Source organism: Oncorhynchus kisutch, linkage group LG6 (genome assembly GCF_002021735.2).
Source record: "Oncorhynchus kisutch isolate 150728-3 linkage group LG6, Okis_V2, whole genome shotgun sequence".
NCBI lineage: Eukaryota > Metazoa > Chordata > Actinopteri > Salmoniformes > Salmonidae > Oncorhynchus > Oncorhynchus kisutch.
Window position 1 is genome coordinate 49,179,615 of NC_034179.2, and position 288,358 is coordinate 49,467,972.

General features: G+C 42.0%; 3 protein-coding genes across 3 annotated transcripts in view; all 3 read left to right on the forward strand.

Moving 5' to 3' along the window:
- Positions 1-2,444: 2,444 nt before the first annotated feature.
- LOC109891839 (CXADR-like membrane protein) lies at positions 2,445-130,868 on the forward strand. The gene is made up of 7 exons (XM_031826836.1): positions 2,445-2,948; positions 108,611-108,768; positions 114,720-114,918; positions 124,671-124,838; positions 125,757-125,879; positions 126,036-126,177; positions 127,011-130,868. Exons 1-7 carry the CDS (start codon positions 2,906-2,908, stop codon positions 127,363-127,365), a joined length of 1,188 nt encoding a protein of 395 aa, XP_031682696.1. The 5' UTR covers positions 2,445-2,905; the 3' UTR covers positions 127,366-130,868.
- A 79,590-nt stretch (positions 130,869-210,458) lies between these two features.
- On the forward strand, positions 210,459-227,116 carry LOC116374318 (uncharacterized). Its single transcript, XM_031825947.1, has 4 exons — positions 210,459-211,348; positions 214,892-214,966; positions 215,920-216,027; positions 227,071-227,116. The coding sequence occupies exons 1-4, from the start codon at positions 210,849-210,851 to the stop codon at positions 227,114-227,116; spliced, it is 729 nt and encodes a 242-aa protein (XP_031681807.1). The 5' UTR covers positions 210,459-210,848.
- A 10,030-nt stretch (positions 227,117-237,146) lies between these two features.
- LOC109892937 (protein Aster-B-like) overlaps positions 237,147-288,358 on the forward strand; it is a 70,484-nt gene continuing 19,272 nt past the window's right edge. Inside the window, exons 1-4 of the mRNA XM_031825948.1 lie at positions 237,147-237,571; positions 268,537-268,777; positions 270,954-270,974; positions 279,171-279,191. Of these exons, the coding sequence (XP_031681808.1) occupies positions 237,549-237,571; positions 268,537-268,777; positions 270,954-270,974; positions 279,171-279,191 (306 nt within the window). The 5' untranslated portion in view covers positions 237,147-237,548. The remainder of the gene's footprint in view (positions 237,572-268,536; positions 268,778-270,953; positions 270,975-279,170; positions 279,192-288,358) is intronic.

Here is a 288,358-nt window from a genome sequence, read left to right on the forward strand (position 1 = left end):
ACGGTAAATTACCTTAATACATGCATTAAATAACATGAGCTGGTGCACACCCAGAGACAATTATTTAATGTAGAGGTGCTGACTAACGGCGAATAAACTATAAGCTATAACAATAATAAAGAGAGTCGCACACTCTATGTATAACCTCCCAGTAATTTATTGGGTAAATCACCAACGTTTCGGGCAGAAAATATATAATTTTGGCAAAACATACATTTACTTTATGGGAAGCCAGCATCCGAACAGAGCACTGTGCACCCGCCAACATACGGCAGGTCAAAATTTGCATGTGAGAGTAGAGAGCTTGAATTCGCATACACTGCATAGCATATGCCAACTTAATTGTCATGGGAATCCATAATGAACAATTGTATTTGTTATGTTTGCTATGTAGCCCTGTGAATGATTGTTGTGTGTTCCTTTTGACTCACCTACGGGAGCCACCGTACCTGCCTCCTGTTATGTAAGCTTGTGAACATGAGGAGAGTTGTAGCTAGTAAATCCCTAGCAGTTTATAAAGAATTTAGCTAGTCTCGTTATTTCTACATAACAGTATCCTCTCTTGAACAGAGTTCCACGAGTTTCCCAGCTGTAGCCTGCCTAGGCTATATGCCTGTGCTCAAAATCAACAAAGGTAGGCATAAAGTTATTATGTTCAAATATGTTGGCACTGGCAGCTAAACGTATCAACGTTAAATAAACACTTTAACTATGAATGTCAACATTCCAGACCGAACAATGTACAAACAGTCTATTTTCTGACAATTTATCCGCTCATTTTACCAGCATTGGTTTGCATCGACGTAACAAAATAGACTTTGATGCTACAATAGTGTTTTCTCTCATTAATGACCTTGCATTCTAATTCCAGCCTGTACACGCTCGTTCAAGCGTTTGAGCTTAATTCACATGTTTATCTGTTTATAATAAAATAAAAAATATTTAATCTTTATTTATCTAGGCAAGTCAGTTAAGAACAAATTCTTAGTTACAATGACGGCCTACCGGGGAACACTGGGTTAACTATCTTGTCAGCTCTGGGATTCGATCCAGCAACCTTTCGGTTACTGGCCCAATGTTCTAACCATATGGATACATTGATACACCGTGATCCAATCATATGCATATTGACGAGACGCTCATGTCTCCGCCCTAACAATGTGAGTTGTTGTCCCAAAGGTGGGAATGCGAGTGAAAAGAGTTGTGTTTGAATACCTATACTAACATACTGTACATACAATTAGTTAAACGAACGGTATCCTTTCAGTTGAATGTAATAGCACTTCACCTGTATACCAAAAGTTGATTATGTTGCTATGCAACTTCTTGCTAGCTTGTTAGCATAACAAATTACAAGCTAGATATCTTACGACTTCATTACCAATGTCCTTTAAGAATGCACAATGACTATACCACTTAGCTAAGCTAAGAATGACGTAAATAATCATGTCAATAAACGTTGGGCAGTTAGCATATAGTTAATATACTGGCAAGTTTGATGTATTCGAAGCCAACTAAAGTTATGTAGCTAGCTAACATACCGGAACATACAAGCAACTGCTGTAATGATATGCTAGCGTACCTAACAAATTGTCAGCCAACGTAACTAAACTTATTTGAAAAGTCATTAGTTTATTACATTGCTCAACATTTCTTAAGATTTGTCATAATTCGTTAAAGCAATGAATTTGTAGCCACTCTCGTTGGACTTCGCCTGCATATTTTCCAACATTTTCTTCAAATCTGAAAATGTTGCGAAGCCACGCCCGTTTTCGTATTTTGGCGAATGTAGTGCGACATCTGCAAACTTTTGGCATACTAACTATATCCATACTATGACCAATACGCATACATACTCAATTTGCAGCACAAATAACACAGTTAGTGGGATAGTATGAGTATTCGAACACAGCTAAGCTCAGGCCTGCATATTATGCCAATAGAAACGCATTGGACTTGTTCAGGAAAGATTTTTGCGAGAGTGAGACTTCTCGCTTAGCCCCTTCCTCTCTGTTGAAACTAGGGAGCATCAGCCTAACTATATTTTGCACATGTATCTGATTCGGTCTGGCCTGAAAAAAAGTATGACATGCAGTACTCCTTTTGTCAAGACATAATCAGATAACGCGGGCCCTGCAGGGAAGTCACATTGACATTGACATCTCTTTTTAAAGTGAGCCTAAACATACTTGTGAATATAACCTGGTATTTGTCACTTTCATAATGTTATAATATGCTGTGCAAATCTCTACTTTTGTGAGAGCTTCGTTTGAGATAACTCCACTGCAGTCACAGTCACTCCAACTCCAGTGCTCTTTCCTCACGCTGCTGCGGCTGTAGTACTGTACCTGGGAATGTGATAAGGAGTGGCCAATCATCATGCAGCTTGTCTGGTAGGAATATGTGTTGGTGTGAAACCGCTCGCGCTGGCACTGCAAGGGCATGTGTGCACTCGCAACTGTAGAGGTCCCCGGTTTTCAGCCGGCTGTGCGCATTCCTATTGCACCCGCTTTGTATCCTGTCGAATGAAGAGAGAGTGAGGGTGCATAATAACGGATCCTGCAAGAAGGCAGTCCTGTATTCTCGGTTAGGTGTAGTGGAACTCTAATTCATTTACCGGGTGTTCTGTGAGAAATAATGAAAAGGTGCTGCTATATTTGTGAATGAGCACAAGGACATTGGGAGAACGTGTGTGACAGCCTGTGTAGCCTACCTATATAGATAGATTGCCCCACTAACTTCAATTGCTCTATTCCGATTATTATTATTTTATTATATTTTTTTTTAAATTTGAGGGCACAGGTATATGATTTAAACTCATTTAGGGGAGCAAGAAGACGTCGTTTTCTGCTCGTTTGTGTGGAATTTTTGTTCCAGCTGAGAGTCTGTGGAATTTTCGTTCCAGATGAGAGTCGTGATGTCTGGCTTATTTCACACATTGTTTCTGGGTAAGTTCAGTACATGAGCCACGCGCTTTTATATTCATTAAATACAACTTGCTGAAGTATAGCGCAATCCATGTTAGTGTACATGTGAAGTAGCATAGTAGATGATATTGTACTCGAAATCATTTTCTACAAAGCCCTCGCAGTTTTAAGATGTGTTCAAATCTCTACATTGCAAGAACCTTGTCCTTCATCCCAAGCATATCTTAAAACGTAGCTATTGTGTTTTCTGAAGCTCAGTCAACATCATGATAAATAATGTAGCCAAGACTATCATTACGAAATCGATTACACATTTGCATATTTGCTATGGGCCAATGTATGTTCAAATTGCCATAAGGTTCATTGGTTTGAGTGTCCAACAGATATTTTGAACACACTTTAAAATGTTTTAAAATGTATAGTCTATTGTGTTTGTAGGCATTTTCAAAGCTCCTGTTTCCAAATGGTATTCATGTTGATGATGAAACACAACTTCGGAGTAATATCACAACTTATTTCCATTCGACAGTCTATTGCGGGATCCAATAGCCTTTGCGTAATTATACTGAACAAAAATATAAATGCAACATGCAACAATTTCAACGATTTTACACAGTTACAGTTCATATAAGGGAATCAGTCAATTGAAATAAATAAATTAGGCCCAAATCTATGGATTTTACATGACTGGGCAGGGGCGCAGCCATGGTTGGGCCTGGTAGGGTATAGGCCCACCCACTTGTGAGCCAAGCCCACCCAATGGGGAGCCAGGCACGGCCATTCAGAATGAGTTTTTCCCCACTAAAGGGCTTTATTACAGACAGAAATACTCCTCAGTTTCATCAGCTGTCCAGGGGGCTGGTCTCAGATGATCCCGCAGGTAAAGAAGCCGGATGTGGAGGTCCTGGGCTGGCGTGGTTATACCTGGTCCTGGTCTGCAGTTGTGAGGCCGGTTGGACGTACTGCAAATGTATCTAAAACGATGTTGGAGGTGGCTTATGGTAGAGAAATTATCATTCAGTTATCTGGCAACAGCTTTGGTGGACATTTCTGCAGTCACCATGCCAATTGCATGCTCCCTTAAAACTTGAGACATCTGTGGCATTGTGTTGTGTGACAAAAATGCACATTTTAGAGTGGCCTTTTATTGTCCCCAGCACAAGGTACACCAGTGTAATGATCATGCTGTTTAATCAGGTTTTTGTTATGCCACACCTGTCAGGTGGATAGATTATTTTGGCAAATGAGAAATTCTTATTATAAGAGATGTAAACATTTGTGCATTTTCTTTTTTAGAGAAATAAGCTTTTTTGTGCATATGGAACATATCTGGGATCTTTTATTTCAGCTGCGACAAACACTTTAGATGTTGCATTTATATTTATGTTCAGTAAACATTCCAGATATTAGGCTATATAAACATATTAGGTCGTATACTTCCTCATTTTTATATTGCTATAACAAGTTATTAATTGTTTCAGTTGATGAGTGGGTAATTACCTAAAATGCTAAAGTTGTCCATGATGTGATTCAAACACACAAACTTTGGGTTGCTCGCAATGATTTATACAGTGCACTCGGAAGGTATTCAGACCCCTTGACTTTATCCACATTTTTTGCATTACAGCCTTATTCTAAAATGTATTAAATAGCTTTTCACATTCACATAAGTATTCAGATGCTTTACTCAGTATTTTGTTGAAACACTTTTGGCTGCGATTACAGCCTCAAGTCTTCTTGGGTATGACGCTACAAGCTTGGCACGCCTGTATTTGGGGAGTTTCTCCCATTCTTCTGTGCAGATCCTCTCAAGCTCTCTCAGGCTGGATGGGTAGCGTCTTGCACAGCTGTTTTCAGGTCTCTCCAGAGATGTTCGATCGGGTTCAAGTCCGGGCTCTGGCTGGGCCACTCGGCTGGGCCACATTCAGAGACTTGTCCCGAAGCCAGTCCTGCATTGCCTTGGCTGTGTGCTTAGGATCGTTGTCCTGCCGGAAGGTGAACCTTCGCCCCAGTCTGAGGTCCTGAGTGCTCTGCAGCAGGTTTTCATCAAAGATCTCCATGTACTTTGCTCCGTTCATCTTTCCCTTGATCCTGACTAGTCTCCCAGTCCCTGCCCCTGAAAAACATCCCCACAGCATGATGCTGACCACTGTAGGGATGGTGCCAGGTTTCCGCCAGACGTGACACTTGGCATTCAGGCCAAAGAGTTTTCTCTTGGTTTCATCAGACCAGAGAATCTTGTTTCTCATGGTCTGAGAGTCCTGTAGGTGCCTTTTGGCAAACTCCAAGCAGGCTATTATGTCCCTTTTACTGAGGAGTGGCTTCCGTCTGGCTGCTCTACCATAAATGCCTGATTGATGGAGTGCTGCAGAGATTGTTGTCCTTCTGGAAGGTTCTCCCTTCTCCACAGAGGAACTTGGGAGCTCTGTTAGAGTGGACATCGGGTTCCTTGACCAAGGTCCTTCTCCTCCTATGGCCAGCTCTAGGAAGAGTCTTGGTGGTTCCGAACTTCTTCCATTTAAGAATGATGGAGGCCACTGTGTTCTTGAGGACCTTCAATGCTGCATACATTTTTTGGTACCCTTCCCCTATCCCTCGACACAATCCTGTCTCAGAGCTCTATGGTCAATTTGTTCGACCTCATGGCTTGGTTTTTGCTCTGACATGCACTGTCAACTGTGGGACCTTAAATAGACAGGTGTGTGCCTTTCCAAGTCATGTCCAAACAATTGAATTTACCACCAGTGGACTACAATCAAGTTGTAGAAACAATTTCGAGTCTCATGGCAAAGGGTCTGAATATTTATGTAAATAAGGTATTTCCATTTTAAATTTTTAATACATTTGCAAAAAAATCTAAAAACCTGTTTTCGCTTTGTCATTATGGGGTATTGTGTGTAGATCGATGAGGGACATTTTTTATTTAATACATTTTAGAATAAGGCTGTAACATAACAAAATGTTGAAAAAGTCAAGGGGCCTGAATACTTTCCGAATGCACTGTATATACACTAGATGACTAATAAAGGGTGCTGTGTTGAAGCTACTGCACCACCATCTTGGCACACCCCCACCATGGTAAAACATATTTTGGACGTAATAGAAATGCATTTATTAATGTCTACATTCGATTTTCCTAAGTGTATTCTATTACGGACACCTTAATGCATACTTTAAAATGATATTATGTGAGCTTAATAGAAAAATGACAACATTCATAACATTTTCCTTAAAGTATATTTTTTGCGTTGACTAATGTTGCTGTCCCTGCTACAACAAAAAATACTTAAATACATGTAATTTTGTCCTTGAAACATTTAATTTAAATACTATAGAATTCCGTTAATTTCCACTGGTCGACCAATATGGCAAAGCATCTCAATGGTTAATACATAGCATCAGCAATCCAGGGTTTATATACATCATTGTTTGCTAGATGTTCAGGTAAAATGCCCACACATCCTCCCCGAACAACCTCCCTCCTTTTGTTTTTGGCTTAAGTAACCTTCTGTCTTATGTAACCATACCAAACGTAACATATAATACTAATTTGAGGCCAGTCTGGTGTGTCATGTGAGGAAATAATGGCTGCATCAGCCAATATTGACAACATGACGATTTTGTTGGTATAATTTTGGTTTTGAGTTGGTTCTTTGGTTAACCTATTTTATTTAACCTTTATTTAACTAGCCAAGTCAAAGAAGAACAAACTCTTATTTACAATGACGGCCTATAGGTCTATCGAAGTATGGGCTTAGACTATTTGAATGATTTGTCCACATTGGATAGCCTAATTTAATCAGCTACGGCATGTGATAAGTTGTTGAGAGAAGAAAAGTAGCATGAATTTTTGTGATAACAGCTTTTTACTGAAAATCCCTGGGCACTCCTTGTGTGTAGACTGCAGTTTAGGTAACGTCACCAATGTACAGTAGGCCTATACTATTATCGACTTGGAAAGGTCATTTATATATATATATATATATATATATATACTGTGCCTTGCGAAAGTATTCGGCCCCCTTGAACTTTGCGACCTTTTGCCACATTTCAGGCTTCAAACATAAAGATATAAAACTGTATTTTTTTGTGAAGAATCAACAACAAGTGGAACACAATCATGAAGTGGAACGACATTTATTGGATATTTCAAACTTTTTTAACAAATCAAAAACTGAAAAATTGGGCGTGCAAAATTATTCAGCCCCTTTACTTTCAGTGCAGCAAACTCTCTCCAGAAGTTCAGTGAGGATCTCTGAATGATCCCATGTTGACCTAAATGACTAATGATGATAAATACAATCCACCTGTGTGTAATCAAGTCTCCGTATAAATGCACCTGCACTGTGATAGTCTCAGAGGTCCATTAAAAGCGCAGAGAGCATCATGAAGAACAAGGAACACACCAGGCAGGTCCGAGATACTGTTGTGAAGAAGTTTAAAGCCGGATTTGGATACAAAAAGATTTCCCAAGCTTTAAACATCCCAAGGAGCACTGTGCAAGCGATAATATTGAAATGGAAGGAGTATCAGACCACTGCAAATCTACCAAGACCTGGCCGTCCCTCTAAACCTTCAGCTCATACAAGGAGAAGACTGATCAGAGATGCGGCCAAGAGGCCCATGATCACTCTGGATGAACTGCAGAGATCTACAGCTGAGGTGGGAGACTCTGTCCATAGGACAACAATCAGTCGTATATTGCACAAATCTGGCCTTTATGGAAGAGTGGCAACAAGAAAGCCATTTCTTAAAGATATCCATAAAAAGTGTTGTTTAAAGTTTGCCACAAGCCACCTGGGAGACACACCAAACATGTGGAAGAAGGTGCTCTGGTCAGATGAAACCAAAATTGAACTTTTTGACAACAATGCAAAACGTTATGTTCGACGTAAAAGCAACACAGCTCATCACCCTGAACACAACATCCCCACTGTCAAACATGGTGGTGGCAGCATCATGGTTTGGGCCTGCTTTTCTTCAGCAGGGACAGGGAAGATGGTTAAAATTGATGGGAAGATGGATGGAGCCAAATACAGGACCATTCTGGAAGAAAACCTGATGGAGTCTGCAAAAGACCTGAGACTGGGACAGAGATTTGTCTTTCAACAAGACAATGATCCAAAACATAAAGCAAAATCTACAATGGAATGGTTCAAAAATAAACATATCCAGGTGTTAGAATGGCCAAGTCAAAGTCCAGACCTGAATCCAATCGAGAATCTGTGGAAAGAACTGAAAACTGCTGTTCACAAATGCTCTCCATCCAACCTCACTGAGCTCGAGCTGTTTTACAAGGAGGAATGGGAAAAAATGTCAGTCTCTCGATGTGCAAAACTGATAGAGACATACTCCAAGCGACTTACAGCTGTAATCGCAGCAAAAGGTGGCGCTACAAAGTATTAACTTAAGGGGGCTGAATAATTTTACACGCCCAATTTTTCAGTTTTTGATTTGTTAAAAAGGTTTGAAATATCCAATAAATGTCGTTCAACTTCATGATTGTGTCCCACTTGTTGTTGATTCTTCACAAAAAAATACAGTTTTATATCTTTATGTTTGAAGCCTGAAATGTGGCAAAAGGTCGCAAAGTTCAAGGGGGCCTAATACTTTCGCAAGGCACTGTATATATATATAAGGCTGTCATTATCTGATATGTTTTATATTCATATGGGATTCAGCAATACGAAAGTAGCAGCGTTCTAGATTGCGCGGTAGAAATGGAAAGGTCATTTTCTTATTGAGTCAATATATGCAGTAGGGACTAACATGGGTATCCGAGCTCATCACTTTGCACTTTCACCAAATTCCGTGACGTTCATCATAAATCCATTTTTATCTGTAGCCTAATAAACTGCATATCTTCCAGAGTAGTAGTTGGAGGACCACACAACATTTCGTCCATCGCGTGATTCGAAGTTGATCGATATTTCGAAATGATCGATATTATGTCAATATTTGCGCATAAAAGCATTTCCACCACCATTTCTTGCATATATAATTTTACAGACACAAAAAGATCCCACCTTGTCTAGCGTATTTAGTTTTGTTGACATTTGGAATGTTTACAGACAAAAAAAAATCTTTACGCGTGCATTAAAAGGTTGGATGGAAACCTGGTTATTGTGACCTCAGACAGTCACAAAGTTGATAGGCCTATGCACAATTCAATACATAGGCATCTCTGTCACAGACATGAAGTCTGTTAACAATTCAGAGAGGCGCGAAAAAAAATCCTAACCACTGGGCACAGACATCAGTTCAACATCTAGTTTGATTTACATTTGGTTGAGTTGTCAACTAACGTGAATTCAACAAGAAATGTCACCATGTCATTGGATTTAGCTTAAAGGTTTGGTGAAAAAATACGAAATTCCGTAACGTTGATGACTTTTTGCAAATCCAATCAGTTTTCCATGTTAATTCAACATCATCACATTACATTTTTTTGGTTGAAATGACGTGGAAACAACGTTGATTGGACCAGTTTTTGCCCAGTGGGTATTTTCTTTTCCCTATCCAGTCCCAATCCTGCTGAAATCCAAAATCCTGACTTCTGTCTCGCATTAAAACTTTATTCATAGGTTGCATTATCTCGCCATTGCATGCCAAAATACTGCTGTAACATTTCCCCCGCTCCTCTGCACTGTCTTCTACTTGCTGCCCATATGAGAGCTTCGGTAGGGAATGTGTGATCAACAAACAGTATGAGACTAGATATGGATTTTTGGTCCTCATTAAGATAGCTTGATATTTAAACTATTTCCACTCTTCCTCTCCCTGTTATTCATGAGCTGATCTGCGATCTGTGTAATCATCAAATAGATTTAGCTAAATGTAGGAGATATTCTGTCATTCGTTGAAGGAGGTTATCTAGTGAGCTTAGCAACTTTAGTCATTTACAAAGTGCAGTTACACAGTTTGTATGATTCGACAACGCTCTACTCTATACTTGGGAAGTGCACTGTCCATCCGGAGCTCGCTCCGTGTCGAGATAGCCTATTGCTGAAATGCGCTGAATTAATTGAGGAACATGATAACGCTCTGAATTTATGAATGTCCAGTTTTTCCAGTTCACAACAACGTCATTGGCGATAGTTACTCAATCATTATTCAATATCAGTTTCATTTGCTCTGAAATCTTTACATTAAAGGGCACAGCCAAGCCGACAAGGTGGCGATTGGGGAGAAGAACCCTGGCATAGTGACCATATCTTGGTTTTAAAACCTTTAAACGGGCACTTCTGATTTTTTGGTGTATTCCTCGGGACTCTCAGGAGAAATATGAATTATTCCCTGGGGTTGAAACTTTTGATAGATTTTTGGGAAGATAATAATCCCTAATATGCAGTGAATGCAGTCTCCGCTGTTGCGTGAACCTTGGCTTTAAATTGAAATCACGCTGGAACGCTGAATTTCCGCGAAACGGATTGAATAGAGTCCTCACTCATCCTCAAAGTTCTCCCGCACTATTTTGTTTGTGTGTTTATAGTCGGGTCGATCATAGTAAATTGGTGGGTGCTTATATTTGTCCAATTTCACACGTGTATCATTGTGTATTAATATGCATGTGTGAATTGGAAATGTGTTGTTTGCATATCCCAACTCCCCTTGAGACACCCTCAGAGAGTGGGGTTGCGTCCAGGGTTTGCCATTATCAACGGGGACCCTGGAGCAATTAGGGTTAAGTGCTTTGCTCAAGGGCACGTTGGCAGATTTTTCAACTTGTCTGCTCGGGATTCAAACTATCAGTCTTTCGGTTGATAGCCCAACGCCATAACTAAGCTATCATGCCTTCCCACTGGGCATACACTGGTTGAATCCATGTTTCATTTCAATGAAATTATGTTGAATTGACATCTGTGCCCAGTGGGTTGAGACGTGCGTGTGTGTGGTGTGTGTGTGTGTGTGTGGTGTTGTCCCAGTCTCGCTGAACCATCGGGGTGGATGGGGCACACTCCGGAAGGGGCATGCCATCGGGACGGACGGGGCACGCCACCGCAATTAGCCTGCTTGTCCATGGGGTGATGAGACGGAGCTTTCATTAGTTGCATTATGGCAGTGAGTTAGACAAGCCATGCAACCCGGCCCGAGCATTCGAAACAACACGCTTTGGTAGTCAGTTTGCCTCAGAGCATTTCAAACAAAACAAGTAGGTTAGGTAGTGAGAAAATAAAGATAATGTCATTAATGAGTATGATCCAACTTTGTCATTAATTAGTGAGTATGATCCAACTTTGTCATTAATGAGTACGGTCACAGAACTGTATATAGGCGTAAGTAAGTTTTCATTAAAAGTAATTTTGCTTTTGCCTCTGATAAAGCCCTGACAGTAGCCTATATGCTCTCTATGCTAGGCTATACATTACATCTGATTGAGCTAACGACCTCTTACAGTATATAGGCTAGCCTAAAGATTATAGAATGATTCTGACCTTGTCTTAATTCCTTCTAAGGCTGGATGGAGATATCCGAACAGTGCTACATTTTATTATTATCTGTTATGTTCAATATCCTCCCACCCAGATGATCAGTGAAATACAGTGGAGTACAGTTAAAGAAGCCTTTCACATCGAATCATCTCGCAACCTCCCTTTTGGGACAAGCTGGTGCCCTCCAAATGTTTTTTTGATGACTGACTGGGACGGTGAATAACCCTGGCACCATTCATGTGTCAAAGAGCTAATGGGGAAAATTAGTCTCCTTTCTCATTGCAGTCAGTCTTGCTCCCCAGTTAGTTCTCTTCTCGGATGTGTCTTTCAACCAGTCACTTTCTGCTATTTCACACTCTATTTCTCTTTCCATTCTGAATGCTCCACATATGGAGTATCACACTTGTAGGAATGGAGTCCCACAGGTCGCACATGACCATATCTCATAGAATGACCTTTCCTGCAACGTAGCCTACGTGTATACACCATTTTGTGTGATCTATCAAGTTGAATGCAAATTTAAAAACCATATCTCTCCCCTAGTCTTGGTTATATTTAGACTGCATCTCCAGAGGCAGGCAAAGTATCTGTCAAGTATGGAGATGACACAAGCCTCTCTAGTCTCTAGAGCCAGCGGTTAGGATGTGACATATTGCTGTGCTGCTCTGGCCTCAAATCACTGGCACTCACTGTCTCTTTCTCTCTCTTTCTCTTTCTCTCGCTCTGTCCTCTCTCTCTTTCTTCCCCTTCTCTCTCTCTCTCCTTTGCTCTCCCCCTTCTCTCTTTCTCTTCTCTCTCTCGCTCTCCTCTCCCTCGTTCTCTCCTCTCCCTCTCCCTCTTTTTCTGCCTGTCTCTCGGGTGGAAGCTGCAGTCAAGTGGCTCTAGATAGGAGCTCTGTTGTTGTCTTACAGTGACACAGGGGATATCTGTCGACTTTGCCACAGAGGCGCTCCATCTCACGCACACGCCATCTTCTCTCCAAATCAGTTAGCATTCACTTTGGGCTCCACATTAGCGGCAGGCAAACATTTTTTCCCCTTCAGAAACATGTCATAAGATAAGGAAATAAAGTGGATTTTAAGGTTATCTCATTGATCTAGCCAGTTCTGGTCTTTATTGTGTAGGTGAAAAGAATAAAACATTTCAGATTTTCATTTAGAGTTCATTCACATGTACTGTTGTTCTTCATCCCATATGGTCTATTGTCAGATTAGGCAACCTAATCATAATTACATGTATGCTTGCTCTGGTATGAAATGTGTGGTATGGAATTCATGCTCTGCATACATTTGAGCAATTTGATAGATGATGTGTATTGGATGCTCTGTACTTTTTCCTGTCATGGCGCGTTAAGTTATTTTAACATGTATATTGTTTGTTGACTCCTCTTGTCTCATCCTCTTGTCCCAAAAATGTATTTAATGTCTACTGCTATCAATTGTGTGACTGTCTTGTAATGTCAACTCAACTGTATAGTCTTACATCTGTAATGTATTTTTTGTTGTGTGTATGGACCCCAAGATGACTAGTTGTTCTTCACACTAGAAGGGGGACCCCCATTCAAGCTAATGTGCTGTCATTCTGGCGACCCCAACCATGTGGAAATAATGATGTAATTAACAGCCATGTTGACTTGTTTATTTGGGGCTATGGCAGTCAATTGCAGATTGAGATTGTCTTCTCAACAAACAATCACATACTTTTAATGTGGGGCTATGACACTCAATTGCAAATTAGTCTGACATAATTTCGCCCTGAAGTCATGATTTGACATCGTTTTTTTCCAGATTTCCCAGTGGTCTTGAAAGCACCATTATCTCACTACCACTAATAAGATGGGTGTGCCTGATCTTCTCAAAGTCAGAGGGCGTGGTCAACAGTGCGCACCTCATCTCTGCTGTCACATCCAACCTTTATCGATTTTTGGCACTCTGGATGAATTTTGTCTTTTGGATTTCAATAATGTTCATTTAGATTTTTAAGGTTATTAACCACATTACAATGATTTTGAGATACAAAGACGATATATATATATATATAAATATATATATATATATACCGTTCAAAAGTTTGGGGTCAATTAGAAATGTCCTTGTTTTTGAAAGAAAAGCACATTTTTTGTCCATTAAAATAACATCAAATTGATCAGAAATACAGTGTAGACATTGTTAATGTTGTAAATGACTATTGTAGCTGATTTTTCATGGAATATTTACATAGACGTACAGAGGCCCATTATCAGAAACCATCACTCCTGTGTTCCAATGGCACGTTGTATTAGCTAATCCAAGTTTATCATTTTAAAAGGCTGATCATTAGAAAACCCTTTTGCAATTATGTTAGCACGGCTGAAACTGTTGTTCTGATTAAAGTAGAAATAAAACTGGCCTTCTTTAGACTAGTTGAGTATCTGGAGCATCAGCATTTGCTCAAAATGGCCAGAAACATAGTGGCTTCCACAAGTCCCCAATGGTCACTCTGACAGAGCTCCAGAGTTAGTCTGTGGAGATTGGAGAACCTTCCCGAAGGACAACCATCTCCGCAGCACTCCACCAATTAGGCCTTTATGGTAGAGTGGTCAGACGGAAGCCACTCCTCAGTAAAAGGCACATGACAGCCCGCTTGGAGTTTGCCATCAGAGAACAAGATTCTCGGGTCTGATGAAACCAAAGTTAAACTCTTTGGCCTGAATGCCAAGCGTCACGTCTGGAGGAAACCTGGCACCATCCCCTACGGTGAAGCATGGTGGTGGCAGCATCAAGCTGTGGGATGTTTTTCAGCGGCAGGGACTGGAAGACAAGTCATGATCAAGGTAAAGATGAACGGAGTTAAGTACAGAGAGATCTTTGATGAAAACCTGCTCCAGACCGCTCAGGACCTCAGACTGGAGCAAATGTTCACCTTCCAACAGGACAATGACCGTAAGCACACAGTCAAGACAAAGGTGGAGAGACAAGTCTCTGAATGTCCTTGAGTGGCCCAGCCGGAGCCCAGACTTGTACCCGATCAAACATCTCTGGAGAGACTTGAAAGTAGCTGTGCACTGACTCTCCCCATCCAACCTGACAGAGCTTGAGAGAGTCTGCAGAGAAGAATGGGAGAAACTCCACAAATACAGGTGTGGAAAGCCTGTAGCGTCATACGCAAGAAGCCTCAAGGCTGTAATTGTAAAGGTGCTTCAACAAAGAACTGAGTAAAGGGTCTGAATAGTTATCTAAATGTGATCGTTTTATTTAATTTTTTATTATACATTTGCAAAAATGTATAAAAACCTGTTTTTGCTTTGTCAATATGGGGTATTGTGTGTAGATTGATGAGGGGAAAAAAACATTTAATACATTTTAGAATAAGGCTGTAACGTAACAAAATGTGGGAAAAATCAAGGGGTCTGAATACTTTCCGAATGCACTGTAAGTGTCGATATCAAAGCAGTCAAAAATAGTCTATTATTTATATGCTACATCGAATACCATAGCTGTCATCTACAGACAGTTCCCAGGCAGAGTCTCCTTGCTCCCTGTGCTGGTGAGTGCATAGCTTTTTTGCTTGAGATGTAGGACCTGCTGTCTCAGTGATTTCATTTTGTGCTGATTATCAGCCCGTAGTCACCAGCTTGTTCCTTCCTTCTGTCTGACCGTTATATTTGATAGTGGCACAGACACCTGCTCAGTGCGCATCGTTCTGGCTTTTTTGCGCTTAGGCCTCGGTGGTGTAGGTTCAGGCTGAGGCTCAGAATCAGATGAATAATCATCAGAGATGTCATGATTATTTTCTTCCCCACCATCTCATCATTTTCTTTCAGATCTTGTTGCACTGATAGCGCTTTTTTTCAAAGAGTATGTGTTTTCTAGAATTGTCTGTCCCCACAGGTGAACCCTTTGAAGAACCCCTTTTGGTTACATGTAGAACCATTTTGGTCCCACCTTTCCACAGAGGGTTCTCCTATAGGGACAGCCCAAGAACCCTATTGGAACCCTTTATTCTAAGAATACATCATGTGCATCAATTCGTCTTGGTCTTCTTGCCATTTTAAATTACACATACTCTCACTGTGTACTCCAAGTAGGCTCGAGTCGACTGATAAAGCTTGGATTTGTAGGAGTGATCTAGGGTACAAACAATTTTGAGATTATAATTGGAATATACCAATACAATAGAATTACCCGCCCTGTTCATCTCTCACAATTGGTGATTACATAATTCTGCATTGTTCACTTTCCCTCGCTCAACAACTCAACCATTCTCCCCATCATATTTTACTTCATTTATTTATTCCATTGTTATGTGTGAAATTAGTTTCGGTATAGTTTAGGGTCAGTTTCGAGTTCATTATCAGGGTATTATTAAATGGGCACGGCACCTTCCCCTGTTGGGAGAAGGTCGGGCAACAATGGAAAACAATTCAAAAAATTAGATGCCCTCCTTAAACTGGTTATAACTTCCGATCTGTTTGTGATATTGCGATTCTAACAACAGCAGTGTCTTATATAGACTTATTTTAGAAATGTCAATGGCAGTCAAATTCATGAGCAGTCAAAATGTGTTAAAGTTGTTCTTGCAGTACTGGTACCCACTAAGGAAACCTCACTTTGAGCTGTGTGTGATTAAATTAGAACCAGATTGGGAATGCAGAGGAACAGGAACTGCCTTCTTTACTTAAGTGTTGAGAGATGTTTTTGAATGGTTTGAGAATACTGTAATTCAAACCAAATGCAGATCTTGCGTTCATAGTGAAAAAATAGGGTCGATATTCATTTCCAAAATATTTGTCTTGCATTATCAACCCCACCCTGCAGTTCTATAGACTAGTTAGATACTCTCTCGTGTGTGTGTGATTGTGTTTATGCATGCACCAAACTCAATAGCATGATTTACTGTAATTTTTGCGGGTTTGGACTTAACTATAAAAACAGGGTAGTTCCAAAGTACATAGTGAAGTAAATATCCATGGAAGTCAAATATAATGGGTGATGGAATTTTGTGGTGATTCATTCCATTTCTGTTCATTAATGTTCATTTACTTTAGTCCAAAAACATCACTGTCACTTCAGCTTACATTTGATGGGGTATTATCTAGGGTAGTCAATTGCAGTGTATTAAGTTTAATCTTAGGCTTATGGACTATTTTTACCAATTTTCAAGAGATCATGGCATGATGAGAAGTACACTCATTGAAGCCACATCTATGGTGTCCATATTAGGATTAGAAGCCTCAGTCTCAGCAAGAGGTTGTCCTAATATGGACACCACACATATCTTACATGGTTATAGTCAGTCTCCCTTTCAGAAGCAGTGACACGGCTGTGCATAGGGCCTCGACTTCATCTTTTGGATGATGAGATGTGTTTTATGCACAACAGAGTGCCATTAACTCCCCATGGAAGGGGATCGCTCCAATCGGCTATGCGTGTCAACCTTCTGTGGAAATGAAAGGTAAACACAGCGGGGATAAGATGTATCCTGTTTGTGCGAGGATATTAATGAACCTATTATTAAGCTTAGATTAGGGTCGCCCCTTTCTCTCTCCCCCCCCCCCCCCCCCCCCCCGTCTTCTCTTATCTGGCTCTCTCCGAACAGATGATACCACAATCCCAGTTTCTTTATGAGTCGTTAGATGAAATTGAGACTTTTTCTGCCGTGCTGGACATACAGATGTGTATCTTTGCTGGTTTTATGTTTCTGTGTTGTGGTGGTTGGATTCTGGGCAGGCGTAGCACAGGCCCTCCCTCCGTAAAGTGCCGTTGGTTTTTCAAGTCACAGTTAACAGACCTGACAAAATTCACTCCATGGGTCTCATTTAAGGATTTTGTCCAATGGACCCAGACTGAGGTAACGCAGACTCTCCCTCAGGGAAACTCCCCGAGTTCGTATCCCATCATTTTAAGGCCTGACATGAGTTTGCTCCTTGGAAGGAAAAAAAGAGCCATTGTGGTTGTGTTTATGTACTGCATTTAGCTCCCTTTTATAGCAGTAACAAATTGAGCCTGTTTTGGGATTTAGCGGAAACGTGTGCGGCTAACGCAGGTGCCACTGTTCCCAACCCCCTATTTGCTGTCTCTCCTGTGTCTATTCCTGGCCTCTTTACCTTGGTGATTATGCGGTCTGACAGGCTAACTGCCGTGTACATGGCTTCCGGAGAAGACAAAAGGCTAAGGTCCCTCTCAGATGCCTACCCTCTCTTTGTGTTCACTGAAACGTGGCATTTAGGAAAAGACATGCCATTTACAGGAGTCAGAGTAACAAAAATAAATCGATGTTGCTTTGAAAATGTGTAGATTTTAAGGTATGATATTTAAGACGTGACATATAAGATTGTGTCGTTATAATGCTAGAAAGGCCATCTCTGGTTCATATTTTGTGCCCTGTTTTGGAATACAAATCTTCTGTGGTGTAGTGTATCTGCTGTTTCTGTACCAGTGAATTACATTAGTCAGATAGCATGGCATGCTCATTATTTTAGCTGTGTTATTTCCCAGTGGAATGATAGGAGATAACAAGGGCCTGCCACCGTCTTACGTTACGGCGGTAATGACTGCAGACGTTCGTATCAAAAAAACAAACATTTGCTGTCAGGAGGGGAAGATGCCATCCACTCTATTAACGTCCACACGTGGATGCACTCCTAACATTAAATAATGAGGAAACACAGGGCCTTCCATTTTCCTCACCCTCCACAATCCCCCAAGCCACTGTGCACCAACTAGTTGAATCAATGTTGAGTTCACGTAATTTGTCAACCTATTGTGACGTGAAAATACGTGGAAAATAAATTGGATTTAAAGAAGACAGTAGTTAACTGTTGTTCTGAGGGTAAAATTTCAACCAAAAATGATGTCATCATTGTAACCAATTTTCAACATAGACAAAAATATGTTACATTTGTATCTTTTGACAATTCATTTTGTTATGTTTTCTTTCCACAGCACCCTACAAACACAACACAAAAATAAAACGCCCACTATACAACACATTCTCCAAGGTGATCAATACATGGTTTCCAAATTTCGTCAAACACTTTTTTGTTTAGTTTTATGATATGCAAAATCCAATGGGATGTTGCTAAATAGTTCAGTCCTCCAGTTTCCAGTTATGAGGCTTTCCAGTTGATGGCCATACATTTCTTTTGCAGCAATTAGACCTAGATTACAAAACTTTCACTGATATTGATGACCAATATTTACATTAACCAACAGACATAATCGTGGAGAAGGATGGATATAAATTCCTAGACACAATGAAATGATAGCACATACTATAAATTATCCCAAAATTGTGTCAGTTTATCACAGGACCACAGCATATGCAATAGGGTTTCCTTTGTGCTTTTTACATAACTGTGACCAATGGTACTCCTCAATTTCTTCCTTTAGATCTGTTTCCCATTTTGTCCTCCATACTGTAGGTTCTGAACCATTCGGTAGATTTTCGAACAACCCTTAATATAACTTGGCAATCAACTTTTTTGGCTTAGGGGCTTCTTTCGGGATATTCTTTCTATGCTAGATGCCTTAGGTTCATCCGAATTCTGTTGAAGCGATTGAATAAGATTTGAGTTGAAAGAACTTAAAGTAATCGGCCTTGGATAATCCAAAACTTTCTTGTAATTCTTTGAATGACAGTAGTGATCCATCAAAGTGCACATGTTAAAAATGTATGATGCCACTTTGGAACCAGGACTTAAAGGTGTTGTCATTAATGGAGGTAAGGTGGGTGGGGTTATTCCAAATAGGGGTGCCTGGCGATATTGGTTCTTTCCATCGCATGAATTTATGTACATTTTCCCAAATAATAATGGTATTGAGAATCATTGGACTGTCTCTTTTTTTCCTCAATGCCTTGGACCCAAAGTAGTGAATATATTTTAGATCATAAGGTATTACATTTATGGCTTTGATACTCCCCCATGCCCAAGGATAGTCTGCTGACCATTGTTTAAGTGAACGCAGTTTTGCAGCCCAGTAATATATCTTCATACGACGTAGTCCAAGACCTCCAGCTTTATTGGGTAAGTGTAAAACAGTCAATCTGACTCGAGGTCTTTCAATTCCAAGAAAGGTTGGCCAAAGCAGGCCATTTATTTCATTTAAAAAGTTGGATGAAATTGAAACTGTCAGGGCCTGTAATAAATACCTCAACCTTGGTAATATATTAATTTGGATTATGTTGACTCTACCTAACATAGAAATAGGGAGAGATCTCCACTTCCGAACACTGGATTCAATCTCATCTATTAAAGGAATGTAATTGATCTTATTTGCCTACTCCAGATTGCACGGTATCAGTATACTCAGGTGTTTCATATGTGTCTTTGTCCAACTTCCACTTAATTGTACTTTCTGAGCTTGAGAAGTCATAACTGAAATAATGCCTATTTTATTTGTTCATTTTTTTTACAATATGTTTTTTTGGCTTTTTTAAAAACAATTTTACAATCCTCAGCAAAATCTGACACAGATAATACCACGTTACTTCTCCCACCTACACATAATCACATGCTACATGGGAGCACATCGTGCAAAACCCTTCCCTCTCCAACACATGAACATCCCCTACCTCCCCTCTGCCGGTATTAGCTTCAATGATTAACAACAACAAAAAACTCAAAAGAACGACCTTCAAATCCAAAGCTAAAAAATAAATTATTCAACGCAAAAACAAATAATAATAATAATAAATTAATGAAGAAAATAATAATGAGGCAGCTTAGGTGACAACTCTAGAAACTTTTGAATCTCCCCCCAGACAGACATCAGTGAATTCAAAAGGGTTTATTACACGTTACTTTTTCAGATGGAATATAGGAAGTTGGTCATTTTAGCCACATCTGCCTTTTTGGATAATGCCTATTTAAAATATTCTCCCAATTGTCTTTGAATCCTGGTACAGCACCATATGTGTCCAACAGTAGTAAAATAAAGGACAAAGAATGTTCTGGTTCAGATAAATAAAGTAATATGTCATCTGCATACAATGACATCACCTGTTGATCTCCACCAATTTCTATGCTCCGGATTGAGGCATGAGTAGGGCTGTGGCAGTCAAGCAAATAACTGCCAATCTCACGGTAATTGACCGTTAATTAACATAAACACATTTAGCTTCTCTCGGCTGCCAACCTACAAGCCAATTATGCAGACCTTTGGAGCATCTACTTTTAAAAAAAGTCTAATAAATCCATGTGATATAGCCTACACCTTCACAATAAATCCATTATTTATTTTAGCCAGGTCTAAAGAAACATGATACAGTATGAAGAAAATGTAGTATCTTCAGAAGAACAGAATAGCATACTCTGAGTTTTCCCTGTGTTAGGTCCTGATCTGGCCGTGACATATGGCTGTGAGCAGCATTTAGCAGACAATATCTGCTTAGAATTCCATTACATTATTTTATAGTATGAAGAATACAACTGAACAAAGCTAAATAAAGTGGAAAGGATATTTTCTCCAAATGATTTCAGGGAGTGCGCACATGCGGCTATTCTGTGTTGAGAGTTAACAAAGAAACAGGTACTCCTATATGCTTCATTTTTTGTTATTTATGTAACTCTAGTTGTGATACCAACATTGTCTATATGTTTAGATTTTTAATACATTCTAAGGCTGCATGATGCGCCTCTAATGATGATTTATTTTTATTTTTAAGTTGCATGAAAGTCATGAGCTCTGCTTTGTTTTTTGTGCATGCTGTACAGACTTCATCAGTCTCTTATTCACAATTTGACAAGCACTTGATAATGCTTCGAATTTCCCAGCGGCACCATAATTCCGCCTAAAAATATCCATGTCTTTTGCGGCCATTGGCCGCTGTGCCCTTTTGCGCTGTGCCCTTGGGCCAAATATAATAATTGTAATTTCCTTCTCCCTTCGTGCAGTGTGCTACGAAGCACCTCTCGCTCACATGGCTCTCAGTCACGTGACCGGTTCTTTCTCACAGGCTACAAGTGAAGACACATCTGGGACGCAACTGCCCGCGTCTTTTTCCAAATCCAAGATATTGGAAGAACTGTCCACATTTAATTTCCGTCAGCCAACAAGATGAGTAGGCCAAACAAACAACAAAAGAAGTAGCCTATGTTAAAGCGGATTAATGTGCTTCATTTTAAGAAGTTATTTGGCCACTTTAGTTGTGATACAAACCAAAATGTATAAGCCTATGGGCTAGGCTACATGAGGTGTGGGACTATGATTTGAAAAAGTCGCCTTATGCTGGGCATCATTCACAAGTGATGATATATAATTCACAAGTGATAGGCTAATATTGTCATCCATCACACTGTTATTGATTTCATCTTGTCTTTACATGGTTAGAGCGTTGGGCCAGTAACCGAAAGGTTACTGGATCGAATCCCCGGCTGACAAGGTAAATCAGATCTGTCGTTCTGCCCCTGAACAAGGCACTTAACACACTGTTCCCTGGTAGGCCGTCATTGTAAATAAGAATTTGTTCTTAACTGACTTGCCTAGTTAAATAAAATAAAACATCTAATGTACATATACTGAATAATATGTGTGAAATTTGATTTGATTTAGAATGGACCCTTATCATGCACCTGTCTCAAAACAGGGACAGGGGGGGGGGGGAAATGCACTTAAATAACGAATGGAGGACGCTTTTTCTGTGGTTCATTTTCATGCCAGCCAGGTAGGTGTGGTGGAAATTCTACCTTTAACTAATAATGAGGAGAGGCAAAGTCAATAATCAGTCAGTCAAGGTATTACTTTTATTAAAAACATATTATAATAAGGAGATTGTTTGCCCCACCCACACAGGTGAGATGGACTGAGAGCCTCCTGTACACAGAGTACAGGAGCATTTATATAGTCAAGCTACCCCATGCAAGCAGCTGCAAAACACATGACCCTATGTATGTGTATGTGTGCGTGAGGGGGGTGAGGACAACAGGGGCCAAAATAACAGGAAGTCACTCCAGACATACTTCCTCTAAACAGCAGCTCAACGGTTTCCCCAAGTTGGGCAAGCAAGTGCCTTTGACTGTCGACCCAGTTGATGTATGGTCTCACACACAAAACATGAATCCTCCGCCCAGAAACAGGCTCCAAACGGAATAATAGCTTTATCATTGGTGTGCAGGATATAACCTTTTCTCTGTCTCCAGTTAACTTAAGAGTAACCAGTCAGTTTCTGTCAAGTATTGGCTGAGTGCCCAGACATCATTGGGTCATTCTACACACATAGAAGAGTTTGAATAGGCCGTTATTAATGAGCACACACAATTTTCTATCTTATATGAGTTAGTTTCTTAAACAATCTCAAGCCCAATGCCTAGGCTTAAAGAAAGATATTTTAGTACACTAGCATTAGTAAGGTTTAACAGAAATTGCCCTTCCATAGGCTAAACTCCTGTTGTATTGAGAAGCAACATGCTTAATATTAGGAAAGTAGAGAAATAAATATAGTAGGCTTAGCCTATAGAATGCTGATGGGACCCTCCTCCATTTTCTCACGCAATCGCATAGCCTATAGAAATGTTGCGCAACATGAGCTCATGGGCTCTCATGAAGTGATTAGATTTTCGATTACATTTGCATTGATGTCAGAGTGATTAGAGGGACAATAGAGTGCTGAATACCAGGCAGTTAGAATGTTTGGTAGGCTACTAATGACCATCAGCAGCATCAGAGTTTGGGGAAGCCTAATTACCGTGACTAATCTTATTTTAATTTCTTTTACCCCCAATTTCGATCTTGTCTCATCGCTGTAACTCCCCAACGTACTCGGGAGGTGAAGGTTGAGTGCTTCAGGGGCGGCAAGTAGCCTAGTGGTTAGAGCGTTGGACTAGTAACCGAAACGTTGCAAGATCGAATTCCCAGCTGACAAGGTAGAAATCTGTTCTTCTGCCCCTGAACAAGGCGGTTAACCCACTGTTGCTAGGCGGTCATTGAAAATAAGAATTCGTTCTTAACTGACTTGCCTAGTTAACCCTTTCACACGTACCATCACACTGGTGTGATTGTTCTACAGTGGTCCCTGAAGCATATGATCACACCCGTGTGATTAGAGAGCTTATTTAGAACGGCCAGTTTCGATTGACGCAACAATCAGCATTTGAGCTGGCCACACCTTTTTCAGAAACTATTTATACAAACACAGTCCTTACAAAGTTATGTACAGAATGTGAGCAGTTTATTTTTTGGATGCAATGTTCAGATATTCACAGAAGAATATATAGCATAACTGTAACGCCATTCTTCCTCCTCTTTAGAGGAGGAGTAGCGAGAAAGATCGGAGGACCAATGCGCAGCGTGGTAAGTGTCCATAGCGTTTATTTAAAGACATAAACTGAACACTACAAAACAATAAACGTGAAACGAACAAAACCGAAACAGTACCGTGTGGCAACAAACACACACACAGAAAACAAACACCCACAACTCAAAAGTGAAACCCAGGCTACCTAAGTATGATTCTCAAACAGAGACAACTAACAACACCTGCCTCTGATTGAGAACCATACTAGGCTGAACTCAAAACCTCAACATAGAAAAACACACAGACTGCCCACCCCAACTGACGCCCTGACCATACGAAATAAAGACAAAACAAAGGAAATAAAGGTCAGAACGTGACAATAACAATCATCCAAACCGGAAAAATGTAGGTTACATTTGTCCTAGCGCTAACTGAGGAAAGATTGACCACAAGCGGTCATATTTTCTAAATCTCGGCTGACATAAACTACAATATGAATTAGCTAATAACAATTACTATGTATAATTAATCATACCACGGGTAAGCTTACCATTGATCAAAATAACTGAGTAAAACACTTTCTAGAAATCGAAAGTAATCCAACAATGATTAGTTTCAGTGCATAGCCATGCTTTTTTTCCTCACAGAAACCAAAGATTAATAGAAGACAAGATGAGTTTGATCTGTTTATAGTGTGCATGTTGAAGGGGTGTGTCGTCTACCATCGTTCAAATCCCACCATTCACTTCCTGAAGTTCTCAGAAAATGAGTGAATCCTTACTCCCCTCATTTTGTTATAGCATCTTTGGACCGACAGACAATTACATGAAACCCAGAATGTATTGTATGTCAACAAACATGGCTCCACACATAGCTGGAATTAGCTTAGCTCATCATAATTAGTAAAACCTTCAAAAAAGTATTTTAAACACATACTATGTGCCCATTACAATCTATGCAAGAATTGGAATGCATGATTTATCACCGGTATTTGAAAAACGTGAATAAAACAGTAAATATATCAAGAATTACTACACAAAACATTTTCTGATTGTGAATAATTGATACAATTGCGCGTGCAGGCATTCAATCAGGTAACCTCTCACTCCCACTCAGCCATTCAGTGTTGTTGTTTATGTATGTAGCTAAGCTATAGCATTAGCAATGTCTTTCAAAAGGGCTCCTGGAGATGAAAAAAAATTCTGACAATGAAAGTCAGAAATCCGATTCTGAGAGTGACAGTGAGGAGCTGCCCCCCAGCCATTGAGAACCCTGAATCTGAGGACCCTTTGTCCACTGACAAAGTCCCAGTTCCCTTTGAAGGTGATGGCGGCAGACCGGCAGTGGATGAAGTACAGGAGTTCTGTGGTAGCTGGAATGCTGCCAGTCATTTCACCCCTCCTGGCCCTGCTGTTTGCTTTGATGAGTCCCAGTCTGGAGTGCAAAGCCTCTTGCCATTTCCATCTGAGGCAGAGTGCTTCAAGTTGTTTCTGACAGAGGAGCTGGTGTGAGACATAGCAGAGACCAATCGCTATGCCTTGGAGCTACAGGAGAAGAGAGAGCAGCCAGGAGTGGGGGTGGACAACCACAATTAGAGAATATATATACCTTCCTGGTGACAGTCCTTCTCATGGGAATAGTAAAGAAGAACTCCCTAAGAGAATACTGGAGCACAGATCCTATGTTTGCAACTCCCTTCTTTGCAACTCCCTTCTTTTCCACCCTCTTTTTCCAAGACTGCTTCCTAGTTCTGCTGTGATGACTGTATTTTATCAACAATGCTACTGCCATCCTAAATGACCCGTTATACAAAATAAGAAATGTCAACAGCTAGCAGTAAAGTGGCATGACAAACGAGACATCCATGTCCTTTCCACTGTCCATACAGCAACCATGTCGGCCACAGGGAAGGTGGACCACCTGACGGGAGAGAGAAAGATTCAACCAGATTGTGTGCTTGACAATAACCTCAAAATGGGGGCAGTGGATAAGGTGGACATGATAAACAGCTTTGTGGAATGCACTCAGAAAACAACCAAGTGGTATAAGAAGATATTTTTCCAGGGTAGCTTCAAAATACAACAAGCCAATACTTCTCTGACGCAATTAGCATTGTTTTACAGAGCTAATAGAAGAATGTAGCTAGCTACCTAAGCATTGAGTATAACACCATAAAGGTTATGAAATGAGTGACGTTACCTCGCATGTCCGCGGTTATAAGGAATATACACGTAAATGTTATGCTACAGTAGAAACGACATAACACGACATGCAGAAACTATTATAACGTAATAAGGCACTTATAGTAATAGAAACGCACACATTTCCAAAGTTATTATTGGTAATGAAAACAACTATGACTGCGATGCAGGCAACCGACGGAAAATGTGAACATGTGTGTGCAGGACGACAGATGAGCAAATGTCTGCAGACTTGAACTGCACAAACAATTGGGAAGTGCTTGGGGAATTTTGTCCAGGTCAGAAATGTCAAAAAAAAAAATTGGTCCGCAAAAGTAAAAAAGTACTACTTTTATGTGAATGAATGAGGTGGAACACACCTCAATTCAAACTGTTCTTAGAAAATAAACTTGCTAGAAATTGACAAGTTGAAAACAGCCTATAAATAAAAACAGGCTGCCTGCCTTGGTTTGAGGGCAGTGCGGATTAAATGTACTGTTGCGTAGCAATCACATTCTGGAATGGAGAGAATGTTCTAACATCACCTGCATAAAAACAACTCACGTTGGGGCGACCGTTAGAGGTATTTGGAACTCACGCATGAAAGGGTTAAATATGACTTGCCTAGAAAAATATACAATTTGTCCTACAAAACATGACCCACCAAACCGTGCTTCTTATTAACACCCGCCCGCTTAACCCGGTAGTCAGCGTGCCAATGTGTCGGAGGAAACACTGTTCACCTGATGACAGAGGTCAGCCTGCAGGCTCCCGGCCCGCCACAAAGAGTCGCTAGAGCCCCTGCGATGCAGTGCCTTAGACCGCTTTGCAGATAGGGAGGCCCTGTCATGTGGAATTTCTGCCTTCATGACTTGTGACCACCGGTATGGCGGTAATACGTTCACTGTAACAGCCCTCGGAATGAGATCTAATTATTGATGCTAGAGGTTCTGTAGCTAAAGAAGATGCATAACTAGACAAAGGACATTACTGTCTGGTCCCTCTTGATAACTTAAATGATTCTAGCCATGTGTTCGTTTAGATGATTTGGGGGATATGTACAATAGCTTAATACAGGAAAACAATACCAGACCAAAACCAACCTTTTTTAAGACAACCATCAAATATGCCCATTCCACCCTATCAAATGCTATTGATACTGCCACTTTTGGAGCAGTCAAGTTCTTGGTATGATGGATTATATTGAAAAAACAACAGATTGTCAGAAGACATTCTGTTCCGTATGAACCCTGTTTGATCTGAGTGAATCAACTTTTGTATTACTGTTTCAATGCGAAAAGCCAACACATTAGCAATGATTGTGTAATCCACATTCAAGAGTCATGCTGGGCTGAAGAATTTTCATGACAATTGACCCTTATCTTTCTTTTTAAGTATGGCGATTGTAGCCAAACATAGTTACCGGGGAAGTAAATTTTTCTCTAGAGCTGCTCTGAGCATAAGTAACGTGGGCTTTAGTAATTTAGGACAAAAGAGTCTATAGAATTCTACTGAGAATCGTCATTACCAGGAGATTTCCTTTTTAGTAGAGTTTTTTTCCGGGCCTCCAACAATTCACCTGGGGTAGTGTTTCTATCCATATAAAAAAATTATCTGGTTCACTTATAATTGGTCAAATGGCCTTTTTAAGGAAATTGTCCATACCCTCCTCTGAACTTTTTGTTTTCGGATTGATACAGTGTGTGGTAAAAAAGAAAGAACGGATACATTGTTATGCTACCATCTGGGGTTTGAATACGTTTTGGGGGTTTGGGGTTTGGGGTTTGGGGTTTCTGGGGTTTGAATACCTCTTTTGTAATTTGCCAGGCAAGCTTTTTCCCTGCGCTTTCCCCTTGCTCAACATATTGTTGCTTGGATTCCACGGCAGCAATCTCTGCAGATCAAATGTTTGTGTTGTGTTCGAGCTTCAAAGTGTTCAGCTGTTGAAGGTTGTGACAACATTTCTATCTAAGCTGTGATTTCTTTCTATGTCATGAATTTTCTGTTCTAGTATTTCTTATTCTTAATAGGTGTTTTTTTTATGTGAAGAGTAAGACATGATACAACCTCTCATATATGCTTTAAGAGCTTACCAGACATAAGTTCAGCATACTTCATTATCTCCATTTTTTTCCCCAAAAACATGTCTATCATTGTGTTGAGTCGCCATGTCTTTGCTATTGGCATAAGAGGTTTGAGCTTTAACGTGAAAGACAATGGGCAATGGTCCATAATTATTCTAGGAAGGTATTTACATTCAGAAACACAGTCAATTAAAGAAAGTTTACAAGTTTACAAAAAAAGTCCATTCTTGAATATGAGTTGTGGACACGAGAGTAATAGGAGTATTGTCTTTCAGTTGGATGTTTATATCTCCACAGTTCACATAGACCATCTCTTTTGATGTTGTGGTTTAATGCCTTAGACGTGTTAGGAAGAGGATATAGTTTAGATGATGACTTGTCTAGAGTTGCAACAATCGTGTTTGTCTTTCCCCTCCAACCATTTCCCTTTTGATGCTTCCGGCATGTATCTGTCCAGTACTGTTGCACAGGTGAGAGAGCAACCTTATTGGTGCCTCCGTAGTGGCCATTCCTTTTAATGCAGGTCAGTCGGTCTCTATATACACAGTATACAATATAGTTTTGGCCAGACTTAGAGTAAATGTGCTCTAGCCACACATTTGCTATTTTATGTAAGGTTGTGAAGGAGAAAAACATAAATATAGAATATGATAATACGACGTATGATTCCATTGGTAGGTATATTTTGCCCAACTAAGACTAAATGAAAGACTTAAAAAATATATATTAAGTATGGGAGCTGCGTGCTCCGCTCCCATACTCATTCCCAACCACTATGGAGTGAGTGTTAGTACTATGTGTCTATGCTATGTGCAGTCAACTAGTATAGTTAAGTGTTTGTGAAGTAAATATAGTGATTATTATTAAGGAGTCTTGTCTAAAGCTGGTTCTACCTTCTGAGGCATATGAGACCCTTCTAAAGTATACAGTGCATTCGGAAAGTATTCAGGCCCCTTTACTTTCTCCACGTTTTGTTATGTTACAGCCTTATTCTAAAATTGATTAAATAGTTTTTCCCCCATCAATCGACACACAATACCCCATAATGACAAAAAATGCAACAAAACTGAAATATCCCATTTACATAGGTATTCAGACCTTTTAATCAGAACTTTGTTGAAGCACCTTTGGCTGCGATTACAGGCTTGAGTCTTCTTGGGTATGATGCAACAAGCTTGGCACACCTGTATTTGGGGAGTTTCTTCCATTTTTCTCTGCAGATCTGCTCTGTCAGGTTGGATGGAGAGCATCGCTGCACAGCTTTTTTCAGGTCTCTCCAGAGATGTTCGATCAGGTTCAAGTCCAGGCTCTGGCTGGGCCACTCAAGGACATTCAGAGACTTGTCCAGAAGCCACTCCTGTGTTGTCTTGGCTGTGTGCTTAGGGTTGTTGTGTTGTTTGAAGGTGAACCTGCACCCCAGTCTGAGGTCCTGAGTGCTCTGGAGCAGGTTTTCATCAAGGATCTCTCTGTACTTTGCTCCGTTCATCTTTACCTTGATCCTGACTAGTCTTCCAGTCCCTGCCACTGAAAAACATCCCCACAGCATGATGCTGCCACCATCAGGCTTCACCGTAGGGATGGTGCCAGGTTTCCTCCAGACGTGACGCTTGGCATTCAGGCCAAAGATTTAAATCTTGGATTCATCAGACGTTGTTTCTCATGGTTTGAGAGTCCTTTAGGTGCCTTTTGGCAAACTACAAGCCGGCTGTCATATGCTTCTTACTGAGGAGTGTCTTCCGTCTGGCCTCTGCCATAAAGGCCTGATTGGTGGAGTGCTGCAGAAGTGGTTGTACTTCTGGAAGGTTCTCCCATCTTCACAGAGGAAGTCTGGAGCTCTGTCAGAGTGACCATCGGGTTCTTGGTCACCTCCCTGACCAAGGCCCTTCTCCCCATATTGCTCAGTTTGGCCCGGGCGGCCAGCTCTAGGAAGAGTCTTGGTGGTTCCAAACTTCTTCCATTTAAGAATGATGGAGGCCACTGTGTTCTTGGAGACCTTCAATGCTGCAGACATTTTTTGCTACCCTTCCCCAGAGCTGTGCCTCAACACAATTCTATCTCAGAGCTCTACGGACAATTCCTTTGTCCTCAGAGCTTGTTTTCGCTTTGTCATTATGAGGTATTGTGTTTAGATTGATGAGGACAAAAAAATATTGAATCCATTTTAGAATAAGGCTGTACTGTAACAAAATGTGTAAAAAGGAAGGGGTCTGAATACTTTCCGAATGCACTGTACATTAATCATTTTTCCTGGCCAGTGTGATTGGCCTAAATCTTTCTTTTTTTAAGCTTAAGGAAAGGAATAGGTTATCCCTCTCAGGGTCAATAATAAGAGACAGGGTTCACGGAAGGTGCTTGAGGTGCTTAAAGTATTTGAATTTGGCTCTCTGAAATTCAAATTCAAGTACTGGAATACCTTGAAAATCTGACATTTTCTCAAATTGGTACTTGAAAAGTACTAATTAAAATGAGAGGAGAACAGATAATGATCAAATATGTTTATGAAAAATATACATTTCCAGGCAGACTACTGAGTTTTATTTCCTCTCGCATTTCACGCTGTGGTTGCCAGGCAGGTACAGAACTCTTAGCTATTACATAGTAGATTCCCAAATGCCCAATTAAACCACAGTCATTACGCTGGAATTGTATAGTAATGCGAATAGGAAATGTGTGTTCACCAGTAGGCATGTCCCAAAACTCAAATAAACAAAAATCATCAGTACTGACTTACCGTTCATGTATGTAGTAAATAAGTAGTGAAACTATGTTTTATTGAGTAGAACATGTAAGGTAGTGATTAATAGATCACTAAAGCCTTGTTCACACTACAGGCCTTCCGTTTTGAAATATTGTCTGTCCAAACAGCAAATTAGAAGTGACCAAATCGGATTTGTGTGTGTTCAGACAGCAGTCATTTTCTGACATGGCTATGCTAGTTGTCATAGTAACGGCGGGTATGTGCGCAGTGGTGTAGTCTGATTGGTGGTGGTGCTCATGCTTCCTATCACTCAAAAGTTATGCTGCAAGCAAAGGTGACAACAATGCCTGCCATGGACGTTTCCCAGTTGCTTTGAATGTTCAAAATCATAATGTAAGAATATTTTTAAAGACTCAAAGGATAAGATGATCCAACTTTCAAAACAAGTCCTTTTCGGCTAGCCACAGCAGTCAACTATTGTAGCTAGCTAGGTAGCGGTTTAGCTTTCTAGCACATTCACTAATTTGTTTTTAAACAATGAACTATAGTTGGCTACCACATGTTCTTGTCAAACTGTCGACAGAGTAACTAGCAAGCAACAACATATGCCAAAGAACATATAAAAAAACACTTGAGGGCAAATACATCTGATTTGACCATTCAGACGAAGGTGGTTTGAAATATGACTTGAAATATCCAGTTCCATGTGCTTTTTGGATGTTCAGACTACAAGAAAAAGAACAGATGTGAATTGGAAATGCTAAGAAGTTTTATTTGGTTCTCTTCAACTGCCAATGTGAACAAGGCTTAAGAGCGGGGTAGTTAATGACTTGTAACATCAGTGCAACATCTGTCCGATCTGGGCCACAGACAAAGCGATTCGTTCGATTTTTCAGAGTTTATTAGCTACATGTTCAATTGGCCTAGCTACATTTCTTATACATTCCACCTTGGGATTCAGTTAATGACTTAATGTCTATATAACTGTCCAACAAAGAGCTGGAAATAATATATAGTTGAAAGGTGCATAATTGTAGGCTTCGCACACATTGCCTGCTTCTTTGTCTTTGTCTTTTCTAAACTCGGCAATTGCCAATGTGTCTTCAACATTCATTCAACCAATTAATTAACATGATTCATTGTACTGTCTATGGGAGAATAAAAAGAAAGTATAATCAACATGTCATGTTGCATTGATAACACATATTTATCAATTAATGTATACATTTGAAGGTGTTGAAATAAATTTGAACTTTGCACGGTGGAATTGAGCTACAGTGGCAGTACAGGTGCAATGCTTAGCCATCTGAAAAGGGCGGCAACGTGACCCAACCCGTTGCTGGCAGTGGTTCGATAAGGGATGTAGTGAGAGAATCACAGCACTAATTACAGAAATGATTGCAGTTGATATGCAGCCATTGTCAATGGTAAAGGATGTTGGCTTCACTGCCCTGATGGCATATCTAGAACCAGACTACAAGATGCCATGTCGAAAAAACGTGACCGCCTGGATGGAGAAATTCTACAAAGGTTGCTCTGCAAGTACAAAGTGCGAGCTCTCAAACACCGTATGTGGCGTTAATAACAGATTGTTGGACATCTATGAACACCAGCACGCTGTCATACGTCACTGCAACGAGCCATCACATTGATGAGAAGTGGGACATGATGTACCATGTACTAACATCGTTGCCGAGTGGGTGGGTTGCTGCAGTAAGGTGATGGCTGTCTGGTAAATTCCCAGGACTGCAGTAGATTGAACTGCATCGCCCCCTAGTGGTCATATGCAGGATCATATCTGAATTGTGAATCATCATTTTATGATTTTTTTCTTATCGTTTAAACAACTTTTAAAAATGGTGGTTTAAATATTAAGAATAATTGTCACATCCCTACTTAAGCTGTATGACATTTGATCTCTCTGTCTTTTTTCACATTCTTCCCACCCTCTCAGGCCTTTATAGCCTATCGGCTGGGGAGTGTTCAAAAATAATTGTCCAGATCATAGCAATCATCATGTTGTCTTGTTCACTTGTCAGTTCGTTACTTAAACAAATAGATCATGGCTATAGCCTACCAATGAATGGGTTGTCATTTAGGCTGCATAGCCAATCGTCATTAAAGTGTTATTCATCTGGACAGATCTCTTGAGTGGTGCTGAGATTGGGTTTTCAATAGGCGTGTGAGTGAAGGCATTAACGACACATACTGCACTTTTGTGTCTTTGATGTGATGGGGTGTAATAGTCCATTGGTCACCTCATTTCAGTAGCCTAAACAGTTCACGATGTACGTCTATCGACGTACACTGCTCTGTCCTGTAGTCCATACATTTCATTCATCGCTATTTCCACCGTTCTCCTTGTCCAGGTTACTCAAGAATCGGGTATCTTCTTTTGCTGATTTCAGTGTGATTTTTCTTTCCTTCCATTTGACCCGTTTGGAAGGAACATTGGGCTAGATTCCGGGGCGGCAGCGTAGTCTAGTGGTTAGAGCATTGGACTAGTAACCGGAAGGTTCCGAGTTCAAACCCCCGAGCTGACAAGGTACAAATCTGTCGTTCTGCCCCTGAACAGGCAGTTAACCCACTGTTCCCAGGCCGTCATTGAAAATAAGAACGTGTTCTTAACTGACTTGCCTGGTTAAATAAAGGTAAAATAAATAAAATAAAAATATCTGTGCTAGCCGAAACCGGCATAGCTGTTGTTTTGGTGATGTCTGAGGTGAAACTTCGTTAGAGCTGTGAAATCCACAAGTGTCTCCCAGCATTATACGTTAAGTGGACATTTCCATTGTCTGCACGGAGTTGCATTAAGAAAAATCCAACGCAGCCTTGTTTACAAGTTTGAACACTGGAATGTGATATATAATCTACACCTCGGTTAGGCTGAAAGAAATTGTCCTTATTTTGATTTAATGATTTTACATTTGAGTGTCATGATTTCTATATAGCCTATACTTTCTCGTTTTGAACTTCTAACACGAGTGGGACGGGTGTGGCTTTGTGACAATGACCAAATGAGCAGCAGTTCTGATTTGACAGCTGTTACACCTTGGACACCGGAAATGCACCAGCTATGCGGATGTCGGCTTTCGCCGGTTAATGCTTGATCAGATTTAGGCCTTTGTTGTGCTTCTAAATGGTTAAAAGTGCAGTCACAACACATGTTGATGACAACTAAACCAAAAATCCAACATTTGTTTTTTCATTGGAATTTGGTTGTGCTTTTAGATGGTTTAAACACCTTGGGAATTCAACAAACTTCTGGATGTCTTTTTAAGTGGGGGAATAAAGATTGAAATCTTATTGATCAACGTCTCAACCAAATATTACCCACATTTCCATGTTGAAATGATGTGTTGTGCCTAGTGGGAACCCTCCACCCCTGCAAACAATCTCCTCCTACCATGGTTTGGTTGATCTTTGAGAAAAGCCAAAGAGATGGCTGCTGCCTATAGTGTTCTGTAGATATTTATTTATAACCTTTATTTAACTAGGCAAGTCAGCTAAGAACAAATTCGTATTTACAATGACGGGCTACCCCAGCCAAACCGTAACAACGTTGGGCCCATTGTGCACCACCCTATGGGACTCCCAATCGCAGCCAGTTGTGATTGAACCAGGGTCTGTAGTGACACCTCTAGCACTAAAATGCAGTGTCTTAGACCACTGCGCCACTCAGGAGCCCAACGAAGGAGGTGTTCGATCAAAGGAGGCATATTCTGTAGCATCATCATCATAGCTGTAACATTACACAATGGGGAATGTTTGTTAAACAAGCCCCAAGTCTGTACGACACCAACTGGTGACCCACAGGTGCTTGTTTTTTTATTATTATTATTTTTTATTATTATTTATCATTTTCATTGTTGAACATAAAATACTGTAAAAACACCAGGAAATCTGTTCCAAGTGTTTTTTATTTTAGAAATCTGTTCCCAAGTATTACCACCCACAATAGAGATACATGTGATTGTATACAGGAAGGTTTTAAATTATGTTCCTGTCAAATATTATATATTTTTGGGGTTCTTGCAATTTAATTTGCAGTCTACAAATTATTTGTAATCATGTGCCGGCCCTCGAACAATCCTCTCAAGAAAAAAATTGGCCTGCTGCTGAATCTAGTTGTTGATTTTCTAAAGAAACCAACAATGACCGCTCCATAGTTTTTCAAAGAAAGTATCAAACCCGTAGCATTTCAGAAAATCAGCAACCCCATAACGCTTCAAAGATGATGTCAACAATGTATTACTTCACAGAGACAGGGCAACAGTGCCTCACTGGACATCTTCAACCTCATAGCATTCTGTGCTCATCGACCACCAAGAACTTCTCAGATACGGCGAAGACCCGAAGGAGAAGTGTGCAGAATGTGGCAGATATGTTTGAAGAATGGATTACTGTTCGCCCTAACTCAAATGAAGAAATCGCAGCATGCATGGTCAGACGTAGCCTGATCGTCAGCGCCACTGAGCACATGTCACCTCCGTAATACCCCGACAGAGAAAGATTGACATAGCACTGGGTTGAAAATTATTGGGTGTCTGTCCCCAAAATTCACGGCACAGCGGACTGAGTGAAGTGGGAACTGGATTTAGAGAGGAGCTGCTGGATCACAGGCACTAGATGGGATTCGATTTCTATCATCCCACTTAATAGCACATGGTGCTTTTACACTTTATTTGTGAGAATGAAGCCACCAAATATTAGATATCCCTCTTGGCGGCACACATACCGTACTGTGCTGTCGATTCGTTTCAGTCTTTAGAGTAACTTTCATGAAAAAACATTTTTTTAATCGGAAATCACGTTTTAGGCTTAGTTATAGTGAAATACGTAAATTCTGGTCTTCATTATGACCGTTCGTTGCAGAAGTGATATATTTTGGTATTTTGTAGTAAATCTAGCTCTTTTTGCCCCTAGCGGTTCAACTCTACCATTGAAATCATGATGTAGAGGCACCTTGAGAAGGTTTCTCTACGTCATCTCAAGGGAGGGGGTCGGTATGAAATACACTTTAGACTTGGGCGTAATACCAGGGTATTTGGAAATAGCCACGGGATGGTTTTTCAATACCGTCTATACCGATGAAAATATTTCTTTAGAAATTTTTCAATAAATGTTTATATTTGTAGCAATGTTATAAATAAATACTTGCAGTCAACTTGTGCCATTGCATTAGGAGATGAAGCAGATCGTGTTCTTATTTTACCTGTCATATTATTTTACATTCTGAAGCTTACTTAGTTCCCCAGCCAGTCACGTCACGTGTTTGTTTGTAAATAGCACAACAGCAGAAAGCAGGAGCAGGTGAGTCCAGATGTGTATTGACAGGTGTCGCGTTTTATATTGAAAGTCAAGTTTATTTTTTTGTTGCTTCAACAGTGATCAGAGAAAAGTAGTTACTCGTCAGTCAGTCTGCTGATAGAATGCCCATTTGTCAATTCTCATCTGAGCTTAGAAGTGCAACTGAAGTACAAAATGAGTCTGATGCCGAGCAGAAATCACAATAAGAAGCATTTTAGATCTTTGTTTACAAAACGCAGCAAGATATTTCTTATGCGTTTTTTTTCTCTCCCCGGCATAAAACACACAGCATAAACACAACCATAGTTTAACTTGCAATCTAAGTACTGTAAGTGGCTGAGTTGAAGGTGATGGGGCATCATATTGTATTAGCTTTCTGCCATGTCTGAGAAGGCAAAGCCCTTTTGGATAAGTTATTTGTACAGCTGCCGCTGCTATATTGATTTCCTTGCGTTTTTCTCCATGCTGGTGGAGAGCCAGTACTGCATGCGTCAAAACTTAGATGGTTTGCACCAATGTCTCTTGTAAATGACCTAACTCACCGAAAATGACATTCGGTAGCTCCTACCAATGAGCTAGATTGCCTGTCTTTGTAATTTGTTCATTAGCATATTAGCATATTTAGCTAGCAGCCTCAATGGAAATTTGCTATTACTTCTTTTGGCTCCCCCTTGTGTACTAAACTGGTAATACTGTGTATCCCGGGGTGAGAGAAGGATTGTATGACGGTATCCGCCCAACCCTAATACACTCCCTTCTATATGTGCTGGGAGGTACCACCACAAGGCTTACTATAAAAGCAGGTGACAGGGTGCCTTATTTGGCAATTGTCTTGGTAAGTGGAGTGTGCCAATATATTTTGCATGATGCTTCCTTGACTAAACTACTGACATTAAATAAAACAGGCAGTTAGGCACATTTCTGCATATGACCAAAGTCAACGTTTTTACTTCTCGCTTCATACATATCTTGATGCTTTTAAAAAGAAGGAAAAAAACATGCAGCCTATGAGGATTATATATTTATATTCATAGCTACATCCAGGGTTGGGAAGTAATGGATTACAAAAAAAACGGTAACTGTAATCCGTTACGTTGCCAGCAAAACTATTGTAATCAGATTACAGATACTTTTAAAAAACTAGCCGATTACTTCGAGGATTACTTTTAAATTCAGGAAGGATGTTTGCGGGGAAAAAATCTTTGACACTTCTCTGTTTTCTCAATGACATTCAAATCAGTATTGAAAAAAGGCGCAAGTTTGAGTGAGTCTGAACACAAGTCAGAGACCACTATGATGACACACCAAATGCGTTTGACGGATCACAGGAAAAGAGCAGGAATAGGCTTTTGTAGGCTACAGTCCAAACTACAGTCCAAACTATGTCTTCCAATGGTGGCGACTGCTGTCTGCACCCAAAGATGATCCAACTTGAAAAAACGCTTTGAGGTATGGATGACAGCTGTTGCGTAGCCTGCGGCAATACGTCTATCACTTATTATTGATATCTACATAGCGCATTAATGTGAATCACACTGTTGCTCTCTTATTTAGCTATTTGTGCCTTACGGATTGTGTTTGTTGTGGATGGCTGTTCACAAATCTATATGTGTATTTGAACCCAATAATGGTTGCATTCAAGAAGTTTAATCTCCCTACCAATCATTGTTTTTGAAACCAGTGGACAGCCAGTGAAAAATGTGCTCTTGCAACAGCTGCATAGTGCAGATCCCAGCCTATTGAATAAAAGTGGGGCTTTTATTGCTCATTCTAATTCATGCTGATAAAAAAATAAATCCATAGGCTTAATGGACACATGCACAAACTTACACACTTTTGATAGACTTAAAGGGGCAATCTGTTGTTGCCTCATCCATGTATTTACTTATAAATTATATATCTATTGATTCTTGAAGAATATAACTTATAAATGCCTCATGAGCTTAGTTCAACTGTCATACCTCATCAGAACCCAAAATATAGCTTGTTTTAATCCACTGTTTGTAAACATTGTAAATGTAAACTAACACTGTATAGCCTCATAACATGGTTGAAACAATAATTTTGTTATCATGCCTTGTCAGTCCTTGCATCAATAGCTCTGTCTATTCATCTGAGTGTGGTTACATTTCTCCAGGCCCATCCCTCAGCTTTTTACCAAAACAGAGGCGTGTGACGATTTCGTTATTGTTTCGTCTCTGGATTTGCCCTTCAAACAGCTGCTATCAAGGTATCACCAACAAAAAGGTAAACAATAGGCCTAAAACAAATGCAGCATATGGCATTCATTTTTCACATGTAAATAGCACTTTTTGTAGCGCTCTAATCATGCCATTCCATGAGGGCAGCATTTCCTTTTCAACTCGAATCAATGAGCCCAATCAGTCCTCCATGACAACAAAATCATAAACAATGGAGTAGGGCTGGCTAATAAGTCCCTAGGAGAAAACATTTTAGCTAATCTATACTTCCATATTTCCAAGTCCTATTCTTGATGATCAAGGGGTATAAGATTTATTTGAATGACTGGAATTCTGATAGACTTTGGTTTTTAATGTAAAGATATGATTTCATTATTATATTTAATAGAAAGTGATGGGTTAGAAGAAGCCTACATAACCAACTTATAAAGTCAAATTAAACATCCAAATATGGCCAGCTATGTAAACTTCAACATTGATTTATCCTGTAATAGATGTCGTTCGATTGGTAACACACATTTTTGTCTTCTTCTAATGCCTCTGAAGGGGATCTTTAAAAAATTGTTACATTTTATTTAACTTAGCAAGTCAGTTAAGAACAAATTCTTATTTACAATGACGGCCTGCCAAATGGCAAACGGCCTCCTGCGGGGACGGGGGCTGGGATTAAAAAATATGTATATATATATATATATATATATATATAGGACAAAACACACATCACGACAAGAGACAACACAACACTACATGAAGAGAGACCTAAGACAACAACATAGCAAGGCAGCAACACATGACAACACAGCATGGTAGCAACACAACATGACAACATCGTAGCAACACAACATGGTAGCGGCCCAAAACATGGTACAAACATTATTGGGCACAGACAACAGCACAAAGGAAAATAAGGTAGAGACAACAATACATCATGCAAAGCAACCATAACTGTCAGTGAGTGTCCATGATTCTTTGAATGAAGAGATTGAGATAAAACTGTCCAGTTTGAGTGTTTGTTGCAGCTCGTTCCAGTCGCTAGCTGCAGCCAAACTGAAAAGAGGAGCGACCAAGAGATGTGTGTGCTTTGTGGACCTTTAACAGAATGTGTCTGGCAGAACGGGTGTTGTATGTGCAGGATGACAGGATGACACAGACTCTCATTAAGCATCTCAAATCCAAAATTAAATATTGAATTGGCTTCCTATTTCGCAACAAAGCATCCTTCACTCATACTGCCAAACATACCCTCGTAAAACTGACTATCCTACCGATTCTTGACTTCAGCGATATCATTTATAAAATAGCCTCCGACACTACTCAGCAAATTGGATGCAGTCTATCACAGTGCACCTGTACATAGCCCATCTGTAAATAGCCCATCCAACAACCGCATCCTCATTTTGTTTTTATTTTATTTTAAATTTATGCTCCTTTGCACCCCAGTATCTCTACTTGCACATTCATCTTCTGCACATCTATCACTCCAGTGTTTAATTGCTAAATTGTAATTACTTTGCCACTACGGCCTATTTATTGCCTTACCTCCCTAATCTTACCTCATTTGCACACACTGTATGTAGATTTTTTTCTATTGTGTTATTGACTGTACGTTTGTTTATTCCATGTGTAACTCTGTGTTGTTGTTTGTGTCGCACTGCTTTGCTTTATCTTGGCCAGGTCGCAGTTGTAAATGAAAACTTGTTCTCAACTGGCCTACATGGTTAAATAAAGGTGAAATAAAAAAGGACTGCAGTAGGATCTCAGATAGGGGGGAGTGAGGCCTAAGAGGATTTTATAAATAAGCATCAACCCATTGGGTCTTGGGACGGGTATACAGAGATGGCCAGTTTACAGAGGAGTCTAAAATCTAAAAGTAACAGAATGTAATCAGATTACGTTACTGAGTTTAGGTAATCCAAAGGTAGCGTTAGTATTACAATTGTGGATAGGAAACTAGTAACTGTAACGAATTACATTTAGAAAGTAACCTACCCAATTCTGGCTACATCCATCATAACAAGAAATAGATGACAATGGTGGTCATGTCAACTTAGTGTAGTTTTTTTAACTGCTGTCAGGATTAGTGGTGCATTCTGCTAAAACAGTTGGTTCATAGTTCAATGGTTTTGAGTTCTCATTCCACATGGGGCAAATGTGATTTTTTTCTTCTTAAATCCTTTATTCACAATATTCATCCTGTGCCCATAACCTTCTAATTCTGAAAAGTGAAGGCATACCTGTGAGAGGGGTCTCCCTGGTAGTAGTTGTTCGTCTTAGTGAATAAAAACCTATCTGTGAGTTCATTTGACCACTGGAAAAAGAGCTACTGCGTTAACACTGCAATGCGGGTTAGATTTAATTGAGCCCCTAATCTTCATTTTCAAGGTGATGATTGTACGTTTCTTACGAACACAATACAGCAATAAATGTGAGTCCACATTAGAAAGATTTATTTTGCGCCCCATGGGAGATTCAATTTACACTGCAAGTGGTGGATATCAGAAACTTGGCGCCTTACCACTGTGTGCTAACTATCCAGAGCTATATTAGCTTGCAATGCACATCATTTTATTATCAGAGCCAGTGGACTTTGGTAAGAATGCTTTTGTGATCAAATGTTTGGGCTCAAATACAACTACGTTTACCCACTCCACCAGAATGAATATTTATGAGCAACTCCCCCCACCGACAACTTTTGTGAACATTTTTTAAATGTATATGAAGGGGTTGGGCAAAGGCTGAAATTGGCATTGAGAGTTACACTTTAAGCCTCTCTTTTACCACTATGGCCACATCTGCGTTTCCTGGGAAGTGAAGAGGTCATGGGGTAGCTATGAGATGTGGCCAAACAGTATTTTCAGGGGTGTTACTGACCTTTTATATGCTTATTAATTGGAGATATGGGGCCCTTAGTGGGGTCTGTGGGTGCACAGACTGGGGATTGCATTGAGCAACCTATATCTCAGGTTAGACATGGTTGTGGAGCTGATTCTATACCTACCGACATGTCCTGGTGACTCAGTGTAGTGTTATGTGGTTGATGCTAGCTCACTGGATGTTACAGCACAACCTGAGATGGCAGTTCACTACGGTAATGAATACATCCGTTAAGAATTAAGGTAGTGGTGAAAGTATTTATTATAAATTGTATGGAAACCACAAGGAGGCAAAGTGTTGTGGGAGGCATTTTTGCATCCATATTCATTTAAATTGCTGTCATTTAACTTATGCTCGCATCCACAACCATGTTCATATCCGGTTGTGCGGGTATCATCCATCCCCACACTTACACCAGTGGTGGCTGGTGGGCGGAGATATCGGAGGACGTGCTTATTGTAATGGCTGAATTGGAATGAATGGAACAGTATCGAACGCATCCGAAAATGGTTTCCAAGCGTTTGATACCATTTCATTAATTCCATTCAAGCCGTTACAATGAGCCTGTCCACCAGCTTCCTTTGCCCCACACTGACAATGTGGTTCAATTGCCATGATTTTACCATGGGTTTACAGTCGTCCATTCCCTCTGACATAAACATCTTGGAACCATAGCACAGGGGGAAGACACACAGCAGTGGGCTGCATCCCAAATGACTCCCAAATGACTCTATAGTGCACTACTTTTGACCAGGCCTTAAAGGGCTTTAGGAGTGGTCAAAGTTATAACATACTGAAAGTGTTTTTGACATTGCTATGCCTGTCCAACTACTGCTGGCATCCTGCGATAAGAATCTGTGTGCCATTTTTGTGATCAAATTCAATCAAATAAGTGTACTATATAGGGAACAGGGAGTACTATTTGGGACACAGGCGTGGAGATAATTCCTTATTGTTCCCCACTCGCTCTCGTCAAGACCAAGATATGCCAATGAAATGACTCCCAGGCCTGATGTATGTCCACCACTCCGCTGCATCTTGCTCTCTGGGACAGTCCATATTTCAGGAGCGCGGTATCTAAAAGCAGTGTTCTCTTCCTCCTCTGCCGCGTCACACTTAGTGTGTTGTGAATGCTGTAATGAATGTATTGTAATGTTTGTTACATTGTGTAACCGCCTTAATTCTGACGGACCCCAGGAAGAGTAGCAGCTAATGGGGATCCATAATAAAAATACAAGTACACATGTACGCACATACACACACACATCTCAATAAATATTGACTGTAGTGGTGATTGTGTGTATGGGGGCTTCAGTTCAGAGGGTTTGACCTTCACAACGGAAATTATTATTGTTCTTGTCTCGGCGCAAGTTAGGTTTGATTCCTTTTCTATCACCAGGACTGCATGGCCTGGCTGTGTGCGTGTGTGTTTGTGTGTATGTGTGTGCAGCTCATCCATTATGGACGCTGTCCGTCCCGTACCCTCAGAGGAACATGAAGCTGTTACTGTGACATTGGGCTCATTCTTCCCAAGACAAATAGAGAGAGAAAGAGAGAGAGAGCACTGCACAGCATTCTCACTGCAGCATTCAGCGCCAGCCAAACTCACTCTCTCTATAGCCCTCTCTCTCTCTGCGTTCACTCTGTCTGTTTCTCCCTGTCTCTCGCTCTCTCTCTCTCTGTTTGTTCCTCCCCACCTACTCTATTTATTTCTCACTCACTCACTCACTCACTCACTCACTCACTCACTCACTCACTCACTTGTTCTCTTGCTCGCTCTCTGTCAGTCTGTCCCTTTCTACTTGTGTTTGTCCCTGCCACTCACTCTTTCTCTGTGTCTCTGTCTCTGTACAGTATGTATTTTTCATTCTCTCCTCACTTCTCTCTATTCCTCCGTCCCTCTCTCTCACTCCTGCTCTCCTACCTTGACACCACGTTTTGCAGGACTCACTCTCGGACTGTTCTTTTGTCCCTGATCGACGGGTGGGTTGTGTTCCCTCTGTCCTTGCCAAGAATCTCCATGTCTGTGTGTTCGTACCAAATGGCACCCTGTTTGCTATATAGTGGACTTCTTTTGACCAGGGTCCATAGGGAAAGGGTACCATTTGGGACTTTGCCTGTGTGTGTAGACTAATAGACTCAACCCCATGGTTACTCTGCCTCTCTGTCCCGTGAGAAGGGGACATAGGTGTCTGTTCCAAACACTGCACCTCTCCCTGCTCATGTGAGCAATGACTCAGGACAACCGCCCCCATCAATCTGTTGACATCCTCCGAGGATGAGGAAAGTATGCAAACAGAGAGGTGGGTGTGTTTGTTTGTATCTGCCAGTATGCTTTTTGTTCATTATTGTATGTGTGTGCGTGTGTCCTTGTGTTTGTATCTGCATTATGTTTCGGTTTATTTGTGTGCGCGTACATTCGTGCCTGTGTATGAGTGTTTTTATGTGTGCATGCGTGCATGTTTCTGTGTTTTTAGAGAGAGATCTCAGCTCTGCCTCTCCCTACAACCTCCTGCTGTAGCTAATGGATGTAAAGGCTGGTAGTGCTGTTATGCTGGGCTCTGAACGCCCAATACAGACTCTACTGATAGAAGGAAGAATGAGAGGAAGGAAGGTAATGAAAGGAGAGGGGAAGGGAGGAGAGAAGAGGAGAAGAGAAGAGAGGAGGAGAGAAGATGAGAAGAGATGAGAGGAGGAGAGAAGATGAGAAGAGAGGAGGAGAGAAGAGGAGAAGAGAAGAGAGGAGGAGAGAAGAGGAGAAGAGAAGAGAAGAGAGGAGGAGAGAAGAGGAGAAGAGAAGAGAGGAGGAGAGAAGAGGAGGAGAGAAGAGGAGGAGAGAAGAGAGGAGAAGGAGAGAGGGAGTGTGAGAAGGATAGATTGCGGCTAAAAGTAAGAAGAGAGAGAGAAAGGTTGTCTGCCCTGGTCAGCACACATCCAGCCTCTCTCTGAGCTACAGAGCACAGGTTTCCGCCTTTCTCTTTTATCTCTCCATCTCCTCTCTCCTCCCTGCATCCATCTGGCACGCTCTGCTCTGGGCTCGACTTGTTCCGGGACTGCTGCACTGTCGTCACACAGGGAGGACCTTTCCACACATACACAGTCTCTCTCTCTCTCTCTCTCTCTCACACACACACACACTCTCACACACAAGCAGGCACGCACACACACAGTCTCTTTCACACACACACAAACACATATGCATGCATGCACACACACACACACACACACAGTCTGTCTCACACACACTCTCACAGACACGCACAGTCTTTTTCACACACACACACACACACACAGTCTTTTTCACACACACACACACACACACACACACACACACACACACACACACACACACAAAGTCGCTCTCTCGCACACAGCCATACACACACATCCCCCTCGCCCCCTCTGCAGAACAGCCTGCCCCTCTGCAGGTTACCAACCAGTTACTGCTCTGCGACCCACTCACATGCTGTACACCCCCGCACTCCCCACAATCGTACCGGCGAGCCACCCACCTATCCCCCCCACCATCGTGACAGAATCCTTCCACAACCACCCCCACCTCACCTTAACAAATGGGCCAGAAATGTGTTGCCCGTTAGTTCCCTTGTCTTAAAGTCAATTCACCATAAAGACCACATCACAACGGCATAATCCTGTTATCTGTCTCTGACATTTTTAGGCATGGCATTGGGGTAAAGAGGGCTAGTCGTGTGTTTGTGTCAGGAAGGCGAAACATATTGTTTGGGCTGCATCCACCAAGGTACCATCTCACGATTACCCCCACTCATCACCCACCTCGACATCCATGGCATCTATGCCCCACTCCGTTGACCTACCCCGCAAAGTGCTGGCAGCAAATAAACAGGGTTGCAAATGGTTGTCACAGTTGCACCTCCTCACAGTCATGTCCATCAGCCCGCCCGTTCCTAAGTCAGCAGCTTTCTTTATTTTTATGAATCTCTATTAAGAGATGTGCTGGCGCAAGTCAATTGATTGTTGAAGTACCGGTATCTGTGAAAAATCAATGTAAAACCAGTGGAGCCCCTGCGATTGAGTTACGGGCTTGATGTATGCCAGAGAGCACACATCGGCTATGTCCCAAACAGCACCCTATTCCCTATGTAGGCGCTACTTTTGACCAGAGCACTATGGCCTAGCCTGTGGTCCTGGTCAAAAGTAGTGCACTATATAGGGAATAGGGTGCCATTTGGGAGGCAACGTAAAGACATGACCAGAGAAAAGCAGGTTCACCTAACTACTACGCTGCAGGGTTCTGCTTTGAGATGTAGTGTCGCGTTGTTAATATTCTGGATGGAAACAACTACAGAGAGCAAGCTAGCAAATGTGCTGCAGCTAGCTGCTACGTGTTTCACGGGGGACAGTAAACAGCGAGGCGCATGTCGTGTCTCACTCTCCATTCCTTTCCCCTCTGAAAACCGGATGTCTGAGGGTGGGGCTGACGTGGCTCCACCAACTGAGGCACACAGGAACACCTTTAGATAGGAATGTTTGTAGTAAAAGGAAATCCGCTCATTAGCAAAAATAATGATCATGAATAAAATGAACCCAGTTAATGCATCTTTGTGTTCCAGAAAACCATGCCAATCCCAGGGAGCACCAACTGACACTTAACAACCACAGATGTTGAATATTGGTTGAAATATGGTCAGTCTGCCTTGGCCTCATCTACAGATGTTAATTATTGTGCCAGCACAATACATTGTTTAAACGTTCACTCTGCACCAAATTCAGAAATATTTTCTATGTCTGTTCTATTAGATGCTACAGTTCATGAATGGCTGTTACGTCAAGATATACCATGCTGTTAACTTAATCACCAGTAAAGCCAGTGTGGGAACAACAGCATTGTCAGGCGAGTGACAGATGTTCTAGAGCCACCCGCCCACCAGCTCAGAGAGAGGCATGTTGGGAATGCCCCCCGGGTCTATACTGTGTTTGTATAGCGCATTCATTTGATACAGTTAATATTTGTTTTTGGTCTGAGCTATATATACCCTCCTGTTTATTTTCCCTCTTACTATCTCCCTCTCTCTACTCATACATGTTGCATTCCCCCCCCCCACCTGTTTGGTAGCCTCAGCTGAGGTACATAGAGGAAAGAGAGCAAGTGTCCGTTTACTGTTATTCCTTCAAGAGGTACACCAGCACTGTAATACAGAGTTTGTTTCCCCTTTACATGTCGTCTTTGGCTGTTAGGTATTGTAAAATCCCTGATGCGTTTAAAACAAAAAAAACAGTATTGGAACCAAGCATTTTGTTTACCGGGATAATGCTTGAAGATTGTATCTACTTTCTTGAATTTAGGGTAATTTTCGATAAATGTGACCATTGGGATTATGTATATTCATACAGGGTATGGCAAAGTTAATGAAGCAGAGCCACAGTTTCCATGTCTGCAGCAGGGAAATTATGTTTTCAGTGTCCCTAAGTGGGTTAGTCAAAGTTTTCCTTGTTGGTGGTTTTCGCTGGCTTTCACTTTTCTAGCTTTTCACTTTTCTAGCTTTCACTTTTCTAGCTGTATACTATAGAGCAGCTTAATAACCCTTTACACACGTGTAAATGGGCCTATATGGATAGGGCTAAATTGAAATGTTTCTTACAAAAGAAATATGGAAAGCATATGCATACAGTGCCTTGCAAAAGTATTCACCCCCCTTGGCGTTTTTCCTAATTTTGTTGCATTACAATCTGTAATTTAAATTGATTTTTATTTGAATTTCATGTAATGGACATACACAAAATAGTCCACATTGGTGAAATGAAATTTAAAAAATTACTTGTTTAAAAAAATAATAAGATCTGGTGCAACCAATTACCTTCAGAAGTCACATTATTAGTTAAATAAAGTCCACCTGTGTACAATCTAAGTGTCACATAATCTGTCACATGATCTCAGTATATATACACATGTTCTGATAGGCCCCAGAGGCTGCAACACCAGTAAGCAAGGGGCACCACCAAGCAAGCGGCACCATGAAGACCAAGGAGCTCTCCAAACAGGTCAGGGACAAAGTTGTGGAGAAGTACAGATCAGGGTTGGATTATAAAAAAATATTTGAAACTTTTAACATTCCACGGGGCACCATGAAATCCATTATAAAAAAAAAAAATTCGGCGGCAGGGACAGGGAAACTGGTTAGAATTGAAGGAATGATGGAGGTAAATACAGTAAAATTCTTGATGGAAACTTGTTTCAGTCTTCAAGAGATTTGAGACTGGGACGGAGGTTCACCTTCCAGCAGGACAGTGACCCTAAGCATACTGCTAAAGCAACACTCGAGTGGTTTAAGGGGAAACATTTAAATGTCTTTGAATGGTAGGCCAAAGCCCAGACCTCAATCCAGTTGAGAATCTGTGGTATGACTTAAAGATTGCTGTAAACCAGCTGAACCCATCCAACGTGAAGGAGCTAGAGCAGTTTTGCCTTGAAGAATTGGCAAAAATCCCAGTAGCTAGATATGCCAAGCTTATAGAGACAGACCCCAAGAGACTTGCAGCTGTAATTGCTGCAAAAGGTGTCTCTACAAATTATTGACTTTGGCGGCGTGAATAGTAATGCACGCTCAAATTGTCAAGACTCCAGTCAGCCTAGTCATAGACTGTTCTCTCTGCTACCACATGGCAAGCGGTACCAGAGTGCCAAGTCTAGGTCCAAGAGGCTTCTAAACAGCTTCTACCCCCAAGCCATAAGACTTCTGAACATCTAGTCAAAAAGCAACCCAGACTACTCACATTGCCCCCCACCCCTCTCCACACCACTGCCACTCTCTGTTGTAATCTATGCATAGTCACTTTAATCAAATGATACAACTCCCCCAAAAAATATATTTTAATTCCAGGTTGTAAGGCAACAAAATAGGAAAAATTCCAAGGGGGGTGAATACTTTCGCAAGCCACTGTCATCATGGTAGCAATTGAAAGGGAACAGTTTGGAGATCATGGGAAAATAATTAGACCAAAGGTGAGGACACAGCAGTTCACCTGACACAAGACTGAATCCAAACATTACACTGTTGATTTCATGTGTATTTCATATTTACTGTACTTTGACACATTTTTGGATAACAACATCTGAAAATACTCTGGATACAGGTGCAACATAAGGCAATACAATGACAAGGGTTTGAGTGAGAGGATTAACGGGTGTCTCCAAGTGGCCACACACCTATCCAAAGTGTGTCCAGTTTTGAGCTCTCCTAGCTGTGCCATTCAGGAACTAGAGCAAGCACACTTGTAGTTGTTTTGTTTGGAACACAACCCCGCATCCCAACCATCACACAATTACTGATGTTGGTTACGCAATCCAAAACTGGTCGATTATAAATCGCAATCTGGGTTAGGTGGGCATAATTTGAAAGCTTGTTTTATTGCCAACATGCTTGCTAAGTTATAAAATCCCGCCGTACAGTGTTAGGCTTTCACAAGGCCATTCAAAGAAACATATTGTAATTTTGGTGCGCATTGAAAGGAGTCACGAGTGCATACAAATGCATGTGCCGGTGCTCAAGTTCAGTACGGCTGTCAGTCAAAACCCATACAGCACCACTTCACAGCCTGAGCTCTGAGGACATGTATAGCATGTTGCTGTACAGCCACTGCGTTCCAATTTAAGAGTTTATCAGTGTCTAAATCTGTTATTTTCATCCCGGTACGAGTGTAAAGAGCTACACAACGGGAAGTCAATCAAATATGCCCTCATTTGGTTGGGAATATAGTTGTGGTTGTTTGCTGGTCTCGCTTTAGTGAGTAAACTAAGTGATTTATTTATATATTACTCATACAACCTGGACAATAATGTCTGTTTAGTGTTTTATTCAGCAGACAATACTGCTGAATCTGTATTGAGCGGTGCACAAGTAGGTAACCTAGCGGTTAAGAGCGTTGGGCCAGTAACCGAAAGGTTGCTGGTTCGAATCCCTGAACTGACTAGGTGAAAAATCGGTCGATGTGGCCTTTAGCAAGGCACTTAACCCTAATTGCTCCTGTAGCAAGGCACTTAACCCTAATTGCTCCTGTAGCAAGGCACTTAACCCTAATTGCTCCTGTATGTTACTCCGGATAAGAGCGTCTGCTAAATTACTAAAATGTAAATGCATTATATAGAGAATAGAGTGCCATTAAGGACTCCATGACTGTGTTTACTTTTTGTGTACTTTGAACCTGTTTGTGATTATGAGCTTGGCCTTGCAGTAAGAATGCTATATCTGTCTTATTACACGCCTGTCATTTTACCTTTTGGGTGTTAGCAAAATGCTAACATGATTATCGAAATGAATATTAGCATAGCCTTGCGTTGTGGTTAATCATGGACTTTTCGTTTGAATCCCAAATGGCACCATATTCCCTGCATAGTGCACTACTTTTGACCAGAGCCCCATGTGCCCTGTTCAAAAGTAGTGCACTATAAGTAATAGGGTGCTATTTGGAACGTAGCCTTACAGAGTGGTAAGCACCAACAACACAGTGAAATATGAATCACTACATTTTAAGACTAATTGTGAGCAATGCTTCCTGCTGCTCCCCCTCTTTTTTTCTCTCCTCTTGTCAAGAATAAGATCATGTATGGCAGTCTTGCTGACACTCTATATTTTTTATATCCCTTTTCAATTAATATTCTCTCTGATCTTAATATAATGCCACATCTGCATTAATCATTGTCCCCACTAACTTTGGACTATGAAATTAGGTACTTCATTAGCGAACTGGGATCCACCCTCTGAATGGATTTTTCACTCGTTGCTCAATAAAGATATCCAGTGTATTCAGAAAAGTATTCAGACCCCTTGACTTTTTCCACATTTTGTTACATTATAGCCTTATTCTAAAGTTGATTAAATAGTTTTTTCCCCTCGTCAATCTACACACCATACCCCATAATGACAAAGCAAAATAAACAACATATTCCAGATTCAATGGGCACGATGCCTCTGGAAAGGATCAAAGGTAAACAAGGCTTTCAGTTCTCCATAGAGCTACTGTTAGACACTCATCCATGATATCCTAATGGCTTATTGCCCTGGCACTGGAGATGGAGCCCTTCTATGGTTCTGTCCCAAATGCTACCTTAGTCCCTATTTGGGGCACTATTTTTGACCATGGCCCATAGAGCTCTGGTCAAAAGTATTGCACTATATTGGGAATAATGTGCCATTTGGGACGCAGACTCTATCTCATGGCTCTGGACTTCCCTCTACTCACTGAGGGCTGGAGGGAAGTCTGCTCGCTTGTGGTGTCCAACACCCCAGGACTGGGCTTCTGGGCTCCCTCACCCCCCTGAATGGTTTGGAAACCACCCCTAATACACCAGATGGCTGCTGGCTACGATATCATTCTTAGCCCAAGCCTAGGAAATTTCTACTGTAGCTAAGACACAAGCTGGGGTAAGAAAACAACATTAGGGACAACATCAAAGGGTATGTGGTACAGCCTCTCAATAGAACAAATGTGACCCACCACCTTGATTCGGGCCTATGTAGCAACATTTGAAATTGTGTTTTTTACATTGGATAAAAGTAGAGACTCAGAGCTACAAAATCGTATATCCTTCACAACAGTTGAGGAACAATGGGAATATAATTCTGATTTGAAATTTGATAAACTTGTAACCCCACTTTTGAGAAAATTGCCTGTGAATTTTTTGGTACACCTACTGGAGAGCTCTTCTTTGTCTACAACCATTCAGCATCGTTCACATCCTCTTAAGCAACCAATCTCTTTAAGGATTCACATGTGAGGCCATGTGCTACACAGAGTGAGTAAGTTAGAGTGGAAAATAACCAAAGATTAATACTAAATGTGGTGAAAATAGTAGCAAAAAGTGGTAGTAATACACTTTATCTAGTCCTTGGCCTATGTCCTAATCTGACTTTGGTGCAGGTCATGTTCTTCACATTACCATCTGTGGTAAACACATACTATATCAAATAAAATAAATGTTTATTTGCACAGGATACAGAAGGTGTAAACTGTACAGTGAAATGGTTACTTGCATAGTGGAGTCTTTTGTTTAGACCCAACCCATACTACCATGTACCATGCATTAATCTGTAGGTAGCTAAATGTAACCAACTAGGTTCAATGTTAGATAGCTAGCTAACATTAGGCTATACCTTCCAATGAAAACAACTTTATTTTTTTCCCTTTTTTTATTTTATTTTATTTTACCCCGTTTTCTCCCCAATTTCGTGGTATCCAATTGTTTTTAGTAGCTACTATCTTGTCTCATCGCTACAACTCCCGTACGGGCTCGGGAGAGACTAAGGTTGAAAGTCATGCGTCCTCCGATACACAACCCAACCAAGCCGCACTGCTTCTTAACACAGCGCGCATCCAACCCGGAAGCCAGCCGCACCAATGTGTCGGAGGAAACACCGTGCACCTAGCAACCTTGGTTAGCGGGCACTGCGCCTGGCCCGCCACAGGAGTCACTGGTGCGTGATGAGACAAGGATATCCCTACCGGCCAACCCCTCCCTAACCCGGACGACGCTTGGCCAATTGTGCGACAGAGCTTGGGCGCGAACCCAGAGTTCTGGTGGCACAGCTGGCGCTGCAGTACAGCACCCTTAACCACTGTGCCACCCACAACTTTCTGGCAAAATTACAAACATATAATATCTGAAAATGTAGCTAGACTCTTACCCGTATACATAGATAAACTCTTCTCCCTCTCTGTCATGGATGCAATGGTTACCCTTAGTTTGAAGATGTAACCCAGAGACAGGTGTTTTATACAACAGCCTTCTGTGTTCTCTTTTTGACTCCCACCACATTTGCAACCATACCCTGCTTCCACTGGGCATTCCACTGATTTCAAAACTCTGTCAGCTTCTTCCGTGACAACAATACTGTTGATCGCCGTTTCTTCCCCATCACTATCATCAGAAGACTCTACAATGTCTGGTTCAGTGAAAATGTTTTTACCTACATCAGGGATTTCCATATCGTCTGATTCATTTTCAGAGTCACTTTTACAGTTCTTCATGATATTTAAAAAAAAATGCTGTGGTAGAAAGGATTATCAACACATAGTGTTAAAGAGAAGTATGCTACATTGCAGACCAATCCACACTCATCTCTTGGTATGTCCAGCCCATCCATTATCTCAGCCAATCATGGCTAGAGGGAGGGTTCCTTTTTCTGTTGCTAAACCAACTAGGCTCGTAATTTAACAATTTCATTTGTATTTACAGGTAATACAAGTTTGTTATTAAGGCACATGAAAGTTCACATATTCCAGAAGGCATTTCTGCCAAAAGACGCATTTTGATTAAAAACATTTTTTGTTTACGTTCAAATGCCTCTCCTGTGAAGTAGTGATGTGTTACATACACCTAGCTTCCTGGAACGGGTCACAAATGTATACACGTGGAGTCTTTTTTCTTGGCTTAATTGCTGCTTGAAGATTATCCTGATACGACTCAGGATAAGATTCAGATGCAGAAACAGGAGGCAGACAGTTGGAATCTCAGATGTTTATTACAAAACGGGGGGCAGGCAAACAGCAGGTTAAGGGCAGACAGAGTTCAGTAATCCGAGGCAGAGTCAAAGAGGGACAGAATGGCAGGCAGGCTCAGGGTCAGGGCAGGCAGAATGGTCAGAACCGGGCAGACTTGAAAACAGAAACTGGAGATACGGGAAAACACGCTGGTAAGACCTGACAAGACACACCGAAAACGCAAGTATAAGTACACAGGTGATAATGGGAGAAAATGGGAGACACCTGGTATGGGGTGGAGACAAGCACAAGACAGGTGAAACAGATCAGGGTGTGGCAATCCTTCATCTCCACACTGGGTTTTGACTCTGACAAATGTATTGTTGCTCTCCAGTAGACGAGGCATTTCAACATCTATTTTTTGGAGGCCCAGGCTAGCGCTTATTGCCTGCCTGTCTGCCTGCTTTAGACTGCGTGTGGAGGAGACGTGTGGGAGTTTATTAAACAGTCAATTGGCCTTTGTTAATGAGTGAGCAGCCTACCGGGGTCACAGGTTGGCCGGTGCTAGCTTCCATTCTTCCAAGCACAAACACCAGCTGCGGTCAGCATGGTCAGCCAGCTTAGTCACCGAGTGTTAGTCGCCTGCCCAGCTCTCTCACTTGCAGATGCACTCAGTGCATGAAGGAGAGAAAATAAGAGGCGGGAAGAAAGAAGCTTGGCACAAACTCACTGAGTTTTCTCTTCTATTGGCACACGTGGCGATTTCCCTCTGCGCTAGGCAGCTACAGAAAGCAAGGCGGGGTGAGTGGGCATTGATTACATTAGCTCGCTCCTTCACTCTCTCGCTCACTCAGTTAGTTAGTCAGTCATTGGCTCGCCCTGTCTGCTCTTTCTCTCTCCATTTGTCTTTTTTTCTTTCATGCTGCCTGTTTTGTCTTGCTGTGAGGATAATAATCAGGCGAAAGTGGACTGAAGACAATCCTCTTCCTCTGTCAACTACTGTTACAAGCTCTTGATTATCATTATAGTTTCTCATAATCTGTGCTATTATTTCATATTTGGTACAAACTAATGAGAAATTATTATTTGAATACCACTTTCTTAGTTTTTTGATTTTGTACTTTTTACCCGTACGGACTCAGGAGAGGAGAAGGTCAAGAGGCATGTGTCCTCCAAAACAGGACCCTGCCAAGCAACACTGCTCGCTTAACCCAGCCATACCACTGTGTCAGAGCAAACACTGTACAACTGGCAACCGAAGTCAGTGTGCATGCGCCCAGCCTCGACAAAGACTCGCTAGAGCGTGACGTGACAAGGACATCCCAAACGGCCAAACCCTCACCTAACCCAGACGACTCTGGGTCAATTGTGCACCACCTCATGGGTCTCCTGATCCCAGCCGGCTGCGACACAGCCAGGGATCGAACCCAGATCTATAGTGACGCCTCTAGCACCGAGATGCAGTGCCTTAGACCACTGCGCCACTCAGGAGGCCCTGAATAGCACTTTTAAGAGTGACAGAATGTCTATAAGGAAACTGGAAACACCTAAACAATCAATTGAAACCCATATAGGCCAACTATCTTTAGGATGCACGCAATGGTCAAGCCAGGGTGGACTGCTCGCCCCATATGACTAATGAAAGGACAAACACTGGAGCTGAACCATGCTGAATTGAACGAATGAGTGTGTGTTTATGTCACATTGTTGGGGGGGAATGTTGCGTTTATATACAAACGCGTATGAGTGAGTCAGACTCATTTGTTTACTTGCTTATAAACAAGAGGCTGTAAGTTCACATGTGGCTGTGGTTGGCTCATAGAGCAGCCTTTATAGGGCTTTTAAAGTATTACTCATCGTAACTTGCTCTATGGCCGCTAAGCTACACAGCTGGAGGTTTTGCAGGAACACTAACTAAAAACTATCATATTCCATTGGGGAAAATAGGCTATGTGGTTTTTCTATTGTCCTCCATCTTGTTTCTATCATATTTGTACACTAGAACAGTGGTGTAATATGGCTTGTGTCATTGTAAAGGGAAGAAGTGTAATACTGTAGACAGGGTCTGAGTCTTAGTGAGGTCTGGGCGGGTGAGACCCCCCCCCCCCCCCCCCCGTCCAAATAAATTTGAGAAAGTTCAAGCTTAATTACTCCCATTTCTGTGCAATTAAAAAAGTATAAAATGCTATTTCGACCCCAGACAGTATCTCATTGATTGCTGTAGCTTCATTCACTTCAGTCGATCTACAAACACATAGTTAGCTATACAGAAATTGTACCAAATCGTATCATTTTAAAAGGCTAATTGATCATTAGAAAACCCTTTTGCAATTATGTTAGCACAGCTGAAAACTGTTTTTCTGATTAAAGAAGCAATAAAACCGGTCTTCTTTAGACTAGTTGAGTATCTGGAGCATCAGCATTTGTGGGTTCGATTACAGGTTAAAAATGGCCAGAAAAAAAGTTTTATTGCTTCTTTAATCAGGACCACAGTTTTCAGCTGTGCTAACATAATTGCAAAATGGTTTTCTAATGATCAATTAGGCTTTTAAAAGGATAAACTTGAATTAGCTAACACAACGTGCCATTGGAACACAGGAGTGATGGTTGCTGATATGTAGATATTCTATACTTTTTTTAAATAGATAAAACAAATCTGGCGTTTCCAGCCACAACAGTCATTTATAACATTAACAATGTCTACACTGTATTTCTGTTCAATTTGATGTTATTTTAATGGACAAAAAAAATGCTGTTCTATCAAAAACAAGAACATTTCTAAGTGACTCCAAACTTTTGAACGGTAGTGTATATGCAGAGCCTTCGGAACTTATTCTGACCCCTTTACTCTGTGCGCATTTTGTTATGTTACAGCCTTATTCTTGATTAAATTGTGTTTTCCCTCATCAATCTACACACAATACCCCATAATGACAAAAAAACTACTGTTTTTTTAGAAATTATAGCTAAACAGCTCATTTATTAAAAATAACAAACAGAGTAAGATGGTGCCAGAGAAGAAGACGTTTTACGTGCCCCCAGCCGATTATGTTTTTCTGTTTGTTTATTTGCATTGTTTGTAAAAAGAAATGTAACTTATTTTGTACATAATGTTGCCCCTACCATCTCTTATGGCCGAAAATAACTTCTAGACATCAGGACTGCGATTACTCACCACGGACGAGCAGAATCCTTTTTTTACTTTCACGACTCGGACGAGCCCGACGGGAAGGATATACTGCTTCCTCGGGGAGAAGCCCCAGCTGCCTTCTGAGAGTTCGTAGGCGATCGAATAAAGCACTTACCTCCATTCTGCAAGCAAACCTGCACTCCTTGGAGAATAAAAACGACAAGTTGGTGCACGATATCTAAGGAAGTCTCGAGCTATTGCTCGCCTGAGGTAGAGTATCTCATGATAAGCTGTCGACCACACTATCTACTTAGAGAGTTTTCATCTGTATTTTAGGTAGTCGTTTACATACCACCACAGTCAGAGGCTGGCACTATAGCAGCCTTGAATGAGCTGTATTCCGCCATAACTAAACAAGAAAACGCTCACCCAGAAGCAGCGCTCCTAGTAGCCGGGGACTTTGATGCAGGGAATCTTAAATCTGTTTCACCCATTTTCTATCAGCAAGTTAAATGTGCAACAAGAGGAAAAAGACCTCTGGACCACCTATACTCCACACACAGAGACACATACAATGCTCTCCTCACCCTCCATTTGGCAAATCTGACCATAATTCTATCCTCCTGATTCCTACTTACAAGCAAACATTAAAGCAGGAAGCACCAGTGACTAGATCAATAAAAAAAGTGGACAGATGAAGCAGATGCTAAGCTAGAGGACTGTTTTGCTAGCACAGACTATGCTCCGGGATTCCACCGATGGCATTGAGGAGTACACCACATCAGTCATTGGCTTCATCAATAAGTGCATCGATGACATCGTCCCCACAGTGACAGTACATACATACCCCAACCAGAAGCCATGGATTACAAACAGCATCTGCACTGAGCTAAAGGCTAGAGCTGCCGCTTTCAAGGAGCGGGACTCTAACCCGAAAGCTTTTAAGAAATCCCGCTATGCCCTCTGACGAATAGGGCAGGGCTTGCAAACCATTACAGACTACAAAGTGAAGCACAGTGATGCCCAGTGATGCTCGCTTCGAGGCAAATAAAACTGAAACATGCATGAGAGCACCAGCTGTTCCCGGAAGACGCTCTCTGCAGCCGATGTAAGACCTTTAAACAGGTCAACAATCACAAGGCCGCAGGGCCAGACGGATTACTAGAACGTGTACTGTGAGCATATGCAGACCAACTGGCAAGTGTCTTCACTGACATTTTCAACCTCTCCCATTCTGAGTCTGTAATACCAACATGTTTTAAGCAGAACACCATAGTGCCTGTACCCAAGAACACTAAGGTAACCTGGCTAAATTACTAACGACCCGTAGCACTCACGTCTGTAGCCATGAAGTGCTTTGAAAGGCTGATCATGGCTCACATCAACACCATCATTCCAGAAAACCTAGACCCACTCCAATTTGCATATCGCCCCAACAGATCCACAGATGATGCAATCTCTATTGCACTCCACACTGCCCTTGCCCCCTAGGACAAAGGAACACCTATGTGAGAATGCTATTCATTGACTACAGCACAGCGTTCAACACCATAGTGCCCTCAAAGCTCAACAATAAGCTAAGGACCCTGGGACTAAACACCTCCCTCTGGAACCTGATCCTGGACTTCCTGACGGGCCACCCCCAGGTGGTAAGGGTAGGTAGCAACACATCCGCCACGCTGATCCTCAACACAGGGGCCTCTCGGGGGTGCGTGCTCAGTCCCCTCCTGTACTCCCTGTTCACTCATGACTGCACGGCCAGGCAAGACTCGAACACCATCATTACATTTTTTAATTTGACACAACAGTGGTAGGCCGCATCACCGACAGTGATACGGAGGAGGTCAGAGACCAGGCCGTGTGGTGCCTGGACAACAACTTCTCCATCAATGAGATCAAGACAAAGGAGATGATTGTGGACTACAGGAAAAGGAGGACCAAGCACGCCCCCATTCTCATCGATGGGGCTGCATTTGAGCAGGTTGAGAGCTTCAAGTTTCTTGGTGTCCACATCACCAACAAACTAATGTGGTCCAAACACACCAAGATAGTTGTGAAGAGGGCACGACAAAACATATTCCCCCTCAGGAGACAGTATAGATTTGGCATCGGTCCTCAGATCCTCAAATGGTTTTACAGCTGCACGTTCGAGAGCATCCTGACAGATTGCATCACTGCCTGGGATGGCAACTGCTCGGCCTCTGACCACATGGCACTACAGAGGGTATTGCGAACGGCCCAGTACATCACTGGGACCAAGCTTCATGCCATCCAGGTGGTGTCAGAGGAAGGCCTTAAAAATTGTCACCCTAGTCATAGACTGTTCTCTTTGCTACCACACGGAAAGCGGTACTGGAGCGCCAAGTCTAGGTCCAAGAGGCTTCTATACAGCTTCTACCCCAAAGCCATAAGACTCCTGAACAGAAATAAGACTCCTGAACAGAAATGTCATTTACATAAGTATTCAGACCTTTTACTCAATAATTTGTTGAAGCACCTTTGGCAGTAATTACAGCCTCGGGTCTTCTTATGTATGATGCTACAAGCTTGGCACACCCTTATTTGGGGAGTTTCTCCCATTCTTCTCTGCAGATCCTCTGAAGTTCTGTCAGGTTGGATGGGGAGCGTTGCTGCCCAGCTATTTTCAGGTCTCTCCAGAGATTTTCGATCGGGTTCCAGACCGGGCTCTGGTTGGGCCACTCAAGGATATTCAGAGACTTGTCCCGAAGCCAACCATCTTTGCAGCACTCCACCAATCAGGCCTTTATGGTAGGGTGGCCAGGCAGAAGCTATTGCTCACTAAAAGGCACATGACAGTCTGCTTTGAATTTGCCAAAAGGCACCTAAAGGACTCAGACTATGAGAAACAAGGGGACTGGGAGACTAGTAAGGGTTGAGGGAAAGATTAACGGAGCGAAGTACTGAGAGGTCCTTGATGAAAACCTGCTCCAGAGCGCTCAGACTGGGGCGAAAGTTCACCTTCTAACAGGATAACAACCCTAAGCACACAGCCAGGACAATTCAGGAGTGGTTTCAGGAAATGTCGCTGAATGTCCTTGAGTGTTCCCAGCCAGGAGAGACCTTAAAATAGCTGTGCACGACGCCCCCCATCCAACCTGACAGCTCTTGAGAGGATATGCAGAGAAGAATGGGAGAAACTCCCCAAATACAGGTGTGCCAAGCTGGTAGCGTCATACCCAAGAAGACTCGAGGCTGTAATTACTGCCAAAGGTGCTTCAACAAAGTACTGAGTAAAGGGTCTGAATACTTATGTAAATGTGATATTTCTGCTTTTGTCAAAAAAAAACAGTTTTTGCTTTGTCATTAAGGGGTATTGTGTGTAGATTGATGAGAAAAGAAAACAATTGAATCCGTTTTAGAGTAAGGCTGCAACGTAACAATGTGGAAAAAGTCAAGGGTTCTGAATACTTTCCGAATGGACTGTATAAATGCCATTTGAGCTTAGTTCAACTGTCGTACCCCATCAGAACCCAAATATGTTTTATTCCAATGTTTGTAACCAAAGTAAATGTAAACAACCACTTAAGACATGGTTAAGACTATCATTTTGATATCATGGATGGTTAGTCCTTGCATCCATAGTGAAGTTTATGGATTTGAGAGTGGTTGCTTTTCTCCAGCCCCATCCCTCCGCTTTTTACTGAATCTGGCGGGGAGAAAGCTTCAATTAAGGATCGCTGCTTTAAACACCTTTTAATAGAGTAATATTGTTATGACATTGTGCAATCCTCTAGTGAGGGAGTTACTTTAGTTTAATTATTTAATATCAAGCAAGAGTTCTGCAGTTGTGAACAAATATTCTTAGTATTGCAAACATAAACACAAATGTATCGATAGCAAAACAAAATATTGCAAGGAAATCATTTTGAAATGCGAGAACAAATGATTTGTAAGTGCATGCAGAAAAAAACATTTTCGGTGATCATTCTTTTATGATAACGAAATTAAATAAAATGCCTTTCTCTTTCCTGCAATTTTCCCTATTTTTGGTTATGTTCCCCTGGCCTTGCTTTCGCTGCCATTTTTCTAGTTGGAAGTTTTGGCACATTCATTCCAGCAACATAGAAACCTGCATCCTACTGCTGGTTTGCTAAGCAGTGTTGGTCCTGGTTGGTCCCTGGAAGGTAGACCAGATGAAGCTGGAAGTGGTGAAAAATAAGTGTGGGGGGAAAAAAGGGGAAAACACATGCCAAAAACCATGTCTGAAGATCCCCACCCCCTCTAAAAAATGTTAAGTGATTTGTTTACATGTGTTTTTCACATGATTTTTTCAGGCGATTTTTTAAATTAAATTACATTAAATTAAATGTCCATATCCATCAAAAGCTGTATCCCGGGATGACCTGTCAATGTGGCCTGGGCAGATCTGATCTATGTGGTGTTGGGGTGTGTGTGTATCTGTGTGTGTTAATGTTAGTGCCTGTCTATGTGTATTTGTTTGTGTGTATGTGTGTGAGCGTGTTTATTAGTTTGTGCATGCATGTGTGTGTTTATCCTTGTGTCTCACTATGCTGGTGTGTGTGTGTCCACTGTATAATGCTCCTATCTCAACACGGGGTGGCAGTGTGTCTCTCTACAGCCCTGTGTCACGCCCTGACCTTCGAGAGACGTTTTATTTCTCTATTTCGAGAGACGTTTTATGGGGTGGGCATTCTATGTTGTCTATTTCTTTGTTTTGTCCGAGTATGGTTCCCAATCAGAGGCAGCTGTCTATCGTTGTCTCTGATTAATAATTATACTTAGGTAGCCTTTTTCCCACCTGTGTTTGTGGGTAATTATTTATTTTCTGTTTAGTCTCTGTTACCTGACAGAACTGTTCGCTTTCGTTTTGTTACTTTGTTCGAGTGTGTTTTGATAATAAAATAATCATGAACTCTTTTCACGCTGCGCTTTGGTCCACTCCTTCCGACGACAGGCGTTACACCCTGCTGATTGGAGTGAAATGCCTGGGCCATATTTGATGGATGCGCACCATTAACATGACAGCCCGTGAGCATCAATCTCTTCGGCCTGATTAAAATACAAGGTGATGCACAGTATTTACACACCAAGGTCAAGGACAGTGGCCCTTAGAAAAGGCTGTTTCCCAAATGGCACCCTATCCCCTATGTAGTGCACTACTTTTGACAAGGGCACATAGGGCAGTATTTAGACATTTAGAGCAAGGACAGCGAAATGGCACCCGAAATGGCACCCTATTTAGGGCACTACTTTTGAACAGAGCCATATGGGCTCTGTTCAAAGGTTGTGCACAATATAGGAAATAGGGTGTCATTTGGAATTATCATCTGACTGCTATGCTATCTAATACGACAGAGATTGGGACATTATCTTACTAGAATATCTAAGACAGGGGGAATCTATATCTCTACATAGAGACAATATATGTAGAGAGATAGATATGATTTAGACAAGATATTTCCTTCTGCCTTGGCAATAATTACATAATTATAATGTATAAAGGTATAACATGAAAGTTAATATAAAGTGTTAAACGCATTTAATGTCAGTAATATTTATTGAATTAAATTGAATCACATTGATCGAGGATACCGCAGAACAAAGGGCGGTTCACAGTCATTGTACAGTAAAGCTCAAGATGTGCCTGTATTTTGAATGAGACCGAGCACCCAGTATCCGTTCCCTTCATACTGCGTTACTTGCGGTGTACTGTAGGGCTGGGCATCAATTGTGGTGTGCATGCGACAGCACTTACCTGACAGAGAGTCAAACCTCTCTGTTACGTACACCGTCCACCTGTCACCAAGAACCCGATGGTCACTCTGACAGAGCTCCAGACTTCCTCTGTGAAGATTGGGGAACCTTCTGGATGGACAACCATCTCTGTGGCACTCCCCCAATCAGGCCTTTACGGTAGAGTGTCCAGACGGAAAATTTACAAATGTTTGCTTTGTCATTATGGGCTATTGTGTGTAGATTGATGAGGGATTTAAAAAATATATATATTTTAGAATTAGGCTGTAGCGTAACAAAATGTGGAAAAGGTCAAAGGGGTCTGAGTACTTTCCAAATGCACTGTATAGACACATCCTTTGTGTTTTAATCAAATCAACTATATGCGCTGAGCTTGTCTGATGCTTTAAGCGCAATGTTTGATGAAATAATTAAGACACACAAATTATTCGAGTGAGTCCGACCGCAATTGATTTGATCGGGCCGGGGTCAGGTTTGCTGCACTGTGTTAAAAGAAATGACAGCATGCGACTGTGTGACTAGCACCAGTTGTCTCTCTCTCCTCCCTGCTGCAGCGACCAACACAGAACATTAGTGTTTATTTTTTTGTTGCTATTTCATGACTAAAGAAATCTTGGTGGACCAACTGCATACCATCCAAACAATCGACCAGTCGACTAAATGGGGTCAGCCCTACAACACACATGTGCAGTGCTCTCACACACACTCACACACATACACAAATGGGCACATGAATACACAGGTACACACACACTCTCACACGCAGACACACTGCTCCCCTGCTACTGTTATTTTCTTACTTTCATTCACATCCCTTCCTCTACTCCGCTTTCTCTCCGGGAGTTGGGCTCTGGACTGCATTGCAGCACAGACTATGACTTGTGGTTTTGTTTCAACTAAAGTGCTGCCAAGAAATGTAAGGAGAGAAAAAACAGAAGCATAGGCAGTTTGTGAGTAGGTGGGTTATTGAGTGTCTTTGCCTTCTTTTCCGCCTCTGATAAAATATGTCTCGTTTTTTTATTATTTTTTTATCTGCGGAATTGAATTATTGAGGAGTAGATAATTTGACCTTTGCTTTGAGGTATGAATCAAACAGTAGAGATGTGGTCTGGACAAATTTACAGTGTCGAGTGGGTCTAATAAAGGGAAGCCAGCGGGGCAAGCAGAAGTGCTGAGGCTTGGAAACAGGCAGATCCATTGTCCTATAACTCACCATACTGTACAGAGAGAACGGGGAGGAGGTAAGGGAAGGAGAGGAGGGTGTGGGTGTGGGTGAGGAGAATGGATCAAGGGGGAGGAGAGGCAGGCAGAGGAAAGGGAGGGAAGAGGAGAGGCGAGTGGGAGGAGAAGAGGGAAGGGGGTGAGGAAGGGATGGGTAAGGGAAGGAGAGGAGAGGAGGGGGTGGGTGGAGGTGAGGAGAATGGATCAAGGGAGAGGAGAGGCAGGCAGAGGAGAGGAGAGGGAGGGAAGAGTAGAGGAGAGTGGGAGGAGGAGGGAAGGGGTGTGGAGGTAAGAGGGGATGCAGACAGAGGAGGGGTGGAGAGGAGGGGAAAGAAGAGAAAAATAAGAGGAGAGGCAGGGCTGGACACTGGTGTAGCACTGAAATGTCGAACTGTGAGCAGGATTTGCTTGGTTTTGTTCCACTCCAAACATTAATGAACTGTTCTATGGTCATTGATGGTAAGAAAAAAGGGCCAACTTGCCTTTTCCATATGTCAGGTCAGTACTCAAGTATAATCAGCAACATATAAATTCCTGGATGATTAAATAAGGCATTCATATCTCCAAATGAATTATCCGAATCTCAATTGAGTTTAAGTTTAGACACACAATAATTCACCACTGTCATTGACAAAGCTGCACACTGCTACTGTACTACAGGGAGTATCCGGCCAATATCATTGCATTTCTGGACCAGGTTTGTGACTTCCTAGTATTGTGGTTTGTCCAAGGGTTCATCCCCATGCCCAGCAGGGCCACCATACGGTCAAAACACAATCACAATATGGCCCCTCTCCGGTCCCAAACCCAAATACATCTGTCCGTACTCATTTCAAACACAATGGTCTGATTCCGGTTCAATTGCAGTCCCAAACCCCAACTGCACTTTGCTATCATCTCATAATCTCATTGACCAAGATAAAAAGTTGGTTTCAGGTCAGGCTGGATTGCTCTCATTGTCCACACTTCCCCGGCATACTGGAGCAATATAGGATTTCCCATTTCTATTGTCTTAGTCCTCTCCCTCCATTATCTCTCACTCAAAGAGACAAGCATTTGTCTAATTTGTCCAATTTGTTCGGAGAAAGCACTCCTCTATTTCCCTTTGAATTCTCATCCATTTGATCTCATTTCGGAGCTGGAAATAATCAGCGTATCGGCCGTTCAAAACGAGCAAAGCTAATTCTGTCAGTGACCCCAACGTGGGCCATTGTTTGACAAGGAACTTGTTGTGTGGAAAAATCTGTAATCCGTTTGTACAATTGTGAGCACACTAGGTGAGCTTTATAGGTGGTTGAAAGGGATGCTAAGAGAGGGGGCTAGGAGGCCGGCAGCACCAACCGAAGTCATAATATCCCTTAATACCTCATTATTGTAAATCATGCTGATTCATCTTCTTTGTGGAGATGTATTATTGCCACCCCTGTGAGAGACGTGGTGCTGTGTGCTTCGAGCGGCGCCATTACAAACCACTCTGAGAGGAAGTCGTCCATTGGGAGTCGGCCCACGTTTTTCACCGCGTGTCAAACTCAGCTCGAGAACATGCCACTGACTGTGCCAATGTCAAATGGCACCCTGGGCACTGGCCAACGTCCCTGGGTTGGTTAGTGTTAGTCATACTGACTGAGACAGAGACGGAGACAGAGGCACGACATAAGGCTGTGGGGTACGTCCTGTTCTCTTTTCTTCTCCACAGGTACAGGAAGAGGTTATGATTCAGTTTGACTTCAAGCTAGGTTATGCTGATACAGGAAGAGATGATCAGATTTAGGCTTGGGTTGACTTTGAGCTGGGCTGGGATTAGGATTGGGCGGTTTATAGTTTTTTACTATAAACCAGTATTCATCCACTGACCGGTGTGGGTTTTATATATTATTTACTTTATGTAACAGTATTTTAATGTTTGGTTTGTGAAATGTCATAATAGAGTAATACAACTTGATGGCAATCGTCCATTTGTAGCACCAGTAAGAGACTGCTAACAGCTAAGAACTTATTAGCTCAAGGGGGAGAAAAGGCTTTAAGTCGGAACACTGCTATTGTATCCATTGTAAATCCATTCTCACAGAGGATAATAATTATTAGGAAAGGTTACTTTTTTATGAATAGAGGCATACAAAGACAAAGAAACATGACACTGTGAAAATGATAACAAATGAAGTCAATTATTGCCATACTGAAAATTAAGGAATGCAAGAAAGGGCTGGAATTCAACAAATTACTGCAGTGCCAGAAATTTGAGGCTACAAAAGAGGAATTTGATTCCAATGAAAAGTTCTACAAATAGGACAACTTCACTGTCAGTTTTGTCCTTCTGTTATTTTTGGTTTAAGTTCGTTCGAACATTTTATGGACCAAGTATATTTTACATGAGCTATCTTGTTGTTTTTAGTCCCAACCTTCAGCTCCTCAAAACCCCTCCCATTGATCTCTTAATACCATCCAGCTTTGATTTCTATTTGAGATGTCTTTTTCAACTGTGCTGTGATGTTTCACAAAAGTTCTGAACCTTTCTATTCTCATAGTTTCTACAGATTGTAAATTAAAGATAAAATGTTTTGCTCAAATTGTTACTATGTCATTGATAAATTTGACTATGACTTTTCAGATCCCCCAGTAGTGCTATTTGCAGAGTTAGCTCAAGGTAAATGTTGCAATTGTTCAGCCATTCCTGAACTTGCGACCAAAAATAAGCTACATACTGTATGGACACTACCAAAACAAACAATTGAATGATTCTGTCTCTTTGCAGCAAAATCTGCAGAGCTAGGATGGTTGTATCCCCCATATGCAGTTGAAGTCGTAAGTTTACATGCACTTAGGTTGGAGTCTTTGAAACTCGTTTTTCAACCACTCCACAAATTTCTTGTAAACAAACTATAGTTTTGGCAAGTCGGTTAGGACATCTACTTTGTGCATGACACAAGTAATATATCGTATATCAGCAAGGAAGAAGCCACTGCTCCAAAACCATCATAAAAAAGCCAGACTACGGTTTGCAACTGCACAAGATCGTACTTTTTGGAGAAATCCTCTGGTCTGATGATACAAAAATAGAAATGTTTGGCCATAATGACCATCGTTATGTTTGGAGGAAAAAGGGGGAGGCTTGCAAGCTGAAGAACATCATCCCAACCGTGAAGCACAGGGGTGGCAGCATCATGTTGTGCGGGGTGCTTTGCTGCAGGTGGGACTGGTGCACTTCACAAAATAGATGGCATCATGAAGTAGGAAATTGTGGTGGATATATTGAAGCAACGTCTCAAGACATCAGTCAGGAAGTTAAAAGCTTGGTCGCAAATGTGTCTTCCAAATGAACAATGACCCCAAGCATACTTCCAAAGTTGTGGCAAAATGGTGTAAGGACAACAAAGTCAAGGTATTGGAGTGGCCATAACAAAGCCCTGACCTCAATCCCATAGAAAATGCGTGGGCAGAACTGAAAAAGCATGCGCGAGCAAGGAGGCCTACAAACCTCACTCAGTTACACCAGCTTTGTCAGGAGGAATGGGGCCAAATTCACCCAACTTATTGTGGGAAGCTTGTGGAAGGCTACCCGAAACGTTTGACCCAAGTTAAACAATTTAAAGGCAATGCTACCAAATACTAATTGAGTCTATGTAAACTTCTGACCCACTTGGAATGTGATGAAATAAATAAAAGCTGAAATAAATCATTCTCTCTACTATTATTCTGACATTTCACATTCTTAAAATAAAGTGGTGATCCTAACTGACCTAAGACAATTTTTACTAGGATTAAATGTCAGGAATTGTGAAAAACTGAGTTCAAATGTATTTGGCTAACTGTATGTAAACTTCAGACTTCAACTATTTATATACAATTCTATTGGTTGCAAGAATTTTGTTTAATCATTTAAATTGGAAAATTCTGTGTTTTGAATCTGGCGTCGTTTTGTGTATTTTTATTTATTAAGGATCCCCATTTGCTGCTGCCAAGGCTCTTGCTGGGGTCCAGCAAAATGTAGGCAGTTATACACAGTTTAAAATATTACATAATATTACATTTCATAACACTTTACCCCACAAAATGTGTGTGTTGCCACAACTGTCACATATTTACAATACAACATCCATGTGTATGTGTGCATGGAGTGTGTCTTATCATGTGTATGTGTGTCTGTGCCTGTGTGTGTCTCTTCACAGTCCCCGCTGTTCCATAAGGTGTATTTTATCAGTGTTTTATATCTGATACTCCTGCTTGCATCAATTACCTGATGTGGAAAAGAGTTCCATGTAGCCATGGCTCTATGTTGTACTGTGCACCTCCCAAAGTCTGTTCTTGACTTGGGTATTGTGAAGAGACCTTTGGTGGCATGTCTTGTGGGGTATGCATGGATGTCCGAGCTGTGTGCTAGTAGTTTAAACAAACACCATTCAGCCTGTCAACACTTCTTACAAAAGTAGTGATGAAGTCAATCTCTCCTCCACTTTGAGCATATTGTTAATTCTAGCTCTTCGTGTACATTTAAGGGCCAGCCGTGCTGCCCTGTTCTGAGCCAATTGTAATTGTAAACTTTCTGGCACCTGACCACATGACTGAACAGTAGTCCAGTTGAGACAATTAGAGCCTGTAGGACCTGCCTTGTTGATAGTGATGTTAAGAAGGCAGAGCAGAGCTTTATTATGGACAGACTTCTCCCCATCTTAGCTACTGTTGTATCAACATGTTTTGACCATGACCGTTTGCAATCCAGTTACTCCAAGGAGTTTAGTCACTTTAACTTGCTTAATTTCCACATTATTTATTTCAAGATTTAGTTTAGGTTTTAGTGAATTATTTGTATCAAATACAATGTTTTTAGATTATGAATTATTTAGGACTAACTTATTCCTTGCCACCCATTCTGAAACTAACTGCAGCTCTTTGTTAAGTGTTGCAGTGATATTACTCGCTTTAGTAGCTGACGTGTATAGTGTTGTCATCCGTATACATAGACACACTGGCTTTCCTCAAGGCCAGTGACATGGCATTAGTAAATATTGAAAAAAGTAAGGGGCCTAGACAGCTGCCTGGAGAATTCCTGATTCTACTTGGATTATTTTGGAGAGGTTTCCATTAACCTGTAGTGACACCCCATCCCGTGAACGGGACCATTGTCATCATCTGACCCAATTAGCATAACGCAATGGACATAAATCTTCCTAGAAAATATCCCTATTCATGAAAATCACAAGTGAAATATATTGGAACACAGCTAAGCCTTTTGTTAATCACCCTGTCATCTCAGATTTTCTAAATATGCTTTACAGCCAACGCTAGACAAGCATTTGTGTAAGTTTATCATAGCCTAGCATAGCATTATGCCTTGCTAGCAGCAGGCAACCTTGTCACGGAAATCAGAAAAGCAATCAAATTAAATCGTTTACCTTTGATGAACTTCGGATGTTTTCACTGACGAGTCTCCCAGGTAGACAGCCAAAGTTCATTTTTCCCAAAATATTATTTTTGTAGGCGAAATAGCTCCGTTTGTTCTTCACGTTTGGCTGAGAAATCGCCCGGAAATTGCGGTCACCACAAGCCGAAAAATATTCCAAATTAGCTCCATAATATCGACAGAAACATGGCAAACATTGTTTAGAATCCATCCTCAAGGTGTTTTTCTAATATCTGTTCGATAATATATCCGTCGGGACAATTCGTTTTTCACTAAGACCGATTGGAGTAATGGCTACCTCTGTATTTTACGCGAGAATCTCTCTCGGAGCCACCATGTGACCACTTACGCAATGTGGCCGCCTACGGCTATTCTTCAACAGAAATGCATAAAACTACGTCACAATGCTGTAGACACCTTGGGGAATTACGTAGAAAGCGTAAGCTCGTTGATGGTACATTCACAGCTGAATAGGGAGTCATTGGAACGCAGCGCTTTCAAAACCTGGGGCACTTCCGGATTGGATTTTTCTCAGGCTTTCGCCTGCAACATCAGTTCTGTTATACTCGCAGACACTATCTTTACAGTTTTGGAAACTTTAGAGTGTTTTCTATCCAAAGCTGTCAATTATATGCATATTCTAGCATCTTTTCCTGACAAAATATCCCGTTTAAAACAAAAATTAAAATACTGCCCCCTAACACCAAGAGGTAAAGAACACCCTCTGTGTTCTGTTAGACATGTACTGTAACTCCTTATCCACAATATAGCAGGGGGTGTGAAGCCATAACACATATGCTTTTCCATTAGCAGACTATGATCGATAATATCAACGCCTAACAAAACGGCTCCCACAATCTTTTTATCATCAATTTCTCTCAGCCGATTATCAGTAATTTGTGTAAGTGCTGTGCTTGTTGAATGTCCTTCCCTATAAGCATGCTGAAAGTCTATTGTCAATTTGTTTACAGTAAAATATCATTGCATCTGGTCAAACAATTTTTTCAAAAAGTTTACTAAGATTTGGTAACAGGCTGATTGTTCGGCTATTTAAGCCAGTAAAGGGGGCTTTACTATTCTATTTTTGGAAGCTGAATTCATTTTGCTTCCCTCCAGCCCTGAGGGCACACACTTGCTAGTAGGCTTAATATGAAGAAATGGCAAATAGGAGTGGCAACATCGTCTGCTATTATCCTCAGTAATTTTTCATCCCAAGTTGTCAGGCCCCAGTGGCTTGTCATTGTTGCTAGACAAACATTTTTTCCACTACTTCCACACTCACTTTACAGAATTCCGAATTACAACACTCGTCTTTCATAATTTGGTCAGATATACTTGGGTGTAAAGTGTCAGAGTTTGTTGCTGGATTGTCATGCCTAAGTTTGCTAATCTTGCCAATTAAAAAATAATAAAGTAATTGGCTATATCAGTGGGTTTTGTAATGAGCTATCTGATTCAATGAATGATGGAGCTGAGTTTGCCTTTTTGCCCAAAATGTTATTTAACGTTCTCCGAAGCTTTTTACTATCATTCTTTATGTCATTTATCTTTGTTTCATAATGTAACTTCTTCTTTTTATTCAGTTTAGTCACATGATTTCTCAATTGGGGTACGTTTTCCAATCGGTTGTGCAGCCACACTTATTTGCCATTCTTTTTGCCTCATCCCTCTCAACCATACCATTGTTAAATTTCTCATCAATCCATGGGGATTTAAGTTTTTACAGTCATTTAATTAATAGGTGCATGCTTTTATTAGTAACTGGAATAAGCAATTTCATAAATGTGTCAAGTGCAGCATCTGGTTACACCTCACAGACCAACACATATCCTTTACATCATCAACATTGGAATCACTACAAAACCTATTGTATGACGACCTCTTATAGACGATATTAGTCTCAGCCTATCTGGTTTTCCAAGATATTGCTATTATATTGTGATCATTACATCCTATGGATTTGGATACTGCTTTAAAGCAAATTTCTGCATCATTAGTAAAGATGTGATCAATACAAGTTGATGATTTAATTCCTGTGATGTTTGTAACTACCATGGTAGATTGACTGATAACCTGAACCAGGTTGCAGGCACTGGTTACAGTTTGAAGCTTTTTCTTGAGTGGGCAGCTTGATGAAAGCCAGTCAAAATTTAAATCACCCAGAAAATATACCTCTATGTGCAATGGAATCGATACATCGAAAATCTATTCCTAACTATTTTGAAATGAAGTTTCAAGTTAAAATATAGTCATCGATAGCAATGTAATAGTAAATATAAAAAGGTAGAACAAAAACACGAAATATAAAAATAAGAAGAACACGATAAAGAAAATAAGCATACTACAGTATATAACAGGGTCAGTTCCAGTACAATGTATACAATGTGCAGGGATACTGAAACGATAGAGGTAGATATGTGTAAGGGTAAGGTGACTAGGTATCAGGATATATGATAAACAGAGGAGCAGTAGCGTATATTATGACTATTTGAGTGGGTGTGTGTAGAATCAGTATAAATGTATATGAATATTAGAGGTTGACCGATTAATTAGCATGGCTGATTAATTAGGGCCAATTTCAGGTTTTCATAACAATGGTAATCGGCCTTTTTGGACACCGATTATGGCCGATTACATTTCAATCCGCGAGGAGACTGCGTGGCAGGCTGAACACCTGTTACGTGAATGCAGCATCAAAAGGACCTTGTGTCTGCAAGGAGCCAAGGTAAGTTGCTAGCTAGCATTAAACTTATCAATCTTCACATAATCACTAATTAACTACACATGGCTGATGATGTTACTAGGTTAATTAGCTTGTCCTGCGTTGCATATAATCAAAGCGGTGCCTGTTAATTTACCATCGAATCACAGCCTACTTCAACTTCGCCAAACGGGTGAGGATTTAACAAAAGCACATTCGCGGAAAAAAAGCACAATCGTTGCACAAATGTACCCAACTATGAACATCAATGCCTTCCTTAAAATCAATACACAGAAGTGTATATTTTTAAACCTGCATATTTAGTTCAAATAAATGCATGTTAGAAGGCGATATTAACTAGGGAAATTGTGTCACTTCTCTTGCTTTCAGTGCAAGCAGTGTCGGGGTATATGCAGCAGTTTTGGCCGCCAGCTCGTTGCGAACTGTGTGAAGACATTTCTTCCTAACAAAGACCGTAATTTATTTGCTAGAATTTAATATAATTATGACATAACATTGAAGGTTGTGCAATGTAACAGCAATATTTCGACTTAGGGTTGCCACTCGTTCGATAAAATACTGAATGGTTCTGTATTTCACTGAAAAAATAAACGTTTTGTTTTTGGAATTATAGTTTCCGGAATTGACCAAATTAATGACCAAAGGCTCGTAGTTTTGTGTGTTTATTATTATTAAGTCTATGATTTGATATTTGATAGAGCAGTCTGACTGAGCGGTGGTAGGCAGCAGCAGGCTCGTAAGCATTCATTCAAACAGCACTTTACTGCGTTTGCTAGCAGCTCTTAGCAATGCTTGAAGCACAGCGCTGTTTATGACTTCAAGCCTATGAACTCCCAAAATTAGGCTGGCAATAATAAAGTGCCTATAAGAACATCCAATAGTCAAAGGTATATGAAATACAAATGGTATAGACAGAAATAGTCGACGCGTCATAATTCCTATAATAACTACAACCTAAAACTTCTTAACTGGGAATATTGAAGACTCGTGTTTAAAGTAACCACCAGCTTTCATGTGTTCTCATGTTCTGAGCAAGGAAGTTAACTTAGCTTTTTAGCTTTTTTACATGGCACATATTGCTCTTTTACTTTCTTCTCCAACACTGTGTTTTTGTATTATTTAAACCAAATTCAACATGTTTCATTATTTATTTGAGACTATATTTATTTACGTATTATATTAAGTTAAAATTAAAGTGTTCATTGGTCATTCAGTATTGTTGTAATTGTCTTATTACGAATATATATAAATAAATCAGCCGATTAATCGTTATCAGCTTTTTTGGGTCATCCAATAATCGGTATCGAAAAATCATAATCGGTCAACCTCTAGTGCATATTATGTGTGTGTGAGCAAATTATGGAGTTCGTGTTTGTATGTGTGTTAGAGTATCAGTGTGCAGTGCCCTGTGAGTGTGCAGTGAGACAGTGCAAAAATAAGAATAAAATACTAAGGTCAACTCAGATAGTCTGAGTAGCTATTTTGTTATATATTTAGCAGTCTTATGGCATGGGGAGCTGTTCAGGAGCCTGTTGGTGTCAGACCTGAGGCACCGGTACCGCTTGCCATGCGGAAGCAGAGAGAACAGTTTATTGCTTGGGTGGTGTCACGGTTTTCTGTATGTGAAAGAGAGTCAGACCAAAATGCGGCGTGGCTATTGCGATCCATGTTTAATGAAACAAAGTAAACACGATCAAATACAAAAACAAATAAACGTAACACGAAAACCGAAACAGCCTAATACTGGAGCAAAGTAACACAGAGACAGAACAAGGACAATCACCCACAAAACCCAACACCAAACAGGCTACCTAAATATGGTTCCCAATCAGAGACAATGACTAACACCTGCCTCTGATTGAGAACCATATCAGGCCAAACATAGAACTAGACAAACTAGACATGTAACATAGAATGCCCACTCAGCTCACACCCTGACCAACCAAAACATAGAAACAAAGCAAACTATGGTCAGGGTGTGACAGGTGGTTGGAGTCTTTAATGATTTTCCAGGCCTTCCTTTCACTCTGCCTGATATAGAGGTCCTGAATGGCAAAGAGCTGTGCCCCAGTGATGTACTGGGCTGTCCGCACCAACCTATGTAGTGCCATGCGATCGAGCGCAGTGCTATTGCCATACCAAGCAGTGATGCAGCCAGTCAAGACACTCTCAATTGAACAGCTATATAACTTTTTGAGGATTTGAGGGCCATGCAAAACCTTTTCAAACTCCTGAAGGGGGAAGAGGCGCTGTCATACCTTCTTCACGACTGTGCGTGTGTGGACCATCACATGGGGTCGGCCCGTCAGGAAGTCCAGGGTCCAAATGGAGTGGGAGGTGTTCAGTCCCAGGGTCCTAAGCTTGGTGATGAGTTTGGCGGGGTCAATGGTGTTGAACGCTGAGCTGTAGTCAATGAGCAGAATTCTCAAAAAGGCTATTCCTCTTATCTAGGTGGGTGAGGGCAGTGTGGAGTGAAATTGAGATTACGTCGATATGCAAATTGGGTCTAGGGTGTTTGGGATGATGGAGTTGATGTGTGCCATAACCAGCCAGTCAAAGCACTTCATGATAACAGATGTGAGTGCTACAGGGCGGTAGTCATTGTGGCATGAAGCCTTAAGAGTTCTTGGGAACAGAAATTATGGGTGGTCTTCTTAAAACATGTGGGGATTACAGACTGGGACAAGGAGAGGCTGAAAATTACAGTGAATGTACCTGCCAGCTGTTCTGCGCATGCTCTGAGAACGCTTCCTGGAATACCATCGTGGCCCAGTGGCCTTGCGCGGGTAATGTCCTGGTTAAAGACTTTACTCACGTCGGCCTCGGAGAGCGAGATCATCCAATCTTCTGGGTTGGTGGCAGCCCTCACTCCCAGCACGATGTTGTTATTGTCAAAGCGTTTCTTAAAATGCATTGAGTTCATCTGGTAGAGAGGCGTTAAGAGGCAGATAACGTCTGGGTCTTCCTTTGTAAACCGTAAGGGACTGTAGCCCCTGCCACATGCTGTGGGCGTTGGAGCATGTGTAATATGATTTGACCTTATTCCTATATTATCACTTTGCTCGTTTGATGACTCTGTGGAGGTCATAGCGGGACTCTTGTACTTCTCCTGTTCTCAGCTGTAGCTTCAGGGTTGTCTGGGATAGCCCTGTGCGCGGTAGCCCTATCCTTTAGTTTAGCGCCAACCTCAGTGTTAATCCAGGGCTTTTGATTGGGGAAACAGCGAACGTTAACTGTTGGGACAGGAAGAGTTTAGCAGATTTACGCTTCAATTTGACTTTGACTTGCCAGAAGATTCCGACCATACCGTTACGCTTGTTTGCACTGAGCTGCACTGGGGTCAGAACGCAATCAGGGTTATTTTAAGAAAGACACGGTGGAGCCGGCGAGAGATATGGGTCGGAAAACGTACATCAATGCAGGGATGGGATATACCACTCTACTCCAAATTGTACATTTATCCACACTGCTCCATCTAGAAGATTGACATACTGCTAGTTTCTTGGAAAACTGCCGTTTTCGTCCTCATGCTAGCTAGCAGTAGTGTACCAATGTGGATAAAGGTCAAATTTGGAGTACAGTGGCATATCCCATTCTTAAATCACTATTAAACTAGGGCTATGATTGGGCTATGATTAGGTACAGGTTGTGTTAATCACCCCCTAAATAATTCTCAAGCTCGGAGGGGGTCATGCACCCATTTCTTATGATCAAGCTTGATGGAGATTGTATGAAAAGTAATGTCATTCACCCCATCGCACCATACTATCAAGCTTGCTTACGATTTAGTACATTTAGTGATCTCCACCAAGCTGCACTCTTTCGCGGATAGTCAGCGTATGATGTGGCCTCCGTTACCTTCATCTTGACCACTGACAAGGACAAACGCAGTTATATGACAGTTGGTAACAGCACCGTATGACTACACCATGACTAACTCCACCACTGTACCAATGGGGCTGATGATGATGATGATGATGTTGCCGCTAATTACGGTGTTCATATTAGGACAGCCTCAGTAGCTGATGATGATGATATCAGTCCATCTGCAGTGCAGTGGAATGACATGTCACTGTTGTCCTCATTAAATCTAGTGAATACTAAACAGGCCTTACAGCTGGCTGCGGTCGCACCATGCCAAATCACATCATTAGCGGTTGAACAGATCAATCAGACACAATCAGAAGGGAATGACACAAAAAAACGTTAGTCCTTCAGCAGTATTTCGAAAGGTGAACCTCATTGAGAATGGTTTTGAAGTTAGAGATTTTCTGCTACCAACAAATATGGGTTCTGCTGTGAGACTGTTGGGTGTTTTCAGACCTGTGTCACACAGTTGCGTGTGTTTTGCATCAGTGTCCCCCATCAGTCTGTGTGAGGGTGTGTGTGCGGAGGAGTGTGTCTTGTGTGAACGCTAAACGTTGTAGAGATCAATCATGATCAAAGCCCATCTCTCGGCTGTCAGCTCAGCACTCCCCTCCCTCTTTCTCATTCCTCTTTCCCTCTACTTCTCTCGACCTCCTGTTGTGTTGATTTTTATGAAGGAGTTTTAGAGACATAACAACCTTATGGCCTTGAGACATAAGTAGTCTTAAGGAATCCAGGAAGTCTTCTTCTGAATTGAGGGCAGATTTGAAAGAATAAAATACGTTCATGTAGCGGAGGTGAGTCAGACACTTACAATCGGGTCACCCTTGACCCAAGAGTGAATTCCTCTTTGTCTAATGGTTAACACGTTGGTTTCCTGAGCGGGAGACTAGGGTGCAGATCCCACTAGTTAGTCATTATTAAAAAATATATGACTAGTTGAAATATTTGCTGTTGTTTGTGCTCCAAATGTGAATGCGACATCAGAAGTATTATGCTAAAATGTTACTTGGCAAGAAACATACCAATTACCAGTTATTTTAAGAATAATCATTCTGGGCTTGATTTTGAAATGTAAATTTATGCATCTATGTGTTTCAGTAATTTCTTAGAATGTAAATGTTTTAAATCAAGGTGCACTGAGATCTCTGAGGTGCGCTAAGAAAAAGAACGTAATTTAGTTACATTCTTGTGTTGATAACTTTTTATGCTTTCATAAATGGCCTTCAAATAAGATTTGTGCAAGCTGAGGGGAAAGCCAGACTGAACAGGTGGGTTTTGAGATTGTTTTTGAAAGTGGTGAGTGGTGATGGAGTTGCAGGGTGGCTCAGGGGGGGATCGTGATTCATCGCAATTTTTGAATTTGCTTTGACAACTTCACACATGAAAACAGACATGTTTGAAGATTCTCATGTACATTTTTCACATGACGCAGACATATGGTTTCCCAACATTTCACACGTGCTTCTGTAACTGGTGGGATACTTCTGATCACAAACCAGGCTGTATAGCAGGGTTTTCATTGTTGGACAAATTATATTTTCATTCCTGGAAACTCCAAATTATTTTAATTTAGGAAATCTGTTCCCAAGTATTCCCACTCATAAATAAAACAAACACATACACTATATATACAAAAGTATGTGGACACCACTTCAAATTAGTGGGTTCAGCTGTGTAGAACACAGCCATGCAATCTCCGTAGACAAACATTGGCAGTAGAATGGCCTTATTGAAGACCTCAGTGACTTTCAACGTGGCACCGTCAAAAGGATACCACCTTTCCAGAAAGTCTGTTCGTAATATTTCTGCCCTGCTAGAGCTGCCTCAGTCAACTGTAAGTGGAAACATCTAGGCTCAGCCGCAAAGTGGTAGGCCACACAAGCTCACAGAGTGAGACTGCCGAGTGCTGAAGCGTGTAGTGTTTAAAACTCGTTTGTCCTCGGTTGCAACACTCACTACCGAGTTTCAAACTGCCTCTAGAAACAACGTCAGCACAATAACTATTTGTCGGGGAGCTTCATAAAATGTGTGTCTCTGGCAGAGCAGCCGCACACAAGCCTAAGAGCACCATGCACAATTCCAAGCGTTGGCTGGAGTGGTGTAAAGCTCGCCACTTTTGGACTCTGGAGAGGTGGAAACGCATTCTATGGAGTGATCTGGTGATGAAACAGGCTTCACCATCTGGCAGTCCAACAGACAAATCTGGCATTGCCGGATGCCAGGAGAACGCTACCTGCCCCAATGCATAGTGCCAACTGTAAAGTTTGGTGGAGGAGGAATAATGGTCTGGGGCTGTTTTTCATGATTCGGGTCAGGCCGCTTAGTTCCAGTGAACGTAAATGTTAACGCTACAGCATACAATGACATTCTAGATTATTATGTGCTTCCAACTTTGTGTCAACCGTTTGGGGAAGTCTCTTTCCCGTTTCAGCATAACAATACCCCCGTGCACAAAGCTAGGTCCATACAGAAATGGTTTGTCGAAATTAGTGTGGAAGAACTTGACTGGCCTGCACAGAGTCCTGACCTTAAACCCATCAAACACTTTTGAAATGAATTGGAATGCCGACTATGAGCCAGGCCTGATCGCCCAAAATTTGTGCCTGACTTCACTAATGCTCTTGTGGCTGAATGGAAGCAAGTCCCCTCAGCAATGTTCCAACATTTAGTGGAAAGCCTTCCCAGAAGAGTGGAGGCTGTTATAGCAGCAAAGGGGGGAACAACTCCATATTAATGCCCATGATTTTAGAATGAGATGTTTGATGAGCAGGTGTCCACAAATCTTTGGTAGTGTATGTGATTGTATCCCAATATAATCAAGGTTTGAAATTATTCTGTTTTTGTCAAATACTATATCTGTTTGGGCTTCTTGCGGTCAATTTGCAGTGTACAAGTGATTTGTTATTAAGTTCTGGCCCTTTGACCATTCGGTCAAGAAAAATATCTCTGCGTCTGAGGTCCACTGCTGTACAGTATGGTATCACATCGTAAAACTATCTTCTTGAATGGCAATTGTTTCCATCCATCCATATCAATTACTGAATGCTTTCATCATACCTCCGTTAGTCTACAGAAGGTGACAGGAGAAGAGGAACTGAATGGAGATGCAAGAAAAGGAAAAGAGTTTAAAAAAAAGGAGAGAAAGGAGAAGGTGATTGTAGAAGACCAGACTGGAGAGGAGGATTAGGAGAGGACGAGTATAATAGGCGTGTATAGCGTGGGGAAGGGCATCCAGAGGGCCAAGGTTGACTATTGTGCCACTTCGAGACATCTCCCTCAGACTCTGGTCTTGCTTTAATCTAAACACTGACCTCACACACTTCATTGGAATGTGGTCTGTCACACACTAGCGCACACAGGCATACACATGCGATGAATCACCATCTCCCCAATGTAGCCTGGTTAAAATATCGACTTTGCTTGGAGTTTTGAAGCTTCCAGCCAAACATTAAGCCCAATGAGCAAGCAAGCTACTCCTCTATCATTTCAACAGCTAACTTGAACCAATTTAGTTTTGTCATAGCAATGAAACATGTCAACCTCTACAGGATCGCCTTTTACCCTTACTAATGAGCTTTGAAGACATCAACTTTTAACTTTGAATTTTCGTGACTGTGTTGTCTCAAGCGTCTTCTTCCATAGAGGTTAATGCTGCTGTCTTTCAGAAATGACACCCATTTACCATCTAATTAAAATGGTGTGACAGCACTGAGTCAGCTCAAGACCATATAACAATGTGAGGAGGACATTGTGTCTTCATCACAGTAGAGCTCTTGAAATAGTATATAAGAGTATAACAGTAATGACATATCCATGTATAACAGTAATGACATTATGATGTTTGATTAGTAATAACAGAGAGTGGGAGAACACAGCCAATGACTTGAGGGTAACAGATTATCGTACGTGTAATGACTTTTGAACATTTGAACCACACATGCAAGTGTCTCTGTCGTTGTTGAGTACTTTCTGCCACAGACACAGTGGATATGAGTAGAAATGAATTAAATAAATAGAACAATAAGACTTGTCGGTTTTGGTAGAATATATGTATATATTTTTTGTTTCTCCCCAACCCACCCTAATTACTTGTTCTGTTGTAATCAAGGTTTGCCTTGTCAGGCAATGAAACCAATGGAATGGTCCCAAAAAGTACAAATCCTGCCTATCTGGTACTCCAGGTAGACTCAATTGCCCTGGCAGTTCGGCTATTTTTACTGACTCAGATCTTTTCGACTCGTTAGTAAAAATAATGAATTTTTCGACTGATTTTGTTAATTTGAGTCAGTAATGCAAATATAATACCCAGAGCACGCAGGACCTCAGGAAGGAGACGCGTTCTGTCTCCTAGAGATGAACGTACTTTGGTGCGAAAAGTACAAATCAGTCCCAGAACAACAGCAAAGAACCTTGTGAAGATGCTGGAGGAAACGGGTATGAAAGTATCTATATCCACAGTAAAACAAGTCCTATATCGACATAATCTGAAAGGCCGCTCAGCAAGGAAGGAGCCACTGCTCCAAAACCGCCATAAAAAAAGCCAGACTACTATTTGCAATTGCACATGGGGACAAAGATCGTACCTTTTGGAGAAATGTCCTCTGGTCTGATGAAACAAAAATAGAACTGGTTGGCCATAATGGCCATCGTTATGTTTGGAGGAAAAAGGGGGAGGCTTGCAAGCCGAAGAACACCATCCCAACCGTGAAGCACAGGTGGCAGCATCATGTTGTGGGGGTGCTTTGCTGCAGGAGACTGGTGCACTTCACAAAATAGATGACATCATGAGGCAGGAAAATTATGTGGGTATATTGAAGCAACATCTGAAGACGTCAGTCAGGAAGTTAACGCTTGGTCGCAAATGGGTCTTCCAAATGGACAATGACCCCAAGCATACTTCCAAAGTTGTTGCAAAATGGCAAAAGGACAACAAAGTCAAGGTATTGGAGTGGCCATCACAAAGCCCTGACCTCAATCCTATAGAAAATGTGTGGGCAGAACTGAAAATGCATGTGCGAGCAAGGAGGCCTACAAATCTGACTCAGTTACACCAGCTCTGTCAGGAGGAATGGGCCAAATTCACCCAACTTATTGTGGGAAGCTTGTGGAAGGCTACCTGAAACATTTGACCCAAGTTAAACAATTTAAAGGCAGTGCTACCAAATACAAATTGAGTCTATGTAAACTTCTGACCCACTGGGAATGTGATGAAATAAATAAAAGCTGAAATAAATCATTCTCTCTACTATTATTCTGACATTTCACATTCTTAAAATAAAGTGGTGATCATAACTGACCTAACACAGGGAATTTTTACTAGGATTAAATGTTAGGAATTGTGAAAAACTGAGTTTAAATGTATTTGGCTAAGGTGTATGTAAACTTCCGACTTAAACTGTATGCGAATGTGTGGACTAAAATCACCCCTCTCTTCCTCCTCTCCTGTCCTGGCCCCTCAGGTCTAGATGATCAACATTGTCTCAAGGCAATTCGTATTATTCTGTGCATAAATCTGTGGCATTCCATTTATTAGAATATTTGACATTAGGTTATATTATGAATGGGAATAGCGGTCTTACAATATCATAGCAATTTGAAGACGAATAGTAGCATACGTCTTACCTGGTCGTGTTGTTCTGTAACAACAAAGGAGAACAACAAAGGAGAATTACGGGGAGAATTTACTTTGGCGGTTAAGATAACTAAAATGACAAAGGTTAGGTGAATTTATGTAGCAAGTTAGCGGAATTGGGTTACCTTTAGGGGAAGGGTTAGCTAAAATGCTACAGTTGTGCCTGATGCGACTCAAACTTGTCGCAGATGTCACCTGCCCACCCATCCGCCCGACTAACCTCCCTACTTTAATTTCTGTCTCAAGTAACCAGTGGTCAAAAGTAAAGATACTTTAAAGTACTTACTTAAGTAGTTTTTGGGGGTATCTGTACTTTACTTTACTATTTATAATTTGGTCAAAAGTAAAGATACTTTAAAGTACTTAAGTCGATTTTTGGGGTATCTGTACTTTACTTTACTATTTATAAATTTTACAACTTTTACTTTTACTTCACTACAGTCCTAAAGAAAATAATATACTTTTTGCTTCATACATTTTCCCTGACACCCAAAAATACTCGTTACATTTGGAATGCTTAGCAGGACAGGAAAATTGTCATATTCATGCACTTATCAAGAGAACACTCGGTCATCCCTACTGCCTCTGATCTGGTGGACTCACTAAACACAAATGCATCTTTTGTAAATTATGTCTGAGTGCTGGAGTGTGCCCCTGGCTATCAGTAAATATTTCAAACAAGACAATGATGCTGTCTGCTTTGCTTAATATAAGTAATTTGAAATGATAGGTACTTTTACTTTTGTTACTGTCTTGGAAATTACCACCAGGGACTCAAAGTCAAATTTAAATGAATAATTCAAATTCATTTAAATTGACATACTGGAATTCAGTAGACGTTCAGAGGTTCGCGGATCAGGCATCATCCCCTGGGCAGCTCTCAGTAAAGGTCTGGGCGGGTCCACGTCGGCTTTGGTCAAACGGGAAATTCCCTTACGCTTTCCCACTTCGGAATGCGCCACCGATGTCTCCTTGCAGACAGGTTCAAAAAAACTTAATGCACCATAGTACACATCGGTCGGGAGCTCTCCCGGGCAGTCCTGCTAGGTCTCTCATATATGGCTATCCAAACAAGTCTTATAAGCATGATTTTAAATGATTAATTATTCATCATTAACGTTGGTTACTGTACGTGACTGACTTACACCTCACTAGGTTTCTTCTCTCAAAGCTGGGACCTTGAAACTGAGATACTCCTTTTGGATCCCAGAACAATGTTCTGAGCATACTGCCAATTGGTCTGAGGAGGTCACAGTCACCTGCACGAACCAAGATAGAGGGAGAGGCAATGCTGTGTACAATTCAATGCCATCTCTTCAGACAACACACTTAAGTATATTTAGAACCAAATACTTTTAGACTTTTACTCAAGTAGTATTTTACTGGGTGACTTTTACTTTTATTTGAGTAACTTTCTATTAAGGTATCTATCCTTTTACTAAATTATGACAATTGTGTACTTTTTCCACCACTGCAAGTAACTACACTATTAGTAGTATCATACATCTTAGAGGTGCAAAGTATATTTTGAGGCCAGGCTGAGATGATGGATCTCCGAGCGGTGGAATAGTATTTTTTTTCCTACTGAAGAGAAAGTCTTATTTCCTTGTCCCCTGAGTGGCCTGACAACAGCCGAGTTGCAGACCTCATTTTTCGTAGGTGCCTCATGCTGCATCCCAAGTAGCAAACTATTCCATACATAGTGCGCTACGTTTGACCAAAGTCCTAAGGGTCTACTTCAAATGTGGTGTACTATATAGGGAATAGGGTGCTATTTAGGATGCCGCCCCTGTAGTGCCGGGCTGGGTAGGGGGAAAGTATATGTGTCTGCCTATGTGGAACACGCGCACACACACACACACACACACACACTCTCTCTCTCTAACACACAGACGCACATGTACACAGACACACCCACACACACTCGCTGTGTTCTCTCTGTGGGTTTTCCTCTGGGCAACCAGGTAGTCAAATAGCATTGGTGGTTGTAGCCCCCTGCTGTATTGTCCCACTCAACCCTTTCTGAAACATTCATGCAACATCCAAATAACACATCTGCACATTCACGCAATGTCTAGGACTGATATGATTACCGTATAATGTGTAACCGACGGTTATGGATGAAGACTGTAATGAAAAACAAAAAAACATCAGAACCATCATAACTGTTTAAAATAATGTTTTTTTGGGGGGGGGGGTTGAAACACACAACTGACTGAAGACAGGATGACTGGGCATTCATGCGGTTGAGTCCGTTTCTGCTGTAACATGGACTCTACAACGTGATGCAACTTTGTTGCTCCCAGAAAAGTGGGGGTACCAACTCCATATTACTGCCCATGATTTTGGACGAGCAGGTGTCCACGTACTTTTAGTCATGTAGTGTATCAGGGGAATTGTATAAAACAAATTCTAGCGTGTTGAAAGTTGCCATTGTAGCCATTGATTCTTGAAGAATATAACTTATGCCTTATGAGCTAAATTCATCCGTCTTAATCTCCCATCCCCCAGCTATTTACCCAAAAACTTTTGGGTGTATGTTTTGTTGTTGTTTGAATCCCAGACTGCCTCTTACGGGGTTTCTCTGCTCATTTGTAGCCAGAATGTTTAGTCCACCCTTTCAGTAATTCACTACTTTGCGTCTTACTACATTGACTGATGTGTCTGATGTAGCTTATCTCTAGAGCGTTATATGAACGTTTTAAAACACCATCAACAAGATACTTGGAAGTAGGATTATTATCGCAAGCAAAATCCTCCACACACCCTCTGAGAACAGAGGCTTAGTCCAACTGTCTCTGTCTTTCTAACACACACACACACACACACACACACACACACACACACACACACACACACACACACACACACACCCTTTGAGAGCCCAGTGTTTGGCATGGTGTCTCCCCACATTGTTTTAATCTGGGCTTTGGGAGGTGATAGAGATGTAACATAGAAGCCCAGGGAGGGGACGAATGGGAGGTTTAGCCTATAAGCACACCATTCATCTGGTTCCAATCTCCTCTCAGTCTCCATCTCCCACCTCCGTGGGGGGGGCGGAGAGTCTGTGCGTGCGTGTGTATTCATGAATGCATGCCTATGTGTGTGTGAGCTCAGCTTCTCAGGTTCTGGAGAGTCACTATGGTCTGGATTCAATCAAACCAAACCCCAACTGAAGGAAACTATCCTTTTACTATAAAAACACACTTCATTCAAACCCAAATACATTTAGTTTCATATCTCTCAGGAAACATTAGCCTGCAGATAATATTTCTCTACACAGCAAATTCTCCAGTGTTAAATCAACACTGACAGTGTTCAATTTAACATTTTAGATTGTTAAATTAACACTACTTAGGGATAATTCTGTTACTCTTTGTCTGTGTTAGGGAATTAACACTTTCAGTGTATTGCAATATACTATTTTTAACACAAGGAAGTGTATTTCCTTATGTTTGCACCTATGGTGTTATGCAATAACAGCTCATATAGTATTTTTTATCATTACACCAAGAGATCTGTATCTCTTGACAAGGTCACTCACTCAGTGTTGGGTTAATGACATTACAATAATAATTACAAGTCTTTATTGACACATGCTCTTATGTAAGCATTTACTGAGACTTCAGAACTGGCGGCGGATATACTCAAAATGTTATTAACATAACCATAGACCACTTAAACTGGTACAATACTTCCATTCACGTGTGGCCAAAAATATATTTTGTATTATTTTTTAAAGCAATGCCCCACTAATCCACGCCTCCAATATACTTTCACAATGTGCCTTTTCAAGTGAATTGTAGAGTTACCAGCCAAGACTGGGTTTGTTCGTGACAGACATGGTTGTTGAATTTTTTCATTTTCAGTTCTTTGGACTTTACCAAGTGAGTTCCTACTGTAGGCAAATGTTATTATTAAAATTAAACCGTTTATGACAACACATTATATATATATATATATATATACACTGCTCAAAAAAATAAAGGGAACACTTAAACAACACAATGTAACTCCAAGTCAATCACACTTCTGTGAAATCAAACTGTCCACTTAGGAAGCAACACTGATTGACAATACATTTCACATGCTGTTGTGCAAATGGAATAGACAACAGGTGGAAATTATAGGCAATTAGCAAGACATCCCCAATAAAGGAGTGGCTTCTGCAGGTGGTGACTACAGACCACTTCTCAGTTCCTATGCTTCCTGGCTGATGTTTTGGTCACTTTTGAATGCTGGCGGTGCTTTCACTCTAGTGGTAGCATGAGACGGAGTCTACAACCCACACAAGTGGCTCAGGTAGTGCAGCTCATCCAGGATGGGACATCAATGTGAGCTGTGGCAAGAAGGTTTGCTGTGTCTGTCAGCGTAGTGTCCAGAGCATGGAGGCGCTACCAGGAGACAGGCCAGTACATCAGGAGGCGTGGAGGAGGCCGTAGGAGGGCAACAACCCAGCAGCAGGACCGCTACCTCCGCCTTTGTGCAAGGAGGAGCAGGAGGAGCACTGCCAGAGCCCTGCAAAATGACATCCAGCAGGCCACAAATGTGCATATGTCTGCTCAAACGGTCAGAAACAGACTCCATGAGGGTGGTATGAGGGCCCGACGTCCACAGGTGGGGGTTGTGCTTACAGCCCAACACCGTGCAGGACGTTTGGCATTTGCCAGAGAACACCAAGATTGGCAAATTCGCCACTGGCGCCCTGTGCTCTTCACAGATGAAAGCAGGTTCACACTGAGCACATGTGACAGACAGTCTGGAGATGCCGTGGAGAACGTTCTGCTGCCTGCAACATCCTCCAGCATGACCTGGTTTGGCGGTGGGTCAGTCATGGTGTGGGGTGGCATTTCTTTGGGGGGCCGCACAGCCCTCCATGTGCTCGCCAGAGGTAGCCTGACTGCCATTAGGTACCGAGATCAGATCCTCAGACCCCTTGTGAGACCATGTGCTGGTGCGGTTGGCCCTGGGTTCCTCCTAATGCAAGACAATGCTAGACCTCATGTGGCTGGAGTGTGTCAGCACTTCCTGCAAGAGGAAGGCATTGATGCTATGGACTGGCCCGCCCGTTCCCCAGAAACCACTTCAACTGGAACAACCATTTCAGTAATGGGCGCAATAAATCGAACTAACTGATTGGATTAGTGTATGTTATTTATCTATGTGTGGCATACGATTAATCAATCAATTGATGTACATTCAAAAACAATCCTATAAAATATCTAGCTGCATTAGAGCATGGTGAGAAATATGATAATGATGGGTGTGGTTTTGATGGGAACGTTTTACTCTCCAGAGTAAGCACACTCAACACTGGTTATTAACACCCATACTGGGGTTCTTTTACACCACTGAGTTTTAATTTCACTCTCATAGAGTTAATTTAATTCCTGAATCACACTAGAAAGGTTACACTGGCCAATTTGCTTTGTTTAGACGTTATGACTAGTGAGTGCAGATCTCGAAGTCTAGGCCTGGTGACTGACGTTATAACTGTGTGGCACCATGCATCTCCATTGACACCATCAAACCTTGCCATCCTCCAGTTCAGTTCCATCTGGAAGCCTCGGTCAGTGTGGTACTGGAGTAAAGCATTGGACAGTGGTACCAACCCGACCCAACTAGCCCTGTAGCCACGGGCTCATCTTCCTGTCCCTCTGTCTCTCTTTAAGGACCAGACTCATCCCATTGGGTGTTATCTCCGTCTGCTTACCCACAGATGAGAGGAGAAGGCTACACTAGGCTTTCGATGGTGATTACTCCTTTTCAGGACCCAGCGGCCCATTGTTGTGAAAGAAGTAGCGTGTCATTGATGTGTGTTCATGTAGCAGTTAGGCTAGCTAGTGTTTCACCCAACAGCAAGGGCTAATGAATGAGGAAGGTGTGCTGCCTGTTTGCAATTAACTCCAGCAATGTCTGACATTTAGCTTTCTGGCTCTTGGTGCCCTCACTCTCACACCCTGTGGCCAACAGGTCGTTATCCAGATTTTCATACCGTTCATGTACCATACCAGGGTGTACTGTATTACCGGCAGTGCACACAACGGGCTCTATTTCTTTCCAAAATAAAAATCATGATAATTTGACACACAAAACAAATTTAGGCACAGGGATCTTGATCCAGGAGGGGATGAACTGTTTCTGCTGTAACCAATAAGTTTGATCTTGCAAGCTAGCCACTTAGCTCGGAAGTTAGCAAACCAAACGCATTGCTGCAGCCCTGAGCTGGAGATAATTTATTTGCATCGCTAACTTATGGTTGGCCATGGTACAGTCCCCGGTATAGTTTACGGTTGGCCGGGGGTACAGTTCAGAGCGGCTGCCTGCACCTCCAATTAGTACTCTTTTACTGTGGGGTGTTTAAACTATGTCCCAAAATGGCACCTTATTCCCTATATAGTGCCCTACTTTTGACCAGGACCTATTGGGATCTGGTTAAAAGTAGTGCACTATTTAGGGATTAGGGTGCCATATGGGAAGCAGACTTAGTCAGGTTTTTATGGCTTCCCTGGAAGGGGTCAAATAATATATATGGCGCTCAGTCAAACCTCCAGGCTATTACATTACAGCTAATGAAAGCCAAACTAACTTGGAGGTTGCATGATGATAATCTTACATTTTTGTATCACCCAAACCAACTGGGATAGAGAATTGGTCTATGGAAGACAAAGATGCCTTTTTGGAATTCCTCTTACACATAAAATTCACAGACATATATACTACCTTTCAAAAGTTTGGGGTCACTTAGAAATGTCCTTGTTTTTGGAAGAAAAACATGTTTTTTTGTCCATTAAAATAACATGAAATTGATAATACAGTGCAGACATTGTTAATGTTGTAAATAGCTATTGTAGCTGGAAACGGCAGATGTTTTATGGAATATCTACGTAGGCGTACAGAGTCCCGTTATCAGCAACCATCACTCCTGTGTTCCAATGGCACGTTGTGTTAGCTAATCCAAGTTTATAATTTTAAAAGGCTAATTGATCATTATAAAACCCTTTGCAATTATGTTAGCACAGCTGAAAACTGTTGTTCTGATTAAAGAAGCAATACAACTGGCCTTCTTTAGACAAGTTGATTATCTGAAGCATCAGCATTTGTGGGTTCGATTACAAGCTCAAAATGGCCAGAAACAAAGTACTTTCTTCTTGTTCTGAGAAATGAAGACTCAGAACAAGAAACTGAAGATCTCGTATAACGATGTGTACTACTCCCTTCACAGAAAAGAGCAAACTGGCTCTAACCAGAATAGAAAGAGGAGTGGGAGGCCCCGGTGCACAACTGCGCAAGAGGATAAGTACATTAGAGTGTCTGGCAGCTTCATTAAATAGTACCCACAAATCACCAGTCTCAACATCCCCAGTGAAGAGGTGACTCCGGAATGCTGTCCTTCTAGGCATAGTTGCAAAGAAAAAGCGATATCTCAGACTGGCCAATAAAAAGAAAAGATTAAGATGCGCAAAATAACAGACATTGGACAGAGGAACTCTGCCTAGAAGGCCAGCATCCCGGAGTCGTACGTACACAAACAGACGCACACACAAGCATGCATGCAACCCCCCAAACACACAATGCTTATGCACATTATTCACACACACACACGCACACACATGCTTGCACACCGCCAGTCAGCTATATTTTCCACCTAATGGGCATGAAAGTTGCAAAGTGCAGCAAAAAGGACTTGGAACCACAAAAAGTGTATTAAGTATTGATCTAAAAAGATTAATGATCTGTTTCAGCAGCAGCAGTGCATCCTTAAAGTGACTGCTTCTGTTAGTGATAGGGTCATATATAAAAAGACAGTAAATGTGCCAGTTGATGTCAAGCTCACGGTGACGCTAAAGGACTGATTGGTGGTATAGGCTGGAATTCTCCTTTATTGTAAGAATTGGGGATCGCAATGATTTAACAGTGGCGATAACTCATAGTTACAATGGATGAGTTGAGTGCTGTGTCATACCACTGGAAACCTCAAAGTGCTTATTTATAAAAGTGAGCTCCCCCTCGCTTTATCGCTGAATAGTTTTCAAGGAGGAGGACGCTTAATAAGCAAAATAGATATGAAAGTGGTATTACAGTAAATTAGCGAAAATGTTTGCCCTAATCTTACTTTTTCAGCAAATAGTCTAAGGCCCTGTGCATACTTAACTGATCTTGTGAAACACCTGACATCTTTGTGATCAAAGCACAGAAAGACATGTACAGTGGGTTACGAAATGATTGCCACCCTTGATAAAGATGAGCAAAAATGACTGTATAAAATAGATAATTCAAATACTGAGCTACTGTTTACAAAACAAATGGAAATTATATTATTTTATACAAATACAATTGCTCTGAGAAAGAGATTTTGTTGAACAAGCAATAGTTTTTTTTCTCAAAAAGGTAGGGGTCAGAATTATTGACACCCCTGTTTTCAATACCTTTCAATACCTTACCTTGTGAGGATAACGGCACTGAGCCTTTTTCTCAAATGTTTTATGAATTTGACAACACATTTGGAGGGATCTTAGACCATTTCTCCTTACAGAATCCTTCTAGATCCTTGATATCCTTCGTATGCGCTTATGGACTGCCTCTCTTCAATTCAAACCACAGGTTTTCAATGGATTTGAAGTCCGGAGACTGAGATGGCCATTGCAAAATGTTAATTTTGTTGCCAATTAACAATTTCTTTGTGGATTTTGATGTGTGCTTGGGGTTATTGTCTTACTGTAAGATCCACTTGTGGCCAAGTTTCAGCCTCCTGGCAAAGGCAACCAGGTTTTTGGCTAAAATGTCCTGGTACTGGATAAAGTTCAAGCCGTCGACCTTCTCAAGGGCCCCAGGACCAATGGAAGCAAAATAGCCCCATAACATCAAAGATCCACCACCAAATTTTACAGTAGGTTTGGGATCCTTTTCTGGTCATGCATTGTTATTCCAAAGCCAAAACCACCACTGGTGTGTGTAGCCAAAGAGCTTTATTTTCATGTCATCCAAAAAAGGTAAATGCCTTGTAGTTTTGTAAATGGCATTGGCACTTAGATTGGAACCGGTGCTTTGGTCAGATGCTATGAAAATAGAGCTCTTTGGCCAACCTAAACCATTTTTTATACGAGTGTAATACAGTGGCCTGAAACTCACCGTTTACAGGCCACATCAGGCCTGCACGTCACATTGCGCTGGCTTGCAAAGTGATGCATAATTCCAATTGGAATCAAACCAGAGTGGGAATATCCGACATTTAGAATTTTTCATCACCCGCAACCTGCATTCAGAATGACTGCCAGGGTTGGGAAGACTAAGATATGAGACTACCTAAAGCCTCTAAACTTGAACAACCATTTCAGTAACAGCTGTAATAATGTATGTTATTTATATTTGCATAGCGTAAAATGAATTAATCCATTGATGTACATGCACAAACATAGATGTTGAAACAAACTATTTAAATATCTACATTCTGGGAAATATGATAACGATGGGTGTGGTTTTGGATCACAGTGATGTGAATGAGTTTCAGGCCCCTGTAGTGGAAAACCAGGCCGACAGTGTCCGGTCTGGAGCGTAAAATGACAAGCTCTGCTGGTCTCCTACTGTATAGCAACCTCACATTGCCAAAAGGCCTGGTCTACCCTAAAAAGCCTATGTAGATTGCTATCGCCAGAACGACCAAACAAAAACATTTTGGCCGGCCGTTTTGGCCTCTAAAATTGCTTTATTAAGTTTTATTAAGTTTATCAAGTTTGTTCCCCATGGTGAATTATTTTAAAGTTTGCTACAATTCGAGATATTTCATTAAATAGTTATCCATTCTGACTACTACATTTGTCGTCACAAAGGACCACGTGCTGTCACAGACCAATCACTGGCCGGCAGGCTACGATTAGGCTCCGGTTGCATAGCCGCAGAAAGTAGGGCTGCTGTGGGTGCTGCAGCACCCCCTGGTGTAATGAAATAAACAAAATAATAATAATAATTACCAAAGAAATCCCAACATTTATGAGCTAGGTCTTCCTTGCTCCTGTATGAGCGGAGAAAAATACCCATCAGCGTTAATTTTAATCCCGTGCCCACCCGATTGCCTTTGACAAATTTAAGGCCCTGCCCAAAACCCGAAATAACTTCCTACGTTAGTAAATGCATTAGCTGCTCCTCTCGGTCTGTCACTCTTTCCCTGCGTACAGCTCGCTCTGCATGTACTCTACTCATGGCAGATCTGAGTCTGTGAGTAACCATAGCAACGTCTCCGCTTGGGCTGCTCTACTCACTGAAGAGAGCAGTTAGCTGTTAGCTTCTTTTCGGCACTCTTAACTGCGACAACTCAAGGAACATTATTAATTTTGGTGAAATAATCTGTCCTGTCTTATATTTGACGAGGTTAAATCACTTCTGACACCATGTTATGATCTTAGTCAGATGTGACTGTACTACGCAGCAAAGCACGAGCAAATGGCGCAGCATCAAAATGGTAGTGATCAATTTAGTGATACCCGATCCCTGCCTGCACCCTAATCATTGATGAAAAAACAGGCCCTACCTGGCCCTAACCCAATGTATAATGTCGGGGTCCACCCGCCTCAGGTCGGGTAGCAGAGCTCTATGGCTGATCCCTCCTGGTGACCTTGTTGGAGTCATGTCCAACCGGAATGGAGATCGCCTCAATGGTGCTACCCATGCTGTCACAGAGAAATGTCCACACGTCTATGATGAATATTTCCTTTTCATATCAAACTAAAGACAACAGCAGAGCTTTTCATATCACATCACCAGGATTAAGTTGATGCTATGAAAGAAGAGAGACACAATTGATGGCAGAGTGTACCATTATTTAGACTGAGAATAATGATGGAAAGAGAGGATTCTTTCTCATTGGGAGGCCATTGGGGGCTACTGTCTAGTTTTCTGGAGGCAATGTTCACTTACTGTGTTTGTGCGTATGTGTTTGTGTGCGTGGGTACGTTTGCTCACGTGGGTGCTCTCTCTCTCTCTCTCTCTCTCTCTCTCTCTCTCTCTCTCTCTCTCTCTCTCTCTCTCTCTCTCTCTCTTTCAATTATCTGGCCAGTTGTTGTGGGAGGCTCATGGTGTATATATGTACTGTAGTGGCTGTCCCTTTGAGGAGCTCTGTGCAGCTGCAAGGTTTTATCTTCAGTCGCAGGCAGCTTGACATTTGGTGACGGCTTTTAACACTGGGCCCTACACAACAGAGACCAGTAAGTGGTGTTTCAACACAAAAAAAGCATGGCCGCATCCATTCGCAAATCTGTGAAACCTGGTCCAAGTCCACCAACCCCTCTGCCTCTGTTTAGGGAAGATATTGACAGTGGAATCTTTCTTTTGAAGCGAATGGACCAATTTATCGGAGTTTCAGCATTCCACGAAAAGGCCTGCATCTACAAAAGGCCAGAGAAAATACTTTGACAAGTAGCTAACTTTATTTGAATTTATTTACCCTTTATTTAACTAGGCAAGTCAGTTAAGAACAAATTCTTATTTACAAAGACGGCCTACCAAAAGGGAAAAGGCCTCCTGCGGGGACGGGGGCTGGGATTAAAAATACAAATATAGCCATACCCCAAAAGACTTGTATGAGGTGACTAAACCCTCAGAGGTAGTAATCACACTGGTGGGGAGAAGGGCATTCTTCTTACCAAACCAAATGACCTTTGTTTTGGAGGTGTTCAGAACACGGTTAAGGGCAAAGAAAGCTTGTGGGACACTAAGAAAGCTTTGTTGTAGAGCGTTTACCACAAAATCCGGGGAGGGGCCAGCTGAGTATAAGACTGTATCATCTGCATATAAATGGATGACAGAGCTTCCTACAGCCTGAGCTATGTTGTTGATATAAAATGTAACTTTCATCAGGAGAGTTCAAATTTGGCCACCGTCCAAGACTTGGGTTTAAATCCCCCCCCATTTCAGGTAGAATCCCCACAGATGCAAGGGAGAGATAAGATAGTCTGAGTCCCAAATGGGTCTTGGTCAAATGGAATTGCATATATATAGGGAATAGGGTGCCATTTGGGACATGGACTCAGTAATCAGGTGTTGGCGTAATGTCCTGCCGGTGATGTTGAGGAGGGCTCTAATTACCATAATCTAATTGGATAAGAAGATTTTTTACTTTTGTAGGAGACCAGCGGGAGGCTTAGCTTCACTCCATCATATCAAGGATCACATCTCAGATATCTTTGAAGATGGATTTCAAGGTTACCGCTTGTCAGGCCTAATTTTGCAGCTTAATTTCAACAAATTTTCTCTTTAGCTTTTCCTCGAGTTAGTGTGTGTGTTGGGGGATGTGTTTCGTGTGTGTTTGTGTGTGTTTGTGTATGTGTGTGTTTGTGGTGTGTGTGTGTGCGTGCGTGCGTGCTGGGAGTGAGCTATCCTATGAGCATCCTGATGTTAACACCTGGACAATAAAGAGATTGTCCGGTACCTTTGTAAACTTTTTAGCCGGTAGTTCTGAAAGTAGCCCTTCTGAGCCAAAGGTAGCGCTCAAGAGCCCGAGAATTGTGCCGATATGTGCACCATGTCATTGCTCTCTCTCGCTCTGCTGTGTGTGCATCTTGCTAGCTGTCATTCAAATGGCTCATTGGCTGGAACCCGATTTGCTAGAGGGCTAAAACATGACAAGAACACCAAGAATGTACATCTAACTAAGGTGTTTGGTGCAGTATTTCTCAACGCGTAAAGTGTTGTGTTATGTAAACTAAGTTGGTGGTGCTGGGCATGTCTGTCTCTGGCCCCTGCACTCAAACTGGTGTATAACTGCAGTTAGAGTGTAGCATAACTGCAGTATGCTGCAAATACTGCATTCTAAATAACAGTTTTTTTACTGCAGTAATTTTGCAGTGTAACTGCAGTTAGAGTGCAGTATGTTTTTTTTGGGGGGTCAACCAAAGATAAGAAGAGGAGACAAGATGAGTTTGTTCTGTTTGGTATGCATGGGGGTGTGTCGTCTACCATCATTCACTTCCCTTCATTCACTCCCGGAAGTTTACTTGAAAGATGAGTGAAACATCCCTCACCACATTTTGTTATAACATCTTTGGTCTGACAGACGTTTACATTGACACCCATAATGCATTGGATAATGTCAACAAACATGGCGCCATACATAGCTAGCAAATAGCTTAGCATTAGCTCATCAGAAACAGTACAACCTTCAAAAAAGTATTTTACACATGTCATGTGTGTCGATTACAATCTATGCAAGAATCAGAATGCATGACTTGTTATCAGTACTTGAAAACATATGAATAAAACAGTAAATACATTGTACTTTATACATACATACATACATACATACATACATACATACATACATACGCTATGCTACAGTTGAAACGACAACACGATATACAGAAAATAAGGCACTACCTTTGATTGAAACACACACACGTCCAAAGTTAATATTTGTAAGAAAAACAACAATGAAGGCAATGTGAGCGCCAGCCAGAAAATGTGCCGGAGGGAAAAGTTTACACAAATGTCTGCATACTTGATCTGGGGAAACACTGGGGAGGTGCTTGGACGTTCATCGAAGAGAGAAGTTTGTCCAGTTCAGTAAAGCATCAAACATAAATTGTCCGCAACAGTGAAATGGGCTACTTCTATGTGAATTAATGAGGAGGGGGAACACACCTCAGTTCAAAGTGTTGTTAGAAAATAAAACTTAGTTTCTAGTTTCTAATTGACAAGTTGAAAGTTGAAATATAGCCTATAGATATTTAGCAGGCAGCGTGTGTCTTGGTTTGAGGGCAGGCTAACTGTCCTGTTGCATAACAATCACATTTTGGAACAATGAGCGAATTCTGACATCAAGCGCATAAAAGGCAGTCGCTCTTTAATACACCACAACCATATATGGTCCTGAGAGACCTCAATGTACAGTGCCGTGAAAAAGTATTTTCCCCCTTTTTGATTTTCTCTATTTGTGCATATTTTTTATACTGAAAGTTATCAGAACTTTAACTAAAACCTAATATTAAATAAAGGGAACCAGAGGGAACAAATAACACAGATGTAATACAAACGTTATATAACACCCAATGCCCCTGTGTGAAAAAGTATTTGTCCCCTTACACTCAATAACTGGTTGTGCCACCTTTAGCTGCAATGACTGCAACCAAACACTTATTGTGGTTGTTGATCAGTCTCTAACATCGCTGCAGAGGAATTTTGTTCCACTCTTCCATGCAGAACTGCTTTAACTCAGCGACGTGATGGTTTTCGAGCATGAACTGCTCATTTCAGGTCCTGCCACAACATCTCAATCGGGTTTAGGTCTGTAAATTTGACTAGGCCATTTCAAAACTTTAAATGTGTTGCTTTTCAGCCATTCTGATGTACTGTAGACTTGCTTGTGTGTTTTGAATCATTGTCTTGCTACATGACCCAGCTGCGCTTCAGCTCATGGAAAGATGGCCTGATATTCTCCTGTAGAATTCTCTGATACAGAGCATCATTTAATAATGGTAAGTCGTCCAGGTCCTTAGGCAGCAAAGCATCCCCAAACCATCACAATACCACCACCATGCTTGACTGTTGGTATGAGGTTCTTACTTTGGAATGCAGTGTTTGGTTTTCACCAGAAATGACAGGACCCTGGCCTTGTCAGCAGTAGAAGCAAAGGATTGTGGGATAGCTTCTTCAAAGTGCTGCATGCAGTCACTGAGACAGACGCTTCTATTTTTAACCAATAACAGTCTAAGCCCTGTCTAAGCCGGGGGTCTACTAAGCTAAATGGAATTGTTTTAAGAAGGTCATACCAAGGATCATTTATCTGTTTGATTTAGAATTATAAGACCCCTTGAAGTATCCCCAAAACTTTTTGGGAAAATACTTGATGAAAAAGTATTTTTGGCCTTGCTATTAGCCCATACAAACGCATTGAACATAAGATAGTCCCCCAAAAAATCAAAAGGAAGTTTGTTCCAAAGTCTCCATCCTATATCTGAGAGATACAGTGCCTTCGGAAAGTATTCAGCTTGGTATGTGCTGAGTGCAGGGAAAGCAATCACATGTGGCAGTAAGGGGAGAGAGCCATGGATTAGTGATGAAGGGGGTCGGGGTCAGGTCAGGTCACATTAAGGGAGAAAGAAAAGTGTATGGCCTGTATCACTTAGTTTCCTGCCTAGCTGTAAAGATACAATGTTTGTTCAGATGTGTAGGAGAAGACTAGGCCTAGGAGAAAGGGTTAAATATAAGTGCTTGTGTGAATTTGTTTTTGTATAATGCAGCTGTGTTGATCCTCTGGGAAGAATAAACTTGGTTTAAGCTTTCATACTGTTCGTCGAGTTTTTACCTAACACCCTTTACTCAGTACTTTGTTAAAAACACCTTTGGCAGCGATTACAGTGTCAAGTCTTCTTGGGTATGACGCTACAAGCTTGGCACATCTGTATTTGGTGAGTTTCTCCAATTCTTCTGTGCAGATCCTCTCAAGCTTGGTCAGGTTGGATGTGGGGTGTTGCTACACAGCTATTTTCAGGTCTCTCCAGAGATGTTTGTTCAGGTTTCAAGTCTGGGCTCTGGCTGGGCCACTCAAGGTAATTCAGAGACTTGTCCCAAAGCCAATCCTGCGCTCGTAGCAGATTTTCATCAAGGATTTCTCTGTACTTTGCTCAGTTCGTCTTTCCCTCGATCCTGACTAATCTCCCTGTCCCTGCAAATGAAAAACATCTCTACAGCATGATGCTGCCACCACCATGCTTCACTGTAAAGATGGTGCCAGGTTTCCTCCAGACATGGTGCTTGGCATTCAGGCCAAAGAGTGCAATCTTAGTTTCATCAGAAAAGAGAATCTTGTTTCACATTATCTGAGAGTCTTTAGGTGCCTTTTGGCAACCTCAAAGTGGGCCATCATGTGCTTTTTACTGAAGAGTGGCTTCCATCTGGCCACTCGACCATGAAGGCCTGATTGATGAGTGCTGCAGAGATGGTTGTCCTTCTGGAAGGTTCTCCCATCTCCACAGAGGAACTCTAGAACTCTATCAGAGTGACCATCGGGTTCTTGGTCACCTCCCTGACCAAGGCCTTTCTCCTCAATTGCTCAGTTTGGCCGGGCGGGCAGATCTAGGACGAGTCTTCGTGGTTCCAAACTTCTTATAATTTAAGAATGATGGAGGCCATTGTGTTCTTGGGGACCCTCAATGCTGCAGAATTTTTTTGGTACCCTTCCCCAGATCTATGCCTTGACACAATCCTGTCTTGGAGCTCTACAGACAATTCCTTCGACCTCATGGCTTGCTTTTTGCTCTGACATGCACGGTCAACTGTGAGACCTTATATAGACAGATGTGTGCCTATCCAAATCATGTCCAATCAATTGAATTTACCACAGGTGTACTCCAATAAAGTTGTAGAAACATCTCAAGGATGATCAGTAGAAATCGGATGCATCTGAGCTCAATTTCGAGTCTCATAGTAAAAGGTCTGCATACTTACGTAAATAAGGTTTTTGCAAAAATGTTTAAAAACCTGTTTTCTCTTTGTCATTATGGGGTATTGTGTGCAGATAATAAAAAATATATATATATTTTAGAATAAGGCTGTAATGTAACAAAATGTGGGAAAAGTTAATGGGTCTGAATACTTTTTGTTGTTGTTGTATTTAACCCCTTTTTTGGCACTAAACAGTCTCCATATATACTTCCATTAACAATTTTCGCTAGTGAAGGGGGACCTTCAGACGGGTCTTGTGAGGCCGGTGGGTGTCCTAGAGCAAAACACTCGTAAGAGTCTCACCTTTCTTCAAAGAGGTCATATTAGTATGTAGCCCAAACTGTTCGGATGCTATAGATGCTATAGATGCTATTGTTAAAATACTGATCTTCGGGATGTCTCATGGTCTGACAAACACTGCTCTAGCTCTGTCACCTTTCACCACAGATGCAGAAGTGCAATACAAACTATATCTCTAGCTTAAATAGACAGATTTTTTATGGCCATTTTAGGGGGTTAATAGGCAGGAAATATTGATAACCTCAACTCAACAGGCCAGATACTTCTGTAGAGGGCTAGCACCGCATATGGAATGGAGACAGCTGAGTAATTACAGGAGCACTTACAATAATTGACCCCCTCGTAGATGAATGAGGTAACAGAAGGAGCAACCACAGCCATGATCTCCAAACAAAAAAAGTTCAAGTCTGACGATGGCGGATGTTATGTTTTGTATGTCACTTTAGTCTGTCAGTTCGTTTAACATCTCCTTGCCTTGATGTGATTTTTTTTTTTTTTTTTTTTACAAAACTCCAACAGACGAGTGTTGTGTTTGTGGAAGTTGAGCACAAAATGGGAATCATCCAGATGCTACTCCCCTCGCATCCACCTCTCCTCTCTCCTTTAGGCCTATTCACTTAGAGCTGGTGGCACAATCAAACATTTAGATTGTCTGCAAAAAAAAGGAACACCAGGAAAAAGGTCACATGCTTTGACATGCTGTAATTTTATGTGACAAGCTAAAGTGCTTTGCCACATTATGCGCTGATCTTTCAATGTTTAAAGCTGTTCATTTCTTGTTTGTGACTCTCCACACTTCCCCCGTGGCCCCTAAAAACCGTTAAGAATGGGCCTGAAGTTCATATCAAATCAAATCAAATGTTATTGGTCACATACACATGGCTAGCAGATGTTAATGCAAGTGTAGCGAAATGCTTGTGCTTCTAGTTCTGACAGTGCAGTAATATCTGACAAGTAATCTAACAATTCCCCAACAAGTACCTAATATACACAAATCTGAAAGGATGGAATAAGAATATGTACATAGAAATATATGGATGAGTGATGTCCGAGTGGCATAGGCATGGTGTAATAGATGGTATAAGGTGCAGTATATACATATGAGATGAGTAATGTAAGATATGTTAACATTTTTAAAGTGCCATTGTTTAAATTGGTCAGTGATATGGGTCTCTATGTAGGCAACAGCCTCTCTGAGTTAGTGATTCCTGTTTAGCCTTCGGATGGCTTGAGATAGAAGCAGTTTTTCAGTCTCTCAGCTTTGATGCACCTGTATTGACGTCGCCTTCTGGATGGTAGCGGGGTGAACAGGCGGTGGCTGGGGTGGTTGTTGTCCTTTAGGATCTTTTTGACCTTCCTGTGACATCGAGTGCTGTAGGTGTCTTGGAGGGCAGGTCATTTGCGTTGATGGTGATGCGTTGTGCAGACCGCACCACCCTCTGGAGAGCCTTGCGGTTGAGGGCGGTGCAGTTGCCGTACCAGGCGGTGATACAGCCCGACAGGATGCTCTCGATTCTGCATCTGTAAAAGTTTGTCAGGGTTTTAGGTATCAAGCCAAATTTCTTCAGCCTCCTGAGGTTGAAGAGGCGCTGTTACACCTTCTTCACCACACTGTCTGTGTGGGTGGACCATTTCAGTTTGTCTGTGATGTGTATGCCAAGGAACTTAAAACTTGACACCTTCTCCGCTACTGTCCCTTCGATGTGGATAGGGGGGTGCTCCTTCTACTGTTTCCTGAAGTCCATGATCATCTCCTTTGTTTTGTTGACGTTGAGTGAGAGGTTGTTTTCCTGACACCACACTCCGAGTGCCCTCACCTCCTCCCTGTAGGCTGTCTCATCATTGTTGGTGATCAAGCCCACTACTGTTGTGTCATCTGCAAACTTGATGATTGAGTTGGAGGCGTCCATGGCCACGCAGTCATGGGTGAACAGGAAGTACAGAAGGCCGTGAGCACACACTGGGGCCCCAGTGTTGAGGATCAGCGAAGTGGAGATGTTGTTTCCTACCTTCACCACCTGGGGGCGGCCCTTCAAGTCCAGGACCCAATTGCACAGGGCAGGGTTGAGATCCAGGGCCTCCAGCTTAATGATGAGCTTGGAGCGTTCTATGATGTTGAATGCTGACCTGTAGTCAATGAACAGCATTCTTAGATTGGAATTCCTCTTGTCCAGATGGGATAGGGCAGTGTGCAGTGTAATGGCAATTGCATCGTCTGTGGACCTGTTGGGGTGGTATGCCAACTTAAGTGGGTCTAGGTTGGCAGGTAAGGTGGAGGTGATATGATCCTTGACTAGTCTCTCAAAGCACTTCATGATGACAGAAGTGAGTGCTATGGGGCGGTAGTAATCTATGCCTTCTGGGTACAGGAACAATGGTGGCCGTCTTGAAGCATGTGGGGACAGCAGACTGGGATAGGGAGCGATTGAATATGTCCGTAAACACACCAGCCAGCTGGTCTGCGCATGCTCTGAGAACGCAGCTTGGAATTCCGTCTTGGACAGCAGCCTTGCGAGGGTTAACACGTTTAAATGTCTTCCTCATTTCAGCCAAGGAGAAGGAGAGGGGTGGCTGCAGTCCTTGTTAGCTGGCCTCAACAGTGACACTGTATTATCCTCAAAGCGGGCAAAGAAGGTGTTTAGTTTGTCTGGAAGTGAGACGTAGTGTGGCTGGTTTTCTTTTTGTAGTCCTTGATTTCCTGTAGACCCTGCCACATACGTCTTGTGTCTGAGCCGTGTGTCTGAATTGCGACTCCACTTTGTCCCTATATCGACATTTCGCTTGTTGGATTGCCTTGTGGAGGGAATAACTTCACTGTTTATATTTGGCCATATTCCCAGTCCTCTTTCTATGGTTAAATGCTGTGGTTCACACTCTACAGTAGGCGCTGCATACCTATTGGCATAGGTGAGTATTGTACCCATCACCTCGCAGACGGAAACTCTGCGAGGTCCAAGCGGCTTCAAATCTGGCTGGAGACTAAATAACTGTTTCTCGCTATGTTGCAGGGTACTTGGTGTAATGCAACACCACCCCTCAATGTTTTTTTAACAGTAGGCTGACCTGTCAAGCGAGGGGAAGAAATAAGGCGTCTCACCGGCAGGTAGCAGTGGGACTGGGCCTTGGCTCTCAATTCACCAAGGCCGTCCCCTTGGCTGGCCCGAAACCGCGACGAGAGGCACTAGTCACTCATACTGTATGTAACACTAAGCCCTTAAAGTGTAATGAGTGCTGTATTTGACAAGAGCCTAGAAGCTGTGTGAACGGCTTTACCAATGGGGTGGGTGTGCGATTGATATAGCCACTCTCAGGCAGGTTGTGTGTTTCATTATGCAGATACGGCACATGCCACAGCATTTACATGCAGACTCACAACTAACACAAAGCAACAAACTCTTCTTCTTGTCAGTCGCCTCCTAAGTTATTCATTGCCCTTCACTGAGACCACTACTGTACATATACCTTTGGGATGGCGTCTATCACATTGAATTTAAGGCTTGGAAGATATACAGTTGAAGTCGTAAGTTTACATACACTTAGGTTGGAGTCATTAAAACTAATTTTTCAACCACTCCACAAATTTCTTGTTAACAAACTATAGTTTTGGCAAGTCGGTTAGGACATCTACTTTGTGCATGACAAGTAATTTTTCCAACAATTGTTTACAGACAGATTATTTCACTTATAATTCACTGTATCACAATTCCAGTAGGTCAGAAGTTTACGTACACTAAGTTGACAGTGCCTTTAAACAGCTTGGAAAATTCCAGAAAATAAATTATGTCATGGCTTTAGATGCTTCTGATAGCCTAATTGACATAATTTAAGTCAATTGGAGGTATACCTGTGGATGTATTTCAAGGCCTACCTTCAAACTCAGTGCCTCTTTGCTCGACATCATGAGAAAATCAAAAGAAATCAGCCAAGACCTCAGAATTTTTTTTTAGACCTTCACAAGTCTGGTTCATCCTTGGGAGCAATTTCCAAATGCCTGAAGTTACCACGTTCATCTGTACAAACAATAATACGCAAGTATAAACACCATGGGACCACGCAGCTGTCATACCGCTCAGGAAGGAAACGCATACTGTCTCCTAGACATGAACATACTTTGGTGCGAAAAGTGCAAATCAATCTGAGAACAACAGCAAAGGACCTTGTGAAGATGCTGGAGGAAACGGGTATGAAAGTATCTATATCCACAGTGAAACAAGTCCTATATCGACAAAACCTGAAAGGCCGCCCAGCAAGGAAGAAGCCACTGCTCCAAAACCGCCATAAAAAAAGCCAGACTACGGTTTGCAACTGCATGGGAACAAAGATCGTACATTTTGGAGAAATGTCCTCTGGTCTGATTAAATAAAAATAGAACTGTTGGCCATAATGACCATCGTTATGTTTGGAGGAAAAAGGGGGAGGCTTGCACCCGAAGAATACCATCCCAACCGTGAAGCACGGGGGTGGCAGCATCAAGTTGTGGGGGTGCTTTGCTGCAGGAGGGGCTGATGTACTTCACAAAATAGATGGCATCATGAGGCAGGAAAAATATGTGGATATATTGAAGCAACATCTCAAGACATCAGTCAGGAAGTTAAAGCTTGGTCGCAAATGGGTCTTCCAAATGGACAATGACCCCAAGCATACTTCCAAAGTTGTGGCAAAATGGCTTAAGGACAACAAAGTCAAGGTATTGGAGTGGCCATCACATAGCCCTAACCTCAATCCTATAGAAAATGTGTGGGCAGAACTGAAAAAGCGTGTGCGAGCAAGGAGGCCTACAAACCTGACTCAGTTACACCAGCTCTGTCAGGAGGAATGGTGTAAAATTCACCCAACTTATTGTGGGAAGCTTGTGGAAGGCTACCTGAAACGTTTGACCCAAGTTAAACAATTTAAAGATAATGCTACCAAATACTAATTGAGTGTATGTAAACTTCTGATGCACTGGGAATGTGATGAAATAAATAAAAGCTGAAATAAATCATTCTCTGTACTATTATTCTGACATTTCAGATTCTTAAAATAAAGTGGTGATCCTAACTGACCTAACACAGGGAATTTTTCCTATGATTAAATGTCAGGAATTGTGAAAAACTGAGTTTAAATGTATTTGGCTGATGTCTATGTAAACTTCCGACTTCAACTGTATCAGCGTGCAGCTCACACAGTCAGTTAGTCATCAGTCAGTTAGTCGACGTTCAACCCCTCATGTTTTGGGCCCACTGATGCATTCTGAGGATTCTTCACCCCAAATGATGGGGCGAACATAAATAATAATTATAATCTGAGTTTACAGCCGGAAGTTAGGCCCTTTTCTCTCTTTTAGTTTTCTCTTTGATGTCGCTGTGTTTTTTTCCTCAGATCTGAGCATTTCTCTGTGGCAGAGCATGGGAGCACGGGCGATGTGCTGACTCGGATGTGCGGGCAGGCTAGTCAGACAGGCAGCGTGACTTTGGACAGTTTGAAGGGTACGGGGCTCGATGTGTCCCACTGGGTCCTATGTGCTCCTATAATAAGACTGGAAGGAGGCTGTGGGGAGGAGGGAATTTACTGGAGCACGACTCCCCTTAGGGCATCTTCAGAGGAACCAGCTCCTTTATCTCTGTCTCTCTCTCTCTGATGCTCTGCTTTGAGCTCTCACTCAGTGAAGTGGCTTGTTAATAATCGCAGACACACACAAACACACACAAACTCCCATTCACATGTGTGCAGACACGTATACTGCACACACACACTCCTATTTTTTATATTTATTTTTGTACTGTCCTCATCCAGACTGGGAAACAATACTAACAGCCCAGGCCAGAACATCATAGACCATATGGATTAGAGGTCGGCCGATTATGATATTTCAACACCGATACCGATTATTGGAGGACCAAAAAAGCCAATACCTATTAATCGGACGATTTTTATATATATATATTTGTAATAATGACAATTACAACAATACTGAATTAACACTTTTATTTTAACTTAATATATTACATCAATAAAATTAATTTAGTCTCAAATAAATAATGAAACATGTTCAATTTGGTTGAAATAATTCAAAAACACAGTGTTGGATAAGAAAGTGCAATATGTGCCATGCAAAAAAGCTAACGTTTAAGTTCCTTGCTCAGAATATGAGAACATATGAAAGCTGGTGGTTCCTTTTAACATGAGTCCCAGTTAAAAAGTTTTAGGTTGTAGTTATTATAGGAATTATAGGACTATTTCTCTCTATACCATTTGTATTTCATATACCTTTGACTATTGGATGTTCTTATAGGCACTAGAGTATTGCCAGCCTAATCTCGGGAGTTGATAGGCTTGAAGTCATAACCAGCGCTGTGAAGCAAGCATTGCGAAGAGCTGCTGGAAAACGCAGGAAAGTGCTGTTTGAATGAATGCTTACGAGCCTGCAGCAGGCTACCGCCGCTCAGTCAGACTCCTCTATCAAATATCAAATCATAGACTTGATTATAATATAATAAACCCACAGAAATACACGAGCCTTAGGTCATTAATATGGTCAAATCCGGAAACTATCATTTCGAAAACAAACGTTTATTCTTTCAGTGAAATACGGAACCGTTCCGTATTTTATCGAATGGGTGGCATCCCTAAGTCTAAATATTACTGTTACATTGCACAACCTTCAATGTTATGTCATAATTATGTAAAATTCTGTCTTTGTTAGTAAGAAATGGTCTTCACACAGTTCGCAACGAGCCAGGCGGCCCAAACGGCTGCATATACGCTGACTCTGCATGCACAGAACGCAAGAGAAGTGACACAATTTCCCTAGTTAAAATAAAATCATGTTAGCAGGCAATATTAACTAAATATGCAGGTTTAAAAAAAATATGTACTTGTGTATTGATTTTAAGAAAGGCATTGATGTTTATGGTTAGGTAGACATTGATGCAATGACAGTGCTTTTTTTGCGAATGCGCTTGTTAAATCATCACCCGTTTGGCGAAGTAGGCTGTGATTCGATGATAAATTAACAGGCACCGCATTGATTATATGCAATGCAGGACAAGCTAGATAAACTAGTAATATCATCAACCATGTGTAGTTAACTAGTGATTATGTTAAGATTGATTGTTTTTTATAAGATAAGTTTAATGCTAGCTAGCAACTTACGCGAGTGCAGCAAGGAGCCAAGGTAACAGGTGGTCAGTCTGCCATGCAGTCTCCTCATGAAGTGCAATATAATCGGCCATAATCGGCGTCCAAAAAGGACGATTACCGATTGTTATGAAAACTTCAAATCGGCCCTAATTGATCGGCCATGCCAATTAATCTGTCAACCTCTAATACGGATGATCGCAGTCCAAAGGACGAACAATTTAACATTTAGGCTTTTATCCATAGCCCCATGGTCATTTTACCCTATACACGGTCAGCATATGCATACTGTGCTGCTGCTGATAAGTTTCTGGTAAGCTAAAATCTGCTCTCGGATCCTCTCTCGTCTATCTTTCCACTTTGCATCTCTTCTATGAAGTTGTAACCTGCTTAAAGGGTAGGAAGCATAAGTAAGAACACAGTGTGGTCAAAGACATAGTAACTTTGTTGTAATCACGATCTGGTTACCTATAAGTACAAACAGTCATGTTTTTGGGTTATTACATTCTGTATTTATTTACTTATTTCCGGATATCTTCTAAACTACCTACAATACACTATTTCTCAACATCATATGGAGAATCTACTCTGTGCTACCAAGTTCGTATGCTTGCTCGGTAGCTCCCGCAAAGTTAGCCTCTAGCCGTGCTAGCATGTGATTACATTCCAGAAGTGTTAGCGGTGTTGAGATAAAATCAACCACTCACGTGGGAGTGTGATGTAAACAAGGAGCAGAAGTGGCACATGCAGCCATGCCGCATCCTAATGCTCTTCACGGATGTGTTATCTAGTGGGAACCCGTTTGCATGGCAGGATCTAGTGCCTTCTTGCCGTGGGCTCAACACGAAAAATAAAATCAAACTTGCTTGCTCTAATCGTACAGTACCTCATCTGTTCTCCTTTTTGTTTTGTCTTTTCGGCATGTTCTCTGTGAGTAGGCTAAACTTTGGTTTACTTTAATGTACCTGTAAGCTAGCCTAGGTGTTGATAGCAACAACGGCATTCTTCGGAATTCTGATCATTTTTATGTAATAACTCGAAAAATGTAAAAGTGAAGTGTAACTTTGCATTGGGACTTTTGATGTGTATACTAATGCAAATCCATATGTTACATGTGATTACATTTATGCTACCTATCCTTTAACCTTCTCTGTCATGTTTCTTTCTTCCATTGACGACCATGTATCTGAATGACACTCAAGCCAGAAAATGTCCCGAGAATGTTTAAAGAACGTTATAAGGGAGTGTAATGTCATAGTATATTTCATTTAATCATTAAAAAATATATATATTTAAAAAAAAATATATATATATATATATATAGAGAGAGAGAGAGAGCGTCTTGCTAGGTCCCTGCTGAGCTCTCAGGTCCTCCCCTGCCAACTCCTAACACGGCATCGGCAAGTGCAAATATTACGGATGTCACGTTTCTGCTTTGCAAACACACGTGACCCCCCTCCTTGACAACGTTGTGAAGAAACCTATCTGTGGAATAAGCTTACGGTACGTTCTTAACTACACAAAGATCAATAGCTATGAGAAACACAGTGCTAAAACAGGAAGGAGTGGGGAGTAGGGACCCAACACTTTTAGCGGCAGCCATCTTGTTATTATATTCAGGAAGTTATCTGTTGCCAGGTTGGCTAGAGAAATTACTTCTACTGGATATTGGACATTGACTTTCCACCATTTTCTAAAAGCTGGAGGCCAGTTAACCTGTTAGCTACGGTCTTTATTGAGTACAGAGCCCTAGCCTGACTAGACTTAGCATCTCTTTCAGTGGCTTGTGAGCAAAGACATTACTTTCACAAAGGGGTCCTGTTCACACCTGCTTGTCACCCCCCAAGCTTCTGAGTGGCACTCAATTTAATCTAATTAGGCCCATATTGAGTAATCATTACAAATGATCCTGTTGTCCTCTCTCCAGCTCCTTCTAATTACATACTGTATCTTAATTGCCACCATCATGTCATGTATGGGGGGGAAGAGGGTTGGGCTAATCTGTTAGCGCTCTCTAATGAGCTTTTATGCTAGTGTCATGGAAGCCCTAGACTTGGTCAGCCATGTGGATATATGAGGATATGTGAGAGTGGGCGATATGCAGAGGTGATATGGCTTTAGCGTTCCCGGGGTAAAGCATGAAATTATGGACTTTTGTCAACAACAACAACAAAAATCTCGACCAGGCACTGAAAATAGTTTTTGATGGTTGTACAAAACATTAAGAACACCGGCTCTTTCCATGACAGACTGAGCAGAGGGAGAATGGTCAAAACAAGATATTTAAGTGCCTTTGAACGGGGCATGGTAGTAGGTGCCAGGCACTCCGGCTTGTGTCAAGAACTGCAACGCTGCTGTTTTTTTTAACACTCAACAGTTTCCTGTGTGAATCAAAAATGGTCCACCACCCAAAGGACCTCCAGCTAACTTGACACAACTGTGGGAAGCATTGGAGTCAACATGGAACGCTCTATATTAGGAAAGTGTCATAATGTTTTTTACACTCAGTTTATAATACTCATGTATAATATTAATCCCCATACTGAGCATTGCTGTTTCGAAACTTACCCCGTGCTCTCTCACCATTATACTTGAGTTATTTTTTCATCATCAGTCTGTGACTGACATTACACTGAATAATGTTCTAAATTCAAACTGCTTTATTGGCATGGCAAAAAAATAATAAATAATTCTAACAAGTTATCGTTTATCGTCTATATTAAAGATGTTGAACACTAACCACGCTGCATTTTGGTCCTCCTCTCCTTCAACGGAAGAAAACCGTTACACCTATTCCCCAAATAGTGCACTACTTGTGACTAGTGCACTACATAGGTAATAGAATGCCATTTGGGACGAAGACAGAAGCTCAACAGAAAATCAGCCGCTCAGGGAGATTTCTGTTCTTTCCTCATCGCTTTTATTTTCTGCCATCCATTGTGATGAGACTGATCTCAGTGTAAATCCCCCCTGATGCCATTTTAATGCCATCCTATCCATGCATTGTACAGTTAATCCAGACCAAGGTCCCAGATGTGTTGCATTGGCCATTAGTCTCTCACTGGAATGAGTGCCTTGTAAACAGGCTGCAAAAAGGTTTACAATGTATTTCAATGGAGAGATGTACACCTTAGTTGGATAGAGACATGCTGTAGCGTTGAGGTAGATTTCACAAAGGAGAGGGCAGTGAAAAGAACATTGATCACCTATTATGGATTATGCTTTTCTTGCAGAGGTGGTTCGCCCATCTATGCTTGTGTGAGGAGTAACCTTGTTTGAGATTTTCCTTCTTTGAGGAGTAACCTGTCTGAGACCTGAATACATGTGTGAGCAGCATCGCAGCTAATTTCTGGGCTTAAGCTCAGTGCGCTAATGTTATTATTGAGTTATACAGGTTCGATTCCACTGTATCAAAGCACAACAAAGCTAACCTCTCCACATGCTGTGTGTATGAGGCAGTGAAGTCCATTCTACTTTGGCTCATTATTACCCCCAATACCCTGGTGCGTGCGTGCGTGCATGCGTGTACATATATACAAAAGTATGTTGACACCCCTTCAAGTTAGTGGATTCGGCTATTTCAGCCACACCCGTTGCTGACAGGTGTATAAAACTGAGTACACAACCATGCAATCTCCATAAACCAACATTGGCAGTAGAATGGTCTTACTGAAGAGCTCAATCACTTTCAACATGGCACCATTATAGGATGCTATCTGTCCAACAAGTAAATTAGTCAAATGTCTGCCCTGCTAGAGCTGCCCTGGTCAACTGTAACTGCTAATATTGTGAAGTGGTCTAGGAGCAACAACGGCTCAGCTGTGAAGTGGTAGGCCACACAAGCTCACAGAACGGAACCGAGTGCTGAATCTGTCCTCAGTTGCAACCCTCACTACAGAGTTCCAAACTGCCTCTGGAAGCAACGTCAACACAATATCTGTTTGTCGGGAGCTTCATGAAATGGGTTTCTATGGCTGAGCAGCCGCACACAAACGTAAGATCACCATGTGCAAACCGTCAGTCGATTGGATTGGTGTAAAGCTCACCACCGTTGGACTCTGGATTATTGGAAATGCCTTCTCTGGAGTGATTGATAACACTTCCCAATCTGGTTTTGGCAGATGCCAGGAGAGCGCTACCTGCCCCAATGCACAGTACCAACTGTAAAGTTTGGTGGAGGAGGAGTTCCAGTGAAGAAAAATGTTAACGCTACAGAATGCAATGACATTCTAGACGATTCTGTGCTTCCAACTTTGTAACAGTTTGGGGAAGGCCCTTTCCTGTTTCTACATGACAATGCCCCCATGCACAAAGCGAGAATTTGACTGACCTGCACAGAGCCCTGACCTCAACCCCATCAAACAACTTTGGGATGAATTGGAACGCCGACTGCGAGCCAGTTCTAATTGCCCAATATCAGTGCCCGACCTCACTAATGCTCTTGTGGCTGAATGGAAGCAAGTCCCCGCAGCAATGTTCCAACACCTAGTGGAAAGCCTTCCCAAATAAGTGGAAGCTGTTATAGCAGCAAAGGGGGGACCAACTCCATATTAATGCCCATGATTTTGGAATGTGATGTTTGACGAGCAGGTGTCCACATCCTTTTGGTCATGTAGTGTATGTATGTGTCTGTAATGTGTCTCTAAGCTCATTTTCCTCTCTGCCCACACAGTTCTGCTGGGTGTGTTGATGGTGTGTGCCCAGACAGAGATGAAGAGGGTTGTCGGGGACAATGCCACACTGCCCTGTCACCACCAGTTCTGGGCAGGCGACGCCCCCACGCTGGACATCGAGTGGCTCCTCCTCAAGCCCAGCTCCAAGCAGAGAGTGGTGAGAGTGGCTGACTTGACTGACGACTTGGGGTGCATCTCAATTGACTAAAGTGTCTTCCTCCCCTTGTGTCCTTTCCTCCATAACTAGACATGCGAAAGAACATTCCTGGTTTCGGAATCTATATTGCTGTCACCTACCCTGTGTTTTCAGATCAGTAGGAGAGGACACAAGGACAGAAAGCAACTCCATACTATTGAGATGTATCATAGAACCAGAGGAAATTATAGCATATATGTGTGTTCCTTTGTACAGGATAGAGAAAGAGAGAAGTATATGGGAGGAGGGAGCACAAAGCTCTAGAGCAGTGGGCATTACTACCGCATGACATAAGATGACACAACATATGACTTCATGACATAAGATACAGTGCGTCACTATCTCCAGTTCATTGAGGCCAATATTAGTCTATAGGGACCCCCTCTTCTCAATGACTAGGAGGACCCCCAAAGGACTGAATCAAACTCTCATCCACTTCTCTCAACTTCAGAGATCTGCCTCTTTCAGCATGCAGGCTGTCTTGTTTTTGTCATTCTGGTTTCACTGAATCCATCTGCAGCTCTTTTTTATGACCGGGAATTGGCAGGTGGGCATAGTTTTCTTTCCATTTGGCCTCTGGTCAATCTAGCCTCCAAGGTGCTGTCAGGCTCGTTAGACCAATTCGTCCGCCTACTTTCTCCTTCCACTCTCTCCCTGCTGGTTAATAAAAGTGCTGCTACAGTTTGCCTTTGGGCGAATGATCGTTTACTAGGCTTGCGGGTTTATCCGCCCACTTTACAGGCTCTGCTTGGATATCCATGGTGATATGTAATACCTGCAATGGGGGTTATAAACGTTAAGTGCTGTAGGGGGAAAACATATGCATTTGTTGATTTTTTTAAATTTCCGTACATGGTCAAATTATGAAATGAAGTCTTGATCCTTGCATTTGTTGATTTATAAACATCCCTACATAGTCAAGTAATGAAGGAATGTTTTGTTTTGTCTTTGGGTCTAAGATAATGCTGTGGTAGACACAGTTTGTTCATGGGTATTTCTATTAACTAGGGTACCAGGAGGGGTAAAAGTAAGGCGGTAAAATAGTGGGGGTATTACACCATTATTTAACATTACTGCGTGTCAACCGCTTGAAAAATGTGTGAATTGACTGGAAGCCAGGTGGTACACGCTCCAAATTGCTTTGTGGTTTGAGTATAACATTTACATTTTGTCATTGTGGAGAGATGATGAGCGGCTTTCGGCTCACCGAACCGAGGCGCACGTGGACAACAGTGAATGTGTCAATTCAGGCTACAAGTGTAGGCCTAATGACAATTGCAGAATGTCATTACAATACACGTGGGTGTTTTGTAACGGATGTCTCTTTCCATTCATCAAATTGCGGGTGCACATTGCACTGTTGGGGTTTGGATGCTGAAATGATTTTGTGAGTGGATGAGTAGCCTACAGGAGTGACTTTGTTATGTGATGAAAACATCATGACTGGTTGTGTTTATGACACATTAAAAGGCATAGGCTGTGTGTCCATAAGGCTAGGGGAAGCTTTCCCTAAAATCAATTGAATTGCCAAAAATGACATAATTAGCTTACTCCTGTCTATACAGAAAGAAATAAAGTCGCTCAAAATAGGCTACTACAACAGAAAGCATGATTTGGCCACAGAGGATGGCTGTGGATTGTTTTAAATTGCATAGCCTACTCTCGTTAAGGCCCGCAATTTGGGCAGCACGCGCTGCAAATACCAAATAGATGATTGTTGAGTTGCCACTGTCAGTGAGATTCAGCCAGGCATATCGCAATATAAAAAAATACAATCGCGGTAAAACAATTTGGAATGCAAATGGCTATTGCTGTAAAGAGATGACAAACATAAAAGAAAATATTTTGATACATTTATTCATACTATTTCATCCTTCCACAAGATATAGTCCCGACACAAATCTAGGGTTGCTACCCAAGCCGGCTGGTCTTTCGTTCATTTGGTTCGGTTGCCAGACACGCGACCCAGTCATTCAGTTATACTGGCTGGCTAAGTCCTTATCCATTGCCTGCTAGCTAGCCACCTACAGCTAACTTATAGTCATGTCAAACAGTGCAGCCTGCTTGTACAATTTATTTTGTGTTATTTTGTATTTCAATTTTTTACTTTTATTTGTATTTTTTTAACCTTTTATTTAAGTAGGCAAGTCATTTAAGAACAAATTCTTATTTACAATGACTGCCTACCCCGGCCAAACCCAGACGACAGGACTGTGTCGAGGCATAGATCTGGGAAAGGGTAGCAAATCATTTCTGCAGCATTGAAGGTCCCAAGAACACAGTGGCCTCCATCATTCTTAAATGGAAGAAGTTTGGAACCACCAAGACTCTTCCTAGAGCTGGCCAAACTGAGCAATCGGGGCCTTGGTCAGGGAGGTAACCAAGAATCAAATAGTCACACTGACAGAGCTCCAGAGTTTCTCTGTGGAGATGGGAGAACCTTCCAGAAGGACAAACACCTCTGCAGCACTTCACCAATCAGGCCTTTATGGTAGAGTGGCCAGACGGAAGCCACTCCTCAGTAAAGGGCACATGACAGCCCACTTGGAGACAAGATTCTCTGGTCTGATGAAACCAAAATTGAACTCTTTGGCCTGAATGCCAAGTGTCACGTCTGGAGGAAACCTGGCACCATCCCTACAATTAAGCATGGTGGTGGCAGCATGTTTTTCAGCGGCAGGGACTGAGAGACTAGTCAGGATCAACGGAAAGATGAATGGAGCAAAGTACAGAGAGATCCTTGATGTAAACCATCTCCAGAGCACTCATGACCTCAGACTGGGGCGAAGGTTCACCTTCCAACAGGACAACGACCCTAAGCACACAGCCAAAACAGTGCAGGAGAGGCTTCTGGACAAGTCTCTGAATGTATTTGAGTAGCCCAGCCAGAGCCCGCACTTGAACATGATCGAACATCTCTGGAGAGTCCTGAAAATAGCTGTGCAGCGACGCTCCCCATCCAACCTGACAGAGCTTGAGAAGATCTGTAGAGAAGAATGGGAGAAACTCCCCAAATACAGGTGTCCCAAGCTTGTAGCGTCATAAACAAGACTCAAGGCTGTAATCGCTGCGAAATGTGCTTCAACAAAGTAATGAGTAAAGGGTCTGAATACTTATGTAAATATGATATTTAAGTTTTCTAAAAACCTGTTTTTGCTTTGTCATTATGGGGTATTGTGTGTACATTTATGAGGGGGAAAAATGATTAAATCCATTTTAGAAGAAAGCTGTAATGTGGCCTGTGGAATGTTGACACGCTGCTTTTCAATGTCTGTGCAAAGTTGCTGGATATTGGTGGGAACTGGAACACGCTGTCGTAATCATTGCTCCAGAGCAGCCCAAACATGCTTAATGGTCTGCTGGTGAATGTCCAAGAAGAACTGGGACATTTTCAGCTTCCAGGAATTGTGTACAGAGCCTTGCAACATGGGGCTGTGCATTATCATGCTGAAACATGATGAGATGGCGGCGGATGAATAGCACGACAATGGGCCTCAGGATCTCGTCACGTTATCTCTGTGCATTCAAATTGTCATCAATAAAATGCAATTGTGTTTATTTACCTGAAGCTTATGCCTACCCATAGCATAACCCCACCGCCACCATGGGGCACTCTGTTCACAACATTGACATCAACAAACTGCTTGCCCACACGCCACCATACACGTGGTCTGCTGTTGTGAGGCCAGTTGGACGCACTGCCAAATTTTCTAAAATGACCCTGGAGGTGGCTTATGGTAGATAAATTAACATTAAATTATCTGGCAACAGCTCTGGTGGACATGCCCGCAGTCAGCATGCCAATTGCACTCTCCCTCAAAACTTGGGACATCTGTGGCATTGTGTTGTGTGATAAAACTACACATTTTAGATTGGCCTTTTATTGTCCCCAGCACGAGGTGCACCGTATAAGGATCATGCTGTTTAATCAGCTTCTTGATGTGCCACACCTGTCAGGTGGATGCATAATCTTGGAAAAGGAGAAATTCTCACTAACAGGAATGTAAACTAATTTGTGCACAAAATTTGAGAGAAATAAGCTTTTTGTGCATATGGAATATTTCGGGGATGTTTTATTTCAGCTCATGACACATGGGACCAACACTTTGCATGTTGCGTTTATATTTTTGTTAAGTGTATATATATATTTTGTATATGCAATACCTCTCTCTGCTTTGATAGACATGAATGAGCCTGCAGCTATCCAGCGTTGCACTTCATAATTTATTTCCTTATAGAATCATAGTTCTGGAGGAGCTGCAGCACCACTGATACATTGAAATACATTTGCGAAGTTATACTGGAGGTGCTGCAGAGCCCCTGAAAAATTTGAATACATTTGCCAAAGTTACAGAGTGTTACTGCTCTCTGTGCAGAAATAAATGAAATAATTCAGAATGGCCTACGACACCATGAGAAAGCATGTAATTTAGCCACGGAGGATCAGCTTCTTCTTTAAAAAAGCCTAGCTGTACAGTGCAGCCCAATAACAAGGAATAGCCTACAGTCGGGAACGTGCGGCAAATCTGTCAGTGAACAAACAGCATACAGACAAAACAGGCCTTTGGCAATACTTAAAATACAATCGCTGGGAAACACAGGTTGGAAAGCAAATGGCTCCTGCTGAAAAGAGGACTTTAATCTGTCTGCTGTAGGCCACCAAAATATTTAATACATTTTCTAAAAGGCCTATTGTTTTACAAATTAAAACAAGCGAGAGGCTCTTGGCACGAGCACATCAGCCATCGCCAGCGAGTGAGCACCGCATCATTAGGTGAGTCAGTGAAGCTGGAAAGCATTTTTAGGACTATAGTTTCCTCCTCATATTGTAGGCTACAATATGTGTTTGCACACACCTAGGCCTAGACTATTGATGGATTCAAGACAAGGTCATTTTTATTGATCTCAGTTTGTCAGTGTCAAAGTAGCCTGTCATTTTGATCATTTGTGTGGTATTATGGTGCCTTCATGACAACTGGGAACTCGGAAAGAAACAAGGTCGAATCATGACGTCAGTGATCTTCAGGTCGGAAAGTTGGAGCTCTAGGAAGAGGCCTGAGCTCCCGACTTGGAATTCTGAGTTGGATGACCATTCAAAACTATTTTTTTCCACAGTTCTCAGTTGTCTTGAAGTCGGAAGTCAGAGATTTCCCAGTTACAAGTTCCCATGTTTTGAACGCGGCATTAAAAAGATTATGCCATAGTCTCCAGTCATGTAAAATGACGTAGAATTGCATGAAATGTATTTATAAAAGGCCACATTTTTCCCAGCCCCTAGGCCACTAAAAATGTTCTCCATGTGTGCAACTTCTGTGAGTTCCTCTACTCTGCTGCTCTATGCCACTATGCAAATACAATGATATGCATGCAACGCTTTACTTTAAAGGGGATTTCTTTTCTTCTCATGTGTTCCGGTACCTCAGAGCTCCCTAGGTCACCACCCTTTTGTACTGTACTGTACTGTGTGTGTGTGTGTGTGTGTGTGTGTGTGTGTGTGTGTGTGTGTGTGTGTGTGTGTGTGTGTGTGTGTGTGTGTGTGTGTGTGTGTGTGTGTGTGTGTGTGTGCGTGCGTGTGTGTGGCATAGTTGCTAGAACATAGTATGAAAAATGTATGCACTCATTACGGTAAGTCGCTCTGGATAAGAGTGTCTGCTGAATGACTAAAATATTTAAAAAAATGTGTGTGCATGTTCATGCTTCTGTTTATGTGACAGCGTATTTGCATATGTACATGTATCCATTTGCGTGTCACCTACACACACCCACAACGTTTCCCCAGATAACCATGTCTACAGAACTGTTGCACCACAGTTCCAACTCTCCCAGACAAGTCCTGCTATACACAGCCAGCACCTCTCATCTCTCTGTACCTCTTCCATCCGTCCCACCTTCCGTCCCTTCCTCCCTGCCAGGTGATCACCTACTTTGCGGGCCGGGTGTACGACCCCAACGAGGCGGAGGCAGGCCGACTGTCCTTAGCCGGGGACTACCTCAAGGGGGACGCCTCCCTACTGATCAGTGACCTCACCCTGAGCGACTCGGGTGAGTACAGCTGCAAGGTGAAGAACGGGGGGAAGTACCATTGGATCACGGTCAACCTCATAGTACTAGGTAAGTTCTGGACCCGCTGTGTATTTTTATGATTTGTCACACTTTAAACCAAAAACCCCATCAAACAGGAACCATCAAAACCAGTCACCACCACACAAGGTAATATAAAGAGCTCCACCACATGATTAGTCACAAGAACATAAAATACCCTCAGAGAATTGGGTTTGGTTAGGCTGACCTTGAATTCACCACAATACAGTATCATACTTATGTCACTTGAAATGGGATACACTCACACATCTAGTACAGGTGACCGTGGGCATCTCTATTCAGAGATTCAAGAGATGTTCACACCACTGATTTTTCACTGTTAAAATGTGTAACATGGTTTGAAATGCTTACTGTATGTGATGCATAGCAATTACAGAAGTGATAATGTCCCTTGTCCCTTCATATTGTCCCACTAGTCACACACTGGTTGAATCAAAGTTGGTTCCATGCAATTTCATTGAAATGATTTTGAACCAATGTGGAATAGACGTTAAATTGACGTCTGTGCCCAGTGAGGTGGTTGACTGGCAATGACCACACAAACACTGTTGGTGAGATGTTTGAATCACTACCTAACTAACCTGTTGGTGTCACTAAAGTATAAGATGGCAGTTACTTGTGACTTACTTGTAAAAGAGAAAACGAACTCCAAAGGGTCGACATTGGACCACTGCCACGTTGCTACCGATCCAAATCCTTAACTGTCCAATGACAACAAGAGATCAAAGCATAACTTGCACCAGTGGTGGAAAAAGTACCCAATTGTCATACTTGAGTAAAAATATAGATACCTTAATATCTATATTAATAAGGACAAGTGAGAGTCACAGAGTAAAATACTACATGAGTAAAAGTCTAAAACTATTTGGTTCTAAATATACTGATGTAGTAAAAGTACATATATTTTCAATTTCCTTATATTCAGCAAAGCAGATTGCACCATTTTCTTGTTGGAAAAATGTACTGATAGCCAGGGGAAGACTACAACACTGAGACATAATTTACAAAATATGTATTTGTGTTTAGTAAGTCCACCAGATCTGAGGCAGTAGGGATGACCATGTGTTCTCTTGATAAGTCGTGAATGTGACAATTTTCCTGTCCTGCTAAGTATTGAAAATGTAACGAGTACTTTTGGGTGTCAGGAAAAATGTATGGAGTAAAAAGTAGATGTGTCACAACCTGATCTGTTTCACCTGTCCTTGTGATTGTCTCCACCCCCACCCGGTGTCGCTTATTTTCCCCAGTGTATTCATCCCTGTGTTTCCTGTCTCTCTGTGCCAGTTCATCTTGTATGTTTCCAAGTCAACCAGTGTTTTCCCTGGTTCTCCTGTTTGTTGCATTCTCCTCTTTCTAGTCCTCCTGGTTTTGACCCTTGCCTGTTTCTGGACTTTGTACCCACCTGCCTGACCATTCAGCTTGCCTTGACCACGAGCCTGTCTGCCACTCTGTACCTCCTTGACTCTGATCTGTTTTTGACCTTTTTGCCTGTCCACAACCATTCTCTTGCCTACCCCTTCGGATTCATAAACATTGTAAGACTCCAATCATCTGCCTCCTGTGTCTGCATTTGGGTCTCGCCTTGTGCCTTGAGAAGATTATTTTCTTTAGGAATCTAGTGAAGTAAAAGTTGTCAAAAGTATAAACAGTAAAGTAAAATACAGATACTCCAAAAAATGTAAGTACTTTAAAGTAGTACTTTAAAGTATTTTTTACTTAGGTGCTCTACACCACTGAGTAGCACCATTGACACTGTGATACAGCGTCTAGCTGTGTATAGCTCTAATATAGAGCTCTCTCCAGGCTGTCCTACCCTCGTATGGTCTCCCACATTAAGACGTTTAGGGAGTGCGCCGCATACATTTGTACAAACTGGCCCGCAGCTTTGCAATGACACTTTCGATTTTTAGGTAGACAAACATTAGCATTTGTCTTGTTCAATGGGAAGATAATGGTCTTGGGGAAGGGGGCTATTGGGAGGTGATTCTGACACATGAACAAGATGAAGGGCCCCCTGCCTCCTGCTCCCCCTCCTCCTCAGCCCCCTAATTTCATCCTGGGTAGAATTCGCTCTGCTCAGCAAAATTAGGAGAAAACAGAGGAAGAGAGGTTTATGATAGAGAGCAGGAAGTGGATGGGGGTGGGGGGGATCTCTATATTATGTGTACGTGTGTTTGATCATGTTTGTTTGTTCATAGGGATAAATGTTTTCAGCTGGCAAGAATACATTTCTTTGATGTCAATGTGGTTTTCTGAAAGTACCAAAAATACACACAAAAAAACACTGGTCCATCCTGGTTGATCTATCTAGTAGGAGATTATGTGACCTCAGACTTGTTAGTGATGCACCGGTCAACTTGGTTATTATTTCATATTGATAGATGACTTTATGCTGTAAGGACACAGTAATGACAGACAGATAGTAAATGCTTATAGAATGCATTTCATAATATCAAGGTGAAACACTTTCTGTTATCAAGGTAACATTCACATTCTGTAATAAAAGGACATTTTATTTTGTCACATGCTTCATGGAGAACAGGTTTAGATTTACAGGCAAATGCTTACTTACGTTTTTTTTTTTCAACAACGAAGAGTTAAAGATCAGATAAAAAAATTTAATCAAAAATAAAATATTGGCACATGGAGATTTGATGAGCTATTTAGCAGTCTTGTTTAGAAGTTGTGTTGGTTGGGGGTAGAAGCTGTTCAGGGTCCTGTTGGTTCCGGACTGGTGCATTGGTACCACTTGTCGTGTGGTAGCAGAGAGAACAGTCTGTGGCTGGAATTACTGTGATATGAGGAATTATCATAAAGCCTGAAGCTGGCAGGGAGATGCATGTAGACCACATCCTCCTCCTCTGTCCAGGACAGCTGCATAAGATGCATACTCCAAACACCGATCAGCATCTTATTTTTCATATGCGAACATTACTTTCTGGTCATTCTTAAACAGAATACACCCATCATTGTATCCAGGCCACCACAGGAAATGAATCTGAAGTAGTAGACTCCTCTCACTGATGCTGTGAAGATACCTGTATGACAAAAATAAATATTGCATATTTATTCATAAGTAAGTGCCTGCTCAAGGGCACATTGACAGTTACCTTCAGTCTCCTCCTTCATCTGGTTCTTTGTGAACTGAAGTTCAGCCTTGGTGACACTCAACTCGATTTTCAGATCATTTAATACATTTTTGACTGTTACTTTTGACTGGTACTGTGTGTGTGTGTATATATATATATATATATATATGTGTGTGTCAACATTTTGGACACAGCTACTCATTCAAGGGATTTTCATTATTTTTACTATGTTCTACATTCTACATTGTATAGTGAATACATCAAAAATATGAAATAACACATGGAATCATGTGGTAACCAAAAAAAGTGTTTAACAAATAAAAATATATTTTATATATGAGATTCTTCAAAGTAGCAACCCTTTGCCTTGATGACAGATTTGCACACTCTTGGCATTCTCTCAACCAGCTTCTCTCAACTAAGCATCAACCTCTCCTTCCTTCTATCCCTCCCTTAAGCTCTCCCCTTCCCCGTAATCAGAAACATTCCCTTTAAGTGATTTTTTTTTTTTAACCATTCCTCTCCCTTACCGAACGGGTTGTCCTGTCTGAACTAGTTTCATTTGGCTGGAATGCATTTCAATTAAAATATCATTTCTGGAATTTCATTCCTTTTTATTGCATTTGAGCCAATCAGTTGTGTTGTGACATGGTAGGGTTGTTATGGAGAAGATAGCTCTATTCAGTAAAAGACCAAGTACATATTATGGCAAGAACAGCTCAAATAAGCAAAGAGAAATGACAGTCCATCATAACTTTAATACATGAAGCCTCAGAAATTGCAGCCCAAATAAATGCTTCACAGAGTTCAAGTAACAGACACACCTCAACATCAACTGTTCAGAGGAGACTGCGGGAATCAGGCCTTCATGGTTGAATTGCTGCAAAGAAGCCACTACTGAAGGACACCAATAAGAAGAAGAGACTTGCAATGGGCCAAGAAACACAAGCAATTGACATTAGACTGGTGGAAATCTGTCCTTTAGTCTGATGAGTCTAAGTAAGTGTGAGATTTGTAAATATTTTCTTAACTCAATTTCTTGAACTGCATTGTTGGTTAAGGGCTTGTAAGTAAGCAGTTCACGATAAGGTCTACACCGGATGTATTCGGCGCATGTGACAAATACAATTTGATTTGATTTGATGAGTATCAAGACTGTCACATGTAACAAAACGAAGGGCACTATGGTAAATGGCATCCAAAGGTTTAAGAGTAGTAGCACCTGCACTTTGATAAATAATATCACCATAATCAAGAACAGGTAAAAAGGTTAACTGAATAATCTGCTTCCTACTGCTTAGAGAATGGAACAATCTGGGAACAATCTGTGTTTTAGCTTCTTAACCAGCTCATTTTTATGTTTTTTTAAACGTCAAATCCATATTAATCCAAATTCCTTTATATGCGGGAACACTTTCGATTGGAGAACCATCTAATGAGTGAACATGTAGTTAATCTGAAACATTCTTACGAGAGTTTGAAAACAACATATATTTTGTTTTGTCTGTATAAGGCAAGGAATTCCTGCATAGCTATAAAATCTGACTGTAGTTTTGACCCAGTCAGATCAACAGTCGGGGTTATAGCATAGAAAATAGTATCATCCGTATATAGATGGTTCACAACTTTTTACAGATTGACTAATGGTGTTTATATAGATAATTAAGAGAATAGGTCCCAAAATCGACCCCCTTTTGTACACCTTTATGTACTTCAAGAAATTCAGACTTAACCCCATCAATCACCGTGGCCTGAGTTCTGTCACTAAGATAATCATGAAACTGTGAAGCGGCGTCAGCGCTCAGGCCTATCGAGGACAACTTATTCAATAAAATAGCATGATCAACAGTATCAGGTCCACAAACAAAGCAGCACATTTCCTTTTAGTCTCTAAAGCATTGACAAGATCATTAACTAAAGTGATTGCTGAAATAGTGCTATGCCCAGGCCTAAAGCCTTTACATTCAAACCACGTGTCTCAGATTTTAAAAAAGAGCAAAGTTGTGCATTTACCAATGATTCGAGAATCTTAGCTAGACAAAGAAGCCTTGAAATGAGGCGGTAATTATTAAGATCACTACTATCCCCTCCCTTATGGAGTGGCAGCACAAGACCTGATTTCCATGTCTTTGGAATATTTCCTGATAAATGTTACATTAAAAAAATGTGAGTTATTGAGGCAACAATGATGGGCGCTGCACACTTAGGCTAGACTATTTAGGCTACTTTTAGATTGACATTTTATTCCTTTTTAAAACCATAGTATATTCTTTACATGCGGCTCTCCTTGGCACTATTTATCGATTGCCGCTTTTATCCATTTAAAAAATTTGACCACGCGTCTTGCTATCATATAACAGGTTCTTCGAAATACAAACTTTTGGTACACTTACACTTAAGACCTGCCTAAACACAACCAATGCATGCAGACCTACAAAGCTCTTTTACTGTTTTTATTAAATAATATTAATTTGTATGGCTGTGGACAGGTCGAGGATATCGGCATAGTCAAGGGAAGTAGGGGTGCTGAGGGTGCTGCTGAGTTTAAATATAAACTCAGCAAAAAAATAAACGTCCTCTCACTGTCAACTGCGTTTATTTTCAGCAAACTTAACATGTGTAAATATTTGTATGAACATAACATCAACTGAGACTTAAACTGAACAAGTTCCATAGACATGTGACTAACAGAAGTAGAATAATATGTCTCTGAACAAAGGAGGGGGGGTCAAAGTCAAAAGTAACATTCAGTATCTGGTGTGGCCACCAGCTGCATTAAGTACTGCAGTGCATCTCCTCCCCATGGACTGCACCAGATTTGCCAGTTCTTGCTGTGAGATGTTACTCCACTCTTCCAACAAGACGAGGCAACAAGGCAAGTTCCCAGAGATTTCTGGGGGGAATGGCCCTAGCCCTCACCCTTCGATCCAACAAGTCCCAGACATGCTCAATGGGATTGAGATCCGGGCTCTTTGCTGGCCATGGCAGAACACTGACATTCCTGTCTTGCAGGAAATCACACACAGAACAAGCAGTATGGCTGGTGGCATTGTCATGCTGGAGGGTGATGTCAGGATGAGCCTGCAGGAAGGGTACCACATGAGGGAGGAGGATGTCTTCCCTGTAACGCACAGCATTGAGATTGCCTGCAATGACAACAAGCTCAGCCAGATGATGCTGTGACACACCGCCCCAGACCATGACGGACCCTCCACCTCCAAATCGATCCCGCTCCAGAGTACAGGCCTCGGTGTAACTCTCATTCCTTCGACGATAAACGCAAATCCGACCATCACCCCTGGTAAAACAAAACCGCGACTCTTCAGTGAAGAGCACATTTCGCCAGTCCTTTCTGGTCCAGCGACGGTGGGTTTGTGCCCATAGGCGACTTTTGTTGCTGGTGATGTCTGGTGAGGACCTGCCTTACAACAGGCCTACAAGCCCTCAGTCCAGCCTCTCTCAGCCTATTGCCGACAGTCTGAGCACTGATGGAGGGATTGTGCATTCCTGGTGAAATTTGGGCAGTTGTTGTTGCCATCCTGTATGATGTTCGGATGTACCGATCCTGTGCAGGTGTTGTTACACGTGGTCTGCCACTGCGAGAATGATCAGCTGTCCGTCCTGTCTCATTTGTAGCGCTGTCTTAGGCGTCTCACAGTACAGACATTGTAATTTATTGCTCTGGCCACATCTGCAGTCCTCATGCCTCCTTACGGCATGCCTAAGGCACATTCACACAGATGAGCAGGGACCCTGGGCATCTTTCTTTTGGTGTTTTTCAGAGTCAGTAGAAAGGCCTCTTTAGTGTCCTAAGTTTTCATAACTGCGACCTTAATTGCCTACCGTCTGTAAGCTGTTTTTGTCTTAATGACTGTTCCACAGGTGCATGTTCATTAATTGTTTATGGTTCATTGAACAAGAATGGGAAACAGTGTTTAAACCCTTTACAATGAAGATCTGTGAAGTCATTTGGATTTTTACAAATTCTTTTTGAAAGACAAGGTCCTGAAAAGGGGACGTTTCTTTATTTTGCTGAGTTTATATATTTTTTGTGCATTTAAAAAAAAACTGTTTTTCTTTGTCATTATGGGTTATTGTGTGTAGATTGATGAGGAAAAACAACAATTTAATACATTTTATAATAAGGCTGTAACGTAACAAAAAGTGAAGGGGTCTGAATACTTTTCAAGTGCACTGTACACCCCCAGGAAGAATTTGACACATAATTGTTTTAATGTTCTGACTAGCAACCACTTAGATATGGTAATTGTTACCATATCATAAATTATTAGAATGTTTGGGAATTATGTATACTAAGGCATTTGTGAAAATTCAAGAGCAATATAGAGTGGAAAAGCGTCCGTGTGTTTGGACAATTAATAGACACTGCAGCAAATAAAACCAGAATAAAAACATCTGTCTTGTTCGGGACCAGAATCTACACAGACTGGTGAGCAGTAGCCAATCAGAGCTACAGTAGACCTTCATGCAAACAAACCATTTGCCACACAGGCCTCCCATCATTCACTTAGAACTGTACTGTGTGTTTACAGGCAGTTGCAACAGCGCAACTTTAGATGATTAGAATGTATTCACCCAAAGCTACAAAATACACCTGAATGGATTTCTGCAAATATGTATACACCACAGGAGTCATCTTACATTTGGGAAATTTACAGTCCTATTGATAAAAGAACATGAAAAGGTAGGCTCTCTCTCCCTCAGTTATGCCAGAGCAAGATGAGCCAAAATCTAACAAACAAAGATAAACCCTCTCAAACCTTTTCAGCTAGTTGGCCGTATAAATTCCACTGATAAAAAACTGGTTAAAGTTGGCTAGCTTGCTAGCTTGCTACTTCCAGACACAAATGAGAGCAGATGTCACTCTGACCATTTTACAGACTGTAGCAGAGCTGGTTAGGCTGTTAACATGTTATCTAGAGCGTTCTTGACTAACTATTACTTTGTTCGCCTACATTTACTGACACCAGTCGTATTCAACAGGTGTTGCGCGTTCGTAAATTCATCAGTTGTTCTATGATCTCAGACGAGACCGCTATGAAATCGGAGTAGATAGCCAGAGTGAATTTGTGAAAGCAATAGATATGCTAACTGTATAACAGTCGTTCAAGTTCCTGCTAGCTAACCAAATGACACCTGCATCTCTAGCTGTGCATAGTCACCGACTGCAATTATATCAGGGGAAAAAGTCAGTCACTCACCCACTCCTCCAATGGCATGACATCCTCCTAGCCAGCTATCTAGCTAATGTTAGGCTGTGTTTTTAGCTTGCTACATAGATAGATACACTAGCCTATTAGCCATGTTATGATTGACTTGTGATCGTTGCCCTTGCTAGTTGGATTGTATTGACATTCCCAGCCTTTTTTTTGTGACTTTTTTAATTTAACCTTTATTTAACTAGGCAAGTCAGTTGAGAACAAATTCTTATTTACAATGACAGCCAACCGGGGAACAGTGGGTTATAATTCACCAATACATTTTTGGGCAGTCCAAAAAATACTGCTCTCAGGTTGTAAATCACAGCTGGCCTGGTACATTGTTTGCTGCCTCCATATGGGATGCACTGTTTCAGTTTCAATGACTCAATATTCTGGAGAAAAATTTACAAATGTAACTAAGGGCTCCTGAGTGGTGCAGTGGTCTAAGGCACTGCATCTCAGTGCGAGAGTCCAACTGGCCATGCTGCTGCTCCAGTTTCAACTTCCACCTGACTGTGCTGCTGCTCCAGTTTCAACTGTTCTGCCTTATTATTATTCGACCATGCTGGTCATTTATGAACATTTGAACATCTTGGCCATGTTCTGTTATAATCTCCACCCGGCACAGCCAGAAGAGGACTGGCCACCCCACATAGCCTGGTTCCTCTCTAGGTTTCTTCCTAGGTATTGGCCTTTCTAGGGAGTTTTTCCTAGCCACCGTGCTTCTACACCTGCATTGCTTGCTGTTTGGGGTTTTAGGCTGGGTTTCTGTACAGCACTTTGAGATATCAGCTGATGTACGAAGGGCTATATAAATAAATTTGATTTGATTTGATTTGAGAGGTGTCATTACAGTCCTTGGTTCGAATCCAGGCTGCATCAATAAGAATAAATAATTGTCTCCATAAGAACTCAAGATATGTTTGACTTTCTGTTGGTCAATATGACATGATTATGTATTTCAAAGCGAACAGCATGTTCTTCGCCTGTGTTCTCTCTCTTCAGCTCCTCCACCTCTTTCCCACTCTCAGTCTGTTCTCACTGCTTGTCCGTCTGGTTCCCATGGCTAAGACAACATTCAGTTATTATATAGTCATTGGTTTACTTATAACATGATTTACTACATAAAAATATAACTATATTCCATATCTTCAGCTCAAGCTCATCCACTTGGCTCTTATAGCATGTGAGTTCAGTCTTAGTGATGCTCAACTCTTCTCTCTGCTCCACCACGATGGTTCCCAGGTTCTGCACCATGTCTCTCAGGTGTTTCAGCAAAGTCCAGATGTCAGGTTGGGTGGTGGTCTGTGGGTCAGTCAAGGGTGAAGTTTGGGTCTCGTCGTAAACTTTAACCCCCTACTCTCTCCCTGAGCCCATAGATGAACCATAATATGGACCTGTTATTTATCTAATTCAAAGTCTCTCTCTCTCTCCCTCTCCTGCTCCCCAGTGAAGCCCTCTAAGCCACGATGTTGGATGGAGGGCCGGCTGTTAGAGGGTAGTGATGTTAAGATGAGCTGTAAGTCTGCAGACGGCTCTGATCCCATCAACTACAAATGGGAGAGGGTGCTGGACAAGGGAAAGTATGTAGGGAAGCTGCCCCCACTTGCCCTCATAGGTAAGCCCTCTAGTCCACTGCATACTCTTTCTGTGTGTGGATGTTTTTGCTGTATGCATGGGTGCAACCAGAAGTCTTCAAGACATAATGACAAGTCTGTCATAAGTCAGATTAGTCTTTAGTCATAAACTGACTGAAAAGTAATCTTGATACCTTTTCTAAACATTTTCCTGCAATTTTGTGCCATATCCTCTTTTTTCAGATCCCCTTTAAGGGCTTTTGGGGCAGAACATACTTATGTAATTAAAGTATGTGTCAGAATGCCAGACCAATTTCAAATCAGATTTACCACCTCCAGTATCCTTATTTGTGTCCAGTCAAGTAACTCCCATGCAGACCCGACCAAGTTCTTATTCCATAACAATCCCTTACCTACATGTACCTGTTCTGGGAAACTGGCCACAGTCACATCTCATACAGCAAAGGTCTGAGTTGTCCAATCCCAAATCAAACACCAGTCCCTACGCCTTATGTTTTTGTGTACTGTAGATCTTCTAAGGATTGGATAGTTTAGGTAATATGGCAAAAACTCCCCCTAGTCTATCAGAGGGTAATGCAATGCCGCAGATTCTTATCGAATCCTATTAGGGGCCGCTAGCCCCTAATAGTTTGGGAATGGGCCAATGATCATTGGTCCAAAAAGCAGTAGCCTATATCAGGAACAGAGAACAGTACTATTCATCACACATCCACAGAAATATTATGAAAGTGATATTGCAGGAACGTGCAGTAGAGACACCAGTTTGGATGGTCACTCTGAATTAGTTTACATTCTTAGCAATCATAATTCGGTGGTTGTTCAAACACTGTCCAAATAACCATCCCCTGCAATGGTGTTTCTGGATGGGATAGTTGAAAAAAGCTTTAAATTGCATCACAATCACTGTACCTTGTCCTGTTGTTTTTTTCTTGTGTAAGATTTGAAGAACTCGGAGATAGTGACACTGAGGAACCTGACCAAGGAGAGTACTGGGGTGTATAAATGTACCGCCAGCAACGATGTGGGAGAGGAGAGTTGCACCGTAGAGGTCAAGATACACTGTGAGTAGCCCAGGCTATAACCAACACAGACACACATACTGCCTCATATTATAACCCCATAGATGTTACCAAAAATGATCTGTAGGACTTCAAAACAGTAACAGCTATCACTTTCTCCCAACCTGTGAATCATATTTATCTTTGTGCGCATTTCAGATGTACGGGGCATGGGTGTGGTGGCAGGTGCCGTGGTGGGTGTGTCCTTTGGCGTCCTCCTCATCATCCTCATCATCTGGCTGGTGTTCCGCAAGAAGGAGAAGAAGAAATACGAGGAGGAGGAGACCCCTAACGAGATCAGGTACACACACAGACCCAAACACATTTAGGTTAGTGTGGTTAATTTCCCAGAGAATCAAATACACAGAACAAAATCAACCAGAAATAGCAAAAAGTAAATACACAAACAGATAGGGTGGGGGAAACCCTCACATCCTCCCTCTAACCTATGTTTTCCATCCCCTGTCCTCCCTATCCCGCTGGTACTGTAGCTCCAGTACAGCCGCACCCTCCCTCACCTCTTAAAGCAGATACCAGCATCCTAAATTATGTCTGATAATGCTGCTGGCAGTGCTTGTTACAACAGCAGCTATTTTTGGACGATAGCGTAGCATCCACGCTGTTGCCTATTTGCAAGTGTCAGGCTGAATTATGCAGGCACATGGGGATGGCCGTGCATCAATAATGGAGTGGCACGGCGAGGGAAGAGTCACAGAGCAGACCGTCGCTTCGGTCCTGTTTACATATGGAGCATTAGTGGCGACACACCCACTCGTATGCACACACTCGCACACGGTCTGAGGTCAGACTACTGTTTAGAAAGGGTGAGGGGTTGCAAATGACGTAGTGATGATCAATCACATGTTGTTGATGTGCTGTCGTAACTTGATCTAACTAGGGTTCATTGTAAGAAGTGGATACCAGTTATTCAGCCATTCAGAGTACCATGTATTTGGCCAGATACTTCAAATAATTATATGAAGACGTAAAAGTTCATAATGCATTGCATTTAAACCATTATACATGTGCTTTAATGCACTCATTGTGCATTATGTGGAAGGTTTTTATTTTCATTAACATTACCAATTATTCCTTCGATGTTCTGAGCCACGCCTGTCTTTGTCTCTGTCTCAGGGAGGATGCTGAGGCTCCCAAGGCCAAACTGGTAAAGCCCAACTCTCTCTCCTCGTCCCACTCTGGCAGCTCCCGCTCAGGCACTTCCTCCACTCAATCCATGGTTCACAGCAGCGCTCCCCGGGGGCCACACGCCCGCCTGCCCGCCGTGGCCACCCTCAAGGAGAACGGCCAGCCCCCCAGCTTCCTCCAACAGCCCCCCGCCTACACACAAGTGGTTCCCAAAACCCCAGAGCCCCGCACGGCCCCGGCCAAGCCCAGCCCTCCCCCCAAACTGGGCCCCAGGAACCTGGCCCGCATGGGGGCCACGCCGGTCATGATCCCTGCCCAGACCAAGGCCTTCCAGACTGTGTAGAGGGAAGGGAGGGACAAAGGAGTGGACTTAGACAGAAACAAGAAGCACCCGTACACAGCTGACAGCAACCCCCAGCCTGCCCCCAGAGACCCTGTGAAAATCAGCTATACCATAAAGTAAAACTCCCCGTTACTCATAGTCGCCATCTAAAAGTATAATTGAGAGCATTCTTATGAAGGGAAGATTTTCTTAAGAAGAGCTTTTGCCCCCCCCCCTCTCCTGTACAAGCAATACACAGCCACATCTCACGTTCATATTCCCTTCCCGTGACGACAGAACTTTCGTTGTATTTTTGTCTGATTTTGCTAACGCGGGCAGTGATGTGTATCATACTCTGAGGTGGCAGGAACAGGGGGAGGACCCTAAGTAGATTTTAGGTATTTTTAAACCGAATTGACAGAGTCGGGAAAGTGGGAGGGTTATGGACGGAGGGAGGGCATTAGAGCAAACAGAGGACTAGAAAATAACAAACAAAGGAGAAACACAGGCTGCATAGCTCCCCAGAGAACAGGCCAGGGTGTCTGGAAGTCTCACGCCACCTGCTTCCGACCAGATCAAACGAGACAAAATAAAAAATAAAAAACAGACAGGGAAAGTAAACAGCTCTCCAAACACCTGTTTTCCCGGGCTTGCCTAGGCACCACCCCTGCCAAACTCTCAGACCGAGCCACACCGAGCAATCAACATCTCTGAGGCTGCTTTGGTAACAATCCACACCTCCATGCATCCCTGGATTCCCACCAAGGCCAGCAGGCATGGTGATTGGCTCAGAGGAGGGAGGGAAGCACCAATCGATCGCCAAACCAATGAGAGTGGATGAAAGTCTGCTGCTGATGCAAGAGGGATGGTTTCCTGTAACTGTACAAAGATGATATAGCTTAAGTAAAAGTAAGTAAGTAAGAGACTCCACATAGACACGTCACCTGTCACCCTATATACCTGTACATGGGTCACTCGCAGCAACATGAACATGTCTGTATTGATTTCCCCTGCTTCCATGTTTTCTGTATATCCAGCACTATGCACTTAACAAGTCTGGACATATGTAACCTTATCTTCCCATGTTCATGGACAGTGTCATATAAACCCATAGGAATATATGACATATAATCCCCTATGGTCATCATAAGGGGTTATTCATGGCTGTGGTATGTATTGCTGTGGAGAATAGTTTATTTCATTTAGATTCCTCAGAATGTTTAAGGATTGTTAATAAATGGATGCACATAAGCCCTATCGATAAAGTGCCACTGTTGATGTTTGATGAAATGTGTTTTTTTGTTTGTGTTGTGTAAATAGCATGTCCGTTAATCCGGTTGAATGAACAAACTAATGAATGTGTTGATATATCTTGCAGTATATAAAGTCATTGGATCAATCCTTCTTATTTTTCAATGAAGAGCAGAGATTTGCAGTAATAAGTTGAATCCCCTGCAGTTGCAACTGTGTATGTAGCTGAAAACATGATAAATATCCTCTGTATTATTGGAAAATAAACAAAGGGCCATTACACATCATAATATATGTGTTGATTCGGCACCTTGTGATTATAGAAGAACGGTAATTATGATCCTGAAGAGTGCCTTTTTTAATTGAATACTTTACAGAAAAGTATTATTCACAAAACATTAAGGAATACAGCTTCACCGTTTTGAATGGTTAACCCTACGGTACGGTACATCTGAGATTTGATTCTATTCAAGCAGATGAGGAATGAAAAAGGACAATTGCTTTGAGTGATTTTGTTTTCGCCATGTAGTCATACTAGTTTCAGCCAAACTCAAATCATTCTATCAAAGTCTCTTCATAGTGGCCAAACACAGAATTTAAACTCAAACTCAATAAAATGTCCCGTCTGAAAGTTGGATTATGCCCTATCCTTCTCTCTGACTTAATTGTCAACTTTTGCCTGAGCTCTCCTCAGATCCAAAGGCGTCACTTTTGCATAGCGATATTCTCGTCTGCCAGCACGTTGGTCCTTCAGCATTATGACTGCTTCCTCCCGGAGAGACACCCCCTTATTTTGGCTCCCTCGTAATACAGTTCATGTGATGGATGAGATGTCAGGAGGTATTTGAATTGAATGATGCTGTGGCGCCCTCCAGGATAAACCAGCACACTCATCTTAGATCACCCAGGAGGTAGCGGGCTCTACTCACCCCACAGTGCAGAGGGCATAAGAGTGCACTCACCCTCTGGCCTCTGAAATGGTTGGAGCCAGGACAGGGGTACTCAGGAGTCTACACTCCTTGAAAAACATTACAAGTTAACCTGGCTTTGGTTCATGCCTGGTTGAAATCCACCAGATTCACCTTTATTTTTTTTTATAACGTCACTCCAGTAGGGAAGGTGAAATTATCTCCTGAATCGTGGGCAGTTCCAAGAGCGAAAAGAAATCAGCAAATTTGTCTCGGTGAGTCTCTTGAGTACTTCTAGCTTGCCCAGTGCTGTTTGAAACGCGCATTTAAACCAGGAGACGGATGAGTGGCAAGATGAGAGGATGACACCTGAGTGAGAGCTCCTTATTAGTGATTACCCATCACAACCCTCTTCGAATTTCCCATAATACTGCTGAAAGCCAATATAGAGAGGCCTATTGGCTGATTGAATGCAGCTTTTATGGCCGTTTGATGGGGTGTGATACGTACCGGGAATGATTTTCCAGTTATCTGGGTGGCTCTTTACCTGGTTTGCTAGCTACCTTTCGCTGCCCATCTGATTCAGCCGTGGCGGAGCGCTCTGCGTCCTGAATCATTAAGATTTCCACCCTTTTTCATTGGAACATCTTTCTTGGCAGACAGTAGGAATGGAAAGACCGTCTGCTCCAAACCATGCTGGGAATTGGAATAACGTGAACCGCGGGCATTACATTGCCTTTTCACCATGTGCCGACTCCCAAAGGACATTACCCTCGTTTAGCTAGTACAAAACGTGCATCTTGATGTCATTCATTCGTGTCTGTCTTCTCTGAAGACCTCCACTATGGGTTGAGTAATGGGACATCTCTGTTAGAAACCAACCAGTGTAACGTTAAAGGGAGAAAGAACCCATCCAAAGCTGAAAAACGATGGATATGCATGTCACTGATACTTAACTAGAGAAAGAACAAAACAGTATTTTTTGCCTCAATAAATACATAAATAATCATTTTAAAATAAATACTATGACTGTAAATAAGGAAGGTTTTATAATTTTTTTAAATTCATTTTGAGTTTCTTTGTTTGGGTTAAGTATTCAATCTGAAGTACTTTGCACTTTCTTAATGTCCCCTCTGTTTGTGTTTTACTTGCATTTGGTCCTTTTAACACACCGACACTGTTAGAAGGACAATATGTTTTCTCTCACTCTATTTTCTTTGATTGACAATGCCATGCAGTTACTTTGAGTTGTGGTAAACCAAAAAGGCCATATATATACCTCCCTCTCGAGTGAAAATGGTATATTTGTACAATATCTGAAAAAGTACTGTTTTGGTTTGTAATAAAGCATTTGATGAAGAGCCACTTGGTTTGATTGTCCTCTACTTCAGATATACAGACACACATATCGGTTTCCTGAACACATTAAGCTATTTCAATGGAGATTTTCTACTGTCCATGCTTTTTAGTCTAGGACATAATTGGTGTCTGGGAAACTGGCCGTAAAGTATAGAAATACACGTACTAGTGCCTAGCTGTTAAGGCCCCTGCCTCAGACACATGCATGATCCCCCTGCCGGTGTGGGATTGAATCCAGGCCTTTTTGCCTTTGTATCTCCCTTCTATTCAAGTTTGTCACTGTCTAACCCCAAATAATCGTAAAAATAACTTTTATTTTTATTTTTTTAAGTACATAGACGAGTTCCCCTTGACATCTCAGATCATTCTACAATTTGACCCCTGGGGTTTCTCAGACACAAACAATATCCACAGAGCCAATCAGAATACAGACCATTCCATCTCAACATTTGATGGGGCAATGAAGGGCATATTAGACGGCTGACCATAAAGTTGCTGTGTGAAACACCAGATGGGGTCTGTGTGCTGTTGTGCCCTTGAGCTCAGCTCTTCAACAGAGTGGGCTCGCAAACCATGTCCATCTGTACAATGTCCCTCCAGATTAGGGTGTCTACAAACAAAGTCATAAATAACCATTATAATCATGGAAACTGCTGGACAGTGAGACAGCTGACCTTCTAATTGATCGAACGAGGATGCAACACACAAGAAAAACAACCAACCAACCAACCACTGTCCTCAAGATTCCCCATCTGTTTGTTTCTTTGGCAATGACACTGGAGACTACTGCCAAAATATTGGAAACACCAACATAAAGTGTCTTAATAGGGTGTTGGGCAACCACGAGCCGCCAGAACAGCTTCAATGCGCCTTGGCGTAGATTCTACAAGTGGTTGTATCTCAATTGCATGGTTGCGATACCATTCTTCCATGGGAAATTACATAATTTGGTATTTTGTTGATAGTGGTGGCACTGAGGCTGATGTTCCAGAATCACCCATAACTGTTCAATTGGGTTGAATTCTGGTGACAGAGAGAGATAGACACACACACACACACCCTTTAAATCCCCTACATTCCTTTGAGACACCTCTTCCAAAGTCACTGAGATCTCTTTTTCTAGCCATGGTAGCCAAAATAATGGGCAACTCTGCATTTTTATACATGACCCTAAACATGAAGGGATGTTAACTGCTTAAGTAATTTAGGAGCCACACCTGTGTGGAATCACCTGCTTTCAATTTACTTTGTATCCCTCATTTCCTCAAGGTTTTTGTTTATTTTGGCAGTTACATGTACATATACTAGTAATACATGCAGAAACATTCTCTGGCCAACTAGAGCGCTCATTTTACAATAAGAAGGGCAATGAGGCACTCTAGTGGTAAAATATAGCCATTTCATTACACTGTGAGTGATACTGTTCTAAAACCTCTCCTCAGGGAACCTCAGCCATTGATTTATTCCAGAGCTAGCACACCTGGGGTGTATTCATTACATCTTTCAATGGGAAACATTTACCGCTTGAGAACCAAATGGAAGCAAACAAAGCACGCGGAACGAAACGGGACCTACCTGAATTTGTCCAATAGAAACCTGTTTTCATTGCAAAACGTTTTCCATTTGGAGTAAACGTTTTTTTTTTGCAAAACAGTAAATAAAGGTCACCTACTATCCTGTACAAGGGACGACCTAGGCTGCGTGCGAGTGCTGTTTTGATTCTGGACGGTCAGATAACTAGCAACAATGACAAGCTGCCATGTGGGGAATCGTAGGTGGCTCTTTTCAGGACTGTGCTGACAAAACTTTTGAAACATAGCATAGACATCTATGATACATTCAGATTCGGTTTGGTCCGGACCAACTAAATGTGTACTTGTTTGGGGGTGGAGCTCATTAGGATAATAGCCAGCATGCTTTGCAAGTGTTTGTTTTTTAGATTAGCATTTTGGTAATTCAGCAGACGTTCTTATCCAGAGCAACTTACAGTCAGTGCATTCAACTAGGTAGATAAACAACAATATAAAGTATCGTAGTCATAGCATGAAAAAACATTTCTGTATCTTTTAGTGGGAATGCTATTGTAGTTGAACTAGTCTGTGTCTTGTTTTGCACACTTTGTACAAAATAATAATATGCAGTACTACAGGATATTTCTTAACGTAGCTCCTTATTAGCTAGCTACAACTTGCATGTTCACTTATCTCTGACCATGACCTAACCATCTGGGTGGTTTTCACCAATCATAGCACAGTATGATGCGGCGGTAAAATGCATCCAATTATAATTCAGTATGTTTACACGTATGAATTTGACATCCCCCTTCTTTTAAAACAAAATAGAATGTTTACATATTCTAAGTGTTTCTTTTGAAAACATGCTCTGCAGTTTGAACTCAAGGTAAGTAACCATTTATATTACATACTATACCAACTGAATCAACAGACTCTGAATCAATGATCCAACATACTGTTACTTTTCGAACAAGGGATTCTCAGCTTTCACAGTAGAAATTACATCTTAACATTTCAAACAAATACAATACCAAAGCATTTCAAGTGAACTTTCTATAACAATTTACAGTCTGGAACTCTTTTAGGGCAGCGATCCGCCTACACCCTTTGACATTTCACAGGTCTAGGACAGCTCTGGGCTTGACCTCTCTTCCTGACCTTGTGCAATATGATGCTGAGCATGCTTCTGAGTCAGTCAACAGCTCGTGGTGTTGCAGGTAAGTGTGGTGTATGTTGTGCTGTGTGTGTGTTTAGTCCATCACGTTCTCTTTCAGGGGAATAGTTCATCTCATCTGTGTGTTGTTCTTTTGTGTTCAGTAGGTGATGACGATTGCGGTGGTACACCGCTCCTTCTGCGGTGCGGACGTGATATGAACGTTCAGTGTCGGCTGGCTGGATGACGACTGCTGGCTTCCAGAGGCCATTCTCCTGGATTCTAACTGACTCTCCATCGATCAGTGGTGGCTGTGGTCTAGCTGACCTGTCATAGTATCGCTTTTGTTGTTGTTGTCTCTGTGCACGGTTTCCATGCATTTCCTTGTAGCTGACGACCTCAGGTTGCAGCTGCTGGTTGGTGCTGGGAAGGATTGAGCGAAGTCTGCGGCTCATCAACATCTGGGCTGGTGATTTGAAGTTGTCAACTGGAGTGTTGCGGTATTCAAGGAGACTGAGGTAGGACTCTCTCTTGTCTGCTTTTGCTTTGTCCATGAGTGATTTAGCAATCTGCACACATTTTTCAGCAAGGCCATTACTTTGAGGGTAATGTGGGCTTGTGGTGACATGTGTAAACTCCCATGCTTTTGTGAAGGATTCAAACTCATTTGATTTGTAACAGGGCCCATTGTCAGATATTAAAGTCTCTACAATGCCATGCCTGGCAAAGGCTGCTTTCAGCTTGTGTATCACAGTTGCAGATGTGGTGCTGTGAAGCTTGTCGAGTTCAAAGTATCTGCTGTAGTAGTCCACTGTTACGATGTAGTCCTCGTTGTTCCAGGTGAACAGATCGGTTAGCACGACCTGCCAGGGTCGGTCTGGGATACAGTGAGGTAACATTGGCTCTTTGGTGTTAGAGGGGCGTAGTTCAAGACATATGGCGCATTTACCAACAATGTCCTCTATTTGTTTGCACATTCCGGGCCAAAACAAATTGTCCCATGCTCTCTGTTTGCACTTTTCCATGCCCATGTGTCCAGCATGGATCTTTGTCAAAATCTCTTCTCTGAGACTGGTAGGACTGATGACTTTCTCTCCTTTGAAAATTATTCTGTTGATCTGTGATAGTACCATCACGATGGTTCCAGAATTCTGAGATGCTCTGAGGGCATTTTCTCCTCTTCTCAGGCCATCCATCCTGTATGACTTTCCTCAGCTGTGCGAGTTGTGAGTCCTTTTCTCTTTCTGCTTGTATCTCCTTCAGCTTTGTGTCACTAACTGGTAAGTTGCTGTACACAGTGTGCACTTGCATGTCCATGCCTTCACTGAGGCTGCTGTCCTTATAGGTAAGACACTTCCTGGAGAGTGTGTCTGCGACAGGGATGTCTTTGCCTGCACGGTGAGTGATTGTGAAGTCGTATTTTTGTAGTTGAAGGATCATTCTCTGTAGCCTTGGCGGGGCTGCGGCTAGTGGTTTCCCCATGATTGACTCAAGGGGCTTGTGGTCGGATTCCACCATGACTTGTCGTCCATATACGTACTGATGGAAACGTTTACATCCGAACAGAATGGCGTAGAGTTCCTTTTCAATTTGAGCGTAGTTGATTTCACAGTCTGTGAGAGATTTGGAAGCGTAGCCGATGGGCTTTCCTTCTTACAGTAGCACTGCACCTAGTCCATACTTTGACACATCCACTTGGAGTCTGAGCTCTTTGTCAAGGTCGTAGTAGGCAAGGATTGGTCCTGGTTCTCTTGTGATCAAGTCTTTCACATTCTGGAAAGCAACGTTGTGTTGCTTGTCCCAGAGAAACTTACTGGACTGCTTTAGCAGTTGACGCATTGGAGAGGCTGGGTGTGAACTTGGCTAAGTAGTTGACCGTGCCAAGCACTGTTTCCAGCCCTGCACGGTTCTTTGGTGGCTCCATTTCTTTTATGGCTGAGATGTTCTGTGGATCTGGCTTGATTCGAGTCGCTGTGAGAAGATGTCTGACGTAGCTGACCTCTGTAGCTCCGACTGTGCCCTTCTCGGGGTTGAGTAGGAATCCTCTCTCGCGGGACCTTTGCAGAATCGCTCGGAGGTTTCGGTCGTGCTCCTCTTTGGTTCGACCATAGACAAGGATGTCGTCCACAATTGCCACAACTCCGTCGAGGCCTTCGTACACTTCGTCGATCTTTCGCTGAAACTCATCTTGGGCTGAGATAATCCGAAAAGGCAGGCGACGGAACCTGTAGCGTCTAAACGGTGTGTTGAATGTTGTGAGCTTAGATGACTCTTCTGTGAGCTTAATAGCCCAGTAGCCTGATCTAGCGTCCAAGACACTGAAGTAGTGTGCTCCTGCTAGCTTGTGTGTGATGCCATCTAGCGTCGGTAAAGGATAATGGGGGCGTTTGATAGCCTTGTTCAAGTCTCTTGGGTCGAGACATACTCGGAGCTTGCCTGTGCGTGGTTTCTCCACCACCACTAACGCGTTTACCCAGTCAGTAGGTTCTGTAACCTTGGTGACTATGACAGATTGCTCCATGCTCTCCAACTCTTTCTTCAGACGGGCACGGAGTGCAAGGGAAATCTTTCTCGTGGGTAGACCACAGGGGTTGTGCCTGGGTCAAGGTGAATGGTACATTCTCCTGGGAATAATCCTATTCCTGTAAAAACGTCAGCAAACTCCTCCAGTACATTTTCTGTCTCTACTGGTGCTGTCACTGATAAAACTAGCTTGATGAGGTCCATGTCTAAACATGCTTTAAGACCTAGCACTGCAGGTGCTCTAGTGTCAACAACGTAAAAGTCCAACATCATGTCACTTTCCTTGTATTTGCATTTGAAAGTGCATGTGCCTTTAACTGGGAGCTGTTCACCACCATAACCAGTCAGTCTGCGCATGGTGGGCTGTAGCTCGCATTCAGATTTCAAGCTGCGGTACTTATTCAGAGAAATAATGTTTACTTGCATGTTCACGTATCTCCAACCATGATCAACTGACCATGACCTAACCAACTGCACTTTTCCTCCTCCTCTTTCCTTCAGAGGACCCGTGAACATTAGCTCCACATGCTGTTTGTACTTACGCCATGCATCGGGTAAGTTTGTAGACTCCCAGTCCATTCGAGGTGAAGGAACTCCAGAAAAATCTATATTTTTAGACCTTTTACTCTGACACCATGTCTTGTTTTGCACGCTTTGTACAAAATAATAAAATGCAGTACTACAGGATATTTCTTAATGTAGCTCTTTATTAGCTAGCTACAACTTGCATGTTCACTTATCTCCAACCATGATCAACTGACCATGACCTAACCATCTGGGTGGTCTTAACCAATCATAGCACAGTATGATACGGCGGTAAAATGCATCCAATTATAATTCAGTATGTTTACACATGAATATTACAGTCTGTTGGTTTCTTGTATAGGTTGTGCTACTTTCAGCATCATTGCAGACAGTTTTAAAGCTTTTGAAAAAGCTAGTAAGTGCATGTGACAGGATGGGAACAATAACAAATAATATATAATGCAATCTTCAATAGGCTCCTTTTTCCTATATTAAAATAGCTGTGTTATACTAAGTAAGTAAGCTGTGCTTACTTCATTGAATGTATAGGCCTTTTCACATTGCATTGTTTGTAGCCCTGGGCTATTTTAGCCCCAGGCTAAGACTGGCCCTAAGCTAGCTTATCCTGTGTTCTAACATTTAATAACCCAGGCCTAATCTTTTCACGTGGTCTAAGGATTCACACTTGTATTCCAAAGCGATGGGCTAACGGACAAACACATCCATGTGACCAACAATCTATCTCTGCCACAATGTTATAAGTAAGGTATTTATTAACACATTATGTCCTATTGCTTTTAGCCGGGCATTTTGTTTCCATCGGTGACGATTTGTAAACATCACTGTCTGACCTTGGAAACAAAGTTTCACTTTTGAAATGGAATCTCGCCCTTGTACAGAGAATGCTGTGCACGTATGAGACATACACGTTTCTGATCCAGGCAAAATCATGCAATATTATTATCATGGATGTTTTGACTCATGTCACATCTATGCTAATATGGCTAAAATTTGCTAGCTAGCTAACCAACAACATCAATGATGTATTTGAGAAATAACATGTGCTCATTGTGCAATTGTTTTTGTTTTCAATAAACATTTTGAGAGGAAATACAGTTTACATGTTGTCAACTATCCTTTAATTCTAAGCCAACCCCATTGGTCAAAATAATACAAAAATGATCAGAATAGATGGTTGGGTTGTTTAGCAACAAAACCGATAATTTGGCAACCCTTGGGACAAAACAGATGGGGCCATACTTGAGGACATTAGAAAAAGTTTCAGTTTCTCCATCTCATAGTGCTCATCAGCAAACTAAAATCATCAACGTAGTTCAGTTTTGGGCTCCCGAGTGACGCAGTGGTCTAAAGCACTGCACCTCAGTGCTAGAGGCATCACTACAGACCCTGGTTCGATTCCCAGTTGTATTACAACCGGACATGATTTGGAGTCCCACAGGGGGGCGCACAATTGGCCCAGCATCGTCCGGGTTAGGGTTTGACTGGGGTAGGCCGTCATTGTAAATAAGAATTTGTTCTTAACTGATATAAAATAGGCCTCCTGGGTGGTGCAGTGGTCTAAAGGCACTGCATCTCAGCTGTGCAACAAAAGATCCTGGTTCGAGTCCAGGCTTTGTTGCAGACAACCGTGACCGGGAGACCCATGGGGCGGCACACAATTGGCCCAGTGTCGTCTGGGTTAGGGGATGGATGTTCTTGTCTCATCGTCCCCTAGCGACTCCTGTGGCGGGCCAGGCGCAATGCACACTGACACGGTCGCCACGGTCGCCAGGTGTACAGTGTTTCTGCTGACACATTGGTGCGGCTGGCTTCCAGGTTAAGCGGGCAGTGCGGCTTGGCTGGGTTGTGGTCCCCCCCATAAAACCGGGGACCAAGAACGACCCCGGAACACCATACCAGTCACAGAAACAAATTGACCCAGCCTTTGCGTCCCAAATTGATGAGGGGGTTACGTGTTCACACTTCCACTTGCCCCAGCCAACCTCGTCCTCCCCAGACCTCAGCAGCCTTTACGCACTCATTTAACAATAAGAAGGGCAATGAGGCACTCTAGTGGTAAAATATAGCCATTTCATTACACTGTGAGTGACACTGTTCTAAAACCTCTCCTCAGGTACCTTTGATCTATTCCAGAGCTAGCACACCTGGGGTGTATTCATTACATCTTTCAATGGGAACCATTTACAGTTTTAGAACCAAATGGAAGCAAACAGAGCAAGCAGAACGAAACAGGACCTACCTGAATTTGTCCAGTAGAAACTCGTTTTCATTGCAAAACGTTTTCCATTTGGAATAAACGGTTTCTGTTGCAAAATGTTTTGCAACAGAATCACCATAATGAATTAACCCCAGATTCAACTTGTCAACTAATCATCAATCGCTTGATTGAGTCAGGTGAGATTGGTTCTCATACTTCTACTCTGGAAACTTTTATAGAGATAACAATTGTTTTGAATGCTTTCACAATGAACCTCATCAAATGTGTTTTGAAGACAAATGTAATGTAGACTCTAAGACTGGCCCTGAGCTAGCTCAGAACAAATATATATTGCAATCTTCAGTTGGCTCCTTTTTCCTATATTAAAATAGCTGTGTTAGGGGGCCTCCCGGGTGGCGCAGTGTTCAAGGGCACTGCCACCAGAGACTCTGGGTTCGAGCCCAGGCTCTGTCGCAGCCGGCCGCGACCGGGAGGTCCATGGGGCGACGCACAATTGGCCTAGCGTCGTCCGGTTTAGGCAGTGTTTGGCCGGTAGGGATATCCTTGTCTCATTGCGCACTAACGACTCCTGTGGCGGGCTGGGCGCAGTGCACGCTTACCAGGTCGCCAGGTGCACAGTGTTTCCTCCGACACATTGGTGCGGCTGGCTTCCGGGTTGGATGCGCACTGTGTTAAGAATCAGTGAGGCTTGGTTGGGTTATGTTTCGGAGGACGCATGGCTTTCGACCTTTGTCTTTCCCGAGACCGTATGGCAGTTGTAGCGATGAGTCAAGATAGTAACTACCACGAAATTGGGGAGAAAAAGGGGGCAAAATTTACGGACAACAACACAATTTAATTTTATCAATGGCAATTTTGATGCACAGAGATACCGTGATGAGATCATGAGGCCCATCCGCCATCACCTGGAACAATTTGAAATGTAATGCATTTAATGTACATTTTACTGTATTTTATTAGCATTTAAGTATATTTGCTACATTTAAAATGATCTAAATTTAGACACTTTTTTTGTTCTTAGTATATTCTTAGTATATTAGATAAAGAGCAAAACAAAAATACTTTTTTACATTTGACATGTATTTCTCATAAATTCTAAATATTTTAAATAGTATTTGAATCAGAATTCCTGAATGTTCTTTACAAAAAAGTGAATTTTAATTGTGTTTCTCGTACAATTGAACAAGTACACTTATACTCCTTCACCATAGTAGTTATTGTCATTAGCCATGTAAAGGTTACTTTGATTGACCAAGACATCATCTCAGCTATTGCTAACATACTATTTACCAAGTAGTTGCGTCTGGATTAGAAATGTACATTGTTGAGAACTGTGCATCAGTCAGATGTCACACTTTAGTTGTAGATATTACGGTGATAAATTAACATTTCAATAAAATGTGTAATGTGTAATATGTCATTTGTAATTAAAAGTACAAGATTATTCAGTTTGAAAATGAACATCAAATCATTTGAATAACCTAAATATGAGGAACAATATCACATTATAAATCAAACTTTAGTTGCAGTAAAGATGCTCGGTAATATGCAAAATATTTTTAACATGCGTTTTTGAAAGTATACTTTAAATATATTTTGTGGACATTTTAGTTAAGTATACTTTCCAAAAACCATATTTAAGTATATTTTCTTAGGATATTAAGAAGAAGCATGTTCCTCAGCTGTGCATATTTTCTTATGTGGATTATCAACTTTCTCTGCTCTCTTCTGAACAGGAATTCAGAAAGTGTAAGGAGTGCGTACTGGCAGCAGAGAAGTCAGGCGCAAGAGAGCAAAGACTGTGTTACAACGGCAGAGTTTAACAATAAAAAAATCACTGTGAACAAAATCAATATATATACAATGGGACAAAACCCCTTCGCACGCCAGACTTAACGTGCACATACATTTACAATAAACAATTCCGGACACGGACATGGGGGAAACAAAGGGTTAAATACACAACATGTAATTATGGAATTGGAACCAGGTGTGTGGGAAGACGAGACAAAACAAATGGAAAATGAAAGGTGGATCGGCGATGGCTAGAAGTCCGGCAACGCCGAACGCCGCCCGAACAAGGAGAGGGACCCATTTCAGCAGAAGTCGTGACATCATGTGCCTTGCCAAAATATTCATATCCCTTTATTTCTTCACATTTTATTGTTACAAAGTGAGATTAAAATGTAAGTTTGTAATCTATGTAAAATACTGTGTCAAAGTGGCATTTTTTGTTATATATATTTTTTAAAGATTGATATAAATTGAATAACTCAAATATTGTCATTGCATAAGTATTCAGCTCTTTGAGTCAAAACATGCTAGAAACACTGTTGGCAGTGATTACAAAGGTGAGTCTTCTGTAAATCTCTAAGAGCTTTACACACCTGGATTGTGCAATATTAGCCCTTTATTCTTTTCATAATTCTTCAAGCTCGGTCAAAATGTTGTGGTTCATGGCAAAACAGTAATTTTCAATAGCTTTACAAGCAGATTTATGTCAAAACTGTAACTTGGCCACTCAGGCTCATTTACTGTCTTCTTGGTAAGCAACTCCAGTGTAGATTTGGCCTTGTGTTGTAGGTTATTGTCCTTTTGAAAGGTGAATTCCTCTCCCAGTGTCTGTTGTTAAGCAGACTGAAGCAGGTTTTCCTCTAGGATTTTGCCGATGCTTAGCGCCATCCCGTTTCTTTTTATCCTGAAAAACTCCTCAGTATTTGACGACGTCAAGCATACCCATACCATGATGCAGCCACCACCATGAATGAAAATAAGGTGGCAGTTATTCAGTGATGTGTTGTGTTGTGTTGGATTTGCCAAGCATTTAGGCCCAAACTTTTTTTGCACTATTACTTTAATGCCTAGATGTATACAAGATGTATGCTTTGGGATATTTTTGTTCTGTATACTTCTATTGTTCTTTTCACCTCTGTCACTTAATCATTATTGTTGAGTCACTACTGTTTTTGATCCATCCTCAGTTTTCTCCCATCACAGCCATTGAACTCTGTAACTGTTTTACAATCACCAATCGCCTCATGGTAACATCCCTTCGCAGTTTCATTCCTCACCTGTAGCTCAGTTCAGAAGGATGACTGTTTCTTTGATGTGTCTTGAGTGGTTTTATACATTATCCACAGCATAATAATTAACTTGACCACGCTTAAACATATATTCAATGTCTGATTTGATATTGTTACCAATCTACCAAAGCACTGTCCTTTTTTAGGGCTTTCGAAAGACTCCCTGGTCTTTGTAGTTGAATCTGTGCTTGAAATTCAATACTTGACTGAGGGACCTTAAAGATGTTGTATGTACGGGGGACAGAGGAAGGGTTAGTCATAAGAAAAAAAATTGTATCAACTCCTATTATTTCACACAGAGACCATGCACATATGTGATTTGTTAAGCCAAAAGTTACCGCTGAACTAATTTAGGCTTGCCTAAACAAAGGGTCTGAATACTTATGCAACAACTATATTTGAGTTATCTCATTTGTATACATTTGTATTCATCTTACTTTGCTTCCACTTTGACATTTGAGTATTTTCAGTTCACTGTTGACAACAAATTACAATTAAATAAATGTTAATCTCACTTTGTAATACAATAAATGTTGAAGAAATACAAGGGGTTTGAATACTTTCGCAAGGCACTATACATATAGTGTACTTGATCACTCACAAGCAGAGTTTCATTTTTTTTTTAAATGGTTCAACTTATAAACAACTGTAAATGTATTTTGAATGAATATACAAAATTACAATTCAAGCATTTGAAAATGAAGTACAGTTTTAACGAGTGTGTTTAATTTTAATGATAGTGAACATATCATTGATATCATATCATTGATTATGAACATATATCATTCAACATACTTGAAGACTGAAAACAATTCATTTAAAGTATACTTTTAATAAGTGTAGTATATTTATAGTATAATAAAACAGTGAAAAACTATGAATTTAAAGTACACCTTTAATATGTGTATTGAAGTGTAATGATATTATATTTAAAGTACAGTATACTTAAGATATACTAGAAGAGTGCATCTCATATTTGAAGTATATTATTATAATTTTTGGTATATTTAAGTATACTTTAGTATACTTGTAATATATTAAAATGTACTTTTTTCCCCGCTTGGGGATGCATATCTATCTTCCCAGTCATGTTAAATCCATAGATTAGGGCCTAATTAATTTAGTTCAATTGAACTGTAACTCAGTAAAATGTTGCATTCATATTTTTGTTCAGCGTACAATAGCTAAATTATTTATACAATAAAAAAGTTTGGCTGGGTGGCAAATGGGCCGAATCAAGCGCTGATTGAGCAATGTCTGTTTGATGAGCTGTGCTGGGGATCCCTCCTTTCAGCAGCCAGGGCAAAGTGGGATAGACCATTTAAACGCAAGGTTCTACAGAGGGTAGTGCGTAAGTCCCAGTACATCACAGGGGCTTAACTTCCTCCATCCAGGACCTCTTTCCCAGGCGGTGTCAGAGGAAAGCTCTGACAACTGTCAAAGACTCCAGCCACCCAAGTCATAGACTTTTCTCTCTGCTACCGCACGGCAAGGTACCGGAGCATGTCTGGGACCAAAAGGCTCCTTAACTGCTTCTACCCCAAAACCATGACTGCTGAACAGTTAATCAAATGGCTACCCGGAGTATTTGCATTGACCCCCTTATTTTATTATTATTTATTATAATTTTCTGCACTGACACTCTTGCATGGGCTCGATGTACACTCACTGGACTCTATCCACACAATCACACATACTACACTGACACTCCAACACACATGCACACATGGACACAGACACAAAACACATACACACACATGCATATTGACGCCACACACACATACAGTGCATTCGGAAAGTATTCTTTTTCCAAATGTTGTTACGTTACAGCCTTATTCTAAAATGGATACAATCTGTGAGAATTCTTGTTTTTGGGCATGTGAAACATTTCTGGGATCACTTATTTCAGCTCATGAAACATTGGACCAACACTTTACATGTTTGCGTTTATATTTTTGTTCAGGATAATTACAAATAATTTGTAGACTGCAAATTGACCTCAAGAAGCTAAAACATAATAATGTTAAACTTTTCTTACATTTATATACGATCACATCTCGCTATTATTATATGTGAGAATAATTACGAACAGATTTCTGAAACTATAATCACTTGGAACTGAATTCCTGGTGTTTTTACAGTCTTTTATGTCCAACCCCAAAAATGTTTAACTTGTTTTAATTTTTTTGCTCAGAAAGCTTGGGGGGCCAAATTAAAACAGTCCAAGACACATCACCTTTTTTTCAAACGGTACCAAAATGTGAATGGTTCATTCCACTGTCGCTCCAAAATTCTCCTCTAATAGAGTTGAATGGCAGAGGCCTTCTGTCCAGCTTCTGAAGGCCTAGCCAATGGCTGGCTGAGCTAGCCTGGTTTTTCTACCCAGTCCCGCCATTCTCTTCAGTATTAACCTTTCTCTTTCTAAAACAAACTGAAGAGATGAAATCAGAAGATCATAAAAATATTGAAAATATAAAATTGAAACGAAATGTAATAAAAAAATGTATGCTGTAGCTAGCATTGGAAGCTAGGCTATCTGTTAGCTAACCCTCTACTAGCATAAGCCTTGACACAAAATTATGAAGGTGAAGATCATTGTTTAATTAGATGACAGACTTGTTTAAAAATTTAAGATCATGATCCTCCTTAGAGTTTCGATTAGTGCAGGTAAATCCTGAACAAGCCATGTTTGCCTGAAGAACAAACACAGGAAAGTGGCTCAATCTGAGATCATAAAAATAGCTGTGCTAGTTTTATTATCGGCTTGTAGGGACGGAGGAGACTGGAACATCTTTCCTGTGGAGTGCAATGACCATATAAGGTACATTCTCTTCTCTACACAGTATTGTGATGTCAAAACCAGCTGCCAGTAGCAACTCAATTATTCTGTGTGTGATTTTAAAGTAATGGTTCAAGGACAAACATCTGGTGAAATAGACTAAATTATTGGTACATGAATGTGTTGGATTTTTTTATATCCACGAATATTGACTACGAAGCTCACCATTCTCCCCACCCCCCATTTTTACACTGCTGCTACGCTCTGCATTGTCACTTTACCTCTACCTACATGTACATATTGCCTCAATTACCTCGACTAACCAGTTCCCCCGCACATTGACTCTTTACCGGAACCCCCTGTATATAGCCTCGCTACAGTTATTTTATTGTTGCTCCTTAATTATTTGTCCATATTTCAATTTTGATTTAAAAAAAATCTTAAAACTGCATAGTTGGTTAAGGGCTTGTAAGCATTTCACTGTGAGGTCTACACCTTTTGTATTCGGGCCATGTGACAAATTCCATTTTATTTTATTTTACTATGATGGGGGATCCTGTTTTCTGGAAACAATTGCCTGCAGTACCATGGTCAGCCTTGAAATCCTCATTCCTTCCATTTCTCTCTGTCACATGGTTATTTCTTATGACTGAAATGTCCTTGTGTTGCATGCTACATTACAACAGTCATTTGTAGGTATAATATCATGCCTTATGTTTATACATCTCCTTACCGTGCATGTAGAGTTTGTATATTATTACTATGGAGTATATTATTGTGTATTGCTCTGCATGGATCCTAATGATTGTTTACTCTGCCTTTTTTAGAACCACAATCATATAAATATCTTCATATGGAAGTAGCTGTTTGTGTGTGTATACGTGTGTGTGTGATGACAAACTGTATAGCAATGGGCCTAACTGGACAACGCTGTAGTGAGCAGAACCTAAGCATTCAGCATTAAGTACTAGCGGGTGAAGGCATTCACAGCCGCCCACTCAGACGAGCTCCAGCTAGCCATTTTTTCATAGTCATTCGTATCGCCGGATTCTGACCTGCTGTAGTTGAGCTGTTGAGGTGCCCCGAAGAAGAGTCTGTGCGTCTTGCCAAGATATGCCTGTCACCACCCACCTCAGCCCACACTGCCCCACGAAGCCATCATGAACCTGAAGAAGATAAGGTGCGAGGCCCTATACACACCTCTCTCATCTAAGAGGCTACCAGCCAGGACTTCCACTGGTCCTGCTATTTACCAGATCGACGTCCCTCCAGCCCCAGCTGGAGCCTACATTTTAGCTACCAGAGCTACCGCCACTTCCCCCCGAGGTGGCCCAGCAGCTCTCCTGACCGACGTCCCTCTAGGCCACATCTGTCAAACTCATTCCACGGAGGGCAGAGTGTCTGCGGGTTTTCACTTCACCCTTGTACTTGATTGATGAATTAAGGTGAATAATTCGTAAGGAACTCCTCTCACCTGGTTGTCCAGGTCTTAATTGAAAGGAAAAAAGAAAATCTTGCAGACACTCTGTCCTCTGTGAAATAAGTTTGACATCCCTACACAGAGCGGCCTAGCTCCCCAGCAGATAAAGACAACTCCAGAATGCACAGTCCACCACAACAAGGTCTGCACCCCTCTCAGCCTGCGCCTCGACTAGTCATAGTTACTCCAGTTGTGGAGCAACATTCAGCCGCTACCATGGGACCTGTTCTGGTTGCCGTTGGGTAGTCATCCTCTCTTCCCAGTGGGGACTCCCTGGTGGTTGAGGAAGACGCTGCGGTTACCGAGGTTCAACTGTCTGCTAGCCTGTAACCTTCAGCCACAAGGACTCCACCTGCTCTCCCTCAGGAGCCGCTCCCTGACCCAAAGCCTGAGGTGCATTTTTGCTCACTCCTAGGATGAAGCCACAGCCTGCAGCTACTGCAGAGGTCAAGTACAGCCCAGACGTTGGAGTCCCTCCAGTCACGGCCTGGTGGGATCAGCCCGGTCTTTCATGGTCAGCCTGCGGCCACAAGGATTCAGCCTTCTCCTGCTGGCCTGGCCCCATCAGCCCACCTCTGATCACTACTTTGTTTCCTTTTCTGTCTCCCTTTCCTCCAACCCTAACCACTCAGCTTCGACCCAGATGTTCATGCACAGTAGCAATCTTCGCTCTCTCTCTCCCACTACTCTCTCCTCTTCTATCTTATCATCTCTCCCTTCTGCTAAATCCTTCTCCATCCTGTCTCCTGATTCTGCCTCTTCGACCCTACTCTCCTTCCTTTCTGCATCCCATGACTCGCACTATACCCTTTCTTCCCAGCCGCTCGGCCCTCCCCTCCACTCCTGCTCCATGGCTGGGTGACTAATTTCGAGCTTACAGAACAGGGCTGCGGGAAGCTGAGCGAAAATGGAGGAAAACTAAACTTCTGGAGGATCTATCATCACTCCCTCCTCTCTGCCGTATCTTCCTCTGTATCTGCTGCTTTCTACCACTCTAAATGTCAAGCTTCTGCCTCTAACCCTAGGAAACTATTTTCCACCTTCTCCTCCCTACTTAACCCTCCACCCCTCCCCCTCCCTCTCTGTGGGCAACTTTGTCAACCACTTTGAAATAAAGGTTGATGACATCCGCTACTCATTCATTCAGCCTACTGAGTCCATCGGTCTCACTCCCACAGAACTACACTACGCCCTGACCTCATTCTCCCATCTCTCTCCAAATTGCATCCTGCAACTAGTGAGGTCTGGCAGCCCGTCAACCTGTCCAATCGACCCCATCCCCATCCCCTCCTCCCGTCTCCAGACATATCTCTGCAGACTATCTCCCATTCCTCACTCATCAACTTATCCCTGACCACTGGCTGCAGACCCTCTGACTTTAAAATGGCCCTGACTCCTGTACATCCATCCCTGTACCCATTTTGAATGCCTTGATGGCCTCCTCTTTGTTATCTGTGCCCCTTTACAGATATCACCCCTTCAAACAACTGTAATCTGAGGACCCTTTTAAGCAGCGACAGAGTAACGCTTGGCCCTAACCACTGGTACATAATTGCTGGCCATCAGGGAGGGTAGCGGTTGTTCTAGCTCAGGTTCAAGGAGACCTTTCCACTGAACCTACCCCGGAGACGGTTCTTTAGCCACTGAAGATCATCCTCTGTGGGCTCTCGGGACAGAGGCTTGTAGTCTTTGGCCGGGTCCTCTACTGACTGCACCTGGTTGGGCCTGGCTGGCTTCCTCCACTCGCATTCCACATCCGTACAGCCAATTTTATGAACTGCCAAAATAGGCTGCATGGCTACACTTATGAGCTCCATGGAGGTATTCGCTTGTGGTAGGGAATCCCCTGGTCACCTATAGAGACCTGCCAAGAGGAAGGATGTTAAGTGCCACATGCCTTTCAATGCATGACTTTGAACACCTTGAAATACATTTGTTTTAAGAAATGTGCTATATAAGAGCACTTATAGTGTTCTTCTCCCCTTTTAATGCTCTTATGCTCATCCTTGAAAGATGCCATAAGGTCGGAAATAGAGAAGTTGCTTGATATTGGCGGGATCTGGTACACGCTGTCATACACGTCGATCCAGAGCACTCCACACATGCTCAATAGGTGACATGTTTGGTGAGTATGCAGGCCATGGAAGAAATGGGACCATTTCAGCTTCCAGTAATTGTGTACCTATTGTTGCGACATTGGGCCGTGCATTATCATGCTGAAACATGAGGTGATGGCAGTGGATGAATGGCACGAAAATGGCCCTCACGATCTCTTCACGGTATCTCTGTGAATTCAAATTGTCATCGATAAAATGCAATTGTGTTCATTGTCTGTAGCCTATGCCTGCCCATACATAAACCCAATGCCTCCATGGGGCATTCTGTTCACAACGTTGACATCAGAAAACCCCTCGCCCACACAACGCCATACACTTGGTCTGCTGTTGTGAGGCCAGTTGGACGTACTGCCAAGTTCTCTAAAACGATGTTGGAGGCGGCTTTCGGTAAAGAAATTAACATTCAATTATATGGAAACAGCTCTGGTGGACAATCCTGCAGTCAGGATGCCAATTGCACCCTCCCTCACAATTTGAGACATCTGTGGCAATGTGTTGTTTGACAAAACTGCACATTTTAGAGTGACATTTTATTGTCCCTAGCACAAGGCGCACCTGTGTAATGATCATGCTGTTTAATCAGCTTCTTGATATGCCACACCTGTCAGGTGCATGGATTATCTTGGTAAATGAGAAATGGTCACTAACAGGGATGTAAACAAATTTGTCCACCATATTTGAGAGAAATAAGCTTTTTGTGCGTATGGAAAATGACTGGGATCTTTTATTTCAGCTCATGATACATGTTACGTTTAGATTTTTGTTCAGTGTAGCTAGCTACACCGACTAAAGTATAGTCGGTGGCTAGCTAAGACAGAGAAAGGAGACGGAAGAAGTTCAACACTTTATTCAAATCATTTCAATACAGCAAATGGATTCATCATGGATTGGGAACAGGTTTCTGATCAAGCTGGTAAAACGGACGCTGATAGTTGAGCTTCCTGCAGGAATTTGTAGTCTTTTTTTAACCACTTTTTCTCCCCAATAATGTGGTATCCAATTGTTAGTAGCTACTATCTTGTCTCATCGCTACAACTCCCATACGGGCTCGGGAGAGACGAAGGTTGAAAGTCATGCGTCCCCGCACTGCTTCTTAACACAGCGCGCTTCCAACCCGGAAGCCAGCCACACCAATGTGTCGGAGGAAACATTGTGCACCTGGCAACCTTGGCTAGCGTGCACTGTGCCCGGCCTGCCACAGGAGTCGCTGGTGTGCGATGAGACAAGGATATCCCCACTAGCCCCACCCTCCCTAACCTGGACGACGCTAGGCCAATCGTGTGTCGCCCCACGGACCTCCCGGTCGCGGCCGGTTATGACAGAGCCTGGGCGCGAAGGTCTTCTCTGTTGCTAGCAAGCAAGTAAATTGAGGCGAATATATTGATATAACTCACCTTGTCTGAGAGAGAATTACACGGTTAAGTCTACACCAAACACATACTTAGTTTGAAGTGTTTATAAAATTCACTATGTGAAGTATTTACGGTGAAAAAACGATTGGAACCATTTCCGTGTTTGACCGCTCGGTTTTATGGGTATTATGACACATCCACTGTGCCAGACTATTGTTCTTGGATGTGGTTGGAGTGAAGCCAACTCCAAACTGGCTTCCCTTAACACCTTTTGGGGGGTGAGCCAGGACCATTCAGAGTTTAGCTCAATGCTGATTGGCTATTATTTTATACTTTTTTATCAAGGGAGGCCAAAAGCTTGCTGGCTGCCCTTGAATTCAATGCTACAGGCGGCAACAATGTCATGCTCTTTTTGACCAGACAGCATCAGATAGATGGCCTACACACACAGTGACAGAGGGGAGCTGTTTCGCTCGCTCTGGTGAGGTATATTCAGGACAATTATTAAACACAGAGACACGAAAGATACATTATTTTATATATTTTTGTTTCTTGGTAGGCCTACATTTTTCGGGGAAGCCGGGCATCCCTTGGCATCCATGAATACACGCCACTGAAATTAGGGGAATTTCCCCCATATTAACACATTTCATTCTATTTTGGGGCAAAACAGGCTATTGGCAAAAAAAAGTCTAAAAGCCTACATTTGGAATCTTTTCAGTGTAAAAACATTCATGTTGAAAAACATAAGGGGTAGGCCTATCATTTTTATGTTTTATAGCCAGACTCTGGGCTCAAACTTTCTCTTCCGATGGCGCTGGGGCAGGTGCCTGTGAAGCACCCCATCCGTGTCACGTCAACCCACTCCACCCCCAGTGAAGTGCAGCTCCTCTCCTCTAACGCTACTCTGTCCCGTGCCCCTCGCTGTCGGAGAATAGGCCAACCTATCGATACAGGGAGGAGGGCAGGCAAAAACAGAACATTTCACCCGGCGCAACCTCTAACAACGCTTGTAGACCCCCATTTTAACAACCTTACGAAGTGCAGCGTCGCATTTATTGTGTAGCAATAAACCAACCAAATGGCTTTTGCAAATCACAGTCATTTGATCCCCGAGCTGAAGCTGGAAGAGACTGAGGACAAATATTTCCAGAGGAGCATTAGTCTGGGGCACCTGCAGCAACTACAACAACGAAGCAAGCTGCCGTCACCGACTCCGTCGAATTCGAGAGGACGCAGGTAGGACACAGAAGAGAAGACTGTCTTCCTTCACTTCGCTCAAACGAAAAACGAGATGGTGGTACACGAAAAAAAGTGCTCATTCATAGCCTAAAACATTCCGTGATGTTTGCTGGGTTTGAGTGAAACATATGCTTCATATATATTTTGATGTGTATAAAACTAGTGGCATCAATGGATGAGACCTTCTGTAAAAGATAGTTTTGTAAACAGAAGAAGCATGCATTCAGAAGACTGAATGCAGCGTTGTGAACAATGGTGTTTTTTGTGCTACCATGGTTCTTTTTTTGGACAATGGTACCTAGTAGTCTATATTTAAAAAAAATGGAAAATACCATGGTAGTACAATTAAAAAACGACCATGGTACTTTTTTTTCGGTCGCTACCATAGCAGGTAAATACCATGGTATTTTCCTGCCATGATAGTGACCAATTAAAAAAAAAAATGTACTAAAACGCTACATTTTTGTAGGGGTCTTGTTCATTTCAAACTTCAATTCCAAGCACTAAAACACCAAGTCTAGTCAGTCCAACTCTGTGACGTTGCAGATAGATCTGTCCCCCTCTCTAAAACAGCTCTATTTCAGCATTGGCCTGTAAATAAACCTTAAACGTAGGCAGTTGTTTAAAGTACTTGGGTATAAATACTAGAAAGTACTACTGTACGTAAGTTGTTTTTTGGTATCTGGATTTTACTTGACGATTTATATTTTTTGCCAACTTTTGCTATTACTTCCCTACATTCTGAAAATAATGTATTCTTTACTCCATACATTTTCCCTGACACCCAAAAGTACTCGCTACTTTTCCACAGGAAAATTGTCCAATTCACACAATTATCAAGAGAACATCATGGTCATCCCTACTACCTCTGATCTGGCAGACTGTGGGAGTGTTCCCCTGGATTTCTGTTTTGGAAATTCCATTTACTTTTGATATTTAAGTATATTTAAAACCAAATACTTTGTCTTTTACGCAAGTATTATTTTACTCGGTGACTTTCACTTTTACTTGAGTCATTTTCTATTAAGGTATCTTTACTTTTATTCAAGTATGACAATTGAGTACTTTTCCCACCACTGAACGTAGGAAGGTAACCAGATAATGCAGTAATTAAAGCTACAATATGTTACATTTTGGGCAACCTGACCAAATGGATATAGAAATGTGAATTATAGATCTGTCATTCAAATTGAAAGCAAGTCTAAGGTGCAAAAGATATGTTCTATGTGCACTATTTCTATGCTTCCTGTTCTTAAGTTTAGTTTTTGCATCTTTTTCTTTCGGTTTTGTACACCAGCATCAACAGCTGAAAATAAATATTTTTGGTTATGGAAAATATATTTCACAGTGGTATAGATGGTACAATGATTCTCAACACAATGAATGCTAGTTTTCTCACATAAACTGAAATTAGTCAAACTTACAATTTTAGCAACCAAGAAATGGAGGAGCGATTTCTGCATAGTGCATCGTTGAGTACTGTAATTGTATGTAAACTTTACACCTCTCTTATTCAGAAACATTGTGTTGTCATTGCAGTCATATACAGTAAAAAGAACCAAACCAAACACAAGACAGAAGCATTTAATGTAATTTAGAGCATTTTAGTGGCCAGTAAATATTTGCTAAATGTACAAAGTGATCACCAGGTTTGTTTAGCTTATCACCTCCATTCGTTCCCCTGACCAAGGATTTAAGATGGGGAGAGTTACGAGCATGAAGGGTAAGGTGTGTGGTTCAGCTCAGCACTGATGCCATGTCTCTATCCTCTGCTGTTTGTCCTTGGTCTGACAGGAGTAGGCCTTGTGCATGAATTCGTCTCACGATCAGGTCATTTTTATTAGTCTGAGCTTCTCCGTTATTTAATGTTCCCCAGCTGAGTGCCCTCTGAATTTTCTCTTTATAAAGCATCAAACTAAAATGGTGGTCATGTTTTGGTGCTGTTGATTGTATACTCATCAAGGTGAAGTGCCGGGAGGAGGCAGCACAGTGTTGTTTTTTCCCAGTATTCCTTATGAACCATGCTATTCCCTTAAAGTATTTCCTTACATTGAAAGGACACATATGTAAAATATCTGAACTAGACTTTTAACGTACCGTATCTACCTTTATTGAGTTAAAGCAAGAGCAAAAGTTGATGCTGTTGATCTGAAGTGACGGATGACGGATCAATCAGGCATTGATCTACCAGATATAGGACCAATCAAAGCTGATCAGGGTACACTCTGCTTTTAACAGCTATCACTGTTAATCAAGCCATTAAAACACTGTAGTACAGCTGCCAGATCCCTATCAAAGTCAAATCACTGCCAATATGCCCTCATATTAATTCAAGGCCTCCTGCCATGTCATTTGACTCCTGTGCAGATCAAAGTAATCTACACATTTCAGATCCACCAGCATGTCATGGGAAGTCAATGGGTCCTGGATGGGAAATGCAGGAAATGACTGATTTTGTACCGAGTGGCAAAGCGAGATAGTGGCAGATCCCCTCTTTGGGTTGGAAAGGTTTAATTAAATGAAAAGAAAAGTGGGATGATTAAATGCTTTATCAAGGTCCTACCCATTCCTAAGAGGCCATAGAGGAGGACTCTGAAGCTTACTTACAGATTGCTTTCAGTTGGAATAAAGCTTGCCTCCCCGCCCTGACTCCTACAAAGCCTACATTAAAAACGATGAGATCGGACAATTTTTTTATTATTCAGAATTCTAGCTGATATTCAGATGCATCGCAGCATGCATTATTAACAATACACTGGTATGAAGTTTTTTTTGTTGTGATGGATTTAAGAAATATTATGTTTAGGCAAAAGGCACTTCACTTTTAAGCGAAGCCTTTTTTTCAATGGGATTCTGATTGTACTTCCACTGTGGGCTGAAATTATTTTTCAAATATACTTTTAATGCCTGAGCAGTGTCAAATTTGGGTATTGCATGTGTCTGATGGAACATCTCATTTAAAGCGGAGGATAACTCTTTCACCATAGGCTAGTAATACACAAGTACATATCCCATGCATAAGCCATACAGGGCACCTCCATAAACTCTACATCAATATTCAGATAGCATACCTTTCCTGCTCTACATTTGAATGGTCTAATATTATCTATATACTTCTCATAGTGGCTGGGGGTGGTGGTGGAGAGGTTTTTCTGTCTCTTGGCACTTTGTCAAGTGAACCTTGGCTGGAGGCCATGCATGAGATTGAGAGAGTACTGCTGCGCTCTGATTTGTGTGCTGCTGACACACGACCACACTCCTGACACTACTGGGCAGCTCAGGCACTGTGTGAGTTTGTGTTTGAGAGTGAATACATTGCTGTTGGACTGCGCAGAATCACTGATCTACAAATCACCTTGCATCCCAAATAACAATGCATTATGTGTTCAAGATTAGCAATTCTGCCCCTCACCTTGCTCCAACTGATCCCCCTCAGACATGCTGACAGGCTAAATCCAAGGCCAGCTAGGCTCTTTCTCAACCCACTTGGGATTCTGCCTCAGAGGTTTGTCTGGCTCATAGTGCAGCATTGGTGGGCCAACCAGGGAGGGAGTAGGATAAAATTGCCCCTAGACACTGATCTGAGGAATGTTGTGTGTTTACCCACCGAATGGTTAAGGTTGTGGTTCGGGGAGAGTAAGCTGATCCTAGATCTGTGACTTTTAAATGGAGTATAGGCCAGTCTTGCATCCAGGCTCTAAAGCAGGGTTTCCCAAACTCCGTCCTGGGGCCCACCTGGGTGCACGTTTTGGTTTTTGCCCTAGCACTACACAGCTGATTCAAATAATAAAAACTTGATGATGAGTTGTTTATTTGAATCCGCTGTGTAGTTCTAGGGCAACAAAAAAAAAACATGCACCCATGGGGGGCCCCAGGACTGAATTTGGGAAACCCTGTTCTAAAGCACCAGTGGAGTGACGTCATCGCAATCTTCATTGGACTGTTTACCATAACTCAAGAAGTCTTTCTTATTGCAATTTTCTTTACAGATACTCAATATTTGGTTGTACAACAAAAGGACTGCAGGATTCTTTTTTCGCCAGGCTACAATTAAAAACGGACACTTCAGCACAATCTTGATCAGACCCATTTCAATGGCAGACCCCTTTTTGTGTTAAACTCAGATTGTTTAGACTTGGCTTGAAGGAAAGCCTGCAGACAATCGCCTTCATGACAATAAACTTCATATGAATGCAAGTCTTACAGATGTGCATAAAATGCACAATTTTGTTGTGCTTATGAAAAGCCTAGCATAACAAATGCTCTATACACATTAGTGATTCATACCTCTCCAATTGTTCTAGGCGGACATTGTGGTGATTTTGTTTTTGAGAAGTTCTCTCACTGGGGTAAAAAAAAAAGTCATAGTAAAAAGCATTTTGTAAAATAGCCTGTAAATACAGCAGTGTAGGTCTAGTTCGGTAGGATATCTAACCGGTGAATGGTAGACTCAACACAGAATACAGACGAGCTGAGCTGAAATTAATCCCAAATCACTATTTCCATTTGGTAGATCCAAACCCCATAGCCTACACACTGGTTGTGTTCGATATGCCGGAGACACTGCAGGCTGTCTGCATCTCAGTTACATCATCGACTCCTTAGCCATTATCTGTGACCTCTAGGAAAAGACCGATAGTGCAGTAGCCTAGCTAGCTGCCAAAATTAGATGCGGATCTAGCATCCTTGGGAAAAGCAGCAGTGTAGGAGCCAATGGATAAATAAGGGCTCAGGTTGTTGTATCCAGCCCAGGCCTCTTATTGGAATGTAATGTCGATATTATGTAACATTAGGACATGAAATCCCTAATGCAACACTCAGTATCCTGTTTCCATCTGCACAAACAGGACATGCATTATGTAATATATCTCTTTCCTTGTCTGTACTGTATCAGTAGCCATGCTGACTTAGAAGAAAAAAACACATGATGAATGAATACAATCTGTAAAAAGTCTAAGGCAAAAATTTGACAAAGTAGCCTACACTATCCTTTCCCGGTGGATATTTGTTCACCCCAAATAATCGTTGTTCAATGAAAAGAGTGTCTTTTGCGTCCCTTTGATATTTTAAGTGGAAATCGTGCACCAATATTGCATTTTCAAAGCCTCTTATATTAAATGAAGAGCCATTTAATATAGACCACATGGATAATTAAATAAATCAGATTTTTTGGGGAGAAAGAATGGCGCCGGATGTGATGGCTGCCGTTTTACTGGCTCCTAACCAATTGTGCTATTTTGTGTTTTTTTCCGCATTTGCTTGTAACTTATTTTGTAAATAATGTTGATGCTACTGTCTCTTATGATCGAAAACAGCTTCTGGATATTAGAACAGCGATTACTCACCTCAAACTGGACAAAGATTTTTTAATGTAATGAGCCTGATGCGTAAGATATAATGCTGCTCCCAAATCCCCGTCATTCGCATGAAGAAAATAAGGAAATGCAGGGGCCGGAGATCAGGGTGCCTTGTGAGAATTAGTCGGCGAGTGAGTAACCCGCCTCTACCATCCGTTCTATTGGCCAATGTGCAAACACTGGAGAATAAACTGGATGAGCTCCGTTTGAGACTATCCTACCAACAGGACATTAAAAAAGATAAAATCTTATGTTTCACTGAGCCGTGGCTGAACGACGACACGGATAATATACAGTTGGCTGGGTTTTCATCGGCGGGACAGAACAGCTATGTCCATTAAGACGAGGGGTGGGGATATGTGTCTATTTGTCAATAACAGCTGGTGTGCGATGTCTAATATTAAGGTAGTCTCAAGTTATTACTTGCCTGAGGTAGAGTACCTCATGATAAGCTCTAGACCACACTATCTACCAAGAGAGTTTTCATCTATGTAGTGTAAAAGCAGGTTCTACTCTTTTGGGGGGGGGGGAAATGTTTTGGGGTTTTTGGTGGAAAACTGAGCATGTTGAGAATAACACGTTAACCTTGTTACCCATCAATAGACAATGAAAAATGTTTGTGTAGCTTGCATTCAATTGCCATTCCGTGTTGCACACACTAATCTTCAATTCCTCCTGTCACAAGGGGATTTATGGCTGATTTAACCCAGTTACAGTCAACACTGTTACTTTGTTTGGCACTTAATAGGTAGTCTTTTTTTAGTTAACCTGTTGGGATGGTATTTGTTTCATTAGTCCATTGTTGCCATAGTCCCAAAATGTTTTGTTGTCAGCAATCAAGTTTTCAAGATATGTAAAATGCATCATACATTAATTATTTATTTTCAAGTTACATATCTTGTTAACTTGATTGCTGACAAGCAAAACATTTTTTGACTATGTCAACAATAGTCTAATGAAACAAATACTAAAATATAGTTTTGGGTGGAGTTTTCCTTTAACCTCTGATGTTCGCTCAAGACCACTAGATGGCAGACTTGGGTAGTACGTAGAAGCTGGCTGTGCTATGGTATTCCCATGTGAAACACACTGCTCTGGGGTGTATTCCATAGTAAAACATGTTGTAATGAAAAAAGTTTTGCAACGAAAACTAGTGCTTCTTAATGGACAAATTCAGGTTAGTGTCTCCCCGTTTTGGCAAGTTTCCTTCCATTTGGTTCCAAATGAATATACTGCCCTGTAGATAGAACTATTCTGTTCACGGAGAACCAGGTACACATGACTCCCATCACTTGTTATGTTAAATGATGACAAGGAGATGAAGTCCCATCATGCACTCCTTCACGAGGAGAGCCGTGACAAGCGGTGATGTTTCCCCCGTGGCCAAAGCAGTAATGATTGACAGGTCGTTTTCCACCAGCTGGGCCTAGATGAGATACACCATAAGATTAGTGGTTGTCAATCAGAGCATAGGCGTGACATTGTGTGGGTGTGTTTGGTGTTGTGAGCTCGATAAATGGACTCAAGCCTGTGTCGGAACAGACAGTGTCTTTGTCATACAGACTTGCGTCCATTATGTCCTCATATTATCCAATACTGCCCCTTAGGGGAGTTTAATGGTTTACACAAAGCTTTCCCATGAACACTGCAACATTAAAGGAATAGTTCACTCAAAACGTACATCCAGCACAGAGGAAAAAAACGGACTATCTTGAAAACTTGATTTAGTATATTTTCATGTAGAGCTCTAAATATGTAGGAAAATATCACAGCGAGATGTAACCACAACAGTTGGATTCACAAGACTGTCACCTTTCATATGCCATAGGCTGGGCTCCGTTGTTCAGAGGAAGAGCAAATCAATTCTTTGTCTGGATCGGACAGAAAATGGGATACGTGACTCCCTATGCAAATGTACAGTACGTTCTGAAACCTGACACTTCAAGTCAGCTCCTCTGAGAGAATGGAAGCTGAGAGCAGACAGATGGGGCTTTCTGGCACGATAAGGCACAGGAACCTACGGCGTTCACATAGCGCTTTGTACTGCAAAATGTCACTTGGAACTGGTCCAGAACAGCTCAAAGTCCCCCATATAGAGGACTTAACATATAAAGCCTTGTTCATAAATGCTCAAATCATTTTAGTTTTTCAAATCCGTTTTTGACTATAGACTGTCCAAACAGCAAGTTACAAGTGACCAAATCGGATTTGTGTGTGTCCACAGTAGAGGTCGACTGATTTAATCGGAATGGCCGATTTTAATTAGGGCAGATTTGAAGTTTTCATAACAATCGGAAATCGGTATTTTTGGGCGCCGATTTTCCGAATTTAATTTTTTTTAATTAAATGTTTATAAATAAAAGATATATATATATATATATATAACTAGGCAGGTCCGTTAAGATCACATTCTTATTTTCAATGACGGCCTAGGAACTGTGGGTTAACTGCCTTGTTCAGGGGCAGAAAGACAGATTTTCACATTGTCAGCTCGGGGGATTCAATCTTGCAACCTTACAGTTAACTAGTTCAACGCAATAACGACCTGCCTCTCGTTGCACTCCAGAGACTGCCTGTTACGCGAATACAGTAAGCCAAGGTAAGTTGCTAGCTAGCATTGTTTTTTATAAGATAAGTTTAATCTATCATAACCACTAGTTAACTACACATGGTTGATGATATTACTAGCGTGTCCTGCGTTGCATATAATCTGACTGAGCAGTGGTAGGCAGAAGCAGGCGCGTAAACATTAATTCAAACAGCACTTTCGTGTGTTTTGCCAGCAGCTCTTCCTTGTGCGTCAAGCATTGCGCTGTTTATGACTTCAAGCCTATCAACTCCAGAGATGAGGCTGGTGTAGCCGAAGTGAAATGGCTAGCTAGTCAATGCGCGCTAATAGCGTTTCAAACGTCACTCGCTCTGAGCCTTCTAGTAGTTTTTCCCCTTGATCTGCATGGGTAACGCTGCTTCGATGGTGGCTGTTGTCATTGTGTTGCTGGTTCGAGACCAGGGAGGAGCGGAACGGAAGCTATACTGTTACACTTGCAATACTAAAGTGCCTATAAGAACATCCAATGGTCAAAGGTTAATGAAATACAAATGGTATAGAGGGAAATAGTCCTATAATTCCTATAATAACTACAACCTAAAACTTCTAACATGAAGACTCATGTCAAAAGGAACCACCAGCTTTCATATGTTCTCATGTTCTGAGCAAGGAACTGAAACGTTAGCTTTCTTACATAGCACATATTGCACTTTTACTTTCTCTCCAACACTTTGTTTTTGCATTATTTAAAACAAATTGAACATGTTTCATTATTGATTTTATTGATGTATTATATTAAGTTAAAATAAGTGTTCATTCAGTATTGTTGTAATTGTCATTATTACAAATAAATAAATACAAATCAGCCGATTTAATCGGTATCGGCTTTTTTGGTCCTCCAATAATCAGTATCGGCGTTGAAAAATCATAATCGTTCGACCTCTAGTCAACAGCAGTAATTTGCTGACCTGGCTAGACTAGTTGTCATAGTAATGACCTGTGTGCCTGCAGTAGCCTAATTGTTGGTGGTGCTTGTGTTATTGGTGGTGGTGCTAATGAGACAACAATGCCTGTCATGGATGTTTCCCAGTTTCTTTGAATGTTCAAAATCATGAGTTTGAACACTTTTAAAGCCTCAAAGGATAACATGATCTAACTTTCAAAACTAGTCCTTTTTGGCTAGCCATAGCAGTCAACTAGCTAGCTAGGTAGCTGCAAATACATCAGATTTGACTGTTCAGACAAGTCACATGGCCAGGAATCAGATTTGTATCAGAATACAAACACCTACAGTGAGGGGAAAAAAGTATTTGATTTCTCTCCCTCAGGAGGATAATGAAAGTTCACAGATGTAACAAGTAAAGGTAGATCTAAAAATGTGTTATAGCAGGACTTGACATTAACTTTTTTTAGCCACTTTTTTTAGCCACACTCCATCAGACAAGTAGATACTTTTATTATTTAAAATCTATCATATTTCTAACACCATGGGCCCAAATGGTGACTGAAAATGGTTGTATCATGCAAGGAACCTCTTCACAAAATCTAATTCATTATTATTACTGGTATTGTCAATGGAAAGCTGCTGATCTCTGATCCCAAGTATTATATTTCCTGCCGTTGTGGCCTTGAGCAAGGCACTGAACCCCCCACAAAGTAAAATATTGCACTGATAGGCTACTGTACACTGAGTATACAAAACATTAAGGACACCTGCTCTTCCCATGACATAGACGGACTAGGTGATGTCACTTGTTAAATCCACCAATCTAGATGAAGAGGAGGAGACCGATTTAAAGAAGGATTTTTAAGCCTTGAGACCAACCATTGAGACATGGATTGTGTATGTGTGACATTGAGGGCGAATGGGCGGGGGTGCAACTCAATATTAGGGTGTTCCTAATGTTTGGTATAGTCAGTGTATAAAACATATGTGGTCAACCCTCCATCTAGAGCGGTACTGGGTTTGCAGGCTTTTCATTCAACCCTGCTTAAACACACCTAAGTCAGTTTATCAAGAGACTGTTGAGCAGCTGATTTTTTTACAATGTGTTAGAGTAGGGCTGGAGCAACAGCCTGCACAACCAGTAGCTTTCTAGGATTCAATTGAGGATGGTTGGCAACCCCGAAACATTAGAATTATAACCAAATACTTTTTATGTCTTTATTTGGATTTGGCTTCACACCAATCACATCACATCCTAAACAAAACATCACCATTGTCAGAAAAAATGTATATTTGTGGTTTTGACTTCATTCCCTGTACTGGCCGATGATTATATCAGCAATTCTGATCTAACCATAAATTAATATGCCACTGAAGTTCAATATGTAGCCTAGTTGTTAACTAGCTAGCTAACTTAGCTGTTTCATTGTTGCCCATGAAGGGACGTTAGGCTAGCAAGCGCTTTAGCTAGGTAGCCTATGAAAACAAAAACTAAATGACAATGTATGACATAGCCATAGACTGTTTTGCCAACATGGAAGAGAGGAGGTTGGCATTGGCATTCAACTGATCTACAAGTAGGGTGAGTCAATGCGCGCACACACACACAGAGAGAAATCAGTACCATGGACAGGCACATGATATTTACACTGATTGGACTAAATTGTTTTTGGTTTCTTGAAGTTTGTTTTCAGTGTGTTAAACTAAGCATATATAGCCTTGTTGATTTGATGATGATAACATTTTTGAAATGGTGCTGGAATAGCAGAGGCAGTGCTCCTGTTTTCTTTCTGCTGACTTGTGGTAACTCTGGTTCTAGAAAGGGAAAGGGAAAAGGGGATACAGAGTCAGTTGTGCAACTGAAATGTCTTCCGTGAGTGGTGCGGGAGGCTGCCATAATCGACATCCACGTCTTCGGCGCCTGGGGAACAGTGGGTTAACTGCCTTGTTCAGGGGCAGAACAACAGATTTTTACCTTGTCAGCTCAGTAGTTGTTTAGTGAACTGTTGAAACCATTAACTTGCTTGACCTTGCTGATGGTCACATAACTGTTTGTTACATGCAATATTTGCTTTGTGGACTTTACCGGACAGATGTTGCTCTCCGCTTTTGTGATGAAACAAACGTATGTGTAGTTGAATTTATTCCGACACTGTGTGACTGTTGTCTTTTTGTTGTCAAGGTCTTATTGCATTTAACAGTGACGTATGGGTTATAGAGCAAACAACGCAAATATCACAACAGGTTGCAATATGGCTTTTTTTACTGGCTTGGCTTCCCCATTGATTTTACCCACGCATCTACAGTACAGTAGAGCATAGTAAAGTTTAGCACAGTAAATCACTCTACAGTCGAGTACAGTATAATTTACTGTATTGTACTATACTGTATTACTGTAAATGAGATCTGCTGTACTGAAAACAAAAACTAAATGACTGAACTATACTCTACTGTGCTGTCCACTTTTGAAACAGACGTCTATGATTGGTACAGATTTGGTTCGGTCCGGACCAACCAAATGTGGTCTTGTTTAGGGCCGGAGCTCACTGGAATAATAGCCAGTGTGTAGAATAATAACTAAACATGCATAAGAGGATATTACATTTTTCTACCTTTTTTTGTTTACCTATTCAGGATACATCACCATAAAGAGAATGGTATATTACAGATCAGGGACCCATGATGCCATTCTGTTACCATCATTCTGTTACTGGGTGTTAAGTGGATTAACTTGCTGTAGTTCAATAGCCAAAAAGAGATGTTTTCAAACTCAAGGTGTTATGCCATTCTTTCTGAGAAAACGTGGTCAAATATAAAAAAACTGAGGGAGATTTTACTGTCATTCTGTTACTAAACCTTACATCTGTACTGTTCTTCGAGTAAAAAAATGTTTTCTGTGCAAATTGTTAAAATTAGCACATATGCATAGAGCTGTATGGTTTAACGCTTTACACTCGTGGGAATTGGCCTATATGGATAGGGCTCAATTGAAATGTTTCTTACAGAAAGATAAAAATTTAAAAAAGACAAGCATATGCATAATTGATAGGGAACAGTTTGGAGATCATGGGAAACTAATTAGACCAAAGGTGAGGACACAACAGTTCACCTGACACAAGACTGAATCCAAACATTACACTGTTGATTTTATGTGCATTCTACATTTACTGTGCTCTGACACATTTGTTGATGGCAAAGTCTGAAAATGGTCTGGATACATTCAGTAACGTGAAAATAATATTCCTGGAAAATGTGGGGTAGGTGCAACATAAGATAAAAAAATGACAAGCGTTTGAGTGAGAGGACTAACTGGTTTCTCCAATTAAGTGATAATGCCTGAAAAGCCAGTGTTTGTTGGAAAGAATCCAACAAACACTGGCTTCAAGGGCACTATCACTTTTATACAACAAGTTAGCAACATATTCAAATGATGACTGACATATTTTCATTAAAAATGTTATTTTTATTAATGTATTCGTACTATTTCATCCTTCCACAAGATTTAGTCCCGACACAAATCTAGGGTTGCTAGAGACTCGACCCAGTCGTTCATTCTAAATGTTCCATTGCCATACTGACTGGCAACGTTCTTATCCCTTGCTAGCTAGCAAACTATGGCTAATTTAAAGTCACGTCAAAAAGTTCAGCCAGAATAACAGCAAAGTAGCTGCATTTGTTTAATAATGCTTGAACGCGCACGCACTCAATTCTTCATTGCTGCGACTTGCATGCTTGTTGAGATTTCTGTTTGCGTTAGGCTGCGTTTCATTTGATTTTTTCATGTCGATTTGATCGTGGGGGGGTGCTAGTAATGTCTGCAGTTTTTCGGTTTGGCTATTTGTTTCAAGTGTATTAGTCTATAAATACATCTCTTTGCCAAAATCCTTCATCTCTCCCATGTCTTTTTGACTAGTAGTTCTGAAATGTTTATTGCTTGCCTACATTTGACTCCCTCCTCTATGTTTAATATAACACACAAAGGTAAGGACACACATTATTCATTTTGGTTGCCTATCCTGATGTGAAGTTTGTTCTATAGAAAGTATTTAGGCAAGAACATATCCTTGCTGGAATTATGCCATTCTGGCAGGGTGGTGCTTTTCGGCACAACACAGGAGGAAAATGTTCTTAACAATAGACATACATAGGCACATTCTGTTCAGAACAATACACCATGTCATCTTGTAACTGTACATCAAACATAGTGATCATAAACGTTGACACTGTGTATATGAAACGAGTTTTAGCTTATACAAGTTTGTATGCAACTCCCACTGTGCGCCGGAATGCTTTGCCGACTCGAGGGAAGTGGAAATGGGATTTGTGCAAAACCGCAACTGCTTCTGAAAGAGGAGTGTGTCCCAACCCCTGCCCCTCCAACCGCTATGTCCTAATCCCAACCCCTGCAGAACCTACACTGGCATCTCTCAACCTGGTGAGTGTGTTAGCAACCTAGCTTGCTAACTAGATAGCTAATCCAGCCACCATGCTTTTGCTATCTAGTTAACATTACCAATGAATATCTTCTTTAAACTCACTCAATGTGCTATGGGGTCTTGACCTGACAAAGTGTAATGTGTGATCAAAGTGCATAAATATTTAGCTAAGCTAAATGATCTGCATCAACAGTGTTAATGTTTCCACTGTAGAGACTGGTTATATAAATTGCTGAAATCTGGATGCAAGCTAGCTAGCTAGCTAAGCAGTGTTCGCTACTGTGTAGATTCATAATGATTACACTATGAGCCAGCTCCATAGTAGCCACACGATTTATAATAGTCCATTTGAACTCTACTCGCAATTTCTACATTATAGATCACGTGTCAAACTCATTCCACGGAGGTGCTGAGTGTCTGCTGATATCCGCGCCTCCATTGTACTTGATTAATGAACCGGCAGACACTAGGCCCTCCATGGAACGAGTTTGACTGCCCTGTTATAGATCATTACCAATAAATGTTCTGTTTCAGCCTAAAAGCACCGGAGAGATTGGGTGCCCGACCGAACCTTGCAGTCTGCAACCCACCTCTGTGCAGGTTCATCTGAAGCCCTCTAGAAGAAGCAAGGCTGAGTATCAGCTCTCTGTCGTAAGCAAGAGGCAGGCTATGATTTTGTTGTAAGGAAGTGTTGTGAATGAGCTATTGATATGCACTAGTTGTATTTTATTTATCTTTCCATTGCAGCCTCTGAAAAATGTTTGCCTTTTCATTAAGATGATCATTGCAGTTATCAAAGGCCATTAGTACAATGTTTTTTGGAATCATTACTGTGTTTCCTTCTAAACTGCATCTGGCAGCGATGCATTATAATGAAAATGCATCAAACTCTGATATGCCATCTTCTATCCAGAATACAAGCGGGGGGACTACACTGTGCTGACCTTGAAGAGACATCCAATTTACAGTGAGTTATTTTTTACACCAATGGTCATGACAAATGGCATGTTAATGAAAAGAAAATGACTCCACTCTGCTTTCTCACAACCCACTCTAGGCTATGTTGATACCCTCCAGCATCTGCTGTTTGGAGATGTTGTGGAAATGCCACAACCCTATCAGGAGCTGTTGGAGAAGGTGCCAGTTCTTGAATAACTCTGCACACAATTCAAGAGACCTGACAAAAAGACACCAGTCACGCCAGACACCAGTCACGCTTCAGATTTCCCAGTGAATCATATACAAGTAATGTGCATTTTTACTGTGTGTGTGTGGCAAGTAGCTCACACTAATATATGCATACACACAGTTTATTTCTCTGTATCCAGATCAACCAACAATTATGGTGACTGCTCCAGAATTCTAGCGTCTGAAGCTGCTGATGGAGGTGGCAAGTACCAGGGTGTACAGTGCAAGGAGGAAAATATGTCCATCATGAAGGAGACTAATACGAGAATGCACATACATACACATTTGTCTGTTCTCAGAAGATGTTCTTAGTAGTAAGCCTCCTATTATCCTGTAAATCCCCTTAATTCCAGCATACCTATGGTCTTTCCTCTATATAATTATTCAGCCATCAAGGAGAGGATGAGAAGGAGGATCTTGCCCAGTGACAGAAAGGAGACAAGATGAGGTGTCCCTGTAGTACACCATCTACATCTCTGTGATGCTCAGCAGGAGAAAAGGTAGTCTTAGAAGAGGTTCCAGTTTGCTTCGAGCTGTGTCAATGAAGATGAAGGCTGAGATGTATAATTTAGCTATCTTAAAACAATTCCATATTTTAGCTTATTGGAATCCCTGGGCTGGACCCGGTTTGAACTGATATGGCACAATAATATGGCACAATAAGGATTAGGCACAATAGTGGAATTTGCGGTTTGCCTTAAAAATAAAAGTGTCATTGACAGTGATACAAATGAATAAAAAAAAATATTTATGCCATACTTTTATTTTGAAGGCTAACCGCAAAGTCCACTATTGTGGCTAATCCTTATTGTGGCTAACTTCACATAGATGGGTCCGACCACCGTTAATCAAATAAGAACTGTCCTATAAATTCTGGTTATTTTAGATGATGACACCTAGCTATATAGTTAGCTAGCTAACTATATAGCTACTGAAACAAATGGTAATTTTGCTGTGTTTTTGGGGAAGAACATTTTTTGCATCCATTATTAGCTAGCTAGCTTTTTTTAATGACCAGCACTGTAGGTGCGCGAGACAACTTTACCAGCATCATAGAATATGTATCGATGAATCGTTGTGACATATGAAATACGAGTGATAGTGGAATCAATGTGTAATAACTACGTAACAAAAATTATGAACGCATTAAATTATATGACGTGCAGTCATATTCAGGTCTTGGTTGGTCAACAAGCTTATTTGACACGTCAAATAGTGTTAAATAGTATATTCTTTGACATGCAAAGACGCAAACGGCGTTCCATAGAAATCCTGGTTGAAAATGAAACGACTGAACTAATGAACAATGAAACAGCACAGCAAGTTAGTGAAAGAAATAGGTTTTGATTATGTTTTACTGGTAATGGGGACATGCGTAAATGCCAACAAAATAACTTTTTCAGTGTGGTGTGTGTGTAACCTTTATTTAACTAGGCAAGTCAGTTAAGAACAAATTCTTATTTACAACGACGCCAAACCCGGACGACGCTGGGCCAATTGTGCGCTTCCCTATGGGACTCCCAATCACGGCCGGATGTGATACAGCCTGGACTCGATCGAGTGTAGTGACACCTCTTGCACTGAGATGCAGTGCCTTAGACCGCTGCGTTCATGTGTGTTTGTTAACTATTTAACTGTTCTAGAAAGCTTAAAAGGCTGCAACTTTTGTATATATCAGTTATCTGTATCGTTTTGTTTTTTTTGGCAAGGAAAATATTGTGTATCGACCAAAAATGTAATATTGGTGCATCACTACCGATCACATGATGGATATCCATGTGAGTGAAATGAGAGGTGCCTCAGAGCGTGCAGCATTGTAAGGAGAAAGGCTGCTAAAGGCATGGATTTTTTTAGAATGCATTTAGGGTACAAAGGTGATGGCGCCGGGAAAATTGAGGCATTATCAAGTGAATGAGAGACTGATGAAGTGTGTATAGCTTGCGCAAAAAAAACAAAGCAGAGCTCATGCCTTTCAAGCAACTTTTTTTCATCATTAGTTGTATCATGCAGCCTTACAATGTATTAAAAATCAAAACATATAGCCCAAAGTTGTAGAACAAATAAAGTTACATTAATAACTCTAAATGAAGCATATATGAGGACCTATTTCTTTGTTAACCGCTCAACACAGAATAGCTGCATGTGCGCACTCCCTCAAATAGTTTGGAGAAAATATCCTTTCTATTTTATTCAGCTTTGTTCAATTGTATTCTTCATACTATAAAATAATGCCACGGAATTTTAAGCAGATCTTGTCTGCTAAATGAACTAGTGTAGCCCACAGCCATATGGCAGAGCCAGATCAGGACCTAACATAAGGACAACTCGGTGTATGCTATTCTGTTCTTCTGAAAAAGACTCAATCTTCTTCATATCATGCTTCTTTAGACCTGCCCAAAATACATCATGGATTTAGGCTATAGGCTAAAATTAGGTGTAGGCTATATTACATGGATTTATTAGACATTTTAAAATGTAGATGTTCCAAAGGTCAGCATCAGTAGCTTGTAGGTGTTTGGAAGCCAGGAAATGCTTACTGTTTTATGTTAATTAATGGTCAATGACCGTGAGACCGACACTTCTTCGCTTGACAATCACTGGCTAACGGCCCTACAGCCCTACTAACGTCAGAGTAGCATACTTTACACGCTATCTGCACCGCGCACATGCACGTACACACACACATACTGCATCTGCTGAGGGGAGGATGCTATATATACCATACTATATAATGCTATATAATTTTGGTTGTGATGGCCCTGACAATGCTAGACTCCTTACAAGAGGCATGGAGAAAATGATGGTTTCCTGTTTTCCAACCGACTTAATGTTTGATATCAGTAGACCTTGAGAATTTTGAATGTACAAATAGCATATGAATCACATTATTTGTGTAGGCTATTTTTGTTCAAGAATCTTATGCTTTCATTATATTTAGGCTAGGGTAATCGTACGTTAAGCCATGTACCCATTAAGCCCTCTTTCGGGTTCAAAGAAAAAAGGAAAAAATAACATTTTCTGCTGTTCAATGTTTTAACCAATTCATATGCTTGTTATATCCAAACATGTTTTATTCTAAGCTAATCAGATGTTTTAAGTTATTTCCATTTTATGTGTAAGTTCCCACTAGTGGCCAATTTCAAAGCTGCAAATAAACACATTTTTCCCTATATTGTTTTTGTACCTTTTCACATAATTAATTATACTTTATGTAAAATTAAGAGATTCATTTGCTGATATACGCACATGGTAGAATTTTGTCTTATTTTACTGGTAAAATAACCTTGCATTGTTATACATAGATGCCATATTTGACATTTATCTCAGGGGGGCTTAAAGGGTACAGTAGCACAAAAAGCAGTCCCTCTCTACAGAATGTAAATGGCAATAAAGAAATATTGTTCAATATGATCAATACTAACTTTGCATAATATTATAGTTTATATTTATACTCCAAACCACTGGTTTCCAAATAGTTTGAGTAGACTTTACTATTCACCATGAATCACTGTTCCAGTTAAGCCCAGTATGCTCCTATTAAGATGGGGTTTGCATTGAAACACATGGGGATAGTGTGTTTATTATATTCCTAATATTCATTGAACATGAGTATGAATGTTTTTTATTCTGATTTAATTTGATTAAAACACACAAAAAATAAAATTATGCTTCTAGCCCTGGTGCCTTTACCAAGATTAGAAACAAGTAAGAATAATTATAAACTGGGTGGTTCGAGCTCTGAATGCTGATTGGCTCACAGCTGTGGTATATGAGACCGTATACCATGGGTATGACCAAACATTTATTGTTACTGCTCTAATTACATTGGTAACCAGTTTATAATAGCAATAAGGCACCTTGGGTGTTTGATATATGGCCAATATACCATGTCGTGTGTGTAAGAACAGCCCTTAGCCGTGGTATATTGGCCATATATCACAAACACCCAAGGTGCCTTATTGCTTAATTAGAAGCCTCTGTACTCTCCAAGACGTTTGGAGTGGACAAGTAGTCATTGATGCAGAGAGAAGAATAATATCAGGCATGAGAGATATCAGGGATGGAAGACCTACAAGTGATGGACAAAAATGCAAGCAAATGAGGGATAAGAAGATGACTATTGGGTAACTACTCATGCACTTTTGGGTGAGAGCATTGTCATGGTGTCCTTCATTCACCCAGATGATTCCGTATTTTTGTCCCCCACCTATACCTTTGTAATACAACAGTAGAGAGGTAGATTTACAGATGATTCATTTAAAGTTGTGTGTTATGGTCTTTGTTGCATGGCTTCTTATCCACAGAGAGCCAGTGTGGGTACAGGGTTGTGTTCTAACCAAGTAATAACACACCTGATTCAAATAATCCTGTCTTGATTGAAGTCTATGATTAGTTGACTCAGGTGTGTACTTGTTGGCAAGAACAAAAGCCTACAGGGTCTTCAGAAAGTATTCATACCCCTTTGACTTATTCCACTTATTCCTGAATTTAAAGTGGATTAAATAGATGTTCTTTCCCACCCATCCACACACAATACCCTATAATGACAGTGAAAACATGTTTCTATACATTTTTGCAAGTGTATTAAATAAATACGGAAATATCTCATTTACAAAAGTATTCACACCACGGAGTCAATAAACAGTCATTCTACAAGTCTCTAAGAGCTTTGCACATTACTTGCACATTATTCTTTTTACAATTCTTCAAGCTCTGTCAAGTTGGTTTTTGATCATTGCTAGGCAACTATTTTCAAGATTTTCAACAAAATTGTAACTAGGCCACTCAGAAACATTTAATGTCGTCTTGGTAAGCTACTCCAGTGTATATTTGACCTTGTGTTTTAGGTTATTGTCTTGCTGAAAGGTGAATTTGTCTCCCAGTGTCTGGTGGAAAGCAGACTGAACCAGGTTTTCCTCTAGGATCATGCCTGTGCTTAGCTTTATTCTGTTTATTTTTATCCTACAAAAACTCCCTAGTCCTGACAAGCCTACTCATAACATGATGAAGCTCCCACCTTTCTTGGAAATATTAGTTGTGGTGCTCAGTGATGTGTTGTGTTGGATTTTCCCCAAACATAGCGCTTTGTATTCAGGACATAAAGTTTCTTAACCACATTTTTTGCAGTTTTTATTCTGTACAGCCTTCCTTCTTTTCACTCTGTCATTTAGGTTAGCATCGTGGAGTAACTAAAATGTTTTTGATCCATCCTCAGTTTTCTCCTATCACAGCCATTCAACTCTAACTGTTTTCGAGTCACCATTGTCCTCATGGGGAAATCCCTGAGCAGTTTCCTTCCTCTCCGGCAACTGAAGGGCACCTGTATCTTTAGTGACTGGGTGTATTGAAACACCACCCTAAGAGTAATTCATAACTTCACCATGCTCAAAGGGAAGTTCAAATGTCTGCTTTCTTTTTACCCATCTACCAATAGGTGCCCTTCTTTGAGGCTTTGGGGTACAATCTGTGTTTGAAATTCACTGCTTAACTGAGATGAGGTAGTCATTAAAAAATCCAAAAGTCCATGCAACATATTATTTGTCAAGCAAATGTTTACTCCTGAACTTGTTTAGGTTTACCATAACAAAGGTGTTGAATACTTATGAATACTTAGACTCTTCATTTTTTATTAATTTGTAAACATTTCAAGAAACATAATTCCACTTTGACATTATGGGGTATTGTATGTAGTCCACTGACAATTAGGGAAGTTTTTTTTAGGAAATGTTTAAACTTAGATTTTAGTGGCCTTAGTAGGTAACCCCCCCCCCCCCCCCCCCCCCCCTTATGTCACTGTAAACAGGTTGCATTGAGAATATTTATATTCAATAATTGACATGCCTGTCTATAACTCTGTGGCTAAATATGGGTCTGCAAAAAAAAATCTGCCCTGTTCTAGATAAGATTGAGAGGCACTTCCATTGAAAGTAGGTCAGAAAAAGCTACTGACAAATACTTGGCTCAGAGATATTTTAGACTGTGTTGCGAGGAGCGTGTTGTCAGTATACTGTATGATTATATGAGCATAAAGAATGTTCTTGTGAGAGTGCTGTCAATTAAAAGAGAACCTTGTCACAGATGGGATGTTTGTTTTTGTATATTGTGTCTGAATAATAATGGTAAACATTTTGTAACGGTAAATAGAAACAAAAATCAGTGCCCAATGTTTCAGTTAGTTGCCTTTTTTCAAGAGCTCCACTAGAATAATTTTGCCATATACTGTACTGCTCCCTGGGCACCGACAATGTGGATTTAGATTAAGGCAGCCCCCCCGCACCTCTCTGATTTAGAGGGGTTGGGTTAAATATGGAGAACTCATTTAGGTTGAATGCATTCAGTTGTGTAACTGACTAGGTATCCCCTTTTCCCTTTTTTATGTTTGTTTACAATTGTGCTTTTGTGTTTAACTGGCACCCTCTTGTAAGATATTGTCCTTGGATTTGAATGTCTTATGGTGTCTGTTACGGCTTTCTAGTTGTGATGAAGGAGAGTCGGACCAAACTGCAGCGTGTCGATTGCGATCCATATTTATTTAAACAAACGTAAACACGACTAAACACGAACACTACAAAACAATAAACGAAAACCGAAAACAGCCTATACTTGTGCAAACTAACAGAGAGTACACATAGGACAATCACCCACGACAAACTCAAAGAATATGGCTGCCTAAATATGGTTCCCAATCAGAGACAACGATAAGCACCTGCCTCTGATTGAGAACCACTCCAGACAGCCATAGACCTTGCTAGATAACCCACTAAGCTACAATCCCAATACCACCACCAAAACCCCAAGACAAACACACCACAATTACAAAAACCCCATGCCACACCCTGGCCTGACCAAATACATAAAGATAAACACAAAATACTTTGACCAGGGCGTGACAGTGTCACAATTACAGATCGACTGATTATGATTTTTCAACGTCGATACCGATTTATTGGAGGACCAAAAAAAGCAGATACCGATTAATCGGCCAATTTCTTTTTTTTAATGTATTTGTAATAATGACAATTACAACAATACTGAATGAACACTTTTATTTTACCTTAATATAATACATCCATAAAATCAATTTACCCTCAAAAAAATAATGAAACATGTTCAATTTGGTTTAAATAATGCAAAAACAAAGTGTTGGAGAAGAAAGTAAAAGTGCAATATGTGCCATGTAAAAAAAGCTAACGTTTTTAAGTTCCTTGCTCAGAACATATGAAAGCTGGTGGTTCCTTTTAACATGAGTCTTCAATATTCCCAGGTAAGACGTTTTCGGTTGTAGTTATTATAGGACTATTTCTCTCTATACCATTTGTATTTCATATACCTTTGACTATTGGATGTTCTTATAGGCACTTTAGTATTGCCAGTGTAACAGTATAGCTTCCGTCCCTCTCCTCGCCTTTATCTGAGCTCGAACCAGGAACACATCGACAACAGCCACCCTCGAAGCATCGTTGCCCATCACTCCACAAAAGCCGCAGCCCTTGCAGAGCAAGGGGAACAACTACTCCAAGTCTCAGAGCGAGTGATGTCACCGATTTGAAACTCTTAGTGCGAACCCCGCTAACTAGCTAGCCATTTCACATTTGTTACACCAGCCTAATCTCGGGAGTTGATAGGCTTGAAGTCATAAACCGCTCAATGCTTGCAGCATTGCGAAGAGCTGCTGGCAAAACGCACTAAAGTGCTGTTTGAATGAATGCTTACGAGCCTGCTGGTGCCTACCATCGCTCAGTCAGACTGCTCTATCAAATCATAGACTTAATTATAACATAATAACACACAGAAATACGAGCCTTTGTTCATTAAAATGGTCGAATCCGGAAACTATCATTTCGAAAGCAAAACCTGTATTCATTCAGTGAAATACGGATCCATTCCATATTTTATTTAACTGATGGCATCCCTAAGTCTAAATATTACTGTTACATTGAAGGTTGTACAATGTTATGTCATAATTATGTACAATTCTGGCAAATTAATTACAGTTCGCAATGAGCCAGTCGGCCCAAACTGCTGCATATACCCTGACTGCTAGCACGGAACGCAAGAGAAATGACACAATTTCCCTAGTTATCAGATCAGAAATTCAAGTTAGCAGGCAATATTAACTAAATATGCAGGTTTAAAAATATGTAAGTGTGTATTGATTTTAAAGAAAGGCATTGATGTTTATGGTTAGGTTTGGTGCAACGACAGTGCTATATCATCACCCGTTTGGTGAAGTAGGCTGTGATTTGATGAGAAATTAACAGGCACCACATCGATTATATGCAACGCAGGACACTAGATAACTACACATGGTTGATATTACTAGTTTACCTAGTGATTATGATAAGATTGATTGTTTTTTATAAGATAAGTTTAATGTTAGCTAGCAACTTACCTTGGCTTCTTGCTGCCCTCACATAACAGGTAGTCAGCCTGCCATGCAGGCTCCTCGTGGAGTGCAATGTAAGGCAGGTGGTTAGGGCGTTGGACCAATAACCGGAGGTTGCAAAAACAAATTCCCAAGCTGACAAGGTAAAAATCTGTCGTTCTGCCCCTGAACAAGGCAGTTAACCCACCGTTCCTAGGCCTTCATTGAAAATAAGAATGTGTTCTTAACTGACTTGCCTAGTTAAATAAAGGTGTAAAAAATCCTGACATTTAATCCTAGTAATAATTCCCTGTCTTAGGTCAGTTAGGATCATCACTTTAATTTAAGAATGTGCAATGTCAGAATAATAGTAGAGTGATTTATTTAAGCTTTTATTTCTTTCATCACATTCCTAGTTCGTCAGAAGTTTACATACTCAATTAGTATTTGGTAGCATTGCCTTTACATTGTTTAACTTGGGTCAAACACCACACCACCTTCTCCTCCATGCTTCACGGTTGGAACCTCACATGCGGAGATCATCTGTTCACCTACTCTGTGTCTCACAAAGACATGGTGGTTGGATCCAAAAATCTCAAATTTGGACTCATCAGACCAAAGGACAGATTTCCACCAGTCAAATGTCCATTGCTTGTGTTTCTTGGCCCAAGCAAGTCTCTTCTTCTCATTGATGTCCTTTAGTAGTGGTTTTTGCAGCAATTTGACCATGAAGGCCTGATTCACACTGTCTCCTCTGAACATGTTGAGATGAACTCTGTGAAGCTTTTATTTGGGCTGCAATTTCTGAAGCTGGTAACTCTAATGAACTTATTGTCTGCAGCAGAGGTAGCTCTGGGTCTTCCTTTCCTTTGGTGGTCCTCATGAGAGCCAGTTCCATCACAGCGCTTGATGGATTTTGCAACTGCACTTGAAGAAACTTTCAAACTTGTAATTTTCCCGGATTGACTGACCTTCATGTCTTAAAGTAGTGATGGACTTTCGCTTCTCTTTGCTTCTTTGAGCTGTTCTTACCAAATAGGGCTATCTTCTGTACACCCACCCTACCTTGTCACAAAAGAAACTGATTGACTCAAACACTTTAAGAAGGAAAGAAATTCCACAAATTTACTTTTCACAAGGTGCACATTGAAGTCGCTTGCATTATTTACCATAAATTAGTTTGAAAGTACCCGATTTTGACCACTAGATGCCACTGTTGATGCCACACATTTCCTTCAAAAAAAGTCTGTATTAGTTATTTTTAGACCATTTCTATGGAACAAGCAAACCATTAGGCTACAGCAGTTCTGATAGCCTTCAATGGTAAAAGTCCAAAATACACCCTGTTTAGTGTTTTTCAATGGTGTTGAGTTTAATGGTAAATGTCACTAATCACACTACATATAGAGCTGTTTTATGATAATTGTTTTGAAAAACCTTTTAGATCAAAGTTTTGGGCTTGTAGGACAACTGTTCAGATGAGAATTGCACCATAAGGATGGCCCTCTCAGAGAGCTGCCAGTTGTCTGACTATTTAAGGAGATTTGGGTCGAAGCATTAGGTTGTTAAGAGAAGGACAAACTAAACAAAATTGCTTTCATAGAAGACTGGCTTGAATTGTGAGGATGACTATGCCATTTATTTTCATCATGCACAAAATCTATTGCTTTTCTACTTAGTTGCAAAATAAATTTTGTGATCTATTTAATAAACACAAGAAACCAGCAAAATGAACAAAAGTGTGGCAGTATAGCAGGAACAGTATCATCTAGTGGTCAAAGGCTGGTATTGTCACACAATTTTATGGTAAATAATGCTAGCAACTTCAAATCAAAGTTTATTTGTCAAGTGTGCCGAATACAACAGGTGTAGACCTTACAGTGAAATGCTTACTTAGTCAAGCTGATTTGAGGTACTATGTACATGTAGATATGGTTAAAGGGACTATGCATGTATGATGAACAGAGAGTAGCAGTAGCATAAAAGAGGGGTTGGTGGTGGCGGGACACAATTCAGATAGCCCGGTTAACCAATGTCCGGGAGCACTGGTTGGTCGGCCAAACTTAATGATTGTGTTGGAGTCGTGCCTGGCCATGCAGTCGTTGGTGAACAGGGAGTACAGGAGTGGTCTAGGCACGCACCCCTGTGGAGCTCCAGTGTTGAGGATCAGCGTGGCAGATGTGTTGCTACCTACCCTCACCACCTGGGGGCGGACCTTTAGGAAGTCCAGGATCCAGTTGCAGAGGGAGGTGTTTAGTCCCAGGATCCATAGCTTAGTGGTGAGCTTTGAGGGTACTATGGTGTGTAACGCTGAGCTGTAGTCAATGAATAGCGTTCTACCATAAGTGTTCCTTTTGTCCAATTGGGAAACGGCAGTGTGGAGTGCAATAGAGATTGCATCATCTGTGGATCTGTTTGGGCGGTATGCAAATTGGAGTGGGTCTAGGGTATCTGGGATAATGCTGTTGATGTGGGCCATTACCAACCTTTCAAAGCACTTCATGGCTACGGACGTGAGTGCTACTGGTCTGTAGTCATTTAGGCAGGTTGCCTTTGTGATCTTGGGCACAGGAACTATGGTGGTCTGCTTGAAACATGTTGGTATTACAGACTCAATCAGGGACATGTTGAAAATGTCAGTGAAGACACCTGCCAGTTGTTCAGCACATGCCTGGAGCACACGTCCTGGTAATCTGTCTGGCCCTTCAGCCTTGTGTATGTTGACCTGTTTAAAGGTCTTACTCACGTTGGCTACAGAGAGCGTGATCACACAGTCATCTGGTACAGGAGATGCTCTCATGCATGCCTCAGTGTTGCTTGCCTCGAAGCGAGCATACAAGTGATTTAGCTCGTCTGGTAGGCTTGTGTCATTGGGCTGCTGTGCTTCCCTTTTGTAGTCTGTAATAGTTTGTAAGCCCTGCCACATAAGATTCTTCGAGTTTCGGAGCCGGTGTAGTATGATTCAATCTTAGCCCAGTATTGACGCTTTGCCTGTTTGATGGTTCGTCTCAGGGAATAGCAGGATTTCTTATAAGCTTCCGGGTTAGTGTCCCACACCTTGAAAGCTGCAGCTCTACCCTTTAGCTCAGTGTGAATGTTGCCTGTGATCCATGACTCATTTCTATGAACAGGGGGAAATAACTACCAGATTCACAGGGAATATATTACGTGGTTTGAAGAAGCAATAAACCAAAGCTTCATACTACTTGTCAGACACAGAGAACTGATACTGTATACTGGTTGTTGGGATGGGATTGGCCTGGGGTGAGAGGGTGCCGTGGGGTTTTTTTGACCAATTTATTGGATGTCATACTCAATGATGGGAAAAGTTTGGTCCAAATTGGATGTTAGGTACTATATTGATTTAATATGATCTGAATCCTCTTATTTAAATGGACAATTTGGGTACAATCAATTAGCTTCATTTATCTGGGCTCAAAATACATGTCAACAAAATGATGTTTCTGGAATGCCAATCTTGCCTGTTAACCACAAGGTTGCTGGATCGAGGCAACGAGCTGACAAGGTAAGAATCTGGCCTTCTGCCCCTGAACAAGGCAGTTAACACACTGTTCCCTGGTAAGCTGTCATAATAAATAAGAATTTGTTCTTTAACTGACTTGCCTAGTTTTAAAAAATGTTCAAATTAACTTCAGAGATGCTGGGTGTCAAGAACAAGTGTTAATGTTTCTGGTTCTAAGTTTGTTATTTAAAAGAAAATGCTAGCTCCCTTGCCAAGCTTGCCTGCTTGGTGGTGCTTTCTGGCTTGGGCATCGAGATGCACCAATCTCCCAGGAACACAGGATAACAGCAGGATACGCTGGTTAGGGAGAGCAGGAGAGAGAGCAAGGGAGGGAAGGGAGAGGGAAATGAGTGCAAGAGCATGCACGGAGTGAGTGACTAGAGAGGCAAGCAGAGAAGAGAGAGTGAGGAAAGGAGTGAGTGAAGAGGCAAACAGAGAAGAAAGAGCTGGGACAAGAGCAAGTGAAGGAGTGAGCTGCAAGAGGCAGAGGGAGAGAGAAAGAGCCATAAGCGGAACAAAAAAATAGATTGCAAATGTGAGTCAGTGAAGAGATGAGAAAGAGAGAGAGAGAGAGAGAGAGAACACATTGTGAGAGCAGTGTGAGACCTGGAGAGGGTGGCACACATTTTAAGAATCAGAGTACTCCTCTGCTTTCTGTGCAGAACTGAACTGAATCTCAGTTAGCTTTAATTTGCAGAAACCTGTGCTTCTCTGAGAAACATTCAGAGAGACTGGACGTTAGAGGAAATACAGGAGAGGATACGCATTCTACTCCCTTCACTCTTTTTTTTCTTCAGTTTTTACTCCAAGGAAAGGGATTTTTAGGCTGTTCATTTAGTGTTTAACAACAAGCCAAGGAATTTGAAGAGAGCGGTATGGGGAGCAAAGGAGGAGGTAAATTCAACAGCTTGTGCTTCAAAGTTTTAATTGTAACACATTGTAAAGTCTTGCATTTTTATGACGTTATATACAGTATATGATGATTGTGTATGGCTGTGACTGTGTAGTCTGTGTGCATGGCTGTGCGTTTGCGTGTGTGTGTGTGTGTGTGTGTGTGTGTGTGCGTGTGTGCGTGCGCACGCGCAGTGTAGTGCATGTGTGAGGGGACAGAGCACAATGACGACTTCAAATATTGTCAATCAACTTCTAACATTCATGAAATACAGCATAAGTAATGAATCGGAATTCAGAGCCCATGTGAAGTGTCAGTCGGAAGTAACAGATTCCAACCAGTGCTTTAGGAAAGGGGGATACCTAGTCAGTTGTTCAACTGAAATGTGTCTTCCGCATTTAACCCAACCCCTCTGCATCAGAGAGGTGCGGGGGGCTGCCATAATCTACATCCACGTCTTCGGCACCTGGGGAACAGTTGGATAACTGCCTTGCTCAGGGGCAGAACGGCAGATTTTTACCTTGTCAGTTTAGGTATTCGATTCAGCAACCTTTTGGTTACTGGCCCAACCCTCTAACCACTGGTATTGAGTGAATGGGGATAGCTAAAGTTAAAGGGAAAGGGTGTTACCTAGTCAGTTGTACAACTGAATGCATTCAACTGAAATGTGTCTTATGCATTTAACCCAACCCCTCTGAATCTAGTGATAATTAGCTTGTGATTTTGCATTTGTGATGAGTGCACCAGGGATTGATCAGTTGGGCAACAATCTGGACAGGGTGTATTTTACATAGCTGGTTCTCTTGAAAAAGGATACTATCAGATTCGTAATTACTTGCTTCCTCCTTTTGTCCTGTCCTTTCCCTCTGTATTCCTCTTGGTGCCAACCCTACAGAGCTGCATAGTGCCATGATGACTGCTTACGCAGTCACAAAGACAAAATCAAGGCAGCGGTTTCTATTCCTGGGCATTTCACGTGTGTCACCACTGAGGAGAGCTATACAAGATTAGTCCACTGCATTCTGTGATAATGTGTTCTGTCTAGAGTTCAGGCGCAGAGGTGCCAATGCTAGCGGATCATTAGGGACTGTGGGTCGTGTATATGCCTTTCTCAACATCATGCAGAGGAAATGGGGGAGAACTTGTAATGTGAATGTCGTCACACCATTATACTGTCCCTGATACATAGTGCCTTACTGCTTTTTGAGGTTGGTTCGATTATTAAAAAATAATCATTTTTTAAAATTTAGTTTTGGTTTAAAAAACAAAACAAAAAAAACATACATAGCTTTTTAATAATGGAAATTCTGAAAGCCACAAAGAATGAACATCCAATTGCCAAAACATTGAAAATATTAAATTGTCTTTGTCAGGTCCACTTTGGGTAGATATCAATAGAAAAATAGGAAATTACAATGAAATAAGAAAATATTTAACTTCCTTAAAGTCATCATCTCATCTCTGCTCAGGCAGTAGCAATCTGTCAGCCAGACCATCTAACGTCATCTCTGTGCTCCCCATACTGTACTGTCTTTAGTCATCCTATTTAGCTAGTCTGCCTAAATAGCCTACGCTGCAGAGCTGTCTGTTGAAATCATTTTTATTAGTTATTCAAAGTAGATAAGGCATACTGTCTCTGTCCCTCTTGTCATTGTGTTGTGTACATTCCTCTCTGATCCATCTCCATCCGAAACGGAAAAAGCAATGGATTATGGGATTGTACTTAATTACCAAGTTTCTGAGCTGAACTACACTACATGACCAAAAGTATGTGGACACCTGCTTGTCGAACATCTCATTCCAAAATCAGGGGCATTTAAATGCCGTTGGTCCCCTCGCTTTGCTGCCATAACAGCTTCCACTCTTCTGGGAAGGCTTTCCACTAGATGTTGGAACATTGCTGTGTGGACTTGCTTCCAATCAGCCACGAGCATTAGTGAGCTCGGCCACTGATGTTGGGCGATCAGGCCTGAATCACATTAGCCCTGGCTCATCCCAATGGTGTTCGATGGGGTTGAGGTCAGGGCTCTGTGCATGCCAGTCAAGTTCTTCCACAACGATCTCAACAAACCATTTCTGTATGAACCTCATTTTGTGCTGTCGTGGAAATGTCCTGTATTACCAAATCATGAGAGAGCAAACTACACACATGTCAGAGTTATCATAAAGTCCATCTTTAATTATATGAGCTTTACCATAGCCCTGTGACTCTCAGATCAATTCAGTGTCCATAAATGAATTCTCTGAGAGTGTCAACATAATGGCAACTGAGATCCTTTATAGCAAAGATCCACCCCCTAGTCGACATGACAAACCACAGGTCTTAGGAAAACTGCACAAAGGAAGAATTTTACTTGAGAGAGGAGCATCCCATCGCCAGACAGTATTTAGCTATAAATTATCGTTCAGTTTGCCCTCTTAGACAAAGTTCTTATCACGTTCTTGGTACCATTTAGGACCAAAACATTACCTCTTCCAATGGCATGTATCAATTGTCAATTTCTAGATAATCCCATCCCAAATACAACCCCTCCTGGACAAGCTCACGGAGACAGTGAGCCTCCTAGGCCATATACTAAATCAAGATAAGGGCAACCTCAGAGGGGACATGTAAATAGTTAGACACATTCCCATAAGAAGACAAGCCTAACCTCTCCCCAGTCGGAAAAGTAACTTTTCCCACATAAGCATACTTAAGAAAATGAATAAAACATCTTATTCATAAATGTTACCTAAAGGATTCTGATTTTGCCACCACAGTGCACGGGGGCATTGTCATGCTGAAACAGGAAAGGGCCTTGAAGCACATAATCATTGTATGTTGTAGCGTTAATATTTCCCTTCACTGGAACTAAGGGGCCTAGCCCGAACCATGAAAAACAGCCCCAGACCATCATTCCTCTTCCAAACTTTACACTTGGCACGATGCATTCGGGCCGGTAGCGTGCTCCTGGCATCCGCCAAACCCAAATTCATCCGTTAGACTGCCAGATGGTGAAATGTGATTTATCATTTCAGAGACAGCGTTTCCACTGCTCCAGAGCCCAATGGCGTCGAGCTTTAAACCACTCCAGCCGACGCTTGGCATTGCGCATGGTCATCTTAGGCTTGTGTGTGGCTGCTCGACCATGGAAACCCATTTCAAGAATCTCAGTTATTTTGCTAAAGTTTTTTCATGCAGTTTGGAACTTGGTAGGGAGTGTTGCAACTGAGGGCAGACGATTTTTATGTGCTACGCACTCGGCGGTCCCGTTCTGTGAGTTTGTGTGGCCTACCACTTTACGACTGAGCCGACTATCCCACTACTACTACCACCAACATCTGAAAGTGCACTTTTTTTATACTTCAAACATCCGCTCCATGGGGACCCAGAATTATTCTATGGCCTTTCTCTTCTGAATTCTCTGCCATTGAAACAAGTAGTCCCTACTCTACTGTACATACTGTTCATACAGTGTTCATACGTACCGTACACAGGGCTTTAAAAAAAAACTAATTCTGTGTTTCGTGAGTAGCAAAGTTACTTTGCTGATCGGGAATGTGTGTTCATCATGTTTCAGGTCTGCAAACCGCCAGCAATGATGAGGGAAACCAATTGTTCCCTTAAATATGTACTCTTTCTCATAACTTCGTCTCAACACTTAGACAATGTTTTTGTGTAGTATAATTATGAATATCTGGTCACAGCTTGAACAATTTTTCATTATGTAAGGCAGAACAACACGTTTGCATTAATTAATCCATGAATTTCTTTGCGTTTTCAGCCTTCATCCTTTGCCTAAACACAATTAATCACCGATTTATTCTTTCCCCCAAAATAGTTTGGGAAGAATCGGTCGGGGCTGAGGGCTTGAAAGACCCTCATTTTGAAAACACCATTCTTCCTCTTTTATAGTACGATGTGCAGTTGCAAATCCTAGATAGCGGTGCACGGCTTGCCAATGAAAAATAACAGACAATGTCAGCTATAAAAAATCTTCGGCATTTTAATGTGTGAGATTTATAGCCTTTTAAGTCCTCTAAGTCCTCCTTGATAAGAGTGGATGCTGAGCCAATTAATAATAAGATGATAACAATCTAATTTCAATCCCACATTCCATTGCATTCGTTTTGACTCCTAGTCTCTTATCAATGGCATGTGGGGAACATACTATATCATGCTCATAGTGTATACCCACAATAATCACTTGAATTATATCCCTTATGTTAATGGTAATCCTATGATTCCCAAAAGCACAAAGCTAAACCTGCTGATATACAGATCTTTACGTTAGATTAGTATGATGTTACATCCAAGGAGGCACATATGTTATATAGCCTATGCACCGTACAGCCAAAAACAGGGGCCTCAGTTTGCCTCAAATATCTCCCAGATACAAACCTTGCCTGAACAGATTAAATCAGCCTCATACTAGCATGCGTGTTGGGCTCTGGAGGCAGTGCTTTAGCATTGTAACAAATCATGCATACAGTACACTACCCTAGCTAGCTAACATACTCTTCGTGCTCTGAGAGCATTGCTTTTGCAATGCAACTTAGGTTATTTGGGAGAGTATTCTGCTATTTGCCCTCAAGGAAGGTTGTCTGCACAGCAGGTCCGTAACGGTGCAGCTAAGCGTGCGGTCTGGAGGTGTACGAAAAACATATTAGGAACTTGTCTGGCCAGTCTAGTCTGGTGTCACCTGGGTTGACCCTCTTTATGGAATACATATTAGGAACTTTGTCATTCCTCCTCCTGAGACCTGCTCTAGTCATGTCTTAATCCTGCATTAGTCACGAGACTTGACTAATGCTGGATTGAAACTTGAGTAGGGGAGGGGTGACGGTTGACTAGTGCACTGTTGAGACATATCTAGGGGAGGGGTGAAGTCTGAGAAGGAGGAATGACAGTTCCAAATATGTATTCCGTAGGGATGGGATCAGTCCAGGTGATGCCAGACTAGACTGATCTATGATGAATCTCTTGCAGTCTGGCTGCGCTGACGCACACAGACACAGCCATGATCAACCATCCATCTGGGGCATATTTGTGGCCAAATGTGGCTCAGGTGGTAAGAGCATTGCGCTGTCAAGGGTTTGATTCCCGCTGGAACCACCTTTAACCTAAGAAGCTCTTAGAAATGTATCACATACAGCAGTGATCATCAACTAGATTCAACTGGGGGCCAATTTTTTTTTTCAAGAGTGGATGGTCAGGGGGCTGGAACATAATTACAAATAAACAGATATAACATTTGACAAAAACCATATATATTTTCAAACTGTGCTTACATTTGTATACGATCACATATACAGTATCTCACAATTATGTGTGGGAAAACTTTGCAACCGATTCCCAAAACTAAAATCACTTGGAGCTGATTTGCTGGTCTTTTTTCAGTGTTTTATGTCCAACAACAAATCAGCAACAAGTTGGGGAACCCTGACCATAGACAATTTTTTTAACGTCAGCTTGATTAGACACTTATGCACAAGATAATTATAATTGTTCAGTCGTTGAAGTATAGCAGCCTGCTTTACAACCCATGTGGGTTTGATTCCTGAATTATAATACTGAAATTATTATATAAGTAATTTAGCAGATGCTTTTATCCAAAGCAACTTGCATAATTTTCTTTAAACTTCTTAGGGATAGTCCCGCTAGTGGGACAACTTACAGTGAAACTGGAGGGTGCGCAATTCAAAAGAAATAATCATAAATATTATGGATTTTAAACATTTATGTACATATACATCATCTTATATCGGTTGAAAGCTTACATTCTTGTTAATCTAACTGCACTGTCCGATTTACAGTAGCTATTACAGCGAAACATGCCATGCGATTGTTTGAGGACGGCGCCCCACATCAAAATATTTTTCCATCGGCACAGGTTTCATACATTCACTTATTAGAATAAAATATTCACTTACTTTTTGAAAATCTTCCTCTGATTTGTCATCCAAAGGGTCCCAACTATAACATGCAGTGTCGTTTTGTTAGATAAAATCCTTCTTTATATCTCAAAAAGTCAGTTTAGTTGGCGCCATCGATTTGAGTAATCCACTCGTTCAACTTGCAGAGAAAGGAATCGGAAAATCTACCCCCAAACCTTGTTTCAATAAGTCAAAATACGTTTCTATCTACTCCCCAGATACCCTAAAATGTAATCAACCTATAGTATTTCTTACGGAAAGAAGTATGTTCAATAGGAAACCGATTTTAGCAGGTGCGTAATGTCAACATGGCACGCGCAAACATGAATTTCCAAGACTGTGTCCCTCTACTAAAACTGTTATTTCTTATTAGTTTTTGAAGTTACAAGCCTGAAACCTTTAACATATACTGCTGACACTCTGTGGAAGCCATAGGAATTGCGTCCAGGGAGCTACATTTCAATATGACCTTTCTCTTGAATTGCTAAGAGGATGGTCTCTCTCTCAAACAAAATTCTGGTTGGTTTATCTTTGGATTTTCTTCTACATTATTTTAACATTTCTACAAACTTCAAAGTGTTTTCTTTCCAATGGTACCAATTATATGCATATCCTGGCTTTAGGGCCTGAGCTACAGGCAGTTTACTTTGGGCACGTCATTCAGACAGGAAGTGGAGAAAAAAGGGGCCTAGCCCTAAGAACCCACCCATGTACATACCATATCACATTGAGCACGATATGACTTAATCTCCAAATAAACTGCTCCCTCCTCAGCAGAGATAGTGCAGTGAAATTCTCTCCAAACATTATAGAGAAAACCTCTTCAAACAGCTGTTGGAAAACCGGGCTGGCAAAATGCTGGCCCCATCCATGAGAGGCTATTGATAAAACAGATTCATTAATGATGCCCAATCCTCTCAGGGATTGATGTATGGCTGTTTGCTGGAATGAGGTCAACATAGCAAGCTTGTTTATGACTGGCCTCATTGCTCTTGTCAGCAGCACTGTGCCAAATACCTGTTTTGTGTCTCAATTGGCACCCTATTCCCTACATAGTGCACTACTTTTAACCTGAGCCCTATAGGCCCTGGTTAAAAGTAGTAAACTATTTAGGGAATATGGTGCCATTTGGGACATCATTCTGGATGCCTGAGCAATGCTAATTAATGCAAATAACTGGACAGTGAGAAGAGTATGTTTGCATTACCCCTCTTGTTTCCTTAAAAATAAGCTGGCCTCAACTGTATTTTTGCATAACATGTAACTAAAGGAATAAGCTAAGTCTAAATGATCAGGATTGAAAAGATTGTGAGTGACTTAAGAGGGGTGATGATGTGATGATGTTTGGTTGGATAAAAGTTTAAAGAAAAAACTGTTGGTTACACTTGAACGTAGCTTCATAATGGCTACATAACACTGTAATAAACATAACTTGACATGTCGTTAACAGTCATGACAGTTTATCTGCACAGTCATGATACAATCCTATGATGTATCTCTTGCAGGTTGGCTGCACTAACACACACAGACAATGCCATGATCAACCATTCACCTGGGGCATATTTGTGGCTCAGGTGGTAAGAGCATGGGTCAAGCTAGAATCCTTATTTGCTCGATCCATTTTTGGACTTACACATTAATGAAATATACCCACTGATTCTTGAAGAATATGTATTTAAAAAAGCTTGCTTTACTCCAATGTTTGTAAACAACAAATGTAAACAAACACTGTATAACCTCAAAACATAGTTCAAATTATACATTTGTTTGTTGAGGAGGGAAATGCTTGACCCATTCTCTTACCACCTGAGCCACATTGGGACACAAATATGCCCCAGGTGAATGGTTGATCATGGCAATGTCTGTGTGTGTTCATGCAGCCAGCCTGCAAGAGATACACCATAGGATTCAGGCTCCAAGTGGCACAACGGTCTAAGGCACTGTACCTCAGTGCTAGAGGCATCACTACAGACCCTGGTTTGATTCCAGGCTGAATCACAACCAGCCGTGATTGGGAGTCCCATAGGGCGGCGCACAATTGGTCCAGCATTGTCCAGGTTAGGGTTTGGCCGAGGTAGGCCATCATTGTAAATAAGACCTGACTTGCCTAGCTAAATAAAGGTTTAAAAAATACTCAAGTGTGCATGTCACAGTGGCTTTAAGGTGTATCCCAGGCACACACAGACAGAGAGAGAGTGGGTCTGTTGGCAGAGTTTTATTGTGATGTATTTTACAGAGCCAAAGGGCCCATAATACATATGTCAGCTGCAACGAAGGCAGTGCTTAAACATAAATATGTCTGTTTGACTGCATTACTTTATCTTAGTCCGCTAATTTGGACATGGACAATGTAGGAAATGGGGTACCATATGGGAGGCAGGTGTTTTCTTTCCCCATTGGATTTATACAGCCTGAAGGGAATTTAGTCTTTGGTGGTACTGATGGAAATTAGAGGGACGATATTAAAGTGTGCTTTGTGCACTATATGTCAGATCGAAGCCCTCGTGGGGGGTTTGAGGCATTTAACACGGGCAACGTCCCCTCTGCATATCATCAAACACCCAAGAACAAAGTCTGCTGATTTTTAAACCCCTCAAAAGATCAAGTGGAGTAAAGGTTAAGACGGGATGCATCCACACTGCTGAGGAGATGTGGTTGGTCACTCATCTTGACATGAAACAGGGCCTGATTGTGGATGAAAGGTGTCATACTAAAGCAGGGATTGGACCGAACCAATGCATTTGGAACACAGACATTTTTAAGTGGTATGCATTGTACAGAATATGACGTAGTGCACCTTTTGGTGGCACATGCGGATATTATCATTGACATTTTAGTTGCATCAGGATTGATTCAAATGATTATGATACTGTAGCATAACCCAACATGTCTGTTGTATCCATTTCCCTCAATCCTTGTCAGTATTGGTATGAATAAGTTTCAGCTACTACCTTATGGCCTAACATCTCTTTCACTTCAATCACTGTGGGGGTGGAAAACATACAGTGAGTAGCCTACTTATCTGAGAGTGTGGTACAGTGCTATCAACTGGCATTTCCTCACTTACACAGCCAATTCACAATTCATTTTCATCATTTTTTGGCTCAAACTTTTAAAAGACGAAGCTCGACACTAAAGGCTATCCGGATGACGTCACAAACATATTGCGCCATTGCCAAGAAGCTTAAAATATATATATTTGTGGATTTGTCCCAAATGGCACTCTATTCCCTTTGCACTAATCTTAACCAGAGCCCATGGGGTTCATAAGATATAGAGTGCCATTTAGGATGCAAAAGTATATCACCCCTAAGTCATGTAACCAAATTCTTTGTCATTCCCAACCTTTTAATGTGGCTAGTGACTGTCTGGCTCTAGGCCATCTTACAATTAGTTTATTTCAGCCTTATTTTAGCCATAAAGCAAATGCTAAAAATATAGATGAAAGAGAATGGCTAGGCAATAGTGAAAGAGCAACTATATGTAGCAGTATAGTTTAAGTTCCTCTCCTTACCCCAACCTGGGCTCGAACCCGGGACCCTTTGCACACATCAACCACAGTCACTCACGAAGCATCGTTACCCATCAACCACAAAAGTCTCCGAGCGAGTGGCGTCACCGACTGAAACATTATTAGCGTTCACCACCGCTGACAAGCTAGCCATTTCACATCGGCCACATATACACAGCTGCTACTGTATGCTATTACCGTTTGGAAGATGCTAAATTAAATAATCTGACTCAATTTTCTATCACCGTTTGGAAGATGCTAAATTAAATAATCTGACTCAATTTTCTATCACCATGTGAAACTGATTATCTTCATACACCATGAAGCATCGGTCTAATAGGTTATGATGAATACAATCAGACCATTTTCAGTAATGGCTTTGTATTGTTTGTAGGCTGTGTGTGTTTCAAAAGGTCTTCATTATTTCGACTGCTTCTATTTCAGGCCATTTGGGATGGTGTGATTAGTAAGGAGAAGGTATTATGCTCTGAAAAGGTGGATTTTAATTAACAACTATAGTACGCTACCGAAAAGTATCTCTGAGTTGTGAATAAGTAGCCAATGAGATCATGAATAATCAAATTGATAACTGCATTTGCGTCATTTGCTGTTACATGCTTGCATGGCAGCGGTACTTTCTCTTCGGTTGTGGCACCAAATGCAATGGGACAGACACCACACAAGCCTCCTTCCGAAAAGCAGTAGCCTACTCGGAACTTTCTTTTAAGCCTGCTAAATTAACTCGGAACTAGAGATGCTCCGTTTGAAAGCGAAAGGCAATTCTGATTGCGTAGAGCGCATGCCAATCTAATGCGTTAACACTGGAAATGTATGAGCTTTTAATGCCGAAAATGCAGGGAATATCGTTGACAAAAGGATAAATCACGAATTATAGTTTATTTCTAATATACAACGTTTAATAAATAGTTGATAGTATATGCGTTCACTTGTGATTGATTACAACCTACGTTTAATTTGTCAACTTCCCCCCAAGGCTGTGCGTGGATACAAACGAAAGGAAATGTTAAAGCCATAGCAGATTATGGCTGTGACAAAGTTTTGAAGGGGGAATTTGACAGCCGAGTCCATGCCTGGGTCTGAAAAGGTAGGAACGCGGATAGCAGGCTAATTGTTTTCCAACGCATGACATGGCGTTTTGAGAAAGTTTGCCATTTTTACATTGTAGCCTATGTCGTACCGTGGGAACTGGTGAAGCTTTTCTCCACTGGTTTTGGATGAAATACAGTAATTCACACACAGTATCTAATTTATTTGACATACTTTTCCAGTAGTATTACTTTCCTTGCATTAAACTGTGTTTTATTGCGATATTGAGTGGTCATATTTGGACATGAAACCTTTTAAACATATGCAAATAAATAGTTAAAATGTTAAAAGGCTAATAAGCAAGAATGGGCTAAGATCGGCAGTTGATAACACTTCATGTCCACCAGATGCATCAAACCCTGTGTTCCAGCGGAAGTCATGTATTGTCAATGGAGCAGGCCTCAACGCTTCAGGTGATGAGGCACTAGGCTGTGGTGCATTCTACGTACCATATGAGTTCAGTATTTCCACCTCATTGCGTTGCTTTACCACGCAGTGGTACAAACTGAACTGCACACACAGACTCCAACTAGGTAGTTTTAAGCTCAAGTATGGAAAATGTTGGCTAGACATCTGGCAAAACAAAATGCATCTGTTGGACATCGGGTGTAAGAATAGGGTACATAATTTTTTTTACTAAGAATAATTATTTAGGTGAGATGTGATTGACAGCACGCTATGGTAGTCAACATATTGTTTAATTTAACCACATTTCATGACCTATTGGGGTCAATTAATCAATATTCAGACTTTGAAATGTTATTAAATATTCATTTTTGGACATACATCATTACCATAATCAGTCCTTATTTAACAATGCTTTCCTACCGGTGAAAGTCATCTAAGCAGGCCTAAAGTCATTTTTGTAATATTATTGAAATGAGTAAAAATGCTATGCAAATTGCAATTCTAACATGGCATTACTTGGCATGACCTTCTTTTGACTTCTCAACCGTCTGGTAGAGCTCTGTTATTTCCAAAATAAACAACAAGTTGAAAAAAAAACAAAGTAATTGGAAGTTGAGATGTTAGTAATAGGAATGCATGTGTTTTTCAAGAAGAGACAGTTAAAGGGTTAAGATTTGAATTCCTAAGGAAATTGGCAATGCTTATAGTTACAGTATAACAATGTGAGATGGAACACCTTACACATTCTTGGCATTGTCAAAAAGAAAGTGTGTCACCTGGTAACATTTTGAACAGGGACTTGGTTAAGTTTAGGATGTTAGACTATGTAACTTCTACAATGCCTAAAATAACACCAACACTCATTTAATGACAGTTTGATTTACACACCATGACCATGTATGCATGTTTTATGATACAATGGCAGGCTCTTTTCTGCTGACTTTGCTGTTGTTGGTGCTTTGCTCTTCCTTTGACGGGAAAATGTGCACATTGACAGGAAGTAAAAGGTCCGACCCTTATTCTCTCAGAGTGTGTCTTCTGATGATCTCTGACGTTGCTTTTCTTTTTATGTCCCAGACTAACTATGATTTTATGCCTCATAACCCTATAAGCAACTGTAGACCCTCTATATTTCTTTAACCTACTATTGAGTTCAAGTTATTATCATCTTTGTTCTCTTTCTTTCTGTTAGAGACCCATTCATTTCACTTTCATTATGACTTTGTGTAAATGGAACCTTATCATTCTTAGTAAGATTTAACAGGGATTCTTTCCTGTCAGGCATCGCTTTGAAAATGAAGAATGGTTTAGGTTTCCCTAAAAGTATGTGTTTTTATAGAGTTTCCTCAGACCACATGACTTTTCCTTTTCACTGTCCCTAAACCTTTGATTTTAGGACCTTGACCAAGTACCATCTTTCTGTTTATGACTCAAGAGACCAGGGTTAAGTTCAACTTTGAACAATCAAAGTAGACTTTTTTGTCTAATTGATGAAGTTTGTCTTTGCCTCATGTTAACGGTTTATACATATCATCGAAGATTCCGTTGATATATCAGTTGAGCAGGACTGTAGTGGCATTGTATCCGTGGCCATCTTGTGAAGCCGGGAGCTTCCGAGGTGAGCTGGGAACAGGCCTCTCCTGTGTAGCCAGTTACCTGAGCCCATGTGAGGTAGGAGACGGAGTCAGGCAGTGGACTTTCTAATATGAGGTGCTGACAGACAAATTGACCAGGGCCATTCATAAAGCGTCTCAGAGTAGGAGTGCTGGTCTAGGATCAGGTCCACCCTGTCCATGTAACCTTATTCATTGTGAAATTGAAAGGCTAAATTGATCCTACTCCTACTCTGAGACACTTGATGCATGCGGTCCCTGGGGTGAGTTTCCCGAAAGCCTTCGTAGTAGATGAAGTTGTATGTTATTTCTCTTGATGACCCAGACACAACATTTTTCATTTGACAAATGTCCCTCCTCCACTCACAGAAGATCAATTGACCATCAATCTTTGATTTGGGAATTATTATGCTGTACAGATTGTGGAGAGACATAACCTAGGCCTACTGCACTACCTAGCTAGATTTCACCTGGTCACAGAATGAGGCCCCTACCACATTTCCCTCTGCTTCGCGGCCCATGTGATGTGAGCCTCAAGCAAACCTTCTCAATTAAAGCTTACATCCTTGTCTGTCACCTGAAAGAGCTTATTTGTGTCGTAAGCAAACACTAAAGTGTACTGTATATGCACAGCTTAAGGGTTCAGTACAGCTGTTTTTATCTCAATATCAAATCATTTCTGGGTAACAATGAAGTACCTTACTGTGATTGTTTTCAATTTAAATGGTAAGAAAAAATAGCTTTTTAGCAAAGATACATTTCTCAATCAAGAATTTTGATAGGACTGTCTGGGAGTGATCTGAGTGGGAAGGGGAAGACTGACGATATCACCAGACAGGCCAAAACTCCATCCCACCAGAACAGGCAGACATTTCAGGTGGTCTTTTCAAACCCTTTTACACTAAAAGGGAATTATCATAATTTTCACAATTTCACAGTATTATTCGAACCTCATAGTGTCGAAATATACACTCATTGGACAAAACATTCGGAACACCTTCCTAAAATTGAGTTGAACCACTTTTGCCCTCAGAACAGCCTCAATTCGTCGGGGCATGGACTCTACAAGGTGTTGAAAGCTTTTCACGGGGATGCTGGCCCATGCTTCCCACAGTTGTGTCAAGTTTGCTGGATGTCCTTCAGGTGGTGATATACCAGGGAAACTGTTGAGCGTGAAAAACCCAGCAGCCTTGCAATTCTTGACACTCAAACCGGTGTGCATGGCACTTACTACCATAACCCGTTCAAAGGCACTTAAATCTTTTGTCTTGCCCATTCACCGTCTGAATGACACACATACACAGTCCATGTCTCAATTGTCTCAAGGCTTAAAAATCCTTCTTTAACCTGTCTCCACACCTTCATCTACAATGATTGAAGTGGATTTAATAAGTGACATCAATAAGAGATCATAGCTTTCACCTGGATTTACCTGGTCTGTCTATCTCATGGAAAACCTGCTCTTTCCATGAGATAGACTGACTAAGTACATAAAGGAAAATCACGTTTTTGACGAGAGAGAGAAATAGCGAGAGAGAGATTTGGTGTCTGCTCTACAGTGTTGTGGGAGTGAGATTGATAGGGGTAGGCTAACTACCTGCGCTACAGATATCACGCCACGTGTTCGTCGACCGAGATTAAAAAGCAGAGGTTGTTGTTTGGTTGGACTGCTCTGTGGTTCCAAGTCAAATATTTGAACTTGACCTACAGCTCCACAGATCAGGGCAGAAAGGTTCCTTAATTCAGCCTGCATGACTTGAATAACTTCAGCAGGACTGTATAAACACAGCCAGGTGCCTTTTTTCTTCGCCTCGTTAGATGCCCAGTGTGCGGCCAGTCTCAGGATGTGTCCCAAATGGCACCGTGAAGGTATTAGGATGCCATTTGGGCTAGAGGTCGACCGATTAGGATTTTTCAACTCCGATACCGATTATTGGAGGACCAAAAAAAGCCGATACCGATTAATCGGACGATTGTTATGTTTGTGTATGTATGTGTCAATATATATATATATATATATATATTGCTCCAAAAAATAAAGGGAATACTTAAACAACACAATGTAACTCCAAGTCAATCACACTGTCCACTTAGGAAGCAACACTGATTGACAATACATTTCACATGCTGTTGTGCAAATGGAATAGACAACAGGTGGAAATTATAGGCAATTAGCAAGACACCCCCAATAAAGGAGTGGTTCTGCAGGTGGTGACCACAGACCACTTCTCAGTTCCTATGCTACCTGGCTGATGTTTTGGTCACTTTTGAATGCTGGCGGTGCTTTCACTCTAGTGGTAGTATGAGACGGAGTCTACAACCCACACAAGTGGCTCAGGTAGTGCAGCTCATCCAGGATGGCACATCAATGCGAGCTGTGGCAAGAAGGTTTGCTGTGTCTGTCACCGTAGTGTCCAGAGCATGGAGGCGCTACCAGGAGACAGGCCAGTACATCAGGAGACGTGGAGGAGGCAGTAGGAGGGCAACAACCCAGCAGCAGGACCGCTACCTCCGCCATTGTGCAAGGAGGAGCACTGCCAGAGCCCTGCAAAATGACCTCCAGCAGGCCACAAATGTGCATGTACTCAAACGGTCAGAAACAGACTCCATGAGGGTGGTATGAGGGCCTAACGTCCACAGGTGGGGGTTGTGCTTACAGCCCAACACCGTGCAGGATGTTTGGCATTTGCCAGAGAACACCAAGATTGGCAAATTCGCCACTGGCGCCCTGTGCTCTTCACAGATGAAAGCAGGTTCACACTGAGCACGTAACAGACGTGACAGAGTCTGGAGACGCCGTGGAGAACATGCTGCTGCCTGCAACATCCTCCAGCATGACTGGTTTGGCGGTGGGTCAGTCATGGTGTGGGGTGGCATTTATTTGGGGGGCCGCACAGCCCTCCATGTGCTCGCCAGAGTTAGCCTGACTGCCTATAGGTACTGAGATGAGATCCTCAGACCCCTTGTGAGACCATATGCTGGTGCGGTTGGCCCTGGGTTCCTCCTAATGCAAGACAATGCTAGACCTCATGTGGCTGGAGTGTGTCAGCAGTTCCTGCAAGAGGAAGGCATTGATGCTATGGACTGGCCCGCCCGTTCCCCAGACCTGAATCCAATTGAGCACATCTGGGACATCATGTCTCGCTCCATCCACCAACGCCACGTTGCACCACAGACTGTCCAGGAGTTGGCGGATGCTTTAGTCCAGGTCTGGGAGGAGATCCCTCAGGAGACCATCCACCACCTCATCAGGAGCATGCCCAGGCATTGTAGGGAGGTCATACAGGCACGTGGAGGCCACACACACTACTAAGCCTCATTTAGACTTGTTTTAAGGACATTACATCAAAGTTGGATCAGCCTGTAGTGTAGTTTTCCACTTTAATTTTGAGTGTGACTCCAAATCCAGACCTCCATGGGTTGATAAATTTGATTTCCATTGATCATTTTTGTGTGATTTTGTTGTCAGCACATTCAACTATGTAAAGAAAAAAGTATTTAAGAATATTTCATTCAGAGATCTAGGATGTGTTATTTTAGTGTTCCCTTTATTTTTTGAGCCGTGTATATATCCAGTGGGGAGAACAAGTATTTGATACACTGACGATTTTGCAGGTTTTTTTTGTATCATATGTACACTTCAACTGTGAGAGACCAGCATCTTTTAAAAAAATCCAGAATATCACATTGTATGATTTTTAAGTAATTAATTTGCATTTTATTGCATGACATAAGTATTTGATACATCAGAAAAGCAGAACTTAATATTTGGTACAGAAACCTTTTGTTTGCAATTACAGAGATCATATGTTTCCTGTAGTTCTTGACCAGGTTTGCACACACTGCAGCAGGGATTTTGGCCCACTCCTCCATACAGACCTTCTCCAGATCCTTCAGGTTTCGGGGCTGTCGCTGGTCAATACGGACTTTCAGCTCCCTCAAGATTTTCAGTTGGGTTCAGTTCTGGAGACTGGCTAGGCCACTCCAGGACCTTGAGATGCTTCTTACGGAGTCACTCCTTAGTTGCCCTGGCTGTGTGTTTCAGGATCGTTGTCATGCTGGAAGACCCAGCCACGACCCATTTTCAATGCTCTTACTGAGGGAAGGAGGTTGTTGGCCAAGATCTCGCGATACATGGCCCCATCCATCCTCCCCTCAATACGGTGCAGTCGTCCTGTGCCCTTTGCAGAAAAGCATCCCCAAAGAATGATGTGACCACCACCATGCTTCACGGTTGGGATGGTGTTCTTGGGGTTGTACTCATCCTTCTTCTTCCTCCAAACACGGCGAGTGGAGCGTAGACCAAAAAGCTCTATTTTTGTCTCATCAGACCACATGACCTTCTCCCATTCCTCCTCTGGATCATCCAGATGGTCATTGGCAAACTTCAGACGGAACTGGAAATGCGCTGGCTTGAGCAAGGGAACATTGCGTGCGCTGCAGGATTTTAATCCATGACGGCGTAGTGTGTTACTAATGGTTTTCTTTGAGACTGTGGTCCCAGCTCTCTTCAGGTCATTGACCAGGTCCTGCCGTGTAGTTCTGGGATGATCCCTCACCTTCCTCATGATCATTGATGCCCCACGAGGTGAGATCTTGCACGGAGCCCCAGACCGAGAGTAATTGATCGTCATCTTGAACTTCTTCCATTTTCTAATAATTGGTCCAACAGTTGTTGCCTTCTCACCAAGCTGCTTGCCTATTGTCCTGTAGCCCATCCCAGCCTTGTGCAGGTCTACAATTTTATCCCTGATGTCCTTGCACCCTCTCTGGTCTTGGCCATTGTGGAGAGGTTGGAGTCTGTTTGATTGAGTGTGTGGACAGGTGTCTTTTATACAGGTAACAAGTTCAAACAGGTGCAGTTAATACAGATAATGAGGGGAGTACAGGAGGGCTTCTTAAAGAAAAACTAACAAGTCTGTGAGAGCCAGAATTCTTACTGGTTGGTAGGTGATCAAATACTTATGTCATGCAATAAAATGCTAATTAATTATTTAAAAATCATACAATGTGACTTCTTCACAACAGTATCCCGGACCTGCCTGGTGTGTTCCTTGTTCTTCATGATGCTCTCTGCGCTTTTAACGGACCTCTGAGACTATCACAGTGCAGGTGCATTTATACGGAGACTTGATTACACACAGGTGGATTGTATTTATCATCATTAGTCATTTAGGTCAACATTGGATCATTCAGAGATCCTCACTGAACTTTTGGAGAGAGTTTGCTGCACTGAAAGTAAAGGGGCTGAATAATTTTGCACGCCCAATTTTTCCGTTTTTGATTTGTTAAAAAAGTTTGAAATATCCAATAAATGTCGTTCCACTTCATGATTGTGTCCCACTTGTTGTTGATTCTTCACAAAAAAATACAGTTTTATATCTTTATGTTTGAAGCCTGAAATGTGGCAAAAGGTCGCAAAGTTCAAGGGGGCCGAATACTTTCGCAAGGCACTGTATATATATTTGTAATAATGACAATTATTAATGACTTTTATTTAAACTTAATATAATACATACAATATAATACATAAATAAAATTACTATAGTCTCAAATAAATAATGAAACATTCAATTCAATTTGGTTTAAATAATGCAAAAACACAGTGTTGGAGAAGAAAGTAAAAGTGCAATATGTGCCATGTAAAAAAGCTAACAGTTAAGTTCCTTGCCCAGAACATGAGAACATGTGAAAGCTGGTGGTTCCTTTTAATGTGAGTCTTCAATATTCCCAGTTAAAACGTTTTAGGTGTAGTTATTATAGTAATTATGACAATTTCTTGAAGTCATAAACAGTGCTGTGCTTCAAGCATTGCAAACGCAGGAAAGTGCTGTTTGAATGAATGCTTACAAGCCTGCTGCTGTCTATCACCGCTCAGTCAGACTGCTCTATCTATCTATCTATTAAATCATAGACTTAATTATAATATCATAAACCCACAGAAAGACGAGCCTTAAGTCATTAATATGGTCAAATCCGGAAACTATCATTTCGAAAACAAAACGTTTATTCTTTCAGTTAAATACGGAACCGTTCCGTATTTTATCTACTGGGTGGCATCCCTAAGTCTGAATATTGCTGTTACATTGCACAACCTTCAATGTTATGTCATAATTATGTAACATTCTGGCAAATGAATTACGGTCTTTGTTAGTAAGAAATGGTCTTCACACAGTTCGCAGCGAGCCAGGCGACCCAAACTGCTGCATATACCCTGACTCTGCTTGCACAGAACGCAAGAGTGGCACAATTTCCCGAGTTAATATTGTCTGCTAAAATGAACTAAATATGCATGTTAAAAAATATATATTTGGGTATTGATTTTAAGAAAGGCATTGATGTTCATGGTTAGGTACATTGGTGCAACGGCGGTGCTTTTTCCGCGAATGCGCTTGTTAAATCATCACCCGTTTGGCAAAGTAGGCTGTGATTCGATGATAAATTAACAGGCCCGGCGTTATATGCAATGCAGGACAAGCTAGTTAAACTAGTAATATCATCAACCATGTGTAGTTAACTAGTGATTATCTTAAGATTGATTGTTTTATGCTAGCTATCAACTTACCTTGGTTCCTTGCTGCACTCGCGTAGCAGGTGGTCAGCCTGCCACGCAGTCTCCTCATGGAGTGCAATGTAATCGGCCATAATCGGCGTCCAAAAATGCCGATTACAGATTGTTATGAAAACTTGAAAGCGGCCCTAATTGATCGGCCATGCAGATTAATCGGTCAACCTCTAATTTGGCCTGCAATCCCATTGATCTGTTTTGATGGTAGTTCTCACACATAGGCCTATGTCTCTTTGTGCGCTGGGCTTTATTTGAAATGACTTTGAAATAATTGAATTATCGCACCGAGGTTGTTATACCTTTTTCAGTTACTCTTTTATGGATCAAAGCATTAAAGAAGGCCATACTGTTGCTGGAGCAGAACCATTGAAAGCTATTGACAAAGTGAAGATTTGTTTTATACTGTACATATATTTTTTTAAAGCTACATTCTGGGATTAGTTTTTTAGGAAAATGGCAGCCCAGCCACCTGTTCTGGTATACAGCTGAGGGGTAGGGCTGGGGATATGTACACTCCCCTACATTTTTATTTGGACAGTGAAGCATTTTTTATTTGAGATCAAATGTTTCATATGAGGCGACAGTACAGAATTTCACCTTTTAAAAGAGGGTATTTTCATGCATAGGACTATCTGTTTTACCATTTAGAAATGTTTAGAAATTAAGGAATATATACATTTTTCAACCATTTTCCATCCCGAAAATTAGGAATAAGCAAAAGCTTTGGGATCGGCAAAGGACCGGACCAAATCTGAACCAATCATAGACGTCTATGTTTCACAAGTCTAGACAGTAAAGTAGAGTACATTACTGAACAGTACAGTAAAGTTAAGAACATTCTATGTTAACCGAATTGGAAGTAAAATATTACATTACTATGTTTTCACCACATCCTGTGATCACAGCAATAGATGTTGTTGCGCCACAGACTAATATGAACTTGAAGCATTGTGTTCAAGCTGAGATATCTCTTTTCAACATTTCATATTACATTAGATGCGGGTATCTTATCTAATACCGAATCTGTAAGTAACCTGGAATGTGGATCAAAGGCTGTACACAGAGGGAGTTTTTAACAGTGCTTTTCAAGTTAAACACAAGTGGCATGATCAGTATGAAAAGTGGATACAGAAATGAGGGGAATAAAGTTGCTGGATATTGGCGGGAACTGGAACAAGCTGTCGTGCGTCAATCCAGAGCATCCCAAACCCAATGGGCCTCATCTCGTCACGGTATCTCTGTGCATTCAAATTGCCATTGATAAAATGCAATTGTGTTCATTGTCCGTAGTTTATGCCTGCCCATACCGTAACCCCTGCTCCACCATGGGGCACTCTGTTCACAACGTTGACATCATCAAACCGCTCACCCACACAATGCCACAGACATGCTTTGTGGTTGTGAGGCCGGTTGGACATACTGACAAATTCTTTAAAACGACGTTGGAGACAGCTTATGGTAGAAAAATGAACATTAAATTATTTGGCAAACAGCTCTGGTGGACATTCCTGCAGTCAGCATGCCAATGAATGCCAATTGCATGGTCCTTCAAAACTTGAGACATCTACCTCCCGGGTGGCGCAGTGGTCTAGGGCACTGCGCAGTGCGGGAGGTCCGTGGGGCGACGCACAGTTGGCCTAGCGTCGTCCGGGTTAGGGAGGGTTTGGCCGGTAGGGATATCCTTGTCTCATCGCGCACCATCGACTCCTGTGGCGGGCAGTGCGCGCTAACCAAGGTCGCCAGGTGCACAGTGTTTCCTCCGACACATTGGTGCGGCTGGCTTCCGGGTTGGAGGCGCGGTGTGTTAAGAAGCAGTGCGGCTTGGTTGGGTTGTGTTTAGTCTCTCCCGAGCCCATACGGGAGTTGTAGCGATGAGACAAGATAGTGATTACTAACAATTGGATACCACAAAATTAGGGAGAAAAAAGGGGGTCAAATTTATTTAAAATAAAAACAATTTAAAAAAAACTTCAGACATCTGTGGAATTGTGTTGTGTGACAAAACTGCACATTTGAAAGTGGCCTTTTATTGTCCCCAGCACAGGGTGCACCTGTGTAATGATCATGCATTTTATTCAGGTTCTTGATGTGCCACACCTATCATGGCAAAGGAGAATGCTCACTAACAGGGATGTAAACAAATTTGTAAAAAAAATGTGAGATTTTGTGTTTTTGGAATATTTCTGGGATCTTTTATTTCAGCTCATGAAGCATGGGACCAACACTTTACATATTGCATTTATATTTATATTTTTGTTCAGTAAATAAATATATACTTTATACACTCTATGGCTAAAGTATGTGGACACCCCTTCAAATGAGTGGATTCAGCTACTTAAGCCACACCCGTTGCTGATAGGTGTATCAAATCAAGCACACAGCCATGCAATCTCCATAGGAAACATTGGCAGTAGAATGGCCCGTACTGAAGAGCTCAGTGACTTTCAACATGGCACCGTCATAGGATGCCACCTTTCCAACAAGTAAGTGTGTCAAATTTCTGCCCTGCTAGAGCTGCCCTGGTCAACTGTGCTGTTATTGTGAAGTGGAAACATCGAGGAGCAACAACGGCTCAGCCGCGAAGTGGTAGGCCACACAAACTCACAGAATGGGATCACCAAACGTAAAAAATCGCCTGTCTTCGGTTGCAACACTCACTACTGCATTCCAAACTGCCTCTGGAAGCAAAGTCAGCACAATAACTGTTTGTCGGGAGCTTCATAAAATGGGTTTCCATGGCCGAGCAGCCACACAAAAGCCTAAGATCACCATGAGCAATGCCAAGCGTCGGCTGTAGTGGTGCAAAGCTCACCGCCATTGGACTCTACAGCAGTGGAAACGCGTTTTCTGGAGAGATGAATCACGCTTCACCATCTGGCAGTCGGACGGACGCCAGGAGAACACTACCTGCCCCGATGCATAGTGCCAACTCTAAAGCTTGGTGGAGGAGGAATAATGGTCTAGGGCTATTTTTCATGGTTCGGGCTAGGTCCCTTCGTTCCATTGAAGGGAAATCTTAACGCAACAGCATACAATGACATTTTTAGATGTTCTGTGCTTTCAACTTTGTGGTAACAGTTTGGGGCAGATCCTTTCTTGTTTTAGCATGACAATGCCCCCGTGCACAAAGAGTTCCATACAGAACTGGTTTGGTTTGTCGAGATTGGCCTGCACAGAGCCCTGACCTCAACCCCATCGAACACATTTCATATGAATTGGAACGCCGACTGAGAGCCAGGTCCAATCGCCAGTTATAGCAGCAAAGGGGGGGACCAACTCCATATTAATGCCCATGATTTTGGAATGAGATGTTCGACAAGCATACTTTTGGAAATGTAGTGTGTGTGTGTATAAACTGTGTATAATATATAGTGTCTGTCTGTCTGTGTATATATACAGTACCAGTCAAAGGTTTGGACACACTTACTCATTCCAGGGTTTTTCTTTATTTTTTACTATTTTCTACATTGTATAATAATAGTGAAGACATCAAAACTATGAAATAATTCATATGGAATCATGTAGTAACCAAAAAAATTCTAATATATTTTATATTTGAGATTCTTCAAAGTAAATCACCGATTGCCTTGATGACAGCTTTGCACACTCTTGGCATTCTTTCAACCAGATTTATGAGGTAGTCACCTGGAATGTATTTCAATTAACAGGTGTGCCTTGTTAAAAGTTAATTAATGCGTTTTAGCCAATCAGTTGTGTAGTAACAAGGTGAGGGTGGTATACAGAAGATAGCCCTATTTGGTAAAAGACCAAGTCCATATTATGACAAGAACAGCTCAAATAAGCAAAGAGAAACGACAGTCCGTCATTACTTAGCCGTGAAAATTTCAAGAACTCTGAAAGTTTATTCAAGTGCAGTAGCAAAAACCATCCAGCGCTATGATGAAACTGGCTCAAGAGTACCGCCACAGGAAAGGAAGACCCAGCGTTCCCTCTGCTGCAGAGGATAAGTTCATTAGAGTTACCAGCCAAAGAAATTGCAGCCCAAATAAATGCTTCTCAGAGTTCAAGTAACAGGCACATCTCAACATACACTGTTCAGAGGAGACTGTGTGAATCAGGCCTTCATTTTTGAATTGCTGCAAAGAAACCACTACTAAACGATACCAATAAGAAGAAGATACTTGCTTGGGCCAAGAAACATGTGTAATTGACATTAGACCGGTGGAAATCTGTCCTTTGGTCTGATGAGTCCAAATTTGGCGATTTTTGGTTCCAACCGCCATGTTTTTGTAGGTGAACAGATGATCTCCGCATGTGTGGTTCCCACGGTGAAGCATGGAGGAGGAGGTGTGATGGTGTGGGGGTGCTTTGCTAGTGACACTTTCTGTAATTTATTTAGAATTCAAGGCACACTTAACCAACATGGCTACCACAGCATTCTGCAGCGATACGCCATCACATCTGGTTTGTGCTTAGTGGGACTATAATTTATTTTTCAACAGGACAATGAACAAACACACCTCCAGGCTGTGAAAGGGCTATTTGACCAGGAAGGAGAGTGATGGAGCACTGCATCAGATGACCTAGCCTCCACAATCACCTGGCCTCAACACAATTTTTTAAATTTTAAATTTTTAAATTTAACCTTTATTTAACCAGGTAGGCTAGTTGAGAACAAGTTCTCATTTGCAACTGCGACCTGGCCAAGATAAAGCATAGCAGTGTGAGCAGACAACAAAGAGTTACACATGGAGTAAACAATTAACAAGTCAATAACACAGTAGAAAACAAAGGGGGAGTCTATATACAATGTGTGCAAAAGGCATGAGGAGGTAGGCAAATAATTACAATTTTGCAGATTAACACTGGAGTGATGAATGATCAGATGGTCATGTACAGGTAGAGATATTGGTGTGCAAAAGAGCAGAAAAGTAAATAAATAAAAACAGTATGGGGATGAGGTAGGTGAAAAGGGTGGGCTATTTACCAATAGACTATGTACAGCTGCAGCGATCGGTTAGCTGCTCAGATAGCTGATGTTTGAAGTTGGTGAGGGAGATAAAAGTCTCCAACTTCAGCGATTTTTGCAATTCGTTCCAGTCACAGGCAGCAGAGTACAGGAACGAAAGGCGGCCAAATGAGGTGTTGGCTTTAGGGATGATCAGTGAGATACACCTGCTGGAGCGCGTGCTACGGATGGGTGTTGCCATCGTGACCAGTGAGCTGAGATAAGGCAGAGCTTTACCTAGCATGGACTTGTAGATGACCTGGAGCCAGTGGGTCTGGCGACGAATATGTAGCGAGGGCCAGCCGACTAGAGCATACAAGTCGCAGTGGTGGGTGGTATAAGGTGCTTTAGTGACAAAACGGATGGCACTGTGATAAACTGCATCCAGTTTGCTGAGTAGAGTGTTGGAAGCCATTTTGTAGATGACATCGCCGAAGTCGAGGATCGGTAGGATAGTCAGTTTTACTAGGGTAAGCTTGGCGGCGTGAGTGAAGGAGGCTTTGTTGCGGAATAGAAAGCTGACTCTTGATTTGATTTTCGATTGGAGATGTTTGATATGAGTCTGGAAGGAGAGTTTGCAGTCTAGCCAGACACCTAGGTACTTATAGACGTCCACATATTCTAGGTCGGAACCATCCAGGGTGGTGATGCTAGTCGGGCATGCGGGTGCAGGCAGCGACCGGTTGAAAAGCATGCATTTGGTTTTACTAGCGTTTAAGAGCAGTTGGAGGCCACGGAAGGAGTGTTGTATGGCATTGAAGCTTGTTTGGAGGTTAGATAGCACAGTGTCCAAAGACGGGCCGAAAGTATATAGAATGGTGTCGTCTGCATAGAGGTGGATCAGGGAATCGCCCGCAGCAAGAGCAACATCATTGATATACACAGAGAAAAGAGTCGAGATGGTTTGGGATGGTTGGACCGCAGAGTTAAGGAAAAAGCAGCCAACAAGTGCTCAGCATATGTGGGAACTCCTTCAAGACTGTTGGAAAAGCATTCCAGGTGAAGCTGGTTGAGAGAATATCAAGAATGTGAAGAGAGTGCCAAGAGTGTGCAAAGCTGTCATCAAGGCAAATGGTTGCTACTTTGAAGAATCTCAAATATATAATATATGTTGATTTGTTTAACACTTTTTTTGGTTCCTACATGATTCGATATGTGTTATTTATTTGTTTTGATGTCTTCACCATTATTCTACAATGTAAAAATAAAGAAAAACCCTTGAATGAGTAGGTGTGACCAAACTTTCGACTGGTACTGTATATTTAAGCAATAAGGCCAGAGGGGGTGTGTTATATAACCAATATACCACGGCTAAGGGCTGTTCTTATGCACGATTTACCACAGAGTGCCTATATACAGCCCTTAGCTGTGGTATATTGGCCATATACCTCAAACCCCAGAGGTGCCTTATTGCTATTATAAACTGGTTACCAACATAATTAGAACAGTACAAGTAAATGTTTTGTCATACCCGTGGTATATACGGTCTGTTATATCACGGCTTTCAGCCAATCGGCATATATATATATATATGCATGTGTGTGTGTGTGTGTATGGACAGTATATGAATAGAAAAGGTCTGTGTAGGAGTAGTTGACTAACATACAGTATATACACATAAAGTGGGTAAATCAACATGATTAAAGTGACCAGTGTTCAATGACAATGTAAATGGGGCAAGGCAGTTTCTAAGGTGCAGGGTAGAGTACCGGGTGGTAGCCGGCTAGTAGGTTCGGTGCAGGTTATTGAGCGGAGGCCAGCTAGTGGTGACTGTTTAACAGTCTGATGGCCTGGAGATAGAAACTGTTTATCAGTCTCTCGGTCACAGCTTTTATGCACCTGTACTGTCTCCACCTTCTCGATGGTAGTGGGGTGAACTGGCCATGGCTCGGGTGGCTGAGGTCCTTGATGATCTTCTTGGCCTTCCTGTGACACCGGGTGCTGTAGGTGTCCTGGAGGGGAAAGGCAGTGTCCCCCCGATTGATGTATTGTGCTGACCGCACCGCCCTCTGGATAACCCTGCGGATGTGGACGGTGCAATTGCCTTTCCAGGTGGTGATACAGCCTGACATGATGCTCTCAATTGTGCATCTGTAGAAGTTTGTGGGGGTCTTAGGACCAAAGACAAATGTCTTCAGCCTCCTGAGGTTAACCCTTTGACAAGTACAAGCACATATTTGTGATTATGGTTGAGTGGTCCCTGCAGCGTACCATCGCTAATACTGTATGTGATTGGAACAGTAGCAACCGAATGTATGAAGCAACAAATGCGTCTAAACAGCATTGTTGTCTGAAAAGCATCTTAACAATGTTTTGTACTGATGGGAAATAAAGATATTCATAACTTTATTCCTCAATTTCACCTTTTATTGTAAAAGATAAATGTGAAATTCATCATCCAATCATCACACGGAACACATTCACACCCAAATTCATTCCATAAACCAGTCTAAATAACAGGCTGCGCTGACAAAAAACTAAACATAAGTTAGCGACTTAATCAAATCAAATCAAATGTATTTATATAGCCCTTCGTACATCAGCTGATATCTCAAAGTGCTGTACAGAAACCCAGCCTAAAACCCCAAACAGCAAGCAATGCAGGTGTAGAAGCACGGTGGCTAGGAAAAACTCCCTAGAAAGGCCAATACCTAGGAAGAAACCTAGAGAGGAACCAGGCTATGTGGGGTGGCCAGTCCTCTTCTGGCTGTGCCGGGTGGAGATTATAACAGAACATGGCCAAGATGTTCAAATGTTCATAAATGACCAGCATGGTCGAATAATAATAAGGCAGAACAGTTGAAACTGGAGCAGCAGCACAGTCAGGTGGAAGTTGAAACTGGAGCAGCAGCATGGCCAGGTGGACTGGGGACAGCAAGGAGTCATCATGTCAGGTAGTCCTGGGGCATGGTCCTAGGGCTCAGGTCAGTTGAAACTGGAACAGCAGCATGGCCAGGTGGACTGGGGACAGCAAGGAGTCATCATGTCAGGTAGTCCTGGGGCATGGTCCTAGGGCTCAGGTCCTCCGAGAGAGAGAAAGAAAGAGAGAAGGAGAGAATTAGAGAACGCACACTTAGATTCACACAGGACACCGAATAGGACAGGAGAAGTACTCCAGATATAACAAACTGACCCCAGCCCCCCGACACATAAACTACTGCAGCATAAATACTGGAGGCTGAGACAGCTAGACTTGTTTACAGTGTACCACATCTCTGGTGAGCACAAGGCAGTAATGTAATATTGTTTAGAAAAGAGATGCGTGTCAGCTAAGCTAACAGCAGTTAAATTCTTTATGATGGCAGCCATGTTTGTTTATGTTTGACAAGCGAAAACTCCATAATCTCAGAATGCCATTCACTATAAGAATGGCTTGGTTGCCAGATTTGGATAAAACCATTTTAGGGGGGTTTATGGGGCGCTGTTGTGCCTTCTTCAAAACACTGTCTGTGTGAAGGGAACATTTCAGGTCATCAGTGATGCACGCCGAGGAACTTTAAGGTTTCAAATCAAATCACATTTGATTTGTTACATACATATGGTTAGCAGATGTTAATGTGAGTGTGGCGAAAGTGCTTCTAGTTCCGACAGTGCAGTAATATCTAACAAGTTATCTAACATTCATAACTACCTTATACACACAAATGTAAAGGGATCGAATATGTACAAATAAATATATAGATGAGCAATGGCCGTGCGGCATAGGCAAGATGCAGTAGATGGTATAGAGTACAGTATATACATATGAGATGAGTATTGTATGATATGTAAACATTTTTAAAGTGGCATTATTTAAAGTGACTAGTGATACCTGTTATTAACTCAATTTTTTAAAGTGGCCAGTGATTTAGGTCTGGATGTTGGCAGCAGCCACTCTATTTAAGTTTTTATTTATAAACATTTTTACTTCACCTTTATTTAACCAGGTAGGCCAGTTGAGAACAAGTTCTCATTTACAACTGCGACCTGGCCAAGATAAAGCAAAGCAGTGCGACAAAAACAACATCACAGAGTTACACATAAACAAACATACATTCAATAACACAAAATAAAAATAGAAAAATCGATGTACAATGTGCGCAAATGTAGAAGAGTAGGGAGGTAAGGCAATAAATAGGCCATAGAGGCTAAAATAATTACAATTTAGCATTAATACCAAAGTGATAGATGTGCAAGTAGAGATACTGGGGTGCAAAAAAGCAAGAGGGTAAGTAATAATGTGGGGTTGAGGTAGTTGGGTGAGCTATTTACAGATTGGCTTTGTACAGGTACAGTGATCGGTAAGCTGCTCTGACAGCTGATGCTTAAAGTTAGAGATATAAGACTCCAGCTTCAGAGATTTTTTGCAATTCATTCCAGTCATTGGCAGCAGAGAACTGGAATGAAAGGCGGCCAATGGAAGTGTTGGCTTTGGGGATGACAATGCAATATACCTGCTGGAGCGTGCGCTACGGGTGAGTGTTGCTATGGTGACCAGTTAGCTGAATTAAGGTGGGGCTTTACCTAGCAAAAACGTATAGATGACCTGGTGCCAATGGGTTTGGCGACAGTGAGGGCCAGCCAATGAGAGCACACAGGTCACAGTGGTGTGTATTACATGGGGCTTTGGTGACAAAACAGATGCCGCTGTGATAGACTATATCCAGTTTGCTGAGTAGAGTGTTGGGGGCTATTTTGTAAAGGACATCGCTAAATTCAAGGATCAGTAGGATAGTCAGTTTTACGAGGGTATGTTTGGCAGCGTGAGTGAAGGAGGCTTTGTTGCGAAATAGGAAGCCGATTCTAGATTTAATTTTGGATTGGAGATGCTTAATGTGAGTCTGGAAGGAGAGTTTAGTCTCTAACCAGACACCACACCTAGGTATTTGTAGTTGTCCACATATTCTAGGTCAGAACCGTCCAGAGTAGTGATGCTAGTCGGGCGGGAGGGTGCGGGCAGCAATCGGTTAGAGAACATGCACTTAGTTCCACTAGCGGAAGGAGTGTTGTATGGCGCTGAAGATCATTTTGAGGTTTGCCTAGCACATTGTCCAAAGAAGGGCCAGATGTATACAGAATGGTGTCGTCTGCGTAGAGATGGATCAGAGAATCACCAGCAGCAAGAGCGACATCATTGATATATACAGAGAAAAGAGTCGGCCCAAGAATTAAACCCTGTGGCACCCCCATAGAGACTGCCGGAGGTCTAGACAACAGGCCCTCTGATTTTACACACTGAACTCTATCTGAGAAGTAGTTGGTGAACCAGGCGAGGCAGTCATTTGAGAAGCCAAGGCTATTGAGTTTGCCGATAAGAAAGTCGGTGATTGACAAAGTCAAAAGCCTTGGCCCGGTAGTGGCCAGTTAGTGATGGCTGTTTAACAGTCTGATGGCCTTGAGATTGAAAAAGCTTCTGTTTCTCGGTCCCAGCTTTGATGCGCCTGTACTGACCTTGCCTTCTGGATGATAGCGGGGGGAACAGGCAGTGGCTCGGGTGGTTGTTGTCCTTGATGATCTTTTTGGCCTTCCTGTGACATCGAGTGCTATAGGTGTCCTGGAGAGCAGTTAGTTTGCCCCTGGTGATGCGTTGTGCAGAACGCACTACCCTCTAGAGAGCCTTGCGGTTGAGGACAGTGCAGTTTCCGTACAAGGCGGTGATACACCCGACAGGATGCTCTCGATTGTGCATCTGTAAAAGTTTGTGAGGGTTTTAGATGACAAGACAAATTTCTTCAGCCTCCTGAGGTTGAAGAGGCGCTGTTGCACCTTCTACACCACGCAGTCTGTGTGGACCATTCCAGTTTGTCTGTGATGTATACGCCGAGGAACTTAAAACTTTCTCCACTACTGTCCAGTCGATGTGGATAGGGGGGTGCTCCCTCTGCTGTTTCGTGAAGTCCACGATCATCTCCTTGTTTTGTTGATGTTGAGTGAGAGATTTTCATGCGCAGTGTAATGGCAATTGCATTGTCTGTGGACCTTTTGGGGTGGTATGCAAACTGAAGTAGGTCTAGGGTGGCAGGTAAGGTGGAGGTGATATGATCCTTGACTAGTCTCTCAAAGCACTTCATGATGACAGAAGTGAGTGCTACCGGGTGATAGTCATTCAGTTCAGTTATCTTTGCCTTCTTTGGTACAGGAACAATGGTGGCCATCTTGAAGCATGTGGGGCCAGCAGCCTTGCGAGGGTTAACATGTTTAAATGTTTTACTCACGTCAGCCACGGAGAAGGAGAGGGGGCAGTCCTTGGTAGCGAGCCGCATTGGTGGTACTGTATTATCTTCAAAGCGGGCAAAGAAGGTGTTTAGCTTGTCTGGAAGCAAGACGTCGGTGTCCATGACGTGGCTGGGGTTTTTTTTGTATTCCGTAATTGCCTGTAGACCATGACACATACGTCTCGTGTCTGGGCCATTGAATTGTGACTCCATTTTGTCCTTATACTGACATTTAGTTTGTTTGACTGCCTTGCGTAGGGATTAACTACACTGTTTACATTGGCCATATTCCACGACCTATTTCTATGGTTGAATGCGGTGGTTCGCGCTTTCAGTTTTGCACAAATGCCACTGTCTACCCACAGTTTCTGGTTGGGCTAGATTTGAATACTCAGTGGTTACAACATCTACAATTTACTTCCTAATAAACTCACTCACCGAGTCAGTGTATAAATCAATGTTATTGTCTGAGGCTTCCCGGAACATTTTCCAGTCCATGTGATCAAAACAATCTTGAATCGTGGATTCCGATTGGTCAGACCACCTTTGAATGGTTCTAGTCACTGGTACATTCTGTTTGAGTTTCTGCCTATAGGGCGGTACGAACAAGATGGAGTTGTAGTCAGATTTTCCGAAGGGAGGGGCGGGGGAGGAAGGAAGTAGGAGTAGCAGTGGTCCCGTGTTTCGCTCGAGCGGGTACTGCAGTCAATGTGCTGGTAGAATTTAGGTAGCCTTGTTCTCATATTAGCTTTGTTAAAATCCTCAGCTACAATAAATGCAGCCTCATGATATCTGGTTTCCAGTTTACATAGAGTCCAGTGAAGTTCTTTCAGGTCCGTCGAGGTATCTGCTTGGGGGGGGGATATACACGGCTCAGACTATAATCTAAGAGAATTCTCTTGGGAGATAATGCATTTGATTGTAAGGAATTCTAGGTCAGGTGAACAAAAGGACTTGAGTTCCTGTGTGTTGTTATTGTTAAACCATGATTCGTTAATCATGAGGCATACACCCCCGTCCTACTTTTTACCAGAGAGATGTTTGTTTCTGTCGGCGCGACGCATGAAGAAACCCGGTGGTTGTACCAACTCTGACACCATATCCCGAGTGAGCCATGTTTCCGGGAAACAGAGAATGTTACACTCGTGCCCTAATTTTGTCCACCTTGTTGTCTAGAAACTGGACATTGGCCACTAATATTCTTGGAAGGGGCGGGTGGTGTGCTCGCCTTTTAAGTCTGACCAGGAGGCCGCTCCGTGCAGAGACAACGTTGTTTTGGGTCGGCCTCTGGGATTAGATCCAATGTCCAGGGTGGAGGTCCGAACAAAGGGTCGACCTCTGGGATTAGATCCAATGTCCAGGGTGGAGGTCCGAACAAAGGATCCGCTTTGAGAAAGTCGTATTCCTGGTCATAATGTTGGTAAATTGACATCGCTCTTATATCCAATAGTTCTTCCCGGCTGTATGTAATAACACTTAAGATTTGCTGGACTAACAATGTAAAAAATAATACCTAAAAAAAACAAATTACTGCATAGTTTCCTCAGGACTTGAAGCGAGGTGACCATCTGTCGACGCCATCTTGCTGTATTGTTTTGGAGAGGTTTTTTTACCCTCTCCACAGCGGCCCCGTCAATGTGGATGGGGCCATCCTTTCTCTGCTGTCTCCTGTAGTCCACGATCAGCTTCTTTGTTTTGTTGACGTTTTAGCCTACAGAGAAAATGCAGGTTCTCCCCCTCAGGACCACTGATGATAGACGTGTCTCACTCATCTTAGACTCTGCATTCCAAATGGCACCCTATTCCCTACATACTGTGCTACAATTGACCAGGGCCCTATGTAGGGAATAGGGAGCCATTTAGGAAGCAGGAGGGGGTTAGCCTCCCATCACAGGGGAATCAACAGTCTTTTGCTCTGAATCGTCTCCCTGCTGGGAACGAGAGGAAACCGATCCTAATAAAAAAAAAAAAAGAGAAAGTCCTGTGCTCCCTGTGCGTGTGTGTATCTGCATCATTTAGTTTATCTGAGTGTATAATTGTGAATGGGAGCTGTGAATACTTGCATGCATGTGGCTAAACCATACTTAGCATACAGCACCCTTTCACTTTACTCTGACCTCTAGGCCATGGCTGTGATACCAGGGACTAGAGCAAGGGAGCCCTGAAGAGAACTCATCTAAGTGGGCTAAGAACACGCTGTGGCAGCTGGATCAGAAATGCACAAGACCTCAATCCATAGAGCATAGATACAGGGAAGGATAATGACACAAGATGCTATACTGATACTGTATACTCACTCTCACTCTGGACAAAACAGTGAGAGAGGCTCTCTCCACCTACATTAGTGCAGCCCAGGAAGCATCCTGCCAGGCACCCATTCCCTCTCTCTCTCTCATCCTCCCTGGATAGACGTGTCCGCTTCACTGCTGTATTCCTATATGAGACATTTGTCGGTGGGACAGAAGATCATGACCGAGACCCTCCGGCTCCCCTCCTTCCAGGTGCAGGCCCCGGGGGACTGGCAGACCCCGGATGGAGACCCAGGATCAGAAGCCTCCACCGGGGGAAAGGTACCCATTGCGGGTGGTGACTCTTCCGCCCTCTCCAGTTCTGCCACTCCGTCCCTCCGCCGCAAGCGCTTCAAGATGCGGCGCATGAAGAACGTGCAGAGCGAGAGCAGCGTGACCCCGGCTGTGTCTGCAGCGGCTGCCACTATGAGGTCAGAGGTCATGAGTAAGGGCCAGGGATCGCACTCCTTCTCAGGGGGCATGGAGTACTTACAGCTGCCGTCCATCGAGATTACACCATCCAGTGAAGAGGACGCGGCAACCACCTGGTCCAACTGCTCCACACCCAGCGCTTCGCCGCGACGCAAGCGCTTCCTGCTGCACCGCTGGCTGAACGTGCGCGAGAAGAAAGATCACTACAGTGAGAGCAGGTAAGTTTCCCCTAGGTACAGATCTATGATGTGCTTCCCCTCCCCAATCCTAATCTTAACCATTAGTGTGCAAAACTGTGTATAATGTAAAATACACAGTGGGTCACTCATTAAGTGTTAGACATGAAGTTGGGCCAGCTTAAGGCACCCTTATGCATCAAAGTGTAGTTGGAACCATGTAGAAATGGAATCATATCAGAACCATTAAACAGAACAATAATTATGATTTTACTAGGAGGTGCTGGTCTAGGATCAGGTGCCTCTTGTCCATTTAATTGTATTGATTGTGATCTAAAAACTGATCCTAGATCAGCACCCCAACTGATCTCAACACCTTATGAATGCAGGACCTGGTCTGTAGTGGAGAGCTGGAATCCAGTTTGTTTTTCTTTTGTCTTTGTGTATAATCATCCTGTGAAAATCCCTTCTATCTAAGGGATGTGGTTTGTTGATTTCTACAGCTTCCATCACTTTTTCACTTGAACAAGCCCCTAATAGTGATTAGTAACACGAAAAAAACTGCACTTAGTGGTTGAAGTCCTCAATGGGACCCTATTTGTTTATTGAAACTCCATCCCAGGTTTGTTATTCTCATATATACCAGCTGTTGACGTCCATTTGATAATATACATGTTCTGTAAACAGGTTATTTTCACCCCCAAGCGTATCTTGACTAAATAGGCACCTTGAAATGTTACATAAGCCACAGTGCAGAGTATGAATTGCATTATAAATTAAACCAGGCCCGTGATACAATGCATCATCAAACAGCAGGAAATGGAGGAGTGCGCTTAAGAATAATGGATACAAATGTTTTATACATACAAATGCCATTGCTGCCAGAGTTTGGTCTTCAGTGAATCTGGATGATATGCACAGCACTGGAATGCAATAATAATACATCGTTTGGGAAATAAATGGTTTGTATTGTTTTTAAATGGGAGTTTATGTTCACTATTGGAATTTGAAGTTTTGGCCTTTGTATTTTATTAGCATAATATAATGTTAATTGCCTGGAGTTGCCTGGTGTCTATTCCTAACTGTGTCTAAGTTAAAAGTGCATATTTTTGTTTTATGAGGACTATTGACTACTACAGTATTGTCCCTGGCTGTTGACTACTTTAAAGGATGGGAGATTTCTACCACTTGTAGCATTGGTTCGACTTTGACTGACCAAATTAGCTACTACATTTTGTTAAGGCTGTCACAAGAGATTAGGTGAAACTGATCTCTGACTGCATACTACAGCCATTCCAAGAGACAAAGTGATTACTACAATCCATGCTTATTACTGTGGATAGTTCTGGAGTTGACCACTGTCCTAGTCCCATTGATATGTACAGCCTTACAACTGAGAGCTAAAGATAATGTGTGTGTCCCAAATGGCACCTATGTAATGCACTACTTTTGACCAGGGTCCATAGGGTTTTGGTCAAAGGTAGTGCACTATATAAGCAACAGGGGGCCATTTGGGACAAAGCCCATGTAGAAGTGCCAGGGGACAGCTGGAAGGAGTCTACAGGGCTATATGAAATATTCATAGCCAACACTGCTTTCAGAAGACCTGGGCTACGTCCCAAATGGAACCCTATTCCCTATATAGTATACTACTTTTGTAGCCCCCATATGGGCCGCGGATGGCAGATTCATGCACCCACGCCTTATTGTTGTCATGGCAAATCTTGCCAAGTTGGCTATCGCAGAAACCGACAGGCTGCTCTGAAGGTATATTATTTGCTATGAGATGTGCCACTTTTCCGTCACACTCTTTCATGTGGTACATGTAAGGCACATTGCAGTTGTGGCACTCTTGGTTATGTGAAGAGGCCTATCCGACCAATGGAGGCTTGTCTTTTGATGTAGTTGCTGTTGTTGTTGATTTTGTCTGGATGCCTCTTTGACAGAAAATATCCCCACTGCTTTTACATAAATGTTGCTGCCTGAACACTGGCAACAATGCATGGAAATACTTTCAATAGAACGAATTATAGCTTAAAGTGACTAGACGACCAGAGATACAGGATATGTCTCTACATGCCGGTTTCCCGGACACAGATTTAATACTAGTTCTAGACAAGAAAATGTTCCATGGATATACTTTTTAATCCAGGATTAGGCTTCATAGGGCCAGCAGTTTTTTTTCTTTCTCACTTGACCAACTAGCCACTCGACCCCTAGCAATAGGCTACTATAACTAGGGACTGGAGTCTCTCCTAGTCAGGTCACATTCAGGAACAACTCCTAACGTAACCATAACATACTTAACCTCACATTGCATTCACATTGGCTAATATTGACTCAAACCCGCTTTCCTGATGTGGCATTTGGAAGCAATGCTTGGATCTTGAATCCAAGCATTGCTTGTGAGAAAGACCCGGGTGAGAAAGACCCGATCATGTGATGGAGAGCCATGTGAGTGACAGGTGCTTCGGCACGCAGCAGGGAGAAGGGAATAATGTGATTATATTCAGCCCACGAGCACAACGGCCACTGTCCGCAAAAGGCATGGATTTTTTTAGGGGGCATTACAAAGGGGATAAAGGATGGGAAATTCGAGGCATTTAACAAGTGCTTGTCAAATTGTGAATGAGAGGCTGATGAAGTGTGTACAGCCTGCGCAAAAAAACTAAGCAGAGCTCGTGCTTTTCATGCAACTTTAAAAAAAAATCATCATTGGAGTGGCATCATGCAGCCTTGGAATGTATCAAAATCTAAACATATAGCCCAATATTTGTATTACAACTTAAGTTCAATAAATAACTCTAAATTAAGCATATAGGAGCACCTGTTTTTTTGTTAACTGCTCAACACAGAATAGTCGCATGTGCGCACTCCCTCAAATCGTTTGGAGACAATATATTTTCTATTTTATTCAGCTATATTCAATTGTATTCTTCATACTATAATATACTATAGAAGAATGCCACAGAATTCTAAGCAAACCTTGTCTGCTAAATTAACTAGTGTAGCCCACAGACATATGTCATAGCCATATCAGGGCCTAACATAAGGACAACTCAGAGTATGCAATTCTGTTCTTCTGAAATAGACTACATTTTCTTTATATCCTGTATCTCTAGACCTGTCTAAAATAAACAGTGGATTTATTGTGACGGTGTAGGCTATATTACATGGATTTATTCGACTTTTTATAATGTAGATGTTCCAAAGGTCTGCTTCAGTGGTTTGTAGGCTCTGCGGGGAAGCCAGGAGATGCTACATTGTTTAACAAGGGACATAGATAAAGGGGTCATAGCTTTTCACCTGGATTCAACCTGGTCGGTGTATGTCATAGAAAGAGCAGGCGTTGTATACTCAGTGTAGCTTCAAAGCATGGTTTAAACTATAATTTTGACCTCATAGATGGTCAGTCTTTGCATCCATAGCTTTTTCTGTTGAGTTGTTACATTTCATTTAACTCTGAACTTTTCTAGTTGTCACACACACACACACACACACACACAAACAGACAGATCTCTGCCGGTGTGTGTTAAATAACACATATTACACTCTAACACTGAATCTCTGGGCTGTGTTTCTCAGCAGGGAGAGCAGCCTACACAGCAGCCACGAGGAGGACTCCGCTCGATTCTTGACCCCTCACAGTCGGGAGGAGAGGTGGGTAACACCTGTGTGTGTGTGTGTGTGCATGTACTGTATGTGTGACTGCATACTGTGTGCATGCATATATGTGTTAACATGCATGCTTGTGGGCAGCTAGGTGAATGTGTGCAATGATAAAGCAAATGCAATGTCCATGTGTTGCTCATGAAGACTTTTGGAAGACACTATGTTTTACATGTATCGCCTATCAGACAATTTAGCACAAATTACTAGCGTGCAAAGAGATGTGGTGAGGATGATGTGTGAGGTGATAATTCCACTAGAGGGCAGTTCTTATATAAAACCCTCAATGGAGGTCTACTTCACAGTAGTGCAGGGTTAGTCAAGGAGAGAGCGAGAGAGAAGGGTATGTGTGTGAGAGAAATGGAGAAGGGAAGATAAAGTGATGAGGGAGGGAGAGAGAACGAGAATAAGAGGGGAAAAAGGGAGAGGGGGACTGTTTTAAAGAGGGGTGTTAAAATGCTCAATTTTAAAGGAGAGGTTAAGTAGCTGTGAAACATGCCTGTTTTTTTTCACACAACACAGCCTCAGAGAATTCCCCCCTTTTTTTCCAGCTCCTTCTCTCTCTCTCTCTCTATCTCTTTTAGTTTGATCTTCTCACACTGAGCACAGGTGACGTTGAATACAGTACAGATTCATTACGTCCACACCATAGCAAAACATTTCAAAATGCTGTGCAACAGAAAACTAAAATGAGAGTTTCTTATTGACATGTTTGCAATATCACCACTCCATTTCAGACTGTATACGTCAGTTTCCTGCCTAGGGAGGACCCCCTAGCTGATGCTGATACAGGACTTTCACCCCCCCCCCCAAAAGAAAATCTATATCAGATATTTTCTAAAGAATTGCATTTATTCTTAGCACCATCTGTGGCGAGAACACACTATTCATTCATGTCAATGGATGGCATATAATGGTGTGACGTCTCCTCTGCGCGCTTGCAGGTGTAGTAAGCTTGAATTTGAAATGGTATGCCCTCTCACAAAAAGGCGTAGCACATGCCCCCAGCAGCCCCCTGAGGGGCCTGAGTTCCTGAGTTCCATTGAACTCAGGTCGGAAGAACATCAAAGGTTCCAACCCACCCACTTTAAATAGACATCCACTCCTCAGGTCATTTTGGCCACTGTCCCCGTCAGCATCACAGTGTGCCAGTGTAACAGTGTAGTAGACAATAGACGTCAAATTACCTAGAAACACCAACACAGATTCATTTTCAATGAAGCTCCTTGAATTATTTCTCCTCTTATCCCTTTTCTCATTAAACCCAACCAGTCTCCACTATATCCAACCAGACAGGTATCACTAAATCATTTATGTATACACTAGATGTTTTGAAGCCACCTCGCCTCCATCTTGGCACTCCCCCAACTCTGTAAAAAATATTTAGGAAGTTATAGAAATGCATTTATTAATGTCTACATTTGTTTTTGTCACTTGTATTATATTACAGACACCTTAATGCATACTTTTAAATTATATTATGTGAGCTAAATAAAAAACGAATATATGCAAACATTTTCCTTAAAGTATAATTTTTTGAAAGTACTGATGTTACTGTCCCCACTACAACAAAAACATACTTAAATACATGTAATTTTGTCTTTGAAACATTTTATTGAAATACTATAGAAATCCATTCATTCCTATGGAGGACTGCACATTCTGGGAAGTGCCAATATGGCCCACTAGTGGCATCAAAGCCTCTCATTGGCCAATACATAGCATCAGCCATCCAGGGTTTTTATACATCATTGGTATCACTCAGTGGCTCACTGAGGCTAGATACCCATCTTTTATCAGCACTGGCCAGCTCACTAACAGACCGCCTGGCACACTGATGCATTTATTTATGGTCACGTAACCTTGAGGCTCCTTCTCTGGTGTGAAGGTACGGCTAACTATCACGTTAATGATTTATAATGATGCAAATGTGGTCTTGCTAGACTTCAGCATCCCCCTTGAAGGTGTTTTTCACTGTCGCCCTGAGAGTGAGTAAGTGAGTGTGTGTGTTCTCGTGTGTGACCTAATTTAATGCTCACGGAGCTAAGAAAAAATAGATATCTTTGTGCTGGCTGTGGCTGTGCACCTGTCTGTGATGTTGTAAAACAGTATCTAGTTAGAGTATTTGGGCTGGGTCTTGTTACTCACATACTCATCTCAGATATCTTCAGGCCTCGGTTCAAATACATTTGGTATTTCAATGTTTTTTTTATTTTTATACATATTTTCTGATATATATATATTTTTTATACTGCTCAAGAGATTAATCGGACTGGTTGGTGAACATTTCGCTAATGAATACGTATTTTTTGTATTTGAACCCGCGTCTGTTGTGATGCTTCTTGCACTGCGATGCAGTGCCTCAGACCATGGTGTCCTGGGCCGTACTCACCACCCAATGTAGCGCCTTACGGTCGGGTGCCTTGCAGTTGTTGTACCAAGCGGTGATGCAGCCAGTCAAGATGCTCTCAGTGGTGCAGCTGTATACCTTTTTTTGAGGATCTGAGGGCCCATGCCCATGTTGTGTCCTCTTCACAACTATGTGGGTGTGTGTGGACCATGTTAATTTCTTAGTGATGTGGACACTGAGGAACTTGAAGCTCTCGACCCGCTCCACTACAGCCCCATCCATGTGGATGGAAATGCAAGATCAGCATCTAGGAGGAACTTCACCCTAGACCTCGACTCTCACTGTAGGGAAAAGCAGTCTAGGTTCCTAACAACTCATTGGAGTATTTCATTCAATTAGACGCTAGGCAATCTCTCAGGATGCTTATTTTACTCACACTGGGTCATACAGTATGTCACTTCACACAACAACAGAACACCTCGGTCCCCAAACACACCAGTTGCGGTTGGTGTCACGTGACTCGTGATGTCGCTGGATGCAGACCTTGCCCTGCTCCGTAGCCAGTGAATTCATGAATCAGGACCAATTTGTGTGGACAAAATTTGTTTTATTGAAAGCGCACAGCTAAATGAGCTATTTTTGTCAAAAGTACTATCGGTTTTGAGTCAGGAAATGTGTACTTTTCCACCTAATTGTAACGGTTCTCTTGTGGTGAAGGAGAGTCGGACCAAAATGCAGCGTGTAGATTGCGATCCATGTTTAATGAACAAACGTAAAACACAAATCAATTTTCAACACTACAAAACAAAGAACGTAACGAAAACCGAAACAGCCTATACTAGTGTAAACTAACACAGAGACAGGAACAAGGACACTAAGGACAATCACCCACAAAACACTCAAAGAATATGGCTGCCTAAATATGGTTCCCAATCAGAGACAAAGATAAACACCTGCCTCTGATTGAGAACCACTTCAGACAGCCATAGACTTAACTAGAACACCCCACTAAGCTACAATCCCAATACATACACACCACATACAAAAACCCATGCCACACCCTGGCCTGACCAAATAAATGAAGATAAACACAAAATACTTCGACCAGGGCGTGACAGAACCCCCACCCTAAGGTGCGGACTCCCGAACGCACCTCAAAACAATAGGGAGGGTCCGGGTGGGCGTCTGTCCATGGTGGCGGCTCCGGCGTGGGACGTGGACCCCACTCAATCAATGTCTTAGTCCCCTCTCCTGGCGTCCCTGGATAGTCCACCCTCGCCGCCGACCATGGCCTAGTAGTCCTCACCCAGAACCCCACTGGACTGAGGAGCAGATCGGCACTGAGGGGCAGCTCGGGACTGAGGCAGCTCGGGACTGAGGCAGCTCGGGACTGAGGGGAAGCTCAGGAGTGAGAGGAAGCTCAGGAGTGAGAGGAAGCTCAGGAGTGAGAGGAAGCTCAGGAGTGAGAGGAAGCTCAGGAGTGAGAGGAAGCTCAGGCAGGTTGATGGATCTACCAGATCCTGGCTGGCTGGTGGTTTTGGCAGATCCTGGCTGACTGGCAGATCCTGGCTGACTGACAGATCCTGGCTGACTGGCAGATCCTGGATAGCTGGCGGATCCTGGCCGACTGGCGGATCCTGGCCGACTGGCGGATCCTGGCCGACTGGCGGATCCTGGCCGACTGGCGGATCCTGGCCGACTGGCGGATCTGGAAGTGTCTGGTTGACTGGCAGATCTGGAAGAGTCTGGTTGACTGGCAGATCTGGAAGAGTCTGGTTGACTGGCAGATCTGGAAGAGTCTGGTTGACTGGCAGATCTGGAAGAGTCTGGTTGACTGGCAGATCTGGAAGAGTCTGGTTGACTGGCAGATCTGGATGAGTCTGGCTGACTGGCGGATCTGGATGAGTCTGGCTGACTGGCGGATCTGGAAGAGTCTGGCTGACTGGCAGATCTGGAAGAATCTGGCTGACTGGCAGATCTGGAAGAATCTGGCTGACTGGCAGATCTGGAAGAATCTGGCTGACTGGCAGATCTGGAAGAATCTGGCTGACTTGCAGATCTGGAAGAGTCTGGCTGGCTGGCAGATCTGGAAGAGTCTGGCTGACTGGCGGATCCTGGCAGACTGACGGATCTGGCTGCTCCATGCTGACTGGCAGCTCCTTGCAGACTGGCAGCTCCTTGCAGACTGGCAGCTGCTTGCAGACTGACAGCTCCTTGCAGACTGACAGCTCTGGCTGCTCCATGCAGACTGAAGCTCTGGCTGCTCCATGCAGACTGACAGCTCTGGCTGCTCCATGCAGACTGACAGCTCTGGCTGCGCTGAACAGGCGGGAGACTCCGGCAGCGCTGGAGATGAAGGCTCTGACAGCGCTAGATAGGCAGGAGACTCTGACAGCGCTGGAGAGGAGAAAGGCTCCGGCAGCGGTGAACAGGCGGGAGACTCCGGCTGCGCTGGAGATGAGGAAAGCTCTGACAGCGCTAGATAGGCGGGAGACTCCGGCAGTGCTGTAGAGAAGGAAGGCTCCGACAGCGCTGGAGAGGCGAGGCGCACTGGGCTGATGCGTGGTGCTGGTACTGGTGGTACTGGACCGAGGACACACACAGGAAGCCTGGTGCGGGGAGCTGCCACCGGAGGGCTGGTGTGTGGAGGTGGCACAGGATGGGCTAGACCGTGAAGGCGTACTGGAGATCTTGAGAGCAGTGCTGGCACAGGACGTGCAAGGCTAGGGATGTGCACAGGAGGCCAGGTGCGTGAGGCTGGCACCAACTTCACCAGCCGACTAACACGCACCTCAGGACGAGTATGGAGCTCTGACCCAGGTGCCATCAAATCCCCGACACGTTCCGTCGGGCGAATTCCATGCAAAAAGCACCAACACAGCAACTCCCTAATTTCTCTCTCCTCCAATTTCCCCATTAACTCCTTCACAGTCTCTGCTTCGCTCACCTCCAACACCGGCTCTGGTTCTGGTCTCCTCCTTGGCTCCTCACGATAAACAGGGAGAGTTGGCTCAGGTCTGACTCCTGACTCTGCCACACTCTCCCTGAGCCCCCCCCCCCCCCCAAGAAATGTTTGGGGCTGACTCTCAGGCTTCCTTCCGAGTCGCCGTGCTGCCTCCTCATACCGGCGCCTCTCTGCTTTCGTCGCCTCCAGTTCTTCTTTGGGGCGGCGATATTCTCCAGGCTGAGCCCATGGTCCTTCTCCGTTTAGGATTTCCTCCCGCTGTTGCTGTTGCCTGTTAACACGCCACTTGGTCCCGTTGTGGTGGGTGATTCTGTAACGGTTCTCTTGTGGTGAAGGAGAGTCGGACCAAAATGCAGAGTGTAGATTGCGATCCATGTTTAATGAACAAACGTAAAACACGAATCAATTTTAAACACTACAAAACAAAGAACGTAACGAAAACCTAGGTTTTGTTTGGAAGTAAATGTACCCAGAGGAGGATAAAAGCTAACTGTCATCTGGCTACACCATGGTGCTACTCTACAGAATGCTGCTGAGGCTACTTGTAGACCTTCATTGCGAAACAGTGTGTTTTAATCCGTTATTTGTTGACGTGAAGATATTTAGTGTAGTTTTATCTAAAAAGGATAACTTTTTGAACGTTTCACTATTTTTATTTTTATTAAATTCACTGAGTGGGATGGTCCTCCACTTCCTCCTCTGAGGAGCCTCCACTGACACACACCCAACCCCCTGCATTACTTAACACCTGCAGGAACTGCCCTATGGGGGGGGACATTGAGCACTGCACACACTCCCTCATAGTTAACTCCCCAGCTCCTATCCCCTTCTCCCTCTGCTCCCCCTCCCCAGTGGACAGCTCATTAATTATGTGGTGATTGTCTAGGCAGGCAGGCCGTTCCCATGGGGAGAATCATCCACACACTGCACATCGGGCTATAGCTACAGCCAGGTATACAGGTACAGGGTACTATACGCCAGCAGCGCTGAGCAGAGCAGGTGGAGAGAGGCAGAAGACGGAGAGAATCAGGAAGTGGGTCACCTTAGGAGAGGGCAGAGAGCGAGAGAGAGAGAGGAGCTGAGAGAGTGTTTGTGTGAGCGAGAAATTGAGAGAGGGAATGAAAGTGGGATAGCGGTAGTGGGGTACTAAGGGAGTGTGTGTGTGAGATAGTGAGAGGGAGTTAGGAAAGAGATTAGGATGCTTTTTGGAATCTGGAGAGAAAAAAGACATAAGATCGCCTGAGGGATGCATCTTTATTAGATCAAAACCTGGCGCATATTCCGGACCCCCCTGTGTCGGCACCACCAGACTTCCGGTTTTGGGCGGGGGCTCCATTGACCAGGAGTGACAGCTCTGGGTGGTAGGAGGACAGTCACCATGGTCCAAAGTGGCTCGCTAAGTAGTCAGATCTTCTGTGGCCTTGGGGTCAGGCAGGGCTGGGGGGGTTCACTGAGGAGGAAACTGGCCTTCCGCAGGGTCAAGTGAGTAGCAACCCCCCATCTCTCTCTCGGTCTCTCTGTCTCTCTCTCTCGCTCTATCTTTCTTTCTGCTATGGGACCCACAGGACTTGCACATTTTTATCCCAGCCCAGCATTAACCAAGCGGATTCAACTCATCGAGGGCTCGATGGTCAGTGGATGAGTTGAATCCAGCGGGTTAAGTGCTGGGCTGGTACAAAAATGTGCAGTTGGGTGGGTCCCCAGGACTGAGGTTGATGAATTACTGATTTGCGGCACAGAACAACTCACTCACTTTACTGGACTGTTCTGAGGCTTAGACCTGTTATGGTGTTTGTTCAGAGAAAGCTGTTCAAGTGATGCTGAGTGTATGTCTACCTTTCTTTGTGCAATGTACTATTTGCTGTATTATCAATATATTGTTCTTGATGAGGTGAATACAAGTTGTTGAGTTGTTGTTGATCCATGAGCGATAGTTAACACAAAGACGCGTGCTGGTATTGTGTTTTTATTGATTTGTGGTTTTACTACGTAGGCGCACCGTACCACAAGATGTGGACAGAGACTACAAAGGTGTTTTGGATTTGAATGAGCAGGTTCATATTAGCTCATGGCTGTTGTGTTATTGTTGTGTATGTGTTGTGTGTACTTAATGATAGTGATATTGTAAGGGTCTTTACCAGGTCATTTGGATATGTCAGTCACGGTTTATTTATAGGGCCGGGAAAGATACCAGTATCGCGATACTCCATTAGTATCGTGGCAAGGAAAGAAAACACGAAGCAGATTTACCTTCTTTAGGAAAACAGCCCGAATGTTGGAAACCAAAACATCATTGTGTTGTCATCCAGAGTCACGTGCATTTATTTTCCAATCTATAGCACACGATATTTTACATACAGCTGTTTTTTTTAAGGACCAAAGAGTTTGGTCTGCTTCGTGTTTTCATTTTCGCCCATGGAAAAAATATTGTGATACTGGTATTGTTACAGCCTTATTTATTTACATTTGATTGCCATGGTGTCCTTTGTGACTCAGTTGGTAGAGCATGGCTCTTGCATTGCCAGGATAGTGGGTTTGATTCCTGGGACCAAGTCGTTTTTAAGTAAAAGCATCTGCTAAATGGCTTGAATACAACTGGACGAATGAATGTGTTGAGTGGTGCTGTCCTTTGAATTATGAATTGAGTGCCATGATATCAGAATGAGTATTCACCCCGCGAAAACAATAGTTTTTTTTATAACTCTAAAACATGTCATTTTGCTTTCTTACAGGTTTGACACTTTAGTAAAAAAATAAATAAAAAATCCCTTCTTTTTTTTGTGCTGAGAATGTGATAAAAGATAGTTGCTGAATCATGACTTCTCCAAGGTGGTGAAAACACCATTGTTTTAGCTGCCGGACAAACTACCTCTCATTGGGTGAAGACTATTCAGCCTTTTCAATTTGTCGAGCTGGCTGTTTCTGGTGTTTTGTAAGGTCCAGGTGCTGTTTCACCTTGGACGACCTAAACGTACATGTTTGTGAGTGTTTGAACATAGTCTTGTTGATAGGCAGAGCCGTTGTTCGTCAGAGAGAGAGTGTTCATAGTGGAAGCACTAGAATGGTTATTCAAAGTTGAAGTAATATTTTATCACAATTCCTGAGCATGCGAGCCCACCTTCCAGTATGTCTGTGTGTTGTATTAAGGTTATCTGTGGCCTTGTGTACCACAATTACAGGAATAGGAGCTGGTCACAGTACACACGCTACACAAGGTGCAGCTCAATAGTCTATAAAGTAGCATCCTCCTCCTCTCCTTTCCTTCATCTGCCCTGATTGTTAAAACATTTAACAGGTAAGAGCAGAAGGCGTTCGCGATTGCTTTCACCTATTCTGGCTTTTGTGATCTGTGCAGACTAGAATAGAATGGAACTGTATTGTCCATTGTAGGGAAGAGCAGTAAAACCTGAGAGATAAACCGCATGGGACAAACGAGAGTGAGACCCAATGACAAGGTAAAAATCTGTCGTTCTGCCCCTGAACAAGGCAGTTAACCCACTGTTCCTAGGCCGTCATTGAAAATAAGAATTGGTTCTTAACTGACTTGCCTAGTTAAATAAAGGTAAATTATTAAACATTATTTTATTGTTATATTATTCAGTCTCCTCAAACAGTCTTATAATCATGCATCCCTGGATCGACTCTGAAGTGCTCAAGACTCGCCAACACAACACAACAGAACATCTTACTGAACCCTATACAGCCCCTGCCAACCAGGGTCCCCAAACCCTGACCTATGACCCTTTGACCTTAAGTGTCAGCCACCGGGCCTCAGAAGGAGAGAGGGAACTCCGAGGTGAGGTTTCTTGTAGTTACAGATCAGCCTCCCCTGCCCCTCCCCACCCCCAATCCTAACCTTAATCACTAGCAGGGAAAAATCTAAACTGACCCAAGATTATTGTCTAGGGACACCTTAACCCTAACCCTAGATGCTCAGGAGGAGAGAGGGACAGATGAAAGGAGACACCCTGGCCTTTGGCGCCCTCTTCTGGGCCAGACTGTCTCACACACAAATACGTCATCACAGGAATAGGAGCTGGTCACAGTACACATGCTACACAAGGTGCAGATCAATAGTCTATAAAGTAGCATCCTCCTCCTCTCCTTTCCTTCATCTGCCCTGATTGTTAAAACATTTAACAGGTAAGAGCAGAAGGCGTTCCCGATTGCTTTCACCTATTCTGGCTTTTGTGATCTGTGCAGAATAGAATAGAATGGAACTGTATTGTCCATTGTAGGGAAATGCAGTAAAGCCTGAGAGGTAAACTTCATGGGACAAACAAGTGTGAGGCCCAATGAAAGGAAGTCGCTTAGAGAGATAGCAGAGAGAGGGGAAGGAAAGGGGGAGAAAATAAATGAAAAGGTCAAACCAATGACATTTAAAGCCGTAAAAGAAGCAGTGCTTCAACAGAGACCCTCTTAGATGCTGCGCTCGCTTGATGTTGAGACCACACACAAGTCGTATCTTTTTAAACTAGAAAATACCTTTTTAAACACTGGTTTCATTTTATCATCCCCAGTCCCAACCTGAAATTGAACCGCAACCACTAATGAATAAAACGGTATACGTATTGTTCTGATTCACTATTCATTTTATTTACTTCATTTCACTGATTCAGTCTGGACCAATGATTTTTGTATACATCATTGCTCTGGACCGGTCTTCATTAAAACCTTGTGTGCCTATGCTTATCTTTAGCCATGCGCTAAGGCGCCTCGCTCATTGCCTGAATTAATTAGGCACTATTGACTATGATTAGGTCTCAGCTCTATAAGGGCCATTAACAAATGTTTCTGGTTTAAGACATTATCACAGAAAACATGGAACACGGTGTAATCATTTTCAGTTGTGTTGAACAGTAAAGGCAATTTTTACATTAGTGTCCATTAGGGTGACCCCAATTAGTTGACTGGTCGATTGTTTGGTCGATCAAGATTTTTTGGGGGTCTAGCGATCTAGTATCAGTCAAAAGTTTGGACACACCTGCTCATTACAGGGTTTTTAATTTATTTTTTACTATTTTCCTTGATGACAGCTTAGCACACTCTTGAGATGTTGAGAAAGAAAGGTTGAGAGGGCCAGAAAAGCAGAACCAGGCCATTGGTTTGTTCTCCTCAGCTGATCTAATTGGCCAAGCCCCTTTGAAAAATGCCCCGCCACACTTATATGGCAGCCAGATCCCTCTCTCGCCAGGGAAACTGAGATTTCCAGGTGAATTCCACGAGAACTAGATGAGTGCGTGTGAGAGAGATTGCATAAGTGTGTGTCTCTGTGTCTCGTGTGTGTTTGAGAGAGAGCAAGAGCATGTATGCAAACGTGTGTGTGTGTGTGTGTGTGTGTGCATGTCTCTGTGTGTCCACGGCTCTCTGTTCAGAGGTCAGAGTGTTGTTTGGAGGCTCTGAGGAGTTAGAGGGCTTCAGGGATGCAGCAGCAGTGAGGTGTCATATTACCATGTCTGATGATTCATCACCACCCTACTGCAGAATGCAGCTGACCAGGGTGATCTGAATCCCTCTATACACACACACACACACACACACACACACAAACATAACACACACACACACACACACACAGATGCACACACACAGATACACACACACACACAGATACACACACACAGATACACACACACACACAGATACACACATACAGTGCCTTTGGAAAGTATTCAGACCCCTTGACTTTTTCCATTTTGTTACGTTACAGCCTTATTCTAAAATGGATGAAATAAACAAAAATCCTCAGCAATCTACACACAATACCCCATAATGTTGAAGTGAAAACAGGTTTTTAGACATTTTTGCACATTTCTAAAAAATTCTAAACAGAAATACCTTATTTATATAAGTATTCAGACCCTTTGCTATGAGAATTGAAATTGAGCTCAGATGCGTCCTGTTTGCATTGATCCTCCTTGAGATGTTTCTACAACTTGATTGGAGTCCACCTGTGGTAAATTCAATTGATTGGATGTCATTTGGAAAGGCACACACCTGTCTATATAAGGTCCCACAGTTGAAAGTGCATGTCAGAGCAAAAACCAAGCCATGAGGTCGAAGGAATTGTCCTTAGAGCGCCGATACAGGATCATGTCTAGGCACATATCTGGGGAAGGGTACGAAAACATTTCTGCAGCATTGAAGGTCCCCAAGATCACAGTGGCCTCCATCATTCTTAAATGGAAGACGTTTGGAACCACCAAGACTCTTCCTCGAGCTGGCCGCCCGGCCAAAGTGAGCAATTGGGGGAGAAGGGCCTTGGCCAGGGAGGTGACCAAGAATGGGAGAAACTCCCCAAATACAGGGGTGCCAAGCTTGTAGCGTCATACCAAAGAAGACTTGATGCTGTAATCACTGCCAAAGGTGCTTCAACAAAGTACTGAGTAAAGGGTCTGAATACTTATGTAAATGTTGTTTTTTTAACAAACTAGCAAACATTTTTAAAAAACAGTTTTTTATTTGTCATTATGGAGTATGGTGTGTAGATTGATGAGGGAAAAAACTATATAATCAATTTGAGAATAAGGCTGTAATGTCAAGGGGGTCTTAATATCTTCCGAAGGCACTGCACCTACACAGCACACACAGACATGCTCATAGAACTTATACAGGCAAAAAACACATGCACAGCCAGACAAAAGCTAAGAGGTTCACGAGGAGAAAGAGTTTAAAGCTCCGGCCAACTGTTCACGTTTCTCTCTTTCTCATGCTGGCCGATCACTTTCTTTTCTTGTTTTTCGCTTAACTCCCCTCTCCATCTCACACTACTTCCCTCAGCCTCTTCTTCAGCCTCTCCTCCCCTGACTTTGATGTGCTCATTTAGATGAAGGTGCTAGATAGCGTATAATTAGGATGCTAATTATAGCCTTCCAGAATTACTAATGTCTTGGTAGCTTCACTTTAATGTGTTAGTAGTTTCGTGAGAGAAACTGTGTGCTTTGCTGGGTAGTGACAAATGGAGTAAGGTGGAGTTTCCCCTAGATGCTGACCTTGGGTCAGTTTTGTATTTCCCTAACTAATGGTTTAGGTTAGCGGAGGCTGATCGGCGGTGGCTGATCCTAGATCTGTACCTAAGGGAAACTTCGCCCTGGAGAAGTGACAGCCTTTCTATGGGAGGCCCAGTACAGATTGTAGAAGAGCAGATGCTAGGCTAAGGGATTAGCACCACAGCCTAGCGGCTCGGCTTCGGATGCTAACCGAGCCTGACAGACACGCCTGTCACCTGACCCCTCACGCCGCCTACTCATTGGATGACCGGTATCAAGCAGCATGTGGCTATAAATACCAAATAAGGTGATAGAGGGGAAGGAGGGTCAGTGTGAGGCACTCTGGGGCCTGGCCCTGTGAGCTCTGGCTTTGTGTGTGTGTGTGTGTGTGTGTGTGTGTGTGTGTGTGTGTGTGTGTGTGTGTACCTGTGCACATGTGTATACAAGTATGGTAGTTTTGTGTTTTTTCCTGCTGTGCTGCTCAAAGCACAGGAAGCTGTGTGTGCACAGAAATAGCTGTGTGTGTGTCTGTGGGGGGGAGCACTGGGCTGACAGTGAGCTCAGCCACGTCACCAGAGACCAACATAGGAAAAAAACAGACCCACATCTGGACTATAATTACACTAAATGTACAGCAGCACTGTAAGCTGGCTAGCACAGTCCCCTTGCAAGACATACAACAGTTCTGTCCGGACCACACATCACACCAAAAGACAGGGGTTCGATTCACAAGTCCGCCCCTAGGGCTCTCTCTTTCTTCCCTATATTTCGTATTGCATCAGTTTCCCTCTCTTCACTGCTGTCTAAAGATAATAATAAGACTTTAGTGTTACTGGGGCTAAATGTAACCCGGATCAGTTGTTACAGGTAGGACTGCATTGTATTCACAGGAGTTTATACATCCTTGGTACCAGTGGAACGTTTTTTTTGGGGACGTTCAAGTCATCAGTCAATGTTGCTAACTACAGTGCCTTCATAAAGTATTCATACCCCTTTTGTTGTATTACAGCCTACATTTTAAAATGTATTAAATTGAGATTTTGTGTCAGTGATCTATACACAATACGTATACACAATACCCCGTTGTTGTGGCAAGCCTAAATAAGTTCAGGAGTAAAAATGTGCTTAACAAATCCCATAATAAGTTGAATGAACTCATTATGTGTTCAATAATAGTGGTTTATCATGATTTTTGAATAACTACCCCATCTCTATAACCCACACATACAATTATCTGTATGTTCCCACAATAGTAGTGAATTTCAAGCACAGATTCAACCACAAAGACCAGGGAGGTTTTTCAATGCCCTGCAAAGAAGGCCACTGATTGGTAGGTGTAAAAATAATAATAATAAATAAATATCAATACACCCAGTCACTACAAAGATACAGGCGTCATTTGAGATTAAGGAGAAGACGGGAACTGCTCAGGGATTTCACCATGAGGCCATTGGTCATTTTAAAACAGTTACAGAGTTTAATGTTTGTGATATGAGAGAACTTAGGATGGATCAACAACATTGCAGTTACTCCACAATACGAAAAGTAAAAAGAAGGAAGCCTGTACAGTATTAAAAATAATACTGCAAAATATGCATCCTGTTTGCAACAAAGAACTTAAGTAATACTGCAAAAAAAATATGGCAAAGAAATTAACTTTTTTGTCCTGAATACAAAGCGTTATGTTGGGGGAAATCTTTTTAAGTGGGAGAACTTGCACAATTGGTGGCTGACTACTTTTTTGCCCCACTGTATCCCGAAAGCATGATGGTTTCCTAAGTGCACAAGGTAACAGAAAGGAGCAAGGTGGGTAGTTGGCTAAGTTTCTCTGTAGGAAGGTATTTATAAACTACAAAATCAGATCTCTTTAGATGTTCTTTGGGGCTACCTATAGACGAAAAACAACAGCATTTGGTTCCATGATCTATCCCTGTTTATTATTAATATTAGAATAATTGAAAGGCCATTCATGTTTTGGGGGAGATCATATGACAATAAAATAAATGTCAATGCATTATCACGCCGATTACTGCCTATAGTAAAGTTGGATACTTGTCAGGTTAGGCCTATATCCAGGTCTTTGTCTCGTCTTAGTTAGGTACTAATTGAAGATAAGCTATCATTAGGGTAATTAAGCTTTGTATTTGTATTTATAGAAAAAGAGACACAGCAGCAACAAACTTCTGCACATAAAACCCCAGAAGTGTTGCGAGTGAGAAATAGGCAATTGGATGAGGCTTTCTTTTAAAATGGTTTACTTGGACTATGAGCCCCTAACTAGGGGAGAGTGGGAAGGGATGCGGTACTTTGCAAGTGCAGCTCAACCAGGCTACACACTGCGTTGCTATAGTACGGTCTGAGACATCGTCATGCCCTATGCCCTGCAAGAAATGGATGCCAATCTGAGAGACCTACAGTAATTGCAACTCAGTGATGGTTTCGTTGTGTCAACTGACATTTGGATTAGCAGAAAGGGACAGTTTCCTGGAGATTGTCGCCAGTTTCATTGATGGAAAGTAAACAAAGGTCACAAGGTTTTGTTGAGCGCCGAGCAGATACAAGGACACCACACAGCAGAGGCCTTTTACCAAAAATATGAAAGTGTCCTGAGGAACTGGAATGTGCAGCGGCAAGTAAAACGAGTGGTGACTAACAGCGCAAGCAACGTGGTCAAGGCCCTCAACCTACCTGGTTTAGAGGAGACCCATGATGACGGACAGGAGGAAGATGAGGCATCCGACACGGAGGAGGGGGCACCACCTGCGCTCTCATAGTTCCAAATTGACCATATAGCCAAAAACGTGGACATAATGGTAAATCAAATCTCCATTTACTGTGCCCAATTCACATGCTTCAGCTCACAACAAAGGTTGCCATTAAAATGCAGTATGGGGTTAGTGGACTGATTCAGAAAGTGGTGAAACTTGTGAAAAGTGTTAGGAAGAGTACATTGAACACAGAGGAAAGTGACAGATTTGGGAGTGCGTCCCACAACTGCCTGCATGACGAGATAAAACAGCTAATTACGCATGATTGCGTTTTTGTTGAAGTTGTTTGAAAGGGACACATTGTGGCAAAAAAATAAATATGTAAGTCTACCTCCGATGATGAAAAACTCGCCCTAAACAAAGTGCGTTGGCTACAGTTCCTGGTGGAGGTACTGACACCACTAGCTGACCTCACCGATAATATACAGAAAGAGTTGGGAAACCTGGGCATAATTCTCTCTGCCGTGTTGGAAGTAAAGAAACTGTTGACTACCGTGTCTCAGCTCATAGACATTGCTGCTTATGCAGAAACACTTATCAGATGACGTCTTCACTCGGTAAAGGCGGTACTATAATGATAAACATCTTGTCCTAGGAACCGTCCTGGACCCCAGGTTTAAAACTGTGAGTGGGTGATAAGGGATGAGCTGGTGGAGAGATATGCAACCTCCCTGTGAAGGAAACCGAGGCTATCAGCGCGCCTCCGGCAGTTGCATCTGCCATGCCAACAGCACCTAACCCGGCCCCTGAGCAAAACGAAGTGCCCCAAAATACCTTGCATGTTCAGCTCCTACTTCATTCAGCAGCAGCGTTCCTCTCTTGACACGAGAGGAGAGGTATGAGAAGAAACACAGACGAGGACGTTAATCACCTTTTGAAAAGACAACTCCTCATCCCTGCCCCGCCTGGAAAAAGTGTCCCATAGTGTGTTTAGCATCCCCAGTGGCTCTGCATGTGTGGAGAGGGTGTTCTCCACTGCTGGCCTGCTCACCAGGCACCATCGCATGAGTCTGAAGCCACAGACTCTGGCCAAACTCTAAGTGAATTCAAAGGCACTGTAGACTGAGCCTAATAAGGCATGTTTCATTTCATTTTGATTTCATTCTAAGTCATAGCCTATATACGCAATTTATAGACTATAAGGTTTTAATACAACTAAATGCTGTTTTAAATGCTGAGCGTGTAATGTTCCTGCCAGCCTATTGTGTCGCACTTGCAAATTTTTCACAATGTATTTCTTCATAGGTTATAGCCTTGAAATAATAGTCTAATAATATTCCCTAAATAATAATTTTTTTGTTCCTTTTTAGACTACCTGTCTGGCTCATGACCTATTTGGAGTGTTTATATGCTGTTTAATATTACATGTAGCCTATTTGAAATGATGAGTGCTTCTTACAGTCAACTTTGACAATTATTCATAGAGAAACAACGAAAATGTATGTTTTGAGTCCATGTCAATGGTTAAATCACATCAGAAGAACATTTTTTCTTTAGGTCTGGAACTGGCACAATTTGATTTGTGAGTGTAATTCCCCATTTAATTGCGCAGCTACTGTAGCAAGAGAGGAATGTGTAGATCTAGTGATGTTTCTGCCGGTAGGTCACCTTCAGCAGCACATGTAATGGCAGAGTTTGCAAAACAATCTCCTCCCAATTGATACAAATAGTAATTATATAGTTCTGTCAGGTAAGCCTACTTTGCAGTTAACATTTAATTGAGCAGGTTTTTAGGGCAAGTCTTTCTGTTGACCCACAAGACGGTTATCATTAGCATCGCTAACTGACTAACGTTATATACAGAATGATAGACAAACGCGCGCACCAAACAGACAGACAGGAGCAATATTGCTGGAAATTATTTATTTTTTAAGCCAATTTGCCTCGATAAATAAAGGTTAGATTAAAAAAAAGTCACAAAAAAGCCAATAGTTGCTAACCAGGAGGGGGATAATGTCAATGTGGCTTTGATTAGATGGTAGTCGGAAGCTTTTATGTTTATGACAAAAATGAATGTACTCATAATCTATTGGTGAACTACTCATAGGTGGGCAGCGAGCTACATAGCTAGCGATCTACCTGTTGGAGACCCCTCTTAGAGACGTACCTATAAAAGACTCACATCTGTATTCACCGCCAAGGTGCTTCTATATAGTATAGTATTGACTCAGGGGTTTGAATACTTATGTAAATGAGATATTGCTGTATTTCATTTTAAATATTTCCTCAAATTTAAAAAAATAAAAAATAAAACATGTTTTCATTTGTCATTATGGGGTACCGTGTGTAGATGGGTGAGAAGTATTTAAAAATATATATTTAGAATTTCGGCTGTAACACAACAAATGTGGAATAAGTCAAGGGGTATGAATACTTTCTGAAGGCACTAGATGTCAAATGAATACAAATCCATGATCAATGTATAAAACAATAACAAAGAACAAAAAAATACAATCATTTTCAAACCCACTTACTGTCATGTGTCTTTTTCAAATATATATATTTAAAGCGCAGTAAAATGTGTGTTGCCTAATTAGTGCTGTCCATGATGCTGAAGTGGGTAGTCTGGGAAGGTTGAAGTTCAAAAGGGGTACTTGGTTGTAAAAAGTTAGAAAACGACTGTGATAGAGTAATTACATGGTAGACTATACATGCAGTACATCAGTGTTGCTGTCTTCTCAGTGGAATCCACCAGACTAGCAACATTCATACTGCCAACCTTTACCAGATCATGATGGCTAGCCTTCATAAATCCTGAATGTCTGTGACATGTGTCATTGGTTTTGAGTGGTTTGATTTCCTGTGTCATCGTGGCACTTCCTGAGCCTGTGGCATCTGGGGGGGTTTCCATGACAACAGGCCCATCCGTAGCACCAGTGTATTTTGGGTAAGGTGACTCAGCAAAACGTGACTGTAGCAGAAAAGAGAGAAAGAGAGCAAGTGGAGAAAAAAAGGGAGGCAGCCCCAGTGCCCACTGTCATTCTCTCGCTCTCTCTCTCTGCACGTCCTCTCCAGTTTTTATCCTTTGGCCTGCTGGAGTATAGTGGAGGGAGCAAGGCTAATTTCAGTCCCAGAGCTCAAGTGAGGAAGGAGTTTGAATATAAAATTGGCACTTAAGGTTCCTGTTGATTTGAACAGAAACACAAGCTTTTCCAAATGTGCTACCAGCATGAATGCAGAAGTACAGCGTATCATAGGATTCCCAGATGTAACCAGCTTGGAATTTGAGGAAATTACCAGAATTTGGCAACCCTATCCATGACCTGTGGTGTTTTTAGTAAGATGAAATGTTCAGAACGTTGTAGATAGAAATACAGTGCCTTCAGAAAGTATTCAGACCCCTTGACTTTTTCCACATTTTGTTAGGTTACAGCCTTGTTCTAAAATGTATTAAATTGTTTTTTTAACTCATCAATCTACACACAATACCCCAAAATGACAAAGCAAAAACTAGTTTGAAAAAAAACTGAAATATTACATTAACATAAGTATTCAGACCCTTAACTCAGTACTTTGTTGAAGCACCTTTGGCAGCGATTACAGCCTAGAGTCTTTTTGGGTATGATGCTACTAGCTTGGCACACCTGCATTTAGGGAGTTTCTCCAATTCTTTTCTGCAGATCCTTTCAAGTTCTATCAGGTTGGATGGGGAGCGTTGCTGCACAGCTATTTTCAGGTCTCTCCAGAGATGTTCGATCGGGTTCAAGTCCGGGCTCTGACTGCGCCACTCAAGGACATTCAGAGACATTCAGAGCCACTTCTGCGTTGAATTGGCTGTGTGCTTAGGGTCGTTGTCCTGTTGGAAGGTGAACCTTCACCCCAGTTTGAGGACCTGAGCGCTCTGTAGCAAGTTTTAACAAAATGTGGAAAAAGTCAAGGGGTCTGAATACTTTCCGAAGGCCTCCAGAATACAGTGCCTCCAGAAAGTATACACACTCTTTGACTTTTTCCACATTTTGTTGTGTTACAGCCTGAATTTATGTGTTCAATTTAGATGTTGTGTCACTGGCCTACACATAATACCCCATAATGTCAAAGTGGAATTGTTTTTCGAAATTTTTACAAATTAATTTAACATTAAAAGCTTAAATGGCTTGAGTCAATAAGTATTCAACCCCTTTGTAATGGCGAGACTAAGAGTAAACATTTGCTCAACAAGTCACATAATAAGTTGCAAGAAGTTGTAAGGTTCCTCAGTTGAGCAGTGAATTGCAAGCACAGATTCAAGCACAAAGACCAGGGAGGTTTTCCAATGCAGCGTCCAAGTGCAAGAATCACAGAGATTCATTTCTTGACGCATGCTTTTATCTTGTGAATTTAAATAATGAAAAATTCATTTGATTTAGGTTGCATATGGCCTCAACCATACACCACTGATTAATTTACCAAGATTTATGAAGTCATGAAGTTACAACTAGTAGCTAGCAAGCTACATTGACTAGCTAGGTTCGCAATGTAAACAACTTGTGTAGTTAAAGGATCATTTAGTACAACCACTAGCAACAGTTTTAATGAGTACTTGTAAAACATTAGACCAAAGCTATTGTACTTATGCATAATCGGTGATTATGGTACAGTAGGGGAAAACAGAATTAAGATGGTCTTCTCTCTCAAAACAATGCGCTCTGTGTAGCAGGTAGAGCATGACATTGACACAACGCTGATGACAAAGCAACACAAAGCTTATAGTGGAGCTGAAGTTTTACAGTGTAATTAATACATTTCATATATGCTATCGCAAAAATAATAATTTGGTAGTGTTTATGAAGGTCTTTGTTAACATTGAAAAATTATTCTAAGAACACAATAGCATTTTCATTCGTTTTGTTACTAAAGCAACCCTGTTACTTGGCAACCCTGTTCATGGAGTGCCGCAGGTACAGGTAGATTTTGTCCCAACTAGGCACCACACCAGACCAACTGAGCTAATTGATCAGTTCAGTGGTCCCACAGTAAAGCAGTGAATTTCAACACAAATTCCATCACAAAGACCAGGGAGGTTTTCCAATGAGAGAGGAGAGAAAGTAAAATGCTCAGTGATTTATCCATTAATGTAATTGTGACTTTAAAACAGTTACAGAGTTTAATGGTTGTGATAGGAGAAAACTGAGGATGGATCAACAACATTGTAGTTATTCCACAATACTAACCTAATTGACAGAGTGGAAAAAAAGGAAGCCTGTACAGAATATTCCAAAACATGTATCCAGTTTGCAATAAAGCACTAAACTTTATGTCCTGAATACAATTTGTTATGTTTGGGGCAATCCAACACAACAGATAACTGAGTATCACATCATATTTTAAAGCTGCATCATGTTGTGGGTATGCTTGTCATCGGCAAGGACCTGGGAGTTTTTGGGGGGGATAAAAAGTCCTAGAGGAAAACCTGGTTCAGTCTAATGTGTTGGTCATTACTGAGACGCGGTTAAGAAAGAGTGTTTTGTACACTGATGTTAACCTTACTGGTTGTAACTTTTTTCGGCAAGACAGATCTTCCAAAGGTGGTGGAGTGGCAATCTTTACCAAGGAACACCTTCAGTGCTCTGTTGTCTCTACCAAGTCAGTCCCCAAACAATTTGATTACCTGGTTTTATGCCTTAAGCTTTGTTGACTGTTGCTGTGGTGTTATTGTCCACCATCAGCACCGACCTGTACCCTACCTGCCCTAAGCTCTCTCCTGGACTCTTACACTAAGTATGCATTTGTCCTGCTAGCTGACCTAAACTGGGACATGTTTAAACCACCTGACCAAGTCTTAACGCAATGCGATTCCCTCGATCTTTCTCGGATTATTACCAATCCCACAAGTTATTACTCCAAACACCAAGAAAAGGCTACTCTCCTTGATGTTATCACAAATAATCTTGATCGGTATCAGTCTAGTGTCCACATACAATACCTGTTCTGCCAATCACATTCTGTTAATGGTCCCCAAAGCACACACATCCCTGGGTCGCTCCTCTTTTCAGTTTGCTACAGATAGAAACTGGAACGAGCTCCAAAAAACACTCAAACTGCTGTCTCGTACAACTTTATGTAGTGTTCTGCTGTCTCTTGTCGTGATGTGTGTGTTTGTCCCCGCAGGAGGCTTTTTGCGTTTTGGTAGGCCGCTAATGTAAATAAAAATTAGTTCTTAACTGGCTTGCCTAGTTAAATGAATACATTTTTAAAAAACAATGCAACCAGTTAAAGATTTTACTCACACAGCCAAGTCAAAGGGTCGCAACATGCGACTAAATGGTCACAGTCTGGAGCCCTGGGTTAGTATTGTGGATTAACAGAGAATACATAGAGTAGGCTGCATGCAGTAATTGTCATACATGGCCATTTAGCAGTATGAGAACTTTGGACTATAAGGTTCTATCTGCATTTCTGCATTTTTTATTGACATAGGCTTTTTCTGTTCAATGTTCTCATATAGTATTCTAAATACCCCAATTCATGTTGTTAAGTTAAAAAGAATACTGGATAAAACTTTAAAGACAATTATCTCAGTATCCTCTTATAGTCCCAAGCTCACGAGTATTGACTGACAACAAATGTGATTTATCAAAGTGAAAATGTGAGTTTCGGAAATTCTCAGCCATAGATCCATACAAGCACCGCATACATATATAATATAGTACAATTAACATTAGGTTTCCCTTATTCTCACACTCACTCACACACACACACACACACACACACACACACACACACACACACACACACACACACACACACACACACACACACACACACACACACACACACACACACACACACACACACACACACACAGTGTGCTTCATCTATCCTGCATTAAGAGATTAGAGTGCCAGCTGCTAGGACTGACTGAGCCTGAAGTTTGTAGCCACACACCACACACACACACACACAGACTGTAATCCTCAGAGATTCCGGACTCTAACAGACATGAGTGAGTGAGTGTGGGTGTGCGTGCGTGCGTGCATGTGTGTGTAAGAGAGAGGGAAACCGTGCTGTAATGTCGGTGGGAGGAGCTAAGCTCGTAGAGAGCAAGAGGGATCGGATGTGAGAGGAACAGAGCATGCCCAGTAGGTCCCTCAGCCCGGAGAGGGACTCAGCTCTGCATTCATCTGCAGAGTTTGAGAGAGAGAGAGAGAGAGAGTAAGTGAGTCTGCTGCATATGGGAGAGTGCATGTGAGCAGCTGCCGCCACCTTACTTTCACTCACACACAAACTTACACACACTCTTGCTCACACACATCCACAGACACAGATGAGGCTGAAAGCGGACGAGACAGGCAGCAACCGAGGACAGCTTTAGTAGTGCTAGGGCTAATGTTAACATTGTAGCATTTTGAGCTAGTTGAGCCCCCCCTCTCTCTCCCCCTCGCATGGGCATTGCGGACAGGCCTGGGGCCCCGGGACTACCCCCCCTGTTGTCACTCAACATGCCAAGGAATGACTGGCTGGCCGAGTGGGGAGACCTCGCTATGGGCATTGGACAGCAACGCTGCTGCTTATCTCTGCACTAATGAAGGGCTTCAAGCTCGCCTGGTAAGACTACTGGCAATATTGGTCTTTATGGGGAGACACTGATGATAGGGGGAAGAGGAGGAGGGAAATGAGGAGGAGGAGGATCAGGAGGAGTAGCTGGGTACTTCCCTGCCCTAACACGCTGTTTATTTGTTTCCTCCATCCTTCCCTCCTCCCTCGTTCTCTCTCTCACACCATCTGTCCGTTCCTGCCATCAAGGGAGAGAGCTTTTTTCCCAGCCTGAGCCCTTTATAATATGGCATCCTTGAAGAGAGCATCGTATTCCTCTCCTCAGTTCACCTCTCATCATGCTCTCCTCTTTTCTCTTCTTCACGTTTTTTCTCAGTTCTCCTCTCCTTGGTTTTCTTCTCCTTGATTAACCTCCCATACTCATCTCATCACCTCAATGCTGTTTTCAGTGTTTCTGTGTGCGTCTCCCTCCATCCTCTCTGTCTGATATTTTTAGTGCTGGCCAGGCCTCCACAGATTGTTACAGTAGGGAGAGAGGGAGAATGCAGCAGCAACAGAATGGCGTACTGAGACATCTTTCTTTCCCACTCATGCCCAGCCATTCTTCTGCAGTGTCCCGAAGCCAAACTGGGCAAATCCACGTTTCTCCACCTAATTTTAGATCTCCGCGTCTCACTCCCCTCCCTGCTTTTTGCTGCCATAGAAGCTGCGGATGTGCAGTAGTTTTGAATACCCCAGGTTAACATGTGTGTCAGTGTGTGTGTGTTTTGTTTGTTTGTGTGTGTGTGTGTGTGTGTGTGTGTGTGTGCGTGCGTGCATACCTGTGTTTGCATTTCCTTGCGCTGGTGTATGTATGTACTTGTGTGTGTACATACATGTTTGTGTGTGTGTGTGTGCATATACTTGCAGGCATCGGCTACCGCGATTTGCGATACATTATCCCTCCCTATTGGTGTCTGCAACTGACCCGTTGTCTGCAGCTCTAGTGTAGCCAGCTAGCCACAGTCAGCCACCACAGCTAGCATGCTAACTGGAAATCGCTGACTGGCTAACAATACAACACTACTACTGGCAGTGACCGACACGGCAATGTTTCTGCTGCAGTCATTTAGCTGTGGCTCTGCGCCACAGTAAATTCATTGCCGCCACTGTAAAAAAAAAAGATGGAACAACAAACATATTTTAAAGATGCTAAAACAGTACACATTGACTTTTCCTCTGCAAACAAAACGAGTAATGAATAGAAAAATCTGACAACCCCATAGGTAGAATGGTTTATGCATTCACCTAGTCGGCTTGTTGTTGTGTGTTCTATTGCGAGATAAATATTATTCTCGAGGTGCATTCAAGTTTCGAGTGCCATAGGGAGGGAAACATGCATCTGATAAGCAGTCAATGCACACGATTCTTGCATTTGTGGGGAAAACAGCCGTTTTAATGGCCAATTGTTAAAAAGAGGGCGATCCCAGCTTTCCTTTACTAAATGATTTATTTCTCAACTCCTAAATATGCGTGAACTCCACCATTTTACACTCTGAGGTTTTAGAAGTTCTGAACCATGACATTAACGTTCCGTGAGTGTATAGAGGAGAGTAGGGCCAAATGGGTCAATTCTAGGGTAACTTGGGGTTAAACACCACCCTACCTCAAAATACAATTTTGGGAGACAGATGCCATTTGTTGTTGAACAAGAGTAGTGGCAACCAGGGATTTTTTTTTGGAGGGGGGGGGGTGACATGAAGTGGTTTCTGTGAGAAGTACAGGCAGGGGGCGTAATTCCCCAAGTTACCCTAACAGGTAGGCCAACTTTTTATTCACTGTGTTTATGCAAGTTAGGACACTAACTAGTTAAAAGATCATATTTGGTATCCAGCTAAGTTCCCAAATGTAACCCCATGCTTCAGCCTATTTATTGATAGCCACTATGCTGCGTCAGTGGAGCTACAGGTGATAATGCTTATGGCTCATAGCATACCTGATCATTTGGACCATGCATAGACTACTGTATATGCATGGTCCAATATGTTAACAACATTTTTTACAAATCATTTTACCAATATGTTATTGGGCTAATTTCTGGAGATGGAAATTCTATTTTATGCTGTCAGCATAATTTTATTTTCATTCATTTTGGAGTGGAAGGTCCTTTTTAAAAAGTCACCCCCCCCCCCCACACACACACACGTCCTTTTCCCCCCGCTGCTGCAGATGTTTCCAGAGGAAAAATTGTGACACAGTTAGGCATTTTAGCGATATTCCCTTCTGTATTATATAAGCCGGGTGTATGCCCTTTTTAGATTTAGTGAAACAATTATTCGTCGGATGGTAGGGGAGGGATTATTTTCTTTCTCGGACCGGCGGTAGTGGATTCAGATTAGGATGACTCAGTGGTTTGGGTGGATGGTGGATATGGACCGTCGCCAGGGGTGGATGGGGTGTAAACAGGTTTGGGATCAGAAAGCTTTTGGCATTATAGGAGTGGGGTTATGCAATATTGATGGCTTAAGGGTGAGTGTTTTGGCATTTGGTTTAGTAATGATTTGCATGATGAAAACTAATAACCCAGGTGGGATCTTTCCCAACAGGCAAAAGTGGTTGAAATAATATAATAATGATGTCATTTCAAAAATCATTATCTCACTGGGTAGAATAGGGCAGGTGCGGTGACTGTATTACCACCGCACCGGCAGTCATGAGTCATGACCGCAGTAAAATTCTACGTGGCTGTGAATCTCCTCTTATGCACTCTGGACATGTGCTAGTAGTACCCAACTCGCAAATGATTTTCAGGTCGCTAATGGCCTGGTACTCAGGGCTCTATTGTTCCTCTAACCACTCTGACATCAATGAAAATGCAATCGAAACACATATTAGAGCTTATTCATACGAATGGGCCTATATATGAGCCCAAGCCCCAAAAAATACCTGAATAAAAATAATGATTGTGCCATTTTACAATACATAGCCTGCCACATATTACGCATAGCAGAAAAACATACAAAATATACTCATTTAAGATACTATATCTCTGTCTCTCTATCTATATACAGTATATATATACAAAAGTATGTGGACACCCCTTCAAATGAGTGGATTTGGCTATTTCAGCCACACCCATTGCTGACAGGTGTATAAAATTGAGCACACCGCCATACAATCAACATAGACAAACATTGGCAGTAGAATGGCCTTACTGAAGATTTCCAACTTTCAATGTGGCACCTTCATAGTATGCTACCTTTCCAACAAGTCAGTTCGTCAAATGTCTGCCCTGCTAGAGCTGCCCTGGTCAACTGTAAGTGCTGTTATTGTGAATTATACAATGGGTGTATCTAATCTTGAATGCTGATTGATTAAAACTGCATTCTAACAAAATGTATCAATGTTCATTCGAGTTGCCTCTTCGTTAATTCTCCTGCCCCCACAAAAAAACATTGTTTGAAAAAGTAGATTTTCAGCCGGGACCTAATATTCTAAGAGTTGATTCCGGTTGCTCTGGCCCAGGTTTATGATTTGCACAACATTGTACTCTGTTTGATAAAAACGCATGGTTGTGGCTGTGAGAAGTGCGCCAGTATCCCTCACATAACTAGAATGAGAGACACTTTCTATGATCTCTCTCCCTCTCTGCTCGGATACACATGAGCCTGCAACTTTCATCTCTCCAGTGTTGCACTTCACCATTTATTTCCTTATAGAATCGTGCGAAGGGTTCTGAAGGAACTGCAGCACCCCTGATAAATTGAAATACATTTGCCAAAGTTATAGAATAACTTCTCTCTGTTCAGAAATAAATGAATTCATTCAGAATAGCCTACCATGACAAGGCCTATAATTTAGCCACAGACGATCTATCAATCTTTTTTTTAATAGCCTAGCTGTGGATTGTAGACCAATAACAAGGAATAGTCTGTCTGTAGTCGGAACGCACAGCAAATATGTCAGTGAAAAAACTGCATGCCGACAAAACAGGCCTTTTGCAATATACAATCAAGGGAAAACAGGTTGGAAAGCAAATGGCTCCTGCTGAAAAGAGAAGAATATGCTTTAGGCTACCAAATTATGAATTTCCAAATATTGTTTTACAAAGTTAAACAAGAGAGAGGCTTTTAGCACAAGCGCATCAGCTATCACCAGCGAGTGAGCTGCGCATCATTAGGTGAGTCAGTGAAACTGGAATGCATTTTTAGGACTATAGTTTCTTAATGTAGCCTACAATACGTGTTTCCACACACCTAGGCCTAGACTATTGTTGGATTCAAGACAAGATAGTTTTTATTGAGCTCAGATTCTCAGTTTGTCAGTGTCAAAGTAGCCTGTCATTTCGATAATTTGTGTGGTATTAAAAAAGATTCTGCCAAAGTCTTCAGTAATGTAAAATGACATAGAATTGCAATCGTTTATAAAAGGCCAACTTCTTTATAAAAGGCCACATTTTTCACGGACCCAAGGCTACTAAAAATGTTCCCCATTTGTGCAACTTCTGGAAGTGCTCTATGCCACTACGCAAATGCGACAATATCATGCAATACTTTATAATAAAGGTGATATTTGAAGGTGATATTTGTTTCTCATGCGTTAAGGTACCTCAGAACTCCCTAGGTCCCCACCCTCTCATGCTTACTTTTTGCACCTCCCAATTGACAAATTAAGCGCTGGCCCTGGGCCTGTCACCGCCACTGCGCATTGCTGCCCTGAAAGACACACGCCTTCCCATCTACCCCAAGGAGCAGTGAGGGAGAGGGGGAGGAAAATATGAAGGGAGAGAGGGTGAGAGAGAGATGTGGTAGAGTGAGAGAGAAAGATATAGCGAGACACTATATAGCCCAGGGAGCAGGAAGAGAGCGATAGGGAGAAAAATAAGCAGAAGTGTCTAGAGAGACAGAGTTGGACAAGGGAGATCAAGGTAGAGAGGCGTAGACATGGTAGATAGAAGGACAAGGAGAGATGTACAGTGGTTGCGAAACAATTCACCCTGCTCCTATTTTGTTGCCTTACAAGCTGGAATTAAAATGTATTTTGGGCGGGGTTGTATCATTTGATTTACACAACATGCCTACCACTTTGAAGATGCAAAATGTTTTTTAATGGGAAACAAGCAAGAAATAAGACCAAAAAACTGAACTTGAGCGTACATAACTATTCACCCCCCCCCCCCCCAAAAAAAACGTTTGTAGATCCACCTTTTGCAGCAATTACAGCTGCAAGTGTCTTAGGGTATGTCTCTATAAGTTTGGCACATCTAGCCACTGGAATTTCTGCCCATTCTTCAAGGCAAAACTTCTCCAGCTCCTTCAAGTTGGATGGGTTCCGCTGGTGTACAGCAATCTTTAAGTCATACCACAGATTCTCAATTGGATTGAGGTCTGTGCTTTGACGAGGCCATTCCAAGACATTTAAATGTTTCCCCTTAAACCACCCGAGTGTTGCTTTAGCAGTATGCTTAGGGTCATTGTCCTGCTGGAAGGTGAACCTCCGTCCCAGTCTCAAATCTCTTGAAGACTGAAACAGGTTTCCCTCAAGGATTTCCCTGTATTTAGCACCATCCATCATTCTTTCAATTCTGACCAGTTTTCCAGTCCCTGCCAATGAAAAACATCCCCACGGCATGATGCTGCCACCACCATGCTTCACTGTGGGGATGATGTTCTCGGGGTGATGAGAGGTGTTGGGTTTGCGCCAGACATAGCGTTTTCCTTGATGGCCAAAAAGCTAAATTTTAGTCTCATCTGACCAGAATACCTTCTTCCATACGTTTGGAGAGTCTCCCCTATGCCTTTTGGCAAACACCAAATGTGGTTGCTTATTTTTTTACTTTAGGCAATGGCAATTTTTTAGGCAATTTTTTTCTGGTCACTCTTCCATAAAGCCCAGCTCTGTGGGGTGTACGGCTTAAAGTGGTCCTATGGACCGATACTCCAATCTCCGCTGTGGAGCTTTGCAACTCTTACAGGGTTATCTTTGGTCTCTTTGTTGCCTTTCTGATTAATGCCCTCCTTGTCTGGTCCGTGAGTTTTGGTGGGCGGCCCTAATTTTGGCAGGTTTGTTGTGGTGCCATATTCCTTCATTTTCTCACTGTGTCATCAAGGACCCCACACGCCAGCCACAAGCTATTCACTCACGGCAGCCACAAGCTATTCACCATTGAGGTCTGATACCAACAGGCTGAGAAACAGTTTCTATATACAACCCATCAGAATACTGAATACTTGAACTGGACTGACCCCCTGCTCTCTGCAACTTAGCACACATGCACTTACTCACACACACACCCACACAGATACATGTGTAAATATTGGACTACAAATTGTGCCTTCCTGTATTATATCAAATTAATTGAAGCAATCAATCAATCTTTGCCTCAGCAATGTAGCACAAATGAATGGTCCTGACATTTGAGTTTGGGGTTATAAAGTGCAAAGAATATGCACAGAAAATAGTTGTATAAGTAAAGGATAATTATCAAGGGGCTATGCGTTCTGTGGAAAATAATGCACGACGTGGAAGGTGTGCCACAAGGCGCTAGCAGAGTTCCACTAATCTTATTTTCCAGTGAATGCATAGAGCCCCAAGCTGATTAGCCCGCTTATATACCACAGCTATAATTTAACACATTTGCCACTAGAAATGTGTTCAACAACCATGGAAGTAGCTAGCAAGTTTACTATAGCTACAGAAGTTGCCTTGGTAACCAAACATCAAACTTGCTAGCTTATCTAATCAAACCATCAGTCCTGCTAGCTTGCTATTATGAAAATGGAATAAAAATTCGACTTCTGCTTTCAAAAGCTGCTCAAACATATTGTAGAACATGTAAGAATGAACTTCATAGCCATTGAATATTGTCGTGCATTATGAGTGCTTCAAGCCAATCAGAAACAAGTATTCAGCAAGGCAATGGTATAAGAAAGAAGTATAGAAGACTATACAGCCTATGCATCTACTATATATGACCTCTTTAGTATAGTGTATTGTTTGTCCACGAATCAGAGTTCATTTAGCTGTGCTGTGAGGTCATCTAATAGAATTGATTGGACAGAAAGCCTACATTCCACAATCGTGTTAGTCCTGTTTTTTGTCTACATTGTAACAACTTGATTATTCTATTGGTCTTAAAACCGATGTTAAGCCGAATCCTGGACTAAGATTTTCGAGTGATTCTCCAAAGAGCTTGCTTTTTAGTCCAGGCTGTCCCTTGATGTTTATACTAAAGTACTGAGGATATCACCACCAATTGCACATATTCCATATCTAGATTGCTTTTCTATCTAGATATAGCATTTTTACCTTTATTTAACAAGGCAAGTCAGTTAAGAACAAATTCTTATTTTCAATGACAGCCTTGGAACAGTGGATTTAACTGCCTTGTCCAGGGGCAGAACAACAGATGTGTACCTTGTCAGCTCAGGGATTTGATCTTGAAACCTTTCAGTTACTAGTCCAACACCCTAACCATGAGGCTACCTGCCTAGTAGGTATTCTGTCCAATTTTTTCATTGCCATACTAATCCTTGATTGAAATGTTACTTCACTCTTAGCCATGTTGTCCACTTTGTCTCTCACTCATTTCATCGACCTTCTGGATAGCAGCAAAGAAAAAACACAGACATGGTTATCTATCATAGCGATTAGGTGAATAAATGATTGTATCCGAGCTTCTAGAGTGTGAAAAGCCTTTTCCTTTTCTTTTTAAAGTATCTGTTATACTGACCTATTAGAGATTTACCAAAAGTAGATTATCTGTTTGTTTTCAGCTTGGTCAGGCGTGGAGCTCTACGCTTGCTCACACACGCATATAGTAGTCACACATACACACATAGTCTTGTATAACTAACCTTGTGGGGACACACAATTCAGTCCAATTCAAAATCCTATTTTCTCTAACCCCTAACTCAACCCTAACCCCAAAAACCTAACCTGAAACTAACTTTGTGGTGATAAATGATAATGTAACACCACTGCCTACCTGGGCTCGAACCAGGGGGACCCTCTGTACACATCGACAACAGCCACCCTCGAAGCAAGGTCTCGGAGCGAGTGACGTCACCGATTGAAACACTGTTAGCGTGCACCCCGCTAACCATTTCACATCGGTCACACTCACCCCCCCAGATCAACCAGTGATGGGTCAACAGCATCAATGTAACAGTATAGCTTCCTCCTCACCCCTACCTGGGTTTGAACCAGGGATCTTCTGCACACATCAACAACAGCCACCATCAAAGTATCGTCACCCATCGCTCCACAAAAACTGCAGGGGGAACAACTACTTCAAGGTCTCAGAGCAAGTAACGTCACCAATTGAAACGCTATTAGCGCGCACACTTCTAACTAGCTGGCCATTTCACATTGCATCGTGTGTGTGTGTGTGTGTGTGTGTGTGTGTGTGTGTGTGTGTGCGCAGTGTAGTATATTACCAGTAACTTTAAGAAGCTATTCCAAATGCTAAGTATTTTATGGAATTTTCATAACATGTAAAACATATAAAAATATGATCATTTTAATATACAAAATCGAATCACAAAGCTCTAAAACATTACCCTAATGTTTACCCTAACATTACCCCATAAACTTAGTGAATAACATTGGTGTTTAGTATGTTTTACAAGCTTTTATTTATTTTAATGTGTCAATATTACTTTGGTGTAAATGATTTAGCGTCAAACTGGTGGCAGTTGTGAAAAAAGTCAATAGTTGGAAGAGTTGCAGAGGTAATTGCAAATGATGTCTTTTTTGATTGAATGTTGTTTTTATTATTAACTCATGGCCAGTTTTGAAACAGATTTAGAGGGGAAAAAACTATATTTTTTATGAATAAATTTTTAAAAGTTATTCAAGTTAGGGCTGGGCAATATGGCCTAAAAATCATATCTCGATGTTTTTCAAACTTATGGGATATTCACAAAATATCTAAAAAAATATATATATATGTTTTTATGTTTTCTCATTGTACAATTAAAGGTCAAGTACACTGCACTTCAAACTTTATCTCTTCAGGGTTTATGAAGTTAAATATAAGCCTTCCACAACCATAAGAACCATTAATAATTAAATGTATTTTATCAAACTAGTTTAACCTGCTTTTTTTTTGCAATAATCACTGATCTGGCTTTCAAGTCCGTCTATGAAAATGCCCTTTTTTGTTACAAATTTAACTAGAACCATACGTAATGTACATTCACTAATAATTACTGACTTCTTGTAGCAGGCATTAGGCTATAGAAAATGAACACAGGTCTTATCAACAATCTCTCAAGCCCACATACTGTAACGACCCTAGGTTTATAAGCGCAGATATCGACTCTGCCGCTTGAGCATTCTTTTGGGGCACAGTCGATAGCGCGCTTGGCTTCAGGCTAGAAGGTGGATGGTTTGAGACCTGCTCCCTGCCTGTTTTATTACGTTGGTGTCAGAAGTGGGATCGGACCTTGCATCCACGACAGTGCGTATGTTTGGCCAGTGAGCGCGTTCCTATAAGATGTAGAGTCGCAAGCTAGTGCGAAAACTCGCTCTTTGAATATGTGGAAAACTACAAATACCTAGGTCTGGTTAGACTGTAAACTCTCCTTCCAGACTCACATTAAGCATCTCCAATTCAAAATGAAATATTGAATCGGCTTCCTATTTCGCAACAAAGCATCCTCATGTAATGAGAATGCAGAAACTCTATCTATGAACTAGCTTCATTAAAGAGATTCTCCCACAGAGGGAAAAGTCAAAGAAATACTGGCCAAGTGTTTTCCAAAATGGCAGAGGAGCCCAAATGCCACAGAGAAAATGATTGCCCCCCCAGTCATCACACATTTCACTATATTATGGCAGCTATAGTACAGAGCCTCCCATCTACATGATATATTCCGATACGGCCAGCGATTGGCTACATTTTGTCTCACTCAGCATCAAGGTGCTCTCTGATTCTATGATTTGCCTCAGTGTGTTGTGCACTGCAGTCTGATTGGTTGTTTTTGGCTCAGGCTACATGGCGCTATGTGCAATCAGCAGAATAGTCCCTTGGGGATTCATATTTTGTGTTACTCCACAGAAAACTATTTCTATAAGGCACAGAGAAAGGTTGTTAATGTCAAAGTTGAAGCTATGCACAGTGAATAAAGCATAGCATACTGTAGTGTGCCATGTTTCAGTTTTTAGACTATAACACAGAATTTAATAGAACAAACACTACGTGACCAAATGTATGTGGACATCTGTTCATCGAACATCTCATTCCAAAATCATGGGCATCAGTATGGAGTTGGTCCCCCCTTTTGCTTTCCACTAGATATTGGAACATTGCTTTAGGGACTTGCTACGAGGCCACAGGGCGAGACCCAGATGTACATGGTTCGAGTCTCTGGTATTTATTATAATCCAAGTGGCAGGCAAGAGAATGGTCGTGGACAGGCAAAATATCATAACAAGGTCAGAGTCCAGGAGGTAAGAGTGGCAGGCAGGCTCGAGGTCAGGGCAGGCATTATGGTCAGGCAGGCGGGTTCAGAGTCGAGGCAGGCAAGGGACAAAACCGGGAAGACTAGCAAAAGAGAGAATAGAAAAAGCAGGCGCACGGAAAAACATGCTGGTTGACAAGACAAGACGAACTGGCAACAGACAAATAGGGAACACCGGAATAAATACCCAGGTACTAATGGGGAAAACGGGTGACACCTGGAGGTGGGTGGAGACAATCACAAAGACAGGTGAAACAGATCAGGGCGTGACACTTGTGTCCATTCAGCCACGAGCATTAGTGAGGTCGGGCACTGATGTTTGGCGATTAGGCCTGGCTCACAGTCAGCGTTCCAATTCATCCCAAAGGTGTTTGATGGGGTTGAGGTCAGGGCTCTGTGCAGGCCAGTCAAGTTCTTCCACACTGATCTCAACAAACCATTTCTGTATGGACCTCACTTTGTGCATGGGGGCAATGTCATGCTGAAACAGTTAAGGGCCTTCACCAAACTGTTACCACAAAGTTGGAAGCACAGAATCGTTGTATGCATGTCACTGTATGCTGTAGCGTTAAGATTTCCCTTAACTGGAACTGAGGGTCTAGCCTGAACCATGATAAACAGCCCCAGACCATCATTCCTCTTCCATCAAACTTTAGAGTTGGCACTAAGCATTGGGGCAGGTAACGTTTTCCTGGCATCTGCCGAACCGAGATTCGTCTGTTGGACTGCCAGATGGTGAAGCGTGATTCATCACTCCAGAGAATGTGTTTCCACTGCTCCAGAGTCCAATGGCGGCAAGGTTTACACAATTCTAGCCGACACTTGGCATTGTGCATGGTGATTTTAGGCTTATGTGAGGATGCTCGGCCATGGAAACCCATTTCATGAAGCTCTCGACGAACAGTTCTTGTGCTGACGTTGCTCCCAGAGGCCGTTTGGAACTCGGTAGTGAGTGTTGCAAGCGCTATGTGCTTCAGCGTTTGGCAGTCCTGTTCTGTGAGCTTGTGTGGCCTACCACTTCACGGCTGAGCCGTTGTTGCTCCGAGACGTTTCCACTTCACAATAACAGCACTTACAGTTGACTGGGGCAGCTCTAGCAGGGCATAAATTTGACAAACTGACTTGACGGTGCCACGTTGAAAGTCACTGGGCTCTTCAGTAAGGCTATTCTACTGCCAGTGTTTGTCTATGGAGATTGCATGGCAATGTGCTCAATTTTATACACCTGTCACCATTGGGTGTGGCTGAAATAGTAGAATCCACTAATTTGAAGGGGAGTCCTCATACTTTTGTATATATAGTGTATTTCCACCAACATTAATAAAAAGGTGCCTCTCGATCCCAAAACTCACATTTTCTGGAGACTTGTGGGAGGAGTACTGATGACGTCGCCCACTGTATGCACTTTCGGGAGCGTGATTGCGTCCATACTGAGGAGAGATCCCCACACAGTGCATCCCTGGCCACCTCCTGAAGTGGTCAGACAGATCTGAACACAATCAGACCACAAAGCGACTTTTGTGCATCTAGACCCATCTTTTCAATGTGATCTTCATATTCTGTTAGCAGAAGTCGCATGTAAATGTCAAGTGTAGACACGACTAGAGGTAAACGTGTTAGCGAGAGAAAGAGAGTGCTTCAGGACACACACACACACACTGTTGCTGACCGGATTCAGTTAGATGGACGGCCCACTTAGACAATCCTCAGATGCAGAGATGCAATTAATCCTAGACTAGTGCACAGTTTTTTACAATGTCATTCACAAACACAGGCCTACTTCACGTGGGTCGGGTTCATTAGGGCACACTGTAGCAAAACTTCTTTCTTGTTGGACCATAGTCCCATCCTATTTCAGACCATTTTCTTCCATTTAGTGCCTATTGAACTTGACCTGCTGAAATGAGTTGAGTTCAACAAACACTAGGTTCCATGACACCGCAGGATGATACTATTATGAGAAATCTGCTTGGTCATCCAGGAGCATATCCCAGCAGTCTACAGTGGCTTCCTCTCCTGGTCTCCCAACGAACAGTTATTGTGCTGACGTTGATTGCCACTTCAGGGCTGAGCCGTTGTTGCTCCTAGACATGTCCACTTCACAATAACGGCACTTACAGTTGCCCGGGTCAGCTCTAGCAGGGCAGAAATTTGACGAACTGACTTGTTGGGAAGGTGGCATCCTATGACGGTGCCACATTGAAAGTCACTGAGTTCTTCAGCAAGTCCGTTCTACTGCCAATGTTTGTCTATGGAGATCGCATGACAGTGTGCTCTATTTTATACACCTGTCAGCAACGGGTGTGGCTGAAATAGCCAAATCCACTAATTTGAAGTGGTGTTTCTATGGGCTTTCATAATGTTTGACCTTGTGTTTTGATTGACACAAAAGTTAAAAGAACTTGATTTGTGAATGTGATGAAATGAAAACCGAATTATCTGGAGGTCTATACCTCATTTATTGTTGAGGACCTTTGAAATGATACTTGATCACACATGTAATTCAATTAGCTCGTTTAGGGTGGATTTAATGAGCTGAGATAAGCAACGGAGTTCGGAGGAAATGTAAAGTATATTCACCGATGACAGCACAAACTGGAAAATATAGATATTTGTAATGTCTTGGGATCTCGTTGGTCCCCAGGGAACACAGACTTAGAATCCAACTGCTTGCTTTCTCTCAGCAGGCAGCACCATTAGCCCCACCAAGGTCGTGATCATAAGGAACCAACTGGAAGAAAGTGGTCTTGTCCAATAAGAATAGATTGTTTTTGTTTTCTGTTACGAAACATTTTGAAATGTTTTCTATTGTGTGCCCTAATGAACATGACACAGGAGTAGGGTTGCAAAGGGAGGGTATATTACTGGAAACTTTTTAAGGTTACCAGTAAACTACCAGAATTTTGGTATCTTTCAAGGATTTTATGTAATCTATCACATCTAGTAGCCCTTTTGGGTAATTCAGATTATCACAGTTGTCTGTATTATCTCGGGCCCTTTCTTTGGCCTTATCACATGTAAAATATCTTAAATGATTATATAAGAAAAAAACATATACACTCTACTGTTGAAAAGTTTGGGGTCACTTAGAAATGTCCTTGTTTTTTAATGAAAAGCAAATGTCTTGTCCAGTAAAATAACATCAAATTGATCAGAAATACCGTATAGACAAAATGACTATTGTAGCTGGAAACTGCTGATTTTTTAAATGGAATATCTACATAGGCGTACAGAGGCCCATTATCAGCAACCATCACTCCTGTGTTCCAATGGCACGTTGTGTTAGCCAATCCAAGTTTATCATTTTAAAAGGCTAATTGATCATTAGAAAACCCTTTTGCAATTATGTTAGCACAGCTGAAAACTGTTGTTCTGATTTAAAGAATCAATAAAACTGGCCTTCTTTAGACTAGTTGATTATCTGGAGTATCAGCATTTGTGGGTTCGATTACAGGCTCAAAATGGCCAGAAACAAAGACTTTCTTCTGAAACTCGTCAGTCTATTTTTGTATGCATAGATATATATATATATATAGATATTCCATAAAGAATCAGCCGTTTCCAGCTATGATAGTCATTAACAACATTAACAATGTCTACACTGTATTTCTGATGAATTTCATGTTATTTTAAGGGACAAAAAAAAATGTCTTTCAAAAACAAGGACATTTTTTTTCTCCCCAATCGGTAGTAGTTACAGTCTTGTCAGAGAGAGGCAAGGCAAGGCCAAGGCTCGGCTCGGCTCTCTGGTGGCACAGCTAGCACTACGATGCAGTGCCTTAGACCACTGCGCCACCCGGGAGGCCCAAAACAACAAGGACATTTTTAAGTGACACCAAACTTTTGAATGGTAGTGTATTTTATGACATCTGTCAAACATTTTCCTGATTATAAACCATCAATTTAGTGAATACTATAAGAGTTCCTTGACAAGATGGTTCGAGGTGAGGAAATCGCAGCTTAGTCAATGAATGAACATTTAAAAAAATATATTTATTTTTTATTTAACTAGGCAAGTCAGTTAAGAACAAATTATTATTTACAATGACAGCCTACACCGGCCAAACCCAGACGACGCTGGGCCAATTGTGCGCTGTCCATATAACATTCTTCCAAGAGTCTCGATGATCACCCAGGTACTTCCAGGTGCTTTTCGGCAAACTTGAGTCAACTTTTTGGACGAGATGGGTCACATTATGTCTGGCGAAAACCAAACACTAAATTCCACAGTAATAACCTTATACCAACGGTCAAGTATGGTGGTGGTAGTGTGATGGTTTGGGGATGCTTTGCTGCCCCACGACCTGGACGACTCAATAGAAGAAAATATCCAATAAATGTCGTTCCACTTCATGATTGTGTCCCACTTGTTGTTGATTCTTCACAATAAAATACAGTTTTATATGTTTATGTTTGAAGCCTGAAATGTGGCAAAAGGTCGCAAAGTTCAAGGGGGCCGAATACTTTCGCAAGGCACTGTAGGAGCCATTTCTCTAACTGACCATGCCATAGTTTGAAATTGAATGACAGTGGGAAACGGTCAGAAAAAGTATGTGAACCCTTTGGAAATACCTGGGTTTCTGCATAAATTGGCCATCAAATTTGATCTGATCTTCATCTAGGTCATAACAATAGACAAACACGGTCTGCTAAAACTAATAACACACCTTGTAAACATTCTCAGTGCAGGGTAGAAAGAGTATGTGAACCCTTGAATTTCATGACTGATTGACCCTCCTTTGGTAGCAATAACCTCAACCAAACATTTTCTGTAGTTGCGGATCAGACCTGCACAACGGTCAGGAGGAATTTTGTACCATTGCTCTTTTCAAAACTGTTTCAGTTCAGCAATATTCTTTGGATGTCTGGTGTGAACTGCTCTCTTGAGGTCATTCCACAGCATCTCAATTGGGTTGAGGGCAGGACTCTGACTGGGCCACTCAAGAAGGTGTATTTTCTTCTGTTGAAGCCATTCTGTTGTTGATTTACTTCTGTGTTTTGGGCCATTGTTCTGTTGCATCACCTAACTTCTGTTGAGCTACAATTGGCAGACAGATAGCCTAACATTCTCCTGCAAAATGTCTTGATAAACTTGGGAATACATTTTTCTGTCGATGATAGCAAGCTGTCCAGGCCCTGAGCCAGCATAGCAGCCCCAAACCATGATACTCCCTCCACCATACTTTACAGTTGGGATGAGGTTTTGATGTTGGTGTGCTGTGCCTTTTTTTCTCCACACATAGTGTTGTGTGTTCCTTCCAAACAACACAGCTGTAGTTTCATCTGTCCAGAGAATATTTTGCCAGTAGCGCTGTGGAACATCCAGGTGCACTTTTGTAAACTTCAGACGTGCAGCAATGTTTTTCTGGACAGCAGTGGCATCTTCCGTGGTGTCCTCCCATGAACACCATCCTTGTTTAGTGTTTTATGTATTGTAGACTCATAAAAGGAGATGTTTGCATGTTCCAGAGATTTCTGTAAGTTTTTAGCTGACACCCTAGGATTCTTCTTAACCTCATTGAGCATTCTGTGCTGTGCTCTTGCAGTCATCTTTGCATGACGGCCACTCCTAGGGAGAGTAGCAACAGTGCTGAACTTTCTCCATTTATAGACAATTTGTCTTACCATGCATGGACTGATGAACATCAAGGATTTTAGAGATACTTTCCAGCTTTATGCAAGTCAACAATTCTTAATCTTAGGTCTTCTGAGAACTCTTTTGTTCGAGGTATGGTTCACACCAGGCAATGCTTCTTGTGAATAGCAAACTCAAAATGTGTGTTTTTTATAGGGCAAGGCAGCTCTAACCAACATCTCCAATCTCATCTCATTGATTGGACTACTGGTTAGCTGACTGCTGACTCCTGACTCCAATTAGCTTTTGGAGAAGTTATTAGCCTAGGGGTTCACATACTTTTTCCAACCTACACAGTGTGAATGTTTAAATAATGTATTCAATACAGACAAGAAGAATACAATAATTTGTGTGTTATTTGCTTAAGCACACTGTTTGTCTATGGTTGTGACTTAGATGAAGATCAGATCAGATTTGATTCCAAAGGGTTCACACAATTTTTCTTGCCACTGTATGCATTGAGCTTGTCTGATGCTTTAACTGAAATAAGACACAAATGCCTCAAGAGGGCGCCAGAGGTCAAGATAACCAGAAGGGAAAAAAACTTGTTCCTGTTCCAACCATCCTCCTGCTTCTGCTGGCTTTTGCAGATTCTGCCATTACTCTCCTGAAGTTGCTGGTAATAGTCTACACGAGGAGTCGGCAAACTTTCTCATGTGGAATGCCAATTTATCGTACCATTTCTACCGATCTGCGGGCCAGTTATGGTTTTCATATGCACATTTTAATTTAATTTAGTTTCATTTAATTTATATTAACGTTTTCGTATCTCAAAATCATTGTCATGTGGTAAATCAGCATTCTATCCAAATCTAAGTGAAAGTTATAGTAACTTCTATTGCCAACTATGTAAAAATAGCATATAAAGCTAACAAATAAAAACATTGCAGCCTGCAGGTAGAAAATATCCTCATAAAAATAATTATCCTTTAAATCACATTGGCTACACATGGCCTGTCTGCAACGACCCTTAAAACATTATATCAACTATTAACTTGGGTTCGGCCTGAAGCTCCTTGCAAAATTGTATAAAATATTCTGGGCCCTCAGTTTCCTGCACTAGTCAGCTCAGACAGAGATAGCCGGAGACTATTTGCGCAAGGAATAAGAAGTAATCAGGTCAATCTATTTTATGACGTTTACACTGGATCAGAGCATGGCATTTTTCCATTTCCCTCTGAGTGGTTATCGAAAGGGAGAGAGCTGGAAAGATTTTTCAAATTCATGTAGGAGTTATTGTCATTCTTAATGGATGTAAAAAAAACAGAGTTAATTTGCTTGCTGTTTGAGGGGAAGAACATTTTACTTTGAGAAGTTCCACAGCACATTAGTGGTGGTGCATTAACCCAATCAGAAATACGATCACCAGCAGCATACCACCCTGCAAACCGCTGCTGGCTTGCTTCTGAAGCTAAGCAGGGTTGGTCCTGGTCAGTTCCTGGATGGGAGACCAGATTCTGCTGGAAGTGGTGTTGGAGGGCCAGTAAGGAGGCACTCTTTCCTCTGGTCTAAAACAAATGTCCCAATGCCCCAGGGCAGTGATTGGGGACGCTGCCCTGTGTAGGGTGCCATCTTTCGGATGGGATGTTAAACGGGTGTCCTGACTCTCTGAGGTCATTAAAGATCCCATGGCACTTATTGTAAGAGTACGGGTGTTAACCTCGGTGTCCTGGCGAAATTCCCAATCTGGCATAGCAAACCATCACGGTCACCTAATAATCCCCAGTTTACAATCCCCTCCTCTCCCCTGTAACTATTCCCCAGGTCGTTGCTGCAAATGAGAACGTGTTCCCAGTCATCTTACCTGGTAAAATAAAGGATAAATAAATAAAAAGATCCCCAAATGGGCACATTTATACACTATGCCTACATTTGCGCGTAGGCCAGGTAGCCTATAGGCCTACTTCTATCCGTAATCAGGTGTGCGTCTGTACTCAACATGGACAGGAGAGCTCTAAACAAAAGTCAATGAAGAAATTTACAAACTTTTAAATGGAATGAAATGAACCAAAACGAGTTTCTCACAAGTGTAGCATAGGTTGTGCGCTCTGCAAGCAACGTGTCCACTCCGACAGTGAGAACGATAAAAGACTGGAATAGTAATATGTTGAATGCGTTAACAGACATTACCGTAACCAAACAAACATTGTAGATTCACTACTGGTGATATATGTAATGGGGAATTGACAGACACTAACAACAAAACGCAAACATTTCACACAATGCAGTTATGAAGCAATGAAAGTGCACAAATTGTCAGGAGAGAGTGCATTCTGGAGAGAGACGTGCATTGTGCAGCCACACTCCCCTTCTTCTTAGACTGTACCATCCCGCTGTCTCCGCAATGGATTAGTCTCGAAGACAGATGTCTCATGTGCCATAAAAAAAAATCTCAGTCGACCAACAGCCTATCGACCAAACAATTGACCAGTCGAAATAATTTGGGTCAGCACAAGTCCTGTATTCAGGTCCGAGGGAAGCTGTAGAGTCTAATGCAATGATCTTTCAATCAAAACAGGGGGACCCTCTTTCTTCTCTGATGCCTCTGATACTGATGTAACCTTTGGCTATCTCTATAAAGGTTAACCCAGAGATTCAGGGAGTATATAATGGGGGAGAGGAACATCAATTGTTCTTATGCTGATGACATTCTGTTGCCAATTTTTATTTTTTTTACATTTTTTAAAACTGTGGAGATATTTTCTGTTATTTCCGGATATGAGGCTAAATGGCTTAACTTAAACGTATGAAGTATCTGGGGATTCTATCGACACCAGAGTTAGATAAGATAGTGGATATCAATGTGCTTCCAGTACTCCAAAAAAAGTCAAACAAAACACAGTGGAGGTTATTAAATCTTAGTTTAAGGCCATTATATGGCCATTATATGGCAGTATGGTTGTCAGTACATGGACCAGAGTCTCCACATAGACAAATATATGCTTCTGTATGTTATAATCCTTCTATTTCTATTAGGAAACAGTCAATAATGTGGGGACAATGGAGAAGAGAAGGGGTTCATACTCTGGGAGACCTGCACAATAATTAGGTATGTGTGTCACTTGAAGAAATTGGGAGTAAGTATCAACTTTGTGATCATGAGGTATGGAGATATATGCAAATTGAAAGCTGTGTGTCAACACTAGGTGGTGCCGTTATGTCAAAAGGCAACAATGTTGTAGAAGGTATATTTTCACTACCAAGCTCTGTACAATCAGCTTCTTTATGTTACAAAAAGGTTCATAATGACACCTGTGTGAACTTGAGAATTGTCTGGCAAGGGGATTTACAATGTGAAAGGAGATAAAAAGACGTGGTTGTATATTATTTCAAATATTGGGCAAAATGTCAGAGAAGCCAAGGGTAAAGGTATACAATTGAAAGTTCCTCATCGATTGTATTTCACTCCCCTAAAGTTACAGAGGATGGGTTTGTCACAGGACCGATGTGTGTTGACTGTGAGAATGTGTGGGAATGCCCAGTTGTGAACCATGGGAGACAGCCTTGGATTCCATTTACCAAGGTCACCAAGATTGTCCGTGGAGTGACAAGTCTGAAATAAGAGGGATTCACTTGACAGAATTACAAATATTATGTTTAGGTATTGTGTCAGTGTCAAGGCTGGTCCTGAAACATTGGAAAAGCTTTAGTGAGCCAGTGTTCATGGAGTGGATGAATATGTTGACAAAACATGGATGAAATCATGTTGGAAAAGAGGCTGGAGAAAAATAATACACACTCCCAAAAGATATATGGGAATGATTCTTGTGTTTTCTTGAGGGCACATAAAAGAATATCATGGACATCAAATAGCATATAATTGAACAGGAAAACATCTTCCTGTGTATTTGTGTTTAATGCATTGGTTGTTTTATGTTAAAAAGGAAAAAGATTGAATCAATTGTCTATACACATTTTTTTTCTCTCAACCAGCTTCACCTGTAATGCTTTTCAACAGCCTTGAAGGCATTCCCACATATGCTGAGTACTTGTTGGCTGCTTTTCCTTCACTCTGCGGTCATCCCAAACCATATCAATTGGGTTAGATCGGGTGATTGTGGAGGCCAGGTAATCTGATGCAGCACTCCAGCCAGTTTCATCATAGCGCTTGATTGTTTTTGCGACTGCACTTTAAGAAACTGACCTTCATGTCTTAAAGTAATGATGAACTGTCATTTCTCTTTGCTTATTTGAGCTATTCTTGCCATAATATGAATTTGATCTTTTACCAAGTTGGGCTATCTTCTGTATACCACCCCTACCTTGTCACAGCACAAGTGATTGGCTCAAACACATTAAGATGGAAAGAAATTCTACAAATTAACTTTTAACAAGGCACCCCTGTTAATGGTTAAATATATTTTGATTTGTTTAACACTGTTTAACACAATCATATGGCTTGGGGGTAGAATCTGATAAGGACCTTTTGGACTTAGACTTGGCCCTCTGGTACTGCGTGCCATGCGGTAGCAGAGTAAACAGTCTATGACTTGGGTGGCTGGACTCTTTGACAGTTGTTTGGGTCGTCCTCTGACACCGCCTAGTATATAGGTCCTGGATGTCAGGAAGCTTGGCCCCAGTGATGTACTGGGCCGTCCGTACGCACTACCCTCTGTGGCACCTTATGGTCAGATGCCGAGCAGTTGGCATACCAGGCAGTGATGCCACTGATCAGGATGCTCTCGATGGTGCAGCTGTGTAACGTTTTGAGGATCTAGGGATCCATGCCAAATCTTTTCAGTCTCCTGGGGGGGAGAAGGTGTTGTCGTGCCTTCTTCCCAACTTTCTTGGTGTGTTTGGACCATGTTAGTTTGTTGGTAATGTGGACACCAAGGAACTTAACTCTCGACCAGCTCCACTACAGCCCCGTCGATGTCTACAACAAGCACAAGCCAAACATACCTTAAGAAAGCTACTGCCACCTTGTGGTCTGGAGTATTTTAACAAGGCTGTTTGGCAGTTGATCTGTGCTTTGTGAACAACAAAAAGTTTACTGCCAAAACTCTGGGCAGAGGTGCTAAGTACCTCTCGTCAGTCAGTATCCTTGGTGTGTCTGAGGCTATAGGCCCTGTTCCAACACTTGCTTGTTGTTCCAAAACTGGGACAAGTCTCTGAATGTCCTTGAGTGGCCCAGCCAGAGCCCGGACTTCAACCCGAACTAATGTCTCTGGAGAGACATGAAAATAGCTTTGCAGTGACGCTTCCCATCCAACCTAACAGAGCTCGAGAGGATCTGCAGAGAAGAATGGAAGAAACTCTCCAAATACAGGTGTGCCAAGCTTGTAGCATCATACCCAAGAAGCCTCGAGGCTGTAATACGGGTGTGCCAAGCTTGTATCGTCATACCCAAGAAGCCTCGAGGCTGTAATACAGGTGTGCCAAGCTTGTATCGTCATACCCAAGAAGCCTCGAGGCTGTAATACGGGTGTGCCAAGCTTGTATCGTCATACCCAAGAAGCCTCGAGGCTGTAATACAGGTGTGCCAAGCTTGTATCGTCATACCCAAGAAGCCTCGAGGCTGTAATACGGGTGTGCCAAGCTTGTATCGTCATACCCAAGAAGCCTCGAGGCTGTAATACGGGTGTGCCAAACTTGTATCGTCATACCCAAGAAGCCTCGAGGCTGTAATACAGGTGTGCCAAGCTTGTATCGTCATACCCAAGAAGCCTCGAGGCTGTAATACAGGTGTGCCAAGCTTGTATCGTCATACCCAAGAAGCCTCGAGGCTGTAATACAGGTGTGCCAAGCTTGTATCGTCATACCCAAGAAGCCTCAAGGCTGTAATCGCAGCTAAAGGTGCTTCAACATAGTACTGAGTAAAGGGCCTGAAAACATATGTAAATGTATTTTTCAGTTTTTATTGTTAATAAATTTGCACAAATTTCTAAAAACCTGTTATTCTAGGGTATTGTGTGTAGATTGATGAGAGAAAAAAATATATTGAATATATTTTAGAATAAGGCTGTAACGTAAGAAAATGTGGAAAAAGTTAAGGGGTCTGAATAGTTTCCGAATGTGCTGTAGGTCACAGCTTCCTCTTTCTGAAGACCTTGTCAGTCTCATTTCAGAGTCGGATTATCTGGCTTGTTTGTTTGTTGTCCTGCTTTGTACCGGCTCCCCCCCCTTCTTTAATTTCTTCTGGGCTGGGGAGGATTGTAGGGTGAGGGGATAGAGGCCAGGAGGGATGAAGGGAAGGGAAAACGCAGGAGTCATGTCACAATGCCCATCAATTCCCCTCAGGGCTGACACATGGGGCTAGAACCTTCTCCTCATCTCTCTCTCTCTCTCTTTGCCTCTAGCACTATCTCTCTCTCTCTCTCTCTCTCCCTCTCTCTTTACCTCTCTCTCTTTCTCCAACCCTCTCTCCACCCGCCCCCTCTCTCTCTCTCTCTCTCTCTCTCTCTCTGTGGATTTCCAAATGCACAGTCAGTCTTCAGTTATCCTGATGTGACCCTCTGAACATGAAAAGGTGTCCTTCCTTTCTTCCTTCCACCACTTGAATGGAAACCTGATTTAAGTGGTTCTCGTATTGGTTAGGCCCACACTCTTTCCCAGTGCCAAGATATTACAAGCTAAGCGGTGCCCTGTTAACCATTTATTAGTGTACACCGTAGCAAAACGTTTTGCAACTGGACGTGTTTTGGTCCATTTTCTTCCATTTGGTATCTAGTGAATACAGTATGACCTCTCAACTGTGTGATGCTGCAGATAATTACGGTTCTATTCCAAATCATTGGTTCTATCTATACCTAATTACGGACTAGTACTATTTCCAATGTGACCTCTAATGTATACTGACTCTGTGCTTGGATACACAATCTGTTGGAGCTTTCCTAACCCCATGCCTCATGGGATAAATCTGAACATTAAGGCATATCTGAGCACTTAGTGAACAGAATATTTGTTTTTCCTCCACTGTCCTTGTGCAAACCGAAGCCTAGTAACCTGGAGGCCTGATATAATCTTTTCCACAAATAAGCATTTCTGTATCAAAAATAGTATATCAGCCTCCACAAAGGATCATTGTGTCCTTCTTGGTCTCATAACAACAGTGATAGACTTCATTGGCAAACTGATGGTGTTAATGTTGCAAAACTATGTCTGTGTGAGAGAAAGGAGAGGAGAAAGGTTGTGTGTGTGTGTTTGGATCTGTGTTTGCACATGCGTGCGTGTGTGTTCTTGCATTCGTGTGTGAAAGACAGACCAAGGGGGATGATAGGAGGAGAGGGCAATAAGAGGAGAATAGGGATGGGGTTGTTGTGGGTGTGTGTTTGTTTTAGGGGAGGGGGATGGGCTGACAGCGAGGGTTAAGTGACGTCAGCCTGCACGGCTCCATTCATGAACAGCGTGAATAATTGAGGGGCTGGCCCCGGAAGCCACGCTGCACAAACAGAAGCCATTATGCAAAGCAGCTAGCATCGGCAGACATCTCTCCCCAGCCTCAGCATCATTCACATCATAGAGAAAGAGAGGGGGAGAGATAGGGAGGCAGGGAAAAGGCATGTAACGGAAGCAGGGAGAACGGGAAGAGCGTACAGGAAGCCAAGGAAGGATAGAGAGACAGAAAGGAAGGAAGAGGGAAGAGGCTTTGCAGCAGCCAAAGAATGTGTCTGTGAATCACTCTACAGAGAGAGAGGAAAAGAGAGAGAGAGACAGACAGAGGGTGGCCATGACGGTGTTGATTTAGGGTGTGCTCCACTGGTTGCAAGTGATATCGGAGGGCTAGGCTGTCGTCTGTCTAACCGAGACCCCGCACACGGGCCCCTCTGTCTGGGATGCAACGGGAGGCGTTTGCCCCCTCTCCATCCCCTCTCTCCCCTCGGGCTACTCTCTTCCTCTTCGTGCTGATCGCTGAGTGAATTAATGAATGAAGCAGGTGGAAGTTGATCAGGCGGGTTGAGTCCTTCATGGCTGCCAGGTTAGTTCTTATCATTGCTTGGGGGGGGAATTCATGTTAGCATCCTCACCTTGCAATGTCTAGTAGAAATGAATAGGAGGGCTAAAGGGGCTACTTAGCTTGATCTAGGCTAATACTAATTGGGGCGTCCAATGATGGAGGAGGCTGGTTACCTCGCCTGTAGACGTGCTGGGAATGAAAAACCCACTGTCTCTTTATTGCTTTATCATTCCACACCAAAAGGCTACAGCTAATACAGATCAGTCATTCTATTGTTTATTCTTCTCTCTGAGTGGGGCTGGGAAGTGGTGTGTGTGTGTGTGTGTGTGTGTGTGTGTGCGTGGTGCGGAATGACAAGGCAATAATGAGGCGGTGGGTTTTTCATTCCCTGCACGTCAAGACACAAGGTAGTCCCGTGTAGCTCAGCTTGTAGAGCATGGCGCTTTAAATGCCAGGGTTCTGGGTTTGATTCCCACAGGGGACCAGTATGAAAAAAAGTATACAAATATATGCATTCGCTACTGTAAGTTTCTCTGAATAAGAGTGTCTGATAAAATGACAAAAAAAATGTATTAAAAAAAATCTCTTTCATCATTGATTAGCATTAGCCTAGCATGAGCTAATTAGCCATGTTAGCCCCCCTCCTACTCATGTATACTGTACAGTGCAAGGTGAAGATACTAACGTACATTAGCTATATGGGTTTCATTGAGGAAACGATAAAATCATGTCTTGCCTGCATGCCCAGGCGCTTTGGGATTAAGTGTCTGACTTTAGGGGCGATGTGTTTTCACCAGAGATCAATCCAAGTGAATGCTTTACCATTCTGTAGCTTGGTAATAATTTGAATAGCCAACTGTTATATATACGAGAGAGAGAATCTCTTCCCATATTGATATCAGCTCAATTTATGCATCAGTGGCATATGCGTCCAGGCTTGTCAGTATGTATTGGATGGAAAATCACCATGTTTTGACACATTTCCTTTACATTTTGACATGTTTTAAGAATGATAACTCATTGTCTTTGTATGCCTCAATTGATCCATCACACTTAGCTATATATAATGACTCTGTTAACCCAAAACATAAACCATCCTTCCACCATTTCAGTGCCGTCATTATAAATGTAACCTGTGGTGACGGGGTCTTGTTTTCAAGACCAGGATTATGACCTCATGCAGAGTAGCTTGACCTGTGTGAATGATCGTGTCATTTGACCTTTGACACAAGGCAACAATGTGGGTGGGGGATATGTGTCTTTCGATTTACTAGGGTACCAGTGAAGATTTCCTATGCTGGATAACTTGTTTCAGCTGTTGATAACCATTTTTGCTGATTATTATCAATGACTTAACGTCCTTGAATTAAGATATAAGGGGGGAACATAGCTATATTCAATCAAATTCACATGTTGATTTAAAACTTATGTTTAACCCTTTCTCATGGTGTCTTGACGGGATTTGTCAAAAATTGTGTGACATAAAACACTACTTTCCGGCCCTTGCATTTATTAATCAGTTAAATTAGACATTGAACTTGAACCCTGTGAGAATCCTGGATTGGGTGTGCTTTTTTTATGGAGATCTCAGAAATGCAGTGTAACTACATAACATTAAGTGTCTCCTTATGCTACGGGGTGAAAGCTGTTCTCATCGGCACACAAATCCCTGAATGCATGCGGTTGCAAAATCTAGTGCTTCTCTAACCCGAAAGAGTTACCTTACCTACAGTAGATACTTAGAACCTAAATCGATATTGTCAACGTGATTGTTCAGTAATTATGGATAATACCTGTTGGATACGCATTTGGTGTCGAGCTGTTTAAAAACTACGCCGTGATATTTTCACACCTCATCATCTGATCCAATGACGGTCAAGTAGCAAAGAGCTGGCGTTAAAACGCTGGGAAAAATGGCGATAGAGGAATGTTTCGGTGTCTCGTTCATTACGCCGTGATGACAGTTACGCCTGGATCCACATTGGATCGAATATCTCTAGCGAATGAATGTTGATCGTCTATTGTTGTCTGCTTGATTTACAGCCGGGTCTCGTTATAGAGCCCAGACAAACCTAGTGGCTTCCTCACAATATGATCTAGTCATGAAATAACTTGACAAATTACATTTTGGTTTCCATGTTACACCTGCAATTTTACAAGGGGTGTGAAAGTAGCCTACTTGAACTTAGAGCTCAGAAATTGAAGTACAGTCACGGCCAAGAGAATGACACAAATATACATTTTCACCCAGTCTGCTGCCTCAGTTTGAATGATGGCAATTTGCATACATCTCCAAGAAAATACATCAGGGACAGACTGAAATTCTGCAAAAGGTACAGGGATTGGACTGCTGAGGACTGGGGTAAAGTCATTTTCTCTGATGAATCCCCTTTCCGATTGTTTGGGCGCATGGAAAAAAGCTTGTCCGGAGAAGACAAGGTGAGCGCTACCATCAGTCCTGTGTCATGCCAACAGTAAAGCATTCATGTGTGGGGCTCACTCACAATTTGGCCTAAGAACACAGCCATGAATAAAGAATGGTACCAACACATCCTCTGAGAGCAACTTCTCCCAACCATCCAGGAACAGTTTGGTGACCAGCAATGCCTTTTCCAGCATGATGGAGCACCTTGCCATAAGGCAAAGGTGAGTAAGTGAGTGGATCAGGGAACAAAACATTGATATTTTGGGTCCATGGCCAGGAAACTCCCCAGACCTGAATCCCATTGAGAACTTGTGGTCAATCCTCAAGAGGCGGGTGGACAAACAAACAACCCACAAATTCTGACAAACTCCAAGCATTGATTATGCAAGAATAGGCTGCCATCAGTCAGGATGTGGCCCAATTGACAGCATGCCAGGGCAGATTGCAGAGGTCTTGAAAAAGAAGGGTCAACACCGGTGGATAAGTGTCCCTGAATGCGGTCAAGCCACCGAGCGAAATGTCTAATGGGAAACTAATGGATGCCAGGACGTTGTTGTTTCTAAGGTCTGTTTTTACAGACGATAACACCCTGATGCAACACCCTGCTACAAAGGTGACGCACAAGACAAGACGGGGGGTATCAGTAAAGACGTGATATTAAGGTATAACAGACATGATAGGACATGGTGACACTGGTGAATGTCGAGCATTGATGAGGACTCTGGTGGTTCACAGTGGTCATGGCTTTACTGTGTGATACAGAGTGGTAGATGAGTGTAGGTTTCAAATGGCTCCCTAGTCCCTTTATAGTGCAATACTTGTGACCAGCGCCCACAGGGCTCTGGTACAAAGTAGTGCTTTATATAGGGAACAGGGTACCGTTTGAGACATATTCACGGTCTTGACTTGCTATTAGCACACACACACTGGTGCACTGATATCAGAGAGGGTTGCTTTGGCTCGTGCAACTTGTTTTCTCGATAGGCGCGTGTGCTATACAGTATGTGTCTCAATAGTTCAATTTCAATATAATCTTCCATATTGTACCAGACAGTATACCGAGAGGGTATCCTATGCCCTCCCTCTCTCGTTTGTTGGAATCTGTTCGCTTTCTCTGCCTGACACACACACACACACTGCTTCAATAATACAGTCTGCAACTGTGGAGGAAGAGAGAGAGAGGGAAGGAACGAGGGATTTTTTAAAAAAGTGTGTGTGAAAGGGGGTGGCAGGACACTCCACAGGGGAATGTGGCATGGGAGCTTACTGTGTGTGTGTGTGTGTGTGTGTGTGTGTGTGTGTGTGTGTGTGTGTGTGTGTGTGTGTGTGTGTGTGTGTGTGTGTGTGTGTGTGTGTGTGTGTGTGTGTGTGTGGGAGAGAGGGATAGAGAGAGAGAGGGAGAGAGAGGGAGAGAGAGAGAGAGAGGGAGAGAGAGAGAGAGGGAGAGAGAGGGAGAGAGAGAGAGAGAGGGATGGAGAGAGAGAGAGGGATGGAGAGAGAGAGAGGGATGGAGAGAGAGAGAGGGATGGAGAGAGAGAGAGGGATGGAGAGAGAGAGAGGGATGGAGAGAGAGGGAGGGATGGAGAGAGAGAGAGAGAGAGAGGGATGGAGAGGGATGGAGAGAGAGAGAGAGAGGGATGGAGAGAGAGAGAGAGAGGGATGGAGAGAGAGAGAGAGGGATGGAGAGAGAGAGAGGGATGGAGAGAGCGAGAGGGATGGAGAGAGCGAGAGAGAGGGATGGAGAGAGAGAGAGAGGGATGGAGAGAGAGGGGGATGGAGAGAGAGAGAGAGGGATGGAGAGAGGGATGGAGACAGAGAGAGAGAGGGATGGAGAGAGAGAGAGAGGGATGGAGAGAGAGAGAGGGATGGAGAGAGAGAGAGAGAGGGGTGGAGAGAGCGAGAGAGAGAGGGATGGAGAGAGAGAGAGATGGATGGAGAGAGAGAGGGATGGATGGAGACAGAGAGCGAGAGAGAGAGAGAGGGATGGATGGATGGAGACAGAAAGAGAGAGAGAGAGATGGAGACGGAAAGAGAGAGAGAGGGATGGAGAGAGAGGGGGATGGAGAGAGAGAGAGAGAGAGGGATAGAGACAGAGAGAGGGGGATGGAGACAGAGAGAGGGATGGAGAGAGAGAGAGAGAGAGAGAGAGAGAGAGAGGGATGGATGGAGACAGAGAAGGAGGGAGGGTGAGATGAGGCGCCAACCCCTGCAGCAGAGCAGCTGTTCTCTCAGCAACCATGAAGAGGGGGTTTAGTGAAGTATTTACCATTTTTATTTAACCTTTATTTAATTAGGCAAGTCAGTTAAGAACAAATTCTTATTTACAATGACAGCCTACCAAAAGGCAAAATGCCTCCTGTGGGGACAGGGGCTGGGATTCAAAATAAAAATAAATAAAATCATAAATATAAGGCAAAACACACATCACGACAAGAGAGACAACACTACATAAAAAGAGACCTAAGACAACAACATAGCAAGGCAGCAAAACTGGGGCGGCAGGGTAGTCTAGTGGTTAGAGCGTTGGACTAGTAACCGGAAGGTTGTGAGTTCAAACCCCCGAGCTGACAAGGTACAAATCTGTCGTTCTGCCCCTGAACAGGCAGTTAACCCACTGTTCCCAGGCCGTCATTGAAAATAAGAATGTGTTCTTAACTGACTTGCCTCGTTAAATAAAGGTTAAAAAAAACATGACAACAACATGGTAGCAGCACAAAATATGGTACAAACATTATTGTGCACAGACAACAGCACAAAGGACAAGAACAACAATACATCATGCAAAGCAGCCACAACTGTCAATAAGAGTGTCCATGATTGAGTCTTTGAATAAGGAGATTGAGATAAAAACTGTCCAGTTTGAGTGTTGTTGCAGCTCGTTCCAGTCGCATACGGGTGTTGTATGTGGAGGATGAGCATTTAACACAAAATCCGGGGAGGGGCCAGCTGAGTATAAGACTGTATCATCTGCATAAAAAGGTCAGCGATAGGCTTAGCAATGACAGGGGCATCAACCTTAAAGAAGGAAGGGTCTAAAACCATCTGAACCAGATGTTTTTTTGGGGTCAAGTTTCAGGAGCTCCTTTAGCACCTCGGACTCAGTAACTTCCTGCAGGGAGAAACTTTGTAGCGGGGCAGGGGAAAAAGAGGGAGAAGCATCGGGAGTAGTCGCATTAGAAGGGTTGCGAGATGAGGAAATGTTGGACAGACAAGGAGGCATGGTTGAGTCAAATAGGAATCCTGACTTAATGAGGTGGTGATTAAAGAGGTCAGCCATGTGCTTCTTGTCAGTAACAACCACATCATCAACTTTAAGGGACATGGGCAGCTGTGAGGAAGAGGGTTTATTCTCCTGGTCTTTACCTATTTTCCAGAACTTCTTGGGGTTGGACCTACAGAGAGAGAACTGCTTCTTAAAGTAACTAACTTTGGCCTTCCATATAGCCTGAGTGCACTTATTTCTCATTTGCCTGAACGAGAGCCAGTCAGCATGTGCCGAGCCTTTCGCCAAATGCAATTCTTCAGCTGGAGTAACTCTACAAGCTCACGGTCGAACCAGGGACTGAACCTGTTTTTAATGAACCTGTTTTTATCATTTTCTTTATGGGGCCACTGAAAATATCAAAGAAGAAGATCCAAGTGTCTTTGACAGAGGGGATCAAGCTGATTCGATATCATTTTACAGAGGCCAGTTCATGAAGGAATGCTTGCTCATTCACGTTTTTTTGCAAGCGTCTATGACAAATGGTCGTTTCACTGAGCAGTCATTGCGGACACAGGCTGTAAAACTACAGAAATCACAAGACTATTATTGTGAGGATAACATCAAGAAGAGTAGCATTTTCTGCGTGTTTGAAGTCATACCTTGTGGGATTGGTAATAATCTGATAATAATCCATTGCTTTAGGACTTGGTCAGATGGTTTATGTCACAGTTTAGGTCACCTAGCAAGACAAATTCAGTCTTAGTGAAATGGGCCAGGGGAGAGTTTAGGGCAGGGAAGTTAGTGTTCTCTTCACTGAGCTAGACCAACATGGCCAAAAGAGCCTTAGTTGCCTGATGTCAAATGAAGTACACTGAATCTGCCAGACCCTAAACCTGAAGGTCTGGAACCGTGTTCATAAAATATCTTCGAGTGCTGATCTAGGATCAGGTCTCCCCTCTTATTCATTATGATTTAAAAGGCAAACTGATCCTTGATCAGCAGTCCTACTCTGAAACACTTTATGAATAAGTGCCCTGGAGAGAAGAGACTCTCTAGTGGTCTGGATATGACATCAGTTAGTCGATAAAATTGTCCTCTCTCGTCAAGGACAGAGACGGTGCCTCATCGATGTGCTCTGTAGTATCAAAGACCAATCTTTTACACTAGAGGAAGTGAACAAAATATTGTAATTGGGGAGGTTGTTGCTTTCTTTAAATTGTCTGATGGTCAAACAACTCAACTTCCAAGATCTTGTAGATTGAAATAAATAAAAACAATTGCACATTATTCATGTCGAGTACACATTTGCATCTCAAGAATTCAGCCCATAAGTGCTGTGAGTATCACAGAGGTTAAGCAGTCATTTTAGTCATTTTCTCTCACTCACTTCTTCTCTCTCTCCCCAACAGCACTGCTAGCAATTCGAACCGGAGCACGCCCACTTGCTCGCCCGTCCTGCGCCATCGCTCTCGCTCACCCACGCCCCAGCAGAGCCTGGAACCCAGTGGTGAGAACATGGTGGAGAAGGGCCACTCGGACCCCTCCTCTGACAAGGACAAGTCACCCTCCACCATAGAGCAGGTGGTGCAGCGCACCTACAGTCAGTCGGTACACTCCACCACACGCAGCCACGGGGGCAAGAACTCCAAGGTGAGCATGTGTGCCTGGACCAAACACACACTGGATGAAACACACATTCATGGGCCAAAACACAATGGTGTATTGGTGGAGAAAATGTATGTAGTAACACGCTCAATTGATTCAAAGGTTTAAGGTAACACACCCATTCCAGGAGTGTTTCCCTCTATCTCAGACCTGTTGCCCTAACTTAGTTTAACTTCTTTGGTAATTAGAGAAACCATCCTGCCCTGGTCTGGACCCAGGTGCAAGTATGATACAAACACATAGCCATCACATGACATCTCTAGCCTCTCTAGCCCCACCCACTGCATATCATCACACAATTTCTCTGCCTTTTAATCAAATCTTCACGATAAAGTAGTTTGCCTTTTAGGACTTCTGATCCGCTGTACCTAAAACTAATCCACACTCTCACAACAAAAGAAACAGCAGCAATCTTTGTACAAATGGTATAATTGATTACTTTCTCCCAATTGAAATAATTTACTGTAGAATATACTCCAATGCGGGTTGTCAGAATGAAATTGACAAGGTCCATCTGTAAAAAAAAATATCTTGGATTTTGAAAACATGCATCTTTGTCAAGTACTCAAGTATACTCAAGTCGAGTACATTCGGAGAGTATTACAGCCTTATTCTAAAATGGATTAAATAAAACATTTTCCTCATCAATCTACACACAATAGCCCATAATGACAAAGCGAAAACAGATTTTTTGACAGAAATACCTTTGCATAACTATTCAGACCCTTTGCTATGAGACTCAAAATTGAGCTCAGATGCACCTTGTTTCCATTGGTCATCCTTGAGATGTTTCTACATCTTGATTGGAGTCCACCTGTGGTAATTCAATTGATTGGACATGATTTGGAAAGGCACACACCTGTCTATATAAGGTCCCACAGTTGACAGTGCATGTCAGAGCAAAAACCAAGCCATGAGGTCGAAGGAATTGTCCGTAGAGCTCTGAGACAGGATTGTGTCGAGGAACAGATCTTGGGAAGGGTACCAAAAAACATCTGCAGCATTGAGAGGTCCCCAAGAACACAGTGGCCTCCATCATTCTTAAATGGTAGAAGTTTGGAACCGCCAACACTCCTCCTAGAGCTGGCCACCCACCCAAACTGAGCAATCGGGGGAGAAGGGCCTTGGTATGGGAGGTGACCAAGAATCTGATGGTCACTCTGACAGAGCTCCAGAGTTCCTCTGTGAGGAGAACCTTCCAGAAGGACAACCATCTCTGCAGCACTCCACTAATCAAGCCTTTATGGTAGAGTGGCCAGATGGAAGACACTCCTCAGTAAAAGGCACGACAGTCCGCTTGGAGTTTGCCAAAAAGCGTGTCGCGTCTGGAGGTAACCTGGGACCATCCCTACATTGAAGCATGGTGATGGCAGCATCATGCTGTAAGGATGTTTTTCAGCGGCAGGGACTGGGAAACTGGACAACGACACTAAGCACACAACCAAGACAGCGTGGGAGTGGCTTCAGGACTCTCTGAATGTCCTTGAGGGGCCCTGCCAGAGCCCGGACTTCAACCCGATCGATCATCTCTGGGGAGACCTGAAAATAGCTGTGCAGCAATGTTCCTCATCCAACCTGACAGAGCTTGAGGATCTGTAGAGAATAATGGGAGAAACTCCCCAAATACAGGTGTGCCAAGCTTGTAGTGTCATACCCAAGAAGACTCGAGGCTAATCGCTTCCAATTGTGCTTCAACAAAGTACTGAGTACATGGTCTGAATACTTTTGTAAATGTGATAAGTGTTCTATTTTTAATACATTTGCAAAAATGTCTAAACTCGTTTTTGCTCTGTCATTATGGAGTATGGTGTGTAGATTGAGGGGAGGGGGGGAATTTAAATCGCTAACGTAACAATGTGGAAAAAGTGAAGGGGTCTGAATACTTCCCGAATGCACTGTATATCATACTAATGTTCTTCTCAACCTTTTTCATATCTCATTCCATGCTGATGTTGCCTCACTTCCACTCTCAGGAGTTGACTGTCTGTCACTGCTTTTGTTTGCCATGTTTACTTTTGAGACGTGGTTGCTACATTTCTTCACCACCTGAACAATCATAAAACCCCCCACAAGCCAAGTCTGTAACTTGAACCGTTTTAGTTCCTTATATTTGCTCTTTTTGTTTTCTGATTTTCTTTGTTCTTCTTCTCATGCATGCTAGTCTCACAAGCGACTTTCCAAAGTAAGCATCACTCTTTTTCTGGTTTTTCTCCTCCCTCCTTCTAGCTTGTACTCATGCATCGTGACTTGCCACTATCTCTGCGATAAGCTAATTGTTTTTCCTTTGACACCCTACATTATGCTAAACTAACGTGTACCTCTATCCTGTCGTTACCTATCCTACCCTATGCAATCCCGCCCTACTCTACCTGATGAGACTACCCAAAACTCTCTATGCTAAGCTATGTTAGCCTTACCTAGCGTACCACTTACTAACCAACTATATTAGCCTACCCTTGCACTGACCTGATCTCATCTCCCTCATGCCATGCTAGCTAGAAGCGTTAACTCATAATGTCCTTTTTATGCTGCTAGAGCAGATGTTAAAATGGTTAACCATGGTAACCGGAATCCCTCAGACTATTCAACATTACCCTAAATGACTGAAAACACATCTTTCCATGCCTCGATCACAATGCATTATCCCATCCTACCTTAAAGGTACACTCATCAATATGATGTCCTCATACAGCGCTGAGGGCCACTTCCTGTTTACAGACAGAATTTAAATCTGCCCAGACTGACACTATTGGCTCTTTTCAATATATGAACTCCCTTGAGACATGTCCATCATACAAAGCAGGGTCACGTCCTGCTCACAGATATTAAAAACAACAACTGAACTCTAGTGATCTTTAAACAGGAAGTGACCCCGCTTTGAAGGACGCCAAATTGCAGTGTACCCTTTTTATCCACCCGTCTCTACATTTTAACTGCACACATAAGACTGAAGTTCCCGACCTTAGATCCTAACTTATTACTGCAGGTTACCGCTGGATTTCATAACTCACACTACTAACGGGAGATTACACAGGAGCGCCAAGCTACAATAACTCTGCTTGCAACTAATAAACAGTGTAATGAAACTAGCAGACCAGCTGATCTGACACTGTTACGGTGTCAAACCAGCTTGACACTGGACAGTGGAAATGGTCACTGTCTGCGTTTTACTACTCCCGCCCCAATGAAACATACTATCAGGAACAGTGAAATCGAAAAATATACATGGAAGAATATGACATATTACAACAAAGAATTATAATTTGAAGACAATTTTAATGAATTACCACATTGTAAATGAAAGTGATACGTAATGCAACATGTGTGATAGGCAATTTAAATAGCGTTATAAACAAACCACTCTGATTCTTTGGTTAAGATAACGACATCCAAATAATAAGAGGTTACTCTCCCTACCACATTTCCTTCCAATTCAGACATTGTTTCTTCAATAAAGTACAATATGCCACTGTAGACATACTGGCCTGGAAGAAAATATAAAGGTTCACTATTGAGTGTTAGCACGCTGTTCTACAAATAAAGAAATGTCCGCTATTCACAGCATAGGAAATGTTACTCTTCACTCCCAGCCTACCCACAAACAAGATTTAATAAAAGCAATATAATTTGTGCAACTTTAAATAACTACTACAATACAATATCAATTTACAGTGCATTCAAAAAGTATTCAGACTCCTCCCCATTTTGTTACATTACAGCGTTATTATAAAATAGATTCAATAGTTTCCCCCCCCCCCCCCCATCATCAATCTACAAACAATAACCCATAATGACGAAGCAAAAACAGTTTTAGAGATTTTTTAAATGTATTTAAAATAACAGAAATAAATTATTTACAAAAGTATTCAGGCTGTGTGCATAGGGTCGTTGTCCTGTTGGAAGGTGAACTTTCACCCCAGTCTGAGGTACTAAGCGCTCTGGAGCAGGTTGTCATCTTGCTGTACTTTGCTCCGTTTATCTTTCCCTCGGTCCGGACTAGTCTCCCAGTACCTGCCGCTGAAAAACATCACCAGCTGCCACCATCATGCTTCACCGTAGGGATGGTTTTGGCCAGGTGATAAGCGGTGCCTGGTTTCCTCCAGACGTGAAGCTTGAAATTCAGGCCAAAGAACTCAATCTTGGTTTCATCAGACCAGAGAATCGTGTTTCTCATGATCTGAGAGTCCGTTAGGTGCCTTTTGGCAAACTCCAAGCTGGCTGTCGTGCCTTTTACTGCGGAGTAGCTTCCGTCTGGCCACTTTACCATAAAGGCCTGATTGGTGGAGTGCTGCAGAGATGATTGTCCTTCTGGATGGTTCTCCCATCTCCACAGAGGAACTAGACCCCTACAGGATGACCATTTGATTCTTGGTCACCTCCCTGACCAAGGCCCTTATCCCCCAATTGCTCAGTTTGGCCGGGCGGCCAGCTCTAGGAAGAGTGTTGGTAGTTCAAAACTTCTTCCATTTAAGAATGATGGAGGCCACTGTGTTCTTGGGGACCTCTGTTTTGGTACCCTTCCCCAGATCTGTGCCTCGACACAAACCTGTCTTGGCGCTCTACAGACAATTCCTTTGACCTCATGGCTTGGTTTTTGCTCTGACATTCACTGTCAACTGTGGGACCTTATATTGACAGGTGTGTGCCTTTCCAAATACTTGTACAATCAATTGAATTTACCACAGATGGACTCCAATCAAGTTGTATAAAACATCTCAAGGATGATCAGTGGAAACAGGATGCACCTGAGCTCAATTTGGAGTCTCATAGCAAAGGGTCTGAATACCTCTATGTAAATAAGGTATTTCTGTTTTTATATTTAATACATTTGCAAAAAAAGTCTAAAAACCTGTTTTTGCTTTGTCATTATGGGGTATTGTGTGTAGATTGATGAGGAAAAAAACGGGATACTTCCCGGATACTCTGTCGTTTCAAATGTCTGATGTGTAGCCTACAGTTCAGGACTATTTCCTTTCCCCCTCTTGATAATAAATGTTTTATTAGGACAAGTAAAATCATTAATGGATTAAATAAATTGGAAATGAAAAATGTATCCTACACCATGATTTCTTCCATTCATATAGTGTTTGGGTTGGTTCGTTGCCTTAATAGATTTAGGAAATGAAATACAATATTTCAGTTGTTTGGAATGATTGTCAAAGAGAGAAATCGCCCTTCGCCTGCTTAAATAGCAAGATTAAAATGTTCCAATGATAATACCCACCAGAAAGCAAAATCATCTTGATAAATGTTTGTTGCGTTCAATCAGGACTAGAACATAACCCCGACATCCGCGTTATGGAGCGGTAAAGTGGCGGATGATGGTTGCAATTGAGATCAGCTCTGCGGGTGATTTTACAGCGTATTGATGGTATAACGAGAGATCAGCTGGTGATGACCTAGTGGCCATCAGTGGTTGCAATTGGCTCAAGGAGTTTACTAAGAGTCTATACTAAGAGTTGGCTATACTAAGGGTATACTAACGTATACTTGGTTTTGACCATACGGCCTTTGTTATCTTAACCTTCTTTCACTTGACCTTGCCTAACCCCTTCTCATGGTTGTGTTCATTAGGGCACGCAACATAAAATGTTTTAAAACGTTTTGCAACGAAAATGAATGTTTCTTATTGAACAATGCCAGATAGTCCCTGCCGTTCTCAGTGGGTTCTCTTCTGTTTTGTGCCTAATGAACATGACCTAGCCTTCCTACCCTACTCTAACACTCTTTCCTGACAACCTCATGATCCCCTATGTGGCCCTCTTGTCTGAAATGTTCTGTGTTACAGGTACTGAAGTTGCCCCTAGACGCTGATCTTGGGTCAGTTTTTGTATTTTCCCCAATAATGGTTAAGATTGGGGGAAGCTGATCCTAGATCTGTACCTAGGGGAAACTTCACCTCAGAGCTACTGTTCATACTGTTTCTTTACTTTGATGGAGTACCACGCTGTATGAGTGAAGTCTGTTCTGTGGTGTTTTGTAGCATTGCTGTGGTACCAGGACAGACCCCGAGCATGAGTATTTGAAGGCATGTACGCACACACACACATACACACAGATGCACACGCACACTACTTCGCCTCCCACTAACCACCACTAACTTGTAATACTTTCTGAACAAGCTAACATATGGAAGGGGAAAAGTTTAAATCTATATTTTTGGGGTGTTTTGACACTTTATTCAGACAGTGCTAAAAATGATGTGGGGAGACAGGAAAGTGGGAGAAACCGTGTAAAGAGTGGATACAGGGATTGGACCGTGGTCTCCAGTGGGGAGTTGTACATGTGCCAGGGAGTGTTACCGGTACACCATGGCTCGGCACATAGGAGGGGAAAAAGTAATAGACATTCACCGTTGTTCACTGTCCTCTTAGTTGGAGGAGCACACACTCGCTACACACTCATACCTTCAGCCTCTCCAGCATCTGAGTTAGAACAAATGGGACACAAGGAACATAATCGAAAGCCTCAAACGGGCTTGAATCCCTTTTGGAACACCATAACAGCTACCGACAAACCATCCACATTCCAACTCTGTCATTCCTTCCAGTATATGTCTTAATGTATGTATAATATGCAGTGCCTTCAGAAGGTTTTCACACCTCTTGCCTTTTTCTACATTTTGTTGTGTTACAGCCTGAATTTAAAATGAGATTTTGTGTCACTGATCTACACACAATACCCCATAATGTCAAAGTGGAATTGTTTTCCACAAGTTTCTACAATTGAGTCAATAAGTATTCAACCCTTTCGTTATGGCAAGCCTAAATACATTTTAGAGTAAATATTTGCTTAACAAGTCAAATAAGTTGCATGTCAAATAGTAATGTTTAACCGGATTTTGAATGACTACCCCATCTCTGTACCCTTCAGTCAAACAGTGAATGTCAAGCACCGATCCAACCACAAAGACGATGGAGGTTTTCCAATGCCTCACAAAGGAGGGCACCTATTGGTAGATGGGTAAAAAAAACATATCCCTTTGAGCATGGTGAAGTTATGAATTACTCTTTAGATGGTGTATCAATACACCCAGTTATTACAAAGATACAGGCGTTATTCCTAACTGAGTTGCTGGAGAGGCAAGAAACCGCTCTGAAATTTCACAATGAGGCCAATGGTGATTTTAAAACAGTTGCAGAGTTTATTGGCTGTGATAGGAGAAAACTAAAGATGGATCAACAACATTGTAGTTACTCCACAATACTAAACTAAATGACAGAATGAAATGAAGGAAACCTGTACAGAATACAAATATTCCAAAAGATGCATCATGTTATGCGTATGCTTGTCATCGGCAAGGACTAGTGTTTTAGGATAAAAAGAAACGGATCTGAGCTAAGCACAGGACAAATAATAATGGGCAAATATTGTACAATCCAGGTGTGAAAAGCTCTTAGAGACTTACCCAGAAAGTCTTACAGCTGTAATCGCTGACAAATGTATTTATTCAGGGGGTTGAATACTTATCGAATCAAGATTTAAAAAAAAATTATTTTCAATGAATTCAACAAAAGAAAAATAACATTTCTTCCACTTTGACATTACAGAGAATTTTGTCTAGATCGTAAAGATAACTACTTTCCGAAGGCACTGCATGTCTGTACGTGTCGTCTTAACTCTCTCGTCTCTCATTTGCATGACCGCTTTTGTCTGTGTGTTTTTCTTTCCAGTATGACAGACTAAAACTGATTAAAGTAAGCGCTCATCTTTTCTTTAACCCTCCATTAGCCCTCTGAAACCTCCAAGGCCCTCTTAATCTTGACCCCTGCTTGTGACCATATTTCACCTCACCGCCTAGCTCAAACCTACTTGTCCTTGGTTCAGTGTGCTCCAAACATGAATCTCCTAGCGGGTGTAACTGGTTACAATGAGGTCATTATGACGTCATGGGTAGGTTGCGTACTCGTTTTTGAACATCCACTCCCTTTTCATCTTTTTTTCTTTATTGGGGAGGTATTGAGCAAAATGAGATGTAGGGAGAAACAGAATTGAAAGTTGCAGGGCAGGTTTTGCAACCCATGCCCAGACAGGCAATAGGTAATCTGGTGTCAGCAGCACTACCACTGGACCAGACCCCAGAACTTTTTTAGTCTTTCTTGACCTCATCATGGTTGTAACAGAGACCAGTTGGTTGTAGTCTGGTTATAGGATGTTTTCTCAACTACAAAACAAGTTAACAACCAGAAAAAATCATCAAAGGGATGTTGAAGTTCGGTTGTTTTATGTGTAATATGGATGATTCATTTGTAATAGAATATTTTTTACACAATTGAAGGCAGCTCATTGTAAGCTGCTATCATAAGAGGCCTTCATACATACATTTGAAGTCAGAAGTTTACATACACCTTAGCGAAATACATTTAAACTCAGTTTTCACAATTACTGACATTTAATCCTAGTAAAAATTAACTGTCTTAGGTCAGTTAGGATCACCACTTTATTTTAAGAATGTGAAATGTCAGAATAATAGTAGAGAGAATGATTTATTTCAGCTTTTATTTCTTTCATCACATTCCCAGTGGGTCAGAAGTTTACATACTAATTGAGTGTATTTGGTAGCATTGCCTTTACATTGTTTAACTTGGGTCAAACGTTTCAGGTAGCCTTCCACAAGCTTCCCACAATAACTTGGGTGAATTTTGGCCCATTCCTCCTGACAGAGCTGGTGTAACTGAGTCATTTTTATAGGCCTCCTTGCTCGCACACGCTTTTTCAGTTCTGCCCACAAATTTTATATAGGATTGAGGTCAGGGCTTTGTGATGGCTACTCTAATACCTTGACTTTGTTGTCCTTAAGCTATTTTGCCACAACTTTGGAAGTATGCTTAGGGTAATTGTCCATTTGGAAGACCCATTTGCAACCAAGCTTTAACTTCGTGACTGATGTCTTGAGATGTTGCTTCAATATATCCACATAATTTTCCTCCCTCATGATGCCATCTATTTTGTGAAGTGCACAAGTCCTTCCTGCAGCAAAGCACCCCCACAATATGATGCTGCCACCCCCGTGCATCACGGTTGGGATGGTGTTCTTTGGCTTGCAAGCCTCCCCCTTTTTCCTCCAAACATAACGATGGTCTTTATGGCCAAACAGTTCTATTTTTGTTTCATCAGAACAGAGGACATTTCTTCAAAAAGTACGATCTTTATCCCCTTGTGCAGTTGCAAACCGTAGTCTGGCATTTTTATGGCGGTTTTGGAGCAGTGGCTTCTTCCTTATTGAGCGGATTTTCCGGTTATGTCGATATTAGACTCGTTTTACTGTGGATATAGATACTTTTGTACCTGTTTCCTCCAGCATCTTCACAATGTCCTTTGCTGTTGTTCTGGGATTGTTTTGCACTTTTCGCACCAAAGTAAGTTCCTCTCTAGGAGACAGAACATGTTTCCTTCCTGAGCGGTATGAAGGCTGCGTGGTCCCATGGTGTTTATACTTGCGTAATATTGTTTGTACAGATGAACGTGGTACCTTCAGGCATTTGGAAATTGCTCCCAAGAATGAACCAGACTTGTGGAGGTCTACAAATTATTTTCTGAGGTCTTGGCTGATTTCTTTTGATTTTCCCATGATGTCAAGCAAAGAGGCACTGAGTTTGAAGGTATGCCTTGAAATGCAACCCCATGTACAACTCCAATTGACTCAAATGATGTCAATTAGCCTATCAGAAGCTTCTGAAGCCATGACATCATTTTCTAAAGCCATGGAATTCTAAAGCCATGACATCATTTTCCAAGCTGTTTAAAGGCACAGTCAACTTAGTGTATGTAAACTTCTGACACACTGGAATTGCGATACAGTGAATTATAAGTGAAATAATCTGTCTGTGATCAATTGCTTGTGTAATGCACAAAGTTGATGTTCTTACTGACTTGCCAAAACTATAGTTTGTTAACAAGAAATTTGTGTGGTTGAAAAACGAGTTTTAAAAATGAGTTTTAACTTCTGACTTCAACTGTATCTAGGATGCTCTATATTCCCTACATAGTGCACTGCTTTTGAGTAGAACCCTATGGACCCTGGTAAAAAGTAGTGCACTATAGGGAATATGGTGCCATTTAGGAATGCCCACCTAGTCTTAAAGTCTACTACAATATCATATATGGACAAGGTCTCTTCTTTTCAATAATTGAACTTTTGAGTGTCATCATTTCCCCCCAGTTATTAATATGCAGCCCATTGCTGCTCTCCTGTGGTGTATATGAGTATTGACTTTTATATTTACTTCTTACATACTTTTCTAAGGTTTTGTTAGCAGTGTGACAGGCTAGTATGTTATTCTGTATAAGTTGTGGAAGCTCTTTTGTGTGTGGACTAACCCATGTCTCATGTTTCTCATCTTTTTTGTCTCCTTCACCTTGATGTTTGTAACCACAGAAAAGCCAGAGCTGGTACAACGTAAGTCTCTCTACCTCTTCTCCGACCTCTTCTGGATGAGCTGTTTTTTTTACTGTGTGTGATATGTTGCATGTTTCGTTGACACAGTGGGTTGGAGCAAGGCGCTTGCATTTGTGAGTTTGATTCCCACATTTTGTGTGTGTGTGTGTGTGTGTGTGTGTGCGTGCGTGCGTGCGTGCGAAGTTGCTTGGGATAAAAGCATCTGTTAAAATTACCATTATGACCATATATACAGTATTTCAAAGTGATATGGGTAAGACAGGTCTTCATGTGGTCTGACTGTGTTGTACTTTGTCCGTTGATTGATGGCTGACTGTTAGGTATCATGCTATACCTCATCTTTCTTCGAATGCTGCTATTGGTTGAGCATGAGAACGGTTATCGTTTTTAACAAAGGATGAAAGAGTTTGAATTCTGTTGACTTGCAACCCAACATCACCCACAACCAACATGAAGCAAAAGGTGTGACACATTTTCCCATTTTAAACACATACTTCTGAGGCAGGCAATCTCATGTTGAATGATTTGATGTGAATGAATGATGTGCTGTATGGACACCTCACCAAGGCTACTTTGCATCTTCTCCATATATCATTTTAAAATAGAAGTCATGGGGAAACCAATAGAGAGAACAGTTGCTATGCAGATTTGAAAAGACCTGCCTTTGAAGTACTTCCCCTACAAATTATCTATCAGCACATACCTGGTAATGATTACATTCATTATTCATATGAAATTATGAATTCACTTTTAATAAATGAAAATCACAGCTCATTGAAATGCCATTCAAGTAAACATGAACATTTCCTCAATTGCGATTCACCTGGTGAATAGGGAATACACATTTAACAATGGAGTTGCCTCGTGGTATATTTTTCCCTTGGGAAATGGAGAGAGATTGGAGACAAAGGACATTCAGTATGAGACGACGTTGTTCTGTCATGTTTTCTGTGTGTGTATGTATGTGTTTGCATGCTTTTATGTCTGTGTATATGTGTGTGTGTGTGCTGAATACGTTTGTGTATACATCTGACTGCAACCATGGTCTGTGTGCCCTTGGACTGCAGATAAGCAGTGAAGCTGACAAAAGGTCCATTGTGGAGCGATCAGTCGATCGCCCCACCACCCTCTGATGAATCAAGCTGACTTTTGTTCTGTGTATCAGGACTGCGTCCCAAATGACACCCTATTCCCTACACAGTGCAATACTTTTGACCAGTGTCTCTTGTCCCCTGGTAAGGGTAAGGGGTACACTACCAAAAGTAGTGCACTATAGGGAATGGGGTGCAATTTGGGATGCCATCACTGAATGAGCCTGATCAATGCAGATCCAACCCCATGACTAGAATTACCAGCCTGTCATTCCCACGCCTGCCTTTTTCTGTTTTTAGTTCCAAGTCTGCAGTATATTATATGAACATTACTGTGTATTTGAATTCTCATGTACTGTATGAGCTGTGCTGACTATCAGTATTTGTCCCATAACAAATGCTTGTTTCTGTGGTCCGTTGCATTACAGTGTGCTGGATTTAGTTAATGCTGGTGAAGATGTAATACGATGCACTTCCTGTTTCCTGTTTCTGAATATCGACAGGAAGTGTGAATTAGGATGATCTGAATTAGGGACACAGTTTTTTCAGTGTCAGAGGAGAGTTGAGTTGTTAGTCCATTGAACAAACATGGTAGCCTACATCTGTACTTTACATTTCGTGCTGTCTGCCACCTTTGGGCCTTTGGTGGTGTAGTAAGACTGGGTTTGCACTCCAGCAATGTTCTCCTCAGCAAAACATCACTGACGCTTGAGTAAAATGACAAATTCTTGCGTACACCGAAATCTCAGTGCTTCATGTGGTGTGCAGTGAAGTCACAAAGCAGAATTTTGCTAAGCCTCTTTGGAGTGTGCCTATAGTGAGTGTAGAGTGTAAATCCAACCTAACTGGACTCCAGTGATTTACGGCGGCATGGCTTGCATCCAGGTCAGTGTGTCCAGGTCATGCCTGATTGGATATAGATGAGGTGTGTCTGAACCTAACGGTCTGTAGTGGCTGTAAAACAAACCAAATCTTTGGCCATAAACCGCAGTGTGACTGAGCAGCTGAGAAGCCATTTTAGGTATTGTTATTTGTTTATTTACTAGGATCCCCATTAGCTGTTCCAGAAGCAATGTCCCTGGGTCCAAAACGTCTTGTATTTACTGTTTACAGTCTGTGTGGTTCGAGTTCAAGTTGTAATAGTCGTATGTACGGGATACACGTGGTATACACCATCCAACAAAACATTTACAAGACAATACAACAACAATAATAAAATATAAGAATAGGAACTGAAGTAAATGGCTCAGTAGAATAGAATAAACATTTTAGCATAAGTATGATACAGGAAGGCACAACATTATAGGCGACATTATGAGGATAGGATACATTATGAGGGGAGGCTACATTATGAGGATAGGATACATTATGAGGATAGGCCACATTATGTGGATAGGCCACATTATGAGGATAGGCTACATTATGAGGATAGGATACATTATGAGGATAGGCTACATTATGAGGATAGGCCACATTATGTTGATCGGATACATTATGTGGATAGGATACATTAAGAGGATAGGATACATTATGAGGATAGGCCACATTATGAGGATAGGCTACATTATGTGGATAGGATACATTATGTGGATAGGATACATTATGTGGATAGGATACATTATGAGGATAGGCTACATTATGTGGATAGGATACATTATGAGGATAGGCTACATTATGAGGATAGGCCACATTATGAGGATAGGCCACATTATGAGGATAGGCCACATTATGAGGATAGGCTACATTATGAGGATAGGCTACATTATGTGGATAGGATACATTATGAGGATAGGCTACATTATGAGGATAGGCCACATTATGAGGATAGGCCACATTATGGCTCAGTAGAATAGAATAAACATTTTAGCATAAGTATGATACAGGAAGGCACAACATTATAGGCGACATTATGAGGATAGGATACATTATGAGGATAGGCCACATTATGAGGATAGGCCACATTATGAGGATAGGCCACATTATGTGGATAGGATACATTATGAGGATAGGCTACATTATGAGGATAGGCCACATTATGAGGATAGGCCACATTATGAGGATAGGCCACATTATGTGGATAGGCTACATTATGTGGATAGGATACATTATGTGGATAGGATACATTATGAGGATAGGATACATTATGAGGATAGGATACATTATGAGGATAGGCTACATTATGAGGGAAGAGTTGCTGTCATGCAGAGAAACTGCACAGTTCTCACTTTATCCCCTTTTTCTTTTACCGTTTCTTTTCCCCTTCATTTCTCTGGCTGTGTGGAGAGGTCTGTGTCTCTTAGACCTCGTGGTCATAATGTATCCTATCCTCATAATGTATCCTATCCTCATAATGTATCCTATCCTCATAATGTATCCTATCCTCATAATGTAGCCTATCCTCATAATGTAGCCTATCCTCATAATGTATCCTATCCTCATAATGTAGCCTATCCTCATAATGTATCCTATCCTCATAATGTATCCTATCCTCATAATGTATCCTATCCTCATAATGTATCCTATCCTCATAATGTAGCCTATCCTCATAATGTAGCCTATCCTCATAATGTAGCCTATCCTCATAATGTATCCTATCCTCATAATGTAGCCTATCCTCATAATGTATCCTATCCTCATAATGTAGCCTATCCTCATAATGTAGCCTATCCTCATAATGTAGCCTATCCTCATAATGTATCCTATCCTCATAATGTATCCTATCCTCATAATGTAGCCTATCCTCATAATGTAGCCTATCCTCATAATGTATCCTATCCTCATAATGTATCCTATCCTCATAATGTATCCTATCCTCATAATGTATCCTATCCTCATAATGTAGCCTATCCTCATAATGTAGCCTATTCTCCTCGGCGTACACATCCCAGACAAACTAAAATGGTCCACCCACACAGACAGTGTGGTGAAGAAGGTGCAACAGCACCTCTTCAACCTCAGCAGGCTGAAGAAATGTAGCCTGTCACCTAAAACCCTGACAAACTTTTACAGATGCACAATTGAGAGCATCAGGCTGTATCACAACCTGGTATGGCAACTGCACCACCCTCAACCACAAGGCTCTCCAGAGGGTGGTGCGGTCTGCACAACACATCACTAGGGGTCAAATTACCTGCCCTCCATTAAACCTACAGCACCCGACGTCACAGGAAGACCAAAAAGATTATCAAGGTCAACAACCACCCAAACCAGTCTGTTCACCCTGCTACCATCCAGAAGGCAAGGTACATCAAAGCTGGGACCGAGAGACTGAAAAACAGCTTATATCTCAAGGCCATCAGACTGCTAAACAGTAATCACTAACTCAGAGAGGCTGCTGCCTACATTGAGACCCAATAACTGGCCACTGTAATAAATGGTCACTAGTCACGAACATATTGAGAGACGGACCAAGGCCATTGAGTTCCACAACTTTATTTTTAGTGAAACTTAAAACAAACCAAGACACAAACAACAACCATGCAGTACTGCGGTGCAACATGCACTCACTCAAAAACAATATCCCACAAAGCAGGTGGGAACAGGGAACCCTTAAGTATGATCCCCAATCAGAGACAACGAACATCAGCTGCCTCTAATTGGAAACCATACCAAGAGCACCAACATAGAAATATATAACCTAGAACACCCCCTAGTCACACCCTGACCTACTACACCATAGATAACCAAGGGCTCTCTATGGTCAGTGTGTGACAGTGACTTTAAACAATGCCACTTTAAATAATGCCACTTTAATAATATTTACATTTCTTACATTACTCATATCATATGTATATACTGTATTTTATACCATCTATTGCACCTTGCCTATGCTGCTCGGCCATCGCTCATCCATATATTTATATGTACATATTCACCCCTTTTATATTTGTGTGTATTAGGTAGTTATTGGGGAATTGTTAGATGACTTGTTAGATAATACTGCACTGTCGGAACTAGAAGCACAAGCATTTCGCTACACTCACATTAACATCTGCTAACCATATGTATGTGACAAATAAAATGTGATTTCATTTGATTTGGTTTAATGTAGCCAATCCTCATAATGTATCCTATCCTCATAATATATGCTATCCTCATAATGTATCCTATCCTCATAATGTATCCTATCCTCAAAATTGATCCTATCCTCAAAATGTATCCTATCCTCAAAATGTATCCTATCCTCAAAATGTATCCAATCCTCATAATGTAGCCTATCCTCATGTGGCCTATCCTCATGTGGCCTATCCCATCAGGAGGCTAAAAAGATTTGGGCCTGGGCCCTCAGATCCTCAGAAAGTTCTACAGCTGCACAATTGAGGGCATCTTGACGGGTTGCATCACCGCTTGGTAAGGAAACTGCAAGGCACCCGGCCGCAAGGCGCTACAGAGGGTGGTAGTGCATCACTGGGGCCGAGCTCCCTGCCATCCAGGACCTTTATACCAGGCGGTGTCAGAGACTCCAGCCAACCCATAGACTGTTCTCTATGCTACCGCACGGCAAGCGTTTACCAGTGCACCAAGTCTGGAACCAAAAGGACAATTAACAGCTTCTACCCCCAAGCCATAAGACTGCTAAACAAGACTGCTAAATAGATAATCAAATGGTTACCTGGACTACCTGCATTGACCCTTTTTTGTACTAACAACTTGTACTGGCTCTATGCACACACACTGGACTCTACCCACACACTGGACTCTACCCACACACTCACACATTCTTACTGACACCCCAACACACACACTGGACTCTACCCACACACTGGACTCTACCCACACACTCACCCATTCTTACTGACACCCCAACACACACACTGGACTCTACCCACACACTCACACATACTTACTGACACCCCAACACACACACGCATACACACACTGGACTCTACCCACACACTGGACTCTACCCACACACTCACACATTCTTACTGACACCCCAACACACACACTGGACTCTACCCACACACTCCCACATACTTACTGACACCCCAACACACACACGCATACACACACTGGACTCTACCCACACACTCACTGACACCCCAACACACACACGCATACACACACTGGACTCTACCCACACACTCACACATACTTACTGACACCCCAACACACACGCATACACACACTGGACTCTACCCACACACTGGACTCTACCCACACACTCACACATTCTTACTGACACCCCAACACACACACTGGACTCTACCCACACACTCCCACATACTTACTGACACCCCAACACACACACGCATACACACACTGGACTCTACCCACACACTCACACATACTTACTGACACCCCAACACACACGCATACACACACTGGACTCTACCCACACACTCACACATACTTACTGACACCCCAACACACACACGCATACACACACTATACATACGCCCACACACACACAGCACGTGCACACATGCATACTGAAGCCACACACACACACACTTTCATATTTACCACATACGATGCTGCTACTATCTATTATCTATCCTATTGTCTAGTCACTTTACACCTACCTATATTTATTCTGAACCAAAATATAAATGCAACATGTAAAGTGTTGGACCTAATGAATTTATTTCAATTGTAAAAACCCTTGCTGTGTGTCTCTCCGACATTTGCAACATTGTTTCAATGTTCAAATTCGATATCCAGCTGTCCCACAGTAATGAACGTGTCCGGATTCGGGACGAGACAGACAGGCAGGCAGTGTTTCTCAGCCAGTGGAAATAATGAATCAGCTGGCATAATTTTTTATGGATATATACAAAGAAATGTAAATTGAAGAAAGGTCAAATGAAATGAAGTGCAGCTAGTTTGCAGTCTTTCCAGCTTCAGTTTGAAGTTGTGTTAGCTGTGTTGTCTAGCTCCTCTTAACAACAGTGTCCTGACGAGTGAGCACATTTTCTATGCCAGGTGAAATCGTGCCTCATTAGCTCATTGTTATGGATGTATCCAAATAAATGTCACTAGAAAACAGCTTAAACAAGTGCAAATGCAGCTAATGTTGTTATTCTGGCTGCACTGTTTGATGTGACTGTAATTAGATATAGTTGGCTAGCTAGCAAGCAAGGGATAAGAATGTTGCCAGCCAATTTGGCAATGGAACATTTAGAATGAACAACTAGGTCGCGTCCATAGATACAGAACAAAAAGACTGAATGTCTGGGTCGAGTCTCCAGCAACCAAACCGATAGAACGAACGACCAACTGGTTTGGGTAGCAACCCTAGATTTGTGACAAGACTATATCTTGTGTAAGGATGAAATAGTATGAATAAATTCATCAAAATATATTTCAAAAATGAAAATATGTCCATCATTATTTGCATATGTTGGTTACCCGTTGTATAAAAGTGTTGGCTACCCGTTGTATAAAAGTGTTGGTTACCCGTTGTATAAAAGTGTTGGTTACCAGTTGTATAAAAGTGTTGGCTACCCGTTGTATAAAAGTGTTGGTTACCCGTTGTATAAAAGTGCTGGTTACCAGTTGTATAAAAGTGTTGGCTACCCGTTGTATAAAAGTGTTGGTTACCCGTTGTATAAAAGTGTTGGTTACCCGTTGTATAAAAGTGTTGGTTACCCGTTGTATAAAAGTGTTGGTTACCAGTTGTATAAAAGTGTTGGCTACCCGTTGTATAAAAGTGTTGGTTACCCGTTGTATAAAAGTGTTGGTTACCCGTTGTATAAAAGTGCTGGTTACCAGTTGTATAAAAGTGTTGGCTACCCGTTGTATAAAAGTGTTGGTTACCCGTTGTATAAAAGTGTTGGTTACCCGTTGTATAAAAGTGTTGGTTACCCGTTGTATAAAAGTGTTGGTTACCCGTTGTATAAAAGTGTTGGTTACCCGTTGTATAAAAGTGTTGGTTACCCGTTGTATAAAAGTGTTGGTTACCCGTTGTATAAAAGTGTTGGCTACCCGTTGTATAAAAGAGTTAGCCAACCCTGTGAACGGGTTTGATAACAAACCATTTTTTAAATATTAAAAGTGAAGTTAGGTAAGTCGGCTAACTTGTCACGTTGAATCTGAACAGTGAAGTTAGGTAAGTGGGAAGCTTGTAGAACAGGGCTCTGTAAATAAAAATAAACGGAAGGATGTGATCTGTATGACTTCACAGAGGTAACAAAAAAAAAGGATTGGTATGTAAGCATTTCACTGTTCATCTACACCTGTTGTATGCGAAGCTTATGACAAATAAAATGGAATTTGATTTGAAACACACCCAGTCAATAGACAAGCTGTAGTTGACTATGGCTGCCCGTCTATCATAGGGTTGTTCACACAGCCTAAAATAGCATATTGTTCCAGGTGCATAGTGGGAAAAACATATTGTTTCTCGTCTCCGCAATGTGTTCAATGGACCTTGACTTCAACCATTCTATCATTGGCGGTCTGAACAGAAAGAAAAGGGGAGAGGTGATGCACCCAGTCACCCCACATGCACCCAGTGACAATGATATATGTAGGCTATTACCCTACGCACTGAGTCATGTTCAGTAGAGGGAAAACATTTTAAAACAGACTGAAACGTGGAGGGACCTCTTACACTTGTCCATTAAGACGCACTCCTTTTTATTTTTCTATTTCAAAACGGTTTTGCTATAGTGTGTCTGAACACGTCCCTGGTTCCATTGGGTAACGTCACAGGGAGACTGCAAGGTCTCAGCCAGATGTTTGTGTGGGGGGAGATGAGGAGGGGAGAGAGGGCGAAAGGTGGAGTCAGGTTGGGGGGGGGGGGGGCAGTGTAGCTGCATGAATCACCTTTCTGGTATGAGTGTAGGCGCCACCGACAGCCCTAACTCCAAATCCCCGTCCATCAGAGGGTCTTTGGAGTTCATTCACCCCATGTCCTGAGAGATAGGGAGTGGGAGGGAGAGAAAAAGATTTGGAGAAAGAGAGCGATCTGGCTGGGGAGTTGCCCTTGGCAATACTACAATGTTTACACTATAGATAAAACACACACACACAAATACATACAATGGGTACTTCTGTGTGCTGCTCTCTCTCTCTGAAAACCTCTGAATTCATGGTTGCCTCCCTCACGTTTCCAGGAAAATAAATTCACAC

What these genes read in the sequence shown, in the direction of transcription:
- LOC109891839 (XM_031826836.1), top strand. Translation starts at nt 2,906, where the DNA reads ATGAGAGTCGTGATGTCTGGCTTATTTCACACATTGTTTCTGG. An exon ending in CGTAGAGGTCAAGATACACT is followed by an intron (nt 125,880 to 126,035) that starts GTGAGTAGCCCA and finishes TGCGCATTTCAG; the next exon opens with ATGTACGGGGCATGGGTGTG. An exon ending in GAGACCCCTAACGAGATCAG is followed by an intron (nt 126,178 to 127,010) that starts GTACACACACAG and finishes TCTCTGTCTCAG; the next exon opens with GGAGGATGCTGAGGCTCCCA.
- LOC116374318 (XM_031825947.1), top strand. Translation starts at nt 210,849, where the DNA reads ATGAGACATTTGTCGGTGGGACAGAAGATCATGACCGAGACCCTCCGG. An exon ending in CCTCACAGTCGGGAGGAGAG is followed by an intron (nt 214,967 to 215,919) that starts GTGGGTAACACC and finishes GCGCGCTTGCAG; the next exon opens with GTGTAGTAAGCTTGAATTTG. An exon ending in CTGAGTTCCATTGAACTCAG is followed by an intron (nt 216,028 to 227,070) that starts GTCGGAAGAACA and finishes TACTTCCCTCAG; the next exon opens with CCTCTTCTTCAGCCTCTCCT.